Consider the following 275,767-nt stretch of genomic DNA (forward strand, 5'->3'; position numbering starts at 1 on the left):
CATGATATGTTACATGAATACAGCAGCCATGTTTTGGTTTCTACACAAAGTGCATACTGTGTAACTTATTTTGTAAACTCCACGTGTATTATTCATGAAAACAGCTGTGCATTCATATCAATAACATGCTATCCTATTAGCAACCCATTCATAGATTACCCCCCTGCAATACATCTTCAATTCAACCCAGTTACATGTCATGATGTCTGTGCTGCAGATGTCTTGCCACTGACTCATGTAGAACCAAGGCAAACCATAGTCTCCAATATTGTCCCAGATGTTGACGGATGTTTGATCACCGAGGACTTTGTTGCCGACGAGAACCTCAACTAAAGACACATTAGTGGATATCTCTTTTTACAAGGGTCCGAAGAATAGAATGTTCTATAAATCAGGCTATGAATGAAAGAAACCTTCAATATAATGAAACTAAAAGGTTTGGTGTATGTCTAAAGGGGCTGGGCTAAAAATACAACAATGGCACCAGCTGCAGAAAGTACCCATGAGGTAATTTCATCCCTTTTTATCCCCTGGAAGGGCACTTCACTTGTTCTCATAAGAGGACACTATTGCTGCGGTTTGTTTGAACATGGGGAAAACACTTCAGTCCACCCAACTCATGACTTCTTGGATTAGCTACGACACTTGCCTTGTGTATTACCTTCATAAATTGTCCATGGAATGTATGATTTAATATGAAAATTATTCACTATGACTCAGTCTTTTAGACTTTCTTCCTCAAGGTAATGTTGACGCTGCAGCGGAGAGAAAGCAGAGGCTCATTCCTCTCACTTGACAGTAGCTGTGCTCTTGACCTATGCTTTGTTGGCATGACGTTAATTATCTTCTGGTATAGCTTATCCTGCATACGTCAGCTTCCAGAGGGCTGAGAGTACACTACGCATTAGGATGTCTGCCGTTTCTGTTGCCATGGTGATGTTTACAACATGGTGTTCCTGTTCGTGTTGGGATTATTAAGATGTGAAAAAATATGTTCAGTAAATACCTGGTGTTTTTTTTTTTTTTTTTTTTGCTGTACACACTTAGTCTCTCGTGTTTATCACATCTTGGGTTTTTCTACATTTGTAAAGGTCTTCCTGTATGTGCCAAACCTCATAACGTCTTTTTAAACAAGTGTACATATGAAATAAAACCCTTCTGGCTGCGACACATTATCAAAAATAGTTGGAAGAGTTTTCTTTGGGTGTCCTGAAGAAACAATATTAAGTAATTTTTTAAAGTCTTGATTTAGTTTAAGATCATGTTGTTTTGTAAACAATTAAACAAGCAAATCCTTTGTGTCTAATCAATAGACTTCATATCATGAATTCCAAGTAATGAAGATTCGTAAAAACGGATATATTGAATATGATAAAGCAGAATCATTTATTTTGCAAGCCTTTCATTTGAAAGATTTAGTAATAGTGTTCTATAATGTCACGTTTTACATTTACAGTTGCTGCATGTGAAGATACAAGGACAACATCTTTTGCGGAAAACAAATGTATAACCGAGACAATTTAAACTTCAGCCTTTAAAACGACTGAATCAGAATCAGAAAGCTCTGAAGTAACTAAATGAGGCTTTCAGCAGATGGCCACAGAGGGAGGCAGCCCCTCAAAGACAGAAATGGATGCAGTCGTTTTGGCGGTCTGACTGGTGGGCAAGTGGTCTGATGGGGGTTCAGTGATGGTTCTTCTTCCTGTTGGCGGCACACAGAGTGAGCGTGCTGCAGGGATCTGCGTTTTACTCTCATGTCTGAACCGGTATTGTATGAAAGTGTGCAGCACAAGCCAGATTCAAGCGTCAGACGAAGGTTGCCGAAGGACAGTGGAAGAACATCACAAGAGCTTTTTACGCAGAAACTAAAATTGCGAGTGAGTCATAGTTCGCAGCTAAAGGAAGGAACAAAACATGACATTGAGTTCTGTACGTTGCTGATAGATTCTCCTGCTGTGCTGAGCTCCGAGTGGCTTCAGGCAAACTTCATGTAGTTATTTTGGTTCCACCTAGAGGTCTCCTTGAGTACAACCACAGCAGGATATTTCCCAGGCTTATTGCTCTGAAATGGAGGACTGTAAGTTTGTATGAGCTATGCGACATTCTCCTTAACTTGATTAGAACACATTTTACTGCCTCCCAAATCAAGCTCGCATCCCGTTAATGTAATTGAGTCAAATGACAAAGGGCTGACTCAACAAATGAGTAATTGCAACCAATTAAACAAATGCACTTCACTGACTGGACAGTGATGAAAATGTTGCGCCGTAACAAGACCGGCAGCAGGAGGCTTGTAATCGTCGCGAGGAGGATAAATAGCTCTGGAACCATTAATTATTCCTTAACGCAGAATCAATAACAAAAACAGACGTGTTAAAAGGTCACTGGTCTTTGGTTTAATTGGTATTACAAAGGTCAGACTGTAAAACAAGGCACATTTAAAAACAGTGAAATGTGGAGGCCATGGAAGAAGAGAAAGGAAGCCTTCAACAGAATAATAGCTCATTATGTGAAGTAAGGAGAGCTGGGAGTAGTTCTGATGTCTCTCACTCTCCTCCACACAGCTCCAGCAAGATTTTGCGGTAGTCACCAGATGTGTCTCCCTACACAGTGAGACAAAGAGTGAGACTTCAAAAAGGACGAGTACAGGGAATAACTGCGATCGGTCTCACAAATCCAACCTGACAAAGAATGATATTCTGATTCAGATTTCAAGACCTCTAAAAATACAGATGATACAAATGACACGACTGAATGTAATCATGTGAAATGACAGTACACTGAAGTCTTGTCACCGTTGAAAACTACATTAAGGCAAGTCATAAAGTTAGAGTCGCAATTATTACAATAATATCACAGCTGATTTATTGCAGAGTTTTTGCTGACCAGAGTATTTCCCCGCCCCCAGTGTTTAGTGCCTCACCTTGATGAAGGAGTAGAGTGTTTTGCCATACATCTTCAGAAACTGCGCCTTGATGTCCAGCATGTCAATCTCCGCCCTCGCGACCATTATTCTGATGAGGATAGTATCTGTCGTGCCCAGCCCCTGACACAAGACAACATGTTTGTATGGCGCTAGAGTTTATCGATAGAGATATGTGTATATAGATTTGATTTCATTTGTGCAGTGACTTCACATCTCAGTATGGTAGCTCCATTAGAAGCATGAAATATTTACCTTCATTGATTTGTATAATCGCTCTGCAAAGAACGCTGGCTTGTTCCTTAGGCACTTCACTATGAAGCAAAAACAAATCCCAGCACATGAGGTGCAACGCTCTCACAACATGAACACAATAAACTCAGTGGTGTGAGTGTTTAAACTGTTTTGAAAGTGCAATGTGTTTCTGCACAGAAAATACTGTCCCCTGTTGTAAAGTTATAGTTTCTGGCTTTTTCTTTGTCGGTCTCATTTGAACTTGAATGTTCACAGCTTTGACAACATTGTTAAATCTTTAAAAAATGAGAGATGTCTATTTGATGGCGCACGTCAGAGCAGAAACAAACCTATGGCCAGAAAGACGTCCTCCAGACATCCGGACATCTCCCTCTTAATGCTGTCCTCAATGTCTCTCCCAGAAATCTTCTGATACTCCTCGAACACTGAAGGAAGAGGGCGACGGTCACATACAGCTTTTTCATCAAACTCATGATGCTTTTTTTTAAATAAAAACAGGAAAATCCCATTATAATGGTTTCACAGGAAAATCCCATTATAATGGTTTCAATGGCCCTCTTTTATTTCCCCGTCTTCCCGCTGCGCTTAAATTAATGAAGTGTGTTTTACGACAACCAATCAGGTAAAATCTCTGTATGAGGTCTGGTGAATTAAAGGTGATTGTAGTCCTAGAGCAGCAGACCTTAAACGACACTACTGAAGTTCATACACGTCGCAATGGAAAGGGCCAAAAATGAGCGTGTCCACCCGTTTGTCATACGTTTCCATCACTGTCGCGTGGCACTGAAGCCATTTGTCATGGGAATAAATTATCAATCGTGACCGTCGTCACTGAAGGCGAAAATCCTGACGTTAGTGGGTTTGTGTCCATTGCGCAAGAAGCTAAATAGTGAGTGTTTTCTCCTAAAACTGTCACAGGTCAGTAAAATCCCCAGAGTCTACTACATCATGTCAAACGGAATATTTGCATTTATAAATGCAAGGATATGAAGCGTGAAGATTTCAGCACGGGGTTTGTGAATGTGCAGTAGAAATACCTCGGAGCAGATGGTTTCGGTTCCTCACACAAAGCACCGTGAGGAATTTCACCTCGTCCGTGCCCCATCGGGCCTCGCCAGCCTCAAAGATTTCCTATAAATCACAACCGTTAAAAAAAAACGAACTTTGTGTCGTAGTTGAAACACATTTCGAAGAGAACCTGAACTCTTGCCTTGGCATCAAGCACAGCCTGGGCCTCGTCCACTTTGTCGCTTTCGTCGCGGCCGGCCTGCAATGCAGAAAACACTGCAGCTCATCAGAAAGCCAGGGTAGGATTGCACAACATTGGTGAAGCAAAAAAAAAGAACACTTTTTTATTTTATGACGCAGAAGCGCCTGTCGCTTCCTGTTACGAAGACAAACATTGGTTGATAAGGTTTTCTTCCCAAATTCTTACCGACATTTTACACATTTCAAAGTGACTACTTATACTCTACTCCGAGAAGTTTTACTTTCCATCTAATTGATTTTGCAGTTTATAGAATGCACTTTTTTGTGATCTCTCAAAACATTTACATCGGCCAAAGCTAGGAGAGGTTATGGGCCGTTTGCTCACCGTCAGTAAAGACACCAAAACCCTCTGGAACATTCCAGATGTGTCTCCACACACAGCGTCTTCCAAGTTTTTTCCAAATTCTGCCGTGACAATAAATTAAGATGTAAAGCATGCAATTAAAATACGTGTTTGATTCTAACGACAACGGAGCAAAGAAATCAAGACAAACTGACAGATAACGAGCAACACAATATGGAATTCGATGAGATTAGCACAAAAAAACAACTGCATACAGTTTAATAATAATAATAATAATAATAATTGGGTGTGATCTAAATTCACCAACTCGGTTCGTATAAAACATTTAACCAAGCACCTGCATACTGCCGTCATTGCAACCACAAAAGAACTATTACGTAAACAATAAACTGCCACACAGACAGCAGCAATGGTTTCATGAATAATTTATGCCATCCACTGTTTTCTAATAACGGATGACAATGCATCTCCAAATAAAGAATACAGACACAGTCACTGATACACAATATCGAATATCATTCGCAGCCCGTAGGCACTGACAGACATCGAGACGTACCATGACCGAACGTCATGACTTCTGTTCACAGGAGTGAAACACGTACTTTTCATGTAGACTTCATTGATGGTTTTTATTTCAGCATTTGTCCTTGAAGCCAGAATATCGGTAAGAGCGGCCTCTTCGGTTCCAGCCCCCTGTGGATGAATGGAGGAGGACATTAGAAACAATTTATGTAGACATGAGGGTGATGCTTCACACTGGAAATATGAGAAGTTTATGAATCAAAAAGGCTCAGTTTGGTGGTATTCTATACGATTTTTTATTGCCAACAAATTCCAATCTGCATTGTCTGCATCTCTCAGACCCAATTACCTGTACTGAAGACATCCCCACTACACACTCATTTTCCTAATGATTAACTAAAACAGCTGGGCATTGTAGTTTTTAAGCAAGCGTTACTCAAACGGCAGGAAATTGTGTATTTACTGGGAAAATTGTAATAAAGGAACATTTGACTCTGATTGTGTGTCTGATTTGTGCTCGATGGCACAGAGAAATAAGATAAATCAGGCTTTGGACGATAATACACGTTTGAGGATAAATTCATGCTTGGCTTTGGTCTTTTCATGGGATTTGTTGCCAATATGAACAATACAGACCATCACATGATCCTAAACTCTGACCTTCATTGCATTTCTCAGCTCGTTGGCGTCGTACACAGGCGCCAGCATCAGCAGACCGAGAACGACACTACAGAAGTTCCCGCTCAGCTCCGAGGACAGATCATCAGCCAGGTCCTGCAGGAGGACAGGAACAGATGGAATAACAGGAAAACAGCCCACCAGTCGTTCCAAATACTTCAATAATTTAAATCAAGCGGGGCATCTGTAACAAAAGCCAATTACTTTCACATTCAAATAAGTAAATCTTGGCTTCATGTCTGGGTTTTGTGCTGCCAGCGTGGACACGAGACGTGACTTCACAAATTCCAGCAGCAGGTTGTGTGTCTCCACTAGAGGGTGTGGTTTCTGGACACTGCTTTGTGAAACTGTTCCACACAACTCGCCTTTGTGACCACATGTGGGTGTCACCAAGTGCAACATGACTCACTCTTTCTGCCTGCGAGGATTCCTCTCACAATCTTTTTGTTTTTTTCCAGCTGCACCCTCTGTGGAACTTTCAGATAACTTTATCGACCTCGAACCGGACACTGAACAGTGGGCTGCTTATTATCTCTTATGTCAATGCAATAAACATCCAACTTCCCTTTTAGTGCATGTGTTACTACAACTCATTAAGAAATAAAGAAACGGCCAGCGGGAAGCATACCTCTGTGGGTTCATTGTACTTATTTGTTTATGATAGGGGAAATGTGTTTTTACCTACAGAAGACAAGGTCCTCTCAGTCCTGGTCTTTCTTTACATCAGGTATTAATTTCTGCTTTATAGTTAATGGTTAACTTGCACATGGTCTGTATGGTTAGCACAGAAACTGCAAGCGAAAGACACATCCACTGTGCTGCCGTCTCCTTTAAGGCTGCTTTTAAAAAAAAAATATATATATATATATATATATATATATATATATATATATATATATATATATATATATATATATATATATATATATATATATATATATATATATATATATATATATATATATATTCTAGTGCTCTAACTGCCATTTCTGTGCTTCTCCTGCTTCATGCAAGTTGGCAGATTTTGAAAAGCACAATCACAGAAGAACGTCGAGTCCAGCTCAGTCAGAGCGCTCACCTTCCCCACTGTTTGTTTGTAGGCCTCCTTGATGCGCTGCCTCTGGGCAATAGTACGGTGTGCAAGGACCTTTATGATAGCGTCCTCATTAGTGCCTGCGGGAAATAATACAAAACAGAATCTTATAACCTTAACCAATATCCATCTTAAATCATCATATGTTCCTATTCTTTGAGCTTAACTTGAGAACAAGAGTTCAGCCCCAATGGGAAAGACATGGAATCCGACACCCAGTTGTTTGTTTGCATCAACATGGAAACCATCTGCTTTCAATAGCCCTCAAACTGGAGACAGCTGACGATGATTATGCGAGCTAACAGCATTAACATGCTATGCTATAAATGTGCCGATAGTGAAAGAAAGGACATTGCTATGTGCTCCTAAATGTTTGTTTGGTTGTTTCTCTTTGGGGAGGTGTGCAGACCTGCCAACATGGTTTCAGGAACGAGCAACCATAATGTACTGCTACGTCCTGCATGATCAGCAAGGCCAAGATTAATCTTCCCTCCGTATCAGGAGTGAAGAGAAAGCTTTATAACAAAGTGTGTAGAGATGAGACAAAGTATAGCCAAATGGGTTATGGAAATAGATGGCAAACAAAAATCACTATTTATTGTCATGGTAGCTTTAAGTTTTCTGAGAGAGACCAAATAAAAAGGGTAATTTTCCCCATAGAAGCTTAGTCTTAATGACAGTCAAAACACATCTTTAGCTCACAGTGGTTTCTAGATGACAGCGTCTGAACTCACCAGTTCCCTTCATGGCTTCTCTGAGACTCTGTGAATCTGCTTCGGCATTAAAACCAGCCGCCTCAGTCACTGCTCCACGGTTTCCAATCTGATCATATTCGACAAAAATGACAAACATAAATAGACACACTTGAGTTTGCTTATCGTTACTCTTAGCTCAAGGTGTAAGGACAGCCATTGCACATTAATGCACTTTTTAGTGAAGAGACATCTTGTGTAAAGCAGTTAAACAAATATATATTTTTTTGGGGGGGGGAGGGAGGGTGGCTTGTCATATCTTCATCATCAGTTACAGTAGAAATTGTGTACAGACAGTAACTTTATATATACACCCAATGTAATTATAATAAAAGATGAAACATTTTAATATTAAATTAGGGGCCTATTCAAAACCAACCAAACCATCGCATGCCCAGTGTACAGTCTCCGTTGGTGATGCAAATGTAGTAAATGTAAACTACATAACTATTGTTTGTTCAGATGAAGCATCAGCTGTGGGACGGACTTACCGCTGCCATTGTAGAAAGAATGAGAGTTTCCAAAAATGGAGGTGCAGAAAGCTACAAAAGAATTAACACACATGGTTAGATTTGTCACTCCTGCAGAGGATCCGGTCATAACACAAAATTACTGCAGTCAGGTGTCGGGGGCATTTGCATGTGACCCTCATTGTATGCAGTTCATCATCTTCGAGACGTCACACACGTTTGGTCTTGGGCTCTCTCGCATCCCTCGTTCATGCTGTTGACCCAGAGTTCATCTCATTTGGCTGCTGTTTGTTGTGGCACACCTATAATTGCTCCTATAAGAGATACACTGGAGGGGATTTTACTCCTATTCTGTTTGCTCTAGTAGGGATCAATTTAGCCTCCGGTGCAGTTATCATTTATTTGTCAAAATCCTTTTTTTAGTTATTGAGGATACTTCTTTAGATACAATAATTGTGCAGCAGAAAGTGCACGCACACAATCCTTATGTTCCACATTGACAAGACCTACCTCCATTTTCACGCAAGCAAAATTAAGTTTTCAGACAAATGACTGGATTTTGAGAGTGGGGACACTTAGAAAAATTTAACATGTTTACCCAACTCTGTGTGTAGAACAACAGCCTCACCTAAGTAGTTTGTGGTGTAAATACAAGACAGGTGACTCGTACAAAACACTTTTTCCAACATGTGCATGGACCACAGTTGTGAATAAACTCAAAGTGGATCTTGTTCATGAAGCACAAATCATACAAATGTTATGAAATCATGTTGAAACATGACGTGGGTTGTTCGTCAGGTAAGTACCTCCACGTGTGAACCACAGCAGGGTGTTCCAATTCATGTTAATTGTGTAAACGTGAAAATGTGTGTGTCAGGGCTTGAAGGTCATTTACATTCACCTGTCAAAGTTTTACCTGGGATCAGTAACCTGGATGAAACTGTGGGGATTCATCTCAAATGCATTATTTATTAGATTATTTGTGTATGTATTGGATATTGTTGCATTTTACGACATCAGCAAGTTCACAGGCTATTGGGCAATAGTAAAAGGTAGTATATCCTATAAAAAGCAAAGACTGAAAAGGCTTTAGCACAGAGTTGTTTCCAAAGTTATTTAAAAAGAAATGTGTTCCACAAAATAGTAAAAACTAAATTGTACACTATAATTCTCAGCATAGTTTAGTCCGATTATAACAATTTTAACCAAAGTGATTCAGGAAGCGAAGCTTTTGAACAGTTGCCGAGAAGTTGGTGCATGGGCACACCCTGCAGACGGAGGATTAAGTCTCTCAGTCTGAGCTCTCTGCCGAGCTCGACGACACAAAACGACAAGGAAGCGTGACTTCCTGACCACGCGCAGCAGCTTACCTGTCCTGGAGACAAAGTATCCGCGTGAAGCCCGTGAAAAAAGGTTGAAGCGTCAGCGTACCAGAAGACGAAGCTTATAACTTATAGCTGCTGTCACGACCCACCCACTTTGATGTTCTTTTTTCTTCTTCTTTTTTTTTTTTTTACAGGATCCTCCTTTCACGCTGCATTCACGGAATGTCGAAGCTTTAACAACTAAAGGGGAATATTGTGCTTTACTATAATTATTTGGCAGCTTTACTTTGTGAATGAAATAAGATTACTGGACGAATGTAAGAATGTGTTGCTTCTAATTATTATTGGGTTTTTTTTTCATTTTGAATTGTATACTGTTGTATGGACAGAACATGCATTGTCACGTTCAGCTCTGGGTTGCTTGTTTTGTGTCACGTTTCCCACTATTTTCCGAATTTTTACAATCCAGCCAAAACGATAGTCAGCTGATAAACCCATAATGAAAGAGATCGACTTTCGTTTTCCGTGTTCACAGATGTATTGATAAAGAATTTACTTTTTATTTGCAAACATTTTATTGCAGGTACAGCAACGTGTACTGTCAACTTATTCTTGTTACACACTGTCCCTTTAAAAACATCTATACTAGGTTAATTCATGTGTTTTAACATTGTGGTACTAGTACTTTTGCATTAGTCATTTACTTTACCACTGGTAGATATAGACAAACCATATAAAGTATCCCACATTTGCTTTATTGTGTTTTGTTACACATTTGTACAAGCGAAACCAGAATACCAATTGTGTGTATTTTATTTTAGACATCCACATTACAGGTGGTATTGGAAGTTATTTAGATATAACAAGCAATAATGTTTCCAATGGTTTGGCACTTTATGGTAAAAGCAGACACCGACACAAAATCCTATTAAATATCCGATATGAATTGAGGCTGACTGAATCTTTTTCCTAACTTCTGGTGTGTACGGGCTGAGCAATATGACAATGAACGCGGCGTATGACCTCATGCGCGAGGGGGAGGGGAGGCTGCAGCGGCGCTCTGAACTACATTACCCACAATTCCGTCCGCGCGTCAGCAGCAACGGCGAGGATGTTGCGATATCGCGGGCAGCCAAAGATTGCTGTGGTTGCAGAGATTAGGCTGCTGGGTTGAAACCTCTGCCGAATGTTTTGGTAGATGTCAAATTATATGGTTTCTCATTACCGCTGCAACAGACGGAGTCTTTAGTTTGCTGTCGCCTCTGCGCGTGAATGTGTTATTAAACGGCTGCCTCGCGCTAACGCGCTAGCTTACTAAAATCACAGCTTTAATGTAAATGGGAGCAATTAAATATCTGGACAGGCAGCTATGTGCCGTCTAACGGTCGCTTCACTTGACTGAGGATGGAAAGATCTTTTCGGGGAACGCTATCACACAAGTTAGACGTCGGATACATCGCCCTCGGAGACACTATCTTCAGAGGATAACCTGGATAACCTTACACGAAATGTCATAGCGCGTAAGCAGCTAGCACTTAGCTAGCTTGGTAACGGCTACGCGAGATGGAGAAGGACCTTGTGTTATCAGCAGCAGCAGCCGACCATGAACAGCTCCATGGATAGCTAAAGAAATACTTTCTCCGGAGATGCTTTAGCCTCCTGGGTGGTGTAATTCACTTACATAATAGCGAGTCGCGACCGCTCGAGCTATCACCAACTGGCCCGTTTTTTTGCAAGCAAATGGGACATTTGCCACCAGAAATCTGTGTTGTCTCAACATTATAAGTGACAAAGGCATCGCTGCACGTTTCAAGGCTGCAAATAAGACTTGCTCGAAGCGTCGAATTCTTCAGGTTTACAATCTGACCTGCGTTATATATCAGTGCAATAATTCAGTGCACGGGAATCAAGCACTTTATCAGTGTGTACGTCTGCGATTGAAGCCGCAAATACTCCTGTCAATTCGCCGACATGAGGAAGTTCTTCGACTCTCGTCGGGAGTTGGTGAGCTCTGGGCCTGGTTCTGGAGGCGGCAGCTCTGGGTCCAGTCATGCAGGCGGAAATTTCATTGGCAGAGCCTTCACCGTCGGGCGGCACCAAGTTACTGTCGAGGAGATCATTGCTGAAGGTGAGAAGGGTTTGTTTGTTTTCCCCACTTCTAGTTTCATGCATGTTGAAGCCAGAGTATGATGTGTGTCCTGCAAGACACATGAATGACTCACATGGCAGAGCAGGGATGCACCCTAATGGCATCCCCACAGGAGTTATGCAGCTTTGCATCTATGTATCTTAGAAACATGAATGCAAAAAAGAGGCCTACTGCTTTCTCTCAGCTGTACTCTGACTAACAGTTTCCAGTTCACTGTTTTCTGATTCAGAAGTGTGATTCATGCAGTTGGAGACCTACCTAGTGCCGGACAGCGGTTGTTATTTTTTTTTTGAATGAATAATTGAGGGTTTAGTTTACAATGAAAGCTGTTGTTAACACATGATTGTTGTATTTCTTTATACATATTATTGGTGGCAGAATACTGATGCTGAATTAGTGGCTTGAGTATTCATCATTTTAAACTTAGGGTCACAACATCATTTTGTTACTCCTGCATTTCTATTTGTAGTGTTTTGAGTGAATAGAATAGTGTCATGTATACAAATGAAAGAAGACAATTTTGCGGTGACGCACTTGCTTCTGTACATTTCTTAACTGTATTGACTATCGATTGAACATGAGCTTCTAATATTACTAACCACATGGTGTGGTTAATTACGTCTCCTTTACAGTATTATTAAGATTGATGCAAACCCTCTGCCGCAATCTGCACTCATGTTCATGGGTATCTCTTGCCAATGTATTCTGCTACTGTGTCATACATTAGCATTTCATTCGTGTCAAGTTGAGGATGCAGTATAAGCTGCGATGTCTGCCTGAAATTGATGACTCTGTCACAACTAGACTCTGCAAAGTGAATTTGTGATCTGAGCTATACCAGATGGTTTGGCCTCGATGTAGGCCTCTACGTAAAACCCTGCAGCAATGACATGACTAATACATAACACTATAAGGCTGCACCATTTGTTCCTGATTGTCCGTATTGACGTAAGACTACATGGACACAGATTACAACAGTTATGACAGTAATTGAGTGCAAAAATGAGCATATCTGCTACATTTCCAAAATTCTGATGCACTGAGAAATGTTGTGATGCGTTCATCTTGCATTTTGCGTTGTATTGATTGTAATGTAATCATCTTGCCATGTGATATGTCTGTCATCCCTTTTGAGGACTGACTGTTTAATTTGCTCTCTTTCTCAATCCTGCAGGTGGCTTTGCAATCGTGTTCCTTGTGCGAACAAATCAAGGGGTGCGTTGCGCTCTGAAGAGGATGTATGTCAACAATGAGCATGATCTGCAGGTGTGCAAGTGCGAGATTCAAATAATGGTGAGTGGTTGAATTTAAATATTTCTGCTCGTTCTCCCTCTGAGCTCATGTGATTATTCTATAAGACACCACTGTATGAATGCAACTACAAAACTACACTCAAATTGTACCTGACAAATGCAATAAATCCACACATGTAAATTTAATGTACATGAGGATCACATGCTGATAAAACGGAAGACTATCCCTGTATTACCTGACCCCTTGACATGGTAAAAATGGCAGAAATTATATTTATTTAGTGTATAATAGACATGTATATCATGGGGGGTCACCACAATATGTAGATATTCAATCAGAAGTCTTAGAGAGTTATTTTTGAAACATTCTTTTCTAGCTGGATTCCTGTATTAAGTTAGCTCACACAAAGGTTTTTTTTCTTCTCTGTCTGAAAAGCACTACTCAGGAAGGAAGGAAGGAAGCCAGCAATAGACGGTCATTTCCAAAAAATGGCTGATTATATAAACATTGGACAGAATCACATACAGTACATTCTAACAACTAAGGTCCTAGTTTTGCTTTTGAAACCAACGCTGACTGGCTCTAAAATTTGCTTTAAAGATAATCTCTGGTGTGTCATTCTTCTCCATCACATGACATGTTTTATTTACCTCGCTATCTAATTCATTCTCTCTCATTCCCTTGTGCTCTCTCTCTCACACACGCACGCACACAGACACAGACCCATTGACTGACTGACAGACAGACAGACAGACAGTGCATCACCTCAGGAGCAGTACATGACTTTTTTTCCAGATTACCTAATAGGCTTCAGATTTTCAACTTTCTATTCCAGCTCCATCTGCAGGTTATCCCCTCCAACTGCATCTCTAAACGATAATCAGATAGAATTAAATGATGTATGATATTAAAATCATGTCACTATGAAATTCTTCCACCGACTTTACAGGTCACGTTGTCTGTCTTTGCAACAGCTTTACAGTGCTTTTTTTTATTATTACAATGTGCTTTTTGGTTCACATTGTATGAACAGTGGTTTGTTAACACTCTTGAATCCGTGTCTGTGTTCTTGTAGAAAGACCTTGTCGGTCACAAGAATATTGTTGGTTACCTGGACTCCAGTATTACGGCTATGGGATCCAGAGATGTGTGGGAGGTCCTCATACTGATGGACTACTGCAAGGGTGAGTGCTGAAAGGGAAATGTGCTTCAAATACTCAAGGAATTTGAATTTGGGTAGAAGTTTTAGAAGGTTTTGATCAACATTTGTGTTTTAAAAGAAGATCACACCCAAGTTAATTTAGCTTCAGTCATATACCAGTGACGCGGTCTCCCTGTTTGTGGCGCTGTATAATTTAATATTCTTTTTGCAGGCGGACAGGTGGTGAATTTGATGAATCAGAGGCTGCAGACCGGCTTCACTGAGGCGGAGGTGCTGCAGATCTTCTGTGACACCTGCGATGCTGTTTCTCGCCTGCACCAGCGCAAGACACCCATCATCCACAGAGACCTTAAGGTGACACATTTTGCCATTGTTCTCCTGTAAAATGCTCTGCAGGGTAGAGGAGATTGTCAGTTGTCAAATGCCTTTCTATTTCTGCAGCGCAGTCAACTGCAGTGTGCTTGTCGCATCCTATTTAAGTTTCTGTCACTCTGTTAATTTAATTCACACAAAATTTATTGCAGTTCAGATTTTTTGATTTACAAAGAAAAAAATGTATAGTTTGCAGTGTGTGAAAAGTGTTTTGGAGCATCATAAAAGGAAAAGGCCAATTTTGACTTGAATCCTAAAGACTTGACCTCACTTTTTGTATTCATCATTATCTCAGTTTACTTGTTGCGGGAGGCAGGAAACCCCTGTGTTTAATTTGCCTAAATGGATCAGTTACTGCACCGCCTCCTAACCGGGTCCTTTCATGTTAAACCTCCATGTTGCTTTACGTGACTGTGTGTCAGTCTCATCTCTTGTATTTTTCCAGGTGGAGAATATCCTCCTGCATGACAAGGGTCATTATGTGCTGTGTGACTTTGGCAGCGCCACTAACAAGTTCCAGAGCCCGCAGACTGAAGGAGTGGCCGTTGTGGAGGAAGAGATCAAGAAGTTTGTGCCTCTTTTCGTCTGCTTTGGCGATATTTGCAGCTCTCATTCATTAACACTCCTTTTAGTCATGGCTGCACAGAAACTGTCTGCAGTTTTTCATTCAGAAGCAGATTCATCATTTTACAGACTAATTGAATCTCTCACATCATACTTCAAATAGACTGCAGGGTTCTGCACAGCACTCGGCTTTGTTTGGTCCAAAATTAAATTTGCAATGCATAAAATCGCTACTTAATTTACATTTGTGTGCATCTATGAGCCCCTAATAATGTGAAGGCCACAATAAATACTGTTAGTTTTCTGACTGATTTTGTCCTCCTTTATACTTGTTAATTTGTCCATGTCTCCTTTCAGGTACACCACTTTATCATATCGTGCTCCTGAGATGGTGAATCTCTACAATAACAAGATCATCACCACCAAAGCAGATGTCTGGGTGAGTGATGAGGAAAAACTTCTGTGTTAATCATAGAGCAGTAAACACATACACTGTATATCTATATGGTTACAGTATGTTTCACAGTTAAATCCAAATTGGACATGATGGGCCATAATAATATTAAACCTGTTGATTTGTTAAGTAGCAGATGTATTTTTTAGAAGTTGCTAATTGAATACATACTTTTTAACATCGTATCCGCTCGTATTTAGAGAGGGAAAGGTATTTGTTGTGTGACTTACTGTATGTTATTGATATTCTTTATTAACCCTCTCTGTTGTTTGTTTGGTGTGACGGGGCGTACATGTTATCTTCTCCAGGCGCTGGGCTGTTTGCTCTACAAAGTGTGCTTCTTCACTCTGCCCTTTGGTGAAAGCCAGGTGGCGATCTGCGATGGCAGTTTCACCATTCCAGACAACTCACGCTACTCTTATGATCTTCACTGCCTCATTCGTTAGTCCTTCTTAAACATTAATTCATGTTTTTCCAAAGGCATGCACTTGTGTATGAAAATTTCTGACTTTTAAAACTCTCCACTCTCCGAGTCACACTGTCTTGTTTCTTTATGGTGTTTTTTCAGGGTACATGCTGGAGCCAGACACAGACAAAAGGCCAGATATCTACCAGGTGTCCTTCTTTGCTTTTAAACTAGCTCAGCGGACCTGTCCTGTCCAGAATGTGAAGGTCAGTGTCTCTCAGCACCTACGTCAGCTGAAATATTTGTAAATGCTTGACTTTCTCTTGTCTGGAATTGATTTCCATGTCGTATCAGTGGAATCAGCTATGTGCTATCTGCCTGATCAACCGGTTGTGGGAGAAAAATCTGCACTAATCAATCAGTTTTAATTAGTGAAAAAAACGTGTTGATGATATTCTTCATTATTGAACAACTGCAAGAATTTTGGAAGTTTTCATTGATAATGCTGTCTTTTGGCAATTCAATTTCTTTAAAGATTTTGCCTTTTTCTTTCTATAATCCAGAATTCTCCAATTCCTTCTAAACTTCCCGAGCCAATCAAAGCGAGTGAGGCTGCAGCAGCAAAGAAGAACCAGGCTAAACCCAGGCAAGCATGACCTGCTTACATGGTGTCACCATTAAAGCTGTCGTAACATGACATTTTGTGGAAGTAATTGGACACAATCAGCTTTGATACTCATTAAATAATTATGTTAACACTATTTGCCATGATTACCAAAAAGGCCAACATGCTCCCTTTGTTGCCAGACTGACTGATCCAATTCCCACCACTGAAACCTCCATCACCCCTCGCCAGAGGCCCAAAGCAGCCCATACCCAGCCCGCGGCTGGCATCCTACCCATCCAGCCTGCTGCTCTCACCCCTCGTAAGCGGGCTAATCTCCCAGGTGGTGCAGCTCAGCCTGTGGGTATGTACAGCACTCCGTCCTTATTCTCATATTCGTTGTAGGGTAAAGAAACTGAGCTCTTGAATAAATATGTGCATAGATACAGAAATCTTTTGTGCACACACAGAATACCGCAGTTCTCAACAGGAAGTATGCAAGTTAACACTTGTGCAATCCAACCACATCTGTATATGTATTAAGATTGACATGTTTCTCTGCGTTTCCTGAGTAATTTGTCATCTCTGCTCTTTTTAACATCCCATAGGAGTCAGCTTAAACCTCTCTCAGCCAGCTGCAGCTCTGCAGTCACAGAAGGCACAGCCTTCAGTTCCGCCGCTCGTCCAGTCACAAAACAATTCAAGTCAGGCCGTGGCTCCACAGAAGCAGGTACATACTGACCAATTCCTCTGAACAGACATGGGAGCCTTTTACAGGTGCAAATGAATACAAATTCTATACGAAAATGACAGAAGCAAGCTTGAGTAAAGTACAATGCGTGTTTGGCTGTTTGTGTCAGGGTTGGCATGAATAGATCTTCACATGAGTGTTGTTTGTTTATTGAATTAGCACTTTGACAGAAAACTAAATGCAACAGTTTTTATAATTGTCCTTCATCAAGTTAAATGGGTGTAAATATCAGGATTTGATGCTTCACTCTGTTTTGAATCATTATAAATTGAAACTTGTGGGAGTTTTAGATCTTGCTCTTCTTGTTTGTTCTACTAAAACAAGCAATTTCAACATAACCATAGGCTCTTGGGAATTGTGATGGGCATATTACAGGAAAGAAATTAATAGTAAGAATAAACGGATAATGAAAATGTGCATATCTATCAGTCATGCACAAATATAAATTCATAGCTGCTCACAGGACCTGGAACAATAATCTAGTTAGGATGATTTGTAACTTAATGAGTGACAACTGGTTCTGTCTTTGTGTGACAGCAGGTGCAGCCAGCCGCATCTACAGGAGCAGAGACTACCACAGCAGCAGCAGTCGTGTCACCAGCGACCAAGGCTGACGTTCAACAGCAAGCACAGCCAATAGTCCAGCAACAGACCACACCTCCCTCTGTGGTGAGCGCCACCTCCCAGCAGTCGGCTCAGACTCCATCGAGCCCGGCTCCACCTCAACGCCCAGCTCGGCGCAAGCAGCCCGTGGCTCAGCAGCCCGCGGCTCAGCAGCCCGCAGCTCAGCAGCCCGCGGCTCAGCAACCCGCGGCTCAGCAGCCAGCGGCTCAACCTTCACCCAGCAAACCGGCCTCTGGTCAGACGCCTGTATCTCAGCAGCAGCAGCAGCAGCAGCAGCAGCAGCAGCAGATAACTCAGCCATCAGAGGCCCAGGCTCAGCCCGCTGCCACTGAGATCAGCCCAAAACCTGTTGAGACGGTAAGCAGCCTTCTGCTCACCGTCCACCTTCAAACAACGCTGAACGTCATCATCACTGTAGAGCTGTCGGAATAGATTTAGATATATATTTTTTGACAGTAATGGTTTAAATGGCATGGTCTGGAGCTTTCTTTATTCACATGTATTGTTTACATTGTTCCTTATACACAACAATAGTGTCGTAGTATGTATTACCTCTATTTGTGAACTTTCAAATAATTGTGCCCCCTTTTCTGTTTTTCTTTGGTCTGAGACTTTTCGCCTTCAATATTTGTGGCTGTGAAAAGTCAATAACATGGCTTGTGGACACTTATGTCTAACAATTAAACACTTGGCTGTGAGACTTTCTGTGACATGTGAGGACCTCTATGGGCTATGTCTTGATCGTGTTTTTCTTCCCCTCCATGCCCTTCTCGATCAGACCCCACCTGCTTCTCCAAAGACAACTGAAGAGCGAGGCCACCAACGCACCCCAAGTGACGCCACAGCGAGCGGCGTTGCTGGAGTTCCAGGGAGCAACTCCTCAGTGCAGCCTCAAGGAGCTGCTGAAGAAGCTGCCCTCGACCAGTACGTTGCACGTGTACTGGCATAAACCTAAAGAGTAGTTCAAATCCAAGTCGCCTAGGAAGTTTATTTATAATATTTTGTGTGTATTTCCATTCGTAGATCACTTGCATCTCAACCCAGCACCGCCCAGCTTGTTGAGCTCGATTTTGGTGGTGCAGATCAGAGCCAAAACAAAGATGGACCCCCTGTTGTTGCGGCCGGCGATGCCACCATCACCCCCACATGGAACCCTTTTGACGATGACAACTTTTCCAACCTCACTGCAGAGGAATTCAAAACTGAGGACAAAAAGCCCACTGGTACTATTATGAGTAAAACCATGTACAGTACTATGAATATAGGTAGTATATTTAATATGTTGTAAACTGTTAATAACTGTGATTTTCCTTTTTTCAGACCTACCTTCAGAAATTGAGCCATCGTCCTCAGAGGAGTTGATACCCGGCCTGCAGGCCTCCTCTGTGGATAATACACTCCAAGATACTGGTATGTCACATTGGTTGCCTTTTAGGTCAATTTCAAATGTATTGTTCTTCTTCAAGGGCTTGAACCCATGAACCCCCACAGTACCTTCACATACTCACACCGTTTCTACAAAAAAAATATTAAAAACTAACAAAATGTAAAAATATTTCATAAAAAGCGAAAACTTTATGTGCAACAGCTACATTTTCCTTCTTATGTAATGGTTCTATCTAAAAAACTGTACTATTTAATTTATTATACAATAAGTGTGATGAAGCTTGAAGCACTTAATGAATGCAAGTATTGGGTCTGGAACAAACAAATACACAATAGGACACCAACTAGGTGCTAGTTGTGGAGGCATTTTTAGGTCTTTTTAAACATTTGTCATTATTTCCGTATCTTGGGGGACAGATGGGACATGACCTCGCTGTCCTCCACAGCACAAAGCGCTTGTTGAGACAATTCTTTGGCAAGGTAGCTCAGACAGAGATTTACAGTAAAGATATCTTGCTAAGTTGTTCCCCACTTCCATACCCACTGTTGTACTAATGCATTTTACTACTTTAGTCTGGAGGAATATAATGTAATGTAAACCTGTTAATGCACCCGATCCATTAATCTGATGGTTTTAAGAAGCTTTCAAAAGCAAGCTGCCAATTGTGCATCACGTAAATAAAATAAATGGGTTTGGTCAGAATGACGGAAATGCAACAATTTAATGACATTACTCTCATGATATTAATGTAAAGAGTTCTGATAGCACTGCTGCTGTACTGAGCAAATGTAGCCACTGATTTATTCATTCTTTTAAATGTTTTTTATAACTACAAAGATACTGTCATACTACTGTTGCTTAGGGTCTCACATAGTCTGGAAATATTCGAGAGAGCTCATAAAGTTTAATTTGGTGTGGTGGAGTGATACAAATGCACTCAACTAATTGTTTTGTTTTTATGTAGACATGTAAGTTTAAAAACTAGATGTAAGGCACTCATAGTCTTTCTTTTTAATACCAGCTACAGATAACAGAGGCTCACTTGGCATTAATAGTTATAATTGCCTAAAATATGAAATACCTAAGCCAAGTTTGTAATGAAACATACAAAGAAAAAACAATATTCTTCCTCTCATAATACATTTTTAGACTCATTGTTGGGCTTCGTAATGGATTATAAGGCTTTGCTGTAAATCACTGCTTCTGTCTCCTAGTTGAAAAACCATCAACCATTCTAGATGTGGAGTCAGGAGCCTCACTGTTGGTTGTCCCGGATCCTTTTGGTATCCTCGATCTGTCAGATGCTCCAGGTAAAAATCTCTCTCCATGGATCCATATTACACACAAATACGCCTTTTAGTATGGTCAAATTATTTATATACAGTATATTATATAGATTGTCCTCATTTATAGTAAGTAAAATGAAAAAAAATATAAAAGATGTTTGAAACGGCTGATATTGTTATTGCATTTTGCTCAAATACATTTGCTTTATTGTGTCGTGATTCTTCATTGCCTTCAGAGAAGCTGATTGAAGGACTCAAATCTCCAGACACATCTTCACTCATGCTTCCCGACCTCTTGTCATTGTCCGATCCCTTCGGTGGCTCCGTGGAAGATTCTGCAAAAGGTGTGCATGCACCGTTTCAAGCAGGCATGTATTTTGTTATGAACATCTGAAAAGGTCTTCAAGTCTTACAACTTTGTAACTAGTAGCAGTGAAATCAGAGGGTTAGCACACTATTTAATTAAACTTTACCCTCTTTCCCGTCTACCATTGTCTTCGTAGACCCTCTCACCACAGACGACGCTCTCCTGGGCTGCTCTCTGATCTCCGGTCCGTCCGCCCCTCCAGCAGCGAGCAGTGCCACGTCCTCCGTCTCTTCTGCTCCCACCTCCGCTGCTTCTGCTTTGGATGATTTCAGTCTGTTGTCTGGAGACTGTGCACAGCCTGTAGCAGGTAAGCTGTAAGACCCTGAAGACTCTTCAATGTAGGATGTCTCCACTTGCTTCTTGAAAGTCCCTGTATAGTTTTAAAATAGTACCACAGCTCTGTGTACTATTACATAGAACTGACGTTACTGTTTCATGCAAAGATTTGATTGTTCTGCATAGAAACAAGTTCTCTGTCGATTATAGACGGATAGATGACGGTATTCCAATGAATCAATGCAAAGATAAGACGTTGTCATAAGATTACTTTATTATTTCATGCAGCAAGCTGAAATTTTCAAACACTTGAGTTTTCATCGTCTGAACAAATTCATCTAACAGTCTGTCTGTTATGAGATAACTTCATATATGTTCTACATTAAATGCGAGTACGTCATTCTAAACGTTATATAGAGTACAATAGAGTGATGGTTCTGCTTACGTCTGTTTCACATTAATACAAATATGTTTTCTTTAAATAGCAGAGTGCTTCTTTTAATGTGTGTCCCACATTGAGAGCTCCACAGCTGTGGTTCAGTTAAAGGTTCTTGGCTGATAAATGGAGGCATTTGACTGTTGTTGACAGCGCCAACTCTGAATCACCTGATTGTGTTCACCAGCTGCATGATCCTAATGACTGCTGCTCCCTCATAATATCTCATCAAACAGGCTTTGTACCACTGGAGAGCTTCCAAAATGATTTTGAAGTAACTGCTGATTTTATGAAAATGTTTATCATGGTGATGAAGGTATTGAGTCTTATTGTTTTGGGCCTGAACAATTTTTCGATAAAGCATCTACTCTGCATTCACCTTTTTATTAAACCACAACGCTCCTTTTCTCAAATGTTCCACTCGCGCACTGCCATGATTGTGCTTTCCTTTTACAACCCACCTTTCTTTTGTCCCCTGCAGACTCGTCTCTCCTCATCTTAGACTTTGAACCCCAGCAGGCCGCTGCAGAGGGAGGACCCGAGGACGAGTTTGATCCGATTCCCGTCGTAGGCCGAAAGAACTCCCAAGGTAAGTCTTTACATTCTCCACCTGGTGCGTCACATAGGTCTTTAGGATTAAAGACACAGTGATTGGCTCTTTCTGAGGTTTCCCTCAGTTGCATGCTCATTGGCTAAATAATAAATGAAGTCGTGAAACCTACTGATAACAGGATCAGGTGCCTGCACTATTTTTGCATCCTCAAAATGTTTTAAAACCAGTGGAGGTAAATGGGTAAATTCTGCCCTCTCCCTTTTTCTCTCTTTCTCTCTCTCTCCCCCTCCTTGACTGCTCTGTGTGCTTAACGTGACTCCCGCTCCTCTGCTTCTCCCCCCTCCTCCCTCTGTTTGCCTGTATTCGTCTCGCCTTCCCCTCCCTTGTCTCTCCGGCCAGTTTCAGGAGGCCACTCGCGCAGTAACAGTGGCGGCTCTGAATCCAGCCTGCCCAGCTTGGCCCGCCCCATGCTGCTGGTGGACCAGCTCATCGACTTGTAGGCGGCTCCCCCCCCCCCGTAGAAGCTATAACACTGGATTATAGACTGTCATAGCATAACAGCAATCAACACTGTTGTCATAGCTAGATCCCTGCACCCCTCCCGCCCCCTCCGGCTGTCATCTCCATTCTAGTTCCAGTAGAAACGTCCTCCGCCTTTCAGCGCGTCTTCATACCTGTCCTCTCCGCCGTATCAATTGCATTATCTGGCTTCTCCTCAGCTCTCATCTCTCACCCACATTTTCTCTTTGTTGTAGTCTCATGTATCGTCCATTGGGTTAAAAAGTGGCCAGTACACTAACATCATCCTTTCTAAACATTAACCATAACATCTCTCTGTCAATCAGGATGTATTATTACAATGCAGTTTGTTTGAGCAATATTGCATTATGTCTAATAGCAAACAATAGAAGATCATTGTTGTAATGTGCAATAGGCATAGTTATAAGTGGTTGTAGTTTATTATCGTGCACAAGTGAAATTGTTGTCGTTTGCCTTTTTAAATTCTCCTCCCCAGATTTTATTTGCACATTTTAAAGTAGGAATCATAGAAAAGCTGAATGACCATTTGTTCAGATGCGGTCAGTTTATTTCTTCTATAAAAGGGAAGCTTAGTCATGTAGCCCGATTTGCACAGTAGCATCAATGTTACCTCCGTCTTTGGATTGAATATCTTCAACAACTTAAAGCTCCATAGATGAGAATGAAAAATCCAAACCTGGAAACGAAACGTCCGTAACCACCTGAGTCATCGTGATAAACGGCGCCAGAAAATAATCCGTGTTGGAGAAAGTATATCAGCGTCACTCTAGACAAGTAAATGATGTCTTTACAGACACACTTTTTAAATGAGGACCCGTTCTCATTCGCTGCTGTTTTGATTTCATCCTTGGGGCAAGCAATATGTCGTTTGAGAATTAAATGACAAATCAGGTTCATTTAGCAGTGTTTATAGCGGTATGCCATATCAATAGAAAATGCATGAAATCATGAAAATTATTTGAAAAATAAGCAGTAATAGTAAACAGTAGAAATGCAGTAGTTTTTATCTAGAGCGAGACCATTCATGACTATTCAGGTAAATTTTTGGCACCAACAGAAACAGTCTAATATGGCATTAAAAATAATATTTTCACTCACTCGCACTTTTTTTATTTTTTATCAAGCATTCATTCCACATTGTGCAATCCTTCCTACATTCCTGCCATTTGTTCACTCCTAATTTATGTAAATAGATATCTGCGACCCCTGCAGGCTCTTTTCCCGACCATAGAGATGGTTATTCTTCCCATGTAAATATTAAGTCATTGTCATGAAGCTTTACTTGTGGAAAACATATTGCTTTACTTGTGAAATCTCTCATATATCCATATATATATATATATATATATATATATATATATATATATATATATATATATATATATATATATATATATATATATATATATATATATATATATGAGACATTGTTTTCCTGTTAATAAATGTTAATATGAATAGAGTGTTAGAGAATGAATGTAAAAAATGAATATTAGTCTTTAATAAAAAATATCTATGATTCTGACACCATAATCACTGAATAATAATGAAGAATACTATATAAATATTTCATTCCTCTTTGTGGAATTGTGTGTTGAGAAAGTTTTTTTTTCTTGGTTATATCTATTCAACTATTGTCAGTAAATTAAAATCCTAGTCTTTGTTCAACCTGGAGATTCACTACCTTTGTGAAAAGAAAGCCTGTGCTTTGTTTGTTTACACGGACAGATGAAGGATTATATTTTTATTCAAAACCGTTTTCTGGAAAGCGGGAGCTTAACCTTGAACCTTAGTCCTGTTTCATTTCATCTCTAAACTAGAACCTTTTCGGGAACTTGTACTTTGTAAAGCTTTGTTTTGCTTTACCTGCTTTAGTGATCACATGATTCATATCAAAAAGCATGGCAGTGTTGTTGAATGTTATGTTCATGTGTGTTGGTATACAGTGTTATGATAAGTATGTATGTGTGCGTGCGTGTGTGTGTGTGCGTGTGTGTGCGTGTGTGTGTGGAGTCAGATTTGTTGGATGTGTTTTCCAGTAGCCCACTTGTGTTGTTGTTTTCTGCAAATATGGCGACGATTGCGTCGTCATTCAAATCTTTTCTGAAAGCACAGACTCCCCCCCCCCCCTAAATTCTCTCAGGAAGTCCGAGCTACATCTGAGAGTTGGATACGTTTTGGCCTCCTGCTCCCCAGTGGAAGTCTGCGCTCCACTTTACAGTTGAGACAATTTGTCTGATGGGTAAATGTGAGAGGGGCTCTGTGAAGGTTGAATCTGGAGATACAACACTGAGCATTGAGTCAGCTGGGCAGGGTTTGAAATGAAGCTCCAATCAGCAATATATACATTTCTGAAGGATCAAACTTAATTATTTGGCATGCATGAGAAAGGGAAGACTGCCTTTTTTCATCTTGTCATATTAGGAAGTGATTGTTTTGAGATTTACTTACAGTCCCTTCTGGAGGTGAGACATTTTGTGATTTGGTTTTGAAGAACAAGAAATGTTACAAATCTTAATTGGTTTGCACTTGCTAGTTCGGGAAATTCCACTTGCACAAGTGTAATATCTAATAAATCACCTCAAAACTGAATGTCCGAATTCAGAATCTAAAATAGTGCCAAAATCATGGAGTACATGTGTTGTTCTTGGATGATAAAAAGTCACGATCATAAATTTAAACCTCTTTTTTTTGTCCCATTTCAATGTCATTCCTTAACCCCTCAGATTTTGAGTTTTTTTTGTGTAGAACTCTTGAGTTACATCTTTTTCTGGCATCCTCTGGTCTTTGAAAGAACGTTGATAAAAACTGAAAGTGGCTAGTTTCAAAGCATCAGTCTTTTAGCTGTATTTACTGTAGGTGCTGCATGTGCAACAAAAGGCTTACATACGTTTTTAATCATCCTCTTTATGATCCTCGCTCTGAACAACATGTGCAGTTACTGTTTGAACCTATGCAACTCCCGAGCTTTCTCCCTGTAGCCGCCAGTGTGCTGTTGTAACCGGTGAAGCCGAGCAGGTAGTGAGATTATGATTAGTCCTCGATGTGAAACAGAAGCCCCTCATTGTCTCTGTTGTTTTGCCGCAAATGAAAGCTGTCGATTTATCTGATACTATTGAGTGTTTTGAGACTCGTCTTGTCTTTATGGCCCAAACCTGCATCAGAGCTGTGGTATCGTGTGCTCCTTCTATTTTTGTGAGATAATTAAAGAATTATAAAAGGGATGGCAAATAAAATACAAATGTGAATGTCAATGTGTTGAGTATTGATTGTAAGATGGTCTTTGTGGTCCAGGATAGTGGTTGAAGTAACGCAACAAAAGTACACTCACGCAAATTACTGCATTTATAGTGTTTTGTCAGTAAGAGAAAAAATGTCAGCAGTATAAATATTTTGCCCATTTTGAGTAAGTTTGGTAAATTCTGATTCTGAAGATTCAGCATTATTTGCTGCGACGAGCGCTCCTAAATCTCAGATGACGTGTCAGCGGTTTAAGTTGCATTCTGGGTAATGTAGGCCCCATGCTTTAACAAGAAAAAAGACAATATCTCTGGTTTTGCTGCATACATTTTTAAAGTACTTTGGGTGAGATGCTCAGGGCTTAATTACCTTTTTGTGATTTCTTAATTTTATATTTAATTGTGTGATGCACTAATCAAATTCTTATTCTGCTCATATAGCAGGTTAATTCAACTCAGGTAAGACCTTCATGCCCCATTAAAATGTCCATTTATTTTTGTTTACCTTCTAAGAGGCTGTTATTTTTCACTTGGCTAAGTGTAAATAAGTGGGTTAGGATGATTTCTGACCAACAAATCAGACAATATCATCTTATTGCAGGTAGTTTGTCTCCAGCCAACACTTGTGAATATTTTTTTAAACTTTTATATGTTCCAATCAGTACATATCTTGTTTACAAATCTTGAATACCCAAATTCAAAAGGTATAAAAATTATCTTGTTTTTGTGAAGAAAAAAAATGATATTGACCAATATATCATGGAACTCTGAAATATCTATCGGCCTGAAAGATTGAGTACCTGGCGTGCAATTTACAATCATTTAGGCTTGCAGGTGAAGAATATGTGATTTAAATTATTTTTTTTTAAAGTTCACTAAAATTCAACTCTGTTTTCCGGTGCCAAGTTTAAGTTGTCCAGATAAACATATAACAGAACACAACTTTACTGTCCACCAGTGTTAAATTGCCTTGCCACACATGTAAAGAATTCAAATGTAACCCCTGTGCCTACGTTTCTGTGGTTAATATCATAGATGGCAAAATATGTCTTTGAGATTCAGAGTTCGGCAAAGCTTTCATGCGTCTTCATATCTGACCCCTCTCTCGTGTTTTCCACATACAGACCTGCAGAGGGAGCTAAACAGTAATGTGCTACCAGCTGCTCAGGCTGAGGCGTCTGTGCAGCCCACTGAGGAGAAGCAAAGGCTGAGGATCCAGCAGAGGACTGCTGCATGTCTCTATAATAAACACATGTTGCCATCAGATGAGAGGAGCATACAACATACAATACCAGCTTCTTCCACTAGCCTGCCGCTTACACCCGTCAACCAAGTATCCCAGTTCCAGGCCCCAAACAGTCCAGTCTGCTCTGATGTCTTCCAGTTGGCCCCTTTTAAACCAGGAAAAGAAAGCAAGATGGCGCTCATCAGCTCCTCCTCTTCTCCATCTCAACCCGCTGATGTTTTCCTCCATGCACCGTTTGGAAAGAGGCGGGAAACCACCAACGCTGATGCTGCGAACACGTGCGTATTAAAGTCTGGTACACAGCGTCGCCTGCTCCCAGGATCCTCTCCTCCCGGTCCTCTGTCTCTTGGTGTTCGGGCCCCTCCTCTGCGCACGGAGACGCCTCTGCTCCAGCAGCCGGTGGCGGTGCACCGGGTCGTCTCCAGGATCGGTCAGCAGGCCGCCGTGGGGTCGGTAGCGGTGGGTCCGCTGCATTCCTGGACCATCGGGGGAAGACCTCTGGAAGACCCCTTCACTGGTGCACCTTTCCAGCCAAGATGCTCCCAGGGGAAACCTTGATTATATAAACATCGCTGAATATAAGCAGTTCAGTCGCAGTATTACCAACATTTCTAATGTGCTTTAACTTTTGTCATTATTACTGCAGTATTAAAACAAATAAATTATACTTTTACCAATTATGTACTTGTTTAAGATAAATGTTCTACCTCAGTCATGTGACTTGCTTTCAGTCTGAGCACAACAGTGCATCATTCAGCACGAGCACATTGTGAACTCGGACTAAGATGTTTCTAAGATGACCATGAAGGAATTAAACTGAATTTAGGATATCAAAAAGGGTTTCGTCATTTTGGCCAGCTGAATAACAGTTTTATTCAAATACTGAGTAAAAGCATTAAGTGTGTTTTCTAATTGAAAATCTGGGTGTTGTACTGAGACCTTTACAGACGTTACCATTTGCTGTAATACTTCACAGCCTCTTTTCTCGTTGTTTTCCTTATGTTTACACTTAGATTCTGGATTGTGCCTTTTTAATCCCAGTTGTATTGTTTTCCCCAGATGGTTGCAGGTCGTTGGTCAATATTCAACACAAATGCTGCAAAACATACCAAACGTTCTGCTATAAGCCAAAGCAACCATTGGAAATGAAATGTAGTGGTGTGAAATGTTTTTCAGACACTTGAAGGACAAATATATTCATGCAGTTATTATTTGCATATTAACGAGTGAAAGCACGGTATACTCTTCATAGAGATACACAATACTCTTCATAGAGATACACAATACTCTTCATAGAGATACAGAAAATCCCAAATGGCTGGTCAGTATCAGCTGGACTGGAACCAGTATGTTAAGTTTCTGAAGGTTTAAATGAGGTTCTGCTCAATTCACCTGCTTAATAATTGTTCCCATGTTAGTGCTGCCATTTCCCAACAGACTGCACCAGTGTTATTGGACCTTTAGAGTCTTGAAATGATTTCTTGTCTGCTAATGTTGTTTGTCTTTGCTCGTTTGTTCTCTGTGTTCTAAATGAAACATATGTCTGTTGTTAAAAGATGACAGATCAGAAGGGATTCTCAAGAAAATACCAGCATCGCCTCCACCGAGCCAGCTTTGTCGTAGGATTCTCTCAAAGTAATGAGATTTGAAATAAGGCTTCTAGTTTTGCGTCATACTTTTTGTAAACCATGCTGCCTCGCCGTGCAAAGTATTTGTATGTTCCTATATTATCTGGCTATTAATACCAGACCAAAGAAAATGTCATCAGTGAATACTTAGCTGATTTAATAAAGGTCTGTAAACATCATGACATCCTGGTCTTTCTGCTTGTTCCTCATTGCTGAAGTTTAATGTTAAAGGATCCAGCCGTTCATGGGACATTATGTCCAATGCCTGTTAAAATGTTAATGTTAATGCCACTTTTTAAGAAGAGATCAGCAGTGCCTTGATGATGCTAAGATGTTGTTTAATGTCTTAAGCGTATTGCAAGAGTTGCTGATGTTGACTTTATGAGTCCCTATACGCAGCAGGATGTTTTTGTTTAAGTGTTGCTGTTTAATCTAACAGGGAGGCCAAAAGTAGTCGCTCAAGGAAGGTTTGTAGCTCATCTTCATTTAAATGTTTCCACATTATACAGATTTACCGAAATGTACTGTAAACCCATGCCTGCTTTGTCCGATTGAGCCCCCAATAAACCAGCACTAAAACATGCAAGCTACAGTTTAATCCTCTTTCTAGTTGAAGAGGAAAAAGGTAAGTTGACCCTGTGTAAAAGATGTGCTGCTTGTTTTGATTTAACAACAAGTAGCAATGAAGAGCACGGAAAAAGAGAGTGCACCAGGTCGTGAGCTGATTTCATCAGAGCAAACATGTCAGGATCTGTATGCGTGAATGGAAAAAGAGAAGTCTGAGGATTTCCTGTGAATTAGTTCAAGGCTGTGTGGAGTTGCTTCACTGTGGAGCTGGACAGCGGCGTGACCTCGGTGGTTGCTATTGTTTGTGCAGCCAAGGTAGCACTGCACAAATGTTGTCAAAGAAGGTTGAGGCACTCAGCATATGGATGTGGTTTTGCCTAGTTGTCCTCTCGCATATGAAATAAAGTAATATTGTGTTATTGTTTTAGTCAAAAAGGGAAACGTGGACCCAAAGGGCTAAACTTAATGCTCAAGTTACCTATGCTCTTCAGTAGGACGGTACAATCAAACATTGTGTTGACCGCAGCTGTTTGCAGTCAACACAATGTGTTAAGCTGTATAAATACCTCCTCCAGATCATGGCATCATATTTGGATTTTGATTTTATTGTCTCGCTAAAATCCGACTGCCTCCACTTCTGGCAGCTCTCTCAGACACGCCTTCATGAGCTCACTGCCCACAGGACTGCGAGTCCGTCGGCATGCATCTGTGGAAGCATTTACGAATGCAGAAAGAGCAAAGACATTAAGGGAAGCACATGGAAAATATATATTAGCATGTGTTTTAGTAGATCTGAGTGGAATATGATTCTGCTGACTGGCTTGTTGCATAATTCCAAACTCTGAAAATCAAGTTGCATTTGTATTATTTAGAGATACACAATTTACTCAAAATGGAAACTATTTAGTCCAAACTGTTTCGAGTTACAAGTAAAGTAAACTATTTCACATTATTCTTCCTGTTAATCCAGCCACTTTCTAGACTTATGCACATTTCCTGCAGTGCTAGCCAGGAAAGCAGAGCAGCCCAGATGTGCCTTTTTCCCCCCCAAGAGCAAATTCTTCCAGTTTTTCCATAAGCATCTAGCAGTGACCAAAATAGCTTTATATGGAGACATCTGGGGGCATCCGTACCAGGTGTAACAACCATCTCAACCACAGCTCGACTCCTCTTGTCAAAGCCTCGTTTTGATTGTTCTTCATTATTCTGATCACTAGACGCACATCTTCTGACAGACGATGCACTTTATTCTGTAATATGTTGAAATGTCCCCACGAATGTTTCTGAAACCAAACGGGCATGAAGTCAAACTTAATAAAATCCTTTTTGAGTGTATTTAATCGTCTGATCAAGTACGGGGGCCTTATTTAAAACGACTCTTGTACATACGGTATCATCTTTCGTAGTTGGAACACAGTCCATCAGTTGTTTTTACGGTTAAGGCCCGGCACACGCACACAAGTGTTTCCAATTCTGTCTGATTAGACTTCTGCTCAGGTTGCATTTACACTGAGAATAGTATGATGTCACCAACCTTTAAACAGCAATAAAAGCCCAACTGTGTCTGAAATCACTCACTATTTACTACATAGTGTAGAATATATAGTAAAAGAAAGAAAGTAGCACTTTGGCGGCACTTAATTGTCACTGACTTGTAGCACTTTGTAGTTTGGCTTTCTTGAAGGAATTGTACTTTCTGGATTTTTGTAGTTCTGAGTTTGTACTCGAGGTTGAATGCACTTATTGCGTCAGCTAAATGAAATGTAAGAATGTAATATATTTATCCCCCATTTTGTTTAAGGGTGTGAATTCTGAGCCTCAAAATATGAGTCCATATGCAACCGATAATCTGTCCCAAGGTAAGTGGTGACGGTGTGAAAGCAGCAGCTTGTATTCACTGGTGGAGCGTTGTCTGTTAGTGAGCTGCCTCCTGCGTGTGATGTGTTGCTTGTGATCAAAAGTACAATGTTTCAACATTCTGGGGATCCATTGGCAGAAATGTAATCTCCAATATGTATATAATATAAAATAGGAACCCTTGTGTTTTTGTTACTTCAGAATAAGTAGTAGGTCAAAAAACAAACCAAACACTGGCTCTCGATATAGTTTTCGCGTCGGCCATCGTACTGCTTGGCACAACTTTCAGTGGTGTCACAGTCTGTGGGTCGTACACGCCTGTGAGTCGGTTGCAACCTCTCTGCTGGATTCCAGGAGCAGTTTACTGCTCATCAAAGCAGCTGCTGTTAAATGACTGCAGCTGATGCATCGTTCTAACAGTTAAAACTGTATTTTATTGACTGATTAATTACTGTGGTGTGCTGGCGAACTTGATGTTGTAGAATTCACTTTTGTCAGTAACTTAAATTGCTTCAGTGAGCCAGATGTGTAACTCTTGTGTTCTTGCTGACATCTTTACAGATGAAAGTCTCTGTTTTCTAACTTGTTTTTTTTTAGGAGAACTATGTTAACAAACTCAATAAACATTATTAATGTGTTCCATACACAAAAATACATGTAAAAACTTTCGTAACTGCCTTTCCTACATTTACATAAATAGATGAAAACAATGTGTCATTCTCCATGGAAATCAGATGTTCAATGCAATATCATGTACTGTATATCTTTCTGTGATTTTAATGAATATTCATTGTCGTTCATACGTCGTTCAAGGCAACACTTGCCAAACAGACTTTCATGTATAAAACACATGATGGATTTTCTGCAGTTTGATCTCAATGATTATTGCTTTTCACTCCACAAAAGCAGTGAAAGGTTCATTTTAGGTCAAAAGATTTGCATCAGGCGAAGGCTTAACTGTGAGACTCCATAACTGCAACGCTTGTCCAATGTGTCTGTTTTGATATTAGGAAAAAGTGTTCATACAAAAATGAATACATTGCTTAGCTCCAATAGCGTTTAATAGCCAAAGCTGTGCTCACTGCGCTAAATAGTCACTTTCTAGACTTGGGAAGAAGATAAAAAGCCGAGAGTTCACGCGTGTCGAAGAAAACAGACTCTGCAGGAGTTAAATCACCAGCTGCAGCCTGAAAAGGCCACGATATACACAGTCACTCTGTTTGGACAGAGGCACGGTGAGAGGATTCCTTCAGGTTTCCATCCTGAGCTCGGATCCTTCTCCTCGACTCTTTTTGTTTTCGTAATCTTCACTGGTTCTCGTGATCGGGGCGTGGAGGAGGCCGGGACGGAGGAGGCGCTCTACACGGGGGTGGACCCTGAGGTGGCGGCGGTAAGGAGCCGGTTGGAGATGGAGGTGCAAAAACTGAGCTCTTGCTGTCAGGGGGCAGTGCTCTGTTTGGAGGCGGTGTGTACATGGGAGCGCTGGTGGAGGACGGGGGAGGTGTGGACGGTAGAGGAGGGAGCGTTGACGTTGGCGAGGCGGGCAAATAGAAGCCTTCCGAATGGCGGCGTTGGTAACTGTGGGGCAACGTGTAGACGGGCGTGGAGGGATGGTTGTAGATGGGATAGCGAGGAGCAGGGTAGGATTTGCTCCGGGTGAAGTTTATGCATTTGCCCTGTGATGAGGAAAAACAAAAAGCAATCACAGGTCACTGCAGAGGCTCGTTGTGTTTAGTAACTTAACTGTGCATTGTGTGATGTAATCAGGAGTTAATCTGTAAAGACAATAAACTGCGTTATTGAAACTATACTGTGGCAACGTGTTTGGCAGGCTTGGGAGGGTGCAGCTTTCAACAGATGGGAAAAGTAAATTCCTTTGTTAGCGGATGTCATGGAAGAAAACAGCGTTCCTGCCAGCCCAGGAGAGCTGACGCTGGAAGCTGGAGGAGGCTTGCTCCGTTTCCTCGAAATGACTTCTGCAGGCCAGAGCCTTCCTCCAGACAATACTGCAGTTGTTTTTACCTTTTGTCTACTCACTTTGCCTCTTGAGAGTTTGTTGCTCGGAGTCACTTTGATGCAGCTTTGAAATGAAAATGTAATCCAATACGTGTCTCTAATGTCATGCAACTTGGTTTCTACTCCGTTCTTTGATCCGGTGCTCCTTTTATTCCTCATTTCAGGTCATAAAATCGGCAAATGTGTACACGTTTTGCCTGGAAAAAGTAACTTTGTTCATAATGGTATTGTTTTACATTCCTGCATAAAGGGAATTGCAGCATTTCCTCTGGCTTGTCGGAGTCTCTCACCTTGTCTCCAGGAAGAGGACGCATCACAGACACTCTGTCGTAGCCTTTTCTCAGGAATACACACAAAGCGTCCAGTTTGCCCTGGAGAGAGTCGATCAGATGGCACAAATAGAAACCAGTATGTTAGACCAGTTGTCTCTTATGACCACCAGAGTATCAACACAATTCCAGTGCAGTGGCCAAACCACACTTTAAAAGCTGAGTTGACTAACAGAGTTTGTCTATTTATTTGTTGCTCTGCCAGACTCTCTCTGCTCCACTTTGTGCTCCAGATGTCTCTCTTTGATTCTCACATAAGAAGCTTTATAATCGAGCGACAGATAAACAAAGAATGTGTTTCGTTAGAAATAACACCAGCTCAACACATTCCATCCTCGGGGTTATCTTAGTTCATGCCTGGTTCTTATTACCGTCCATCCAGCTGACTAATATGTTAGGAAACAGATTTTATTAACTATTTCCTGGTCACATGTCATTCACAGAAACACTAACAATGATGGTGGATAGACGCCATCGTGAGGATGATGTCTGTTTTAAAACATCTGGTATTTATACCGTTCTGTATATTACACATGTTAACAATATGTAATCGCTGTCATGAAATACATTTGCTGGCAGTTAGACATCTCAATGAAAACTCAGTATGACCTTAAGATGTGGCTAAAAGCTCAAGAAAAAAACTAGCCAGTAGACAAGGCTAAGATTTTTTTTTTTAAAGAAGAATTTAGATGTCCAATAATGATAAATAAATCAAAATAACTACCTTTGGCACGATCATTATATGATCAGATATCTGATGACCGAGCACACGATGAGAATATTATGTACCAAACCTCAAATGACCTGAGGGAATAACACAAGTATAAGTATAGAGCACCTTGATGGGAGAGTACCACTTCTGGGAGCGAGTAGATTTGTGCATGTTGGAGTAAGGCCGATCAAACTCCTCAAACTCCTCTGCGGGCATCACAACACGAGCGTTTTTAGCTTTTTCCAGTTTGGCTCCTTCTTCAGTGGAGCCTTTGTCGCCCCATCGGACCTGAACAGAAACAAGAGCTGCCATCAGCGATAAATAGGACACATGTATTCATAGTTTAAAATAAATACAGAATAGGAACATGGCTGAACATGTAACTCAAAACACGGCAATGCCACACAGAGCTGTGTTTGTTATTTACAATGATACAAGACAATTAAGTCACATCAGCTGATCATGTTAGCAATGCATGTGCATTAAATGACTGCAACTGATGTAAATGATGTAAGTCTTTGCAACAACGTACTGTTTTTTTTGTACATGTAATAATTATGCTTTCCTTTATTATCCAGATGTTTGTAGCACGTCTACATGGAGTTTAATTTAACCCAGTTGTCTAAAATCCACAAAATTGTATTGTGTCAATTTATCTTCCCGACTTTCCGATTTAGGATTTTTCCTAAATTACTTTTAACCTGTTTTATAGTACGAGACACCTACAAATGCAGCACTCCTGCAGAAGCCTCCTCCCCGATGTAAGAATGTATCAGTAAAAGCACTTTTTCAAGTCATAATACTTGATACTCAGAGGACCACTAAAAGAGCTTCAGTAAATGTCAGGAGCGGTCCATCACATCCAGAGTGAAACCAGTTCTGTCAAAGCAACATTGGGACTTCATTACTCAGATTAACTCCCTTGCAGCTGCCACAGAGAAGTCATGAAGGCTTTAACTTGGCAGAGAAAGCACATAAATGAAGTTGTGCATATTTTCCATTGCTCTGTTTGGAGGCTTCAAGTTAACAGCAGAGATTCCTCTGCGCCAGTGAAGCGCTTCACACTGAGAAGGTGACTTCTGTCTCCTTGATCGTCTTCTTCGCGTAGTCGTGTATCAGACACGTGGCTCAGATGCCTCTTCTTCTTCCAGAACAATCTATTGACCTCATGACTCTGAAGTTTTCTTTCCTCTGCTTACCCTTTTCCTTCTTTTCCACGCATGAATTGAGAGGACTCTTTCCTTCTCAAGCTGCAAAATTCAAGCCTTTGCACAAGATTCAAGGCATCTTCTCTAACGGAGTACACATCCCAGCCTCCGGGAATTTGCTAAATCTGTCGTATTTACACTTTTCTGGCGAGACGGCCTCATCTTGACTCTCATTGGCTCCTCAAAATAGTCTCGACAACAAAGTGACTCAGTCCCTTCCAGTATGGACTTTCATTCTCATCTCTTTTAAGGAATGAGCCGCTTCCTGTTTCTCTTGGTACTCCCAATGTATTTGTGCGCGATCTCTCTCAAAGTCACCATACAGATACAGATATGCAGTAGATTACACTGATAAAGCATGAAACACGGGTTTGATGTTGAATCAATGTAAGAAAGACCTCTTGATTATAGCAGCTGTGCAACATACCCACTGTGAACACATTATATCATCTTAGATTAAAAGTATCTGGATAATATTGTTGAATCCTAAGTTTTCTTACATATTCATTTATTTGCTATCAGTCTCTCTCCCTACCTCCATTCTCTTGATGCCTCCGACTCCGCGTCCTCCATAGTACGAGGCGTCCACTGTCGGCCACCTTTTCTTAGGAAAACCGTCCTCGTCATCCTAAAGAAGAAGGAAACGATACAACTGTTCACGAGAGTAAAGCAAGATTACACAGTAGCTGATGAGCAGATGGGTTGTGCTGCACGAACAAGGTGCTGTAAAGGAAAGTGATAATAAATAAAAACGCTTACAGAAAGGTCCTCTATTACTGGAGGAGGGGGCTCGTGGATGACCTGCAAGCATGAAGAAGAAATAACTGTGTATTAATGTCTGTCAACAGAAACACATTTGTATGTTCGTCACTCTGGGAGGATCCAAGATGGCCGTCGTACCACAGTGCAGCAGAGAGGCCAGAACCACCACAGCAGAATGATGATGAGCAGGAGCATCAGGATGAGCAGAGCTATGGCCACAAAGGTCCCATCAGACTGGAGGAGGAAGTATAAGGGACAGAACCAGAGGAGTCTTTATCTTAACAAGCTGAGCCTCATGTTGCTTTCTGGAAACATTAGTTTGCTTTTGTGTGTTTTAATCTTCTAAAGAATGATGCGATTTTAACTTTATAACCAAAACTTTTTTAGATGACTAGTCATTACATAGATTGCCTCTTCCAAGAGATTTCAACACCATTTTTCAGAGGACATTATGGATTACTTTCACCTTTGATAACATTATAATAAAATGCAGCAGTCTGAGTCAAAGGGTCTAGCTGCTGCAGCTGCAGACATGTGTGTAGGAGAAGTTTCCTTTAAAGACAAACTGAAAGAAAGGCTTACCCACGCAAGAAGAAAATCGTTTTTTGTTATGCAATGATTCCATATGGCCAACAATACAATACTCATAGCAGGAGTTACATGGTAAGAAGAAAGAAGAAGAAGATTAGACGCATAAGTTCAGATTGAAGTTCATGAGATTGAGTACATTTATCCGTGAGTTGACTTGCTTTACATTGTACTTACACAAGTGACTGCAGTAATTGTGACGGAGCTCGATATGAAGCTCAGGCCATTATTCATGCTGACGTGGAGGGTGGCAGACCTGGAGAGTATGGTAGGAGAGTTTGCACATTCAGCACTCAGACAGTCCCGTCTGTGCACGGTGAAAGCGATCACTTACGTTCCCTCTTTTTCCAGAACAGGAGCCGGGCACAAAAGGTAGGTATCCCTCACAACCAGCGGTCTTTTCACTGTGGAAATATGGAAATAGAACCAACGTGAGGATTTGTATCACACTATTCTGTAATGATGTGACTTGAGAGCATAGGAAGATGAATTAAAAGATCAATCAGGATCATTTGTGAAAGAGAAAGTGCAGCGAAGGAAATATTTTCTCTCTAGTCCTGAAACTTCAGGAGATTCAAGCCTTAAAATATGTTTTTTTTGTTATTAAATCCCTGTACTTCCTCTCCTTATGGAAAATGAGGCAAATGAGGGAGGGTTGTGGTTTATTTGCTCTGGCTGCGTGGGTGTCTGCTGTGTGCAAAGACAGTGCTCGTCCCTGATGAGATCCACATTCCCCTTCAGACATCTGAGAAGCGTTGAGCGTTATACCAGCTGATTCAAAGACGGGGAAGATGGTGTTGATGTTTTTTTACGGGGGGAGGACTGGGGTTTAAATCATTGTGAGCCACAAAGAGCTGCTCTCCCTCCACCCATCTCCATCTGCACGGCCGAAACCAACTTGGAACAATGATGCTAATGGCTGCCGAGTGAAATCCCCGATCTATTCTGTCTATAAATAGTTTGGATTCACACACCTACACATCTCCTCTTGTCTTCTGTCGCTTCACAGTACACGTGTGCATAGTTTGTTTATGGTTATGTGACCTTTGGACCGAGCCAGACTCGCTGTTTACTCCTCTTTGTGGACATCGAGCTTCTGGGGCCAGAACTACACAACAAGCTCTTTGAAGATGTACGACCTTTTTGTACGACAAGTTGATGTAGTGAACTTGTTATTGTGCCTTTTTTACACATCTAGACACACAGCAATATCAGCATTAATCTGAAGTTCTGTTTCTGGAGGACTGATCAATTTAATCCAATATTTACTCTCCTTTTAGCTCCAATTTGGTCTCCACCAACGAGATATACAGCTTTAGGCTGCTAAATGTAAACTCTATGTTCACATGCTCGTCACTTATTTAATGTTTGATGTGGGTTTGTTACTACAAATGACTCTTTTCACAAAACTCATATTGATTTAAACCATTGTATATTTAAAAATATGTATTAAGTCAGTTTAAAAATCACCAAAAGTGCATCCTAAAAGGATTCTAGTCGAACCTTGGAGGATGTACTTACTCAAAGTAACTGTTTCATTGATGCGGAAGCTGCAGAGAACTTTCTGTACGTCTCGGGCGTGAAGGAAACCGTTTCCTTTAACAACCACCTGGAAAGATTCTGAAGTGGGATTAAATGCACCATATTTTATACTTTATTTTCTTTGCACTATGTGTATTTCTGAAGAATCTTAGATATACTGTATATAATCTGCTTGTATGCAACGTTCAATTGCAGTATTGTATCTCAACTTAATATGATGAGAATATAATATAAATAATACAGGTGTTAATGTGTTTTCTTCTGTGCCTCTTTACCTCCTTCACAGATGCTGGAGGGCTCTACAGCCAGGATCTCAATGCATGACCTCTTCAGGATCTGAAAGGAAGCATAATATTACCATGAAAACCTGAAGAAGTAGTAGAAATAATACAGTAGATCAAAGTATTCAATGAGGTATTTAATTATCTTTCTGTGATATGAAGGTGCCATGCTTGTGTCTTGCGCACCGAGTCAATGACCCCTTGGAGCGCATCGAATCCATCATTCACCGGGAAGACATGGTCCTTACCGTCAGCTATCGTCGAAAGCTGACGAGACACATGACTGAAGGATTAACTGGTGCATTGATTGATTCATCGGTTGGCTAACTGTTTTTTTGGTTGTCAGATTGATGTACCTGGGTTTCATTGAAGTCTTTTACTCCCACGCAGTACACCGTGGCGCCCAGCTGGCGTGCTCTGCTGGCCTGAGACGTTGAACAAACAAGCAACAAATAAGCGTCAGTAAAATGATGAAGGATTACTTGATAACAATGGAGACAAAAGTGCGGTTGCTCTGCCCTTCATGGGCCGAAGCTTTTAGAGCTAAAGTCAGTGATGTTGCTGCTGATGTTATGATGTCATTGACAGCTGCTGGAAGCATCTGCTGTGACATCACTGAGTTGTGCAGCCACAAGCACAGCAGGCCTTTTAAGTTTTTAACCCAAAGACGACAACGTCTCTGCCGTATGCATTTCAGTGTGGCTTTATACTTTTAAGACCTCCAGTGTTTTATAGTATTTTCAAGTAACCATGTGAGGGGGGAACATAAGCAATGTGATGCATTATTACATGACTATAACGTTACATCATACGTTGTTATTACTGGCATGTAAGAAGGTTTGAAGATAAGGAGACCAATGCATTAATAGAATGGTTCATTCATCTTCAAGTCACCTCTCTTTGTGCCAGGTCAAACTGGTTTTCCCTCAGTTCACCGTCCGTCAGGGCGATGATAACGCTTGCTGTCCGGTAACCTGAAAGTCCAAGCCAGAGTGCATAATAAAGCGGTTTGAATTATGATTTTAAAAAAATCTTTTCCTCCAGTGAAATCCATTTGTATTGTGTTTTTATAAATGTTTTTCACCTAATTGTCACTTGATGAAAAAAGGGCTGTGATTGTGTTATTTCTGTCTCAATGAGTGTACCACAGAAGTTCTGATGAAGGGATTAAAAAAAGAGTCCTCTGGTAGAAAGAATAATGAGGTGCTAAAAAGGAAAATGTACTACTCACCATATCCAGTGCCGTAGTATATTTGCTCGCTGGCCTGAGAGAGAAGTTTCGAGGCGTCAGTGACTATAAATTTAAATGGGCCTCATTTAGATGCCATACTGGTGGGTAACTGGGATCAGTTTCCCATTGACTTAACAGATGGCTTACTCTTTGAAACCCTCTGTGCATGAAGGTGTCTCCACCTGGCTGCACCATGCTTAGCTCCTCCAGTCCAGCCCGAATCTGCTCTCTGATCATTGACGTAGTACAGAGGATACAAACGTACATCAATACAAGTGGAAGAGGTGGCGCAGATGATTCAAGTGAATATGAGAAAACGCAACAGACGTGCCAATAAAATCATGAAGACGTTTGAGTGAGGCTGCGCGTGTATGCACCTGTCTTCTGTTAGTGCCATGAGAATCCGTCCTTCTGTTGAAAACACAATAAAAGACATCCGTAGCTGAGGACTGGAAAAAAAGAAGAAGAAGAAGAAGAGACTCATGTTTTACATTCTGACATTTTCTCTCTAAATGTGATGTTTCTGTGTGGACCTACCTGATGAATTTGTGAGCCAGGTGGTCAACAAAGTAATAAATCTCATTCCAGTAATGTTGCACACTGCCAGACCTGAAAGAGAGGAGTTTTTCTCAAATGTAATGAGATATCTGAAGCAGTCCTAAATGATCTTGAGGTTCTACGCTTCTATGTCATGCAGTTTGTTGTGCTTGCTATCATGACTCGTGTCGATAACGTTGGACACAATGAGTCAGCACCTGTACATCAGTTGTAATGTAAACATTGCAGCATGCACTGCAGTGAAAGGACTGGAAAGTTATTCTCCCACTTCGATTGATGAGTGTCATTATTAACTGACCTGATGAATGATTGGTCTATAAAACAACTGAAAAATGCCCGAAGTGACATCGTACACTTGCTGGTCTTGTTTGAAGTGGTACATTTTTACATTTCAAAGACTGGAACTGGCTATTAAATGATTTAAAACTACCAACATTGATGCTCATTAATGACTGCTGATAGATTACATGATTTGAGTCTGATTAAAAGTACCACACAACTGGCTTTAGGTTATACACAGTGTACAACTGCATTAAATATAGATTAAATAGCCAAACAGTGGCTTTGTGGTGCGTACTAAGATACAACAGCAGCTTTTGAAGCGGAAGTCCGATATTAAAAGGAATCGTGCTGCACATATAACCTCCTCTCTTGCTGCAGGGCTTCTCTTCTCCTCCCTCTCTTTATGTTTTCATTTATCCTGTGACGTGTGATGTGAGCGCCAGTGCAGAGACAGCCAATAACTCATTGGAACATCTGGCTCTAATGGAGAAAGGGTTCTGCAGGCTGAAGCGCAGCGAGCTGCAGTCGGGACTGTCTGTGGAACGAGGCCACACTTTGACAGCAGGAATCCCTGCTGTGCACTTTATTATTGAAGCGAACCATCAGCACTTTACAAATGATTTATCGTTGTGTAAACACGGGTTTCGTCAACTCTTACTACTCCTACATTATGGAGTGTGTCGTGTGAGCTTCTGTTTTTCAGAGAGCGTGGACCGACACACTGACACATGACATGACGCGTTCAGGAGCTTCACATCCTGACAGTTTAATGCACAGCTTAATTCAACCCTCATGTCTGCGCTCATAAGGCGTCAAGTCTGGAGAAATCTGCTCCTGTGTTTGGAAAATAAAATGACACAGCCAACTAATATAACAACGATAATAATATTTTTAAAGTAATTGTCACGCCAAAGTGAAAACCATCTCTGGTTCCAGCTTTTTTTTTTTTTTTTTGAGTATTTTTTTTAATACTTTTTAGATTTTATTCATGACTTCTGAAGACCTATCCGGTGACAATATTTTCTGACAATTTATAGACACAATCACAAATTGATAAAACAATGATGAAAATACTTTGTTGCAGGGCCAAATGGCAAATAATTACAATGTGATTGATTAGTTTACTCCTCAGTTGCACAATGAAAAATTGGAAAATGCTGGAGCAACATGTTGTGCTACAGAAACATCATATCCTGAGCCACAAGAAATCCTCACATCTGACGACTGAATGAGTGTTTTACCGTTAGCAAGTGGCCCATTAATGCCTCTGCAGAAGATTTTGAATGATGAGTGCATGCACCAAAACCTGAGTAAAAGGAGTCACACTCACTTGTCCAACACAAAGTACAGGTCAAATCCTCCATAGCAGGACGACCCGGCCTCCCTCCTGTCATGGGTCTGTCCTGCGCCGCCGGCCACCAGCACCGCCACCAGCATGCCCAGTTCCACACCGAGCAGGACCTGCCTGCACCAGCACTGGGACATCACCCCAAGTGAAGAGAAAGCACCGGCTCAACCAAAGAGAAGCTACACATCAATGCTCTCCAGAGTTGTTCAGCCCCTTTGCCTCTCACAACACAGTGGTGCAGTCAGCCATGCTGTGCAGACAACTCTCCAAGACATTGAGCGCTCCTCTCTGGGTCAGCGTCCCATCTCCTCAGCAGCCGCTGTGTGCTGAGGAGGAGTGAAGCTGATTGGAGTCTTTGACTCCCTCTCTCTCTCCTCACACTAAATCATTTCAGCACACGGTGCCGTGAGCTCACATCAACAGCTACAAAGGACGAGTCTTGGTGGGTGATTCAATGTGTTGTTCGTCTGAGTGACCTGACACCTTTCACCGGCTATTTCTATACATATACTGAGCAAATATGTAACTATTTTGTGTTCTTTCACTTTTCTTGCAGGTTTACTCAATTCAACATCTACCCATCAGTGCCACTCAGTGGTTAACACATGCAACATGTCCTGGTCCTTCAGTTCAGTTCATTTAAAAGTAAAAACTGGAATAATTACATGTTTTATCTCTTCATATGTAACACTTTGTAGGAACGGCTGATACAAGATTACCATATAATGTCAAGCGCAGGAAAGCTTTCAGGTGATAATTAAAGAAAATAAATGCTACACAGGGATGTGTACATATATGGAGGAGAAGAATACAAAACATCTGGTCTTTTAGAGTTTCTGTACAGTTTCCAGGTTGATTAATGATCATAAAAGAAAAAGATTAATTACTTTATAGGTTGACCAGAGAAGAGGAATGACATGGGTCAAACATTCAGGATTTATTGAAATATGTGTATGACTTTGAACTGCATCCACAGAATTTCTTCATAGTAAATAAAAAGATAAGATAAGAAAGTTCAGTTATCAACTGTGAGAGCCAAGAAGCACTCTGGTAATGATATAGCCTAACATGTTGAAGAAAAGTCAGCAGGTGCATTTTGTTACCTTTGGACCGAGCCGGCTAGCGGTTTGCCTCTGCGGGTTTATGCTAATCACACTAATCCCCTGCTGACTGCAACTTCATACTGTACCTACTGTACAAATCAGAGTGGTATTAATCCTCTCTCCTTCGTCTGCAATAAAGAGTGTATTCCTTCACCAAGTTCATCACTGCAGAGTCTGACTATCAGTTAAACTCTTGAATTACTGTCTCAGGCCCTCGCTTGAAAACGCCCAAATGTAACACATTAGCCTGTATTTTAGGTTGAGGGAAAATGAACTGTTCCTTATTAAAAAACAAAACGTTTTGCCTCTTTTTTTTTTATGTATGCCTGAAATATAACGGCCGTTTTGAGACCTAAATGTTGCATCAGACTTAAGAAGACTTAGTTACTAGCTGTTGGTGATCTTAAAGCAACATTAGCAGCTTCAATAGAGAGATCATTTGACACCAAACCAACTAAACTGAAGTGACAGTTGTTGGGCCTTTAACCCAAAACAAAAAAAAAACATGGCAGTAGTCCTTTCTGTCTGTGCCAACATTAAACAGTTTATAGAGGAGACTGAATTTCCGCTTGCCATCACTGCATGACACACTGCAGCGGTCGAGTACCTCGGATGGAGAGCAGAAAACAGGATTCATTTAAAAATATATATATGTATATGCTAAAAACAATGGGAAAATTGGAGTACATTGAACTCATCACACTTCGTAAGTGAATTAATTCCTCTCTTAAATTGCACTTTAGCTTGTTATTCAATCAGCTGCTGCACTAATGAGTCAGTGTCTACACACACCGTGTGTGTATGTGACCGTGTGGTTTGGACCCTGTAACCTGCAGGTGGTGTATCCGGTCAAGAATCAACACAAATTCAGAATGTCTTTGAAGCAGCTGTCAAGAAACATCCTGGTATTTAGTAAGAGTCAGCGTACAGCTGATCTTTTAAAATATAGGAATTCACAAAGTAATGCTGTCTTTAAATAAATTGTCCCAGCATGCACGCAAAGTAGACTTTTAAAAAAAAAAAAAATTATAACTGTTAATTTTGCTCAAATGATTCTCTCGGGTCCACCACAACTAAACTACACACACATTACGACGTAGTAAATGAACAAATGCACGTTAATACGCAGCGCTCGTGCTGCTCACACGTTACATAAACGGGCATAACCCATCTGCCTGCAGGTGAAGCTCCCTCTGGCTCCACATGCATGGCTGTGTGTTTTGCTGGGAGCTGTGTGCGCTCTGCTCTGCGTCCTGTATGGCAGCGAGTCACCGCAGCAGCATGGAGACGCTGAGCCTCTGAAATCACACCGCCGCATTCATTTTTTATGTATTTATTTTCGGGCGCTATTTTTCTTCTCTCGCTGTCAGCGACTTCTTCACCTCTCAAGTTAATCACAAGTAGCCTGATGGAAGTCGCTCCAACATTTCTGTTCTTGCTGTGCAGCCTGCGCGTTTCTCTGGCGGCTGACTGGGAGTTGGTGGACACTCATTTTATCCTCGGTGATGCAATCGACTACAAAGATCCCTGTAAAGCTGGTACAGTGCATTTTCACCTACTCCATGAATTTATTGATCTTTTTTGCATTTTCTTTCTGGTGTATTTTGAACCAACATCCAAAGCCCCCCAGGCCTCTTATCACTAACATAACACATCCATTCAGTTATATATGAGTTGAACAATTACCTGTAAGATGACACAAGTATTTACTTGCTAAAAAAATGCACCACAACAAAAAATGAACCTTCACATTTGTATCTCATTGTTAGTTAATTAACATACTGAAGTGAATAAATAAAAACAAGCTTGTCTACGTGTTACTTGCTATACTTTGTGGGGATGTGTTGGATGTTGGTTAAAAGTAAAACAAGGGCGTGGTTGAGACAAATCACCTTAATTCAACAGCTCTCAAGTAACGGTTAAGTTCAAGTGGTGGAAGAAGTAAAAACACATGAGGAAATACTCCGTAACAAGTAAAGTCATGTCATTTTACTGAAGCAGAAGTAAAACAAGTATTACCAGCTAAATGTACTGAGATGTCATTAAGAAACGTTTTCATTTGATGACAGAATGGTCCCTTTTTGTAAGGCTTTTTAAAAAATGTAATTAGATTATTACTATTACAAAGGCATGTAGGTGTACTCTACTGTTTATCTAATGTTTTAGTGGGAATTTTCCTCTCTAGCAAAGCATCATGTAATGACCAATATAGTGATGTGATGTGGTAATAACTACAAGCAAGTTGTTTTTCTCCATCACCGAACATGCCAAACAATTACTTTGGTTATTGGGGGGCCTCCAGCTGCTCGGAGTCCCTTTTCACTTGTGACTTCTGAAACTTCCAAAACACACCACTCTTCTTCTCAGAGGCAGTTGCCTGGAGACTAAAGGTCATTGAGGCCGTGCCAGCGCAGTCCTCGGCTGGACGCCGGTGAAATCCTTCTGGCTGCAGGGCATGGGGTGCACACTGCAGGGGTGACCGTCATTTACAGTCACTCTTTGCATGAGTGAATTCACTTCAAAGGCCGACACAGGGCCTGCTACGTCTTTTCATTTGGACTTTCAAAGGTTGTTACATCACACGGCTAAATGAGGTATTTAATGGGAACGAATCTGGCGAGTTGTTGTGCTCTACTAGTACAACGTGAGATCCTGATTCATACAGGAGGAAACGAAATGTTTAACCCATAGTGGGGACAGAAACGGTGCGTGATGTAACCGTTTACGTTTCAGAATGGACATTTTGAAGACTGGATTTTACTACTCAGTTCTCTCTTAGTCAATTATAAGAGCCAGATAATAATTAGCTATTGAGATTCTAATGTCTTGAGTCTTAAGGTTCAATTTTGTGTTTTAAAGTCGAAGTTGAAGGTTTTCTCATTCACCTCAACACATTTTGTTGGAGTCCACAACCCAAATGTACGATTACTTTATTGCTATTTTGTGTCCCAGACGATCATTCCTGCTCATGGGATGTTTTATTTCAGTTTTTCTCTTCTTTGTCTCCCAATTTTAGCTGCTAAAGTTAAATTATCTGAAAGAACCATATGTTTTAGCACATATTGAGACGCTACTCAAGCGGCTAACATTGTGATGTTGTGAAACGTTATCAAAATCAACCTTCTAGAGATCAGATTAACGTTTGGGAACTACATGCTGCTAAACACACACACAAACCAAACAGAGGGATCCTGGAGTGCTCAGTGTTTATATTACATAGTAATGCGGCAGGTAGAGAAATATGTTATACAATGTTCTTCCCTCATCGTTCGAGGACTAAACTGAGTTTATGAGTTATTGAGCTTATTATGAAAACATTTCCCAGATTCTTGACCAATGCACTTTACTACAAAAGAGTTGTGTACATTTGGGAAACATACAACTATGCAGATATTATCTGTGGGACATGAAGCTCCAACAATTATTCTTTATGCTTGTTTTCCATTTGAGTAGAAATGTCCAACGCAGTGTGATCACAATCCTGCAAAGTATTCAGTCCACATCTTCCTTCTTTAAAAAGACACGGTAGCTGGACGGCCCTCCAATGTGTTTCCGTTTGTGTGCTCAGGAGTTGTGTTTGCTGATCAAACAGACACATGGAGTCCCGTTCAGACCTCTTTTCAGGGCAGAGATATGCACTCACACACACAGTGAAGCATGCAGTTGGTTTTGGCTCCTGTTGGCAGGAGACACACAAAGTGAACTTGAGAGATGAAGTTTAAAAATGAATCAAACGTGTTTTATCTTTGTGGAGCACACTAGTCGGAGAGTGTGAAATGATGAGCTAATGTGTGTAAAGTTTGGTTCCAGGCTTACAGAATGAAACAGGATTATTTTCCTCGGATTAAGGTTTCAACTTCCAGAACACTTTCCTCGAAGACGTAGTTTGACGTATGGGGCTTTCGTTGACAGGATCAATGTCAATCTTCTATACCTTCATTAAATATGTACCTACAAACAGCCAATGGTTAGCTTAAGCTAGCATAAATACTGGAAACAGGGGGAAGCCGCTAGCCTGGCTCTGCTCAAAGGTGAAATAAGAAAAACAACAGCAAAAAAAACCCTCAAAGCTCGCTAATATCCTCAACTCTGCACGTAACTACGGACAAAACCACAGCATAGTTTTACAATCTGGGTTTAGTGTGAATTAAATAAGTTAGATCACGTGTTAACGAGAGAGCGTTAGAGATGCTGGCAGGCGGGGAACCAGGCTAACGGATTCCAGTCTTCACGCTAAACTAAAGATCTGCAGCTTCATATTAAAGCGTATTCATTGTACATCTTTAATATAATTCTATCTTTATGCATGTGTCTGTCTGTTCATCTGTTCACCCCAGCTGCCTTCATGGGAGACATCGCCCTTGACGAAGATGACCTGCGCATGTTCAAAGAAGCACTCAGCAGTGATCACATCCACACCAACCACACAGACTCAGGTGTCGAAGCAGGAATATGTTTACTAATCTGTGAATAATGAAAGAAAGGAACTTTTTATTTATTTCATTCTTTTTAAAGTCAACAGTTCCTCCTCTAACGAGAGCGTCAGGGCTAAGAGAGCTGCAGACAGACGGAGTCTCCGCCGGATGAAGAGAGCAGCCACCTCCAGACCTGAGCGAGTGTGGACGGACGGCATCATCCCGTATGTGATCAGCGGGAATTTCACTGGTGAGTTCTCACTGAAAACAGTAAATCATTCCTGCTTCCTTGCAGGGGAGTTGTCTGGTGTACACACAGCAACTATGTGTCTGTTACCTTGTGTGGTTTTCATGGTGAAACTGTCAAACTCTTATTCCTTTCAGGCAGCCAGAGAGCTATTTTCCGTCAGGCGATGCGTCACTGGGAGAAACACACTTGCGTAACATTCACTGAGAGGACGACTGAAGAAAGCTACATTGTGTTCACCTACCGACCTTGTGGGTGAGTTTAGAGTTTATTAAAGCAATCTTCATAATTTATTTAGTTTAGTTTCATTCATCAGCCTTAAGGCCGGTGTCTTCAGTCAGAGGAAACTAAACTGCGGTGTTTTAAACATCTAGATTGTTTTTGTTTGTATTTTTCAAAGCATCAATTCATTTTCACTCATTTTCACATCATGTGAAAGCATTTCATCTCATTTTTGCTCATTCTTTTGTTTTGTTTTTTCACTTTCACTGTTCTCATCACCGTTATTTTTTAAGCAACGGCAGGTAACTGTTTTTATCAAAAAAGCAACTGTTTTCTAACATATTCATACATACTTGATGTTCAAGGTTTGAAGAGTCGTTCCTTGACTATCGAAGTACACGTTTTTAAATGGACAGTGGCTCTCTTGGACTGTCGTAACATTATATCCAAGAACCTACAACTGTAAAAACCTACATTCTCCAGAGGTCCATATGTACACAACTTATCATTAATAGTTCAAACAACTAGATTGTACACTTCCCGACACAGTGTGACATTAAATATTCACAAGCAGCAAAGAATCATAGTTTGTTCTGAAGCGCTCGGAGCTGAACAGTGTCGCCTCCTGCAGGTGTTGCTCCTACGTGGGCAGGCGAGGCGGCGGCCCTCAGGCCATCTCCATAGGAAAGAACTGTGATAAGTTTGGCATCGTGGTGCATGAACTCGGCCACGTGATCGGCTTCTGGCACGAACACACGCGCCCGGACCGAGACGAGCATGTAAGCATCATCAGAGACAACATCCAACCAGGTACTGTTACTGCGATGACATGAAACAAGTGTGAAAAACGTGTGTGTGTGTGTGTGTGTGTGTGTGTGTGTGTGTGTGTGTGCTCACAGACGCTCCAGATGTGTGTCCTTAATCTTAGTCTGATTCTCTGTGTGTGAGTAGGACAGGAGTATAACTTCCTGAAGATGGAGCCGGGCGAGGTCGACTCACTCGGGGAGGCGTACGACTTTGGCAGCATCATGCATTACGCAAGGAACACATTTTCCAGGTTGTCATACTTATGCTTTTTTTTAATGCTTTTCTTTCCTGAAGTTTGTGTTAAAGCGACCGCAACGATTCCATCACTTTTATTTCACAGGTGTTCTGTGTTCAGCTTTTCCCTGCTACACATTAACAGGCCATTAAACGGCTCGAGAGCCAAACTGCCGAGCATTTGGTGATTCACTCTGTCCACCCTGCATGTACATTGTGAACTGGCAGCATACGGAGCACCAGCTGCTACTTCTCTTATGTCTTACAATCAGTGATCAAACTCCTCTTACTTACATTTTTCACATGGTTTCTGGTCATTTGACCTTCCTAACTGCCCCGTGTATCATGCTGCATTAACAGCTGAGCTACCATGACCTGCTGTTTGTCCCTTCATTCAGCTCTGCTCAACAAGCTCCACAGGAAACCTCAGGGGATTTGATACTTGTTTGTCACAGAAATGGTTTCACACTAGTCTCCTTTTCATTTTCTGTCTCGTGCATGTTGTTGCTTTTCTCTGTGATTAGTTTTTTTTTTTTTTTTTTACCTCCATCGCTGCTTTGCTGGTCTGGGTCATGGAGGCGAGCCAAGCTAAATAAAGGCCTGGCAGTTCAGGCTTTGTTGAACAATTTGGGCTAGAGTGGCCTTTTTCTCTGGCATTCAGGAGCGGGCTCCACTGAGCTTGGCACCGGCGAAAGGCCCCATTCAGAGTGCTCTGTTTGCACATGCCTGTCATTCATGGGCGCATCACCATGGGAACTATGCAAGAGTGAGCTCCAAACCCATGAGAGATTATCTTGATCAATAAAGCATCAATGTGACGGAGTCAGACCCCCCGAAAAAAAAAAAAGTTTCTGTATGAACTTTTGGAAAACACATTTTCCTGCACATCATTGTCGTTCTACGATGTTTCTCCTCAAGCTTTGTGTGACGTAATCGATGTTTTAAACTTATTTGTGATCTGTCTGAAACAGAGGCATCTTCTTGGACACAATCTTGCCTCGTTATGACGTCAATGGAGTCAGGCCACCTATTGGACAGAGGACCAGGCTTAGCAAAGGCGACATTGCGCAAGCCCGCAAACTCTACAAGTGTGCAAGTACGCTACATTAAATGTGTAGAAGATATATAGACCCAAATGACAACACCTTGAGTGTAGACTTTTATCACCTATAAAAGCCAGTTAGATATGACACGTCATGATTTTAAAATCTCCTCTGGTTTGTTCATTCTGGGACTGTAATGTCCTTCCTCTGGTCTATTGTCATATAACCATGTGAATGTCATGGCGTGTGGTTGTTAAAGGGTGTGGGGACAGCCTGCAGGAAAGTGCTGGAAACTTCTCTTCTCCCGGTTACCCGAACGGCTACTCAGCTTACGCTCACTGTGTCTGGAGGATCTCTGTCACTCCTGGAGAGAAGGTGAGTGATGTAAATAAGCGGCAGCTCTCCTTCAATACAAGACAATTAACCACATGCATCAAGTTAGTGACTTAGTGACTCACAATGTCTGTCCCAAACACAAATACGGTCCACTCCAGACTCTTTAACTGCAATGTATTACCAGCAGTGGTAGGATGCACGTATATGTATACTAATTAGTCCATTGTTGTAATAATTTTCAAACTCAATGTGCCAATTCAAGTCGTTACACTGAATCACTTCAATTATTCAGTTTTTAGTACAGTAGCTCACGTTGTTCAAATCAAGATGTAACAACATCTGGAAAACCTGTTTGAACTGCATGGATGGACGATCTGCCCTCCTCCTGTGTCTTCTATCTCTCAGATTGTTCTGAATTTCACCTCCATGGACCTCTTCAGGAGCCACTTGTGTTGGTACGACCACGTTGAGGTCCGAGACGGGTTCTGGAGAAAAGCTCCTCTGAAAGGTCTTTAACTGTCGTGTAGAGTATTTTGGTTCGGTTTGGTTGCTTTATTGGTACCCGAGGGTGGGAGTAGACCTCGTCTCCCTCTGCGCAGCATCCTCCATAAACCTGATGCCGTGTCAGTCCCTTGTCATGTCGTCAGCACTGTGAACTCTGACCTTTTCATGTACTTTTGGCAGGCCGCTTTTGTGGAGACACACTTCCAGATACAATCATCTCAACCGACAGCCGACTGTGGATCGAGTTCAGAAGCAGCAGCAGCTGGCTGGGAAAAGGCTTTTCAGTGGTCTACGAAGGTACAACTTTGATAATGTGTGGATTTGAACATGCACTTTTCATATCTTACCTTCTCACGGGTTTTATTTTTACATAACATTACGTTACATTTCGCTAACGCTCTTATCCAAAGCGACTTACAATAAGTACAAACTCAGAAAGTACAATTCCTATAAGAAAGTTTAACTCCTAAGTGCTTTCACTAAGTGCGACAAAAGTGCTACTGCGGTGCTACTTTCCTTATTCAAGGTGGAGTCGAAAAAGATGTGTTTTTAGTTTGCGGCGGCAGATGTAGAGACTGTCTGCTGTCCTGATGTCAATGGGGAGCTCGTTCCACCATCGAGGAGCAGGACAGCGAACAGTCGTGACTTTGTTGAGTGTTCAGTGTTTCAACTACATAATGTTACAACTGAATGTAAACATTTTGATATCTCCGGATGAAACAAATCCCTTCTCACCTCCTGTGCAGCCATCTGTGGGGGGGAGGTGAAGCGGGACAGCGGTCAGATCCAGTCCCCCAATTATCCCGATGACTACCAGTCCAACAAAATGTGTGTGTGGAAAATCACAGTAGCAGAAGGTTTCGATGTTGGCCTCGCCTTTCAGTCGTTTGAGGTAAATTTGCTTTCATTTTGATTTATTTTTTCACGTTAATTATAAGAAAACAAGGACAATATCTCCAGGAAAAAATGCCCAAACTGGGAGAATGTTTCACAAACCTCATATTCCCGCAGCGTGGAACTTTCTTTGTGTTTGCGCTTACAATTGCCCAGCACTTTCACCTGCATTGCAAACCCTTATTGACCTTCATTGACATAACTGCAGATCGAGCGGCATGACAGCTGCGCCTACGACTACGTGGAGGTGAGGGATGGCGGCTCAGAGAGCGGCCCGCTGCTCGGCCGTTTCTGCGGCTACAACAAACCTGACGACATCAAAAGCAGCTCCAACCAGCTCTGGCTGAAGTTCGTGTCTGACAGCTCGGTCAACAAAGCCGGGTTTGCGGCCCGATTCTTTAAAGGTGACAAAGTAACTTCAGCTGAAAAATATCCATCAATGACATGAACTTCTGGTGTAATTGTTTACGTATTTTTCCATCTTCCAGAGATGGATGAGTGCTCCGGACCGAACAACGGTCACTGCGAGCAGCGCTGTCTGAACACACTGGGCAGCTACAGATGTGCATGTGATCCCGGATACGAGCTGGCAGCAGACAGACGCAGCTGTGAGAGTGAGTATAGAGCACGACTTCACACACTAAATCCAGAGAGCGAGGTCGCCTCGAGTCTTCTCAGTGGAGCAGCATCCTGTCACTGTGACACACAGTAGATCAAATGCAGCCTTTGTATCATTCATTGTAGTGTACTTTAGTACTTCAAGTGAACGTTTGCCGGTTTGGGAAACACAATTATTTCCTTTTCTGGAGGAGAGTAAATGGAGACGATCAATACCTCGTGGTATCTTTCCGTAAAATTTAAGACGACAGCCTGCAACCGGTTATTAGCTGAACTTGACCCAATCAGCAGGCTCTGAATTTGTTGAACTGAGTTCCTGCAAAAATAAGTAAACCTGATATTTACAGCTTGGAAGTATTGACTTAGACAACAAAGTCAAAGGGAGATTGAAAGCATATATGACATTTCATGTTTCCCGTTGTCTCTGTTGAGACACAAATCCTTGGTTTTCTCTCTTCTACCACAAGAGTGCAGCGCTCCCTCACTGCATCTTCTTTATGAGCCCCGACAGCCTGTTGCAGCGCTGATTGGATGCATCTGAAGTAAACCGTACAAATAGGAATTACATTTCTCCTCATTACAATTTGGTACATTCCTTGACTTTATAGGAATAAATAATCATTCAATAGTCATTATGCAACCTTTAATCTCCACTGGTATATTCCAGTACTAACTCATATTATATCTGTCATACTTGGGTATAACTTTATTTATGAACAATTCATCATAATAAACTACCCATAACTCAACTGGTATTCTTTTTTTTTTGCGGTTCAAATAATTAAATTAAATTACATTCTTTCAAATTCAAGCAAATGGCTGATGTAATCGATGTCATCCAAATGTTGTACTCTCACACTTCCATCACTAAAACCTGTGTTTTCTCCCACCAGCAGCTGCCTGTGGCGGGTTCATCACCAAGCTGAACGGCTCCCTCACCACCCCCGGGTGGCCCAAAGAATACCCTCCCAACAAGAACTGCGTGTGGCAGCTGGTGGCGCCCATTCAGTATCGCATCACTCTGGTGTTCGACGTGTTCGAGACCGAGGGGAATGACGTAAGTTCATTAAAGTGATGTTTTTTAATAAAAAAAATAATCTTTCTGCAGACGTTTTATCCGATAACCTGTTAAATCACCGTAATTTCACAGGCTACGTCTTTTTCCTCTGTAGTAAGTAAAATTGTCCAGTGTTTACCATCAGGTGTGTAAATATGATTATGTGGAGGTGCGCAGTGGGTTGAGTTCAGACTCAGAGCTTCATGGGAAGTTCTGTGGAGCGGAGAAGCCGGAGGTCATCACCTCCCAACAAAACAACATGAGGATCGAGTTCAAGTCCGACAACACCGTCTCCAAGAAGGGCTTCAAGGCTCACTTCTTCTCTGGTAAGTCAGGAGGAGTGAAGTGTTGAGGAAGGAAATCAGTAAAGTAGTATGCAAAAATCAATAAGAAAGTACGTATACAGTAAATAGGACAAATCATTACCCCACTCCAATGAGCCGCCAGGCAGCTGTCTTCAGTTTCTCACACAAGAAGGGAGGCAATTTTTTATTTTAAGTAAATAATGTAGTATCATGCCTGGTGTTTGACTCAAATACATCTCTTAATTTCACATTCAGAAACACATTCACATGGATTTCTATTGAACGTGGCAGGTCTAGAGTTTTTGTTTTTCTAATATTGTAATGTTTTGTCCAATAACTTTCCTACTGTATATCTCTTTTTGTTATTACAGGAATATTGATAGTCCATTGGAACATCTCAATCACTTATTATTAAATATCCAGAATGACAAATTCTGTATTTGAACAAGCCTGCACTTTGTTCTGTGGACTAGAAGCTGATCTTTTAAAAAAAAAAAAAAACTTACAAAAGGCTCTTACCCAAGAGATGTTTTGCTGGGAGATGACTCAGTGTTGTGGGTCTTAAGTGTTTCATTCTGCAGATTCTTCCCCCTTGAGTAACACAGACAGCCTTTGTGTCGGCGCTCAGCAGATAATGGTCCAAATTGTAAATAGTATGTATTGGAACATCAAGCAAAAGAGTTGATAACATACATGCTTTCCACACCTCCACAGATATCGACGAGTGCTCCAAAGAAAACGGAGGCTGCCAGCATGAATGTGTGAACACCTTCGGGAGCTACAGCTGTCAGTGTCGCAGCGGCTTCATGCTGCACGACAACAAGCACGACTGCAAGGAAGGTACTCGTATGTTTGGCTCAAAGGGTCAGAAAGTCAGCAATAACATTTGGTATTTAGATTTGAGTGTTTACATGTGTGTTCTCATTGTGGGTGGTTTTCTTAAGCACTACTGATATATAGTATTTAGAAAGGACAGTGCAATAGGAGGAAATGATGTGAGCAGCTTCCGTTGTTTAGTTCTAATAAGTGATTTAGTTGTGTTTTTTCCAGCGGGCTGTGATCATGCTGTCAACACTGTGTCGGGCACAATGAGCAGCCCCAACTGGCCCGATAAGTATCCCAGCAAGAAGGCCTGCACCTGGACTCTGTCCACAACCCCGGGCCATCGCATCAAACTCGTATGTAAATATATATATATAACACTTGAAAGGCAACTTTTGGAGGTTATTCACAGCGTTTCAAAATGTCTCGAAGGTTCTCAACGAGATCGACATGGAGGCTCATCTGGAGTGCACTTACGACCACCTGGAGATCTACGACGGGCGAGACTCGCGTGCCCCAAGTCTCGGGCGCTTCTGCGGCACCAAAAAGCCTTCTCCAGTTGTTTCCAGTGGCAACAAAATGTTCCTGCGTTTCTTCTCTGACAACTCAGTGCAGAAGAGAGGCTTTGAGGCTTCATACAGAGCAGGTAAGCAAAGCTGCCATTACTTTCTACCCCCAAAAAAGCCCGGTAAACAAGTCAAATGGCACGTTAGAGACAAAATAGATGACTAAAATTGTGTCATTTCAACTATGGGATTGTTGTCTGCTGTGTTTAGAAAGCTGCTGTCTTTCATCACTTTTACGAGATCCTTGTTTTGACCCTCTAATTTTGTGGTGGTGATTTCCCAGAATGTGGAGGAAGCCTGAAAGCCGAGGTCAAGACAAAAGATCTCTACTCTCATGCCCAGTTTGGAGATAACAACTACCAGAGCGGCTCCGACTGTCTGTGGATGATCTCTGCTGAGAAGGGCTATGGAGTGGAGCTCATCTTCCAGGTGTTTGAGATCGAGGAGGAGGCCGACTGCGGGTACGACTATGTGGAGCTGTATGACGGCGCTGACATCAAGTCTCCGAGGCTGGGACGATATTGTGGATCTGGGGTAAGGCTAAAAATACCAGGCTTGTGCGGGAAACAATTAGAATTGTTTTTCAAAAACCTTCTCTTCTTGTCATTTCTTTCCCCCCCCCGAAGGCCCCAGAGGAAGTCTACTCAGCCGGAGACGCCATCGTTTTAAAGTTTCACTCAGATGACAGCATCAATAAAAAAGGTTTTCATGCACGCTACACAAGCACGAAGTTCCAGGACACGCTACACGCAAGCAAGTGACTCTACCCCAAACCTAAATGGAGACTTCCCCCCTAACATTTGGTCGGACACACCCATCTCCAGACGAGGAGCGAATGCGTGGATCGCCACAAACACCAAGCCGCATACTTTACATTCACATCTGTTAGAGGGAGTGAAGCCAAGCAGGAGAATGGCATCTTTACTCTTCTTTGTTGTATAGCGTAGCTTTAGGATGAGACGCGAGGACTAGTTTGCAGTGATGATTTTAAATGTAAATTTCGTGACACCGTCTGTAATGAGCTGATTACGTCATAGCGAAGTGTCGAGATATAAAAAGGTTATGTGATATTGTTTTCTTGTTGTGTTTTTATCACATGGTCACTTTTTACTGTCTGGGGTAAAAGTTAACTTCTAATTAATTTAATAATAATAATAATAATAATAGTATTAATAATAAAGGACAAAATCAATTAATCAAAACTATTTGTTTTGCTAAAATCAGACCTCGTTTATTATTCTTTTTTTTTAAAATCACATTAGCATTCCTCACATAATATTTTGGGGACTGTTACTCTTAAACAGTGATAAGTAATGCTTCACAATGCAGTGCATCTACAACATGAAATATAATGACACGCATGTTCTATTTATTTTTGGGTTTGGAATAAGAGCATTAGAGAAAAAAAGTTTCAAGAAATGTTTTTATTAAACTTCGGCTCTCGGTCAGACAAGGTAAAAAGTGTTGGTATAGAGTCAAGGCATCAAGTACAAAGTACATATTCAAAATTAAAAACATTTGTTAAAATGAAAAAGGCTATACAACCGAGTGAAATGTCTCAGTCTTGTTCTGCTATAGAAGCTTAACATCTCCCAAGTTCCCTGAATGCACAAAGTTCATCATTAGTATGACATGTCACCATATAAACAACTCAAGCATAATAAAGACATGAATGATAATCACCGTATAGAGCGATAAAGATATTTTATTGAATGTATTAATGTAAAAAGAATATTGAATCAATAAAAAAAGCACATCAGTCCGGTAACCAGGCAGTTTCACTTTCTTCACTGAAGCACAGCTCCTCTGAACTGAAATGTGTGGCAGTAGATCCAGTCTACAAACTGGACCATATGTGTTACTGTTACTTTTCCATGAGTGGGTTCCTGTTTTGTTCATGTGATGCACAGTCCGACCACTGATCAACAGGTGGCGGTGACACACACACACACACACACACACACACACACACACACACACACACACACATACGTGCTGCAAAGCGCCAGCAAAGTCAGGTTTGAAGAAGACTACGAGCACATCGTTCCCGTGCAAACATGATGGCCAAATGCTGGAATGAACATGTTTTGCCAATGTTTTATGAGGAAGGCCTGTTTGGTGAGTAACACTGAATTGAAATGTTGCCTTTAAAAACTCCACATGGCCTCTGTATGATACATCTGTTTCTATTGGACAGATTATAATTTTGTAATCACAAATCTGCTCTAATTCGGTTCAGTAGAAATACAATTTTTCATTATTGTTTGGTCGTTTCTTTTTGCCTCTGTCACCCTTTTTGTTTTGTCTTTTTAAATCTTTGGTAGGAAAACTTTGAGCGGCTCGTTTTCATGCACTTTATCCAGAAAACCCAGATTGAAGTAAGGGTACAGCGTCTCCTTGAAGGTCTCCCTGAAGGTGTAGAGGTGTGTCATGCACTGTGCGTTGTAAAAGGACACCAGGCCCCTCTTGTAGTCAAGGTACACTCCGATCCGGGCCAGCGGCTCCTCCAGCGACAGGACCGTGGGGGGCGAAGTGCCAGCCATGTACTGAATCCCGTAAGAGAGGGAGAGAGTCCAGAAGCCGTTGGCCGGCAGGGCTTTGATGACCCCCTTTCTGGGCACCGACTCTCGGGCCACCCCTACGGTCCAGACTGTGCTGCTGTAGACTTCAATCTCCCAGTAGTGTCGCCCGTGGGTGAAGCCCTGGCTTCCGAGCAGCGACAGGGCAGCGTTGAACCTGGAGGGGTTGTCCTGCACGGCGTGGTTAAAGGTCTGGTAGCGAACACAGGTGAGGGAGGAGGTCAGGCTGAGCCAAGCGTTGGCCGTGCTGGAGTTAAATGTGATGGCGGCTGGAACTACAAACGGGAAAAAGCAATGACCGCACATTTCAACGATTCTTTGATATCACATGATGGTCAGATGATCGCTGTTGGTTTCTGTGTAATGCAGCGCTTGGAGTCAAATGGGGCTCAGAGTGTCACTTAAAGTACCTGGATAAAGGCTTCCTTTCATGGATTTCCACACTCTGTACTGCAGGGGCCCCGCGAACCGGCCCTCGCACAGACTGGGCGGCGTAAACGTAGGTTTCTCAAACTTCAGCGAAGGCCTGCCAACAAAAGCGAAGTCAGAACAGTCTAGAGAGAGAGAGAGAGAGAGAGAGAGAGAGAGAAGAGAGACAAAGCCAATCCAGGATAGAAACCATTTCCCACACTCACCTCTGGAGCAGGACTTTGATGCTCTGAAACGAGACACGAGAATAAACACAGGACAAGAGAGACGGAGACTGGTCATTAGTTTTGTTGTATCTGAAGTAGGAGAAAGGTTTTTTCCACATTACATCAATGTCTGAGCTCACGCTATCCACCCTGTGGGATCTCCCTGTGGCCGGGGGAAAGTCCCACAATCGCTGCCTAAACTATGGCCCGCGTGCCTGAGCTGAACTCCTTAACCGCCAGATCAGCGAGTGAGATCACCGGCCTACATCCTGTCTCCACTCACTGCTCAAGTCTTTTGTTTTTGCACTTCAAATCAATGCAAACTGACAGGATCAATGTGTTTACGACTTTTTAAGAATAGTGTTCAACCTGAAACAGGAAACACAACCTGGTCACGCCCTGTGCAGTTCCTAAATGTCATTGTTGGAGCCTGTTTAACATTAGGGCACAGAAATACCTGACTGACTTGACTTTCGGCCCAAATATTACATCTCTACTGTGTCATTATGATGAGAAAAAAAAAATTGTTCTGGAAACACAGAAGTTTGAAATTAAGAGCTCAGCATTTCTCACAGTCATCATCCCCAGAGCTGACTCATCATGCCGAGAATGATTTCCAGATGGATTGTATTCACGTGCATGATGTTCATATGAGCTGGACCTACCCGGAGCAGAGTGAAGGCGTCCTGCTCCTTCAGCTTGTCCTCGATCTCGTGGACGGCGCTCTGCAGGCGAGAGATCTCCACGCACAGCAGGGCCTTGTGCTCGTCCAGCCGGATCAGCTCTCTGCGCTCCTCCGTCTTCAGCTTCACCTGCAGCAGCTTCTCCTCCTGGTACAGGAACTGGTGCAGGTCGCTGAACTGGGCCTCAATGCGCTGCTTCAGGTCAGCGGTGTGCTCCTGAGTAGGTGGAAGATGAGGAGCATTGCCACTTGTCGTCTTTCCAAAAAGATGCATCCTCTACGTTCGTTTTCTCTGTTGTACTGTAACAATATGTGCTGGAGGAAAAATGATCGCATCTATTTTGCAGACACACCTATTCTCTTCGAGTGAAATCAGATTTTAAGACATGAAATCTCAAACTGGACTTGCGTGTATCTGTGATGGCAGTGCATTAAATCTATGTATGTTTGGAAAGCGTTCCCTCTCACCTTCAGCTTTTTAACCTCGTCCTCGGCTTCCCTGTCACACTGCAGCGCCGTGTTGAGTTCAGCTTTAAGGGAATCCATGGAGCTGTTTAGAGACGCCTAACCAGAGACACAACATCACTATACTGACCTGCTTCTCACTTCAAATACAACGTCACATCTACTTGTACCAATTGTAATGGAGCCAAGACAATACATGAATACACACCTGCAGGGATGTCATTTACAATTTCGATTGAATGTCGTAAACGTTTCCACTGTTACAATAACCATGCACTGAGTGAAATATGCGTACTTATTGAGATGCAACCTAGTGCGTAGAGTTTCGGGAAGTAAACATTCAAACTTCATTGACAGATCAACTGTTTCGACACAAAGCCCAACTCACCCTGTACTTCTGTTCAGCCTCCTGGACACACACCATGGTGTGATTCCTGTGCTCCTGGGAGAGACCACAGACCAGACACACCAGCTCCTGGTCCTCCTCACAGTAGAGCTTCAGCTCCTCTCTGTGTCTGCCGCAGCGTGGGACCGGAGCGGGAACCCTCTCTGCCACTGCAACATCCGCCAGACGAGCTCCGGTCCCGCTCTCCTCCAGACCCTGACAGTAGCTCTCCACGATGTTGGCAACGATGCGGTTGGGCCTGTAGCTTTGCCCGGGGTACACCTTCCTGCACTGAGGGCAGGAGCCTGTGCTTCCCTGAACGGGACCCCGGGGACCCGTCCAGTAACCCTCAATGCACCCCTGGCAGAAGGTGTGGTCACAGGGCAAGGACACCGGCTGCTTGAAGAGATCCAGGCAGATGGAGCAGGTAAGATCTCTGCTGATTCTCTGTGCTGAGCTTTTGGTTACTTTTCCAGCTATGGGAGGCTGTCGCAGCTTTTCCATCGCTGCAGCAAAGTCTCCTTCCTTCGGTTTCCAATTTTTCTTGTCTGTCTTTGTCTTTATCCCCTGGTTTAGTTTTTCCAAGTTCTGCAGATATATTGTCTGGATTTTCTTCCCTTCTTTCTGATTCTTGCTCATTCCTTTGCCTTGATTGTTCCCCTTTGTTCTGACAGTCCAGCTGAACCTCCTCGTCCTTCCTCTCCTGCAGAGTGTGGCTGCTCTCCTCGGCCTCCAGTCTTCCTGTTGATTGTGGGGAAATGAAGTGGGTGGTGCAGAAGCAGCTACAGCCTCTCACGTCCTCAGCAGATAGTGAGTTGATCTTAATGGGCCCCCACTTTTCCCTCCAGACTGACGTCACATCTCAGTCAGGAAACCGAGGCGGACCATGGATATTCTAGCCTTGGCGTGTTTGTTTAGTGAAGTCTGGCCAATAAGTGCAAGAAAGTCCTGCTCCATTAAACTCATAATCTGCTGTAGAGTAACTGCAGAAAAATGTAAATCCATTTTAGTGTGTTTGGGTGTGTGAGACCAACCAGGAGTGGGTTTGAGACCGAGATAAACAAGAAATGTGTGAGCAGTAACAGATTTCCTGTTTCTTTTTATGGCAACGCTCTCTGGCCAGTAAGTAATTGTTGTTGCTGAAGGGAAACCATAAAGAGATTTACACAGAGAAAGAAAAATGTCCTGCAAGCACAAGGCCCCACCATGGGCAAATAAATGCTGCAGGCATCCTCTGAATATCTTTTCCTGATCCAGTTATTAGGACGGATAGTTAGAGCTTCATCCCTGAGGGCTGGAACATCCGTCTAGTAAATTAGAGTTTATTTACAACACGCTTGTTGAATGGTTTCATGTGACTTGGTTCAAGGAAAAAGAGCCTTGACTCAGCATGTAAACAGTTAAACATACTTATGATAATGATAATAATAATAATAATCATAATTCTTTTGTATCACCCTGAATAGCAGAAAAGTGAATGGACCTTGTGATTATACTCAAAGGTCAGGAGAATGAAATTATGATTATGTCAATTTAGAAATGCATGTGCAAGAAAGAGAAATAACAATAAATGTAGCACATGTAACATCCTATCTGGTGAGTAAAGTTCAAGCAGATGTTCTCTTGTTTGAGATGGCATCAGGGCCGCAGCCAGCTGGTCATGTTATGGCCAACGGGGACATCTGGTGTCCAAACTGAAAGTTCAACAAATGAATTACCAAAGTACCAAAAAAATAAAACAAGACCAGTTATTGAATGAAATCCATGCTTTTGTGAGTGAAAAATCTTAAAATATGGGATAATCAAGCTGTCTATTTTCAAAATGCAGTGAAGTAAAAGTAGAAAGAACGATTATTGACTGAAGTGCACATTCTGAAAATAAATATCCAGCATATAACAGGTCATTCAAAGGCCCTGGGACTCAGAACTCATGGAGAAGACAGAAGAGTGCACAAGTGTTAAATAATGGAAATCCAATGAGAAACAAATATGACAATCTCTGTGTGCATTGTGCATCATCCTCCAACCAAAGGTCCTCACCGATTTGTTTCCCGCAGGCCGTGTATAAGGCAAAGATGGGGACGAAAACCGATCAAGCTGTGTGTGTGAGAGCAGGTGTGGTTAAATGTGCTGGTGTGACATCAGTGACTCCAGTAGGTCACCTCTGTTGCCTCCCATTGTGGTTTAGTGGACCACAGTGGATTGCAGACGTGTTTTACTGTATGTGACCTCTGAACTCATCTTTACAACAATAACAACAAAAACATGAATATATGTCAGATACTATCCAATCACCCTTCAATAAATCCAATACATCAGGTCTGGTGTGATGGATGTTGTGTAATGACTGAAAAACATTTGCATGAAGAAAATGGCGCTATAATCTTAAACTTTTATAGACTGCATTCTGTAAGTTAATTGATGGCAGGCAGTGTAATTAATTTGTAACCTTCAGTGGTCCCTAATGAAGAAGACCCTCTTCCGAGCTGCTCAGACCTGCACAAACATAATTAACACAAGACAAGATTAGGGTTGTGAGTTAATTAAAACGTTGACATGCCTTGGCATCGCGATTCCCGTAAACCTCATGTGTCAGTGAAGTTTGAGTGCGGAGCAGCGGAGGGGAAGTGAGGTGGTCATGGTAGTGGGTCCAGTGGGGGAAAAGAAAGATCCAGTTAGTACTTGACCACGAAACTGCAAGTTAGTGAAGCCTCAAAACTCAGACTGCAAAAATTGAACAAGTTCAATTAGATGGTAAACATTGTTAAAGAAGTGCCTGCTCAGCATGTTAGCATTTCATTGTGAGCATGTGTTAGCATGTGTCAGTATACATCCTTTTTTTTTTAATTTAACCTTTTTATATTTGCGTAAAGCATTATATAACACTATATATAATAACAAAACCTTTAATGTCCTCTTTCCTATTGGGCTGTTTATCCTCATCTCCCCCATTACATTAACACCACTAAGTCAAAAACAGGTTGTAATGTCACGTTGCTATGATCATGTTTCATACAAAAGGAGGAGCAGTGGATATTTGAGGCAGAGCGAGAGACGAGTGTAAATATATGCACGAATGTGTGCAGCCATGCGTGTGAGTGTTAGCGACAAATTCTGAGAGAAAATGCAACATTCATGAGGACGGAGAGGAAATAGAAGACACTCCCTTTCACAGATACAAATACACTCACAGAGAAGGCACATCTGCACCAAACACACACCCTCAATTAAACTTTGACGTGTTAGGCAGCGGGGAAACTGGAGGCTAAAAATAACCTCAATTTCTGCAGGAGTGGAAGACCTGTGGGCCGATGAGAGGCCAGACTGTAATACTAATACTCTAAACCTTTCTCCAGTGGCAATGTTGGTGGTAAACAATGGTTAAAAAACTAATTAACATTTTACATTTCTTCCATGTTTAGTCTTGCTAGTTGCATGGCTAAAGTGACTTTGATGATCGCCGGATATTTACTTTACGATGGTCATAAAATGTATTATTATAATACCTCTAATGACACACCTGTCAACCTCTATTGTTTGCATGCATTGTTTATTAGCAAATGTTAATCTAAGATTATGAACACTTGATAGACATTTTCCCTGCTAGACATCAACATGTTAACACTGTTATTGCACAATGCAGTGCTGGTGTCTACTCCAGTGCTTATTTAGAAGTGAAATAGATATTTAATTCTTTCCATCTGCTCAATATCTTTCTCTTATCTCTCTCCATCCCTCCTTGTAGATCTTCTTGTCTGTTTTGTGGTCAGATTCCCTCTGGTAATAAAGCGCCCCCTCATCCTCATGACGTTCATGAGATTTGGGAAGAGGCACTTAAGCAGATGCAGAAACAATGTCTGAATATATTTTGGGCTCAGGAGGCCGCCACCCGCTCGTATTCATTTACCTTCCAAGTTAATGTGAAACCACAGAAGGAAGCAGGTGCACAGCACAGAGTGTGCTCTCATCGGCATAAAATGTCATATTTCAAAGTCAAATTAGAGTAATTGTGCAGCGTTGTGTCATTTAGACCTACATGCACCTGTTTATTCAATGTTGATGGAAGTAAATTGTTGTTTTCTATAGTTTCAGAACAATTGGCAAGAAACCAACAATCAACCTACATGTATTTCAGCCACAATAACTATTGTAATATTTACATATGAGCACAGAAATAACAAAAATGCAGCTACAAATTCAAATAAGTGAGTATGTATTAAAATTATTTTCTTCTTTTATTTATATTATTTTAACTGAGCATCACAGCCAAGTGCACTGAGCCATAAAATCATCAAATCTATTTGGACAGTATGTGAGCAGGAAACACAACAAATACTTGTTAATTTCCTCAGAGAGTCTGAGTTTGAACTCCTACACCATCGCTGCAGGTTTTAATATGTCTGGCATTTCCAATAACACGTGTCACGATGTGAACACCTCATCACCACCTCGCTCTCTTCTGTCGCTCTATAAATTGTTTGGCTTGTCTTCACTTGTTGAGAGCAGCTCAGGCTTCGATGCTCTTTCTGTGTCTGTTGAGCACCAGAACTCTCCTGCAGATCACGGACTGAATCGCGTTTTAAAGCTTGGACTCGTCAGGTTTAAATGTTTGTTAACCTCTACTTGTGGTGATTGTAGTGTTGTAGTGTTTATTCCCTGCTCAGTGTGAGAGCTCAGCCCTCTGAGCATCTCTGCTCCTCCTTCAAATAGCTTTTTTTCTCCTCTGCCTCTCTGCATGCTGCTGCAGATCACCTCAGAGTCGTTTGAAGATCGCGAGTGGAGGAGAAGGATTGCAGCGGTTTATTCTAACGGCAACACACATCCAGACGCAATGCAGGTACAAGAAACATTTACTGCCATATGCTTTCATTTATTAATTGCAGTGACAGACTAGCATGCAGAATGATTCATCATCTACCAATAGTACTTTTTTGCTGACATACTCTGATCTTTGTACTTTCTAATTTATCTGCGGTTGCAACACTTGAGTGAGCAACATAGAGAAAAAGCATTTGACAGTACATTTTAGTGAGGCATGTTTTGTGGTTTCCAGTGTTTGAAAGAAGTAGTCGTCTAATCTATGGGATATGCTGTAAGTAATATAAACATACTCGGTAACAAGTAAAAGTCCTGCATTTAAAGTTAATGTACAGCGCTATTGTCAGCAACATTTAAATATACTGTCGGTTTGGCATTACTATTATTGCATTAACAGAGAAGCAGCATTTAATGCTGCTGGTTGATAACTTTTACTAGTTTATATGCTGATTGATTGTCAGGTATTTGACTACACTTCCATGTCGGTGTGGATCACAATCTTTGAGGGATGTTTCCAGCACCTTGTTGAATATGTGAAACTAGCCATGACAATGTCTCTTTCGCAACTGCACTGGAAGAAACACACAATCTTAACAGATATTAGGTTGTGTGATATGTGGAATTTGTTCAAGGATTGTGTGTGTGTGTGTGTGTGTGTAGATAACATATGTGATGATCAGTGGAGGATGCTCGCCCACAGCGTGCATGATGACTTACATGATCACAGGTAGCGGCTCACGACTCCCCAGAATGGCTTCAGTCCTTTGAATAATGCAGCGCTCCGGATGTGAACACCCCAAAAAAACCTTCTCCTTCAGATCTGTTATTTAAATGAGTCACAGATGATTCAATTGGACTGATGTTTTATCGTTCTGTTTTCACGTTCTTCGAGTGTAAGTCTTAGTGTTTCATCAGTCATTTTTCGCCTCACAGTGGCAGCCAAGTGTGATCTTTTATTGATGCGGTTTTTGGGAAGGTGAATTATTGAGCGACATTCTCAATGTTCGGTATGCTTCGGCATCCTGTTATATTCAAATAGGGGACAGAGGAGCTACCCTGATAGCAGCCCTATCTATTTTCTTGACAAAGTCTTCACGTTGCACCCTCGTAAAGCCCTTTTATGACATGCAAGTGAAAGACAAAAAAAGCCACTAAAGGAGGGAAGAAGCATCTGAAAGGCTGACCATATGATAGTGCCAAGCAGGACAGCACATTGTACAATAACACTGATGGTGGCTATGAGTCAACACTCTATGGGAGCGAACAAACAAAGAAAACAAATAAGCAAAATGAAAAGAAACAGAATCACACAAAACACAAAAGCCTCACAGTTATCAACCTTAGATTATTACACTGTCAATAGCTTGTGCTATTTATATCAGAAATTCAGAAATGTAAAGTTTTATTATCACTGAAATATTAATCAGAGCACAGAAACACTGAGTGTGCGTTCGGGTGAGAAGAGAAGATGTTTTGTGGTGGTGAAAATAACACATGTCCCTATTCTCATAAGTGCTCATGTTCCAAGAATATTTGATTTTTCGATTCTAATTCTTTTTCTGGAAAGTATGCACATTTAAAACTTCTTTTATATTTCTTAATCTGTATAATGCAAAAGTAGGCAATGTTAGGCAATATTAAAATATGCTTGAAACAAATGTAGCATGTAGGTTCAAAGAGTCTGAGGGACTTACAATCACGTCTTTTTATCTCAGCATTTGAGTGTTGGAGTATTGATTACTGAGCTATCAAGCTCACAAGTTGGCTGGATGTCTGTGTGTTGATCCAGCTTCACAAGAGCTTTGCGAAAGTAAATTTCACCACAGAAAGCTATCAAAGCAGATCAATCTTGCCAAACCTACTGTTAAGTCGCACCACATGATTACAAATATGTAACTTCTCCTACCTAAAAGGCTATAATGGAAAGTTGGATTGCCACGACGAGAGATGGATGATGATGATGATGATTGACACTTATAATCAAATATTGAGTCATGAATATGAACTACACAATTGACTCAAAGAAATCAGAAAGAAGGAGAGGAAGCTTTAGGCTTTTGCTAAGTTTGGACAAACATACAAGGAGTTTGCTGAACACGTTGGCTGCTATGACAGCTGGGTTGTGCGTCCGGGTTTCAAGGCAGAGCGGCTTGCTCTCTTGTTCCCGCTGTGTTCATGTGGACCTTCTGGTCGGGACCTTTGAAAGTGTTGAAGCACCGTGAGGTCTGTCTTCTGTCTTTTCTCTCTCAGAGGACAGTCTCTTTTCTGTCTCCCTCAGGGCGATGGAAAGACAGTGGATGGCGGCCGGCTGCCCGATGCCAACGGGACCGACCCAAACCCGGGCGGACAGACGGACGGCTCCAAGTGGGAGAAACCACGGCTCACCCGTAAATCTCTGATGAAGTGTTGTCTCGTCAAGTGGATTATCGCGAGTACCACGCAACAAGGCCCAGGTACAGACACGCAAAGATACACAAACAACAATAATACAGGACATTGAAAATGTGCATAATGGTGTGTGACAGCAGGGCCAGTGGGACGATGACGCAGCAGGGGGGCTGGCCTTCAATCTGCTGCGCTACAGAATAAATGAATTTTAAAGCATCTCCACTCCACACTTTATATTTGTGTGTTCTCGCCCTTTTCCCCTCTACTCAGTGTTTACTGCACAGCTTTCATGTATACTCTTCATTTCAGCAGCTAATCAATCCATGATTGGATCTCTGCCGCTTTGCCTCTCAACACCATTCAGCTCCAAAGAATTAAGTTTGATCCACTTTCTCTTTCTCTCACAGAAACACAGAACTGCTGTTGTGCTTTTGTCTTGACTGCTTCACCTCCTAGAGATGATATCCAGTGCTACTGTAGGGTTAGCAGGCTAAATCCAGAATGTAAAAGATACCTGCGGACGACATGCTGGATTGCAGAGCCCTGGAGCTCCGCCCCCGCTGCTGCACAGAGCGCCTTTCGCTTGTTCCTTCAAAGTTTGTTAATAATGAACGTGTCACATGCCCACATTGCACCAAATATGACAAATCACTGCCTTGGTTAAGTCTTTTTTTTTCCTCTTAGATTAAAAGCAGTTCACGTGAAGAACAGATGGACAGGCAGACCCTCGCGTTAGAGTCAGATGACGGACACACTGCCTTCCACCGACCGCCCCTACATGCCCCCTTTTCTCATGGCTTATTTAGATTATTAACACTGTCCTGTGCAGGCAAACTGTGTGCATGCACTTGACCGACAGGAGCAGTATCTCAGAATTCACTTATTTCAACTAATACTGTATACGCTCCCACACCACCTTCCGATACTTTAATCAGCCCGAGGGACAAACACACTGATGAACAAACAAAATGTCTCCTCTGCAGTTTCCAGAAAGGACCAGCTGTTGTCATTCACTGCTTCTCTCTGCCAACAAACAGATGGCCATGTGCCTCGGACAGGACGTTGATGAAAACAGTACCAGGACAAATTATCTAATGGCTGACAAACCATCATGCCACACAGGCTAATTATACAATATACATTATATATTATACATACACGTATACATATATTAGACTGTTAATTTGAAGTTCAGCAAGGATTTGATCTTTTTCTTTTATTTATGTAGCCTTTAAGTATATTTGCAGTATGAAACTTTGAATTGTACTCTACTAGCTGAAATACATAATTGTTCTACATTTTCTACTTGATCATTAGTTAAAATGGTAATATTTGTTGAGACTTTAAGCAGAACTTCACCATATTCATAACAACTTGAACGCCCTCTTCTGGTGTGTGAACATTATAACAGAGTGTGTCCTGCAGCTGCTCCCTGTACAGTAAAGAAGGTCTGCACTCACACACACACACTCAGATTATCACATGCAGAACAACCCAACACTAATAGACTAACTGCTCAATGATGAAATCAATGTTGGCTTCTATGATGCAATGCGTTACATCTTTTATACATGACAGTTGTTGCAGTTAGGAAGGTGAGAATAACACAATCATCAGAGGATGTTACACTTTAATGCTGTAAGATCTTAAAGCAAAGGTTTTAAGATTACTATGTATTTGTTTGCGGTTTCTTTGTTTTTAGTTTTCAGCAATTTCTGAATTGTCGGAATATTTTGAAGAAAATGTGCAATATTTCTTTTTTATTGTGGCTGCTGCTGCTCATGTCATTGATAACTATATCAGAGAGGAAGCTAGCTGTCCTATGTTATTATTATTACTTTCTGCAGTCATATCAGCTGTTAAAAGATCATGGAAATACTGCTTTAAAAACAATATTTTGAATGGCTGTCATACAATTGTAGTGTCATCGATGCACATTTTGAAACTATGTTTGACAATTCAATTCAAAGGTTCAGTGCAACTTCAACCAAACTGATATGAAAGGGCAGGACGCACAATGCGAGGTGTGTATGAAGCCTTTCCAAATTCTTGTCCAAAAAAAATGCATAAAAATCAATAAAATAGCTAAAAGCACGCAGTGAGAAAAAGACTAAGAGAGCGCGGCGTTCAGGGTGTTTAATTGTGTCACGAGAACTCGTGTGATGGCTTTTGATAGATTGGCTCAGGCTCCAAGCCCTAATGCTGCATCGTCTGCATCTCTGCATGCTTAAGTTACCTCACTCTTGTCTGTATTTAAAAGAAGAGCTGGGACAGATCAGCACTTAAGATGCATTAAACAGTATAATGCTGCATTATTTTTATTGCAGGCAAGTTCCCACATGAGCTCATACATCTTGCATGTTGTGTAATGGCTGAGTGTGTTTCTGTCCGGTGAAGTAGGACCAGCCCACACATCAGAAACACGGCAAATGGGGTAACCACTTGCAGCATTGTATTGACCTGGGCGATCCATCACCTCTGATCTCACGTTTAACACCCTGGCTCACATAAGGCTAAGTTAAGCGTATTATTTTGGAAGGTCCCTTGTGTCCCGTGCAGGACAGGTGCACCTCCTCCGGGTGAACTGTGTGCTCTGTTACAGCTGCATCTTGAACTGGGATAGCAGCACTCCGAAACCACAAAGCCAATGTAATGCTGCGGCGTCAGTTTACCATTTTATGTCACATGCTGGCGTGTTTTGGCAAACGCGCCTTCATCACAGCGCCACAAGAGCAATAATAAACAATGTAATAAGCAGCTTTTATATAAATAATACAAACTGCATTCCACTATGACATTAAAATCTCCCTCTGAAATCTCAAATGGACACATAGGGCTGTAGTATAGCGCTTATCTTTGGAGTTTTGCATCTTTGGAGTGGCACCATCTCAGTTCATTAGATATCTCGTCAGTTATTTTATTTGTATTATTTATTTGATTCAAACATTACGAACAAGTCCATTTACATAAACCCTCCCCGTCCATCGAAATGCATTTCTGGCCTGCTTTCTCTCCCTCTTCTGAGACCAGTATTTTACCTCTCAACAATTGATTTGTCCTCCACCCCCGCTTTGTACTTTAACCGAGTCCATTATGTTGTGCAGAGTCATCAGCTGTCAACTATACTCCTATTCTTCTTCACTCTCATTGTCCTCATTATCATCACAAAAACACTTAACAACAACAAAACGTGAAAAAGGACTTTTAGACCACCAACACTCTGCATGTGTGTTATGCAGGGCTTTTAACAGAGGCTACAAATTGACCTCTGAGGTGTGCAGCTGGCTTCTGTAGCACAGATGTTAGTGGCATGATCCTAACTACAATGTCATAAACGGAGCACACTTTTTACACTTGCTGCGGTCACAGTGTGTTTTTTTTTCCGCGCTGAGTGAGTTATTGAGCTTGTGTACGGCTGAACGACATCGTAGACACAAACAGCGCCACACAGGGCAGGGCCGGCTCCTTCACTCTAAGTGCTGTTCATATCCCAGCCATCAGCGGATGTGGATCAATGCTTGTTTTTTACAGCTTTGCATCCTTTGAAATGACTGAGCAAATAAAGACAGCTCAGACTTTCAATCAGAGAGTATTGGTAAAGAAATTCCTTTAGTGACCAACCTGAGACGCGCTCGCGTACACTCAGCTCAGGACGGGGTGAGAGGAGATGGAGAGAGTGGAGGGTGGAGCCCCTGAGTTGATGGGAGTTGTGGAAGGGATCCTAAAATGAACTGGCCATGAGGTGAAATGCCAGCGAGTAGTAAGAGAGATGGATCGTTTGCGAGTGGAGAAAGCTTTGGATCGTTTTGGGGGATTGACACTCCATGAATTTGTCATTTCTTTACATATACGTTGAACTTGTTTTCTTAAAAGAGGATGCTATGCGGGCAGCCTTCGTGGTCTAAATGGTCGGTGGTTTAAGTTAGGGCTTTCATTTAAGTGAAGATAACTGCTGATGCCAGTTAAAGCACTTATTAAAACGGACGTGGCTGGAGGAAGTTAACGTTAAGATTTTTAACAGAGGCTTTCGCACTGGAGGTATCTAATGCAAGGCAACGATGGAAGTGGATGGCATGGAAGTAATTGCCGTCGTTGTTATTCTTGGAATGTTTTATGTCGTGCTCAAACAGTTTGGGGTTTGGGAGCCCTTGTCGCTCGAAGGTAAGACGTCATGAATTGTTTGTGTGTTCACATTGTGTCTTTGCTGTTTTGTGCAGCATTAGAACAACAGTGTTATTTTGTTGACCGTGAAAGTGGTACTTAAATGATGAATAAGTGCAGTCCCACGAGCTTACTGTAAAATATTAAAAGACAGGTTCACATTTATTTCTGCACTTACATATAAACATGAAAAGAGTTGTAATTGTTCCTTTTTTTCATAATGGGAATAAATATTCGCAGCAACCCAAAACTCTTCCGGTGCACAAAATGTCACGTTAATGTAGTTTTAAAAGAATCCTTTAATAACGTGATCACCATGTTGGTAACCTGCAGACTTCAAAGCAATCCTTTTAACAGTTCTCTCTTCTTCCCTCCTCATTTCTTCATCACCATCTCCTCCTGGTCTCAACTTCCTATTTGTGTTTTTGCTCTTATAAAGATGGTGAGTACCTCCAGTGGTATTCCTCTGCGCTTTAGCTTTAAGTTTAATTCAGTTGTCTGAATCCAGTCGTCTCTGTGACCTTCTTCCGCTCCATTGCTTATTGTATGATGATGCTAATGAGATGAATTATGGCTGCATTGAATTCAGGTGTGGCATTGTGCAAACTGCTGTGCAACGTCATCATTGTTATGAGTGACACCTGTGATAATAGGGCAAGTGTCTCAAGTCACTCTTTACTTTCCATCATTTTACTCAAGTGTCAGAGTCCTCAGTGTGTGAACTAAATACTCTTTATATAATATTGACCTAAACATGTCCACAATGGAGCAAACATAAGCGGTAGAAGTAGTTGTATTTCCTCCAACTATCTTAATTTCTTCCTTCCACTATTTCTTCTGATAATTGTTCCCGCTTCTGAAGCAAATAATTAGCTTGAGACACATTTTGCTAAAAATGTGGCTTTACACTTGCTGATAATTTTAAAATGTGTCAAAAATGTGAATTTGTTCTTTAGAGTAAACAGTTGTTTGTTCATTCTGTAAGGAATAGATGAGTGAGAGATTGGGAGTTATTTCAGACAAAGCCAAAGTGTCCACAATGAGAAAAACCTTTTTTCCCTTCACATACTGCTCTTACCTAAACTGTACATCTGCCTGTTTCCTCTAACCACTCTGAGCTGCAATCCTCTTTTACTCTTAATTGTTATAACTTCTGTATGAAAAAGTCCCAACATCATCTTCGTTTCTTCATGTTTAATTAATGCTGTTTATTCTTCTTGTCTCCTTTTGTCTCTCACCCTCCTTGTCTCACCTTTCCTTCTTAAAACTCTGTTTTTGTTTGTGTAAAGATGGTGAGCATTGTTAGTTGTGTGCTGTTTATTTCTTTGTCTCCCATCTATTTATGATTTTCCAGTATACATAACACTCCCTTCCATTTCTTTCTTTCATGTCTTACTTTTCTTTCTGTCCTCTTTTCTTCATCCTCGTCTTTCCCACTCCGTCCTTGTCTTCTCTTGTTTCTCGCTGACAGAAAACTGCGACAGCGACTTTGAACTCTCGATGGTGCGTCACCAACCGGAGGGTCTCGATCAGCTGCAAGCCCAGACGCAGTTCACAAGGAAGGAGCTTCAGTCGCTTTACAGAGGCTTCAAAAATGTATGAACACAATCGGCACAGTTTAACCAAACAAAAAGGAGTAAAGGCAACTTTCTGGCACAATTAACAATTTCTTTCCACCATTCTTAACCACACGGTGTCATGCATATGGGTGTGTATGGGAGTATGTAGGTGTAGACATCACATGCATGATGTGTTCACGGGTTGTCTTCGTCATGACGTTTTATTCCAGAAATTCAAGAAAGTCCAATTGTAGCAGAAATATTGTCATTGATATTGATGATTTTTCTCTATTTTCAAAGGTTTCTGGTCAAGTAGTGACTCATTATGAGCACAACTCTGGTGCTTTTTTGTGATTCTTTGTGGAGAAACTCAGTTTTACAGATCTGTCGATTTAAGAAATCAATCAATTCATTGGTTGACAAAATTGGACAAGTGTTGCTATTTTTCTTTCTTGTGATCGCTCAGATTTTTGTTGTGGAGGTCTTCTTGGAGCGGTCTTCAAACAGAGGTTAGGAATAACTGGTCTCTGCCAACAATTGAAAAAAAAGGATATCTGTAGATGTATATGTCCTTGACAAATTTTTTGACCATAAGCAATATTTTAATTGAGCGTGTAGAAGAGTGCAAGCTGATTTTAACAAAGCCGGCTCCAAAGTTAAACATATTCAGGGATGTCTGATATCTTAACAATACACATAATGATCTGTGGTAAGAAATGTTCAGTGTGAAGATTTTAAGAGATTTTAGTTTTCAGCACCGGATGTTCTCTGGCTTTGTTCTCTGTTCTTGTTGTGCTGTTGTAGAACTTCTTGCATTTAATGTTAACTAGTGTGTACCTGTGTGCCAGAAGGCTTTTCAAAACTACTCTGGCGTAATTGGATTGTAATGATTTATAAAAGTGCACTAAAGGCTGCAGTACATTTTGCCCCTTTGCCATTTATGAATCTTTTGGATATCTTGCTCTTGTTTTCCCTCTAGTGGCCATAAACCTACACTGCAGTCAGCAACTGTGTGCACAGCACGATACACTAATGGAATACCAGTCTTACTAACTTTAATACTCTGTTATTCTTATAATATAACTGCTATTTTATTCATATTTAACATATACTAAAATGCACCGAGCTGAATGCTGTAAATGTGTTTTCCTCTTAACAGGAATGTCCCAGTGGGCTAGTGGACGAGGAAACCTTCAAGACCATTTACTCACAGTTCTTCCCTCAAGGAGGTACAGTATGTAACGCATGTTAACTGGTATCATAAAAGTATATGAAAGATGTCATCATTTACTTGTAAATATTGCTACTGTTTGACATACCAAACTGAATGAGATGAGCAAAATTAGTCATGGATAAAATGGATGTTTTTCAAGTATATTACACGTTCATTATCCGTTCTCAGATGCGACCACGTATGCACATTTCTTATTCAACGCGTTTGACATGGACAGAAGTGGCTCCATCCGGTTTGAGGCGAGTTCACCGCCAACTTTACGTTTGTACTATAAACCAAAAAAATAAGAACGCTAATAATGAAACTTTCTGAAACCTTTCTCAGGACTTTGTGATAGGATTGTCTGTGTTGCTTCGAGGCTCCGTTACAGAGAAACTTCGATGGGCGTTCAACCTGTACGACATCAATAAAGACGGCCACATTACTAAAGAGGTACATTCAATATACAATTCTCTTTTTTCTTTTCGAGAAACCGTACCAAAACCTGTGACAGTTTTTCTGTATGTCTCTCTGGTCTCCTGCAGGAGATGATGGCAATAATGACGTCCATTTACGACATGATGGGCAGGTATACCCTACCCAGCGTACGAGACGACTCTCCCTATGAGCATGTGGAGAAATTCTTCCAGGTATTTTATCTTTGCAACTGAACCACACAGCCTAATACCTCTGGCATCTAAATGTACTGTTTTATTACAAGCACAACCTTAGTTGCATGTAATAAATGTTTTAGACCCTTCTCTCTCTCTCTCTCTCTCTCTCTCTCTCTCTCTCTCTCTCTCTCTCTCTCTCTCTCTCTCTCTCTCTCTCACTCTCTCTCTCTCTCTCTCTCTCTGTCTCTCTCTCGTGACGCACGTTTGTCATATTAGTAAAATTGCATATTGGCTTAAATATGAAACGTCTCCTTTTCATGTCTAACTTTTTTTTTTAGAAAATGGATCGAAACAGAGATGGAGTGGTGACTATTGATGAATTCATAGAAACCTGCCAAAAGGTAATCCAATGATCAAACTGAAGTGACACACGATGCATCGTCACGCACAAACAACACAATGTGTCTTGCGTCTGCTTTCTGCTCTCAACAGGATTCAAACATAATGGCTTCCATGCAGCTCTTTGAGAACGTCATCTAGTTTCTGTGCATCAGTAATGCTGCATAGCGCTTCCAGCTGCGAGCATCTGGGCCCGAACTCACTTCATCCACCTTGAAAAAGACAAGAAAAACGGTGTCGTGCAACACATTTTGACATTTTAATACACTGTTGCTTTTCCTGTCAAAGGGAAATGTGAAGAATTCACCAAAATCACTGAGGGAAGAAATGTTTCTTTGCATGATAATTTAGTTTTTGCACATGATCAAACCAGCTGAGCATGAGTGCTTGCCCATCATCTAAAAGCATGTGATGCAAACCACATTGACCACTTTGAAACTTGGGCAAAACAGAACACTTGGTTACTGTGTTGTACTGTTAAGAAAGTCATCATGTTTCTCAGTTCTCTTGTGTCGACATGGTGCCCCGTCATTGTCACGTTGACTCAAAACCTGCTGAAATAAATATATACCTTCACACATGCTGATAACTCGACTGACTAGCTTCTCTTTTTTACGCAACACACAATGAATAGTGAAAGCAGTGAGACGTCCACTTTGTGTCTACTTTGAAAATAAAATAGAAATAAACTCTTAATTCAACGCAGACGTTAAACATCTTGCAAATGAATACATCAAGCGTGATGTATTTTTAGTTCTGTAACTTTACAGCTGCTCACCAGCAATAAAACACATTTATATGGGACTATTCAATGTGTCAAGACGGTGTGCGAGGGATCTTGAACAAACCGCCTCTTGTCCAAAGTGTGCCCTCAAGCAGATGCTCCACACCCGAGACACAAAGCAAAAATAGCTCTTTGATTTCTCCTGAAAGCATTTCCCCCAATTTGTAGAGTTTTGACCAGTCTCTTTTCTCTAAACAGTCGAGCCTCTTGTTCTCTGTCCGCCGGGCTCTCTGACTTGTTTGTAGCATCACTAAACGATTAACATTCTTAGAGCCAGCTGTCACTTTGCTGGTTCCACTGAGCAGAAGATTGTTTATCAGACTGGTATTTTTTTGTCTATATCCAATATCTTTAACATCTTGATGCACACAGGGGAACAGATCAACGTTTGTTCTCATGTTTTTTCCATCAAAGATACAATGCCACATAAGGATCAATACGTTGACTCGACCGTCTCTTAAATTGTAAATATAAAAGAAAATACTTTTTTTTTTTAAATCATTTTTTTTAGATTTTTGTTCTATGTTTCTTTCACTAGTTGAGATGTTCAGAAACACAACATGCTTTGAGGTAAAGAACTAGTGAGGTTTTGAGGATTTGTAATTGCATTTTAAGGAGAAAACCAAAGTGTCAATCAGAGCCAAATCACAAAATGTAGATTCTGGTTGAAATTTGAAATAATATGGTGAAAATAGCCGAGAAAGAAAAAGCACTGCTGCGAAAATAATCTCCTGTTAAATGTGCATTAATGATTCCCTGTCTCATAATAACACCAGTTGTAATTTCTTGTGCCACGGCCGTCCTTCTATTGCCTAAAGGCCACTTAAGGTTAATGAGACAAAACTCAAGCCCTGCTGAGCATTAGCCTTGTGTCGGCAGAAACATGTAAGCTTTCAGGAATTTAAAAGGAAGTCCAATATACAAACCTGTGATAGACAATGACTAGCCAACGCAACAGGAATATTTGTTTTTACTCCATCCTTTGCATGATGTGAATAATGAGAGAAAACTATCGCAACTGTATGTGAAATGCTGCTGTCAGCCAAAATCATTCAACCTGTACTGTATTATTGATCTGGAACCAATAGCAAAGCAGAGTTTGTTTTGGGGAGGAGCTGTTGAGTGGATGCCGGTGTGGAAATGATGCTGATGACAAAATGCTGCTCTCCTGTGATATACGTTTTGTGGTTTGACAAAGGACTGCCGCTCCAGCACATCACGACCTCTTGGTGTGACCGACCAGAAAGGTAAAAAAAACTCTCACTAATATTCATCGTTATTATTATCTTTTCAATTCCAAAGTAGATTGTACCGGTTCATTTCACCTTTTGTTATTCCACATTCATAAATCATCTCCTTCCACATGCACTGCAACAACACAGCTCACAATCACGTATCCTTAATATGTTTTATAACAACAGAAAAAAGTGCATTGCGTATCTGAGCTGTGGAAAACAAATGCATCATGAAAGAAAGAAATATGCATCACGCACATAATGCCCTCGCTAATCCCAGTGTTGACAGAGCATGTGGATAGTTCTGGATCTCTGTTGTGTTGCTGCTGGTCGGCATGTGACTTTGGATGTGCAGTGAGCGAAATCAAAAGCTTTGATGCCAGTTTGAACTCCAGCCAGCAGACTTTACAACCCTCCGTGTCTTTGTCTCCCAAATAAAAGAATAAACATGCGCTGCAAAAAATATAAAAAGCTCATTATGGTTCTATACATGTGTGTGTTTTTGCATAGACATCATCTCCAGTAATGACTGGCCAGCAGAGGCTAATCTCACTGTGCGTCTGGCTGTTGCTCATGGCAGCGCTGTGCCCAGGTGCAGAAGGTAAGCGCGGAGGCTTCTTCAAGGGTCGAGGAAAAGGTGACGAAAAGGACAAAGACAAAGACAAAGACAAAGACAAAGCGCCTCCCGCTCAGGGTCGAGGCCTCTCCAAGCACGGCCTGAAGCTGGCTGGAGCAGCTGCAGCCGGGATACTGGGTGGCTCAGGGACCGGCTATGGGCTGAAGCTCCTCGGTAAGAAGACAAAGCACGGATCTGGAAGTCATCACAGCCATAAGACGTCCTCCTCTGAGCAACATCACCAGCTTCACCACAATGAAAGCCAAAGATCTCCCAACCAGTCTCTCTGGAGAGCCTTTGTGAAGGCGGCTGCTCCCGCGCCCACGGCCAACGTCTTCCTCACACTAGGACATGTGGTGTCTTTCCTAATAGCCGTCTGGATCAGAGACATCTAGCACATGTGAGCGCTGGGAAAACGATCGATCATCAAATAAAATGAAATAAAATCTGCTTTGAACAAATTGTACTTCCTGTCCTTTATTGTTTCAGGAAATAGCAAAGATGGTAAGATTTCATTGAGTGCAATATTTTTTGGGGGAACTTTAATAACCCCATCCTATAAACAAAATACACATCGAGGTATTTGAATATGAAATAATAAGGAACTTGAGCTAGATATCAACATACACTGTTGATATTAATATAAACATGTCTAGACTAGAAAAGTATACAACTAACTACTATTTTCTGAATCAATCAATCTGCCTTTTAATCACTTAATCGCCAAACCATTAGAAAAATGTATGTAAATAAAAGTGAATTCATTTTAAAAAATAAATGACATTAATTGTGGCTGTTTTGACCTTTTTTATCAAACAAAATGTATGAAATGCATCATTGTTACAAAGAAAAAGAAACTCTGCTTAAATATCTTCTAAAGTCTAAATGAAGAAAGGTTTTCTAATTCAGAAATGTCATATCAGAAACTGCGTATATGCTTATTGTCAAAACAAATGGCGGCTGAGAGCAAACTGAAAGCAACTAAACTGGTTTGGAAACATTGGTACATCTTTGTTTCATTGTCTTAATTCTATGTTTTCATGTTATTTTACTATTAATTTAAAAGGAGTGTGAACAATAATGTAAAATTACATAAGCTGAGAAACTCTTATTGTGTTATGTATTTTATTGAACACATCAGGACAAACCATGTTAGTAATCCAAAGCGTTAACAACTACAAGATTTACACAGATGCCTACACACTCCCAAAATGAGCTCAATGACACAGTTACAGAATATCTACACCCAAAGGGAGATAAGTGCACTTCACAGATATTCTACAGCCTAGATAGTATGAAAACGTCAAATTGTTGTCATTTCAAATTGAGAGGGAGCATTTGGCGAAGATCAACAACAATGGACAGGAAAGAGCCGGAGTGCAGTATGAAAACAAATTACCACGAAGATTCATAGAATAAAAGTGGAATGTGAAGAAAAACAAATAAATCTCTATGTAAATCAGTGCAAATTATCAACAATTTGACAGTATTGTTGTGATCTTCTTTGTTATAACATGCTAATAACTATCAATTTATTAACAATAGATTTAATGCACCAGTGTCAAAATAGCGGACTGAAAAGTAAATCTTTTTGTTTGGGTTTAAATCCTTTGAAAAATCTCCAAACTTTGTTTCTGTAGCAGTTTTCCAAACAGTTGCAAAGTGCTTTTACATTACATAATCCAGATGGAAGGAAGTAATTACATCAGTCAGATAAAAGAAAACCCAGCTGGAACAGTAAAATAATCACAAACAGGAAGGAACAGATAATATACAAACGTCCAGATAACTTTACAATAAACAAACCCCTTTGGATGAAAAGGAGGGCAACAATTTCGTTCCTGGGGAGACGCACACCAAGACAGCTATGGGAGGCTAAAGTACGGCTATTTACAGACTCACCAACATCTGACCTGTGACCATCTGACTGTGTCAAGAGCAGAATCAGGTGATGAGAGAAAGATGCTGAAATGGCCCAGAAGAGCCTGGAGTATTATGAAAAATAATTTTAAAAAACCCTCCAAACAGCTACAGCAGTAGACATGCACAAACATTGCTCCCTGGCAGATTTAAACTGCCGCTTCCAGTTCCAGTGATAATCTCGATGGTGGATACAACATGAAGGTACTGGGTGTTGTGTGATGAGTAAAAGTTATTTACAATTAATTCTGGGACGCCACAATTCAGGGTTGAAGTCTTGAGTTGTCGTGAACCTCATCTGTTCAAAACCTAAATCGAACCCCAGCTTTCATCAAGCTACACGTCAGACTGCACATTTAAAGCGCTATTTTCAACAAATGCACTTTTTGTTCTCGACAGCTGCAGGCAGGTCAGTGACGCCTCTTTACTATCAAGCAACTTTTCATGCAATCCAGGCTTTCACAGACAACAAATAGTGAGTATAATGTACGATACTATAATGTACCTGAAGTCTTATTTAGATGTTGGTCATGTTTTTGAACTGTTTATTGTGGGATAGTAAATCATTTGTCCAAAGGGGAAATGCATCTAACAATTTCCATAATGGTTAACTCTGTGTGATGACTCTACATATTTGTTCCAACCTATATTTTGTTCCAATCTTTTTTAAGCATATTTAACCAAATGAAAAACCTCTCTGTTTCCGCACAGATTAAAAGTGACTAATGTTGATTTCGATTTTTTTCTAGATTAATACAAACCTAAATGTCACATTCCTAATTTACACAGTAGCAGTCATACTGTCAAAATAAATTGTCAGAAAAACAAAGAACCCTGAATATGTCCTCCATGCATTCAGTGCTTCATTGTGTGGCGCACAAAAAAACGTGAAACAAAGTACCAAAGATGCCAAATAGAGTTAACAGAAAAAGATTAGTGCAGCTTGTACAACACACAACTGATTATCTAACTGTCACATTGTTACATAACTGCTGCCTCTTCAAACTGACTCCTTTAGTTATTATATACACCAACATGTGTTACTGTGTCGATAATAGAGGCTTGACTACAAGAAACCCAAAGAGCTTGCTATGAAGATAATACATTAGCAGTATGTTGACGTGCAGATATAATGGAGGAAGTGGAAATCCATTTGGGGAATGGTAAAATGAGGACTAATTGCTCTCACTGGAGAAGGAGCATGCTGGACATGAGCATGAGCAGTGAGGAGAAAAGTTGAACCACGCCGTAGCTCAAAGGGCTGCTGCGACTCGGCTGAAATTGTGGCTCCGCTTTTCGTTCCTGCAGAAAGCGCTCAGAGTACTCCATGTACTTCTCAACACAACGACGGCCCTTCACTTGCTCAATGAGGGCCGGGTATCCAATCTCCTCAATGCTGACAGTGTCATCGTCGGCTCGGTCACCTCCATCCTGGCCTTTCGGCGCGGTCGAGCTGCTCCCCTGCTCTTTGAGAAGGTCGGTCCTGTTCATGCAGCGCTCCATGAACTTGTCGTAATGCTCCGCCCGCGGTGGAGGGTTGTAGGCGTAATCGCGGCCGTAGTCTTTCTCGTCTGTGGATTTGGTGCCGTAACGGTTGTACATGTAGCTGTTGTAGTGCTGCTCTTCTTGAGGGTTGCGGAAATTGAAGTGTGGTCGGGGAAAACGCCCTAGTCCGTATCCAACTGCCATCCCGGCCACAGCACCAACGCCTGCTGCCAGCATGGCTTTTTTGGCAAAACCTGAAGACTTGGGCTGGTAACCCATATTCTGCACAGAACGGGAGAAAGGAGAGCCTCCCATCGAATGACCACCACCATATCCATAGCCTCCTCCTCCACCATAGCGGGGACTGAGGATCTTATTATTTGGGTTCCAGTTGGGGTAACCGCCAGCCCCTCCACCGGGATAACCACCAGCCCCTCCACCGGGGTAACCACCAGGCTGACCCCACCCCTGTCCGGTGTTTCCCCCTCTGACTGGGTAACCACCTGCGGCGGGGTAACCTCCAGCACCTGGATACTGGTTGGGATATCCTCCTGGGTTGCCAGCTCTGCCGGGATATTGATTGGGGTAGCCTCCGGCAGCTGGATAGCCTCCGGCACCTGGGTTCTGGTTGGGATATCCTCCTGGGTTACCAGCTCTGCCGGGATATTGATTGGGATAGCCTCCGGCAGCTGGATAGCCTCCGGCACCTGGGTTCTGGTTGGGATACCCTCCTGGGTTGCCAGCTCTGCCTGGATATTGATTGGGATAGCCTCCGGCAGCTGGATAGCCTCCGGCACCTGGGTTCTGGTTGGGATATCCTGCTGGGTTACCAGCTCTGCCTGGATAGCTCCCACCGCCCGGATATCCACCTGCAGCTGGATAGCCACCTGCGGGGTTCTGGTTTGGATAACCTCCAGGATTGGCTCTACCAGGATACTGGTTTGGGTTACTTCCAGCTGCTGGATAACTTGGTGGATTTTGTCTGGGAACCCCTCCAGGATTTGTGTTGCCTGCTCCTGGATAACTCCCACCAGGAGGATACGGGTTACGATTGGGACTCTGTGGCTGCCGAGGGTAGTTTCCTGGCTGAGAGGATGGCTTTGATTGCGTCCCCCTGTTGGAGGATGAGGTCTTCTTGCTGCTGCTACTGCTTCCTCTTTTAGCCCATGTAGAGTCAGTGTTCAGGAGGAACACAATGAGAAGGGACACTTGGACCACCCCACCCATCTTTCCCATCTTGGCCCTAGAGAGAAAAGTGCCGTAAGTAAGGATCATAACAATAATGAAGCATTACAAAAACAAAAATTCCTTTCCTTGTTATGTTAGGACGAGACGAACAATAACTCAGTGCTGCATAGAGAGACTATTTATTCTTATATAACCATTTATATTCTTAAATAGGACAGACGGGAAGCCTTATTTATTCCAAAAACAACGCTATTCAAACGGAGCACTCGCACCATTATTCCCTTAACACTTGATGTATCTTACAATAAATAGGCCAGGATTATTTAAATCTATATACCAGCCAAACCGAGTCAACGACGGCCTGTTTTTATTTTTAAAACGGCGAGTAGCCTCTGAAGCATTACAGTAGTATCAGTCGCTGACATAAACCTTATCGCTTCATCACATATTGAGCCGCTTTGCTCTCTCGCCTTCCCACAAAGTCAAACATAACAGCAATATGGCGTATAATTATTTCTTACCGTGAACTGGCGGTCTGTTTATGCGCTTCGATGGTTATTCGCTGGTAATGCGTTGTCGTCCTCGCTCCCTCCCTCTCGGCTCCGTCATGCGCTCTGGCTCGACTGGTTCATGGAGCTGGGGTGCGCTCGATATGGGTGCAGCGAGTGCCCTGTGGAGGGACCCAAGCGGGCACAGTTTGCTGCGACGCCCATGCGACGATCGTCATGAAGTAAAAAAAATCAGTCATATTTCCAGATGTGTTTTACTTTAAGAAGACCATGCATTTCATACATTGACTACAACTGGCTTATCTCCATTTTGAGCTCACCTCGACAATTTAACATTCTAGCAACTTTAAGCCTTTATAACATATAATCATGAAAAATACTTGCCAGATTTAAACAAATCATATTTCTGCTAAAAAAAAAGGAAAATAATTTAGCATAAAGGACATTTTCTGACACATTTATTGATTACAAAAAGAGGAAAAGGACAAGGGCGTACTGTCATAATAATTACAGATGTAAAAGGGTTAACATACGATGACTATGATTGGAAATGTATTCAATACTGTAAAAAAAAAAAAAAACATTATTGCGCAACAACAAAAATCATTAAAGTAACAGTTAATTTGCATAATGCCCGAGTTAAATAGGCAGAGCAGTACAGTTGAGTGTCGATGTAATGGCTGTACATCAAAATGAGTCCACCCCTCACAGTGTGCGGTACTTTAAATTACGTCAAACAGGTTTCCAAAGTGTGAGGTGTGGGCACTCCCTGTTCAGCTCCACGCCGAGGGGAGGTTCACTGAATGGAGGGGAAACAATATGACATCATCATTTCATTAGTCATCAAAGGAGGAGCATGTAGAATTGCCTCAACGAGTGCGTTTTGGTTCTGTAGTTTAGTGGTTGGGAATATTATTGCATGTTTTTTTTTTCTCCAGAAATATATAAATTAATCAGCAAAGAGTTGTCAATTGTTGAGGATGAAATAACTTCAGGATCCCAAGGGGCATCCAGGAATTGCACGAACCCGATGAGGTATAAAGGTAATGGATGAGGTTATAAGTATTTTTCATGTGTGAGTTTGGGGTTTATATTTTCTGGAGCCCATGTTTAGTTATAACTTCATTATTCACACAAATGTGCCGTTTTCTCGCGCCCAAAGTCTTTCCGGTCCATCCAGACACAGAGAACAAGTGCATCTCTCATCTCTTCCCAGTGGCGTATCTGAGCGCTGGACGGGGACCAGGAACTGCAGGTATGAGGAGCTGCTCTGTGATTGGAGGATGTCCGCTGAGCCTTGACGTCAATGTTGTGAACGACCAAAATACCCGTATGTACTCTGAACGTTCTATCCCGGTACTCGGTGGAAACATGTCGGGGAGGAGAGAGCCTTGCGGAGGAACTGCGTCTCTGAAACGTACACCGCAGACATAAACTGAACGTTAATCTGACGGTGGCGTTTTAATCGAGTTAGCAGCTGCTTGAGGTTACGTTAGTGTTTCACGGGAGCGAATGGACGGATAAAAAGAGACAGACAGCCGGGGATCGACCAGAAGGAAACAGCCTTCGAGCAGGCGGCCGGGGCCGGGTAGAGAGAGAGAGAGAGAGGGGGGAGAGACAGCGGGCTCAAAACCAGACGGGTTTGCTGCTCAGAAGGGGATGTTATCCGTACTGTCGTATGGCAGACTGGTAGCCAGGGCTGTCCTGGGCGGACTCTCTCAGACGGACAGTCGGGACTACAGCCTGATCACCGCCAGCTATGGCTTCGGCAAAGACTTCCGAAAGGGGATCCTGAAGAAAGGGATGTGCTACGGAGACGACGCCTGCTTCATTGCGCAGAACAAAAACGCCGATGTGTTGGGTAAGCTCGTCGGCGTAAAGAAACTCTTGAGTGGCTTGCACGTGCATGTCGGGACACCCTCTGTACTCGCGTGACCTTCAGGTAGCTGCCCTGCACGTGTGCCGACCCCTCTGGTGAAAACACAACAGCCCCCACACTCCCTCCAGAAACAGCCACAACTCTCATCCACCCTTGACCCCGTTGTGAATGATCTGTTCTGCTGACTTGAAACCGGATATGTGCTCGCATAATATCTATATAGGTATATATGTGTTGTTGTATGCACAAACTGCGAGTGTGCCGTGTCGTGCGCGGGTTGATTTGAGGTAAAACACCGGGACGACCTTTCACCTAGTTGAGCTCCAGCTGATGAATGCACGGCGGTAATGCAATATATTAAACTCGTAAAATTTGTAGACATAGATACGCACAAGAAAAAGTGGACAGGGCGGGAAAATACGTTATTACAACGTCTCAGACTTTGCACGACAATGTCTTGCAAAGGTCAGAATGGTTGAGCATGGAGGCAGCCATGTTGCTACTAGCGTCAGTAGCCTGCTAGCTGAGCTGAGTGCGATGGCTTTGTCCTCTCCCCCACACAGGTGACTGGAGTAAACACATACAGATACTCCACGAGCCGCGTGTCTTGGTGCACGTGTACACGGCGCGTGTCATAGGTTTCATGCAATGTACAGTCTTAAATGTTTAGGATGGAGATATGACGTTAAAGACAAATTAGCCAGCTCCGAGGAGCAAACCCCCACCACAGATTCACGTCAGCAGAGATACTCAGAGGTTGTCAAATCTGTAGTAAACTCTAGCCATCGTGGCGGTATCAAATGCATTCAATTAGATTTCTGCAGTTCCCTGCAGTTGATTTTTTTTTTTTTAACTTAAGTCAAAGTATGTTAAATGGTGCTTTCTTAGTGGAGATACTCTGATGCTTGCTAACAAGTGATGCACATGAACACGAAATAAGGCACTATACGTGTGCTTTAAAAATATGTCATAGCCTTTTATTATTTTTATAAGAATCGCCTATTTTTTTATACAACGACTTTTTAAAACTCTCTCTAAAAAAAAGAAAAAGTAAACCAGAGGATGTTGGATGATGCCAAGCAGCATTTAAATTGAGGATTGTTTGCTCCTGAACTTTTAATGACTCATCCAATCCAATTAATATCCAAGATTACCAAAACAGTTGCAGACTAAATTTTCTGTCCATGATTAGTCAACCAATCATTTCAGTTCTACGATGCCTTGAGACTGCTAGACATGCTGGTATTTGTTTGCAGATGAGTGAGCACCAACACGACCACTAGATTGAACATGTATTATTTCCCTTTTGCTCATCAGGTGTTGCAGACGGCGTAGGTGGTTGGCGTGACTACGGTGTCGACCCGTCTCAGTTCTCCGCCACGTTAATGAGAACCTGTGAGCGACTGGTGAAGGAGGGACGCTTCACGCCCAGCAGCCCAGTGGGTATCCTGACCTCTGGCTACTTCGAGCTTCTACAGAACAAAGTACCCCTCTTGGGTGAGTACACACAGATGATGCACGCACAGTCAGCGGTTCCCATGAGTCAAACTATGAGAGGGAGGGAGGGGGGGGGTCTTGTTTGGCACATATTACTCACGACAGAGCTTAGCTCCGTTTGAATTTAATGTTGACTTTATTTTTCCACTCTGGCAGAAAAGTACACGAAAAGAATATAGATTTATAATATACTTGTGCGCTGAATTTCAGTCACAGTGTATTATTTTGTATGAGGGATGTTAGTTATCAATGATTTAGGCTTATACCAGCATCTTGAGTAATGTTCTGTGAGATAACTAATTCACTAAATCCAGAATGTAATTTGTATTGCTGCCATTAAAATTAAATAGGATAATCCTTCATTTGTCCCAAAGTGAGGAAATTACAGATTACAGCAGCAGGAGGCAAATAGTAAAATTTAAAAAAAAACAAGTAATATAAATAAAACAGGAAAGAATCCTTTAGGAACTTGAGACTCCATGACCTTGTGGGGATAAACAGTTTTCCTTTTACGCGGGCTGCACATTTTGTCCTCTGAAAGGTCAAGAATGAATCTGTAACTGACACTGCAGGAGGGTTGAACAGTTTTTTAAACCGTCCACATGACAAACATGTGACCACCGTCACATTTCTTCTGAGACTCTGTACCTCTGCGTTACAGCAAGCACATGCCCTCTTGTCACGATGTTTATAAAACGGCCTACTTTTATTTTGGGACGCCGTTTAAAGGTCTGTTCCTGACCTTGACTGCTCAAGGTCACTTGGACGGTTGGCATCTAAAACTGCAGTGACTGCGGATGTAGGACACACATGTTCTCTGATCCCTGTGTTGTTGTTTTTTCTCCCGTTTCTCACTTGTGAATAGCATTATAATCTCGACCAACCACTATGGAAGCATTGATTACATGAGGACGCTGCAAACAGATTGGGTGATGGACTAATCAAGCAGCGTCCTCCCCAACGAGAAACGCACAAATTCAGCCTGTGTTTTTTTTCCACCTGTCTGTTCTCACTGGAAAATAAATGTTTGCATTTTCTCAACTGCTATCAGTTTCTTTTTCACTGATTTTAATTTTTTTCTTTCGTCCAAAATAATATCCTTAACCTTATTCTTGCTTTGCTCTCCTCTGTAGGGAGCAGCACAGCCTGCATCGTGGTTCTGGATCGACGGAGTCACCGGCTACACACCTGCAACCTCGGTGACTCGGGTTTCCTAGTGGTTCGGGAAGGAGAGGTGGTCCATCGCTCAGATGAGCAGCAGCACTATTTCAACACGCCCTTCCAGCTGTCCATCGCTCCTCCTGGATCTGAAGGGGTGGTGCTCAGTGACAGGTCAGCGGCTCGGTGATGGATTGATACGTGTGAATGAAATTTGAAATGAATGATTAATTGTAGAACTGAGACTGGTAGCTTTATAAGACGCTACACAGAAATCTGGGTCAGTGAAAGGTGAAGGGTAAATCCTTATTTGAACTTCAGTTGAGCTGCTTCAGATTTGAACCTCGGCACGTGCTGTAGTTGGATGTGCGTACCATTTTGCAAGGAGAATGTTTTAAAGACAAGTATGTTCACTTTTATTTTCGTTTCCAAACATTTGTTGAATAACTTAAAACATGCCTTATCCTCATGTGGGCAACAAACATAGATGCAGTTGGAACTTTCAGACTGTGTTTGCTGGATAACAAATACTTGCTTTGGAGTGACACCACTGGCCAAACTAAGCACCGCGACCCTTAACTACTTTATATTATGTTCTTAAATGGCCAGCATGGAAAATCCTATAGGTTTTTTTTTTTCTATCGGTAAACCAATATCATCCTTTATCATCACAGGTTGATAAAATACTGCACTTGTAAGCTTGTAAGCATAAGTCATGCAAAGGTGAACATTTGTTCTGCCTCTATCACATCATGAGTCTCTACTTGGTTTGCTATGAAGTGTATTCCAGGCAAAGAATTGGCAATCACACAAATCATTCTTTATAGATGATACCTTTTCTAAATGATGTATCTTTTACTGCCTCTAGACAACTGCAGCAACTAAGTCATTCCAGAATACACCCCCAATAAGTAATATTTTAAGACCAAAATATCATCAGCTTTTCAAGTCACCCAGATACTGAAGGAGTCACGACTTGATGCTGACAGTAGCAGCATTGTTAACGAGAAATAAACCTTGTGTAATCCCTTCAGACCTGTCTCAAGGTCCTTTTTAAATTATTAACCCACCCACTGGTTTAATCCTGTTCTTCTGGTGTGAAACATTGAGCTCTTCAACACGGAGACATTCTTTTTGAGATATATTTATTTTTTGTATGCGGTGCCACCTTAAAATAAAAAAAATTCTCAAGACGAAGCATGAACATAAGGTGAAAGGCTCTCAGTTTATAGTCTTGGGTGAGGAGCCAGAAAGCAACAGGACCCCCTGCAAGGACACACTGTTTCAGTCTGCTTTCTAAATCTAAACTGTCAGATTAAATGTGTTGGTTGAGTGACCTATGACCTGCTTAACGCCATGTTTGGACACTCTTGGCTGCAGCTCCAGTGCCGCATGCTTCCGTTACACTCGTGACTGATCTTTCCGCGCCTGTCTTTCCTCCAGTCCCGAAGCAGCTGACAGCTCCTCGTTCGACGTGCAGCTCGGTGACATCATCCTGACGGCGTCAGACGGCCTGTTTGACAACATGCCAGACTACATGATTCTTCAGGAGCTCAAAAAACTTAAGGTGTCGCTTCTGTAATATCTGTTTATTCAGGCTTTCCTATACTGCCTCTAGTTGTAACTGCTGAACATAATTGTCTTTCAAATGTAACGATGTTCTATTTTTAATCTTTTCAGACTTCCAACTATGACAGCATCCTGCAGACTGCACAGAGTATTGCAAAGCAAGCTCACGACCTTGCCTACGACCCCAATTATATGTCTCCGTTTGCCCAGTTTGCCTGTGACAATGGTCTGAATGTACGAGGTAAATATACCGCGCTTCAGATGCTGTGTTTTTGGCAGTACACATATTTGAAGTGGGGCTATTATAAAATATATGATGGGCAATGTAATTATTGTATATGACTGTAAATTAACAATAGGTTACAAATATTGTTTTGCTGTATGTACAGCACTGATCCTCACACTCTTTTGTCTTGCTGTGCAGGAGGGAAGCCAGACGATATCACGGTGCTGCTGTCCATTGTGGCCGAATATACGGACTGAAAGTGTTTGTCTGAGAGTGTGTGTGTGTGTGTGCTTCTCTGGGGCCGATCTTCTCTTCCCATCTGCCTGAGTCTTCCACCTGCAGCGCTCCCCAAAAAATGCACTGCATCCTGCGGGCTGACGGGGGATGCCCAACAACACGACACACACTCCTCCCTGCCAGGCAGACGTCCACCTGTGTACATTTTTCTTTTCTTTTCTTCCTCTGTTTTTGTTTTGGTGCTTGAACGGTTGAGGGGAAGCAGGCAGCTAGGACGATTCATGTTGACCATGATGCAGTATGACGGGCATGCCTTTCAGTCTCCTTGTGTGGCATTAACACTTTTTGGGTCATGTGACTGAGAGACAGTCAAGGACAAGGTTTTAAAACCGGGCCGCCCTCATGTAAAAAGTGATGATATAAGATGAGCAGGTGAAAGTTTGTGGGAGAATAGTGATAGAGTTGACTTTTGATCCTAGCTGTCTCTGTTCCAGTTGTTAATCTGTTCCGTGTTGTAAATGTGTTTTTGAGGAAGCTGAAGCTGGGATTGGAGTTATTAGATAATGGGATTTAATAGTTGGGTGTCAGTGTCGTGAGTTTGGGAATGTGAACAATGGAAGAGCCAACTGGTAATTGCTCAGATGAAAGAAACCTGCAAAGGGAAACCATAATACTTGTTAGAGCTTTCATGTGAACGTTAGTACGTTTTTGTCACTTTGCTAGGGATTTGTTGTAAATATTTTTGTGTTTTTCAGGCTTGGTTCTGGCCTTTTCTGTTGTCTTTGCCTTGGTTGTTAAAGCAAAGAGCCATTTCGTTACTATCGTGGATGACGTACACAGGAATTCATGAATATTTTTTCTTGTATAAATGTTAATCTTGAAGTGAGTTTCATCAATCCTACACTTCCACTCACTGATTTGAACAAGAAGAGAGATCGAGTGCTGCAACAGTTATGTGGTAGGAAGCATGGTGACGTGTGTGAGAGTGAGGTATACATGTGAGAAGTCGTTATTGGAATGTGCGGTGTATTTTAATGTCAATATGCGTTATCACACAAAGCTAAAGCTGGCATATGGGAATGCTTACAATTGCAATGATAGGTCAGGCACGAGTTTAAAGGAAAAGATGTATTTTTTTATTGTTATTTTAGTTTTAAAAGTAAAAGTTTAAAGTGTTTGCGGACATAAAATATGTGTGATCGATGACAGATCCAGCTATCTTAATGAGAATCAGGTGTGTGTGCTTGTGTAAATCCTCTTTTTTATTTTTCAGTTCCTTATTTCTTTTTAAATGTGTTTGCTGCTTCTCTTGTAATTCAGATGTCTGTATTTGAATTGACATGTTTCCTTTGAACATGGTCAACATGATTGTATTGAGAGAGAGAGAGTGTGTATGTATTTGTGTAATGCATCAAATGGTATTAATCAATAACACCGATAATACTGTTCTGCTCCTGATAGTCTGATAGTCCCTTTGTCTCACGGCTAACCCGAGTGGTTTGGACAATGTCTTTACAGTTTACAAGCAGGTGCACCAAAGACACATTTTCTTTGTGTATGTCATACACACCGCTTTGTTGTTACAAACATCAGACAGCATTACTGTAAATTCCTTGTGCTCTGAGACATGTGTGACAGAGGTGTTGGTGGAAATGTTCAGAGGGGGATTAAAATGTCTTTTCTATGCCTAAAGTTGTTTTTATCAGAGCAAAAGCTGCATTATATTGTGGGGTTTATGTTATATGTGACTGGTTGCAACAACGTATAAGACAGGTTCATGAAACCAAAGAAGGAAAGCCATATATACACATAATGAACATTATTATTATTATTATTATTATTATTAGACTAGTATCTGTCTGCACTGTTCATTTTTGCATGGTTTCTGTTTAAGCTATTGCCACCATTTACAAAGTTTTTTTTTTTTTTTTTTCCCCACAGTTGTCGTCTGTTCTTTTCTGGTGTGTAAAGGTTCTGAACTTGTATTTACTTAAAAGATAGCCCTATACTTGACAGAGATGTAACCCATATGCAGAAGGAGGGGTGGTGAGATGGGTAATGGTGCTGTGAACTAACAGTATGGTGGTGAGAACAGTTTCAGCCTTAACGAATAGCTAGACCTATAATCAAGAGGCCTTTCCTGTCATTGCAAGCTTATGATGTCTCATCTCCGTCATGTGTTCGATGTAAATGAGGGTCTTCCCCCGTCTTTCTCGCCCGTGAAGTTGTACTCAAAGGTGCTTCTGCAGTCTGTATGGTATGAGTGTCCTCTTTTCAGCAAGCGATGTTTGTGTGCGTGTGAAAGATACACCTATGTCTACAGTGTAACAATGCAGGTCTAATTGATGTAAATATGTTTTGAAATATGTACAATATTTAAATAAAGAATCTAGTATTTATACTAAATATGCTTGAATATTTTCATGACGCTGTTGCATGTGTCATCTTCAAGGACAAATGTGCAAATCACAAAAAAATGCATCCAATCTTGAAAAGTGATGCATTGTCATGTAGATTGCACTGTGCTTTGGGTTTTTTTATATGCATCTTTTAACCAAGTAAAATTCCTTGTATGTGTAACGTACAATAAACAGGGATTCGTATTAAAGCTAAACTCCTCTGACATCCACCATTGAAAACACATCAAAGTACATTGCACTGCGTGGTTGTCACCAGCAGGTGGCAGTGTAGAGTTAACACACCGTGCATGTTGTGTTTACACATCAGTTCCTCTTCCTGTCGCCAGCAGCTAACACCACTTTCTTGCTGACAGCAGATCAGATCTGTTTGAAGTCAGCTGATCGTTGTGTGATGCTAGCAGCTTAGCTTCCGAGCTAGCGAGCCGACACTGCGCTGATTTAGTGTTTTATCGAAACGGCTACATTTGTCTCGACCGGTCGTGTTCCTGTTTGGACCTGGACATCGATTATGTGACGGAAGCGAACGGCTCAATTAGAAACTAGCGGACGCTGTTTAACTTTAAACTTTAAAGGGTTTGTAGCCGAAGCGCGAGCGCCCACAGGCGGCTAGCTCACCAACGGGCGTCTTCATGGAGAGTTTTGACGCGTCGGCTAAGCTTTCCCGAGGGAGACTCGTTCATGTGAACACACTGTAGGCCGGCGGCTCGGGCTGAGCTCAGTGCTGATTCAATGGAAAACACTGAGCAGGGCAATGGACGGAGCAAGAAGAAGCTGACAGGAGACGGGAAAGGATCCGACCCGGAGATGAACGGCGGTGTCCCCGGGGAGAAACCGGTGGACAAGTACGGCTTCACAGGAGGGGCCCAGCAGCACTGCGGACAGGCGTAAGTGGAGCTTAATGCTTCCTAGGTTGTCTTGTGTTCGTTGAGGAGTCCTGCATCCTTTCCTCCTCGCACCTAACGCGAAGTGAAGACAGGTAAAGGTGAAGTCAAGCCTTCAGATATCTGTTGGTGACACGTGTCTGTGTAGAGATGCATGCTGTCTATTCACTTAGAGAGAACGACACATAGATTATTTAAAGTAGGTAATTGGTTTGGTACCCACATGTTTGGCTGAATTTCTTTAAAGCAAATGTTTGTCTACCTGTGACCTCTGGGCCTTTTCACAGTTTAGAGATAACAAAATGAACGTGATGTCTTTATTGTCCAATTGCTAATGTTGTCAATAAACGTCTGAGCATCTCGGACTGGGAACCAGTAACATAGACCAATATAATGACATACCAGTTAGTCAGTAGTCCTCGTTCCTAAGTTCTTCTTTCTCAATGGGTCTGCAGATATCTACTTTGCTGACCTTTTTAAACCAATATATTTCCTCTGACCCAAAGCTTCTGAGCTCTGGCCCCTGGATTTTATTCTTACTCATTTGGACCGACACAATGTCGTACTTTGTTCTCGTCATCTGTCCAAATGGTGACACTGGGAAGAACCAGGCAGCTCAGACTCATTACCTGTCATAAGACATTTGGTGGTTGTGTTCTGAGTTAAAGGCGAAAAGAAAACTATCCAGATTATAGTACTTTAGACTTATTAGATCAGCTAAGTCACTGTTGTGTCTTATAGAGAATAGTGATAGAAAACGTTGGAACTCTCTGTAGTGTTTTTATGCAAAAGCATACATTTGATTGCCAAATTCACCGGGCATGTGTTTTCTAGATCAGGACGGGAAAGTGTGTGCGTAACAAAATGACAGATCCCATGTTCGATAAGACTGTAGTGAAGGGAGCTATTGATGTTGATGTGGTTTTGCGTAGGAGGTTGTTGGGAACTGAACTAGGAGAAATTTCTCCCACGACTTCCTGTTTTCCTTGTACTTCGCTGCCGATGATAAGTGTTCGACCGTTTGGTCTGAGGTGAGGTTTCCTGTGTGGTCAAGGAAGAGATGAGCCGCTGTCCCGCCGCCTCCAAAGACAGGATTCCCTTGTCATAAGTACAGGGAGATGATATAGCCGTTGTCTATTTGCGGAAACATATTTAGTCTGCTTATATCTGTGACATTGTCTCCCATCTCAATAGTGTTGAAGAAATCCCCACTGAGGTGCTGAGGCAACGTGAGGCAAAATGGCTGGAGATGCTCAACAGCTGGGACAAGTGGATGGCCAAAAAACACAAGAAGGTGTGCTTCATGAGCTGTACATTGAATCTGACTGAATGTTCACTTCTTTCTTTGTTTGTAAAATAAATGTGTACTCTGCAGAAGTTCATCCTTGGGCATGGTTCTTGTGACGGCAGATGTCAAAAGTCAAACATTTTGCTGGAAAACCTTTGATCACTCGATTATCATGTCTTTTTTTCAGTTGCATGTCTTCCAATGTCTATAGTCCTTTCTTCTGGGCTTTCTTTCTATTGCTTCCTGCAGGCTCTTGGGTAACTATGCATGTTTTGGATTACAGATAAAAGAGCGCTGTCAGAAGGGAATCCCTCCATCCCTGCGTGGCCGGGCCTGGCTCTACCTCACTGGGGGCAAAGTGAGAAAGGAGCAAAACCAGGGTAAATTCCAGGTCAGTCGTATGTTTGGGAACCCTGCTGACATCATGTTATTCGGCTTCAAACAAAAATCATTTTGTCATCACTGGACAAATTGTGTTTTTTACAGTATAATTTTGCTGAAGCTGACAAAATTATGTGTTTTTAGGAACTGGACAATCAGCCAGGAGATCCTAAATGGGTAGATATTATCGAGAGGGACCTCCATCGACAGTTCCCCTTCCATGAAATGTTTGCAGCGAGAGGAGGTCATGGGTAAGTACTGCCATCTAAAGGCATGTCGTGATGCCCATTGTTGTGGTAATGTGGGTGAACACAGTTTCTTAATATAATTTACACATGTTTATATATTCAGTCAGCAAGACCTGCTCCGCGTGTTGAAGGCTTATACTCTGCATCGCCCTGAGGAGGGTTACTGTCAGGCTCAGGCTCCCATCGCTGCTGTACTCCTCATGCATATGCCAGCAGAGGTAAACACACATTCAACCTTTCCAAAAGTGTTAATACATAATAACAGTTACAACTGGGTGCCCTATGATGGGGTGAAGAGGAAGGAACCTCAAACAATGCACCACTGTATAATAGTTACACATACAAAACAGTTGTGATGTTTTATGTTTCACATTTTACTATAATAAAAGCCTCCTCTTGTTTCCTTTCTCTGACATAGGATGCATTCTGGGTTCTTGTCCAGATTTGTGAGAAATACCTTCCTGGATACTACAGTGCAGGGCTGGTAAGTGTCCAGAGAGACACACTGTCACATCATTTTGAAAAGAGGACTTTGCTATCATCAGACAAGCTCGTTAACACTAACATGTAACAGGATTACATATTAACAGTGCTCAGCATGTCAATTATTATCTATCTTAACCCTATAAGTACCCTCTAATTACTTTTCCTTTAAATATTGCTAAAAGAAAGGAACCTATTGTCTGTTGTAAGCAAAGAAAAACACTCAATACATTAGCAATGGCCAAGATTTATTGCCCACATAGATTCCGCCTGCGTTTAATATTCTTCTGAGCAAACGGAAGTTTTAAAGGCAACATGGTTAGTTAACTTCTGTTTTTAGTGTCAGTACATTTAATATGTGGCTGGTGGGGGTGTTAACTCTCTCAGGCCAGCGTGTCTCCAACTTGACACTAATATGCTAGCGACTTACGGTGATAACGTGAGGTGGTGACAAGGCTACAAGAGATAATCAGAAAATAAGATAATCTCTCTCTTCTCTTCCCCCCCCACACAGGAGGCGATCCAGCTGGACGGGGAAATCCTGTACGCTCTGCTGCGGCGGGTGTCTCCTGTGGCCCACCGTCACCTGAAGAAGCACAAGCTGGAGCCCATCCTGTACATGACCGAGTGGTTCATGTGCGCTTTCTCTCGAACTCTGCCATGGGCCTCTGTGCTTCGTGTCTGGGACATGTTCCTTTGTGAGGGTGAGATGCAACACTGATGTAACAATTACTGGTATATTATTTACGGCGCATGAAAAAAACAAACATGAAATCAAGGTTTTTTTCAACTGATCTCACAAGTCACCTTCACAGAGATTAATCTCAGACAGCAGCTCTTATTTATGTTAGGGAGATTTCCAGTGGCAACAGCACAGTTATCCATCTAAATGAATTGGTCTGCAGCAGATAAGGCAGCTCTCACATGGTCCCTGTATTAAGGTGTGAGTGTCGTCTGCTGCTCTAGCGTTGTCTGATGTGATGCTCTTCTCAGGAGTAAAAATCATTTTTCGAGTGGGCCTGGTTCTCCTAAAGTCCGTGTTGGGATCCCAAGAGAAACTGAAAGCCTCTCAAGGTCTCTATGAAACAATGGAGCTGCTCCGAGCTATACAGCCACAGTATATGCAAGAAGCCTTCCTGGTGCAAGAGGTACAGTAATACTCTGCGTTATCCACTTTATTGTTTTGCCCCAGTCCCTACTGTGAAGGCCGTCTTTCTCTCTGACTTTGCCCGCCTGTGGCTGTGCTAACAGCCTTGTTAACAGATTAACCACGATGTGCTGGAACACTTTTACCTCTAAACCCAGGCATCACTCACATGTGAGTCACGCTCATTCTCCCTTGTGCGTTTCAGATTATTGAGTTGACGGTGTCTGAGAAAGACATTGAAAAGGAGCACCACGCTCAGCTTCGGCGCTGGAAGGAGACTCATGGAGATCTACACTGCAAGTCCCCTCCCAGGATCCACGGCGCGAAGGCCATCATGGCTGTCGAGCCGCCCGGTCGACAGGACCTGAAACAGAGGCCCACCATCATTGTGAACTCTCCCGTGGCACCCCAGACAGATGGGGAGAGAGCAGAGGGCGCCAAGAAGAATGGGAAGGTGAAAGAGGAACAGCAGAAAACCATCACACTGCCAGAGGACATTGTTAATCCTTACTCTCCTCCCAGTGACCCCTCACCTCTCCTCAATCACATGACTGTAAAAGCATCCAAAGAGAGTCTGAGCAGTGCAGAGCATGACACGTACCTGTAGCGGGGTAAGAGTCATCCGTTTACCAACATAAACCATTCTCCACTGCCTTTACTAACTTACTCGTCAGTTATCAATCAATTGAATGAAAGACAAACCTTTCCATGACTGAATGTCTGTGGTAGTCGCGACTGACAGATTTTTTTCTTTTTTAGGAAAAATGGCTATTTTTCCAATGAAGAAAAAAATAAATCACACTATCAAAATTGGCAAAAATGTCATTGCTCCGATTGCTAAGCAGTCTCTGCAATCCTCAACACATGTTTCATGTATACAGGTATTCTATTTGCTGTGCTTGTCACTACAGTCGTAGACAATAAGCATGAAAGAATAAGGAACTCATAAATGACTGAGCATGTGGGGATATACACTTACTAACTCACTGTTAACAGCTACTGCTGCTAATTACCTCCTTTCAAATTGACCTCCTAGATTCTTTCCTTTGTTATAAATGAAGTCTGATTTTGTCTCAGTGGATGAAGTCTTTTCTAGAGCACTTTACCTTTTACAGTCTTCCTCTTTGCCTCTATGGCAGTCACTATGTTGCCAAGGCCAATGCAGAGATTTGTATTCATTCTGCTTTGGTGGACTCGCACTAAGACACACAGTTTATCAGTGTGTGTGTGCTTAGCGCGGTCTCTTTTGACTGTTGTGCTGCACTCAGTGGCTTGTCTTTGCTGGGTTGAACACTTGAGGGCGCCCTGAGATTACCTCACAGCCTCCGCGGTGACCAGCAGTCGTCTTTGCGAGCAAACACCGACACGATGAAGGAAGGAAGTGTGAAGGGACATTGATGTGCCACTAAACCAAAGATTTGTAATGCTATTTTTACAATATATTTTGTTGAAGATGATCAATCATACTGTGATGCAGTACAGGATTTGGAGAGGATCAGGTTTATATTTATGTTGTGAGTGAGAAATGATAAAATGCCATTTTGAAGAACGCAAAGAAAAAAAAGCTGTTTTTTATTCATGCCTCAAGGTTTGACGTCGAGATATCTAATGTTACTGTAAAAAAAAAAAAAAGCATTAGGACCGGTCCATACACACTTACATCAAAAATCCCATATATGTGCTGCAAAGCCTGCTTCAAATAAGTTACAAAAACTTCAAACTAATATGAAGTACAATTGTAATCCTTATCAGTTCTTTTCTACTGACATTATTTAGCAAAGAATAGATTGAAACACTGGTTCTCTCTGCTATTTGAACTCTATGGCATTATTTTCACTACATTATTGTGTAGATAATAAAGTAAAACTATCAAAAACAAAAAAATGTGATCCGACAAAAGGTAAAGGTCAAGGGAAGCTTAAATCTTTGACAATTACCAAATCGCATGTGTTGATACTAATTGTATCTGAGATGGTTCAATGAAGAAATAGTTTGAGAAACTCTTAGTGAATTCAGAAGTAATGAACATGTTGCTCCTCGTCCATAAAATGATTTGCTGTTAAGGTTCATAATGTAAAATCGTTGTTTTCTTAATGTAAAATGGTTGTGGGTAAATGTTGAGTCTAAACGCTGTGGAGATTTATTTTCAAGTATATGCTACGGGTTTTTTTTCTGTACTTTAGGAACTATAGTTTCCTGCTTTCATTATTCAGATACAAGACGTTCTAATAGGTAGAATGAACTTTCTAAACTGTCATGTAGATGGTGCCACTGAGCTTCATCTGGGGATTCAGATCATTCTGTGGGATATAAACTGTAAAATACTGTATGTTGATTTTTTTTTACAAACACTTAATTTCAGTTTCCATCAAAAAATATAAATCAGGGATGTTGAGCAGCTCCTCATTGCAACTATAAAGAATTAAGAGAACATTCACATAAGTGTGCAACGTTATCCTGCTGTTTTCATCAGTATATACATCATGGATCCAGTTGCTTATTTGATTTTAAATATTCTTTTCAAATCAAGCTGTTTTATGCCAAATTACATTTAAATCAATAAAACTTTAAACTCTTAGCTCATGCAAATATGTTGTGTGTGTTTTGTTTTTTTTTCATTTCATTGAGGCGTCAAATTCCACTTCTTTTCCCTTCATTTAATATGAAACAAAGAAAACGAGACACAGATTGGTCTGAACAAGCAGGATTTCAATACACCCTGTGTTATCATTCAGCGCCCTCGCACCCGCCCGCCCTCACCCACGCAGCAGCACACTTCCTTGGACACCTGTTTCTCCGGCTCTTTCAGCTCTTTGAGGAATTTGCATCTCAAATAGGGCTGATTCCCATAGTGCCATCCACAGCGCCTCGCCCAGCCATTTGCCTTTGGTCTCTGAATGGGGTCTTCTGCATGTATATAGGCCTTTTTCTTCTTCTTCGTCTTCCTCGAAAAGGTTCGGCCACAGTCCAAGAACATGACAGCTTAGCGCTCTCTCCTTTACATGTCAATTTACCAAACCAGTAAAACCACTGTTTGAATTTGTTTAAGTACGAGACCTGTCCCTTTTGGATGTGAATCCATTACTACTGTCAGTGGACTTTTTATGTCCCCATACACATTTTAAATAGAGCAAATAAACTTGATGGCAAAGATGAAATATTTGAATGTATCACACCCAATAATCAGATGAGATTTTTTGATATTTTTCATCGTCACGTTCGCGCCTTCACAGTGGCCGTTTCTATTTCAGTGAAGGACTTTGTGTGTCACTTGTGTGAGGATGCATGTCATCATCTCTTTTGTGCCTTTCGCTGTCCGTCAACAATGTCGGCTTCTCACCCCAACTCCACCCGTCACCTCAATCCAACCCCACCCCACCGGACCCCACCTGTCTCTCTCCCACTGGCATTCAGGAGAGCGGGAGCCGGGACCAGATCGGGTGTAATGGGAGACTGGCTGGTCTGCAGAGGAGGTGGAGACGTGACCCAGACGTTCCCCTATAACCGCTCTCTCAGAAAAGAGCAAAGGAGAGTTTATGTGGTAGAATAGCGTGTTACCCGGGCAGATTTGTTTACAGGAACATCATGATGCACACTCTTACGAGCTTGATGGGATGGTTTAGTGCATATCTCCCAGTTTAGAGCGGCCATTTCTCCCCGTCGGTGTGTCGGCTGAGGCCACGCTCAGACTGAAAATAGGTCTGTGTGAAAAAAAACACACACACAAGGGGCCATGTTGGTGTGGAAGCGTTGCTACTAGTACTGGTGAAAAGATGAAATATGATCCCGGCCGTCCAGTTTGAGTGATACACTCCGGCTGTGAGCTTTAAGACTCATCAGACGCAGAAACCCGACACAGCAGTTTATTCTACTCTGAGACATGGCTTTAAAAACTCTAGAAAGAAACAATCATTTAAGCTTCCACCTTGATGATTGCGAGGTTTGCGTTACCAAATAATCTACCAGAAAAGTTTGTTGTGGACATTGCTTTATATTGCAGGAAAAATTGACTTCTGGGTGACGCAGTGGGGGGTTTTCTCACCTCATTGCATCTCTCTCCCTCTCTTCTCCTGGCTAAGGACAAAAGAAGTCGTCTAGACTTGACTTGTGAGGGTCTTCATGGCGCATATTTTGAAAGTTTACGTGCACTATTACTCTGTGATAAAATATTCCAGAGTCAAGAATTAATCTCCGCACTCTTGTTTTTGTTCCTCATATTTCGTTTGTACAACCGTATCCAAAGCGCATGCACTGAATGTGTGTAAGCAGATACCCCATTCATGTGATGTCTGTTCATATACTGTAGCTGATTATGGAGGGCGGGGGAGTATAGTGAGGTGGAAGATCTCATGAGAGCATATGTGTGAAGCGTCTGGGAGATTAAAGTCTGGCTTCATGAGCTGCAAAGCTCCTATAAAGCTTTTGGGTAACAACGACTGAGGGTCTGCACCTTTATCCCCGGGCTGCCATCCCCCAGCATGCCCTCTGCCCAAAGACGGATTAAAAGGGGTAGAGGTCAGGGCCACAAAACAAAAAACACGACTGTGACCCGTTGACAATGGTCTGAATGGTTAAATTGGATTGCAGCTGCCATTCCTTTTCTGCAGTTTGTGATTGTATGCATGATGGGATTTTTGTCTAATACAACTTAATGCAAGAAATGTGTGTGTATATAGGTACAATCATGTTGTCTGTACTCTCAATGTGTGAGTGAACAGAAGACTGAGACCTAACTGTTGCTCCTATTTGGCACTTTTCTATGTTTTGAGGGAAAGTCTTTGATGTAAAGTTTCAAGTAGCGGGCCTGCACGTGTGTGACAGGAAGCAGAGTCCGAGTGGAAGGTGTCAGAGGTCAGACAGATGCTCGTTCAAAGGACAGTGGACAGGACGTGTGTGTCCTTTTTAAGGCTCCCCTCAGGATAACAGTAGCTGGATCTCTGATGATCTCAGATCCATCAGGGGTTTTTAAACTGGGTTATGATTCGTGAAGGGAAATGAGACGCCTGGGATCCCCCTCGTCCGTTACATTACAGTCCAAGCTGAATAATTAATCACCATAATGACTTTATTATAGCTACCGCTCTGCAACTTCAGACCCACGTCCAAGTTGTGTTCCTGTGAGAGTGTAATTTTCTGTTTAAAAAGTAACTAAATTGAATGCGAGCCTGAAGGCCATTGATTCTGGTCGCACTGAAATGTAGGTTATTTCTTAAAATATGTGTCAATGCTCTACAGCTGTAGCTATACAATGCAATAAATAGTTATGTCTGATGCTCGGTGGCTTAAACATTGTGTGAACTTTTGTCTTGTAGTTGTAAGTCGGTGCAAAAGTAAACTGTTTCTTTATTTTCACAATGAGGCCTTCCTTTACTTTTAATAATGTGGATTACTCCAAGTCTGGGCAGCGAGTTCGTCCTGTTTGCATCTGATCCAGAATACTACAGATAATCTTCTGGCTTTTTTCCACTTGATTTCAGTGTGTTTGAAGTTGGGCAGGCTCCTGGTTACACATTATACAACCACCAGACCTATCATGTTTTCTGTTTTCGGGACCTTGTTGTGACCTCTGAACTGCTGAACCGCCTTTTTATCGCCTGTCCAACTGCAGCCACTATTTCAACTTTCTGCAAATGACTTGCTTTTATTTTGAAGAATTCTTGATCTGACTTTGTGTTTCAATGCACATCTTTTTATATGTTTATTTGCAGAATTTCAAATGTTTGGCTTGTGCTTAAATATGTTTTAAAGTGGACGGTAACATTGCGCACAACCCCAAAGCTTAAAGATGAATATTAGGTGCATGATAGTAGCAAGGATTAATGGAGACAAAAACCTGGCTCTCACAAATTAAGGTTTATTGATTTATTCATTATGTGCTAAAAATGTATGTGTTTCAGCGAGAGGCAATCATCAGTATATATATATATATATATATATATATATATATATATATATATATATATATATAATGTTTGTAAAACCTCATTTGTTGGTCCTGTGACTTATTATGAATGGCGCTGCTGTCTTCAAGAGTTTTTGTGCCCTTGCAACATTTACGTGTCATTGTTTGTGCTGCATGTTTATCTCTAGCCGGGGATGTTTGTTAGCTTAGTGATTCTGTGTTGGTGTGTTTGCCCCAATCTGTATTGATTTGAAGTCACTTCCTGCCATTGTTGTGTCACATCCCCGCTGTCTCCTCTCTTCCTGTCCATCAGGTCTCCTCTTTCCCCGTCAAGGAAGCCGGTGGCTGAGAGGCGGGGGCAGTAGTGTGTGTGTGCGTGTGCGTGTGCGTGTGCGTGCGTGTCTGTGTGCGTGTGCGTGCGTGCGTGCGTGTGAGAGACTAAGAGAGTTCTGCCCTGATAATCCTGGGCCAGACCTGTCTGGGTCCAACTGATATTGATGGTGAGGAGACGCACAAGCAGCCTGGCATAACAGTGAGAGAAACAGACGGATAATAAGACCCAAAAAAGTGAAAAAAATGGGGGGGTTTCTGCCCAATGTGAAATATAATAAGCTTGCAATCAAACCGTGAAGTGGTGCATGCCTGCAGGAGAGCTCCACAGACACTGAGCATCAAGGTTTACAGCAAAAATATATAGTTAAGATCATGTGGGTTATTTCAACTTCACAGGCTGAAACTAAATAGCCAGAACCTTATTTTTGCATTCACTGTGTGTTTGTGTGTGTGTGTTCTTGAGCTTGAGAGAGAGAGATTTAAGGGATGTGTGACTTCACGCACATCAGCAGGTGACCTCATAACCTGTTATAATTGAAACTAATGACAAAAGCATATGGGCGTTGAGACCTTTGGTTTGAGGTTACAATAGCTTATTGTATTGCGTCCAGCGGAGTCATGGGTGTTATATAGTGTGTGTGTATGTGTGTATGTGTGTATGTGTGTGTGTGTGTGTGAACTTGTTGGATTGTGGAGTGTGTTTCATGCATGTGCGTGTGTATGTGTGTGTACATCTCTCAGTCTCGAAACTAAACTGGAGGCTTGTATTTCAAAACTTCTGAGATGTTCGGACAGCCATAAAAATCTATAAAACAGTTCATGTTACATGTGAAGGATAAAAGACTTTATAAACCCTGCAGTGCATTTTAGAATAGTTCACACCGTTTCTAGACTACCTCCTGTTCTCCAACCATCACAGGATTTTGTGAATGTATTATCTGCAGTCTTACATCCAGGAGGAGGAGAGCAGGGAAGTTTCTTGCATGCTGGACGTTCTTCACAGGAAGTGGGAAATGCAGGTTTTCCTGCCGTGCTCTAGTGTTTAAACAGCAGGGAGGCTCGAGATAAGTGGTTTGGCTCATCGTATTTATTTATTTTAATTGTTGGTACTCTGAATTCAGTATCTGGTGTGCAATAAAGTCAAAGAGTATGTGACATGTATATGTGTTTGTGGGAAAACTATAACAAGCTCTGGATATTGGATTTGTAATTTGCAAACTACTCTCTGGGGGAGAGGGATTAACAAAATAAGATGTAAACCTTTATGATGTAATATAATGCAAACAACCACTAACTATGGCCTTAAAATAACCATGACATAAATTACCATAAGTTTGTAAGCAAACTTTAGCAAAATGCATATATATATATATATATTTTTAAAACTCTACAACCATGCGAGCGGCGTTGTGAAGCTGTACTTTAAGCTGCTCACGTCAGCATGCTTACAGTGACAATGCTAGCAGGTTGATGCTTAGCAGGCATATTGTTTTAAGCAGGCTCACACTGAGAGGACCTGGAAATACGAACATGCTTATAACTCCAAAGTCTAGTGCATGAAAACAACAAGAACCTACGAAACATGACCAGTTGGTGATTACAGTGAGTGAAACTTTCCATCGACCTCCTCTCATCTGTAGTTTATGTCGAGCATGTTGTATGTAATCTCCATTTACCTCAGTAGACGAACCCCATCACCCAACTAAAAAAACATTTTGTTGGTTCTTATCCTGTGTCAGACAGGAAGTGGAAACACTGATACAAGTCTTTGTCCATGTTAACAACCACAGTTGTCTCTGTGTCTCCAGTCAGCAGTGTTACGTCACTGCTCCTCTAAATGATGAATGAACCTCTCGCTCACGTTCGCTCTGATTGAAACTCCTCAGCCGTCCTGCGTGAGAGACGGGGACGCGCCCCGCCTTTCTTTACTGTATTTGTTATGTTTTCACTGGATGACCCAGGAGTTTGAGCTATTTATACTTTTTCATGGGAACGGTTCGGGATTTCCCTCTCCTGTCCGAACGTTTATATTAGATACAACAACAACTCCGTACTGGCACAAGACGACAACAACATCTTGAACGCAGGAAGATTTATATCAACTGAGTCCTCCGGCTGCCTGACCTACAAACCAAACAGAAACTGGACGTCCGTGTGTGTGTGTGTGTGTTAGCTGCTGATTCAGAATAGCTGCTGCTGCTCTGGATGAGGGACTGCGGTGCAGTGGGGTCAGCAGGGCCGTGAGGTCATGAAAACATCTCGTGTGCGTGCTGCCTGAGGTCAAGGAAGTGCACGTTATCTTATCGATACTAACTCAGTCAGAGACTGCGCGGCTTCTTCCTGGCATATCAAACAACTAAGACCTGGACCATTTTTCCATAAGTGCCTGGTTGTCATGACCCTGAAGAGCACAAGCCAAGTGGACAATGATAGAATATAATTTATGATTGAGGAAAAGAAGAAGCAGTAGCTATCGTAATCTATTTGCGGAGCTTATTACCTTATCATGCATACACTTAGATTTGAGACGATTTAGTTGGTTGTGTTTCTGGAGTGAGGATTTGGACCGGTTTAGACTGAGAATCTATTCTTAGCCAGATCCAATACCCAGAAATCAAATATGAGACAATTATGCTGCATCGTTCATTGATTCTCGCACCCGTGAGCACAGACAACCACACAGGCCGGTCCGTCGTCGCATCTCCACCAAGTCATCCTGGAAGACCGTTGCTCCAGGCTCAACTTTTGCCAGAACATAACATGACATCATCTGCACATTCCTTGAACTGTCTCAGTAGTACACCTGAAGAAGCAACACGCCCTATACGCAATAAAACATGCATCGTAGCGTGTTGTATTCTGTTCTGTCATGCCCAATCATACCCATCCTGTTCCATGCACCAACTTCTGGAGACCCACAAACATGTTATCTCCGACAGTCTGACATGCCACGAGCAAGTTGCTGGTATATCAGTTGCAGATGCTTCAAAGACCACTTAATAAGGTCTGTTTAGTACATGCAAAATGCTGTAAAACTCCAGCTAAAGCCACATTAGTCTTTACTGGAATAAGAAGAAAAGGCATGAACCTTTTGAGTTCTGTTATAGCCTTTGTGTCTTCACAAGCTTGGGTCAATAATCACCGTCTTTGCCGGGAAAAGAAAGTAAAGGGAGAAGTTGAACAGACGCCCAAATGTTAAAGCTTTCTCACCATGAAGTGTTGCCTTTGACAGCGTGGAGATAATTAAAAGAGCAGATCAGACTGTTGATGTGATTGGTCATGTAAATTGTGCTTGCTCAGCAGTTTGCCCATGGTTCTGTCTGGCGTCAGGGCTGTGGAGCTGCTATCAAGTCAGACGTGTGATATCATGAATTTTCAGACGAGCTCTAGTCTGAGTCAGAGTCGGTCAGATAGCAAACAAAGTCTGAAGGAACCAGCTGTCTCGTAAGGGGTAGGGGAGACGGGGGGGTGGGGGGCTATGCATGTGTTCTGTGACAGCTTAACACACACATCAAACAACTGTCAGACCCCCAACGACCCTCACACACACACCTAGACAACAAGAACACACACCTCGCGCTCTTTTGGCACAGTGGCGATCACCAAAAACAGACCCATAAACCCGCAAACACAAAAGGTCGAGACTAAAGATCAAAGAGATGCTCTGCAGCTCACGGAGACTGTCACTGTCGTGAACGGGGTTGTGTCTGTGTGTATACTGAGAAGAAGCAAGTACTCCTCCTTTTTCGATAACCCAGGATATGCAGAATCGTCGCTGATGGATGACAGCCAAATGGAGGACTGATGAAACGCCCTGGTGTGGTTAAAGAAGATTGCATAAACACACAAGGAATGTGTTGGTGCCTTCATGGTGTGTGGTTTACGGCACATGGCCACACATGAGAGGAGAGCACAAACAATGACAACAATCAATTAGAGACACAGGTGGGCTGCTAAGAGGACAAACATGAGCTGGACGCAGTGGAAACCGGGTCTCTGGTATGCTGAGTGAAACGATGGAGGCTCTTCAAGGAGGTTCAAGCTCCGTCCTATTGGAACTCGTCACTCCAAAAAGCCCAAAGGAGGAAGATCTTTTTTATCGTCTCCATCTGCCGCGAGATTTTATTTCATTCCGTGTTTCTTATCCTGCCTTTGTGATACTGCTCTAAGATGGCTAATGAGGGGATTTTGGAGAGAAAAATAAGCGAGTGGGTGGATGTTTCATCAAGGCCTTGTGTTTTATTTAACTATATATTCACATCCCTGTCAGCGAACACAGCTAAAAACAGACCTCAGCCCCACCAGAGCACAGATAGGAAGCTTGCTTTATGCCTTTTTTCCGGTTCTGCCGGACGGCCAAAGAGCTGGACGCACAATCAACCCAACGAGAGCGCGCAGAGGTCAGGATGAGGCCCACGAACACGATCCCATCAGTGTAATTTAACACATCGCAGCAAGATCGCATCACAACAACTGGCAACAACAGTTTATCTGGGAGTGAATGACGTTGGTGAAAGCGGAGGAAGACGGGAATCCATCCTCATCTTCATTATCAGAGGAAGGCGGAGATGAGCGGGGGAGGGCAGATGAGGAGGGTGGAGGGGTGGAGGAAGGGATCAGCAGAGGAAAACACTGTTGAGTGATACAGTAGTTGTGTCTAAAGGTTGTTGCCCCGGCGCCACTGCTGCCTTTCTGCTGAGAGACGGAGCAGCCTGGAGACTGAGCCGACCCACCTGCGCCCACAAATACACCCGGGAGGCCGCAGGAGAAAGAGAGAAGAAGAGTGTTACTTGCACGACTTCTAATCATGCTTTTCCCCTCGGCTTCAAAGTTAACAAAATCTCTTTATTCCAGTCTGATAGTATCACACTGATATTCTCTTACAGCTATGATACAGTTCAATATATTTAATATATCTTATGGTGGCACCATGCAGTCATAGAGGAAGATCTTATTTTGAAAACATTTCTCCCAAATTCTGTCTGAGATATTTTAAACGTTCCCCAATAGAACTTATATGAAGTTTTGCAACTTAAAACAATGTTTGGCTGCAAGTTTAAATATTCACAACTGCAAATACAGGGAAATAAATATATCACATTGGCCCCGGTGTTAATTGTCTTTATGCATTTGAGTTTTAGAATACAGTTTTCACAATAAAGCCAAGGCCAGGACTTTATCAGATATTTTATTGTTTTGTTTTTATTCCTTTATGTCTTCGTGTATATCCTATTCTATCCCCGCCCTTAATTAATAATTATAGCGCTTACTCATTTTTAATTTTATTTTATCATTTTAGTTGTTTCGTCACTTAATTTTTTATATTGATCAATCTTGCCAATTTGCCTGATATAATTACAGTGTTTTAACTGAAGATTATTAAACATGTTTCTAACCATTTTGTCTTTGCCTTAACGTGTAGTATTATTATGTTCAATTAAAGGTCTCAGATTAAAGTGTAACCTGCAGTTCATTAGCTCTCAAAACATCTGTATTTTGGCTTTACTTTGTGGTTTTACCTGTATGAGCATGTACAGACATGAAAAAAACAGACAAAGAAATGTAAATGCTGCAGCTCATTTGGATGTCAGTGCTCTGGTGCCAGAGGGACTCTTGATTGATATTGAAATTGACGACTTCTTGAAAGTCATGCCCAGACTTGACTCATGGTCTACTGTCCAAACATGTCCAAGTAACTACTGCAAAAAGTGTCAAATTAACTCCTAAAGTGTTAAAATGAACACTATGCTGGTTTATATGATCCACTCGGATTCAGAGTTAAATTTACACTTTGGATACTGTTATATATTTAAACTCTTTCATAGTGTTGCATATATGACACTCAGAGTGTTGTCTTATGACACATGAAAGTGTATTTTTAACAATAAATTGTGTTGTTTCCTTTTAATAAAGGTATTGATATCTAACACTATGATACTTGAGAGTATATTTTGAACACTGAATTGTGTATTTGTGTTTACGTAACATTAAAGTTCACCCTAAAGATGCAACAGTGAACATCTACAACAAATCATTGAAACAAACGTTTCCATTTATTCCAAAAATATACTCAAAGCATCATGGAGCAGTTTAACTACTGTATCCACTTACCAAGAAAATAATGGGACAATATAATGTTTTTTTATCTTTACCATAAGCACTTTGTAGGTAAAAGTGCTTGTATATTACAAGATAGTCTGCTTTGATTACATCTTTCTCATCACTTTCACTTGGTAGGCATGGAAATGCTCACTAAATGGTCGACCACAAGCTTGTTCACTTCAAAGTAAAAAACACTGTCAACTCCAAATATCTTCTTTAATCTGTAAAAATCTGTTTCAAATTTCCTTCAAATCTCATGCTGGCCGGAAATAAATAACTTGTTGCAGTTACATCTATGGAAAGTTGGAAAAGATTTCTACTTTTATTTCACCCATGAATTCATGTTGTCCAAATATTTAAAGCTTTATGCTTAAAATGTGAAGAACATATAATCCCCACTTTTTTTCTCTCCATATTTTAGATTCGATTCGATATTCCTGTATTAGTCCTGCAAATTCCCCCACTGCAGCACTAATAAGAGAATATATAATCTAACCTAGAAAAATTAGGAGATATTGTAACAACTACGACTATCATCATCAAAAAAGTACAAACATTTTTAACTTATATTACAGTGACTCCCCTGTGAAGTATATTGTGTACGAACAGAAATGAATGGAAAGAGGGGTGGGCCTGTGCGCAGTGAGAGAGTTCTTCAGAGCCGAGAGGAGGAGGAGCGTCATGGGAGGGGACAAGTCTGGGTAGGGGGTATATAAGTGTGGGCAGATTTCACATGTTGCAACAGATATCAGAGCGCTGATAACTATTGTGGATCTATCTGCGCCAAACAGATTCTTTTTGAGCTTTAAAAAAAAGAGGACAATAACAACAAAAAAATGGAGATGGAGCCAACCGACGGTCCTTATGAGTACTACGACTACGAGGAGACAGAAAACTCCACCATGTGTGACTACTCCGAGTGGTCGCCGTCGTACTCCGTCATCCCCGTGCTCTACATGCTTATTTTCATCCTCGGCCTCTCGGGAAACGGGGTGGTGATCTTCACCGTGTGGAGGGCGCAGGGCAAGCGCCGAGCTGCCGACGTCTACATCGGCAACCTGGCCCTGGCTGACCTCACCTTCGTGGTCACTCTGCCCCTGTGGGCCGTTTACACCGCCATGGGCTACCACTGGCCCTTTGGCGTGGCCCTTTGCAAGATCACCAGCTACGTGGTCCTGCTCAACATGTACGCCAGCGTCTTCTGCCTCACCTGCATGAGCTTCGACCGCTACCTGGCCATCGTCCACTCCTTGTCCAGCACCCAGCTGCGCACCCGAGGCCACATGCAAGCCTGCCTGACAGCCATCTGGCTGCTGTCTGGTCTCCTGGCTGCCCCGACTCTGATGTTTCGCACCACCATCCATGATCCGACCAGCAACCGCACGTCCTGCGCCATGGACTTCAGCCTGGTGATGACCAGGCAAGCTCAAGAGAGCCTGTGGATCGCTGGTCTCAGCATCTCCTCCTCGGCCCTGGGCTTTCTTCTACCTTTCCTGGCGATGATGGTGTGCTACGGCTTCATCGGCTGCACCGTCACCCGCCACTTCAACACCCTGCGCAAAGAGGACCAGCGCAAGAGGAGGCTGCTGAAGATCATCACCACGCTGGTCGTGGTGTTCGCCGCCTGCTGGATGCCCTTCCACATTGTGAAGAGCGCGGACGCCCTCTCCTACCTGGAGTGGTTTCCCGCCACCTGCTCTTTCCTGCGCTTCCTGCTGCTGGCTCACCCCTACGCCACCTGCCTGGCCTACGTCAACAGCTGCCTCAACCCCTTTCTGTACGCCTTCTTCGACCTGCGCTTCAGATCCCAGTGTCTGTGCTTGCTCAACCTGAAGAAGTCCTTGCATGCGAGTCCCGCCAGCTCCCTGTCCTCTCAGAAGACAGAGGCCCATTCTCTGGCCACCAAGGTGTGACGACAGCTGTGGGCCCAGATGCATTCTGGGGAAGAACGGAACAATGCAGAATAAAGCAGGTAAATTCAAAACTGTACAGCGCTCATCAGGTCCTCGGTCTGCTTTCGGAGTGTCACCTTTGCTCCTCTCGGACTTCTGTGGCCAATCGCCTGAAGACGACCGTCGGGCTCGTGGTTTTGGGGTCTGACCACTCAAACTCCAGCCTCATTTTCAGGAGCAGGGGTGCAAAAACTGGACTATATTACGAGGGACCAAGCAGACGCCAGAGCTTTTGAAAAAGTGGAATGTATTTTAAATGGAACACATGCTTGTGTGGTTCTCCTGTGGACTTTCATGCAAAATACTGAGCTTTTGTACTTCGTCAAGTCACACATTTGCCCCTGTTGTTCTTTTTTCTTATCATTTGTAAGCGATTGAGGTGCGATATCAACCAGACTACCCCCTGTCTCCGGCTCAATCTGAAGTATCTTCATCAAAGCCAGCAGTGTTACGTATGTTTGTGTTTGTGTGTACAAAGGGTGTGCCAGTCGGTAAGAGGTGTTGGAGTCTGATAAGAGTGCTAGTGGGAGAGACGAGGCTAGTGGGAGAGACGAGGCTAGTGGGAGAGGTGGGGTGGGGTGTCCCAGACAGACAGACAGACAGATGGTAGCTGACAAATGTTTTCAGGCTGTAGGGCCCAATTAAAAGGTGACTGCTTTGACAGTCTGCGGGTGTGTGTGTGTGTGTGTGTGATGTGAAGGAATGAGTTTGTTTATTGAGCGTCAGGATGGCAATGAATTTGTCCCTGAAACATACTGAGAGTATTTTGTGAATACATGTCATATTGAATTGATTGTCTGTGATTTGTAATAAAAAAAAAAGTGCTTTGAAAAAACACAAACAGTCTGTCTCCCTCTGTCACTTGTTGAGTCTCGCTGGAATGTATGTTCTCCTCTCCAGTGAATGTGCTTCTTCCTGTTAGTGTACTGCTCAGGACAGGCAGCCTCCCTCCTATTGTGTTTCACAGGGCCAAAATCAAAGCATGTGTCTGCAGGAAATGCAAGTTTGACTTCTGTTTCTCTCTTCCAGCATGTTTGCTTTTTATCCTCCTTACAGTTTGTTCAAACAAACAGTGAGAACAAACGTTTCTAAATTGGATCAACTGCAGGACTTTTGGCTTTGTTCCAGAGATATTTAAGCCTCGAGGGTTAATTACCTCAACATTATTTTTCCGTTCCAAAATCCCAGTATACACCAAAATGTGTCTCTGTTGTTAGTTCATCATAATGAGGCATGAATGTCTTGTTTTTAGCGAACACACAACACAACAGTTTGCTGAGCTTTATATCACAATGCAACAATTTTGACTGCAAGGAGCTTTTTACAGGATGTAATCAGCAACAGCAGGGAGACAGAAGGATTTAACTAATCCTTGGTAACTAATTTGTAGTGGGAGTCGACTATCTGACCCGGTGTATTGCCTGTGACAGAGACGCTTAGTTTTAATCACCTACAATTACAGTTTGCTACAGTGGGCCATTTAGTTCGGGAGGCTAAAGGTTTAAACGGGACAAAAGCCGACGGACAAAAGTCCTGCGCGTCTTAAATTTCACAGGTGAAATCTGAAAACCTCCTTGTCCTTGTAGGAGAAAAGAAATCCAGCAGCTGCAGCGACATTCACTCCATCTCCTTCATCATGGTTTCAGATCTATAATCTCATCTGAGCCAGGATACAAACACCGACTTCATTAGATATATCCTAATTTAGTAGTGCGTCTACACTAGTTGCATGCAAGGACAGTAAATGAAATAGTGACACAATCCATGCACTTGAGAGTCTGTGAAACTTGTTTTATTGGTGAAACAGCGTACGGTAGAATTTTAATTTCCATGCAGCAGCAATTTTTTTTACAGGACGACTTGTCACATTATCCTCCACCTGTCGGCATCAAAGTCAACGCCCTGCGTGAAAGATAATCTGGATGGATTATTGACATGGGTATTCAAGTTTTATGAAGCTAATGTGATCCTGTTCCCATATTTCATGGCATGAACCAAAGCTAGACAACAAATTGCTACGAGAGAAAAGGGGATTTGTGCCCTTTGATGCTCGAGGCTGTTTGTCTGAGATGTCTGCTCAGAAATGATTACACAAATGTTTTCATTCCTCTGTAATAACAGAGTGTAAAAATTGAGTGTGTCTCTTCTGGAAGTTGGCTTGCAGCGGGGAATCCCGAGAGTATAAACAATCTTCATTCTCCTCCTCTAAGAAGTGGCAAACAACTAGTTCAGCTTTCTTGAAAAATGCATTCACCGTTAAATTGTAATTTAATCTTTGCAGCCAAAAGCTTTACAGCATGGTTCTCTGTATTGTCAATGTGACTGAAACATTGTTGTGTTGGTATTTTCTGCAAGGAGGCCACATTAGTCCTGTCTGTGCAAAGATGAGCCCCACTGTTGTGTGAAAACACTGCTGAGAAGAAACATCAAAGCGTCATTAAATGTCAAAAGATAATAATCTTAAACCATTAATTATATCCATAATTATATCCATAATAGTGTCTTGCAGACGCTACAGTTAACACCTGACACATGAGTCTTTTTAAAGTATTTTATAGTTTAGTATGTTTACATCACACTAAACTATATAGTTTATCATTATTTGCTCGGCCTCCAGGGGAAATATAGAAAGCAGTTAAAGGGTCAGTTCACGCTATTCAAAATAAAACCAGATCAGAATTAGATTTATTCTCAAATAGGTTTTCATATACAAGAAGTTTGCCAATATATATAAAAAAACAATAAATCTAGTTTTAGAAAATAAAAAGCAACTACTGCACAAGTCAATAATCATAATATAAAATAGAAACATTTACAATAAATACGTATTTCAAAGGATATATGCAAGTTTTTCCAGTACAAAGAGGTGCACTGGAGGGGCGTTTTTATTTCCTAAACTGACCCTTTAAATCTGGAAGGAAAGGTATGAAAAAATGCCTCTCTGTTTTGGGAGGTGATCTAAAACACAGCCCAATGCAGGCTGTGAAAAGGCCCAAATCTTCACCAGACTGGACGATGTTTGTTTGCAGGTAATGCATATCAATTGAAACTAGAGGGCAAGGTAAGTAGGCCGGGTTTCTATAGGGGGGCCCACACATTCATTGTCGTATCAATGGGGGACAATAGCCTTTGTGTTGTTTCAAATCAGACTCAGGCGAGACCTCCTGAATGCCAGCAGCATGTGTTCTGCCGTCATAAATCAGAACCGAATAAACCAGGTCATGCAGAAAATAGACAGAGGAAGTGTGCACACTTTTCTCCTTCTTCCTCCTTCCACAATGGGGGCTGAGCAGCAGCCAGCAGACCGGACCTGAAGCCTGGTCAGACCACACTGTGGTAGGATGAGCCGCTGACCTCTGGAGCGTCTTGGAGGACCCTCGGCTTCCTGCGAAGCAGCACTCCTCCCTGCACCGTCCCAGGAGGACGACAGACTTTACGGACAGGATAAGAGTCAGCAGGCCAAGCAGGAAAGGAGAGGTTTAGGGTTCCTGACCGCCGGGGATATCCTGTCTTTCAGCAGCATCGCTTTGCTTTTAGGGCCCTCTGCGAGACAGCTAGAGATGCATGCTCCTTATTGGGTCTTAGGGGAGAAGGGTGCTTGCTTTAGACAAAAAGTAGCTTTAAAAAAAAGGACAATAAAGCTTAAAGCACACACATTGTGGCAAACTCAAACACCTAAAGTGAGAAATCAGAAGTCTCTTTCTCCCTCACGCTCTGCTCTCACTCCGACTCTCCTGAGACAGCAGTCATTTCAAAGGGGTTCACACAAGACGGCCATCGTTAGTGGAGACACGTCGTTTCCGACGACAGAAAAGAGCGGAAGTGCCCAAGCTTTTGGTGACTCCGGATCTTGGGTTACGTGAGCCCCAGAGAAGATCATCCTCTTCGCGGGGCACAAAGTGTCCCTTCATTCTCTCCTCTATCCTCTCCATTGTGCATCCTTCCCTCCCTCAGGCCTAAATGGATGCCCTGTCATCTGCAGCAGGACCGAGCCAGTTCAGAGGCTCAGCTGCACTGATTGAGGCATCACAGGTAAAGATAGCTGCAAATGTAAGCAATAAATTACACAAGGACAACACCTGTCTTCATTGATAGGATGTAACTGCAGTGCAGATGACAATGTCACACTGTGGCTTTAATCGTATAACATATTAGACTGCAGGGATTTCTTTGCCGTCAGTTATTGCAGCGACACCTTGAAGGTCTCAGTAGAACAATCCACACTACATGCACACATGAATACATCACACATATGTAGTCTGGATTGTTGATGAGTTTGCACTGTGGATTGTGGCTCAAAAGACTCTAAATTAAATGTGAAAACTCAATTGTCCATCCATATTTGTTGTAAGGCATATTAAAAAAACTGTTTTAAAGGAACAAATACAAAACTTTTAGTATAGAAATGAATTCCCTGAAAACCTTTACATCCCAAAAATTAAAGTCGAGCTAGAAGATCTAGTAACTCTAATCTACAATATAAATACATGTTCAATTATCACAGTTATAACCCTTATGAAATAGAAGTAAGGGGACCTGTGTCAAACACTGGAACTCTAATCCACAGTGACAATTTCTGTCAGATACCAGGCAGCTGTTAAAGTGTACTACTTTACTACACACTCAGTCATAACACATCATGTAGCAGTTCATATGGACATGTTAGAATTTTATAAATAATTGTACAAGATTGCATTACAATAAGTTACCAGAGTACATGTTTAAGAAAAAGCAATTGAAATATGTCTGAACCCATGGTGTATATACCCACATACAGAAGCACACAGAGGACCAGTGCCTGACATCTTCCTGACAGGTGGCATGTTGAAAGGAGGCAGAGGCACAGAAACCCACAAAGCAGGCAGGGCTTATGAATGCTGAGTAATGTAGAAGATCACAACAGAGCCCTGAAAGTATGAAGAACATCACTGTTGTGCCAGTTTTCTGCGTACCACATTACATAGGATAAATAGTGTCTTTGTTTTCTCATCATAAAGAGAAGGAAGGAATACAAGTTGTATTTTGGGGCATCCTCTCTAGCTGGTGTGTGCTGGTGAGTCAATAAAGCTGGGATGTAACGTAGGTTTACTTTATGAAGTGATGGTTGTTTTATAAAGACAGTCAAATGCTGACCCCTAGTGGCGACACCGGGAACAGTCTGTCCCCGGAACCTTTTGGAGCCGATTCTTTCTTCGGAGTTATTTAGGAGCCGGACCGGGTTAGCCGACGGCCTGCAGGGGTTAGCTTAAAGCTAACACACCCACAAATCAAATTAACCTCCTTTGTTTCGCAGTCGGTTCTGCTTTTAGTCCGCATGTTGTCTCGCAAACAGAAGCGGGTGTGGAAATACGTGGAGGAGGGCGGCCTGCTGAAGCTTAAGTCGTATCTGAAGAAGCACCGGGACCTGGACGTGAACTTCTCCCAGGGCAAGAGGGAGAGGAGCCCGCTGCACTTGGCCTGCAGCCTGGGAGACGACGCTGCGGTCCGGCTGCTGCTCAAGCACGGAGCCGATGTCCTCCAGAAGGACCGCAAAGGAGACACGGCGTTACACATCGCGGGCAACAGGGCTCTGAAACACGGGAAAGCAGGTGAGGGGGACACATAAAGACACAGGGGGCTGAGTGTGTACACGTCGGCCGCTGTTTGTCATATCGTGGTTTTTGTTTTTGTTTGTTTTCCGACAGCGTATGAGGACCTGGTTGTGCCTCTCCAAAAGAGCTGCCCGGAAGCTCTGAACGAGCCCAACAGCGCTGGAGTCACTCCTCAAGATTTACTGAACTGGAGGAAACCGAAAACGGTACATTTAGATATATGTTATTGTCAAAAGCTGTTATTAAGAAATGTATATCTGCAACTAATAATATTTTGCATTGTAGATCATTTCTAGGAGTAATTGTGTTAGATATCAGGACATGCTTATTTAAAAAAAGGAGGTATAAATCAATTGTCCTTCCTAAACCAAACACAAAGCTATTGTTAAATGTTATTTAATAGTAAACGAGCTGAAACAGTTAATTATTCAGTTAGTCAGTCGTAAAAGCTATATTAGCATTTAATAAATATATTGATTTATTGTTTTAATTTGATTTCCAAAATAAGAATCCACACTTTATGTTAAAGTGAAGTGTTATATAGAAAGTTACACTAAAAATAAATAGATATCTGTTTAAAAATGAAAAGAGCTGTGAAAATGATTGACATGAAGACACCCCATCCAAGGAGCCATTGTTTTCATTATAGTGTAATGATCAACTCTCAGTGAACATGTTCAGAGATATTGTGGTTGACAGACTGATGAATCATTAAATCTCTCTGTACATTGTTTTTCATCACATGCACAAATGTTTGAAAAACACTGTCTGCCTGGTGGGAGAAACATCTTTGTTATGTTTATTTGTAAATCTTTTTTTTTTTAAAGTGTGGGTCCTTGGCATCAAACGTCAGCAGAGTAACATTTAATCTGTTTGTTAGTGTCGGACCATATTCACATATAATTCCCTTTTTATATTTTTCAGACTGCTGAAAAAATGAGCCGCCCATCTGAAAGAGACCCTGAGAAGGAGTGGATGGAAAAACTGTTTGGTGAATGCGAGGACGAATTCTGTGAATCCTTTGGAGTATACGATGGTACATTTAAACTCCTTAATAAATGCAGAACTCTATTTTAAATTCCACTTCATAATAACACTGCTGTACTTGTTTCACAGCTGATGATTTTCTTGCTGTAGACGATGACGAGCAAGACTTCGGGGACTGGGCCGACCGTATTCGAAAAGAATATTTTGATAAAAAGCACGCCGAAGCGCAAAGACTGGCAGCGTCGTCTTCTGGATGGAAAAAAAAGAAGAAGAGTCAACAAGAGAGCGAGCAAGAAGCGCAAAGCCAGAAGGAGCTGCACGAGAGGCTGCAGAGGGAACACGAAGAGTATCTGGCGCGAGCAGTGCGAAAAGAGGAAGAGACTCGGCTGGGTAAGAAGCGTAGTTACGACGAGAGGTGCGCTGCAACGTTTAGTGGCGGCTCTTCGTCTGTCGGCACAAAGCTGAGCTACAGCGATATCCCCTGGCCCGCTCCGAAAGGAACAGTCAAGGAGATGCTGGACGTGATGCTGCACGGCGTGAACAGGAAGGACGTGCCGGTGTTCCGTAAAATGCTCCTGAAGCAGCAAACGCTGTGGCATCCGGATAAATTTGCTCAGCGATGTGAAGCTCGATTAGAGGAGGAGGACAAGAAACGGATCCTGGACACGGTTACGGAACTGTCGCAGGAGCTAAACAGGCTGGCCCAAAGTCTGAGGACTTAAAATCTATCACAGAGTATAATTTACTATGTAAACTTAAGTGTTTTTCTGGAAAACTCTGTAAACAAACTGAATTATACACACAATTTGTTCCATGAATGCCAAAATCCTTCCAGGAAACCGTTTGGCAACATTTTGGTCTTCATATGTTCTTCAGGTGTAATGAATTCAGACACACAACACCAGGATGTAAATGTAAACGTAGCCCACGGAGTAAAAAACACAAAGCAGCGGGTGCTGCTTAGCATTTATACAAATTATGGAAAAGATATCAGATGGTTTCAGGTTTCATAAACGCAACTGGAAGCTGCCCAGAGAGCAGCTGAGCATTAAGGGCCTTGCTCAAGGGTACACAAGGATGGTATTAACACTCGGAGCTATCCTGCTAGTCTGTATCCTTGAGGGCCACCACGGCCATTGAAGTCTACTGTGTTCCTCATATATGGGGGAAAATGGGAGTCACTTGATATAAAAACCTCTGCCATTAATGTGAACGTTTGTTTTTTTTCCTGAAATATGAGTGTGTACTTGCAGAATTTAAATGATAAAGATTGAACCCACAGAGGATGAATCCATCTATTGGCTTACTTCTGTTTAATGCCTTAGTTAAAGATAAGATCATTCAGATTTTTCAAACAGTGAGTAACATTTGTGTTGAGTCATACAAGCAGTGTTTTAACTACTAAATCACAGAACAGTATGGAGTTAACAGTGGTTAACAGAACAGTGGTTTAGCAGAAAGATGCTCATGCCTGTGATCAGCAGGTCTATTACAACTTGCAGTAATAATGCATCACGAGGGAAGATTTGCTATTAAAACGCAAAACATAAAAGATCATCCTGGAACTCTCTAAATAAAGACTTTCACACAAAGAAGAGCAGATGGTCGGTCCGCTTTCAGTGATGGAACAGAATTAAGAGATGCGCTGGTTGCCAGGTCTGTGAGCAGTCCACCTTTTTAAAAATGAAACTTGATTTACATGCACAATTTCCATCGAGACAAAGGAATTAACTTATATAGAGGCCAATACACCAAAACGTGAATACGTCATATTTCCTCACATTTACGAAATAATATAAAACAAAATGAGAGGTGTGAAGATATTATTTAAAAAAACAATGTCACGAAAGTTTAAATGATTATCATCCTATGTCTTACACATTTGTTTATATATGTTCACATTTAGTCCACACAGTGTCCTTGTTTCAAAACGCATTTCGTGTGAGCCTCAGACTCATTGGTGTGCTTTATTGTGTACATTTGGCAGTTTTGTTAAACTAATTTTGACTCATTAGGGCGAGGCAGCTGCAGGTTAAGTGTCAAACAAACGTCAGACAATCTACATACATCGACAGATATAATGTAAATTATATTTATCCTCTTAGCTGTCAGACAAAACCTTTAACGTGTGGTATTTTGTAATTCAAGAATACACGATTATTGCGGGGGATGCGACCCTGTCTGGCAACCCGGAGACGCAATCTGTCAATTGCCGGGCGACGTAGCGAGAATAAAGACCGTAGCCTATTTCTGACTGGCCTTTTTATAACGTGTGATGCTACCTTCAGCCCCATTTGTCTCCATGGAGGGCTGAGCGTTTGTCTTTCAGTTCGCCTGTTGCTCGTTTCTGTTGCGGCCCGCGTTGCGTCGTCGCCGTGTTTTTGCGCCGTAATGTCAGGTGTTCAAGGTAAAGAGCCCACAGGATGACTCCCTTCTCTGGGATCGCTCGATGTGAAATGTGCATGAGGAACGTTGCTGTCTTTGTTTTCATATAGTCTCATGTTTTGCATAGAAATCCGCCTGCTTTGGACGGAGACAAAGCGGAGCGACACCCAGACTCAGAATGGGGAAAATGTCTCTTCTGAGAATCGTTATTATTGATAGACAATAACTAATCCTCGAGGGGATGTTGATTGGTTAACGGGTTTAAAGCGATGTCCTATATTCGCTGGTAGTCAGCGGCTCGTTGTCCAGCGTCAGGAGGCTCCAGACAGTATCACGCGGCGGAGGAGCTCTGTCTGGCGGATAAAGATGGTGTTTCGGAGTGAGGAGATATGCTTGGCCCAATTGTTTCTGCAGTCCGGCTCTGAATATGACTGCATCAGTGAGCTCGGGCAGCTGGGGCTGGTCGAGTTTCGAGATGTAAGTAGAAATGATGCACACAGTTTATTTGTTTTAAACATAAAAAATACGTTTATATATTCATCCACTAGTTTAAAAGTGTGTGTGCTTATGTATATGCATTCTTTTAGTGGTCCGATCTGTATTGTTTTAATACAGATTGCGTATCCTTACCTGTGCCTTTCTATGGGTGCCATGGGGGAACGGCCTCTATAAATAGACCCAAATGTTCTTAGACTTCTGTTTAGCCACCTGAATGTCTGCATTAGGACTGATTTTTAATGTTCAATTTATTTATTTTTTTTAATATTAAAATTCAAATATCTTTACATTGCATTGGTCTTGGGGGAGAGTATTATTACAGCATTTAAAGTATGATAAACAAGAATCAACAATATTACAGCCGATTTAAAACTTTGTAAAGATGCCATGATGAATCTTGTTATTGCACTTGCACCTGACTGGTGCAGAACCTTGCAGCAGCTCACCTGACCTGTGATGCTTCCTCTGGTTTCAGCTCAACCCAAGTGTCAGCTCATTCCAGCGGCGCTTCGTCAGCGAAATCAAGAGATGTGAGGAGATGGAGAGGATTCTGGGTAAGCGAGCACCTGGGGTGGTTCATGTGGGTGTATATAGCCTTGAGCGCATGGATCAGCAGGGGAAGTAAGCTCATGGCTCGGTGTGTTTTGTAGAAATTGACAGCTTGTCTGACACTCTCGTTAAAATTACCATGAAATAAACTGTCAGCGTGTTTCGTGGACAGGCTACCTGCTGAGGGAGATTCAAAAGACTAACATAGCAGTCCCAGAGGAGGATGAGAGCCCGCTGGCTCCTCCCCCCAGACAAGTCCTTGAGATCATGGTGAGTGTCACTTCAACCACATTTGACTGTGAAAGAACCCTATTTGTGTACTTGTCGTGTTTAATAGAGTGCATTTAGATGCACACAGATATATCAGAGTTGTTTGGAACATAGAGAAATCTGGATAGCATATCTCTGTATCCTAATGATGATGGACAGGTTTTTGATGGCTACAGCAGTGCATGCGTTGCATTGCTTCCTCCAGATCTGTTAACATCCAGCTTCCTTTAACTCTAAGGTTGGAAAAATCATACATTATTCTGTGTGTATCATACAGATGTGTGTATCCTCTTACTTCAGCTCTGATTCTTACATGATCTTAGAACCGCACCAATCCATCCAATTAAAATATTATAGATTTCCCCCCCAAGTTAAACCTGAATCATTTGGTATCTTTAGAAAGGTTTGGACTTCTACTAGATAATACCTCTTGTCTAGATTTAGCGGCTCCATGTAGTCATCAGTAATGGAAGATAAGTCAAATGTATCTTCTGTATTCCTAGTATTGGATGAGTTGTTTATTTGCAACAATATCCTGGCTTTTAAAGCTCATTTTAACATAAGGAAGTTTCTCAAAACTTGTGTCTGAAAGTAGGATATGATGTTTAAATGCACAACACAATATATTGTATATTTTAATATCTCAAGTTAATTATTTATCAATCCTGAAAGAAAATAAATAACATAAAAAACTAAGTTATATTTTAGGGAAATCAATTGAAGATTGCAACTTTTACTAATAAAACGGATTATAAAGTTAAAATGCCATTTGGCAACATTTGTCATCTCTGTGTATATTGTAGAAAAAATATATATAATACATTGGGATGAAACTAATATGAGCCAACTTGGCAGTGATATTTATTGAAATTAGGTGAATAGTTCCTCCCCCATCAATCAATATTTATCTACAGTGATAATATTTAATTTCTGTCTTCTGATGCCGGTCATATTTACTGTTGCCTCTCATGAGTCAGCCGGCTGCTGAACGCAGGCTCATAAGCTGGAGTTCAATGTGTGACGTGCAGGAGCAGCTTCAGAGGCTGGAGATGGAGCTCAGCGAGGTGGCCCGAAACAAAGAGAAGCTGCAGAGGAACCTCCTGGAGCTCACCGAGTACACGCACATGCTGAAGATCACACGCACCTTCATACACAGCCGCTCCAGAGTAAGTGTGTTTCCAACCGTGTCTCACCTGCCGCTTTTGTTCCAATCCCACTCTGTTTGCGTCTCAAGGCGATATGCTCCCACTCACCTCACCAGCAATGCCTTGTTTTCTTGTGCCGAATGTGTTTTGTTTCCCGGCACGACAGAAGTGAAACTAAAGCCGACTTTAATTAAAAATACAACCTCAAAGCAGCCGTTACAAGCAGCCCCCTGACTCACCCGGGCGGCTGTGTTTAAAAAGGGATACAGCAACAATGGTGTCTACGTAAGGCAGGCCTTTGTGAGAATACGCAGCACGTGCCAGTGTGTGAACACCACGTAGGCTTTGTCTGTAGGATTATGAGCAGTTAATGTAAGCTGAATGAAACATGTTCCCTTTCATAATTAGCATGAGGCTCTTGGTCCCCAGTATGAAGAATTCCCCACGATGGAGACAGACACGGTGACGGGATGCACTGGTATGCAAAGACTCGGAGCCAAGCTGGGGTGAGCCGCAATACGTGTCGTTTACGTCCACGCGACAGGACGTCATGATGTGGTCTACCGTTAAGAAATTAGCTTTACACCCAATGTGATGTCTTTTGGCTGTAGGTTTGTTTCTGGTCTCATCCAGCGGGTGAAGGTGGAGGCCTTTGAGCGCATGTTGTGGAGAGTGTGTAAGGGTTACACCATCCTCAGCTACGCAGAAGTGGATGAGAACCTCGCTGATCTCGACACTGTGAGTAAAGTTGCTTTCATCAGGATGTCAAGAGAGATGCTGGAACATTTTTTTCTGCCTGTCGTAATCAATCAAGACGGGCTGTTTATTGTTTTATCAGCTTCTTACTCTGAGTAACATGGTCTTACGTGAACACAAATATCTGCTGAAGTTGGAACTCTTTTGGTTATTTCACATCGGAGATTTTTGCATTTGAGTGTTCGTTCTCGCTTTTCGCGCTGGCTTGTTGTTGGAAAGACTCAGTTGGAAAAATGAAGAGCCGGTGAAGCTCAGATGCTTACAAATCTCTTCCAAAAAGCATACAAATATAAATAGATATTGTTATCCAACTGTTGCTAAATAAAATGACAGATTAATGCAGCTACGGCTCATTAAAGTCGAGGCTAAAATTAAAAAGAAAAAAAACTAGCTGTTCCCTGATTAATGTGCTCTTCGCAGCTTGAGTCTGAATTCAGCAAAAGATTTTTTTGTGAGTTACTGTAAGAGAAACATAGCTCATGTGTTATATAATTTAAAAAATTGAATGTAACAAAGGAATAGAGGAATAATTGAGCGATAGTTTGAATGTTTTCAAGGGCTTTAACCTGAAACTCCAGGGTTAGCTCGCATGTCAATACAACTATGCTGCAGTAATGATAACATAAGTGTCATTGTGTCATCCTACTTTAGTACCAGCAAAAAGATTCACATAAAAGTAATAGTTCTTTATGACGTTTTGTGAACTGACAACTTGTCTGATCTGATCTGTGTTGTTTCAGGGTGAGATCAGCAAAAATGTTGTGTTTCTAATCTCTTTCTGGGGAGACCAGATCGGACAGAAAGTACAAAAAATCTGCGATTGGTAAGAATACCAGCGTCACATGACTTATATGAGTTCAACAAATCCTGCTGTATTCTGCATCAGCGCACACGTCTGTCTGTGTTGTCCTCAGCTACCACTGCCATCTTTACCCGCACCCTGAGAACGATGAGGAGCGGGCAGATGTGTTGGACAGCTTAAGGACTCGCATCCAAGACCTCAACAATGTAAGACTGATAAAAAAAATAAAAAAAGAAGAGGCGTTCAAGACGATCACGCGTTCTCACCGAGTTTGTCGTAATTGCTGCGTTCCTCCAGGTGCTGCACCGCACTGAGGACTACCTGAGGCAGGTTCTGCAGAAGGCCGCCGAGTCGGCCTACACCTGGGTTGTGAAGGTGAAAAAGATGAAGGCAATCTACCACATCCTGAACCTCTGCAGCTTCGACGTCACCAACAAGTGTCTGATTGCTGAGGTGTGGTGTCCCGTCAGTGACCTGGCAAACCTGCGGGGGGCGCTAGAAGAGGGCTCGGTGAGGAAAATGTTTCAATCAAAACATTTCTTACACGGAATCAATGTGTGCCGTCTTCAACCCACGTCAAAAGAATGATTAGAGTATATTATAACTGTAATTATAAACAGACAATGTACATACATTTTTACACCTTCTCTTTGACATTTTAAACTTATTTGTTTACATGTGATTTGACGCTCTAAAGCTCAACACAGCATCAACACAGCATTAGAATTTGACTAATTGCATAGCTTTAGTAGTTAATTAAATGTAGGGCTTGTTATAAGAATCAGCGTTGCTCCTCTCAATGGATTTAACACAGCTTATTTTACTGCTTATTGAGTTAAACACTCAAACTGTATCACTAAGAAGCATTTTTAATTATTCCCCAATAATTCTGGTATTAGGCTTTCTGGATGACTCCCTCTCCTGAACCACTCCATCTGTCATGTTTAATATTCCATTATTGGCTGTATGATTTGTGTTTTCTCAGTTTTTGCTGTAGATTATGTGTTTGTAATTCCTACATGCTCCAGGCTGCCTATTTTATTTTTTTTTTCAGATCAAATGTCACCCAGAATGTACTAGAGAAAAACCTCCTGGTCAAAGAATCACTAAAACCTGTGAATATTTGACGAGAGACACAAACAAAGGGAGATCCAAACATCATCAATGTGTCTTTTTCTGGGAATATTTAACGCTGGCTACTCATTTGCGAATGGTCCTTTGCATTCTTTCACTTTATGCTTTGAACAGAGAAAAGGAGACGCCACCGTGCCGTCATTTGTGAACCGCATCCCGAGCACCGACACTCCGCCCACCTTGTTAAGAACCAACAAGTTCACGTCTGGCTTCCAGAGCATCGTGGAGGCGTATGGGGTGGGGGACTATCGCGAGGTAAGCCCAGGTAAGAACAACCTCCGTGTCATGTAAAAATAAACTATATAAAGTGTCTTTTTTGGTCAGAGGAAGTACATTAAAGCTGTTTTCTCACATCGGCAGCCCCCTACACCATCATCACGTTCCCCTTTCTCTTTGCTGTGATGTTCGGTGACCTCGGGCACGGGATGGTGATGAGTCTCTTCGCCTTGTGGATGGTGCTGACCGAAAAAAAGCAGACAAAGAAACAGTCCGCGAATGAGGTAGGAACGAGTGGCTCCCGATGGGTGCTCCCCTCATCCACAATGCTGAGACTCATGATTGGAAGTCAGTTTTGGCTGATTGCCGTGTCTCTGTTGACCAGATATGGACGACGTTCTTCAACGGTCGTTACATCATCCTGATGATGGGGATTTTTTCCATCTACACCGGGCTGATTTACAATGACTGTTTCTCCAAGTCTCTGAATATATTTGGCTCCAGCTGGAGCGTCAAGGCCATGTTCACAAATCAGCAGTGGACGTGAGTTAGCAGTAAAATACACACACCAGAAACATTTTTATTTTTGTCTGTTTTTTCGAACTAATGCATATCTTTTTTTACATTGCAGAAATAAAACCCTCCAAACAAATGCTTTGCTCACGCTCGACCCCAACATCAGCGGTGTTTTCAGTGGACCGTACCCATTTGGCATCGATCCTGTGAGTAAATGCTCTTTGACATTACTATCAGAGTGTAATTGACTCATTTTCTTGTCATTTTCACTGAGATGCTTTTTAATTTCAGATATGGAATCTGGCGGTGAACCGGCTGTCCTTCCTCAACTCCTACAAGATGAAGATGTCAGTTATTATCGGAGTAATGCACATGAGCTTTGGAGTAGTGCTAAGTGTCTTCAATCACTTGTGAGTGGCTCGAGATATACGTCCCAAGAGCACCTACATCACTTTGACCCATTTAGCCCACTTAGAGCATAAGCATCCATCATTCATCAGCATGTGCAGTTCAAATGTCAGTTCAAAAGTGCCAGTATTTTCTAGAATAGATTTACAACTGTCAATGCTCTTGTTTTCATATTTGAATAACTAACTAACCAACATCGACTGAGTCACGCAAAGAATACAATAATATTTAATAATATACTTGTTTTGCAAGGAGCTCTGGTGCAGCAACCACAGCAGGGAGTAATATCTCAAAATGTCTCTATCTTCATTTGTTCAATTGGTACACAGTCGATTACTTCCAAGCATTACCTCTTTTTACAAAATGAACCATCTTTTAGTGAGTGGTTGTCTTGAAATGTAAAAATTTAAACAAATTAAATAAGTGTAGCTGCAAATAACAGGAAGCATCCCATCACATTGGAAAGCACAGTTTCCAATACATACATTCACATTTAGTCAGTTATTCATAATTTAGTATTTATTTTAAGGAAACTCTGGAAGTAAATGAGTGGGTACCTGACTGTGTGTACTTTTTCATATTTACGTAGTTCTTTCGAATAAACTATGAAAAGTCACGGTTAGTCAGCTAATCATGAATGTCTTTCATCTATCTGTAAAAACAATAATGCCCTCTGTAATCCATACAAATCATAATAATTAATACATAGATATTAGTAAATTCAATTAAGTATAAAAAGGCATATTTTTAAGTGAAAAAAAAACTAGTAATATTAATTAGAAATATTTTAATATTAATATTCCTGTTAACGAATGTAAACTAAAAAAGGCATATAGAGTAGGCCTCAGGTAAAGAGGACCATTGGGAAGCAACAACATTTATGTGTTATGTCTTGAAAACAATGTATTGTTTTGATAAGTGTTCAGGAGGCCAATCATTAAAGCCACTCATCACGTTCTTTATTCCTATACTTTGTTCTCTCCCTTCAGGCACTTCCGGCAGAAGTTTAATGTCTATCTGCTATTTCTCCCTGAGCTGCTCTTCCTCCTCTGTCTCTTTGGCTACCTGGTCTTCATGATTCTCTACAAGTGGTTGGCATTCGGTGCACGAGACTCCAGTGTGGCTCCCAGCATCCTCATCCACTTTATCAACATGTTTGTCATGCAGGGGAAAGATATCAGTCCTCTCTACCCAGGACAGGTACGTGTTGACCACGTTATCTGAAACATGATCAGCTCTGGACGCATTTAGCTCCTCGTAGATGCATTTCCTGCGTTCTCGATTCCACAGACTGGGCTGCAAATCTTCTTAGTTGTGATAGCGATGCTGTCGGTACCGGTGATGCTGTTAGGAAAACCTCTGTACTTGTACTGGCTGTACCGGGGAGGCAAAGGCCTGCGCAGACGCAGAGTACGTGAGACATATTTTAAATATATCTTATATGATTTTGGATAATTCGTCAATTAAATCAACGCTGTTGTCCCACCTCAGGGTTATGAGAGAGTGAGGCGCGTAAGTGAGGACGACAACTCCACGGCACCGTCCTATGAAGATGATGATGATGAAGAGGAGGGACTTGATGAAATGCCAAACAGAGAACCTCTTCCCAAAGAGGTCAGAGATCCACCCAATGTTGCATTTCAAGCTAAACGACCTGACATTAAACCCCGGCTGTCTGCGATTCTTGTCTAGATTTTGCCATTCTGGTCTGAAATTGTCTTTTGAATGTTTTTTTAGGACATGTTGCTTGTGAGATGCGCTGTATTCGCACAATAGAATATACTAATATGTACTGCTTTGCAAGCCTGCATTTACTAAGTGGTGGTTGTGGTCATTGTATTGTTGTTGTGTGTCCTGTCACTGGTTTTACAACAACTTGCTCATAGCACTGCGGAGGGAAACCTAATATGTGTTGTGCTTATAAATAAGTAACCAAATTGTAAGAGAACAGGAGCGATACCTTATCTCGTCTTCCTTTTCATCAGAATGAATAAAGTATAATACCTAATATATGTTTTGACTTGTTTTGCAGTTTGACTTTGGGGACGTGCTCCTGTACCAGGCCATTCACACCATCGAGTACTGCCTGGGCTGCATCTCCAACACTGCGTCCTACCTGCGTCTCTGGGCTCTCAGCTTGGCTCACGCCCGTGAGTGCAGTCACAATGACTACTTTGGCTTTCTTCACCTGAGATCTGAATTCATTTCGTCGTGTGTCTTTGTGTATTGTGCATCCTTTTGGGGGCGACTGTGGCTCGGTGGTGAGCAGGGTCGTCCTTCAATCAGACGATCGGCAGTTTGATCCCCGGCTCCGCTAGCCCATGTCGATGTGTCCTTGAGCAAGACACTTAGCCCTAAATTGCTCCCCTAGCTGCGCCTACAGTGTATGAATGGTTGATAATACTCATGTGGCACCTTGCGTTGTAGCTCCTCTCATCAGTGGGTGAATGGGTGAATGATGTCATGTTGTGTTGAAGTGCTTTGAGTGGTCGGAAGACTGGAAAAGCGCTATACAAGTACGGCTCCATTTAGCATTTATGTTTGTATTGCTTTCAGAGCTGTCAGAGGTATTGTGGGGCATGGTGATGCGCCTGGGCCTGAGGATGACCACGAGAGTGGGGGTGGTGTTTTTAGTCCCCGTGTTCGGCCTCTTCGCCGTGCTCACCGTGTCCATCCTGCTCGTCATGGAAGGCTTATCAGCGTTCCTCCACGCTCTGCGACTTCACTGGTGAGTCTCATTGTACCAGCTGATCTGAATAACACATCATTCTTTAGTTCAGGAGTAGGATATTAACACCGTGAGATGAGACTTGACATTGGATTGCACCAATTGTAACCAGATGTATATTTTCTCGATAAATTGATACATTATTTGGTCCATAAAATGTCCTAAAACAGTGGAATCAGCCATCACATTTGACAGTCTTTGAATGGAGGATTTGAAGCATTGCTGCTTTTAAGAATTACTCAAACAGTTGATTGATCATCCAAAAAACACAACATCCTTTCAGCTGTAATTGTACTATTATTTATGTCTCTCCTAGTCTGTGAGTCTGTAATTAAGTTAAGTGACGCCATTTTTATCTATCTATCTATCTATCTATCTATCTATCTATCTATCTATCTATCTATCTATCTATCTCTTGTTGCTCTTTTTTATTTAATTTCCTGTTTGCATTCACCTTTCTTTATTGGTTAGTAAGGGGGGCTTTAAAAGAGGCTTTAATCGCTCACTTGAAGACTTTATTTTGCAGGGTGGAGTTTCAGAACAAATTCTACCACGGGACCGGTGTCAAGTTTGTGCCCTTCGACTTCTCCCTCCTGCCCTCCGTTTTTGAACAAGATGGCTTACTTTAGAAAATGTGGACTCTGAGGTATTGCACGTGAGTGGGAGCAGACTTTAGGATTGGGAAGGGTGCTGGAAGCTGGAACAATTCACACTGTGATGACGACAACAAACCTTCAAGACAATGGACTGAAACTCACTCTTGTAGCAACGTTTTTCACCATGACGATTTATAAAATGTTAGCGGCTGTGCTGACTGCCTTACTACTGTACCCAGCAAACCTCTGAATAAATCAGAAGTTCGAAATTCCTCTTCTGTTAATACTTTAATTGTGTAGGTGGAATATCACTCAAACCTACTTGCCACACAAGTCGAATGATTTTAAACATTTTATTTGCATTGCGCTGTGTCAACTGGTTTTGTATTATTTACAACATGGGATTTAAAATGAACCGTTATACAGTGCAATGTAAAGGTCAAACATTATTAAAGACCATATCAAGCATCCTGATGTAGTGCCATAGAGATTTATTTCTTAGGATGACGTGGGGATGTCTTTGGGTTTTTAAAAAAATCCTCCACATGATGGGAGAAAACCTGAAGGCATCAAAAACCCGAGAAAAAAACATTTCAACCCTTTTTGTGAAGCATATAGTCACAAAGCACTTTGCAAAATGATTGTACAATGAAACGTTTTCACTCATAACTGTGATGATGCCAAATGAAAATGAAAATTCAGCTATTTGCTTATTTAACTATTATTGCATTTATTTAAGCATAACCTTCCTCTGTAATCGGTAGAAAAATGTCAAATACCCCAGAAAAAGTCAAGAAGCTCTCGGCCTTTCTTTGATGATACTGCTTGTTGCGTTTGTTAATGCTAATTAATAATGGTATTTATTTAAATTATTGTCTGTATAAGATTCTGATATTTTACCATTTTGATGTGTTGAATAAAGATTTCAAGAAGTGCAAGCAATTAAAGCAGTTATGTTCCGTGTGTGTGTGTTTTTTTTTAAACTCCTTAATTAAAATACTCTTAACTCACAGTGAAATGTAAGCTATGTTTGGAGGTGCCCTCTGATGGCTTTAACCTTACAGTGCATGCGTGTCCTTGAAATCTGACTTTTAGAAATGTTTCAATTGGAAGATTTGATGGAAAGGTCTATTTTTTAAAACAAATTTAATAAAAGATGATTTTGTGATGGTCTATTGTAAACGTGAATATCAAACCCCTTCTCCCGAGGTAGTGTGCATCCTCGAACTCTCTCCTCTCCTGCAATGATGTAGGAAACTGCAGTGAATGGCGCGCGTGTGTGTGCGTGTATACGTGTGTGTGTGTGTGTCCTGTGATAAGAGAGGAGCAAATTCAGTGCGTGTCCCAACAACTTCCAAGCACTCCTTAACCCCAAGTTATCCCCATACACACACAATCATGTATATGTAAACCATATGTAACCCAGTGGGAAAGGTGCTACATGCTAATCATTCAGCGACATGCACACACACGCACACGCACGCTCAGACCTGCACCCATATGCTACAATCCTGTGATGAGGACGTCATCATGATCTCTCCTCCCTCCCTCCCTGCCTGCTCTCTCATCTCCAGGCTTTACTATCACACGCAGTCAAAGTGCAGGCTCAGGCGCTACATAGACAGTTGCATGTAATTACGAGGTTGTTCTCTGGTTCTCGCCGACACCACACCGGTGTTTGTGTTTGACCATCTCAGCGGAGAGGGGGGCACTGGCTCCGCGTCACCAAACAGCTGCAAGCTAACAGCAGCTCCAGGAGCGCTCGCGCTCGGTGCAGCTGGCCCCCTCGCGCAGCTAGCTAACGGTACAGCTGTTGACAGGCGGCAACGGCACAGGAACGGGGCTGGCCCTCCGTCCATCATCCCGCAGGGGCACCGGAACCGGCCGAGAGGAGCAAATGAACGAGCTGGTGAAGAGTTTGCCCTCCCCGACCCTCCCGGGGCTCCAGCTGCCGGGGTTGAACACCGGTAACTACAAAGGCTGGCTGTATAAATGGACCAACTATCTGAAGGGTTACCAGCGCCGGTGGTTCGTCCTCAGCAACGGCCTGCTGTCCTACTACAGGTAACTACCGCTGGTCTGGGATCAGCCCGCGCTGTGGCTCGAGCTGAAGAATATATGTCAATATATATTGAATATATCAATCTGACACTTGGTAGTACACCTGTATTAATTTGTTCGATATACATACAAACGTTTAGAATCATAATTAAATGAGTTTATGCGTTGCAAATCGGATTTTAAAAAAAAGAAATATAACTTTTTTACGTTACGTCAATATAGCTAGCTGTTAGTTTATGTACGTTAGGTAATACAGCTTACTAAACTAAATATACGTTATCCAGTTTAGGTAAACATCAGTTTAATTTGAATCATATGTGTTACCATGAGTTGAAATCAAATGACAAAAATGCAAACTACATACTGTCATCTATATAGCATATAGTAATACATACTAGAGGGAGAAGAGATAACAAAATAAAGGAGTCTAATAGTGGCTGGTCTGTCTGTATATCATCATAGATTTTGGATAAGGCCGCTATCCCATGTACAAATTGTATAATTTAGAGCTATAATGTGTGTTTTGTATGTTTTCATATGATTTCATATAAACCACAACAGAATGCTAAACTACATTGTAAAAATGTTCACTATAATAATATATGAGTTGTTTAAGAAAAGGGACCATTATCATGGCAGACTAAAGATCAGCATGTTAAGCTACAGTGCATATTAGCCTCTGGAGAAATGTTGGCTACACTTTTTCCAAAGCATGACAGTAGAGAAAAGTCTTTGTGTTTGACAGACTTATTGGGATGCTCTGCTATTTTAACAGTAAACTACTTTGAAGTCTATCAAAAGCTGAGCTGCCCCATTTTGCTCATCTATTCTCCAATTTGTTTGTTTCCCTCAGGACTCAGGCAGAAATGGCGCACACCTGCCGGGGCACCATACCCTTGGCAACAGCACACATCGAGGTGGGTGACACCTGTCACCTGGTGTTAACTAGTGAAGGCCGAAGCTACCACCTGAAGGCCACCTCTGAGGGAGAGTGTCAGCGATGGGTCTCAGCCCTGCAGCAAGCTAGGGCCAATTCCACTCTCCTGATGCACCACTCAGGTGAGATGGATACCTTATATTCTGTGTAGTATGACCTATATGAGGGTCAGTGTATGTAATGATGGGTAACGATGACGATGTAATTGTTAACGGGTGTCCAGCTCTACTAACCAATGCTAGCTGATTAGTTTAACAGCCGATCGTGGTGAACAGCGCGGTTGTATTGCAGGGTCTATTGCTGTCGCTGTGAGGAATAACACTACAGCGCCAGATTGCTGGCCGTCACGGTTTAACCGGCAGAGAGAGACAAGAGAGAGAGAAGTGAGAGAGACATACAGAGAGACAGAGGTGAGATGTGATTGGATAAAGAGCAATAAAGCAGCTATGTGGAGCGTCAAGGTAGACCAGCTTGCTGGCCTGAACAGAAACAGACAGCAAGGTAGGAGTAACAGATAGGAGACAGGGGCTGGTGAATAAAAAAATAACCTAATAAGGAATAATAATAATAAAATTAAATTATAAAATAGCTATAACTTTGTGATTCTGTTTAGGCCAGCAGAGACGGCCTAGCGGGCCCTGACGGCCCATCACTGCTAGATGCAGAGAAATAATGTGACTTCTAAAAACGGTCAGCCCTTTGATGCAGGCAAACTCGCCTGTCTTATTTTATTAATAGATGTGTTGTTCTTTTTAAGAAGTATCTTGCAGAATGTCTCGAATATGTGCTTGTACTAAACAACATGGTTCACCTGTGAAAGTCTAACGTAGACCAGCCGATGTAGCTGTAACCTAAATGCAGACTCACGCAAAGACCCAGTTACCTAAATGCACATTTTATTTATTTGCTATGTAGACAACAGGCCACAAGAGGGCAATGTTGTTCCGTGTGTTAACCTTCTTATATAAAGTCTTTGGTGTTAATGCAAAAAAATCTGCATTTAATCATGTCATTTTGAATTATTTTGCCTTACAATATATTTACTCTTTACCTTAGGACACTATCACACATTATGATAGTACCGGTATATATTTCTATCACATTGTCCTGCTGCTGTCTAGCTGGTCTTGGTTAAAAAGAAAAAAAAGGAGCATCAGGATGTACAGTGGATTTTTTTTCCTTTCTCTTTTGTCTCCTTCTCTTCTGCACAAATGTGCACAGACGCACATGCACTGACCACCTCCCTCCCAGCCCATCTCCTTTCACCCTCCTTGTCTCCTTCGGTATGACGACAGTGAGAGTTGAATGAAATGACCTTCCTTTAGACTCCGCCTCCCGTTCTGGTAGCAGGAGGGGTAAAAAAGAGAGAGGGTGTGAGGATTTTCATTGAAAATATTTTTCACCATGCACTGTGGACAATAGGGAGACACAAGTGTCGCCTTTTCAATGAGAGTCACCTTGTAAGTAACCTTTTTATTATTTTACTCAGACCAGAATACAAATTAGCATAAAAGCTACGAGCTTGCTTGTGCGCTTGCTTGTGTGGGATTGTAATTGATGCAATGAGTGTCTGTTTATGGAGTTCATTAAGTTTAGCGCTATTTTGTTTAAATGTCCATGTAAATAAGCCAATTGGATTTTTCATAGGACAGAATTTGCCTCAAAGTTGACAATGGCATCGTAATCTTTAAAGTCAATGCAGAACAACAGAGCAGTATTTAACAATCGCTCTCTGTCAAATGTGTGATTTTTCTCCGGATTATTACTGTAAAGACAGCTGCTATAGCTGATACGTCCCCAAGACGAGTGTGCCTTTAAGCACCTTTTTCTGCTGAGCTTTGCACCTGCAAGATAGAAATCAATGTTTTCTGTTTGTCTGCCCACATTAGCATTAAGAAACCATGTGTGAGGTGTTTATGCTGTGTCTACCATTATTTAACGGTGGTGGTGAGCAGAGCTCTATTAGAAGATTTTACACAGCCTAACTTTCTTCCTGAGGGTTTCCACGGTTCCAAAATTGTATTTTACAGTGTTGCTGCTGTTTTGTCTTGATTGTTTTCAACTATTTATATTCCTCATAGATTTATGTTACCACGGCCATTTGTGTTAATATCCTCTAAAGTACTATTCTTGAACAAACATTGCTTCTGCTGTATGTCTGCTTCACACAGTTTAAGGCAGAATCACATGCATGTTTTTATGCATCTGACAAAGATCCTTTTGTGTGTTGGTGTGTGATGATGTGATTACAGATTGTATAGTGCCTTCGGTTATGGGCTGAGTGGCAATAGCAGCAGGGCAAATTAATTGGCTAGAAGTGGATGAGAACAGCAGTAACTAGGTGGATATTGTGAAAGTTGTCTGGCACCTGATTTGTAAAAGCTATTACATAACCACTACATGAGTACCATTTTTATAATGAATTTATTTATTTATTTTTATTATGTATGTATGTTGTGATATTCAATTCAAACCTCTCAGACAACTCCAGGGCAAAAGTTTAACAAATATTCATGTGAATCCAAATAACTGCTTCAACGGGAAGTAGTGTAGCTCAGGTTCAGCATATTACAGCCAGACTTTGATCGCTTCATCTATATTTCAGAAGCATTCCCTTGATTCTTAACACCAATTCTCTCTTCCTACTCTGTGTCCATATTGGCGCTCTCGCTATCACCTGTGGGTGTGTTTTCATGATTCAACGATGAGTCACCAATCTGTCTCAGTGTACCGTGTGAAAAATAACCCATTAGTAAACAGAGCAGACTAGTAAGCCTATCCTCCATGTTATTATTCCATGGATGGGTTTGATGGCTGTGAGAAGAGGTGCACTTACATATTTTTTGCTCACTTCTATATATGGGTCATGAAACCATAAGAGATGCCTCCAGGTTTTTTCTTCCCTCTGTAATTTTTTTTCTCCTCCTTCTGAGACTTTCAAATTCCAGTTAGCCCTGATTGTTTTTATTTATTTTCCTCTTTAATAGAGTAGTAGTAGTTTGTCTCCTGGCTTTGATAATCACTAGCAAAGCAGACTGGCCTAGATTCAGTCAATGTGCTCTGAAGTTTCCAGATTACACACACAATCTGTTTCTTTTAGCAGAGAAGAAATGTTTTGACCTAGAAAAGTACCATTTACATCTGGCTGAGACAGGCATTTGCATATTAAGGATAGATATATTTGCATTAACATTTATAACTAGCTATAGCATAAAACCAACCATTATCTGAATTTGTACTAATGATAGTAGATCCTTTGAAGTAAATATTTTAAACAATGTCTTTAATAAAGCACAGCTTGCTCTTTTACCCTCTCCAACCCATATACTCTTTCCAAGGTCCATTACAAGCACTATTTAAAGCCTCAGCATGTCTTTAAAGGTTTTGTCAAAATCCCAAAGTCTCGTCCCGAATGTGTCACAGCATCTACAGTTTTCATTTGATGTCACTGCAGCCATAAAAAGGTACATCCTAGAGATTTAGCTTCAATAAGCAAGTGGACCCAGTAAGATATAAAACTAATCGGAATTTTAAGCAAAGGAAAAGGGTCAATATGAGGGGAATACTGAGGTGAAAGATTTTAAAAGTAAATGTCATGAACATAATGTCAGTAATCAGTGCAGTTTCCCTGCTCCGCTTCTAAAATCCCTGAGACTGATAGCTCAGTTCATGCCAAAGAGGGAGAGAGAGAGGGTGAGAGGGGGAGAGAGAGAGAGAGCGAGAGAGAGAGAGAGAGAGAGAGAGAGAGAGAGAGAGGGGTAGAGAGAGAGAGAGAGGAGGGAAAGGGTAGTGCGTCATCGTTTGTTCTCCCTTTTCTTCTAAAAATAGCCTCGCCTCCTGATTGCATAGGCCTATGTTTCCAGGGCAACGGTGTTCATTCACAGCTTTCCCATCTTGTAGAGGAAGAGGTGTGGGGGATTAGGGCGAGAAGTGTTATTATCTTCCTCCATCCGTTCCCCACAAACACTAAGTATTGAGATAGATTGTCCAATGTCACATGAGGGATGTACTGTTCACCCTATACAAATACACCACCATAATCACCCATTCTTTTCAGAAGTAATAACCCCTAATGATACCTGGCATCATTAGAAAAGTATGACTTTTTTGTGTGTGTGTGTGTGTGTGTGAAGATGACTCGGGAGATGAAGGCCCCGTACCTCAGGAGGACCGAGCCCTAACCCAAGGGGTGCTCAAGACTCTGGCCAGCAAGCTAGATGACCTGAGCACCTGTAACGAGCTGATAGGAAAGCACGGCGCCGCCCTCCAGCGCTCACTCAGCGAACTTGAGGAACTGCGCGGATCCGCTGAAGGCACAGACAAAGTGAAAGCAGTTAATGAGCGAGCCACCCTTTTCCGCATCACCTCCAATGCTATGATCAATGTGAGTTTGCTTGACGCTAGCCAGTAAACTGGGCACTGATCAGTTGTCCCTTTTTAATGAGGAGATGCAGCTTGAGGGCTCTGCCTGCTTCTTTTCAAGTGTGTTGTGTTCACACCTCAGGCTTGTCGTGACTTTCTGGACGTAGCAGAATCTCACAGCCGAAGGTGGCAAAAGACCCTGCAGTATGAGAGAGAGCAGCGTCACCATCTGGAGGAGACCATCGAGCAGTTAGCCAAACAGCACAACAACTTAGAGAGAGCTTGGCGGGAGAACCCCACATCCTACACAGGTGAGACGCATCACTCTCTTTTGTGCGAAAGGCAAGTATACGTAGTCTCCCAGAATAAGAATATGGCCCTCCTCTGGCCAGTAGTAGTGATGCATAAATACATCATATCTTCATTTTTGTGTTTTAATTCATATGGGGAGTAAAAATTTATGCAAAACAACCAAATATTTTGATCAGATTTTGATATATGCTTATTTAAATAAAAATGATTGAGGTCATTCTTGTCATGCAAAGCAAATATCTTGTTAAATGTCCAATTAGTGTGGTGGAATGTCTTCTTGTGATAACTGGTTATCTTTGTTGGCACACATTAGCATAGTTTGTTACATTTTTAAGCTACATTAGATAACTTAAATGGTTATAACTTAGTTGTAATAAATTCAGCATTCACTATAAATCACAATTATAAAGGCCAATACACAAGAGACTTAGTTGTCACTGATATTTTCTATTTATTTTGTTTTTATGGCATTGTAAAGCAACTTATATAACTATAAATAGGTCAAATAACTGCAAACAATTAAGGAATGATAATTAAGTTCCATCAAGGTTGTTTTCACTGCTATGCACTATAGTATTGCACTTCTGTTATTTGGCCACCCCTTGTAAAGCAGCACTGTAATATACTGCTGATGTGTACATGTATGTCCTGTGTTTGTTGCCGTAGGTGTGGAGCGGTCTCAGCAGGGGGACGCGAGCGATGAGAATGACGAGGCAGAGTTCTTCGATGCGATGGAGGACTCCCCTGCGTTCATAACTGTGACTGCTAGTGGCACCATACAGCACAAGTGAGACATCCTCTCTTTATAAACTAATCTCAGCTACGAGCACTGTTACTTTGAACCGTGTTTTAAATGCTGTTGCTTTCTCTCAGGCGCTCAGGAAGTAATCAGAGTATGATGAGCGGAGGAATGTCCAATGACTGGACTCACAATGAGAATGTAGGTCCCAAACATGATCAGTTGTCTCAATAGATGTTTCTATATGCACTCACATAAAAAGTGTATTAAAAATGTTGTATTTTTTTCAGGACACCTCAGGCACAAACCACATGCAGCTACGAAGAACACGACGCAGTCGTATTCCCGACAAGCCGAATTACTCCCTTAACCTGTGGAGCATCATGAAGAACTGTATTGGCAAAGACCTGTCCAAGATACCCATGCCTGTAAATGGAAAAACACACAGTACAAATTGACTGTAATATAGTTTTTGAATTGAAATGACTTACAAGAAACCTTTTCTGTCTGTGTGATTGCAGGTAAACTTCAACGAGCCGCTGTCGATGCTGCAGCGTCTGTCGGAGGATCTGGAGTACAGCGATCTTCTGGACCGCGCATCTCGCTGTCACTCCTCTCTGGAGCAGATGTGCCTGGTGGCTGCCTTTTCTGTCTCATCTTACTCCACCACAGTCCATCGCACAGCCAAGCCCTTCAACCCTCTGCTGGGGGAGACGTACGAGCTGGACCGACTGGAGGAGTATGGTTATCGCTCCATCTCTGAGCAGGTGAGACAAACATTGTATGTATATTTTACACACAGATCAAATTATCCCGTAGTGAAGGAAGTCTATATTGCCTCCGCTCACACCAGCTGATACCATTCACCATCAGGTCAGTCATCACCCACCAGCTGCTGCCCACCATGTGACGTCACAGCGAGGATGGACCCTGTGGCAGCACATCACTATTGATAGCAAGTTTCGTGGAAAATATATTTCTGTCTTGCCATTAGGTAAGAAACAAGTAAATAAATATGTTCATGCTGACAATAAGTGTAATAAATATCTCTACACATATGACCTGGAAATACACACAACATATTAGAACGTTAGAAAACAGACAATTAACCGTATTTAAGTTATGTAAAACTGAGATTTCATTCACCATTTTGATGTTTGTGTGTCTTCCTTCTCGTCCCTGTAGGAAACATTCACCTGCAGTTCCACTCCAGCGGAAACCACTATGTGTGGAGCAAAGTGACTTCAACGGTGCACAACATTATTGTGGGGAAACTTTGGATTGATCAGGTGTGCTGCTCTTTAACTGTCAAAACCACAGCCTGTCTGAAAATAATAACTTATCATATAGTATTAAGATAATAATATGAATAGTAATAATCTCCAACAGAAGCAATTACTGTTTGGCATCAATGCGTTTTCTTTCTGTTTTCCCGTCTGTTTCTGTTGGCAGTCCGGGGACATTGACATTGTTAACAGCACTACCAAGGACACCTGCCATCTCAAATTCTCCCCTTACAGCTACTTCTCCAGAGACGCCCCACGTAAAGTACGTCTGTTGTACTGTCCGTTCTGTAGAGTTGTTTCAGATGGGAAGCCGACAGCTAGCATATTTGATTGTCTTTATTCCGATTGCATTGTATTTCCACAGTTTTACACTGCGGATACTCAAGTCAGTGTCAAGAAGCACTGTTAGTTTATTATTGGTTCTTAATATGTTTAACTAATCTTGTATCCTCCATGCTAGGTGCTTAGAAGTGTGTAATATTTTTTATTTTAGTCTTATTCCTGAAAAATGGTTGTGTCATAATATCAGTCATACACTCACCAGCAAGTGAGGAGCAGGAACCATAGTTTATATAACCTTTTTTGTTTCTGTGAATATGTCAGTCTAGCAGTCCGAGTCCGCATGTAACTGATCTCTTCCTGTGTGTCATCTTCTCTGGTGCTTCTAGGTGACAGGAGTGATAGAGGATAGAGAGGGCACAGCCCATTACATTCTGTCAGGAACCTGGGATGACAAGATGGAGAGTGCCAAAATAGTGGACAGCAGCCAAGGATGCGGAGGCTCTGAAGGCAAACAAAAGACAGTGTATCAGACTCTTCAGCCCAAACTGTTGTGGAAAAAATACCCTCTCCCGTATGTTTATCTTTTCTAGCACATTTGTACTTTGAAGATTAAATATTTCTAAAATTTCATATTGAAAAACCTACTGCCCTTTGAGAGCTTCCCTCTTTCTCATCTATCTTTCACTCTATAGAGATAATGCAGAGAACATGCACTATTTTTCCTCCCTGGCTCTGACTCTCAACGAGCCAGAGGATGGTATAGCGCCCACTGACAGTCGTCTGCGGCCAGACCAGCGGCTAATGGAGGCAGGTGTGTGGGACGAGGCAAACACCCATAAGCAGCGTCTGGAGGAGTGTCAGAGGCTGGAGAGGAAAAAACGAGAAGCGCAAGCCAATCAGGCCCTGGAGGAAGGTGAGAACAAGGAAACCCAGGAGGATTAAAGTCCCCATTCACTCAAAAATATGTTTTAACAAATAAATGTAGTGCAATGTGGAAACTTGAAACCTCCAGAGCACCGACACTGAGAGTGAGTGTTCTAGTAAAGTAGGAGACATCTTATATCCAATATATTTTTTTTAAATGAACAACCCTTGCAAATTTTTACTTCCGCCTTGAACTGTAAACCTTTTGTCTTCCCAAAGTGTAACAGTCAAGAGCTGAACTGCACCTATACAGATGAAGCAGTAATTCACAAGTAAGATTACAGTTGCAGTAAGTAAAAATATTAAGTCCAGTAATTTAGATTCAGCGTTCCCCTGACAAGAGTCCTGGCTGTTTTCAAAGAAGAGTACAACAGTTAGAGAGAAAAGAGGAATTAAGACTGTGATATTTTAGAAAATAGTATACATACGAGCCATGCTTTATGACAACATGCCTCTGGATCATCAGGGCAAGACATCGAGGCTTACCAGCCACTGTGGTTTGAAAAGAGGGCAGATGATACAACAGGAGAACGTACCTTTGTCTACCGAGGAGGCTACTGGGAGGCCAAAGAAAGACAAGACTGGAGCCAATGCCCGGAGATCTTCTAGTAAACAAGTTCCCCTGACACCGTGCATCAGACAGGCGGAGCAGTTCCTCCTAATGTAAGGATACTCTGTGACATATGGAGTGTGTGCGTGTGTTTGTGTGTGTGTGTGTGTGTGTGTGTGTGTGTGTGTGTGTGTGTGTGTGTGTGTGTGTGTGTGTGTGTGTGTGTGAACCAGGTATTGAGGTTAGCCATCGCTCCCAGAATTTCAAACATAAAACAAGCTCCTGTTTCTACTTAATAACATACTCTCTTCTGCTCGACTCTGGCTCCTGTTTTCATAATGCATGGCCTCATTTTGTGTTTGTTGTTTGTGTGCTGATTAAGCACCATAAAGAACTGATTCATGACAGTACATAAAGTTCTTGTGTGCGTGCGTGCGTGCGTGCGTGTGTGCGTGTGCGTGTGTGCGTGTGTGCGTGCGTGGCTGAATGATTGTCATATGCTTTACAGGTACATTATTTCTGTACCAAAACACATATTCTATTGGGTGTGAATGGGGATAACTTGGGGGCAATAAGTACCAAGGAAGTTTTGGGACAAGTACTGAATGTTCTCCTCAGAGTGGGAACAGCATGTTCCTTATGCTGGGCTCTGACAGACACACCAGACTTTTAAAGGACTGGCCCAGGACTACGCATTCTTCGGCGCTTAAAGGATTTTTCACAGCAGAACTTAATTGATTGATCCCTCTGATTTCTGGGAATTTTTACTATTGCCCAAACTGTATCTTGAAGGATTGTCCAGTCCGACTGGACTCTGACGAGCAGCTAGTACTGGGCCATCAAAACCAAAGCAGATGTAATTCTCTTTTGGATGGACAACTGACTGAATACGCCTTTTATAGACAAATGCCGCTTCTACATGATCTTTAAATTGTTTGCATTAAAGATACACCCCACTATTTACTAGTATGAAGATTACTACACAGCGTGTGAAAACGATTGTGAAGGGGTTTGACACGCTCCGGAGGAGAAAAGTACTACTCTCGGCTGGAGTTAAAAAAAAAAAGTGAACAGAGCTGGGGGGGGTCCAACTAAAAACGCCATTGATTTGTGTTTTGGGAAATGGAGGATCCAGCTTTTTTGGAGCTTCGGCCATACTAAGGACTAAAAGTGAGGATGTCTTGACTCTTTGCTGTTTCTATTTTGACCACTCTTTTTTAAATTTGTCTCTTACCCCAAACTTAATGGAAGAGTAAATCTCTAGACTATCATTTCAAAAAGCAACCAATCTCTGAGATACTGTACAGACTATAGCAATCCAGCAGGCTATGTATATTTCAGGATAATTTGTATTTTGTTCCAATTTTATTCAAATGATCAGGGCTCAGGATCAGGGCAATGATCAAGTAGCTAGACTTGTTTCCTCTTGTAAAAACACCTTTATTTGGATATATCAGCAATAACACAATTGCACACAATGTCACTAAAGAAGAAAATACTTTTTGCAGCACAAAAAGTATGTTTTAGTAACAGTATTCCATGAGCTGGATGATAGTTATGTAAAGAAATCTGATTTATACACATCAGAAAAATGGACATTACTGGTACATATGCCAATGTTTTGTGTGTAATATACTTACAATAACTTATATTATCCTGCTTATTTCTAGTTTTCAGCTTATTGTGTATTATAATAGGGCATGAGGCACATGTATAACTGCCTGCTTGCTTTTGGCTTGTATATAGCAAGAATATAATAGAAAATAGAATTGCCTAATGTATTAAGACTGTATGAAAAATATTGTTTCACATTACTTGAACATTCACATTGTGAGCACTATTTCAACTTTATCTGTGTATACATAAGCTTAAATGGAGTCGAGATTGTATACCTGTTATTAAGCTGTTAGGGAAAATAATTTATGAATACATTATATAATATTGATGATGCAAATAAGGTGTTGTTTAAATAAAGCACAATGTTATGTTTCCCTGCAGGTAATGATACATGCTACATCATCTCAAAAGTTTCCATGGCATCATATAGCTATGCATGGTTTTAGAGTGCTTAAGCACGTCTGTAGTGGAAAGCCTCTTCACCTAGCCAGTAGTTTGTGGATACTTACTGAAACATGATGTGAACTCACCTTTTGTGCCCAATGAGCTAAAAAATATAACATTTTTGAGCTCAAATAAAAACATAAAACTGAAGCGTGCGGTTGTTTCCTGTCAAACCAATGTTGTTCATGTCTTTTAACTCACAAGAGACAGAGGATACAGAAGATGCTGTCATGATGCCTCGAGGCCAACAATATAACTATCTTGGGACCGATTGCTGTCATGAGTGCAGAAAAACAACAACCACACAATAGAAATGTCTCATCTGACAATAATAAATAACATAAAATGGTAATTTAGTTTTAAGATATGCTAAAGGAAGTGTAGACGTTACATCTTATTTCCCAGAACTATATGTTAACAACATAAAATGTATTTGTGGCACATTTAAAACTCCACAAAGTCAAAACATGTACAAACAAAAATGTAAGCAAATACATTTTGATTGCATTTCCTTGCGGTGAATGTGATGATTTATACTTTTCACCTGCAATAAATAGTCATCTATCCAGACATAAACCACATCAAAATGTATATGGTGGATGTTTCAGGTACGTTTTCAGGTCCTCATTTAGAGAAAAAGGTATGTCTTATAAATATTGACATTGTTTAAAGCCTGTGCAGGACCACTGAGTTGTGATATTGCACCAATGTCTCCAATTTGGTCAATTTGGTTTATTGTTATGACTTTAGGTCAAACGAAGAACGAATCGTTGAGCTTATTTCAATTATTTGCATTACAAACATTAAACCCTATGAACCGATATGATGACAGTAAAGCAATTCATTCTGTTTACTGGATAGTTGGTGACCATGTGATGCTCCAGGCTCAAAAGAGAGAGGCAGGCAGAGGTTACTTTCAGCTTGCACCATGTATAGAATGCCGCCCACAAATGAGTGGCATTGCCCTTTAAATAAACCGACCAATGATATTGAGGCGCGCGCGCCGCGTCCCTTGTCTGACAGGCAACCGTCAGACTGATGAGATTTTTTTGTTTAGCTAGGGATGCTGTCAAGGTACACGTCGAAGACCAAGGTAAAAAACGACGAAGCTCAAAAACAGCTGCCGACCGCAGCCGTGGTGTGACTGTCGTTCACTTAACAAACGTAAGCTAACGACGCGTTACGCCAGAGTGACTGCTTCTTTTTTTAATGTTAGATAACAACGTAACGCTAGCTAACCAGCGCAGTTAAGGAGAGCGTCGCGAGCTAACGTGAACATGACAGCGGTGTCAAGTGGCAGTCCGTAGCAGAAGCAGCCTTAACCCACCAGACGTGTTTTATTTGTCAAAGGAAGTGTTGTGTTTGTGTGTTACCGAGCCGCCCATGACCCGCTGTCTAACTAACAGCAGTGATAACCGTGTTGTTTCGTGCTCGTGAACAGGTTTTCCCTGGGCTCCACTTCTCGATAGTCCGCTCACTTATCTGCCCGATATTCGGAAGACTTAACGTAACTTAACGCTAGTCACAGACATGTTCAGCAAGTCGACCCATCGTGTTTCGCCACTACAATGACGATGTTTTTGGCGCATCACAGTGAAGTCGTCACCGTATCAGGTAACAGGTTAATAACCAATCGCCTCAATCCCTGTTGGGAGGAAGGCGCGAGCTCCAGCTCTCCTCATTCCTCCCCCTGTCTGTCCTCCATGGGCCAGCATATGTCATTTTGCCTGCGCGGGGTAAGTTACACAACCAAAATAGAAACACGTGTCTTGTAGGTGGTGCTGGGGGAAAAAATGCAGTTTTACTGATCAACAAAGACTGGCTAGCGACGCAGAGAAGAACTGCTGTGTCGCAGGGTTTTTTTTTCTTCTCGCGATATATATACCCAAGTGTGTCGGTTTGATCATGCATTTCAGATGAAGGTGGGCAGTCTGGACTCAACATGTGTTTTCTTTCTAGAGAGGACAATGATACGAACATGATAAACGCCGATGGCTTCTCAAAATGCGAGGCGACTCTGCAAGACAGAGGAGGCAGGAGGAGGCCACCCGCAGAGATGCTCCATCTGCTGTCAGCTGTTATTGTTTGGCTGGTGACGGGAACCACCATCTCCAGCCTCAACAAATGGATATTTGCCGTTTACAACTTCAGGTACCCTCTGCTGCTGTCAGCGCTGCACATGCTGACCGCTATCGTGGTGGACTATGGGCTGATCAAGCTGCAGGTGGTCCGCCACAGAGGGGTCACAGTACAGGACCTGACCCGCAGCGCCAAATGTAAGGTGTTCCTGTTGAGTCTGACATTTTGTGCCAGCATCGCTTTTGGAAACATGGGTCTGAATTATGTCCAGCTGTCGTTTGCACAAATGATCTACACCACCACCCCACTCTTTACTTTGGCCATCTCCACTCTGATCCTGGGCAAACAACATCACATCCTCAAATACACAGCCATGATGCCCATCTGCCTGGGAGCGTCCTTTAGCATCATGGGAGAAGTCCAGTTTGATCAGACTGGTTGCTTCTTTGTGTTCGCAGCGACCATGTTGAGGGGTGTCAAGTCAATTCAGCAGAGTAAGTGACATTTTATTTTCACTGTCTCGCTTCAGGGCTTTCTTGTCGCCTCTGACTGTTAACGTTTACATTTAGTTTTGTCTTCACTATCAAAAGTAGCCTTTGTTAAATGGCATTTTTATTTTTGGAAATTTCCTCTCATAGCTCAGACATCAGAGGTTATTTTAGGTTTTCCCCACGTGCACCGCAGCAGTCTGTGTTCCTGGAACTTTTTAGTGATTCACTCCTCAGTCCACTAACACTCCCACACACTAAGGTGGAAAGTCACATTGGCATATGTTCTGGTTTCTTAGGGAACACGATACAAACATTGACAGTTTATGAGTATGAATGGGCAAGGTTTCACATCTTTGAAACGTGCGCCTGGGTTGTGTTGCTATTGAAAGACTGATAGAACCTTTTCAAAAGGATCATCTGGTCACCTGATATTATTTTACTTGTTTATTTAAAATGTGACATAACATAATAGATTCAAGAAATTTTGCAACTTTTTCTTATTTGCCACCAATATTCTTAAAAAAAAAGAAAAGAAAGACTGTTTATACAAACTGCATTCAAAAGAGGCTAAAATTGAGTAAAGGATCGAAATTGGTCTATTGCGAAGTACAGTGCACATACAAGAAATTTGGCTTTGTTATTAGTGCATAACAATAAACAATAATGCAATAGTAGAATAAACTAAATCGGTAAACAGCTTAACTTTTGTTTGACTCATTTGTATTAAATGAATAAGTGTGGTTTGATTTTTACTGAGAGGATCGTCCTGGTGAAACAAATTAAACCATTAGTACAAACAACCACTTTGAGATTGTATGTATTGGCTAAAGTGTACGTGAATATTAGGTTTTGGGAGACAGATTCCTTTCTTGAATTGATTCCCTCCTATACATATCCAATGTACTCATTAGCTAATGTTCTGTGCTCATTGGGTGGAAGGAATTTCTTTTAAGTTAGTTTCCGTGTCCAGAAGATTAAGTCCTATAATGTCATTTGTTTCCTCAACATTGTAGTTGTCAGAGAAGGGGAAACAAGAAGGTTATGCAACTCTAAAAAAACCTGGAGGAGCAAAGGGGCACCTCATGGTTAAAGCGGCGGGCTGGTGACGAACGGGTCATCAGTTCAAATACACCAGCAGCTGCTTAGTGTCAACAGTAGACTGCAGAGACTGCAGACATGTTTAGAAAGTTGGCAGTTTTCTCTGTTAAATAAGAGTAAATATACAAAAAGGGAAATACATTTCTGCTTTTGCATTTGAAGCAGAACTTGTGATCGAGGTCCAGCAAGTCGAAGCTGCTGCTTAATTACTTTTATTTTTAATTCTGAGTAATCATTTGAATCCATCCTAATGTGCCAAACTAGCTGGGCAATGTTGTCTCAAGTTTCAATGTGCTATTCCCGTCCACTTTCATTTGTTGTTGTTGTAACGGTTTCCCTTACAAGTTAGTGTTTCTATGACACGTTGGTAGTGCACATGCTTGTGTTATAGGCTCATTTTTACAGGTTTGGCACTCTTTGGAGTGTTTACAGTGAGTCAAGTTTGTAGTGTTTAAGCTGCTTTTGCTCTTTCAAAAACATCAAAAGATTGTATAGCTCCCTACATGTCAGGCATCAAGGCATATTTTGTTCAGTGTTTAAGTGTCCAAATGGGAGTTTTACTTCATACAACTCATGATATAACTTCAGAGCTTGTTGTAAACTTTGAATGAGCAGATAAGTGAACAGGATAGAGTCTGTTCTTAATATTTTTGACTAAAAAAACACAGGAACTTTGTTATCTTAATTGTACAGTCTTATACTGCATATTTGAGTAGAAACAGGTTTGGTAGTTGCTGTATGTTTATTCTAAGGAAGTGCAGTAAAAGAAAAACAAGTTTTGTTTTTGACATCTCTCTGTACTTTTGCTTTATAGTCTTGTTTGTAACCACTGCGTAGATGTATGTGTTTTACACATGACACTGTGTATATCAATAAACCCAAGCCCATGTTTGTAACTGTCGCATACCTTTCTCTGTTTACTCAGGTATCTTACTTCAGGAGGAGAAAATCAACTCTGTGTTCCTGCTCTACCTGATGTCCATTCCCAGCTTCTGCATCTTGGCCGTGGCAGCTCTGGCCTTAGAGAACTGGGCTGCGCTGGAGTCGCCGCTTCATTACGACCGCCACCTGTGGGTGTTTATCCTGCTCAGCTGCCTGGGCTCAGTCATGTACAACCTGGCCAGCTGCTGCGTCATCACGCTCACCTCTGCCGTCACTCTGCATATCCTCGGCAACCTGAGTGTGGTGGGAAATCTGCTGTTGTCTCAGCTGCTTTTCGGCACAGAGTTGTCCGCCCTCAGCTGCGCCGGCGCGGTGCTGACGTTGTCTGGTATGCTCATCTATCAGAATTCGGAGTTCATTGTCAGCTTCATGGACGCACGCAGGGCCAAGGCTGCAAAGTCCGGACAGGTGGATTTTCACACTGTGAGTGGAGAGGATTCGGACAAAGCTAGAGCATCTGAACCAACATATCCTCAACAGAGATCGTGTGAGAAACCGGAAGACAAAATGGACTAAACTGAAAAGATGGAGAGAACACAACTTATAAGGATAACATGATTACAATTCTGGCTATGTTTTAAGGTCAGCATTAGTGATGATGCGACAGATCTTTTATTTTACTGTTTTTTAACTTCCTCACTGTGCCATATCATTTCTTATCATTATCATTTCCTCTGGTCACACAGAAGTAGAGTCTGCAGAGAGGAAAAGGTAGCCTTTATCACGGTTATGGTTAAATTCTCTCCTTCATCTGTAAATCACTCATACATAGCCTTTAGCGGTATATGCATGCATGAGAGCACTAAGCTGTTTGATACCTCACAAGGTATTCACACTGTCACTCATACTACACTGTGAAAATGTTCTCATTGACAGAGGGCTCTCATCCATGTTTTGGGTGGCTATTGTGAATATTGTGGGCTGCAGGGAGCCTTGTGGGATGATGAGACCACCGCCTCAAATCTGAACGGGCACAATTTGTATAAGACGTGTATTAATGATACTGTTACCTGAGTTTCACCTGGCCCTGTCAGGGTAAGGAACTTGGTTTTTGGCAGCTTTTCTTTGGTTGGCATTTGAACCACAAAGCTTGTTTGAATAAGGACGCTAAAACATTTATTTAGAGGCAGACGTTAACAAGGAGATGCCTTTTTTCCTCCGCTCAAGCACATTTTTTAATAAGAGACAAGAGCTCTTTGTATTTTGTCCTCTGCAATGAACCTTACTTTGACTTCCCACTTAAGCTTAGATTGTGTTCTCAAGCCACTCTCTAAAGAATTAGTCCAATTATTTCAGTCTTATACAACGGTGCGCTCTGCAGCGTTCCTCCATAATTAGGTTCACGAGTTCTCTAAGGAGTGTCACTCAGCTATAGCTGTCTTTTCCCTGTGGAAAAGATGAGGAAAAAGAAGATGGAAAGTCCTTTAAGGTTGCTTCTTAAATCCCAACCATCTGTTAGGTTTAATGTTTCCCTTTCTGTGGATTTTTCAAAATTTATTTTTAATTACCAGCCGACATCTCGAAAGACTGACCTCTGCTGGTCAATATTTTATTTTTTCTCTCAATATTTGAAAATGTTTTAATAATATGAATTTTTTTTGTGACAAAACAAACAAGAAAATATTTATTTTTGAATGACTCTAGCAGTCCCTGGCTTTGTTATGCTGTAGGTTTGTGTCCTAAATGTCTCGTACATGCGTACATGTAATATTAGTCGGCACACTCGTCCCTCCTGTCCTCTCTTTAGAGAACAGTCATATATACTATGCAGAAGGCTGCATGTCGCTGTTCCTGAAAGGATCTGTTACTGTGCACTTCCTCCTACATTTAGGGTTTGCTAAATGTTTTTAAAAGTGGTCACACTGTGTCAAAAATACTGGTTCTGTCATTGACCAGACTTCTTTTCTCACATACAGTTGAACTTACGTCAGTTTTTTATTTTTTTTTATGACACTCGCCACAATTTCCATACAAATTGTATGCGTAAAGATTTTACCTAACGTATCACTGATGTAATATTTCATGGGTGCCATTCCTAAAATATAATTCATCATAAATGACCCCAAATTACTTTTTGTGAATCCTCAATCATTAAAAATAATGCGAGAAACAGTTTTAGGTTGCAATTTGATAAATGGCTTTGCTGGTTTAATGTAAACCAACTGATGTCAGCGATTCTGAATTACAAGTTTAAAAATGATGTACAGCAGCTCATTTCACTCGTTTTACATTATTGAATACCTCAGCTGTTAAATATGACTTGTTATGTCCTTTTGTTCATTGATTATTAACTATTGGATGGAGATCAAGCAGCTTTTTCATAACCACAATTAAACTGCAGCATGTGAATGATGGATTTTCATCTGTGTTCAGTAGGTAACAGATGTCAACATGTTAAAACACAATATTGATCATTATGATCAGAGCACAGTTTTTAGTTGTATTACATTCAAACGATTGCAAGCTTGTGGACGTTTGGCTGCTTGTTCTCGTGGAGAAGTTGATTGCGAGTATGGGGCGAAGAAACTGTTGCACTTAAAAGGTACGAAGACGCTTTCATCAAAGCCTCCGGTTCCTGTGTACATACTGGTTTTAGTTGTTTGCAAAGCTAGTTTGGTGTAAATAGTTTTATGATAATAATGTATTTTACAGTCATATATGGCTGGTTTAAACTATACTGTTTTAAGAATGAAACATTTGCCTCATGCCTTATTTGGACATACTGTAGATAAGAAAGGAGTGGGTTTATGTCATTGTATCTAATGTTTTTGATTCATACTTTGAATGCCAACAGCAGGTGCTTCTGTTTCGGGGTAACGATGGGTGACTCATGTACACATGATCTGCAATTGCTTGAATAAAAATAAAAACATTGGACAATAAACAATTATGATACCAACCAACGCATTACTGAGCCGAGTTATTGCCTTCATGAAATAACTCTCTGACTGCCATATCTACTGCATATTTTAGTTGGATTCAAGTTTGTCGATCTTCTGTTAAAATGTGTAAGTATATGTTTTTGCTATTTTTGTGAGGCTATAAAACTATTTTTAACTTTTTTTTAATCGGTCAATTAATTTTTATGTGAATAAGTAAATCCTTTCGCTTGAACTATGCTCTTCCAGAAACAGGGACAGGCCTTATTTTGGATTTTTAAAGAACGTGATGTCATACATTGAGACTATTTAGAAGTAGTTGTGTGTGTTCACCACTTGGTGGAGCAGTTTATCTGCCTTCTGATGTTCACTGAATCTGCATCAACTATTAAACACAAAAGAATAACTGTTGCAGCTGAAGGGTGTATATTACTAATTGTGTTTCCTTCCAGACTCCTTTGTCGGTCTGTGTGTGTGTTTGTGTGTGTGCGCTTGGTTCTCTCTTATAAAGATTCCTCCATTTCTGTAAACACAGTGCTACCGCTCAGCCTTTTGCCTGAATAAGGCAGTGCTCCTCACTCTCACCCCCCACCCCCTCCCCACCCCTGTTAACTCTGTGTTCTCCAGCCAAAAGAGTTGCCTGCTGCACCCTCCAAATGATGTGAGAATCTGGATTTTCATGGCGTTTCACATGACATCATGCAGGATGAAGTGACAAGAGGAGGAGAAACTCGCCTTTGGGTGACAGACTTTGCCTCCTCTTTCCCATCTTAGGTGGTTCGTGTAAGCAACCTCCACTTTCTCTCCAAACATGCATCCTTAGGAAGCGCTGCGGCGTTAGCTGTGACGTTAATGCTGAGCTCTCTCAGCTCCCCAGAGCAGGCTGAAAACTCCTGAGAAGCTCAAAGACTCCCACCAGAAAAACAAGTTTGCATCCTGACAACAGGTGAGTGATTAACAGCCACAATTCAATAGTATAAATGTGTGTTTTTCACATTTTTATCACTTTATTCTTCCTGTCTTGTGCAATTGGGCCTGACTGTGACTCCTTTTGTATTGCCGTGTCCAAACACATATTTTTACGCTGTTATCATATTATTTCAGGAATGGTCCCGTTCCACTACATTACTATATTTGTACGTGTATACCCTCTTGTTCTGCTCTCTGCTAGTTGCTGCATACACTACTTGAGTAAGACAAACATCTCTATTTGCACCGCTGCTCAGTTTGTGTTTGTTAAGACTCACACAAATGTGATTTTATTTTATGTGCTCATTGTTTAGTGTAATAACTATCTGGACTGTTTGTTCTGTTTAAAGGATTCAGATGATTTTCAAATATGTGAATAATAAAAGTCAGATTATTCACGCTAAGTCTGCTTCTCTTTAATTTTCTCTTAACACTGAGTGTGTTTTCTGCGTATGTGTCACTGGTGCTGTGTTTTTGCACCATCCAGTAGATTTGATCCTCAAACATGGAGTCAAAAACTGATGTTGGATCAGCATCGGTGACCAGCGAAGAACTGGCTGCTATTGAGGATGAAGAGGTTCTCAACAAGATGGTGAGCCGATGATTTGTGACGTTAAATTAGTTTGTGGCTCACTTGTGTTTATCGTATAGAAACAGTGTTGTAAGAAAATGTATCGTTTAAATCTTGTATATTTGCTGCGCTGATGACTTTCTTTCATCACTCTGACACTGAGACACTGAGCCCTTTAACTTAGTCCTTCACTTCAACCAGTGTTTTGTCTTTTTTAGCTGGATACTGCAACAGATTTTGAAGAGAGGCGAATTCTACGTGCCGCATTGAGGGAGCTGCTCAAGAAAAAGAGAGGTCCAATCTGATACTTGCTCCCATGCAAGTTTACCATCGTACAGTCTCCATATTCATCTGATGCTTTGCTTGCGTTCTAAATTCTCCATCGTCTCTCATCAGATAAGCGGGAGCAGGATCGAGGGGCGAGGCAGCAGGACATGAGGCAGCAGGGCCTGAGCAAAGGAGGAAAAACAGGCGGGGCCGTTAGCACAGGCAGAGCATCCATGACCCAGCAGCCACCAGCAAACAGTATGTTCATGAAGAATAGTTTACATTTTATTCAAATGATTTTGAGCTTTGACTCTCTGTATCTTTTTTTAGGGCCTTCAGGTCAGCCCTCTCCATCAGCGGGCAGGTGAGTCTCGGATTTGCTCAGCTTGAGCACGTTTGGGTTCATGAACAATACAAAGCAGATTCTAATCAATCCCAGAAATGGCCTCATAATTTGCTTTTTTATTAACCTTTTTATTAAAACAATGTTGGCTTTGCATGCCAAACCACTTTGTGAAACTTAAGCCATACCCACGAAATGTTTCATGGTGTGAATTGTGTTTCCACTATGAAGCCAGCCCGCATCACTGTCTATAATTATAAAGTATTCTTGTGTGTTAAGTAATCCACCCAATAAGGCAATAAAATCTCAAGTTAAAAGATGAGATGAGCCATACTTTCTGTACATGCGGTGTGTATCTCCTTGTCTTCATTTCTTCTCCTCAGCGAGGCCAGTCCTGCTGTAACCCCAGCTCAGAAATGTCCTCCTGCTGCAGCACCCAACGTAAAAAATGTCAAACAGATGCTTCTGGACTGGTGCAAAGCCAAAACCGAGCCATATGAGGTAAACATGCCTTGACTCTCTTTGTGTTTGAATTATTGCCCAATGGAGCTTTACATAGCTCCTTATGGCTCTTTTTTTTTTTGCCACGCTTTCTTCTAAATGTAATTCCCTGTGGCATGAAACAGGGGGTGGACATCCATAACTTCTCCTCAAGTTGGAAAGACGGTATAGCCTTCTGCGCCTTGGTGCACCGCTTCTTTCCCGACGCGTTTGAGTACTCAATCCTCAACCCCAACAAGCCAAAGGAAAACTTCCAGCTGGCTTTCGACACTGCAGAGTGAGCTGTCATTCCTTATATGAAGAGGCTGATGCATCTTGTCTGGAACAAGCTCCAGCAGTGCAGTGCAGAAAGAAAAAAAAGACTTCACAGTCCTGTGTCATAGCTTGTCCCAATTGTTTGTCAGTGTCTCTCTCTCTCCCTCTCTCTCTTTCTCTGCAGGAGGCTCGCTGGCTGCTCCCCTCTGCTGGACGCTGATGACTTAGTCCGGATGCAAGAGCCCGACTGGAAGTGTGTGTTCACGTACATCCAGGAGTTCTACCGCTGTCTGGTGGAGAAAGGCCTGGTCAAAACCAAAAAGCGAACGTAGAGTCTGATAGCGTTCATGATTGGCAGTGATTATCAATATTTACAATGAATGCACATATGCATGTGCTGAGGTCCAATATATATTATTATGCATCTTTTTTCCAAGTAAATATTAACATTTTGTATGATTATTTAGTACTTGATGTATCGGGCTGACGCATTATGTTACTGTCAGAGCACCACATGTGCAGTATTTGTAGGTTTGTATATGCAGGGACTTGTGAGTGTCTGTGCTCTCAGTGGACAGCTGGCTCTTGGGATCAGTACATTCCACTGAGATTACACATCTGCAGTAATCCCCGTCAGAGTCATCGAGACTCTGGGAACAAATGTTATCATTTGTTCATTTGCAATAGGCGTTAGCCTATTGCAGACAAATGTAATAAATGTCCATCCCATTATACATGCTGTTGTTGTCTTACTATAACTGATGATTAGACTAAATCATACTATAGATACTAAAGTGATTTATTTGCCTGATACTTTATTCAGCAACTTCTTTGTGTGTGTTGTTTTTTTTTCTCCAAAACTATTCAGCCAAGACATTGTAAATGGTTCAGATTTGTGTTTGGCTTCAGCTTGATTCAGGAATTAGGACTAGCAGCCAGCTATACAAGTATGGAGCCAAATCCAGTCCAAATGTTTTGTCAGGGGCCGGAAGCAGCTGACATTGGGCAAAGGCGGGTCGCCAGACTATCTCAGGGCTGTACAGGTCACGTGCTGAATAATGTATGAACTAAACTAGAGCTAAAGGTACTACAATAATAATTATAGTAATAATAATAACGCTTACAGTTGAAAAAATGAGGATAATATATTAATATTGACATTACTACTTTAATACATTGTTACGTCGGCACTACAATTAAATGTATAATCTCTCCACACAAAGGGTTTATTTGCAGCCTACTTCATTGATTGCATATCACAGATAGCTTTGCCGGACCGACACTTTAATATTGGCATGCTGATCAATCCCCCACCAGTGACGCACTCATGCCATATTAATGCGTCACCGAGAGGACTGATGCTCAATTATTTCTGACCGGATGCACTTTGGCAGCTGATTTTTGTTTCTCTTTTCCTGCCCCTGCCCGCCCCCTCGGGTGGAGAGAGAGAGAGAGAGAGAGAGAGAGAGAGAGAGAGAGAGAGAGAGAGAGAGAGAGAGAGAGAGAGAGAGAGAGAGAGAGAGAGCGCGCGAGCGTGATGGGTCGCTGAACGGCCGGTGTGCAGGAGGAGGGTGCAGGCGGGGGATGCTGACGGAAAAGTGCACAGCTGTCCCGCTATGGACAGTGACGAGTAGGATGAGGTGTGATCAGCTGTTGTGTCTCTGCGGAAACCCCAACATGAAAGAGACCGCTCGCATCACCCGTGACCGCCTCCTGTCTTGACAGCCCCGCGGCGCGCGGGCTGCACCGTGACGGAGGCGTCCGCCCAGGCTCCCGTCGGGTCGCATCCGTCCTCACAGGCTGCTGGGGCGGACTGTCTGCGGACCGTACATCGCGGCGAGCCTTTGTGTCACATCTCCGTCGCGTTGATTGGCGTGCGAGACGAAAGCGGACCGATGCTGTTCCCCTCTGTGAGATCACCTTTGCGGTTCACCTTGGAAATGGAATTATAAAAATGAGAAATCGCAAACACGCCTGAATGGTAAGACACATATATTTCACCAGGATGGTTTTCCCCGCAGCTGCGTTTTTGTGTTGCATTTGCATGTTTAATTGTGCTGTGTGGTGTTCTTCGCGAGCCCATGCTCGCCACCTTTGAAGATAATGGAGCTGTTGTTCAGACTTGCAGGCTCATGGACTATGAAATGTGGAAAAAAAAAAAAAGGGCCACTTGTGCTGCTCTGAAAGTTGCCTTTTCACTTTTAAAGTGAATTCATTACCAACCTGCTTATCGCCATTAGCCAACGCTCTGCTCGGGTTACAACTGTGGTCACATGAGATGCTATGGTATACTGAGATGTCCTCATTTGCATTTCATGAATGATTAACAGAGGTGTATAATTTCTGAGTGGGAGAGCACATAAACAAGATGGTGGGAGAGGCCCTTCTATCTTCCTCGTGACCTACACTGTGTGTTGACATTGTGCTTCTTTATCTGCAGCTGTGTGTGAACTGTGGCCCGAGACAGAGACTAAATGTGTGACGGCATCCCGCTTCACCCTGTGATGCCATGATCACCCACAATTATGTCTTGTGCTTCCTAAAAAGGGTCAGAAGGCTAATTAATGTTGCTAGGCAACACGGATATATTCTAGGATGGAGGTACAAAGTTAGTTCCTCGGCCCACTGGTGGGAAATAATTGGGTACATTTACTCCGCTACATCTATCTGATCATTCTAACAGCAGATTCAAACTACTAATGTCAAATCTAATCCATGAATCCACTATGCTCAGTCTGCAGTATTATGTCACCTTACACAACTGCAACAGAAGCAATTAAGCTTGCACATAAATGCATCTATTGTTATCATCCAATGATATTCAAGTTCTGAAAAAGCTTAATGAGGACTTTTACTTTTGGTACTTTAAATATCTTTTGATGCAAAACTATTTGTATGCTTTACTTCAAATGCAAGACTTTCACTTGTAACAGAGATGTGAACACTTCTTCCATCACTGCCTTTGCCTACTCATGCCAACATCAACAGTGATGCCTGGCAGGCAGCGTGATATTGTGATGCATTCTCTCAGCTTCCACTCGTTGCTGTTGCACTGGTGTGTCAAGGACTCACTGACTGGTTGTTGGGTCCAAGACATGATGGAGGGAAAATAACGCTCTCTGCAAGCATTGCTTTGTCAAATTGCCTTTTCTTTCTAACACTTGGAGGATAAATGTAATAAGTATCCACACACTGTGTGTTGCAGGTTGATGGATATCATGCAGCAGAAACAAGTCAGCCCTGACCCTTGTGGACCCAAAGTGCAACCTGGACCCTGCATGTTGATCCGAGTCGGTCCGGCTTCACTTCCACAGTTCACCATCCAGGAAGCACCTCACATCAGCCCATCGGAGGAGCTCAAAAAACAACCTGGATTGAGCACCATGCAGGCCGCAGCTGCACCTGTAAAGGTGACGGACCAAACGCAGTCAATGCTGCCAAAGTCTGGGACCGCCCCAGCAACACCGGTAAGCATAAGCCGGCCGAGACCGACCGTCCTCGGAACTAAACCGGCTCCAAAATCGACCAGAATCTCAGTGGACCCCTCCAAGGAAATAGATTTAATCCCAGTTTGTATCCCAGGACCTCAGAGTGCCAACGTCCTGTCACATTCCCCGACAGAGTCCTCCATCTGCCGCCACAGTCCTCAGAGTCCCCGCAGCCCTCAGTCTTACACCAGCCAGCCTTACCTGACCCCTAATCCTGGCCTGCCCCATTCCAATCCCAGCCTGACCTCCAGCCTAAACCGAAAACCCAGTCTCAGTCCTCAGCCTCAGAGGGGCCCCTCAACTGGGAGCTCCACACAGAACCAAGTGCAGTCTGAGAAGCCAGGTGGAGAAAACCATGACTTCAGGTGAGAACATTATTAAACACCTTTTATTATAAAAGATGTGGGTTTAAAAGGATTCTGTACTGTGAATGTTGTTCAGGAGCTGTTCTGCAGCCAGCTGTGTCCATGTCTTGTCACATTAATCAAAGATGTCACTCAGAGGAGGAGATGAAGGAGAAAACGTGTCTCGAGGTGTTCTGGAGAGGCCAGCTTTTAGGACTCTGGCATCACGATGAGCTATTTTGTGCGGAAATGAGATTTAGAAACTAAGAAAACAAGAAAATATGTGAATTAGTTCATTTATGATATTAAAATAAACAGCCACCTCTCATCGTATTCATGAAAGTATTTTTAACGTTTTTGAAAGACAAATAAAGGTAAGTTTTTCCTGCAAATATAAAATTAATGTGCATTGATTTTCACGTTAGACGCATTTGCAATGGATGGAAAGAATCACACATCCTATGTGCTTTAAAAAAAAGCCAGTGCTCTAAAATAAATGGTTTATATTCTGAGCGCTGATGACAGTTATTTCTCTGAGGATTACAGCACAGATTATGTCCTCTTTCACTGACAGTATTCAACATCGTGCTTAATAAATCGCTTGCAGCATTTTCACTGTTTCTATCCTCTGACAGGGTGTACATTGTCACATGGAACGTGGGATCAGCTGTCCCCCCAGATGACATCACCTCTCTGTTTGGACCAAATGTTTCAGATGGGAGTGTTGACATGTTTATCATCGGGTAAGCAAGTATTTACACCCGGCTCAGCAGTGCCAGGGAGACAGCCGCGAGTGCCCACTCAGTCATCTGTGTTCATGTTGATGCGTCTCCGCCTGTTACCCATCACTGTCCTTTTTATTTATGCTTCCTTTTTCACTTGTTGATGACATTTCTCTACTTCTCTGGCATCACACAGACTCCAAGAAGTCAACTCCATGATAAACAAGCGACTGAAGGACGCTATTTTCTCAGATCAGTGGAGTGAGCTTTGCATGGACAAGCTGAGTCCTTTTGGATATGTTTTGGTCAGTAAGGAGTTACATTTCTTCGCATCTTTTTAAAAAATTTTTTTTTACTCCTATCCTTTTTTTTTGCTATTATAAAATCTAGTCTTCATCTGTCCCATCCCTGTAGGTGGCGTCCCAGCGAATGCAGGGAGTGCTGCTGCTGGTTTTCTCTAAATTCTACCATCTTCCATTCCTCAGAGGGGTACAGACTGAGAGTACACGCACAGGGCTTGGGGGCTATTGGGTACGTGTGATGCATTGAAGAGCGCTGCACTTAACTGAGATGTGTTACTAAATGTGCAGTGGGTTTGTGTCAGTGGAATTCAGGGGGATGGGGTATAGAAATGTGGAGTGTGTGCGCCCTCCTGCCAGCAGGCGCGTGCATGCGTGGGTGCATATGTCAGTGTGACCTTCCTGTGCGTGTTGATGTCAGCATCACCCCTGGCTGCTGCTGGTGCAGTCTCCTTCCCTTTGAGGTCAGTGCAGCAGCAGGCTGTCTGGCTTTCTGGTTCTGTGACTCGGTTCAGAAAAAAAAAGCATCCTGACTTTGTCCCTGAATACAGATACGGTTGATGCTGGCTCAACGTATTTATGAAAATATGGAATTATTTACGCTAATGGGGTTGCATTTATATAGTGCCTTTCTAGATTTTGGACCGCTTAAAGTGCTTCACACTAGAGAAGAGCCGGGGAACGGAACCGGTATCTGTACGATGAGCCATGACCCGCTCTATCTCCTGAACCACAGCCTCCCCCAAAGGGATCCCTTTTCCAATGTGCCCTATCTTTACCCTTTTTTCCTCATCCTAAGGGGAATAAAGGGGGCGTCAGCGTGAGAATGACAGTGTTCGGCCACCCAGTGTGCTTTCTCAACTGTCACCTGCCAGCTCACATGAGGAACCTGGAACAGCGGATGGAGGACTTTGAAAGCATCCTGCAGCAGCAGCAGTTTGAAGGAGGCACTGCCACTGGTGTGCTGGACCACGAGTGGGTGACATCATTTTTTTTATGTATGACTTTGATTCATTTAGCTGGAGATTGACCACAATGCAGTCACATAATACTCTGTTTTAGTTTTAGTTTGCATCTGAATGTCATATTACATACTCAGTTATCTTAAAAGTCCCAGTATATGATCTTTTATGTGTCTTGAATTTCAAGTAACACATTTTATTTGACCAAGAATGTTACAGCTTCCTTGGGAACATGAAGTAAAATAGATTATATAAAAGCACCTTTACAATTGTCTCTTAGAAGTTAGGAGTAATAGCATCCTTCTTTTTTATATAGATATAAATGTGTCCTTCTGCGGGGGGTTGTTTTCTGTCCCCAGTGTCGTTTTTTGGTTTGGGGATTTAAATTTCCGTATTGAAGACTATGACATCCATGTGGTGAAATGTGCCATCGACAGCAATAAACTGCCACTTCTGTGGGAGCGAGATCAGGTAAGGCTTTTTAAATAATTCGCCCCATGACTTTTCTTGAAGGCTTTACACGCCACCTGTTTGTCTTTTGATTATCAACTAAGACCAGCAGAGGGCGCTGTAGCACAAAGTGAACAAACACCCACTTCTGCCAGGGTGACTGAAATTCATCCTGATGTGTGAACTGCTTTTTCCTTTCCCATCATTTCCACAGCTCAACATAGCAAAAAACACAGAGTCCATCCTTGAAGGCTTCATTGAGGGACCACTCAAATTCCCACCCACCTATAAGTTTGATGTGGGCACTCATACCTACGACACCAGGTTGGCTCAGTTGTAAACTTCCCCATCATCATTTATTTCGCCTGTTAAACTGTTGCTGTCCATTATTCATTTTTGACTCATCTTCTGTCAGTACAAAAAAGAGGAAACCTGCCTGGACAGATCGCATCCTCTGGCGCCCTCGTCGTACCGGCTCCCCAGTTCCTACCCACAATGCAGCGCTGCAGCGAGGTCTGACTTCGTGGTTGGGTGGGGCGACTAAAGTGACTCAGCATGTGTACCGAAGTCACATGGGCTACACCATTAGCGACCACAAGCCTGTTTCTGCCTTATTCTCACTGCAAGTGAGGCAATATTTACTTAAATTACACAATAGTGTAAAACCATTACGATAACATCTTTCTTTGTTTGCTTTCTTCTGTTTTATGTAACTTCTGTTTGGTCTTTGTTCTAGTTCCCATTCAAAGTGGATATGCCCCTGGTGGAGCTGCAGGTAAACAAGGAATGGTGTAAAATTTCAGACGCTACAGTCAGATTCACTGTTGCATTGACTTATCAGCGCAGCTCATGGGACTGGGTAGCAATATACAAGGTAATACATTCACTAATTGTTTTTGCTCAAAAGCTCAGGACACATTTTTACAATTTGATGGCCAGCGTCAGTGTTGAAAATTCTGTCCATTTGTTGCATCTGCACAGGTTGGATTCAGACATTACAAAGATTACCAGGCATACATATGGGCCAAGGGAGAGCATGTGACCCAGGTCAGACACTCAAATTCACACATTTAATTAGTGCAGCAGCTGAATTCAGGGTTCACACTCATTTTCCGTGAATTTCTTCATTAGGTAACATTTTTAGAGGAGGATTTGCCGAGAGAGGACTGTGAATACATCCTGGGTTTCTACAGTAATAATATGAACAGCATTGTTGGACTGTCAACACCAATACAGGTAATACAAGTCAGATCTCACTGCTTCTTATAATTTATTCATCAATTGCTATGCACAAATATATGGTATGTGTATGTATGTGGACACCCAAGCATTACAGACATATGTGACTGTTGCGAGAAACCTCCACTCTTCTGGGAAAGATTTTTTGGACCTGGCTACAGGGACAAGAGGGTCACGTCTAGTTAGTAACCCCTAATATTTAAAGCTCACGTGAGCTGGTTGGAGGAGGCTTTGACCTGGGATGGTTGTGGGCATCTCACGTGACAGTTTTCGGAAGTTTCAGCAAATCTAGGGTTATCTAAGACACCCGACTCAAGTTATTTGGTCCCATTCTCAAGCAAGTCGGGTCAGGTCACTCCACTAATACTTTTATGGGGTCCGAGTCAGGGCTCCATACGCAGATTCGCCAAGTTCTGGCACACCAAAATGAGTACACCAGTGTGACAGGAAAGAGCTGCCACGAAGCTAACTACACTGTGTGCTGAAGCATTAAGATGTCCCGAATTCAGTGGTAGAAAGTACATTCACTCAAAGACTGTACAATTTAAAAAAAAGAGTAAATTAATCCAAATCAATCTGTAGAAAATATATCAGCAATGATGAGTGTGTATGGAATATGATGCATTGGCTTAGTTTAACCTGTCTTTCTACTTTGTATAGTTTCTCCCTTTGCTAAAGTAAAGGATATGACGAGGTGTACTCAAATACTTTTGCTCATATAGTTACCTTTATCGCAAACTCGCTCATATCTTCTCTTGATTTCTGTCACCTCAACAGATCAACATTCCAGTCCACAGCCCCACCCCGCATCGCTCCGACTGCTCTGACGCCAGCTCAGAAGACGACAGCACTCTGGTTCTGCTGGTTCCAAACTCCCGCAGCCCAAGCCCTAAAACCGGAAAACACAACCATCGGCATCGACGCAGCCGCAGCCCGGCTGTCTCTGCCCTTTCCACCAACCCGCTACCCTCCCTGCAGGGCCTCGGCCTCAGTCCTCGCTCCAAAGAATGCCAGACATGCAGCCGCTCTCCTGGCTCTGCTGCGAAGAAGGAGCGGCTGGTCTCCCCCGACACCACGGTGTCCCCCGCCATCAGCCCTCTCAGTCCCCGCAGCCCCGTGTCTCCGGGCGGCGGGGTGACCGCACCGGAGGCCCTGATCGCTGCCATCTTAGGGGAACACAGACCAGCTCAGATTAGCCCCACGGGGGCCAAACAGATAGGGAGGACAGGGGAAACAGACACTGCATAGAACATAACCAACAATAGCTAGACGGAGGTGCTGTACGATGGGAGCAAAGGCAATACCCATGCATTAAGTGTCTGATCCCACAACGTGGCTGTGCTCGTAGAAGCAGCACATTCAGTGACTCCTTGTGTAGTTTGTAAACATTCCACATCGTAGCCATGCCGTTCTGTTTCTGAATCTACCATTAAGGCATACACTATGTGTATCTCGGAGTCAAAGATGTGTCCAGACTCCCGACGCCAAGTGCTTTTATAGACTCATAAGTTATATCATACGTAAAGAAACCTATTGAATGTGAAACCAAAGTCACAGTAAACCTGTGATGGATGTGACCAGTGATTACTGACAGCAATATGGATCCACATAGACAGTCTCATATCAAAATAAGGACCCTGGACCAGACATATTGATGGTGTCATAGTTCACGTGAAAGAGTGTGTGTGTGTGTGTGTGTGTGTAGGAAAATGTGTTAAAACAAATATCTGATGATGGTTTAAACGTTTAACTCTACAGTTCTTGGTCTGTATTCATAAAATGAATCTAATGTATCAAAGAAGAGAGATGGAGCATTTCACCACCTCAGTCAATCTGAAATGTACATGTTTCCGTGTGACTTGAACAGTAAATCTTAGAACAATGCTCTTTTTCTTAGCAGCTGTTCTATAGAGATCAGTGAGTGGGTGTTAAGGCTAATGTGTTTATTTTTGCTTCAAGGAAGATATGTGGCATGTATTTATTTGTGTGAGTGTGCAAATAAAACAAGTAAAACAAACAATATTGTGTGTAATTCAAGTCATAAAATGACAGAATACTTACTTCAGGACAGGAGAGGGAAAACAGCTTGTCCAAAATGAAACCATTGATGCGTTGTTGATGACGCTTCATGCAGCAGACAAATGCCATGAAATAATCTGACCATTTTTAAGACAACAAACTGTCAATCTTTTGAATTGTTCATGCAATTAGTCGAGACAGAGCAGATCTTTAGCACAGTTGAGGGTTTGCATTGATATTTGTTATCCAGCAAATCACATCAATAAAAAACAATATAAAAAACAAAGATGAACACAAAAGACAAGACAACAAAAATATTGCACACACACATATTGGGATCATCCACTGATTAATGCACGCCACCTGATGAGCAATATAAGGCGTTTAATCCCAACTGTATAGTTCACAAGTAGCTGGCTGCAGGAAGTCAAGGAGGCAAACCTGAATCATTATTACAGATCCCCTCAAACAACTGCCACTGAGTGTCTTTTTTCCTCTCCACATAATGAGCAGAAATGTGTGATTCCTATGAGGTTTGTAAGTTAAGGAGATGAATACTGATGTGAAATAGTACTCTCACCCCGAAAGGCTTCTAAAAACCATTAAAATAGGCAAAATGGCTGATATTTTTACCTTTTAATACTTTTAAAATAAATGTACTCTATATGCACATGCAAATGTACTCTATATGCCTCATGTTTAAAATAAGTCCATGTTTGCAGGCCTGTGAACATCCTGGAATTACGTAAAATCCTGCCTCAGGTCTTAAGCCTTCAAGCCTCTAAAAATCCGTAAGAATCTTAAAAAAACAGCAAAATACTACTGTTTATAACATGATATCTGATGTTTTCAATTATATTTGTGGACTAAGTAGTAAAAAAAAAACAACATTTGTTCTATCTACATATGTATGCTTCATGTCTTCATTTGCTTATTAGTTTTGAATACCATCCTAATGCTTGTCCTGACATTTGTCAATTGTATTGACACTGTGCCTTCCCTTCAGGCAGCACTATTCAAACAAGGGGAAATGCGAAACTTGCAACTGCCTTTTGTTCAAATAAGTCAAATAACAAACACGAGATACTTTCTCCTTTCCATCCTGTCTTTTGGCTAACAACTAATTACTGCAGAGTAACTTTATTTCATTTTTTTTAAACCATATATTTTATTTATTGTATTTATTTTATTGCGTTTTTTTTTTGTCATTCTGCTTTTCTTCGCAAAGCACTTTCAATTGTGCGTGTTGAAATGCGTTATAGCTTTGAATTAAACTGGCTTGCCATCAGAATCCGCTTCATTGGCCAAGAATGTGTACGCATACAAGTCATTCAACTGGATTTATGTTGCTGTGTACATAATCATAAGTACACATTCAGCATAAAACATTACTATTTAATTGACATGTGGTATTTGTTAAACGTATGGTGCAGAGAGCAAAGGGTGCTGAAGTAAGGAGCGACGCCCATCTGCACCACATGGCGAGTGCTCAGCAACAACATTGGCTGCAGAGAAACGACTTGAAGGGGCTGAAGAAGTTGTCCCGTCTTATAAACACAGCTGTCTAGTCCTCATCTTCACTTTGATCGCTGAGCCACGACGTGACGTGACGTCGTCATACAGTGCGCGTAAGCAGGAGACCCAGGTGAAGGCTGTACAACCCGGTCCGGTTGCCTCTCCCCGTGTATCTGGACGGTTAGCTTGTCGGCTAACTGTGTGCTTGTTGGCTAAAATGAACGGACGTCCGAACGGTTTCCATAACAACTCGCTCATCGATGAAGACTGCTTCCTCTTCACGTCCGAGTCCGTCGGAGAGGGACACCCAGGTGAGTCTGTGCTGTGTACCTGCGCGTAACAAAGAGCCCGGCAGCCGCATGTTAGCCTCTGAAACAAGGTCACGTTAAGTTACTGTTCGCCCAGCGTGTTGTTGTGTGTCAGCTACTCCCCCTTCCCGCTGTCAGTCGGAGTAACGTGGACCACCTGGTGGAAAAGTTTCACAGTTACGCGTGTCTCCGACCAGACACAGTCACGAGAAGAACTGCGAAGTGTTCACAGGCTAGGGAGTCGTTCATGTTCAAACTGTGGACGTTAAGTGCGGCTTAAAGCGGCTGCGTGCTAACAACAGTGCTGCTAACAGGTCAAGCTAACATGTGTTACGGTCTAACGGGCGCCCCTGTTAACTGGCGACTTTCAGTCGTTTTCGTAGTTACGACAGCTGTTGAGAATAGGAAGACAACGTTTAGCGTTCCTCGTGAAAGCCGCATTGTTTAATTTGTATATGAGAAGGTTTGACACTGTATTTAAAATGTAACGATACATTATTCACGAGGACAGCTTACTACATATTATCTTGAATGTCCCCAGTTAGCACGATCGCCTGTTAAACCGTAACACCGGTCGTCCAGGTACCGTCGGGTCTGCTGGCGCCTGTCACTCACATGTAGCTCCACGCTACATTGTCCTCCATTAACTCGCTACACGAGGTTTTTGTCTCCAAAAGCAAACTGCACGAAACCGTAAACGCAACCGACGTGTAATTTGTTTAGTTTTTTATTATTAAGTCAAGACCGTGTGGCAATTTGACGCTAATCTACGATGTTGCGCCACTTAAATATCACCTGACTCATCAAGTGTTGTTTCTTCAGACGGAAAACAGAGTACAAATAAATGAGATGCTTTAATGTCCTCTGCATTATGCTCTATATTGTATCACAATCCAAACCATATGCCTTTTTAAAGTATGTTTATAAGTGAATAATACGCCGAGTAATATGCACTTTGACATTAAAGATCTATCTCTCTGTCTCTGTGTATTATGTGTATACACAAATAACCGTCATGAAGTTAGGAGTTATTGCAGGGCTTGGGCAAAATTCGACTGTTATAAGGTACATTTTTAGTGCATAACTTTTTAGCAGCTCGTAGTACAATGGGCCGCAGTTATAAAATAAAAGTGCTTGAGGACATTTCCACTAATTATACGCTTCCATTTGTCCCGTTCCAGTAGCACAACTTTTACTGGTTGAACACGATTTTTTTTTCTCCAAATTTATTCAAGACAAATCAACATATCCGTGTTTGATTAACAAATGCCTCTCCTTGCACCAACAAAAACCATATTAGTGCAAAGTTAACTAATTCTAGATATATTTTGTAGTGGTGTGAAACTCAGCATGATGGATAATCTGTTTGCCAAATTTAAATGCATATTAAACAACTTTTTTAAGAAAATGTGCATATTTATAACTGAGCAAAACTGACACATTGCCATAGTTGCTTTGGTGTTCACAAGAGTTTTAAAAATGATCATGTGTTAACCCGCAGATAAGATTTGTGACCAAATCAGTGATGCTGTGTTGGATGCACATCTCAGACAAGACCCTGATGCCAAAGTAGCATGTGGTAAGTCTTAAGAAAGCTCAGCAGGATGACCATAAAGTGTTCAATGTTGAAATGTCCACACAATCATGTAACATATTGTATCTTTTGTTTTTGAGAAATAATTTGTGATCTATCTTGTGGTTTCTGTGAGGTATAATCCCATTTAAACCAAATTGTATTAGGAATTTGGGGCCTGAATCAGGAACTAAAAAACCCTGCAGGTTTTATAATGCAATTTGATTTCATAGCAGAACATTTTGAAATGACTATAATGTGCAGACCTAAATACTGAAAGACTTTAGTTGGGGCAACTTTTTTTCTGTTTGCCACGACTGTTTAACCAGCGATAAGCAATGCCACCATATTAATGAGAGCTCAAAGCCTTCAAATGTAAAAGTAGATGTCTTTGCCCCGTATACCGCAAGGTGAATTGTTTCATGTTGTGTTGGACCTCATGCAACAAAAGCTTAATATTTTAGTGATAGAGCTGCAACAATTTGTCTGTTAATCAATTTAAAGACAATGAATAACAAGCAACTTTGATAATTGATATGTTCTTAATTCCATTTCACCTCTGTGTTCTTAATAATCTATTAGTTTTAGTCTTACCCTTATCCCTCACACTGTAACATTGTGTCCTCAGAGACTGTTGCTAAGACGGGGATGATCCTGCTGGCGGGGGAGATCACCTCCAGGGCCAACGTGGACTACCAGAAGATTGTCAGGGACACAATCAAACACATTGGCTATGATGACTCCTCCAAAGGTACAGTGATAAAACTTCAAAGCGGTTATTGTAGTTAATTTTTAAATTCATGCAGTTAAAGCATCCCGCTACGAAATTCAGCATCGCTCTGTGCAATGATTTAGGTTTGTCAAGGAATAATAAGTTTTACACGTAGCGCTGCATTAAATCTTCCTTTTGGAAGATTTAATGCAGGGAAAAAAGTGGTCACGGAGTCAATTACCAAGAGCTTACTGTGATTATGTGAAGACTGTAATTTTTATTATTTTTTTCATATCCTAAAGATAGATGTATACTTTATTCCTCTCCAAGGGGAAATTGGTTTGTCACAGTAGCGCGCAAGTTGCATAGAAGACACAAAAAAAGCCAATAAAAAAAATCTGAAATGCAAAATACTCAATATATACAACAAAACGGCAGAGCATATTCATTGAGGAAATTAAACGATATAAATGCAAAGTATGCACAGTGACTAACTAAACAACAAAAGCGGTGCAAGGGCTACTGATGATGTTGAGTCAATTGAAGTCTAATAGCAGTGGGCAGGAATGTTCTCCTGTATCGGTCCTTGTGACAGCGGACCTGGATGAGTCTGTTGGAGAAAGTGCTCCGGTGTCCTTGCTGTAGGTGGTTGAGATGTCTGGGTTATCCAATATTGACAAAGTGTCGAAGTGAGTGTCTTGGTGAGGATTGACAAATAAAACTGTTTACTGAGGTTCCCTTGTCTTGTTCTACAGGCTTCGACTATAAGACCTGCAATGTGCTGGTGGCTTTGGAGCAGCAGTCCCCCGACATTGCTCAGGGTGTTCACCTGGATCGCAAAGAGGAGGATGTGGGAGCTGGTGACCAGGTGTGTTGAGTGTTCATATAAATGTGTGTCTCTGTTAGCTCCACAGATGGGCAACAAGAAATGTGGCAATAACGAAGTTCTTGATGATGTGTTACTTTTACGTCTTTATGATGGGATTTGTGACTTTACTTGTCACAGGGTCTGATGTTTGGATATGCCACTGATGAGACTGAGGAGTGTATGCCCCTCACTATTGTCCTGGCTCACAAGCTCAATGCCAAGATGGCGGAATTGCGCCGAAATGGAACACTGCCGTGGCTCCGACCCGATTCCAAAACTCAGGTAAGACAAAGAAACGGTGTCTCCACTTCCACACTCATCTGCTTTACCTCCAAAACACTGAATCAGAATGATCTTTATTGGTAAAGTTTGTGCTCTGTCAAGTAATTGGACTCCTTCTGGAGTATTTTATTTTAATGTGTTTTCTTTCCAAATATACATTTTTAAGGACAGATTGCTAATACTGTAGATAAGCTGCGTCAATAATTACTTTCATTATCGGTTGATACTTTTTTTGTTTATATTTAAATTCCTCTTGTTTCCCCCCTCAGGTGACCATTCAGTACAGACAGGAACAAGGAGTCATGGTGCCATTGCGCGTCCACACCGTTGTGGTCTCAGTGCAGCACAATGAGGCTATATGTTTGGATGAGATGCGCAAATGTCTGAAGGTGCAGGTGGTTGAAGCGGTGGTTCCCAGTGGCTACCTTGATGATGAAACTGTATACCACATGCAGCCCAGTGGACGCTTTGTCATAGGAGGACCGCAGGTGAGACAAGAACATTTGAAAACTGTAACTCTTTAATTCTTCTATACAGTCACACCAAGATACGTGAAATAGGCAGATGTTATGGTTCATTTACAAGACCAAGATGAAAAATACTGTTTCTGTCAAAATGAACATACTCATGTCAATCAAAAACAATTTGTCTTAATTGTACATAAACTTCAAAGTCTTGTGTTTCATCTCGCAGGGTGACGCTGGTCTGACTGGGCGTAAGATCATTGTTGATACTTACGGTGGCTGGGGTGCCCATGGCGGCGGAGCCTTTTCTGGGAAGGACTACACAAAAGTAGATCGCTCTGCAGCCTATGCTGCCCGCTGGGTGGCCAAATCTCTGGTGAAGGCTGGGCTCTGCAGGCGTGTGTTGGTCCAGGTGAGTGTAAAATAAATCGCAATGTTGCCCCAAGTCTTTGATCTTTGACTGTACTGAAGATTTGTATTAAGCACTTCCTGTTAGTAGCTCTTTATTTGAAGACCCCACCATCCATGTGTATATTTGTCAGGGTGCCTCTAAAGCCCAATTGATACTGAATTTTAAGGCAGATATGAATAGGAGTATAAAAAATGCATTTAGGATATTCAGCCATAAACACAACATTAAATAACATTAAGTAACACAATAACAATGACTTACTGTGGTTTGGATTGTGTACATAATCTGCTTCAGGTATCTTATGCTATTGGAATTGCCCATCCACTCTCCATCTCCATCTTCCACTTTGGGACCTCCCAGAGGAGCGAGAAGGAGCTGCTGGAAATCGTGAAGAAAAACTTTGACCTTCGTCCGGGAGTCATCGTGAGGTATCCTGTGGTGTCAAAGTCATAGCTTTGAGCTAACAAACATGCAGTTAGGATAATGTATGCTTCGGGTTTCTATAAATTATATTTCATTTTTGTCTCAGGGATCTTGACCTGAAGAAGCCAATCTACCAGCCCACAGCAGCTTATGGTCACTTTGGCCGTGACCTCTTTTCATGGGAGGTCCCCAAGATGCTGAAATTCTGATCCCCGCCTCCTATCTTTGAGCGGGCCTTAGGTGCACTATAGATACACCTGTCTGTCTCCTTCCCTTCTTTCTCCTCCTCCCTCCTCTTCTTGCTCACACACACAGCCACATAACCACAGCCTCTACTTTTACTTCATAAAAAAAATGCCCTTCCTCCTTTACCTATTGGTTCTGTAGACCTCTTGATAAGAAAACAAAAGTATTTCAGTTGCATATATGAAGTGAACACGTAAGTTGGATGAATTGTGCGTACAGATTTGAGCAGTGCTGCCCGCTTTTCTTCAGCTTTGTGACACTTCGAGTTTTGAGTGGATTGACTTGATCGCTGCAGTATATATTTCAACCATATTTATATAGAATTTACAAAATAAGCACATGGGTATTAACCAGTATTGACGGTATTTTGTGAGACATTTCTGGTATTCCTCTTTTTAAATTCAGAATCTCACTGAAGTTTAGTTGTTTAACTGATCAGTGGTTGGAATCCTATGTTGCTTTTTCTTTAATGGCAACATGTTATTTCCCGTTTTGCCTAACTTTGTTGGGTGACTGGCAGTCTCGCATTCTCAATTAATACAAAACCTGCTCATCTTCCTCATTTGTGCTGTCCCTTCAGGCCATTTTTTTCTGACGTTTTACAGAGAAGTCAGAAGCTGCTAATGACCTTGTGCTTATGTTGGACTGCGCCATGAAATCACTAAATTTTTGTAACTTATTTTGTTAGTTTAAATGTCATGTGAATGTTCCATGTAATGTTAAAGGTGTCATTGTTCCACTGACCAAGATAGAGACACGGCGCGGTACTCACTTCCCCCTACCTGAGACTGACTCCGGGTGTAGCTACAGAGAAACCCGGCTCCGTCAGCTCTGGGTAGGGGCGGCCTTCATTCCATAGCTAAGTCATACTTTCATTTGGAGAATGGTGTTTGACTGTTAGAGACTTAACAGTTTGACCAACAAGGATGGACAACTGAGTGACGTGTGCCACAAGGTTTTGTATCCAAAAGCTGCTTTTCTTCTCAGTCGCACGTTTTGTCCCACGGCTCTTAGTGGCAAGAGCTGCTGTGGGAAGCTGGTTTAGGCAGAGAGGATTAGTTAAGGTTGGGCATTGACCCCGAGTAGTAGGGGTCAGGATAACTAATCAGGGCATAGGACCCAAACAAATCAGGGAACCTGTACCCCCGCCGAGCGTGGACGCCTGGCCAATCCTAGTGCTTAAATGCTGAGCAGGTTTTGTCAAGAAGAGCAGTGGGATTCATAAAGAGGCTGTCATGACACCTTCAGTCTCACCTGCAATGTGAAAGGTGGATCGGCATGGAAGAACAGGAAGAGTAGAGCCAAAAAACTACCAAGCCAGTACACAGTCAGCGTAGTGAATGTAAGACATCGTATTACTGCTCTCGTCTTCTCAGCAGAGAGGAGAACGTGGGACCATGAGAAATGATTCACAAACATAATCGAGTATGTTTGTGGATTTTGAATCTTCACCTGAAATTGCACGACATCATTTGCTCTTAGTTACCAAAAGTGGGAAGGCCTCTATTTTGATGTTTACTGTATAGGAGTTCCGAAATGAATGTTGAGCTTTTATTTGTATTTATTAATTTACTTTTTGAGTAAAGTCGTTTTTAAAAACATCCTTTAAATTATACCCAAAGGACGGTACAAGTCTCATATTGCCTGATTAGTCCACTTGAAGCATCCTGATTTGTCAAGATCTTTCCCTGCTGTAAACGCTTTTTTTTGTTGAGAGCTAAGTGAGGAGATTCTGATGAAGAGAGAAAAGTTATGTGTCAGGAACTCGGGTCAGATATGATGTTTTGAATACACATTATATGCCTCCAATGCTTCCCCGGTTGCCCTTCTCCTTGACCTGTATCCTCACAATATAGTTGAGTTAACACTAAGCCAGCTTTATCTGTGCTGTGTGTGCAGTTGGTGAGTCTAAACATGTCTCCATTGTGTAGCTAGCTGGCACTATATACCTGCATATAATACAGAGATTAAGATTTTCTTCTTTCTACTCTGATAAAACCGATATCTCATCTTTAATTTTGGCTGCTGTGCACTCACCTTGAGCTGTGCTGCAGAGAAAGCTCAGATAGGATCCGTTAGTGCTGCTGAGAGCCTTTTTAAGTAGTCTCTGTGTGAGTGGTCGTCTGGTGAGATTACTCAACCTCCCAAAGATCTTTTTTACAATATGTTTGCATCCTCCAGCTCCTCCACAGAACAGACCAATGATTGGTTGGTGTTGTACAGAGAAACCAGCCTGTTTACATGGTCTCCTGTGGGTGGTTTTGCAGGATTTCTTTTTGGGGTTTTTTGTTAGAAGATTAGAAGTAAGTCTGTTAGTGTGGCTGCTAAATGTGAAAAAAGTGCCTTTTGTCATTTTCTGCAATGCCCTTGTCCTCTGCCCCAAATATATCTAACTCCTTACCTGTTGAATTCCCCCCCCCCCCCCTCCATGTGTCTACCTGGACATTGCTAATTCTCCCTCTTCAATAATTCATACTGAGGAGTCTGGTTTCTGGTGTTTCTCTCTCAAACCCTTTAAAAATAAACTGCAGTCTTCTCTGTGGTCATTGGCTTCGTGTTTGGCTATTTATTTTGTACCTTAGAGCAGATTATTAAAGTGATTTCTTTTATACGTTGAATTCAACCAGACTTTATAAATAGATGGAAACAAGTTAAAGTATCGAAAGATGACCACATCTTCAGGCTGAATATAAATTGACAGCTTTTATATTTGTATTGATTAACAGCAGTGATTACAGGTTTAGGATTGAGACCAACAACAAGTTGACTACAAAATACAGGGTGCTGATGTGAAGCTGCATTGGCAAATGATCAATTCATATAAAGAAGATACATAATCAATGTTTTAAATGCTGCTTTTGTTGATAGAAAAGAAGACAGATCAAGTAATGTTTATTTAACTACATTGAGTCAGATCATTCTTCTGAGATAATCTGATTGGAAGAAATTTAAAAGTGGATGAAGCCTTGCAGCTTTTTATATGGCGGTTAGTACAACTTCAAAAAGGAAAGGTCTAATCAAGAATACAGAATATTTATGAAAACATCTTTCATACAGAAAATATAATGTTCATATCTGATCCACATGCCATTTAATATAGTTTAAATGATCCTTTTGTCATTTAGTTCAAACTAAGTCCTGGTTTTCTTCTCTCCAGGCAGACTATACACTAAGCAAAATTTAAAAAAAAAATGCAGTAAGATAATAAATCAGAAAGAAATGCCACAGGTGTCAAGCAGTATGGTTAATATTTGCAGTTTGTTGAAAGACCTGGGTCGTCCATGGAGACACTGAGTTTGACTCAGATGTTTTGGTCCACCCTGAAATAAAGCCATATGGAGACATTTGATGTGACGTTGTCTGTTCTAGTTATAACGAGGTTGCAAGTTCTCACAAAAAAAGTCTACCTACCGTAATGTTTTAAACTGTGTTGAGAGGCTTCCAGGCAAATTTCTGACAGTAAAACAGAGTCTGCATGAAGTGGACAAAATGAAAACATGGTCACTACTTAGCATTCAGAAGCTGACCGAGTTTACTCTTTGGTAGTCTTTCACTTACTCCACATTTGAGGGCAGTAGTCACGTCTCTGCACCTGTAGGCTGCCAACGTGCACGCGTCTGAGAGGGGGAAAAAAACAACAGGATTTGTTGAAAGACAGCAGATCAGTTCACTTTGATAACAGATGAAACAACCTTTTATCAGGTCATCATTTGCTGCTTCCAGCTTCTAAAGGAGTTCATGGAAACACATTTTCGTCAGTTAAAAACTGCTGGATGGATAAAGTAAGTAACTTGAAGATGAAGCCCTGCATGCATCACTGAAGAAGAGGCATACTGACCTACAAGAGGAGCCTCCTGCCCCTGACACAGGTGGATGAGAGCGCAGACGGCCTGGGGGGTGGCGTAGCTCCGGACCGCATCCAGCACCACCTTGCTGAACTTGCCAATCACGGCCTCGCACTGATTTCGGTAGGAGGAGGGCAAAAGATAACAAATCTCCCCCAGCAGCTTGGTCACGGCCTCCTGCAGAAAGGTGCATTGTGTCACCCAAGAGTCGTCAGCGCTGTCTGGAGGCGTTTAGGTGTCTACGTACATGCGTGTCTGTGGTTGTGCAGGACAAAGAGATGCTGTGTTTGTCCGTGTGCATGTGTGTTCCTACATTGCATGAGCGTAACTCACCTCAGTCATTTCCTCTGGGAGTATGTCCTCCAAAGTCTTGATCAGAAAAACACAGAAGGAGCATTGTGTTGTGGGCTGCACCTGATTGATTCAAACAGCAGAGGGGGTAAAACACACACACACACACACACACGTTATTGTTTTCAAATGTGTTTCTCAAACTTGTACTTTACTGACATTTTTCCTTTTCACTGCAACCTGAAGGGCCTCCTTGACAAAATAACGGAGCAACTTCTCCTGCTTGTCACAGAGTCCAATGACTTTGCAGACCTCAGCGGGTTTCTGCAGAGAAAGAGATGTGTTGAGGATGGACGTCTCATCAGGAACACGTCAACAGCAAACACTACAGGATGCACATTGTTATTTCTGTTTTTGGAAACTTAAGTAAGAATATACATTCAGGATGAAACTTACTATGACACCAGCAAAGAAGTTGATGACCAGTGGAAGCATCTTCTCCACTTCTTCTTTGCAGAGTTTCGCAGTAGCCGGTGGTCCGGGCAGGTGGTCACACACACTTTCAATGCCCTCCGTCATCTTTTTCTGAAGAGAAGCGCTAAATGAGGTGGTGTGTGTTCTTTATACCTCTGGACGATACTATATTAATAATGATATTAAGATCAATCTAAACATGGTTTTTGATTTAAGGAGACATTCAATAGTATTCAAGAGGAGTGCGTGAACAGTTTAAGTGCTATTATTAATAACATACTACATTTGTTTTGTAATTGAATATACAATTTCCTGTTAAGAATACATGAATTGTGGCAATGTCTTATGTTCTTCAATGCAGTGGTTCTCAATTTTTTATGTATATATATTTTAAAGATGAGCATTAATTGAAAAATCCTTTAAAAAATGTTATTTAATAAATACTCACTAAAATATAAGTGTAAGTTCATAAACTGAATTGTTTATATTCCATATTAAATCAGACACCGATGGCAAAGCTCTGTGTATAATTTTTAAACCAAAAATGCTTTGCATGGGCTGGAGGTACTACAAATATTATTGAAAAAAGGTTGAAATAATTAATTTCTTTTCTTTTCTTTAATCGCATAGTTTGGAATGGAGAATTACAGCCCCTTTAGAAGTGTCATTAAACAGACAACGAGATGGATATAGTGCAATGTCAATTGCATTTAATCTTAAATTAACTTAATTTACAGCTATGCAATCCCCACTGACGTTTTCAGCAAAATAGAGATTACTGTGAGTGAAACGTCTTGATATGTGGTTCAAAATGATTAATGAAATGTATAAAAAATGATTTAAGTTGTCTCTCTTTGGGATTCCACAGACCTGATGAAGCTCAGAGGAAAGAGGATCTTTGAAGTCATGTGAGAAACAGAAACTGCCTGTAAAATTTCACTTCAGGTTTTTATTTTGACATATAAAATATAATTTGGCTTTGCACCAAAAATAAAAGGGGACCTTTACTTTATTATGCATGCTTGGTTTTCACTGAATGCTCCACTGATTTAAATAATTTGCATCTCTGAATGTGAAGACTTGGTTCAACTGATAAGAGAACAGGTGTTTTTGTGACTCACCTGGAGGTCAGTGTTGGAAAACAGATCAGCAAGGAGTGCAAATATTTGGGTGCAGTCCTGACAGACGTCCCCAGTCTGATTATAAAAGTAAAAATCACATCATGAAAATGAAGTAACACATACACACACGGAGCGCCTCATTTTTGGTGGTTGCATGAGATTTAAAACCTTCTCAGGTTTGTTGAGGAAGATACGCATGTGTGGCTGCAGCAGTTCATCTAGGTTCACAAGTGAAACTAAAAACAACGTGTGAAAGTTTTTACTTTAAATATTCTTGGAGAGGATCTGGGCTAAATTGAAGAAACTTCCTGATTTTGAAGAAATGAGAATCTCAGTTTCACTGTGATGGTTCAACTCCCACACTGTATCTATCTTTGAGCCAACCTATGACATATATTTACATGTATGTATTTATAACACAGACTTGCATTTACTTTTACTTTGATACATACATTTTGATGATAATACTTTTTACTCAAGTAGGACTTTGAATTAAGTACTATCACTGTAATGCAGTATTGTAATGTCTGAATAATACTTCTACCACTGTAAAAAGAGGATGTTAAAAGCATTACAACACACACTTTTAGCACACAATATACAAAAGTATTTCACGAACCATTTCTTTGGAATGAGGTAATCCCTGAATTTCTTGTAATTACATGCATTTGTTCCTTAAAGTTATATTTGTTGTTTGGTAAGTTGTGTCCAGTACATTGTTAATCCACCGGTGGGATGAAGTATATTACACATGATACTTTGAAGCTGTGCGTCATAAAATACGTCTTTTGTTTTTCATGTTTTGCATGCAAAATATAACAATGAATATAAATGTTAAACTTACTGCTCTCAATGCATCTGGAAATGTTTGCAAACCATCGATGTTGACAGCCGAAGTCAGCGCTGCTGAGGGAAATATTCATCAATAATAATCTTCATTGTAATGTCTCATCACTTGACTCTTTGCTATTCACTTCATAATTCATCGTCCTAGTAAAATTAAATATATTCTCACCACAGCCTTGAAGACAAGCGAAGAGAAGCAACACAATCTTGAGCGAGGCCATAGTTGTTCAGGCTTTTGGTTGAATGTCCTCTCTCCTGAGATCTGCAAGGAAGTGAGAGTGCACTGAAGCTTATATCTGACAGGGCCCACCAGATTCTGATTGGGGGGTCACTAATGTGATGCGTTTTATTTTCAGCACAGCGGAACTGGTTTTTATATTTTTCGATACCTCATGTTTCATATTCTGTTCCTCAAACCAAAGGAGCAAAAACCTGACATCCTGTATCTGAAAGACGTTGTACTGTCTTTAAATTCATAGTATGCATTGTGTCACCTACATTTTGGTTCATTTAAATTGTGCATGTTGTGAATTATGAATCTTTATTGTAGTTTTTTCTGTCTAATATTTGCCACTCTAATAAACCATCAATGAGATGAATGTCAGCACAATCAGACAAATCCAAGTGATAACTTAACCTCCTTGGCAGCGGCAACTAGAATTACTTGTATGTCCACCTGCTGCACACTGAAACTACAAAGGGTTTCAGAAGACAATAGATGGATTTCTTATCTCAGTTTTGGTCGTAAAAGTGTACGATCTTACAGTCCGCTTGCTTTAAAACAGCCTCATCAAAAATAAAAAGGCAGTCGACGTCCCGTCAAACCTGTCACCCTGAATCTCATGTCTGTGTTGATGGCGGCTTATACTTCTGCTTGTAGGTTATGAAGCCTCAACAATGTGCACCACATTTCACTGCAATAGATTCATTTTTCAAACACTTAGAATAAAATACGAGATGCTTTATAAACGTTCCCTCCGGGTTCTCCGGCTTCCTCCTGCAGTCCGAAGACATGCAGCTGAGGTTAATGAAGGACTCTTAATTGCCAGCGGGTGTGAGGGTTGTCTGTCTCTGAGTGTCAGCCCTTCAGCAGTCTGGCGACCCGTTCTGCCTTCGCCCAATGTCAGCTGGTCCGCTCCAGCTCCCCCACGACCCTGAACACTGATACTTCTATTACGTTTATTGAATGAATGTCAGCATGTTAACACGTGAACATATTTATTCTGCGTAATGTAGTCATGTTAAGATGATAACTTTTGAATATGAGCGTTCAGCCTCAGAGTGCAGGTTGGTACGGTTGAGTGCTCATACTAAAGTATACATTTCCGCTGGCATTTTCACAATCTGTACAAAGTGTGGCAACATAGAGCAACGGAAGTTAAATGGTTGTCCTTAAATGGCCATTGAACATATGAGGGCCGATCCAAAGCTCCACACTCATGGACTCACAGAGTTGGAGGTGCGAAACCCACAAAGTCCATTTAGGGCTGTCCCACTGCCTAATCGCAAAGTGCCTGAGGTATCTCGCACACATTTGAGCACTGTTTGCACAGTTCCCATAAGTCTGCATTTCTGCTGACTTTGCCCAAGGGAATTACCCACAATTCACAGCAATGTGACGTTAAACACAGGCTAATAAGAAAAAGAGGAAAGCCCATGAGTGTTCAGCCTGGCATATGACATTTACACCGAAACATTAAGTAAAGATGGCACATGAAAACACATGAAAGCAGAGGAATGCAAAAATTATATTACACCGATTTTTACATCGAACATCATGTTGTTACTGAAACTGATTTTACAAAAGCAAGTAATTTGATTATTTGACAAATACATCTCATCTCGTGAGGCAAAAGCCTTGACGTTTCAAATCAGGAAGTACAAAGTATATTAAATACCTATTGTACATAGCATGATGTCAAGGTAACATGAGATGTTGCAGCAAAGTTCAGTCCTATTCTTATTACACTTCCTCACACGCAACCATTTACCAGATAACATTTTTAAGTCCTTTAGGGTTTAATTCTTCAAAGGGGCCATTGGGATCAGGCCTATACATGTATTTTGCCGCGTTAACAACATGACTGCTTGTCTTACGCCAGGATTAGTGGCAGCTCAAGTGCGCTTGATTGACTGCACTTATTGGTGCCTAATAACCATCTTGATTAAGAAGGTTCCCGGAATATGTCTCTTGGCTTATCTTTACGGCCAGTAGTTTATGGGAGAACAGTGTTATTCCAGTAGTTCCTATCTCTGCAGCAGAATTGTAAAATTGTATACTAGTATACAGAGGCATGAACCAGCTTGAAGTCACTATCTTGGCTATTTGTGCATTTTAAAAATGTAGAATTATAGTTCCTGGAGTTAGATAAGCGGCCTATAACACACTGTAAGGGGAAGTGAAGACAAGAGGTGCTGACAGAGAATGAGTGTTTCCACATTGTTTACGGGCTGTTACACATTGTTCAAAGTATTTGGCGTCACAATTGTTGTCTTTCGGCGGGCTACCATGACAGCGTCGCAACATTTTGTTCCTCTCGTAGTTTCTTCCTTCTGACTAGTTGGGGCTTTTTGTTTGTGTCAGTTCAGCTTATGAAATGTCTTTGACATTCTGCATAATTCTGCTTCCTGCTTGATCCGAATTAATCACAGAATCAACAAGTTTAAGAAGCGCTCCAGGTGAATTATAGGCTTTTCTTTGCTCAGTGTGTTTCACCTGCAACATGGAGTTGCTGGAGCCTTTATGGGAAGCAATACAAATAGTGTCACTGTGCTGTAAAATGCATTGACTGCTGTTATTAACGGCATATAAGGCCCAAATATAAGTTAATCAACTTGTCAGATGTCATGCGGGATGATAAAATAAAGAGTTGTAGAACAAATACACAAAGAACCTAAACACTTCTCAGCTGTTTGTGCAAGCCCATATTTGCTCACCTTGATAATTGTGTCTTTCACCGTGCATGGTGAGTGCAACTCAGACAGATTATTAAACGAGAAAGACACATTTTCTTTGCTCTTTTATTGCCAAGTTTCTCTTTTGTCTATGGATGTTTGCGGAACATTTTACTGTTATTTCATATTAATTTGTGTCTATGTTCATAAGGCCTCAGGTTTGCACATGGCTGGACACACAAGCTTATCGAATGCATCGGGGTTAAGGAAAGTAATTGGAATCTAATCAGATATAAGATTTTATGCATGTTGGGAACTCCTTTTCACGTAATCAGTCTGGTGGAAGACACCTTAAATGGTAAATTCCTTCCTTATTAATGTTTAAACCAATGAATCGTTAGACCGGCATGAATGACTCATGCATTGTCAAAACAGCTCTATTTCCTGGACCGCGGGGAATTACAATGAAACATAACTACGAGGCATCATCAAAGCTTCAGCTCACTAAACGTTCATCTATAAAAAAAAACTTTTTCATTTAACTGTAGTATAGCTTTTAAAATACTTGGGTTTTTTTGGACTGTACTGAGTTGTTGTGTGAAGAATTTTCCAGCATTCTCCAGTAAAATACACACAAACGGCTCTCTCACCAGTTCACAAGAGAAATTGGAATTTATTGTTGAACCTTGAGGTTGACTAACAGTGTTTCAGCCATTGCTGTGGGTTTCTGTTATTTATGACATCCTTTAAAGAGGGAACTGGAGACGATTAGTGCAACTGTAACTGTGGATGTCGCAAACACATTGATGTGCTGACAGAAAAGTGACCCTGTACTTTGTTAATTAACAAGCGAAAAACTGGACTCTCGTTTGAATTGATGAAAACAAAAAGTGATTTGAATATTCTTTCTTGTGCATCAGAAGTTTAGTTCATCCTACATTTCCTTTACGTGTTACAGTAAAGTACTGTCAGTCAGCCACTGATGCTCAAGCATGATGTGCAAGAAAAAAAATGTTTCTTTATATACAACCTCTTCCTCAACTTTTCAATAATGTCTACTGTTGCAAATTAATAACAAGAGTTCAAATTTGTTTTTAAACTTTCTTTTAAAAAAAAGGACGTTGTGCACATCCAGCCTTGCAGTTGGGTGAAGCGGGAGATGTTGTCCTCATGTGAGATCTGTAACGTATGTCTGACAAAGACCTTGGAGGTCAAAGCTTTGCATCTTTTTATATTTTTGGAAATGAACAAATTTTCCTTTTTTCTTTTGACTTTAAGAATTTCAACACCTGACTTGGTTGACATGAAGTCCAAGCATCAGTGCAATGACTCAATTTGCAGGTTTAGGATTCAAATCGTTCGACTCCTGATTCAAAACACACAGTCGGAATAAATAATTCCAAAATCCTAAAATATCCTGTAGTCTACAGCTGTTTTAGACTCAAGTAGTACATTATATAACACCCTCAAAAGGATGTTTGTTCATGTTATCAATAACTCAGTTAGTAATCAATCAGTAAGTTTTTGTCAGTCAGGCTCTTTGCAGGAAATGGACTCTGTCCTTTGTTTTGTTATTAATTACAATTGTGCGTGACAACTATGAAAAAGCCTTTGTGTCTACAGGACCCACAAAGCTCGCCAAACACACACCCACACACACCTACACACACACACACACATGCACACACACACACACACACACAACCACACACACGTACACTTTCAAGGTAAGCTTATATTTGACTCTGTATCTGTTTTTCCTTTTCCTCATTGCTCAATCATGGCTCACACATACAACCTATTATTTATTTACCTGTGATGTTCAGTTGCTAACAGCTTAATTTAACAACACTGCACGTAAATTCTAAACATCCGCCTGATAAAAAAGGAGAAAATTGCGGGCCTTAAGATGGAAACATTTTTACTTGTAATGTGCATTTGTTAATAGGAACAAGTGTACATTCCTTCCGCTTTTCAAATAGTTTCTCAAGTTTTTTAGTTTCTGTGTGGCAACACAGAAGGCCAACAGCCACAACATGGCAACATCAGTTAACAAGTGACAAAAAGAAAACTGTCCAAATTCTGCAAATCTATTAACTTGTTGACTACCAATAAAAGAGGGAAATGGTGTAAAAACATGTCAAAGAAAACTGGGCTGAAAACTATTGTTTTTAATTGTGTGAAAAGACTGGGTCCAGTTATATCAAATAATATCAAGAACAGGTAAAGTGTGTGTGATTTCTTCCAAGAAGAAGAATGTCAAAGAATAAACATGTACTCTAAAACTGCTTTAAAAGGCACATCAACACATTTAAATCATATTCCTGAACAAGAAACCTGTTTATTCAAATAGTGACAGGTGACAATACTAAAATTACACAACGACACATATGATAACGCCATTATACTGCAATGGTTTACTGTTACCACTATCACTACCACCATATGGGGAATGATAGTTTCCCAAATGAGACGTAAACAATAACTGATAAAGGTGAAGACATTTCCTTGAGCGGCGAGAGAAGGAAGAAGGAACTTCTCTTTACTGACAGGAGCCTCACCTACAACTCTGTGCAGGCCTTGCCCCTCCAGCCGAATATAAAGACGATGGCAGCGCCGCAAACTCCACATCTCCCAGAGCGTCTGACATCTGCACAGACACAGGTGACGAGATTTGCTTTTTGTTCAGGATGCTTGGATATTTTTGATGTTACATGATGGAGAAGAAATCATTTCTGTGCATGCTTGTTGACAAATACCTTGAATTAAGTTTTTTCATGCTGACTCTTTTATTTGTTTGTTTTAGACATGCTTTTCTCTGCACTTCTTGTGCTGGGCATCGTCCTGATTCCCGCCCATTCCACACCTGCAGGTACGCGACATCCCGTACTCTGTAAACACGCGTCATAAAATCTAAATGGTCAGGTTTTGAATATTTTTTTTGTTGCAATTGATGAACAATTTGATGAGTTTGTTGTTTCTTTGCAGGAGAATACCTCGGCAGTCCTCTCCTTCAACAATGTTTTGAGGAGGCAAAGAAAGTCGTCGATGATGCGTACAAGTACTCCAGAGAAGAGTAAGTTCATTTTATGGATTATTTCATCTCACACAGTAAAATAGATTATCTTTCAAATTAATTCAGGAGAAATATACACTGAAAAGCTATTTCTTTGTCGTGCAAACCATTCATTATTGTAATTATGCAGCTCAGTAATTGCTAATAAAAGGTACAGGAGCTCCAAAAAGTACCACAATTTGGAGCATACCACATTTTTTGACTGTGACTTTTTTCCATCCAGGAGCCTGAGACGAGTCCGCAGGGACGTGGTGCGTCCTCACGATACTCTTCGTCTCCTGAAGCAGCCTCGTGGTGTGACGCGCTCTGCTGTGAGATCCGCAGACTACATGGCACAAACCATCCGTCTGGTGCAAGAGAAGGTGCACCGTGTGCACAAACGCTCACTCAACGCAACGGGTAAGACAGGTCAAGTAAAAAAACAGCACACATACACACACTTGGTTGAATAATCTGATATGAACTGCTTTGTAATGTGGCATACACACATTGGCACATCCTTGAAATGCCTTTCTTTTTTTTTTTTTTTTAGATTTGCTTACCCCAGAGGATCTGAGAACACTTTCTAAGATATCTGGTTGTTCGGCTCGAGTCCGCCGTCCATCATGCCGCAGCACACCAAACATCAACAAGTATCGCACAGCCGACAGCGTCTGCAACAACCTGTAAGAGGAAACATCCCAGTGACATATCTTACTAGGGACCTTTTAACATTACCAAATGTCTTCATTATCAACTTTGATTGGCTATTTTGACTCTAGAATAAGAAAGGCACCTTGTTCCAAGTAGCGAAATGTTCTAAATTAATAGCATTGACTTTGTTGTCTGTGAGATTGAGTATTGCTAACATTCAGAAGAAATGCTTGTGAAATACATCTGACCATCTTAGACAGTACACCGCAGAAGATGTGCTCACTTCCCTGGGATTTCTCAAGCAGCGTTTTCAAACATGTCTCCTTTTTTGCTTTCAGGAATAACCCTCGCCTCGGGGCCTCAAACACCCCGTTCGGCCGCTGGCTCGCAGCCGAATATGAAGACGGCGTCTCTGTACCACAAGGAAGGAACAGTAGCCGAAGAATTAACAACTTCCTGCTCCCATTGGTACAACCTGGAAATCTCAGGCACATGCTTTGACTAATATACAAAATCGCTGATTAAATCAAAACTATTCTACTCCACTCTCAGGTGCGACAGGTGTCCAACAACATCCTAAGCACGACGGACGCTGGCGTCGTCAACGACACAGAATACACTCACATGGTGACCATGTTTGGTCAGTGGAACGACCACGACCTCACCTTCACGCCCTTCTCCCCCAGCATCCGCTCCTTCAGCAACGGGATCAACTGTGATGATAGCTGTGAAAAAACTGAGCCATGCGTCCCCATCCTGGTTCGTGTGAAACCTCAAACCCAAACACCGAGATGTTGTATTCACTGAAAGACTCTTCATAAACTTTGGTCTTTTTCCTACTCACAGATTCCCCGCGGCGACCCCCGCTTGCCCTCGGGCCCAGACAGCTGCATCCCTGCATTCAGATCCGCGCCTGTTTGCGGGACGGGAAACTCGGCCTACAATTTTGGCGGAGAGCCCAACAAGAGGGAGCAGATCAACGCCCTGACGGCCTTCCTGGATCTCGGTCAAGTGTACGGCTCTGATGAGAAGCTTGCCCTGTTTCTTCGCGACCTGGATAATGACGGCGGCCTGCTGCGCGTGAACACAGAGTTCAGAGACAACATGCGCGAGCTGCTGCCCTTTAACCCCCTCCAGGCGAACATGTGTGCCACTCGCAAAAGAGTCACCAACGACACCAACGCCCGAGAGGTGCCCTGTTTCATTGCAGGTTAGTCATCTCACAAGTTCACTGTAACTATTAGCTTCATGAATATTATATATAATTATCATGTATTCAATCTTAAAAGATCAGTAATAGGCTCTAAAAGTTGAAATAATAATGTGTGGTTTCTATGTCGTAAAAGACTGATGCAGGTATTGTAACGAAATATCTTTAGAAAACAACGACCCTTTACTAACATTTATGACTGCAGACTGCATGCCGCTCATACAGAATCATGCGTTTGTCACTTAATGACTTCAGACGCACAGTCATACATGTGACATGTTAGTAAATCATTCAAAAGAGGTTTCACTACAATTATCATCAAATGTGCATTCTTATAATTCAGCAACTCAAATGTTTTTACTAACGTCCGATTGCTGATGTATAAAGTATTCATACTCATTATTTAATCATGATTTAATCCAGTAATTGCAACTCATAAACTCACAGAAAGAGGTGCCAAAGATATGAATCAGAAGCGGAGAGAACCCTATAGTTGATGTGTACATTTGTGATTGAAAGGTGACGTCCGTGTGGACGAGAACATCGCTCTGACGTCCATTCACACGCTGTTTATGCGCGAGCATAACCGTCTGGCTCGTCAACTGAAGAGACTGAACCCTCAATGGGACAGTGAGACGCTCTACCAAGAGGCCCGCAAGATCATGGGTGCTTACACGCAGGTGGGTAAAGCTGAGAGTCAGCAATGATGATTCTGTTTCTACATTTCAGATGCATGTGTCATGCGCTCCATTGTCTTTTACTCAAAATGGATGTCTGTCTCTCTCAGGTGTTTGTGTTCAGGGACTATCTGCCTCACATTGTGGGCGTGGACGCGATGCGCAGACAGCTCGGCCGTTACCCGGGCTACAACCCTAACGTGGACCCCAGCATCGCCAACGTCTTCGCGACCGCAGCTTACCGCTTCGCCCACTTGGCCATCCAGCCGTTCTTGTCCCGCCTGGATGCAAATTACAGGGAGGACCCTCGTTTCCCCAGTGTGCCCTTGTTCAAGGCCTTCTTCACGCCCTGGAGGATCGTCTTTGAGGGTGAGCTGTACAAGGAGGCGGGCGGCAACTTCACAACCGCTCTTCCTCAAACTGTCACCCTAACTTGTGTGTTTGTGCTGTGCAGGCGGCATCGACTCTCTGCTCCGGGGTTTGGTCGGCCGTCCTGCTAAACTGAACACTCAGGACCACATGATGGTGGACGCTCTGAGGGAGAAGCTGTTCCAGTTCGTGATGCATCTGGCTTTGGACTTGGGCTCTCTCAACATGGAGAGGGGCCGCGACCACGGCTTGCCTGGTACAACCTTCACACAACCTTTCTTCTCATTCCTGATTGTCCTCGTCCTCTCCATGCTGACTCGCTCGTTATTCTTCAAGGCTACAACGCCTGGCGCAGGTTCTGTGGCCTGTCTCAGCCCAGGAATCGGGCGGAGCTCGCTCAGGTCTTGAACAACAACGACCTGGCTGGCAGGCTGCTGCAGCTCTACGGCACGGCCGACAACATCGACGTCTGGATGGGAGGTGTGGCGGAGCCGTTCGTCCGTGGCGGCCGCGTGGGGCCTCTGTTCGCCTGCCTCATCGCGTCACAGTTCCAGAGGATCCGCCAGGGTGACAGGTCAGCATGTGTGTGGATGCATGAAGCGATGCTAACGAAAGAAACATGCAGGTCAAACACAGTCTCCGTTGACACTGATCTGTTTTTTGAAAAATCAGGCTGTGGCACGAGAACCCGGGCGTCTTCACCGCGGCTCAGAGATCTGCTCTGTCCAGAGTCACCATGTCCAGTGTCATCTGTGAAAACACCGGCATCACGTCTGTCCCCACTGACGCCTTCAGCATCCTCTCTAGAAGGAACCGGCTCGTCCGCTGCTCCAGCATCCGCAGCCTGAACCTCTCGGCCTGGAGGGAAAGAACATGCACAGGTGAAAGAGCACGGCGCCAGACCTTCTGACCACGGGGGAGGACTTTCTGCTCCGAATTCACAATCATTTGTCACCTGCTGTGTTTTTCATTCTATTTTTAACCTGGTGTGTTTATTTCTTCTCTATCACTTGACTCAGGTTCTAACTGTAATGAAGTCAGTGGAAAAAAGGTTGGTTTAAAGTACTAACACGCATGAAAAATGTTTACATTCAGTTTGTGACACTTCACTTTTAGTCATTTTGGTGATGGTGCTCCTTACTCCAGTCAGAGTTTACTGTTACAAGCACATTTTTTGACAAATCTTAGAATTATGAGGCTTTAAGTTTAATAACATCTGTATCTTGATATCCAGACTTTGGACCAGAAAAACCAGCAGGACCGCCAGGCCCGCCAGGCCCTCCTGGACAACGAGGTAATCTATTCAATTATCGTCTGTTCAGCCTTTCATAGCTTGCAGATCGTGTGGAAAAGTCATAATGTTGCGCCAGATCAAACATGTATTTTATTAGTTGATTCAAAGCAAATAAGTAATCTATACTTTTGTTCCTCTGCAGGTCGAATAGGACCTCGAGGCCGTCCCGGAAAGCTGGTACCTAAGTCCTATGCTACACAGCCTCAAGCTGCCTTTTCCGTCCTTCTGGGCGAGTACAGTCCAACCTCAAAGAAAATCATTCGTTTCCGCCAAGTCAACTACAACAAACAGAACCTTTACAGCACCAAGACAGGCCTGTTTACATGCGTCATCCCCGGTGTCTATCAGTTCAGCTTTCTCAGCAGATCCATGGTCCGTGTGGGAGATGTGAACCTGAAGGTCAATTCCAAGCTGGTGCTGCGCGGTTTTCAGGTTTATCAGGGAGGGAACCACTTGTCATCAGGTGACACGTTGCTCCAGCTGAAGGCTGGAGACAAAGTGTGGCTGGAGGCCAGCAAGGGGACCGCAGGCCTGAGCACCAAAAGCTACTTCACGGGACATTTGGTCTTCAAAGCTTGAGACAAACCATCTCCAGACCGAACCGCTGCCATTTAATGCACCAGTGTTCTGCCTGCTTCAGACTCTGTTTTGTTTTCTTAGCCTCTTTGCATTCATCATATATCAAAAATCTATTATTCGCAATGTCCTTTGTTTTCTGGACAATCGAGCGCGCGTTATACAACTGTACATGTTTTATAATTTTCTGACAAATTAACAAATATTTGCCGAATGAACATAAAATTTGTTGCAGCAAATCTGCTTAACTCTGTTACAGCATTCAGTCTATTGGTTCACAATTGAGGCAATTGTGAAAAGTTTGGCACTGATGAAATTCAAGCATACCTCGAAATGTGTGTTATGCTTTTCTGTGTGGCTTCTTTCTTCTTTTTTTTACTAAAAATATATCTGTTGTTTTTTCCGTTCTATGAATAAACTATAGAAACTAAGCCGCATTAAATTGGTGTTCATGTGTTCATTCATATGTATTAGACATCAGGAATTATTTCATGGAAATATTTCAAAATCAAAATCCAGGAAAGTTAAAAGATTCTGCAGAGGTGATACTAAAACAAATATCAAGATACTTTGCATCACAAAACATATTTAAACTTAACAAAACATCTCAGTGAGTTTCATTTTAACCTTGACTTCAGTTATTGAAATGGAGGCCAAAGTGCAACCATCATTTTAATGTACAGTGTCTCCTGTAGATGGAGCCATTGTTCTTTTCAAAACAGAATAAATGTGTGACGCATATAGCGGCAACAAGGCTTTAAAGGCATTGCATCTGAAAATATATTTCCATCAAAGTTGCAGTTGTTCCATTTTCATCTCTTTATTTAATTGTTGGGCCACCGTCCTCCATTTGAACACAAACCAAGATGATTTGTCAAAAATATACAAATGTTCCCTCAGTCTATTCCTGTTGCTGCGTGAAAAACTGACACGCTGACCTTCATCTTCAAAATGTCACATCAGGATTCATCAGATGTGGTGGAAAGACAAGAGGTTAATTCCTTCGGTTTATTGTCTTTACCATATTAATGTGGGTCACTGGAGGCCAGAACTAACTCACTCACATTTACACCTGCGGTTAGCTCATTGTAAATTCTCTCGCCCACCTGGCCTGCATGTGCTCCGAAAACTGGAGGTGACCGCGCAAACTTTATACGATAAGTTTCTGTGCCAAGATTTGAACTCATGACCTCACTGAGAGGCGACAGTGTTAGTCACTGAGATGGATAATGCTCTCTGTTCAATATCAAGCTACAGATAGCAAGACTGGAAACAGCTAGCGAGACGTTTTTACTGGGACGTATGCACCGGGCTATTTCTTGGCTGAGACTTCAGGAAGTTACTGCTTCTGTTCAACAACTGTCTTTGTAAAGAGATGGAACATGTCAATCTTTTTAAAACCTTTTTACCATCTGGCAGAGCCAGGCTAGCTTTTTGCTCTTCATGCTAAGCTAAGCTACTGCTAGCCATAGATTCATTTTTATCAGACGGATATGAGAGTGAGAAGTTTTAACTCTTCTCATGTAACTCAAAAGGTCAATGAGCATATCACTTTAAAAAAACTATTCCTTTAAATTGTGATAGTTTTCCATGTGTTCACAGCTTGTTTCCACTGCCGCCAAGTGGCCAAAGAAATCAGAATTTGAAAAAAAAATCATCATTATGTCACATCAATCAGAAAGTTATCCCAGTTATTTTCTTGGGAAATAGAGAGCTACTTAAATTCCTGCAGAGAATGAATCATGCAACACCACAAGTCAAACAAGAGCAAGTAAGTGTCTTTATCACTGTATTAACTGGAATGTATCCTTGCTTCTCTGTTTGCGGGAATGGGAGGACATACATCTGCATGAATCATTGCACAATGTAAAGTTGTCTTGGATGTGTTTTGATCAAGCGCTCCTCCTTCTGGCTGCAGAGTCTACAGTGCATGTGCAGAGTGCCACGTAGTCCACCAGACTGTGTGCGTGTGTGGTGGCTGAGTGTGTGTGTGTGTGTGTGTGTGTGTGTGTGTGTGTGTGTGTGTGTGTGTGTGTGTGTGGCGCAAACCCTAGTTTGGTGCTCCAAATGTAATGGAAACCCAGTATTTATGAAGGAGGAACAAATATTTAAATTGTCTTTTTCTGTCTTAGAGATTTGCGCTGAGATGAACTTGAGTTTGTTTGTGTGTGCTGAACTTTTCAGATGACAGTGAGATTCACTACTGGACGGAGATGTAAGAGTGTAAAAATATGTCAATTATCAGACATGTGTGGTCATGTTTAATTGTGGTGAGGTCAAAAGGATGTCATGAAAATTAATATTTAAATGCAGGAAATAATCAGAACTGGAGAAAATAATCCTTTTTCTGGATTGATACTTTCAAAACTGCAGCAATGTGGGTTTTGTATCATATGCAAGTGCACAATTCAATCAAATATGCCTTAAATCAAGAAGGTGGATGCTGTAAATGTTTAAAGGTTCACGTCTCAAGCGAAGTTGCAAATGTCTGCCAGATGTTGACTCAGCGACGGCATTAAATAATTGGTGTTGGTTTCATGTTAAATTTATCATCATGAAAGAAAGGAGATCTTTGTTTTCTTTGAGGTCTTGACCCTATTTTCCTTACGTATTCTGTAACCCAGACCTGAATATATTCAAATTTGTTTGACACAGCCGAGTGCCAAAAAAGTAAAACAGGAATGGGGGTGAATTCCAGCTACGTGGACAAAAGAATTCGGCTAATTCCTTGCAGATGTGCCTCTTGAGCTTTGTTGGGGGAACACTGTGCTGCCCTCGCTGGAGAGAAGAAGAACCTTTCATGGAGAAAGTTCAATGAATTACGAGAGAAAAACAACAGCGAATCTGATACAGTTGACATGACCGCCTGTGTTTCAAGAAAGAGACAGGACGAAACCCACAAACACATAGTTTTCACTCTCTGTATGTAGATGGAAAGAAGAGTATCTTTTAGTCATCCTCCAAGCCCAAACACAGTCAATGTTGGCTAAAAATAAAGAGCATCTGTGGATGAGTTTCTCTGACGGGAAACAAATCCTCTGTGAATTAAAATAAAACACAAGACAAAACAGGAAACATCTACAAAAGAGCAGCCAGATTCATACCTCATTACTATTTTCACTTTTCAATCCTAAGTAACTGATTATTGTTAAAGCAAGTCTCACAAAGTTTGACAAAAGCATCTTTATTTGGAATAGTGAGCCGTCGGACTTCTGTTTCTCAAGCGTTTCACACACGTCCAACTTATCTATAACTCTTGAACAGCTCACATAAGTCTGCAGGGAGGATACATTTTCAGGAGATCAGATAACTCCGCTCTCATTGGCCCTCAGAGCTTACACAAGCTGAAACCTATAACGTCACATGAAAAAGAGATGAAATGCGCCCTCGTTATCCAAGAACAATACAACTGGTTGAACTGTAAATTACAGAATGATATAATCAGTTTACCGTTCAATAGCGCTCATTCTCAGACCGTAAAGTATTTTTAGTCCGACTTTGGTCCTGAGTCTCTTTCTCAGCTACTGTTTGGGCACAACGGGTTTCCACTGGGATGGCTCGTGTCGACATCACCACCACACTGTGTTTTTACTGTTTCATTTGGATGTTTAGTATTCACAACTAAATATGCAACAACTGAAGTTCAAAGGCGCCCTGTGGAGTTTTGAAGTGTTACTGAGCAACGTTTTTATGAGAGGGCCCCTTTTTTGTTTGTTCTGGTTCAGCAAGTGGGTGATATGATTGATACCTCTTGGTTTCACACTACTCCACTGACGTACAGGTGTTGGTAACACGCCGAGAAATATAGCAATGTGCCCAATAAAGACTGTTAACTCTCAAACACTAATACAGGTTTCAACATCTGTCTGAATCACCAGTTGGCAGCCGGTTAGCTGAGTTTAACACCAAGACTGGATAAAAACCTTTTTTTATGAAACATTTTGTTTGATTATGCTTTAGCCAACACAATTGGAAGTATAGAAATAACAATGTGTGGCAGTTGGTCAGAGCTGAATTTGCAATTTCAGCATTTCCAGTCTTTCCGCTAAATACTGTCAAAATTAATCTATATTAGTCACACTTTTTTTTACCACCTTTAGTTTTACCATTATTTGCGCTTTTCCAGTGTGTTTCATTATTCATTCAGTGTGTAAAGACATTATTCATTCTGTGTCGAAGGAAAGACCACAACCCCCCATTTCCCAAACAACTCCATCAAAGAGCACTTCAGTATGCTGCTGTCGGGATTTAGGACATTGTGACTGATCTGTTATCACAAGCGGATCTTTATGGTGTTTGATCATTGTTTATTGATTGCTTTTTGAAGGTACATAGTAGCTCTAAATCTCAAATTGTACAATAATCTTCCTCTCATACAATCCAAACGCTTTGCTTTCAAGTCTGTAGCTCTAAAAAACTTTGTGATTTGAGAAACTTGTAAAATCCTTTTGAGCACTTGCTGTGGTTTAGCAGCAGCCATCCTGTGGCCAGTTGTGTAGATGCTAGACATATCTTTTGGGTTTGATAAACAGAGGAAAATGGAAACCAAGGATTAAGGTTCCCAAACTATGCATTATACCTCTGGTGTTAGCAACAGGACAGTGATTTGACCGGGATGCAGCAAATTACTTAGACTTATCAGTAGAGGAGCGTGGGGTCACCAGACGCAGTAATGCAGATATCAAGTATCACCTCAGCCTCATTTTGTTTACTGCTAATTATGACCTTATAAAAGATTATATGGGATGCACGTGATGCATCTTTCACGTTGTCAGTAAGCTAGACACAGACAGGACTGGGTGGAGGGGGGTTTGCAGCAAATGGTTTCCCAGAAGAAAAAGTAAATGTTGCAGGCTCATCAACGAGTGATGTTTCAGGTTAGTGGAATCCTCCAGTGAGGAAATGCTGTGCAGAGACGTCTGGTAGAGTGTAAAGCAAAATAAAGTTAGTTCATCCAACAGTCAAGGAAAAAGCTATTTATCATAATATTCTGTTGATATTGGCAAAGCAAATAAGGACAATATACAGTAGTTCCGGGAAATGGGTGGTCTTAACCCTATTTAACCCACTTCAAATGAAGTAGGAAGAAAGTTTGCATCTGGTTTTGGTCTGTTATAATTAAAAAATAAGCAAAGGAAGAAAATAATGCTCACTGCCTGTTACTAATCACATTAACCATCTTTTAAAAGAGCCAGACAGAACAGTTATCAAACACACTTGGCTGGGAATGATCACACAACGTGTACACTCAGTGTTAAATAAGCAGCAGCACCAGACTTGTATAACAGATTCAGAAACGCCAAATGCTGAACTCCTCCTCCTCCCCCTCCCCCTCATCATCATCATCATCTCACTGCAGGCTACAGGAGCAGAGCGATATGAGTTTACACGGATACATTTAAACTTAGCTTTTCCGCTCTTCCCAATGCATATCCTTCAAATAGTGATGCAGGATACTTAAGTCAAAGACAGGTGGCAACCCCTGCTCATTCGCTTTGTCCCATTAAATCTCCTTTGATTGAGTTCAGAATGGGATTACGCATATTTGGCACGCCACTTTACGCATATGCGTGCGTCTATGTTTTAGTTTTCCTCCTGCAGGCTGTCCAGTCTCAGACAAATTCTGGGACCCAGCAAGGAAATAACCAAAGAGCAGATCTCCGCCAGACGCTACAGTGGTCACACAACGGCAAGGTTTTCAGCATTTTAAGCCAGGGCTCGGAGTATCAGCCACCGAGGCGCAGGGGCGCATCTCAGGAGCAAGTGCAGGCGCGACCAGTCACCATCATTCGTGATGCGGACGTGAAACATCCGGACACCACGAAGCAGCGTGTGGCCCAGCAGCAGCAGCAGCAGCAGCAGCAGCAGCAGCAGGAGCAGCACAGTGCCCGCGGGCTCCCTTCTGCGCTCCAAAGGCTCGTGAGAGGGCGCGAGCACCGCCAGCATCACAATGGCCGTGTCGATGAGCGCACGGAGACGCAGAAGAGCAGCAATGAGACCAAGGAAAAGGTCACCGTCAGTCCGCCTCTGCCCCGCAGAGAAGACATGATGGTCGGTGATGATCCATATGACCCCTACAAGTCCACTGATAGAGATAACCCTTATTACAATCATTATGACGTCTACGAGAGACCGAGCCGGAGATCGAGACCCGGGTATGGCACAAGGTATCATCAGTATGGTAAGAGTTGGGGTCTCAAAACAACATTAAGGAGAATATATAACCAATGAAGTCTCAATTGTCTGTCTTGGTTCCACATTTATGCATTTGTTGATCTTCATCTGTTTGTGTTTGTCTGTATATGGCACATAATAATTTACTGATTGATTTGTCTTTTATGAACCACTTTTATTTACCGTCATATTATGCATATTGCCAGTAACATAATGTTGTTTTTTTGTTTTAGGTCTGCCTGATTTAGTACCTGATGCATACTACATTCAAGCCTCTGTTTATGTGCAGAGAGTCCCAATGTACAACCTGAGATGTGCAGCTGAAGAGAACTGTTTGTCAAGGTAGGTAGACTGCTGTCAGGACTTATCCACAGGGAGGGAAAAACAGGGTTTGCATCCAAGTCTGAGTGATTCACAAAGCTTTGAGCCATAACAACCACCTAAGTTGTTAGTGAATGAGGGCTGGACAGTGGAACCATGAGATGAGGGAAAGTTAACCGAATCCTATACCACTGATGTTACAGACGGGGTGGAGCGGTGGATTTCTGTAAAGTATAATTGCCCCGAGGAGAGAAAGCCTGAATGGTAAACACATTATCGAAAACTAACCCAAACAACCTCATCCCTCCAAATAATTTTTCCGACTGCCTTCACTGTGACACTGAGATTCTGCTCCACTCAGAGGAGGGGGGCCAAGCAGGAAAAACAATCCTGATGTAATCGTGTCCACATATGACCTTTTTTTCCTGCAAACTGACGCTCTGCCTTTGATTTGTGCCTGCAGCTCAGCCTATTCGGGCAGCGTCAGAGACTATGACACCCGCATGCTGCTGAGGTTTCCTCAGAGAGTCAAGAACCAAGGGACGGCAGACTTCCTCCCCAGCAGGCCACGTTACGCCTGGGAGTGGCACAGCTGTCACCAGTGAGTATATGGTCATTTCAGTGTGTCCACCTCACCATCACACACAGAAAGTCTGTAATTTGTTCTGACTGGCCAAGAAGCTGACATAGATGCATTCATGAAGATTCAATGCATGAAAGCATTAAATCAGATCTGGATCTGAATCATGTCATTTTAAATATCTTAGCTGAAAGGCAGTAAAACCTGCTTTGGGCATTCAAAAGATGTTGTGAATGAACTTCATATGACCTCATAATTCAGTTAACATACAGCTGCAAAGCCACACATTGTAAAATAATGTTGTGTAATGAGCCTAAGTAGAAAACCGCTGGTGTGTTTGTTCCTTTATTGAGCTTTTGGAAAAGTGCCAGTTTTCCTTGGTCCATCAGAAACTACCTCAGTCCATAGTTATGTTGTGAAACAACCAGTCCACTGTACTTATCCCCAAAATGGAGCACATTTGGCACAGCTCCAATACACTGTTATTGTAGACTGTATAGATTTCCGTCAGTGTTTTGAAAGTCAACTTGTGTTAAAATCCAGACTCTTTTGTCTCATTAAACAAACTGACTTTGAGATAATAGAGTGAAAGCAGATTCAGATACACTGCTACAGACATGATACATATCTGTGATAGCAGTCACAGGGACTTGCAGTCCTTTGAGAGAGCACTGGGAAATATCCAACAGAATATATTTCATGTTAATAACTAACTAAGTAAAGAGCTCAGGAACAAGACGGTCTACACATGTCAAACAGTGTCTGGTTGTTTTAATAAGTCCCAGATTGTTTTGAGTTGTTGAACACTGCTGCTGTTGATCCACAGGCACTTCCACAGCATGGATGAGTTCAGCCACTACGACCTGCTGGACGCCTCCTCCCACCACTCGGTGGCCGAAGGCCACAAAGCCAGCTTTTGCCTGGAGGACACTTCCTGTGACTACGGCTATTACAGGCGATTTGCCTGCACCTCACATACCCAGGTCTCAGTAATGCCTGTTAAATACATACAGAAATGTTGACATTACTGACTTTAAAGCTGCTCTTATTTTATTTTGTGCCTGGCTCTATTTTACACAAGGACATTCATTTTTGTCATTTTCTACTTTTTCCTATTGTGTGTCACAATATATTCTGTGAACAATAGCAATTGAATTATAGTGGTTTCAAAATAAGAGCAAGTTTACATCTAAAAAATATATCTAAAGAGATAACCAATAACGCTATAATTATTTAGTTAAATCTGGGATTAGAGGATGATGAATTTATTGACTTGCCTTTCATTGAATTCATTTGGTTCGTGCATTTCTTTAAAGGAGAGAGAAACTGAGAAAAACAAGTGCTCTTATACTAAGGCAGATGTCCTTTAGTATTTCCTTTTTGGATGAGGCAGTTTGAATTATTGATTTCCTGTTTCTCCTGTCAGACGTTCCCACCGGCCTGAACGTCTGATCAGTTGTTTGGCAAATTATTCATTTTTCCATCTTCTTTATTTTACTGGCTGATTTTGATTCTTTTTCTTCAAATTACTTTTCTTTTTATCATACCGTGTCTTAAGCCGTGTCTCACCATGAGGATTGTCTATCAATCCTCATGGTGTTTTTTTTATACTTCCCTTAAGAATTAGATATCATATTGTAATAAAACATGAAGTGTTACAGTTCTTTATGTAAAAATATAATAGCCTTGTTTATATAATGTTTTATGTGGATTGTGTCCAATGTGCAGGGCCTGAGTCCAGGATGTTATGATACCTACAACGCAGACATCGACTGCCAGTGGATTGACATCACAGATGTGAAACCTGGAAACTATATCCTCAAGGTTTGTTAGGAATACCAGATGACATATGTCTTCCTGGTCGGACACTAAACCCCCTTTTTGAAGAGCTTCTTGTGTGGAACCCCGTTGCCTCCATGATTACAGTCCATGCTGTTCATTCAACTTTGTTGCTTTGTTATTAATCGTATATTTTGTTTATATGCTGTTCCCCACAGATCAGTGTAAATCCCCAATATCATGTCCCAGAATCAGACTACAGCAACAACGTTGTGCGCTGTGACGTTCGCTACACTGGCAACTACGCCTACGTGTCCGGTTGTCAAATGTCATCGTGAGTATCATGTTTTAAGGGACTTGTGTTTCTTTGACTTTTCGTGCATTGTCTATCTATCCTCATGGTGTTTTTTTTATACTTCCCTCAGGTATTAGATAACATAACATCACAGGAACTCAGCAAAGACGTTCTATAAATAACAATGCAGAGGACTGCATTTGAAAGCATCATGAAATACATTTTAAATTGTGATACATCCATTTTAAATTGTTAAACACCCCTAAGTTTGAAAAGAAAAGGAATCATCTGATGCCAAGGAAACGGATAATGTTCAATGTGTTTGTGCTTGTTTTTCTTCATACTGATAAGTATGTTGTTATCTCATTTTTTCATGAGAATATTTTGACGTTCTCAATTACTTTGCCTCGTACTGTATGCTTTTGTTTTATACCACTTGGAGGATAGTTAAAGATTTAAATCCGTTCAATTTTGAATCTGAAGAAGTGTGAACAGCTTTCCCTCATTGTTATATCAATGTCAATGTTATCACAATTTTAAAATGAACCAGCTGTTGTATCTAATGTTATATTTATACGCAATGAAAGGGACTTTTCACTACAAAAGATTTGGTTGAAACTAATAAAACTTTGTAATATTGTATCACTTTTTTTGGCCGACCAGATTGAGGTGACTTCCCTGTCTTGCCTTTGTTTCTTATCTTTTTCTATGTCTTATTGCCTTTGCCACACACACACACACACACACACACACACACACACACGCACACACACACACGCACACACACACACACACACACACACACACACACACACACACACACACACACACCAATAAAATATCTTCATTCAAGTATAAAACAGAGAAAAGGCAGCAAGGGCTCACATTTGAAGAACTCAAACAGAAAATGTAGATTTTATGCATATATTATTTGTTCATGTATATATATTTTTTAAATATCCATCCATTTTCCGCCGCTTATCCGGTGTCGGGTCGCGGTGGATATTTTTAAAAAATATATATATTTTATATTTTAAATATATTTTACACAATCTATCAATGCAAGATAAAATAGGAAAAGATATTCCCTTATTAATCCCGCAGTGGGGAAATTGCACACACACAAGTGACACATAGTAAAATAAAACAAGTACAAGCATAAATACATCGTAAAGCAGTAATACAACCAGTAAATAATCCAAAAATATGTAATAATAATTATATGTTTCATGATTACGAGATAATGTCGCTGTTAAATGACTAACACTCAACCATAATATGGATCTGTAACGCACAATGTTAAAATAGTAAGTCCACTCCGGCCCAGCAGGGGGCGATACTGAGCCGGCGTTCATGTTTGAATCCAGTGATTTTGATCAAGCTGCCAAAGAAATTGAAGTCAACCACCAGCAGTGTGTGTGTGTGTGTGAGAGAGAGAGAGCGAGAGAGAGAGAGAGAGAGTGTGTGAGTGTGTGTGTGTGTGTGTGTGTGTGTTCCATAGGATAATATATTGCATACAAACTCTTGGTTTTTCCAGTAAAAATGCACCCAGTCAGAGTATCGATCCCGTCGTTTCGTTCAGAAAACAACTCGATCGAGAAAGGATACACGGTAAGCTGCTCGGTACTAACCTCCGACTGTCGGTGTCGTCCGCTGCTGTCATCAGTTCATGTACACTCAGATGCATTAAACAGCGAGCAGCGGGCATGAAGGTGTGTTTGCTCACCGGGTTGTTCAGACGCTACAAAGTCGCGAGTTGACCTTGTTTGTGTTGTAAACACGTCGATGTTCAAATTAAAATCCTCTAAAGAGCGAACCCCGTTTATTATCTGTTTCAGTGTAACGTGTGGCGAGACTTCTGCATGTGTGTTTCTGCTGTTTTAAACCACACAGGATTCCCAGCTGTCTGACAGATTAAGACTGGTTTAAATAAAGCTGTATGACATCATTCATTGCACAGGGAACCTCAAATTAAGTGTAAATGAACCCTTTAAACTCCCTTTGCCCCATCAATGTAATCCTACATGGCTAAAGCAAAAATGTAGTGTTGCAACAACACATTTTTTTTTAAACAATCACAGTTAAGCGTAAGCAAATACTGACTTTAATCCTCAGTGTGTTGGTCAACCTCCAAAAATGTTGGCGCCTCTCATAAAGCATTCAATATTTATTTTTTTTAAATTCACACCTCCAGATTTAAATGCTCAAACTTCCTTGTCCCAAATTATTTCCAGTTGCATTACCCTCCACTGACCCGTGCCCTCGTTTCCCAAATTTAAAAGTAGTTTGTCACAAAAATCCACTAATTTGCTTTCTTGTAGCTGTTTTCTGTATTTCCATTTTTTTACAGTGAGACAGGAAAGGTTAAATGTTTACCAAACAGACATAAACGTGGTATTAATTTTCTCATCTATATTCAGGCAAGCAAATACACATGTTTACAAAACTGTTCCTGTAACTTCTGCATTGTAGTATCGTCTCAACCCAATCAGTCTCTTTGAGGTGTTTTCCACCAGTTTTAGACCTTTTCTCTTCCTTCACAGTATGATATCATGTTATTGTGCGGTTGTCTCTCTGAGTTGTTCCAGTATTTGTTCGTATGTTGTCCTTGTTGGCTCTGTGTCTTGGGATACACAGTGTGTGTTTATGATGCCATTACTGAATTGCTGGAATAAAACTGCCGTCGTTTATAGGTGGATTTCCTCATTTACATAATGCTGGCAACAACAAGCACATTTTACCAAAGAATCCAGCAGAGTGACGGAAGTACCAGTCTGTTTAGGGATGTTAACAATAATTCTGACAGATCACATAACAGCCGACAGATGTTTCCTCTTGGTAAGAAGCTGAAACAGACTGTAACTGACGGCTCAGCAGTCAGCTGCTCGCTGTGGTCAGTCGGGACTGGGTGGGGCCCTTTTTGAGTGATGTACTCTGGTGATAAGTCATGATTCCCTTAACTGACTCAACCACAGAGTTCACCCTTTTTGGCAAAGAGTATTACGACCCTTTCTTCTTTCTTTCAGGTCTTTAGAATTGACGTGCTGATAAATGGCAGACAACACGCGGTTGAGAAACGCTACAGCGAATTCCACACTTTGCATAAAATGGTGAGCTTCAGTGCATCCCCCAAGGTCGAGATTGATTTTTTTTAAAAAGGAAGAAAAAATGATGAATAAATATGAACATCAAAACAAAACATTGCCTATTTAGCTATTCACAAGTACTAAATACAGAAGTGTGGCAGCATGCTTAGGAAATCATAGCAGCAAATAAATAGATGAATGATTAATGGACTGCTGTTGGTTAACCACGCTCACCAGACTGATGGTTTGAGGTTGTAGCTTCACAGAAGAGTTCCTCTTCCTGTTTTGTTTGATTGGACCTCTACGTTCAGTAAAGGCCTTTTTTCCCCCAAAACATTTTGACACCTCACAGTATTAAAAGCACAAGTGTAAGTCATAAAATCAGTGATAGTTTAATTCCTTATAGCTGCTTCGGTTCCAGTGTCCTATATTGTTGCTATTGTGCTGCTAGCATGGCTATATACTCTAGTTTGTCCTGTTTATTTTTTAATGATGTTTTTAAATCCCTCCAGCTAAAGAAAAGCATAAAGCCGCCCGAGATCCCTTCTAAACATGTTAGAAACTGGGTTCCCAAAGTGCTGGAGCAGAGGAGGCTCGGCCTGGAGCTCTACCTGCAGGTAGTCTGACACACCTTCACTCCACCTAAAGAGTAAAGAAATGTAACCTTTCTTTATGCATAAATATCAAAGTATCTCTACGAGTCAATACTAAATATTTGAACCGGTTTCAATCCTCGTTGCCGTCAGTATCGATAGACGGGTACCAGCTGTGATGTCTGCTCTCCCTTATCTCCACACACACTTTAATACACACACATTTCAGTCTCATGACAACGCTAATATGGAGTACGTTGCCTTTCTTTCTTCTACCGAATACATATTTTGCCTCTTGCTCAAAGTAAACACACAAAACTACAACGCAGATGTTGGGAGATTACACAAACCGTTCACGGAAAAGGTCATTCAGGACACTTCAGCTGCTTCATGTGCACATTGCAATTTGCTTTTGTTTTCTCTGTTTTGTCAGACTATAATTATGGAAAATGGAGTCCTTCCAAAGATATTCTTGGATTTCCTCAATATCCGACATTTTCCTTCTGTGCCAAAAACAGAAAGCTGTGGGTGAGTTGACTCTACGATACAAAAGACATATTTTGCGACATTTGAATAAGAAAGATTGGTTGGTTGCCAGGCTACTGGAAGACTATGTGGCGTAACTTATATTTTTCTTCTCCAAGGTCGTTTGATACAGAATCAGAAGAATCAAGGTGAGTCGTTTATCCGTGAACTATTGTACGAAACAGCTGGTCAGATTCAGCACTTCACATGACTGTTATCTGTTTGTCTGAGCACTTTATTTTATTATTAATTCAATATCTATTGCACTGTTTGTCTCGTCTAATGTTATGCACCTTCCGCCGAGAAGAAGTCCTTGTTTGTGTAAACATAGCTGGCAAATAAATGGTTCTGATGTGGAACCGGTTAAGGCATGAATCCCTATTTGCTCTTCACTAGAACTTCACTCAGCATGTCGATGACACATTTCTGCATCCTGTTCATTTTTAGCTGCCCACAAACCTTCTGACTTCTCTTTTTTGGACTCTTCTCAGTAAACTTTCACATCAGCCAGTCTTGCTGTTTCTGAGAGACCCCTACCTGCTGCCGACCGCCCACGGTGAGTTCGGCCTACTTTCACCTATACCCTAATATCCCTGTGATTTATGGTACATTAACTGCACAACTATTGCACCCATCTTCATCAGGAAAGAGTGACTTTGCTCTCTTCTCTTCCTTCAGATGCATTTTCAAATGTTGTGATTGAAGGTGTGATACATGGAGTTTTCTACCCAGATCTTCAACCGAGGTAGAGCTGCAGAGCCGAATCTGAGGGCCCGTCACTACAAACAGACGCTTCATGTTTTCACACCATTTGAGGTGTGAATCACAGAGGATGTGACTTGTTAAGATACACTGAGCCTCATCTACATTTTACAAAGCATAAAACAAAAACCCATACATTTTTGTTCTTTTCTTTCGATAAGTAACTGTCACCAGCAACATCAGTTGTTCTCAAAATAAGCGATATTGGCCCATATTTCAATAGATTATAATCCTGAGAAACTTAGTCACGTATAACATGTGACTATATATGAAACAGTGACACATTAACAGTCGCAGGTTAACTTGATTGAGGCATTAGAATCTAACTAGTGAAGTAAAGACTGAAAGTTTTTTTTTCTGACCATATCGAATGAAAAAGAAAAATCTGGAAACTGAGTAAAGAGGAAGCTGAAAGTAGGGAGAACTTTGAGAAAGGACCAGAAAGGAAATGCTGATGCCAGCTGGACTAAAGGTTAGTCTGCCCGACACAGAGGAGGCCTGTATAGACAAAACACAGGGCTGGAGTGTGGACGGCGGCCTGCACACAGGGATGTGCCCCTCCCTTTGTAGCACTACAGTACTGTGGTTTTCGAATTCATCCTGAGCGGCCACATTGTGCCATGTGAGGGGGAGCGTGGAAACATTTAGAGTGTGTTTGTGCATTCTGCTGCAGTTGACGGCTATGTGTCACATGTTAGGGTGGGAATGATTTAAGCTGTGATGGTGACCTCATTCATTGAGCATAGGATGTCTGTGAAGGAGTCCCAGTATAGTTTGGGGCATAAAGCCTATGTGGCACAACCTGTGAGCGAGGAATGACACATTGAGATGGAAACGGGGGAAAAACTGACAAGACAGAGGAATTCTAAGAGTACTCCGCTGATTTAGCTTTTGCACTCCTTCCGCATTGTCGGACTCACGATCGTCTAACAAAAGTTGATGCAGCAGAACCAGAGACATGATCTTTTCTTTGGTTTGTGTATTACCCACAATGCAGTCGTAGAGTCAGGTGTGCTATGCTAGTAGCGACTAATATAGCCTCAAGCAGAGATGAGGAGCCAGCTACAGCGGTCTGGTAAACTCACGTCTTATGTCACATTTCCAGATGTTTTTCATTTTCAGACACGTAGTCGTCGGCCCCAACTGACACAGACTCAAGTGACTGGAGGAAATGTATTTGATTTGGCGCAGCTCCCTCTGGAGCAACAAATGGCTTAATACAACTTTTTCCCCCATACGCAGTAGTACTCTGCAAGACCTGTATACAGACTTTGGTGTGTAAAATAAGTGGAGTTGCTGAAGAGAGGATGAGGGCAAGCTCGAGGGTGTTTACCCATTTACTATTCATGTCCAGCTGACGGTAAAGGAGCTGGGTTGTTGATGTCCCACAGCACATGTAAAATGTAAGTACCAGTTTAATAGGAATATACTTGTTCCGATAACACTTGCCAGTATCTAACACTAATACCAGTTTTCCAGTTTAATGTTGAAGTTATACATAATATAGAAGGCCAGTTTTTCCAATTGTGTTGATTAGAAGGTTATTCACCTATCATGAAAAGGGATGCAAAATGTGTTTTGTTTTACAAAGGATTTTAAAATGAGAGACGGTGATTTAAAATACTAACAACCAGTAAAAAACACGGTGCAATATGATGTAAAAATGCAGATTGTCTTTATTTTGTTCTTTGTGAAGTACAACCATCTCTTGATGTATAGACTTGAAATGTGTTTGTGAAACAAAATGTCGCATGTCACCATTTGGGCAGTATTGATGACACATGAGTTTTCTTATGTGACTGGACCTCCAGTAGTGACGACTACATATTTATACTGACTCAAATGAATCCTGAGAAAATAACCTGAACTAAACCGATCATGATTTTATGTTTTAACAGAGTCAATCTTTTCTTAGAGATCCATCTCATAGATTTATATGTATTTATATTTTGCAGCACTGTACCATTTGTGCTCTGACCATGTGAAGTGTCAATTATGTGCCATATTGTCAACCTACAGTGAACACTGGAATTCAGCTGTAGCACTTTAAGATGGGCGACATGTTGAATACTGACACCAATAAAATGATTATTGCCACTAACCTCTTGTCAAGTTTTGTCAGTTTTAATTCAAATAACAACTGAATTGACACAAGTTTTTATTAGAAAAGTCACTAAAAAAGGCCTTTCAATCGACATGCGAACAATTGTTCTGTATTTCTGTCAGTTTTGTATCACATTATAGGGTTAGCATAAAAGATCAGAGAATTATATTCCCCCCAAACAGTAAACAGTAAACCTTTGTATTTTGAAATGTTATTAGTCGGACAGAATTATTGATATACGTGCTGGGAAATAAACCAGCAGGAAGATGAGTTATCGACCAACCTGATCCCGCCAAGATCTGTCCCCTTAAAACTCAACTGTTCAGTAACATGTTGGTTTTGTTTTAAATCAAAACACAGAATAATTAATAGTTTAGAGTGTTTAAATTACAATCCTCCAGCATATAATGCATCCATCATGGAGCATTTTAATATGTTGTCAATTTCTTGAAATTGTATTTTTGGTCAAGTCAACCACAATTGTAATTATAGAAAAGTAATGCAGAAATTAAACAAAAGTTAAATGTAATCCTGCAAAGCAAAGCAATGCATATCTCTTAACAGTTTTCTGCATCTATAACATGGCCTCTGCATGAATGCAGGTTCATAAAGAAATTCTATAACAAAATACAGGCTTTGTGTTTGGAAATTATCTGCAAGGGCATAAAAAATCCTTTGATTTCTGGGCAGCGATGTCCCGGTAACAGTCGAGTAGTAACAACACACACACACACACACACACACACATCTGTTTGGAACGTGTGATTCAGGAAGTCAACACATTATCTGCAGCTTTAAAGTTCTCCGTGACCAACTTCGTCTTTCAGCCGCTCGTCTTGGTTGGCTTCGGCCTGAGGTTCCTTCATGTTGGCGAAGGCGACTTCTCTTGTCAGCTGTTCCAGCGAAGGGAGACCCACCGCCAGGTTTCTCATAGCGATGGCTGTCATCAAGACTCTAAAAGCGATGCGGAGGGCGTTAACGAGATACAGACACGGATTAACTTAAGCTTTTTGTGTTGTCAGAAGACGGCGCTCACCCCCTCCGTAACGTATAGTACTTCTTCACTGCAAAGCGCTCCAGTCGCTCCAGTGCACCGGCCTCCCTGCGCTTCTTCACCTGCTTCATACGCCGCTGCCTCTTCAGGAACAGCTGCACAATCGGGTCCGTCGCGTTGACCTCCGACCCTTCATCACCGTCTGCAGCGATAAGAGGCTGCAGCTCAGGGGGAAGAGGCTCGGTTTCTATGGGAGGAGACAGAACAGTCCGGTCAGCATCTGTTGTTTTGTTTTTAGCTCTTGACAATAGACTTTGTTGGCATCGGAGCAATGCACTGTATTTTTGCATCCACTTTGAATTGCTCCCCTCACAGTGTTAGCGGCATAACATTTACCTGTCCCGTTGCGAACACGTTCCTGAAGCTCATACAGCTTGGTGAAGTTCTCCTGTAGCGCCGCCTCTGTGGTGTTCACGTAGATATACATATAGCAAGACGGTACTTCAGACACCGTGTACACTTTATGGTAAGCCCCAGCAGATACCTACACACATACACATCATGGGAAATCTTTGAGTGTGTCCGGGTTAAACAGTGTAATGGTAACGGTGATGATGGTGTGCTGCTATACCTTCATCTGCTCGCCGGGCTGGAGAGTGTAGTTCTTCTTCTCCTCCACTATCTCAACATTCACTTTGCCCTGCAAAACATTGATGCTGGTGTTGCCCAGATCTTCACTGACAAAGTTTTCCAAGTGCAGACCTGAAAGTTAGCACAAGTTAGCTGTCAGTTAGCACAAAGGCAGCCCTTGTAGCGATCCACAAACGTAGCAATACTTTTCCGTATGACTAAAAAGGACAAGAAGAGATTTGTAACCTGGGAAATCAGCGATGAAGACAATCTCAGTCTGATTGTCCAGACTGCCCTCAATCTCCTGAAACTTGGTCCTCCACGGCGAGAGGTCCACCAAGAGAGGCATCAGCCATGTGCTTGGTCGGAAAGGTGACCAACGAGCCTTCACAATGTCCACACGGGGATCAAAGATCCTGAGAGAACAGTCCAGAGCAACTTTAAAAACACACCTTTACTATTATTAGTTCATAATGATCTTTTACGACATTGTTAATTTGATGAATCTGATATCATTGTATTGATAGCATCTTTTCCTCAAGCAAAAGGCTCTCATACCTTTGCTGGAAGCGTTCGTTGATGGACACCCAGATGTCAAAGTAGATTTCAGGATCAGACACATTATAGCGAGGCAGGAACTGATTGAGGCACGAGGCATACTGCTTCAGCATGTCTCCGTGGTCTTTCCAGCGACGGCTTTGTGTGAACACCTTCAGTACAGAGACGGTGTAATTATTTCTTCATTAGCAGTCAGCTGAATGACAATTAAGAGAAAATCTGACTCTTAAAAGGTCAAATATTTTCTTCAATATGCAAAGCCTTTGCTAGCAAACCTATAAAGTGTTTTATCATGACAATTAACGCATACGTACACAACATCACGACTGGCTGCGTTGCATGGTACACTATTAGGATAGTGTACTGCTCACATACTCCGTATATATCCTGCATCAGACAAAGATTTTCCTCGTAACTCACCCCGGGGTTTAGATATCCAATTTCTCCAGTTTTTCCATCTTTGTAGGTGATCTTAACATGCTGATGGCTGCGAGAGTGAACCATCATGTCCCATGAGTAGCCGTACAAGCCATTGGTCCAGTTGTTGTAACCCTGCAGAAAAAAATAATAGGAAAACTCACCTTTTTTCTCACCTTTTCACCAGTTTTTATTTAAGCTATATATAAACAAAGACTTTAAATTCATAAAGAACCCAGAAAATATGACAATAATTATCTACTTCTTTGGGGCTTTCACCCTTCTGGGCTGTTGTTTGCTGTGGATCAATGACTGTTGACTCTGGTTGAGCAACAATCAGCCGGGTGACTCAGAGGGTTTAAAGGGCCATTGCTGACAGCAAAGTACAATCTTTTTAAACAGAAAGCCTCTGTGGGCCGAAAGAACATGATGCAACCATCTACTAATTGGCTTCTGAATCAAGTCAGCTCTAAAAGTCTTTCAGGATCTTCAACGTTGAAAAAGTAGATGAATTAATGTACCTTTGTGATGAAGTGGGAGTACGGCAGGAAGAGCTGTTCAGTGATGTAGAGAACCGTAAAGATGGCTGCCAGCTTGTGCTTTAATCTCAGTTTGGGAGCTTTGGCGACAGGCGGGGTCTCCTGGGGGTTGGTGCTGGTGCTTTGGATATTATTGTAAACACAGGAAGCACTGGGCTGAGGGTCCGGTGAGGAGAGTGGCAGGATTGCCCTGAGGAATGCTGGGAAACGTGCGAAGAATCTTCTTGGCCAGTCGGTGTAGCAGAAGAGGGGACTGGTGGCCAGCATTGTGTAGGAAAACATCCCTGCCGAGGAAACGATGCTCCGCGAATTAATAGCCGAATTTAAAGTATTCATGGTAACAAGGGGGATGTTTTTAACGCAGACTCACCAATGCTGAAGAGCTGAGAGTTCATACAGTGGAAGTAGGAGACCAGGAAAAAAGCATAAGGTCGTGTGGCATCAAAAAACAGCAGGTAGCCGGCTGTCAGATCCAGAAAAAGACCACCTCCATGCACCACGAGCAGATTTACTAACTCCACAGGCAGAATCACTCTGAAAAATAATGTGTGAGCAGCAAGATCAGAGTGGGAGTAATGGGATACAGGCAGTGATAAAAAGGCTTCGAGCAATAAAACCTACTTAAAGGGATCAAACAGCCAATGGTGAGCCAGGTATGACATCGAGTATCCCTCCACCCAATCTGCATCCAACTTTTTGAGTCCAGCGAGGAAGTATACAATAAATATCTTCGAGGAACAAAAAAAACATTGACTTCATTAGCTCAGCTGTACCAAAGCCACGGTCATGATTAATTAAAAAATAAACAGTATTTGCTGTTAAAAGTAACTGGTGCACAAACCTGTGTCCTCAACAAGGTGTAATTCCATAGAGGCACGTGAGCATTTCTTATAGAAGGCCTCCGCAGTCCATCAATTGACCTATAAACACAGGCATTAAGGTCTTCCTCTGCTCTCACATACACACAGGGCCACAAATACACAAGCAAACACACAGACAGACATACAAAAACATCATCTCACCAGTATCTATTGGCGTCCATAAATGTGAGCTGAAACCCGATGAGGCCGTACAAGTATGAGTGATTGTTCCAGGTTGTTTTGTCCAGGAGGAAAATGTACCAGTACGTCGAGACAAACATGAAGCAGGAGAGACGGTAGAAACAGCCCAGCATGATGCCCAAAGCACCTGCAGTGAGAAACATAAATAGCAACTTCAGTTCACAAGAAAAAATAGTTGTCACTATTAAAAATAGCTGAATGATGGCTTCTGTGGACAACCATACAACTTTAAATATAAAAGCAGTATTATGAAATGAAGGTGTGGCGTTTGACAGATGGGAATCTGCCTAAAATATGTCATATAGTATTGCATTATGGGAAATATAATAATTATGGTATTGCGAAATATCTGTTTCTTGCAACTTTATGGAAGTGTAATACAAAATCAGCTGACGAAAGTTTGGACGTAAACATACATGTATATTTGTGTTAAGTTTAATGTTTATTTTGTCTTAGATATTCTTGCTTTTTTTAAATGACAAATATCATATACAAAACTGGTGCGTGTCTGGTGCGTGTGCTTTGATCTTCACCGTAGACAGCCCCCCCACAGAGGCTGTCTCCTATAAAACACTTTCATCTGCTCTCAAAAAGATGGCGTAGCCTTTCCTCACCAAGCCTCGGTAAGCACTGGGGTGTGAGCATTTCAACCCGTCATCTTTTTGATGTAAGTTTCGAAAATTAAATAAGGAGTGTGACCCACCGAAGAACATCACCACAAACACCAGATACATCCAATCCAGCGGCAGTGGCTGTAACACATTGAAGAGGGGAAAGCGGCACACAGGGGCTCCATCCAGGTATTTATAGTCCAAGTGACTGAGGCCACGTTCCTGCGTGATGTCGATAACCATGAGCAAACCTGCATGAAAGACACACAATGAAGTTGGAAGGCCACAATTGTTTTCAAAAGCGCCCAGGAGCATTATTAACCATGTTACAAAAATGCCTTAAACCCAGCAGGTTGAGTAAATTATAAGTTAACTTACCAAACATGCAGCGGAAGATGCCGAGGGATGCAGGGTCAGTGGGACGGTTCACGAGGGTCACCAGGCTGTGCCAGGAGGTCAGGTCCTCCTTCCTGAACCCAAAGAGCCTCTCCATCTTGCTTTTGGTCTGTGGTGCATCTGTTTTTGGAGCTGTGTCCTTCTTTGCAGTGTGTTCCTCTCCATCACTGCTCACAAGAGCACCTAGTGGTGTCACAGGCCCCAAAACGTACAATGTTACAATGCCATGTTTCATTTATAACTGAGCACAAGAAATTGTTAAAAAAAAAAAGACACTTTGCCGACGAAATTATTGTGCATTTATTTACACATCATGACGCCTTGCATGATTTGCAAGGCTCTTATATATAAACACCAAACACGACTGGGTTTTAGATTACAGCTGCTCCTTGGGTAAATATTGGTCTAACTTGTTATTGCAATGGCTAAACAACAACCACAGCGCCACACCGACTGCCACTGCGAACAAAACCTCACCTGCAGTTGCGTCTCTCGCCTCCATGTTGCAAAACGTTCAGAACCAAACGGATTTTGATCGGGGACAGAGTTCAAACTGGCCCTGTCTCCCTGCCCCGGGTGGACGTGTACTGCCTGGTCACGTCTATGGAAGGGACAAAGTTACGTGTCAACGTCCCACACACACAGGCGAGTCGGGGCAGGGAGAGGAGGGAGCGAGCGAGAGGAGGTGGATGTTTCGGGAGCGACTGGAATGTTGTGAAAGAGCTGCTCGTTGTTAATTGGCGGATACTTCCATTAACCACGCCCACTAAGGTACACCGGGTACGTCATATCCGGCGCCGCTCGGTTCTCGCAGACCACTCACCTTGTGCCTCCCTACTAACATGAAATGAAAACTAAGAAGTGAATATAGTTCATAAAAATATGAGGGGGAAAAACCCAGAAATATGAAAAACTTGAAACAATTGAAATTATCAGTATGATCACCATGTATAGGTTGTATATTATATGTAATTCATGCAGGAATCAGGTTACATTTATTGTACATTAGTTAAATGTTAATGTTGATGCTTAGTTTCTGTGGGATTTAATCTCCGGATTTTAGTTTGAGGCCAGTCACATTATTGAAGTCAGGTGGCAATGTCAGAGTTGTTTATGTGAAATGCTGTTTACTGAGCAGCTAAAACGGAGGGGGCCGTAAAGGGCAACCCTCTTTCTTGCATCGTTTTGACTTAAACATAAGATATACCCTTTTGTAAAACCACTAAGGTGTGTCCATCTTCACAGAAGAAAATAACTATTTATTGAATTTACAAACAAATAAACAAACACGTAATGATAGATTTGACTGACGTTGTTGTAATCCGTCTGTTTCACGGCAGAGGGCGCCGTCGAGCAGAGCGGCCGCTTGTGACGTAGAATGCTGCAGTTAACTCGCTGGAGAAGAAGAATATCAAAAACAGCCACAGCCTTTCAGGTCAGCAACATCTCCTGCCTCTGGGTCTATATCTGCGCTATTCTCGCAACATGTAACTGGAACCAAAGAAGGTTTTGTGGTCCGAAGACTTGTGTTGAACAGCAGCTTGTCAGAAGCAACGCTTTGTTGTTTTCAGACCTGTTTTCGTGTGTAATTTCGGTAGCTAAGCTAGCTTTTAGGTTAGCTCCTCTTCAACTGACTCGTCAACGTCTGGCAGACTATCTGACCTGTCTGAGATAATTGGCCGGTGTTACCTTTCCAAGTTTACCCTGCACCTCTCCCTCGGCCTGTGAATCATCAGGTAGGTTAGCTCATTTGTCCTTTTGCTTAAATAGACTGAGCATCTGGTTTCAGTGTGCTTCAGGAGGAGCCCTTGCAGCAGACTTTGTGACTGACAAGATGTTTGTTTCAATGTCATTTGCTTTATTCTTGAACATTTAACTAGACGATGCCATCTTGGTGAAGGTGTATACTTATGGTTAATCTGGATGTTTATTTTTTTTGATGAACAACCTACATATAAATGTAGTGGTACTTTCAAAATATCAACACACATTTTTGAGAAATTGTCAATGTGGATTGTATTTCATTCATTTTATAACATACAAGTTAATGTAAATGCTTTGCTGTATTGTCATGCAGTCTGTAAAAGTGAATTTGCTAAAAAAAAATGCATTGTCAATCCTTCTATCAGCAGATAATTAGCAACCATTTTGATAATTAATCAATTGCATCAAGTCATTTATCAATTGAAAATGACAATCATTTGTTTTTTTTAAATTAATTGTTAGTTGAAACCCTCAAGACAAGTAACATGTAACTCCAACACACAAGCTTCATCATGATACTGCAAAGGCAAAGTTTCTAAAAGTATCTGCACTAATGATTTCATTTTTAATTGATCTATGCAGATCTGTTGCAATGTCAAGATACTGCACAGCAGACTTTGTTTTGTTTGTGTTTCGTTTTTTTGAAAGTGTAGGGATGGGAAGTCTGAGCAGTAGGTTCCAGTCCCCCTCTCAGGGACCAGAGGAGGCTGCGGAGGGCACAAGTACCAGCCACAAGCATGGATGTGAGTGTAAGAAGAGGAAACGAAATGCCCAGTGTGACTGCGACACTGACCAAGAGGAGGACGATACCATACTAGATACACCTCGCAGGCAAGTCTGGTGGAGAAAAAAAAATCAATTTTGGTGTCAATTATCTTAAGACATCAATATTTTTGTCTTAAACTGTTTTTTGTCTTTCATCTGTTGTTTGTTTGTGTTTTCCAAACCCAAGCAGGAAGAAATTGAAAAGCACATCACGATACATTTATCAGACTTTGTTCCTGAATGGAGAAAACAGTGACATCCGCATCTGTGCTCTGGGACAGGAGTGGAACCTCCACAAAGTGTACCTCTGCCAGGTAAAACAGCACAAATCCAATCAGTGATATCTCCTTTCATGTTAGTTATTGTTGCCTGTCCTTAATAAGTCTCTCCCTCCTAATTGTATTCTGTAGTCTGGGTATTTCTCCAGCATGTTCAGCGGCTCTTGGAAAGAGTCCAACATGATGGAGATCAATGTGGAGATCCCAGACCAGAACATCGACACTGAAGGTGAGAAGACAACAGTCAAAGAAAGATTTTGTTTGGTTGTTTATGCATTTTCAGATATAATTGTTTTGCGTGTGTGTGTGTGTGTGTGTGTGTGTGTAGCTCTGCAAGTCGTATTTGGATCCCTGTACCGGGATGATGTCCTGATCAAGCCCAGCAGAGTTATCAGTATTCTTGCAGCTGCTTGTATGCTACAGCTGGTCAGTACATTACAATTTCCATCTTTTTTTGTACGCAGTCATGTTGTACAAAAACTAATCAAGTCTGTTCTGGTTGTCGTCTCTAGGATGGCTTGATCCAGCAGTGTGGAGAGACAATGAAGGAAAACATTAGTGCAAAGACCGTGTGTGGCTACTATGCTTGTGCCAGCATTTATGGCTTGGATTTAGTCATGAAAAAGTCAGATTTTAATTGTTTGAATTCCCAGTAATTAAAGGGTAAAATCATATATTGCTGTTTACTCATTATCACATTATTTGTTTGTTTGTGCATCTCTTTCTGCAGGTGTCTTGAGTGGCTTCTGAACAACCTCATGACCCATCAAAATGTCGACCTGATGAAAGAACTTGGGTGTGTGTGCGCGCTCGGCTCACAGTTCTGTAGTTTTTACATAATCTTCCAGCATATGTTCTTTCTTCAGGTACCATTGTATCTGTTCTGATAATGAAAGTGACACATTCATTTCAGATAGAAGTCACGATTACCTCATGATTACACTGTGTTGCTTAATTGAAATGGTCTGGGTTTTGTTTTAGTGCTGTGACATTGTTAATAAGGATCAAATGGGTGTGTTTAGTAATTAATTTCAATAAAATATTGTATCTAGGATCAAACTCACCATTTGTCTTTGCCCTGCATTTCCAGGGGAGAGGTGATGGAGCAGCTCATCCAGTCCTCGGACCTGTTTGTCATGCAGGTGGAGATGGATGTATACACAGCTTTGAAAAAGGTACATGAATATATAGATTGTATAACTCTCAGTTACACTGTCTGTAGCATCAGGCTTGTTTCTAAAACCTCTCTTTGTAATTTCTCTCTCTGAAGTGGATGTTTCTGCAGCTCAATCCATCATGGGACGGCCCAATCAAACAGCTTCTGGCTGACGCTGATGCCTGGCTCTGCAAACGCAGGACAGGTACAGTAAGGCGACATCTTATGAAAGAGGACTCTTCATACGTTATCTTTTTCATTTGTAGCCACATGCAGATGTTTGATGTTGTTTCCAATTGACTTTGTTCTCCAGACCTGTGTGAAAAAGAGCCCTTCATGAACACAGAGGACGGCGAACCTTTTCGCTCAGTGTTCAAATACGTTCGTCTCCAGTATATCATCAACGATCTGGCATCTGCGCGCATCCTGGAGAGGGACAATATTTTGCCCCCCGGTAAGATGTCGCTCTGTCTGATTAGATTTCATCATGAATGTGTTTCTTCTTTGCTCTGGAAAAATATACCTTTTCATTTCGTTATCAATAAACAGTGACACATTTTATTTAAATTCAGTTTCCATTGGCTTTTTCGTAACTATACTAGGAAAATAAGCCCCTTTGTTGACCAATACACTATTTTCAATGTTGTTCTTATTCATTTGCGTAATTTGCTTTCAGGGGTTTAAAGCATCCGGCTTAAATCGTACAAAAATACAAACATGGAGAAAAACTGTAAAGCAGCCTAACATTTACATCTCTAGGAATCATCTTTTTAATGTGTTTATGCATCATTAACAATTTCTATTCTAACTTATCTCAGATTGGTTAACGTCAGTGTACAAAAACCAGTGGTTCGCTATGCTCCGGACAGAATTTGACAATGATAATGGGTAAGAACCTGAGACTGAACAATTGTAATGTCAGTGGACTCTTAGTTTCACTTGTATTTTTTTAGCAGCGTCTTTTTATATGAGCACAAAAACTGCCTACATGAAATCAGATTTTAATGCTGTTCGAATGACAAAACACTGATGTCCGTCACTAGTCCTCAGGAAGCTAACAAAGATGAGTTCGAGCTGAGCAGTATGAGGTGTGGCAGAAAACTGACTAAAGATGGAGATGTAAGTCAGACGGTCTCACTTTTACAGTAACTTCTGCTCCTGTATAATGTATTTTGTTTGATTTTTAATCTTTAATTTTCTTCTTTCCCCTCTCCTCAGTACTGCTGGCGGTGGACGGGCTTTAACTTTGGCTTTGACCTGCTGGTGACCTACACAAACCGTTTCATAGTCTTCAAAAGAAATACTCTGAGTCAGCCATGTGGGGGCGCTGTGAGTCTGCAAACTCGGAGGCATCTGGCATTCAGGTGTGTAGTGCAGCCAATATTTATCGAAATGACAGTACAGCTGCAAAACTAAAATAACAGTTGCATGTATAATATGGAAAAATGTAGTCTCAAATAATTTTTTTTGTTGTGATTTAGCATTTGTTAAAGTTGTTCTACAGTTCGCAGTGCTGCAGTCCAAAAACTTAAAAGGGACTTTGTAAATTGCAATTTTCTTGGCCTTTTTAATTCCTTCCTTTTTGAAACAGTGTGTGAATTTGCAGCTTTAATCCTGACAAGTCTCCAACCTACTTACCTTTGACCATTTTTATGTGATCAGGTTACGCCTGGCCTCCTTTGATAGCCGAGGAAAGTTGGTCTGCAGTCGTTCAACAGGTTACCAGCTTCTCACACTGGAGAAAGACCAGGTCAGTGAGGCCCGTCAACTTGTAGATGGCTCAAACGCTATGTCATGCATTTTATATGAGATGCTGTTTCTGACTTGCCTGATATTCTTCCCTTCAACAACTCAGGAGTATGTGGTGATGAACCTGGACAGCCGGTTGTTAACATTCCCCCTCTACGTGTGCTGTAACTTCCTGTATACATCACCTCACTCGGACCAGCGTCCTGATTCCTCAGAACCAGAAAGCACTGCTCGCTGCGTGTCTTGATGCCGGTTCAGCAGCCATTCACTGCTACTATTACTCCGGTAATGCAAAGCCACTGACATCATTCTGACATTGGAAATACCATCTGCATGCTATGTAACACAGTGAGATGTTTTGAAGAAATCTTTTGTATCAGTGTTTTGGACATTGAGAGCATACATGGGGTTTAAATTTCACAGACAGTGGCCACCAGAGATCAGGCCACTTTTGTCATCAGAGCGGCTTCAAATTTTGAGCCTCTGCCATGAACTCTCTGCACTGGGATGTTGGAACATTTCTCAAGATGGAAAAAAACTCACTTAATATGAATGGGAACATCATCAGGGAGCTGCTCTGTCGGATCAAGTCTGTTGCTCATTCTGTGTAAATTGAGTGGGAGATGTAGTCAGAGGACTGGCCCTTCACTCCCCTGATGGAGTCAACGGCTGTCTGTACGGCAGCAGACACACAACATATCCTCTCCGTGTACAGTGTTGTAAACTATCTAGACACATGTACTCCACATGATCTCTGCCAACACTTAAAAGGTGTAAAATTAGTAAATTAAAGTCTTGACAGAGCTATCGGCTGATAGATTCAATGTCATGTCTGCTGCCACATACCACCTTCACGCCCCTTAAGCAGCTTTCACCGCCCTTGTCGCAACGTGAAAACTCGCACACGGCAGCTGATGATGACGTTCAACTGACATCCTGTTTGGTATTATTTCATATGTTTTAGGATTGAGAGAACGGCACTTCCCACTTCCCTATTCTCCCCAGCATTGATACAACATTGCTACACGTAATGTCACAACATTCATGAGACATAACCCTTAAGGAGTTTTTGTGTGCTAGTCTCATTTACAGTTTACACTTGGATGTCTCATCATGGACACCAACTTTTTGATATTCACAGCATCATTTTGAAACTGACAAATGTTGACACCTTGAGAATGTCTGTATTGTTTACCAGCTGGACTGTCAAATATCCATTTTCTCTCGTTATTGTAGTTCACTGCCTCTCTTATGCGGTTCAGACTCCTACCGTCGCATATGAAATACCTTTGCAGTTATGTTGTTTTACACTTTTGTATTATTTGTTTGGCAATTTTTGAAATCTTGTAACCTCATACTGTTTTGAAAACCTGTAAAACAGACATACTGATGACTGACTCTAGAAGTAAGACTTGCCTGTATATCTAACTGTTTAAAATTTGTTTGATTTTTATTTATTAATTTTTACTTAAATTGTATGAATTTATTTTTTGCAAAAGAAAACACAATTCTAAACGGACAATAAAACGGCCCATCAGGAGGGCTGTGGTGCTAGGCAATGACTTTCTTTTTCCAACACATGTACTTTCTACAGCTGCAGTTATTTATGTATTTATGCTTCTGAAGATATTACAAAAGTTCTTGCCTGATTTATTACTTTGATTTTCACTGGGACGAAGGTTTTATACTATTAGTGTAAATGATTTATCGCTTGAAGTAATGACAAATCTGTTAATTTCATTACATACATGTATCATTTTAAATGAATATTTAATATTCATAGCATAGTAAGGTTAAAGTCATACAATGGTCATACTATAGTGTGACCATTTTCTTATGTTAAAGACGTACAAAGAATTCTTAAATTATACTGTAGTCGATAAGTCATAAAAGTCATTGTACAGCATGTTTAAAGTAAAGAAAAATCAGTGTCATTGATCATTATGGATATCATTACAACCAATATTTGTTGAATGACAATAGACTTAGACCAGTTGAATGGGTCGTGATGTAATCAGATGTAGTGACTTTACTGTTGGTGTAAAATGTTCTCCTTTGGTTACTCGGACATAGAGTTGCCTTACTTGTGCCATTATTCGCTAACATGAGATTTTTCTAGTCATTAAAATGCAATCCAAAAACAGGTACATCCACAATATTTTTAATACAGATATATAAATGTGTAATATCTTGAGGTCAGACAATTACAGGACAACTCAACAATGAAATGACAAAAAATAAAGAACAAGGGACGAGAAGGCTCATACCGGAGAGAAACCTTAAATCAATTAGTTGAACATTGAGTACATTCAAAATGGAAGAATAGATATACAAGTGGACTCTATTCTGTTATTTTAAAATGTGATAATCAGATATGTACTGAGTGAGTTTTTTCTATATATTTTCGTTGCGTGTTTGAGTTGTTCATAAACAAGAATGCGTCACCAGATGCATCACTTGGTTTGCCAAACCTAAACCCAACAAAACGTTCAGTTTCCAGTATCCAGGGAGGTTCTAGTTTGTACATTAAACGTAGTAAGACAACAAATCTCACAATGGGAAGTTTTGAATCTCCACAACACCAGCATTCAGAGTCATAGCCTCTGGACCTCAAAACTTTTGTATCACACAATCCATGTTAAACTTCACTCTCCATCCTTACATGGTATTCCAGCCCTCTATTCTTCAGTTATTACTGGTCAAACTGGCCGAGTTGGGTGACCCTGTGCTTCTGCATGTGTTATGACCTCAGACTGAGTCTCCAGGATGGACTATAGTCATCCATCCCTCCCCTTATTGCGATATAGAGTTCAAATTATCTTTGATTCTTCGGGTCATGCTGGGGATCAGGTTTATGTGGTCGTCCACACAACTGCCCACACAGCCGTCCATCATTGATCGAACAACTGGCTCTTTAGCGCCAGAGTCAAAAAGATCCTTCGCCTTATCATTGCAGTGCATCGTGCATCTGCTCAGACGGTCCTGATGGGGCGGAGAGGAGAGATTGTTTAGACCTAATAAAAACAGACAGCATAGAAGTCCCAGTAGTCATGCTTAGGCGTTACAGGCGACAAGGCAGCTAAGCATTCAGTCTCCAACTGAACCAGAACACTTCAAATGCTGAAATATTGTCCCGTTGCCCTCAGAGTCTTCCGGTAAATGCATTATGTCAAAGAAAAACAATACAAAAGTATAAAGATGTCATTAAAAAATAATCTGTGTAGTTTGACATGAAAATATGTATGTCAGTGTTCTTTAAAAAGGTCATCATATACAATAGCATTGTTTGTAATTAAAACCATGAAAAAAACTTGACAAATATATGTACTAAACTCCTAGTATAATATGTCTTGAAAAAATATTAGCATGGTATTTTATAGTAAACAATAGTATAGTATGCTTTTTTAAAAGACATACTACAGTCGATGGACTGCAGAGCTTTTCTAGTCTACCGACCACTATAAGCACTTTACAAGCATTCACCCATTCACACGCTGATGGTGACATGTGGCCACCCTGCTCATCAGCAGCGGTTCTGTGGCCCAGTGCTCTCCCCTAAAGCCTTTAACCCTGAACCCTCAGGGACTTATCTGACGTCACCTGGTAAATGGTTGAGTGTTAATATGACAATGTCATATCATGTTATGTACAATTGTGGGTATTACTTTTATATTTTTTTTACACGTGATTTGAATGTATTCCAGGCTTGCCTCACAAGATTAGTTATTCGTCAAGTATGTTTTTGTCCAAACAGCTTTAATAACTAAATGAAAAATAAACTGTTTATGAATAAACCAGCTGTGTAATATACTCTTTGCTTGCATTCCTCTACTTTCCTGTTCCATCTGTAATCCTTAATGTTACTGAGTGAATGCAATTTGTGCTGTCCTCTTCGTTTACATTTTTTTCCTTCCGCTCCGGTGAGGTCAGACTGGGAAAGTTCTGTTTTATTTAAATACAGTACTAATGTCATATTTAAAACAAATCTAAATTGCAAGTAATAAAAAAGGAATACCTGAGTGTAAGGAGTAAAAGTAAAAGACAGGGATGTTGGAAAATGATTAAGTGTACTGAACAAACAAAAGATTATTACTCTTCTTTTGGTCAGTGACTGTTCACTGACAATGGCTTGGTTCAATGTGCGTATAATACATTAATGTGTTTACATTGACACATTTGTATCCCGTGAGGGTCAAACCGACCATGGTATGGAGCAAATTAGTTTGAGGGTCGAATATCAACTCTATTCTAAATGTCAGACTGATTTATAACCTTGTCATCGAGAGCATGGGACAGCGGTTATATGTGGCCTGACTGAGGATTTCAACAAACGTTCACCATTGATTGTCCTCACCTGAAACTTCTCCAGCTCTGAAGTGACAAGTCCCTGAGCCTGGGCCAGAGGCATGTGACACCTCTCGATGCACCGGTGCACCACCGACATGGAGTCCGTTGTACTATCACAGCAGTCTGCACTGCACTTGAACATGCGAGCCTGCAGAAAGAACACGCACACACACACACACACACACACACACACACACACACACACACACACACACACACACACACACAAGATTGGTATAGGTGCTGCACAGATCAGTGTGGTAGAAAAACACTACGTGGACAGATCATGTTTCCACATATAAAAACACCTACCTGCATTACACGGATGTTGTCCCTCTCCAGGCTTTGGACCATTTCTTCCACCACATTGTGCACGCGTGCCTGGTGTGCCTCTGCCATCTCAGCTCGTTTGCTCACCCCGCAAAGTCTTCACTAATATTCACGTTTATAATCTAAACCAGACTGAAGTGACCAGAAGTATCCGGAATGTCCTGCGCAAGTTCCTTTACCTCACAATTTGACGATAACTAAGGTCACCTCCATTCAAGCATGGTTCAAGTCGATGTTTGCGTCACTTCCGCTTTACTTCCGCAACAGAATCCTCTTCCGGTGTTTTTACAAAATGAGTTTCCAGTAACTTGCCGACTTTGAAATGGAAGAGTTGCAGATGAACAGTTATCTATATTTCTCGTGATTAAATTACGCAAGAAATATGACAACTCCCGCTCAGTTCCTTTAAACCTCCACAAGACATTTTTCAGAAGTACGTTATCCTAGCTCCTAACTCGATCGTAATTATGCTTCTACTGTTTATAGTCGATTTACATATACTTTGAATAAGTGTTTAAAATAAATGTAAATAGAAAGGTTAATTATATATCGTCGATGAGACTCAAATCAATCGTCATCGTTTAAACCTTCGACAGTTGTTCAGTTTTTCTTTCTCAAATTCAGAATTTACAGCTTTTATTGTGAAACTCCAACGTAAGCGTGCCCGGAAGTGTGTCTCAGTATTAAGAGACGCACGGCGCTCCGACATGATGCAAACGTTAAACAAGTTTGGTTAGTTGTTGTTACTTCTAGTCTTTGTTAGCTTAAGTTGCCAGTTCAGTTTCCTGTTAAAGTGGTAAGAGTTCAACCAGACGTTGAATTTATTTTACAGTTTAACGAAGATAACGCTGTGAAGTCTACTCCTCGATCAACAACTGTATTTTTGACATAGTGAGTCCTGCACGTGCGACTATCTCTCTTTATAAAGTTGTTTAAGTGTTTGACTGACATGCATGACTTAAACTCTATAATAAGTTACTATTTCCTTTGTTTTTCTTTGTGTGAGTCGGAACTCCTGTGGGAGTAACCTTTGACCAAGACTGATAAAGTTATTACCGGAACTCGGACTGTATCTAAAGAGTCTACACGGAACTGACCATGTTTGTGCCTCCTGTACAGATGCTGCATCGTGCAGTAGAGAACTAGACGCACACCATGAATCCACGATCTCTGCCCCTGAGAGCCCTGCTGTTTCTGGGGCTTTGGCACACTGGGAGAAGAAGTCTAGCCTCGGCCCCAGGGCTGCAAGAGCAGCCTAAAAGGATAGGTGAGTCTCACCCAGGGAGCACATAAATACAAAACAATCCTCCTGTATATAAATACCTCCTCATAATATATTTATGTGGGAGAAACATCACTATGATCTCATCCAGAATACAGTTGCAAAGTAACAATAACTTAATAATACAATGAAACTGGAGAACGTTCATTCTATAAATGTGCATATGGAGCTACAGCATTTTTTATTTCAGAATCGGCTTTATTGGCCATGTGTGTTCACACATACATTGAATTTGACCCCGGTTTCATGTAGCTCTTCGTACTTATATACATACACAATATACAAAAAACAAGGTAAATATAAAAAAGACAAGAGTAGTCAGACTAGTTTTATTTGTATTAATCATTACAAAATATTACAAATTTGTTTCAACTGTTTTTATTTCTGCTGTGAAGCTGTGGTCGGAGCAGGCATTGGAGGCGCATCCACAGCATTTTACCTGAGGGAGGAATTTGGAGCCGCAGTGAAGATCGATGTGTTTGAACCAGGAGCCGTTGGTGGACGACTTGCAACAGTGAAGATTGGAGAATATGAGTATGAGACTGGAGGCTCAGTGATCCATCCTCTGAACCTACACATGAAGCACTTCATTGAAAAATTAGGTAACGTATTGTCAACAAAACAGAATAACCAAAGTATTTAAAGTAGCTAAAACCTTGCTTGAAACTCTCCAAAATTAAAGTCAGAAAACCCACTGCCCAAGGCAGTTTAATCTGTACTACCAAAAGGGTCTTAACCTCAAAATAGGACCAACATATTGGTCATCCAGCCTCCTTTGTCCTAGTAAGGCTAGATTTAACTATACCAAACAGGTTGTCATCCCGAACAAGCCTCCATTTTTCACAAACTGACTCAGGGAATGTGACAACGAGGGAGACCATGCAAGGTTCACAATACCTAAACTAAATAGTAATTAAACACTGTAACCATTATTGGTCTAGTAAATATGGAACTTTGGGAGTAACTTACTATATGATTATTTTTTTTTTTAGGTATTCCTCAGAGGAAAGATGTCCCCTCTAAAATGGCAATCTTTGATGGAAAGGAGCTCACGTTTGAAGAGAGTGACTGGTTTATTGTCAATTTCTTGCGCATACTCTGGCAATTTGGGTTCAGCTTTCTCAGAATGCATATGTGGGTGGAGAGTGTTATGGACAAATTCATGAGGTGAGGAGGAAAAGTGGTTATCATGGCTCTTAAATACCGTTCTTTGAGCATACCCTCCAGGATTATCAACGTAGATGAATCACATGAAACCTTTTCTTTCACAGGATCTACCAGTATCAGCAGTATGGTTACTCATTCTCCAGTGTGGATCGGCTCCTTCATGCCATGGGCGGCGATAGTTTTCTCAATCTGCTGAATCAGACTCTGGAGGAAACCATGATGGGCCAAGGATTTTCACAAGTCTTTCTCAACAATATGGTCGCACCCATCACTCGTGTCAACTACGGCCAAAGTGTCCGCATCAATGGTTTTGTGGGTATGTTTGTAAGAGTTTAAATTGGTCCATAACATGAAGGTTTTTGTTGAAAAAGCTGTAAAATTAGAGGTAACATTTACTGTGTCTTGTCTTCAAGGGGCAGTGTCGTTAGCAGGAGCGGCTCCAGGCTTGTGGGCAGTAGACGGAGGCAATAAAAGAGTGTGCACAGGGCTTCTGTACCACAGCAAAAGTGAGCTCATCTCTGCCAGAGTGACCTCCATTTCAGTCAAAGTCCGACCATCCAAAGCAGGTACATTTTTCATTCCTTTATTTGGTACAGAACTAGCCATTTTCTCCCACTGATGGATTTCTCATGTGAATGTTTACACTTTTTTTATTGCCATATATTTCATCTGAACGGCCCTCCATCTCCCATTTTTAGGTACCACAACCAGTTTCTATGAGGTTAATTATGTTGGAGAATCAGGTTCAGCACACTCTCTGTATGACATAGTGGTAATAGCAACACCGCTTCACCAGGGAAAGTCTGACATCACCTTCTCAGGCTTCTCTCCCCCAATCCCATCTCACTATCCCGGACGTTACCACCAGACTGTCTCCACTCTGGTCCACGGCATGCTGAACACGTCCTACTTGGGGACCACAGAGCCAGCCTCGGAGTTTACCGTGTCTGACATCATCACCACAGACTCAAACTACTCCATCATCCACAGCCTGAGCTCTGTTGACCCTGTGCACATCCCTCAGGGTTACAAGCGACCCCCTGCCAGCCAGACCAAAGTCTGGAAGATCTTCTCCACACAGCCGCTGTCCCAAGAGCAGTTAAAGGATGTGTTCCTCTCCTGGGATTCAGTATCTGAGACTCGATGGCTGGCTTATCCTTCTTACCGCCCGCCGCAACGCAAGACACCTCCCTTCATCCTGCACAACCGCCTGTACTACCTCAACGCTATTGAGTGGGCGGCTAGTGCCATGGAGATGAGCGCTCTCTCTGCCAGGAACGTGGCCCTGCTGGCACACCACCGGTGGCACCGACAGGTCGACAACATCGACCAGGAAGACCTGCATACCCGACTAAGAGGGGAACTTTGATGATAGAAAACTAAAGGCAATACAATCACTAAAGCACAACATTAAGCCACACAGATACTCCTGGACAAACCTGGTGCACTATAACAACTCTCCAGCCAGGCCAACTCCAAACTCCTATTCAGGTATCTGAGGTGCTCTTACTACCTTAAACTCAACACAATGTAGTACAACGTTGATCTTATTGTTGTTGTGGCGGCCATCATCTCCATTGTTTACTCAGAAGGTAAAACAGGAACGTTGCTACAATGAAGTCCGACGGGGCAAAAAAAACACACGTCAGCAGGAAAGCATCAACATGTTGTACACAAGTCAACAATTTAATTAGATTCTCTAAACTGCTGTATTTGGAGGTGAAGCCATAAATATTCCCTTCATGCACAGTAAAACTGCCTATGCTAACAAAACCACTTCAAATATGGCGTTTTAAAGTTGAACCAGTAATTCTTTGTCAACAGATGTCACTGTCTTCACTTCCAAGTAGGTCTTGCTGACATAAGTGTTTGTTTACGGCCTCACTTCTATTTTAGCATTGACTCTGCTTTTCCAGATCTCAGCTATTTAGTAAAATTGTATTATGCAAATAGGACCAAAACTAAGACATAAATTGCAACGATCCATTAATTATAACAGTCGCCACAATAGAAAATCCCACTTAAAGACTGTTCAACACTACTGTACTGACTCTTGTAAACACTGTGAACCACGCTGCACTCCAGGGTAGACACATACTTTTAAGTGTTCCTCTGTCTACGTGGGTTGTTTTATGTGCTCAGATGCTGTTATGAACAAGCTACAGGTTACATCTAACTAATCAGCTTGTTGGTGTCACGTTAACCAAGAAATCCTTTTGTTGATGACGTGTCTTCCGATGACTTCTCAGTCTCTCTACCTACCTACAAGTTCATCTTTATACCTAATTTAATTGAACTGATGTTTAAGTGTTTCATAGGACAGTCTAAATACACTGAAGAATTGTGTGAATTCAAATTGTTAAAACTATCATGGTGCCTTAAAGATCAGAGTAATTGACTTACGTCTTTAGTAAGTGAGAAGTATCCCTATAATTTTTTTAATAATTTGGCCTTCGGGTTTTCATGTGTCATTTTTATTGGAGTGAAAATCCAGGAGTCAGGCCACGAGGACCAGACTGAAAAGAGTTTGGTGCATTTATGTGTTTTGTTGTAACATGTAAAGTGACTTGTCTAATGTCGTGCGGCTTAAAAAAACTACTTTATTTAAATCACTTTAATGTTTTTCAGCCACTTTGGGAAATAAATTATAGTTTGCTAATTGTTTCATAAGCCCTTTGAAAGGTGTATTTTTATAGATTTTTGAAAGAAGTTTTCTATTTGTGAGTATATATGAAGACACACTGTTGCAAAAATATTGACAGCGCCGTTTAATTGACAAAACATTTTCACTTTTACACTTAATTCTTTTGGCAAATGACAGAAAAACTGTCTTCTGCACAAATACAACAAGGCTTTAAATAAAAAATCTAAAGGTTTTATTTCAGATTCAATCAGATTCTAAACAACACTGAAACCTTCCAGTCCAAACAAAATGGTTTGCAAGTGTGTACGATCACAATAAAAGGATGAAACCTTACCTGCGTTGCACTCTTGTTTGACATTTTACTACGAAGCCTCATCTACTTATTCAAATTGTGTTTGAATCACTTCTCAAGGCACTCAACTAGAGCTCACTTTATGAACTTGCTTTATAGATAGAGTTGAGATTAGTGATATTGCTGACCATTTTATTCTTCAAAACTCTTATATATATTTCAGGAGTAAAATGTTTCTGTTCATGACAGATCAACAACTGAGGTGAATAGTGAAAACATTGCATAATTGCTTGTGACCCATCATTCATCATAAGCCAAGGATGTGTGGTGAATTCACCATTTACAATCCCAAAAGGAAATAACACATTGTCTTCAGCTCGGATGCAAATCAAACAGACACAGTGACTCCCCAAATAAAGGCCCGTGTGACTGAAAAGCCAACAATGGGTGGCTTTGACGGCCCGAATAAGGATACGTCTGTGTGCTGATGTGCCACCCAGCTGTCCTCTCAGGTAGGGGGGGGGACAATGGTACCAGAGCCGCCTGTCCATGCAAAACATGTGATGTGACTGAAGATATAAGAGGCTGTAAACTGACAACAACCCAAAATTTTCCCGTACCCAGACCAACAGCCAAGATGAGATTCCTAGTGCCAGTATGCGTTTTCCTCGCTGTTGCAGCGTTTCACTCTGGTAAGAAGAATACATTGTCGTGATTGGACTTTTAAGATGTAGAATATGACCACACTTTAAAAATGGGGAGCTATCCATTCATAGAGACTGGGAGGTCGAGATCTGTGGAAAACATTTAGTCTTTTTTCATGTTTTTATTAATGTTTGTTATGATAATGTGTGTAACTGTGTCTGATTCATGCTTATTTACTCCAGAAGTTGTTCAGTTATGTATTTATTTCAAGCCTGACTGATGTACTTCTGATGATTTAAAGCTCTTTCAGCATCTCTGGAATCTGCAGAGAAAGAGGAAGTCGTTGCTCAGCACGGTGAGGAATTCTTGTCACTAATAATTGGTTATTAATAAGTATGTGAGGTGATTAGACTTGCATGTCTCAAAATGTATCTAAATGTTTTTTTCACACAGATGGGCTAGTTGAACTGCTGAAAATAGGTACAGTGCATTGGTCTAGTTGAGAATCTGCCGAGTGAAAAATACGTGTTTTGTGTACTTTATGTTCAAGACTGTGTGTTTATTCACATGTCAGCAGGCAGTCTTTTTCATTTCTTTTGTATTGACACAAAGAAATTCTCCAGTTTGCTAAAGCCATGTTAGATACTTTTATTTTTCGATTCAATCTATGTTGAATCTGTAACAGTGCATCTTTTAATTAGTAGCATCGCCCAAACTGCCTGTGATTCTGTTTCGGTCATGTATTTGCATCGTGTATTTGCATTGTGTATTTGTATGTGTTTTTGCATTGTGTTTTTGCATCGTGTTTTTGCATTGTGTTTTTGCATCCTGTTTTTGCATCGTGTTTTTGCATCCTGTTTTTGCATCATCTCATATCCGCAGATCAGATGGAGTTTGAGGCCGCTCAGAAGAACGAGGCCACTCAGATGAATGGTATGTTTGTTCAAAGTCCAGGGCAATGACCCTCACACAAAATGAGGTGACATCATAAGCAAATATATCTTTCATCCACTGTGTTAAGTACATTGTGTATAACATTGTTTTTTACCTTCTAACGTGAAGTTACAGAGGAACGGAATGAGGAAACCCGCTACCTCGGTAAGAGGAACTACATGAGCTTTGATCGCATTCAAAATAAATCCAGCTGCAGTCTATAATGCAATCTTTCAATTTTTTTTTTTTTTTTTACATACAGAGGCTGTTCAAGATGGATCTGGTAAGTCATGATCACATATATAATGCAACACCTAAACACACATATGTGTGTGTTCATGACACGTGTTGAAATGTTTCCAACAGTAGAGGAGCACATTGAAGCGGAGGACGACAACACAGGTGTGTAAAACACATCCTGCTGGTTTAAACAGATGCTGGTTTTCTGAGATTCAACATTATATAACTGTGAAATCCTCCTTCAGCAGAGGGCGGCGGTAACTCTGACGCAACAGCTCGTGAAGGTGAGAGGTTTTACTGTTCAAGTATCAGCCTGTAGATGGTGTTAAAGGACAGATTGGGAAATGTCTGCAGGATCTCAAAAGACACTCACTTGTAAAATATCACAACCTCGTGATGATATCTCTCCCCGACAGAGTCCCAGTCTGAGTCCTCTGAGGAAGCAGATGGTGAGTTTGTGACATTAAGACTTTCTATGCAGTTTATTTAAGCACATTAAAGATGTGATTTCAGCTTCTGTCATTCTATCGCTGACAATTTGTGTCTTTATTATTTTTGTAAGGGAGACAAAGGCGGGGTAAGTGATGCAAATCAACACTTCAACTAACATAATTATTAGTTGTTCAAAAAATGTTGAAAGAACATTTGGAGATAAACAACATTATAAAGCACACATCAGATTTATAAGTGTTTTACTGTCCTCAGTTATTATTTTTCTTTGAATGTCTCCCTAGAGCACGATGATGCAGTGCCAGAGACTGTGAGCACTTTGGGTAAGATCAAGTAAAGCTGCTGACTCACAGAGCTGATGAATCCCTCTCGATAACTTCTTGGTTGTAACTCTCCATTTTCTCATCCCTCCTCTGCAGATGAAGTCATTCATAATTCAACAAAGTGGGAACAAGGTGGCGACTCCTAAATGCTTCATAGTCATGATTTTCCCTAAATGCTCAATGCAATGTTATCTGTTTACTAGGATTATTCAGTTTTTAAGCGGGATGCATAGTACCTCCTAAGGCGAGAGGTGGTGAACTGTTTTGAGTAACACAGTGAAAGTTAAATTGTAGGTTGTGCAATGAACAGACTCAACAACAGAGGCAGTCTAAGCCGGTCTCAGCTGGCTTCAAAATCCAGAACTGTAAAATGCCTCAAGAGCAATTACACATTTACAACTCAGCAGCTTGTTAAAACGGTTTGTTTAAAAACAGTCAGAGCAAATGTTCCAGAACGATATTTAAGTCACCGCAGAGATCGTTTGGCTGCTTGACCTCCAAAAATAAGATGCTGGGGTTGTTTATGTGCACTCAGTCTTCCTCATATGTGAGTAAATGTAGGACAAGAATCCAGGACACTCTGAAGCACCGGTCCCCAGGTAGTTACTGCGCTTGATTTATAGCATCGTCTGCTTCTGGCTATTTTTGGACCAAGGATGCACTGTCCCTGTCCTAAAAGATGCCAAAAGGATTGATACAATGCTTATGATCCAAGGTAATGGAGGCAGTAATAAAAGTTATCTTTTGGATTTCTCTTATAGAAAAGTAAAATCCTAGAGAAGTCAGACCTACATGTACTGGTTTATTAAAAAGAGAAACATCCTGCCATAGCAGTAAATCCTCATCCTCTGGGGATAGAACAGGCCTCCCTTTGTGCTTTACAGCAGTAACACCACGCACACTCACACACACACACACACACACACACACACACTCGTGCTGTCACCATTCAACAGTACCGGCGCAGGAGTGAGTGAGTCATATCTGAAAGACCTCGCTGTGATTCATACATTTGTTCAGAGCCCTGGAAATCTACTGAATTGTGGCGTGTTCGGGGTGTAAAGCTAGCGTAAAGGAATCCTCTCTTGTCTGTCCCTGCGTCACAGATGTACTGGAGTGAGAAAACACGGCAGCACGAGGATCCCAGCGCTCACTCATCCCCCGCTGCCTGAGCTTACTGCTAATAAAAAGGGAACTATTCACACGTCGTCTTTTTGTTTCATGTTACACTGTTACATGTACACTGTGACAAAACTTCTGAAGAGTGTTCGAGAACTGCTTTTTGGAAATTATTTACTGAGATGACGTACCGTTATTTTACAAGAACCTGTGTTTGAATATGGCATTTGTGATTGTATGAATATGCTTTTTATTATACATTAACAAAAACAAGTTAAACGCCAGTATTTTACCATTTTTATTGTATTTTTTTCCAATCCACAAATGTGAACTAGAGTATGTGGATGTGCATAAAAAAAACAAAAAAAACAATTTCTTTGGTTCCTAAGGGAAAATTAAAACAATTAAGGCAACTACAGCAGCTATAGTTCTGATATGCATTTAGTACTGCAGCCAAATGACTCACACACTGGTGGTGTGCAACATATGGCCACCAGTATTCAAACAAGAGACCAGATCAGCTCACCACCAAACCACCCAGATAGAGAACTTCCAGTTTTGGGTTCCTGTTCTCTTTTACAACCTTATTCACCTCCAGGCCGCGAAAAAAGAAAAAGAGCAGTTAGAACTACCCAAAAAGTCTAGGCGGGTGCAAATTTCACAGAAAAAGGAAACCTACTGGGAAGTAGCCAATACAGGGTGAACTGGGAAAAACAACACTGAAGGAGGTGTTAAGCACTTAACCATCAAAGATGATGCAATCAAGTTTAACAGGAGACTTGTTTGAGAGCATGCGTTTCCATTGGTTAACATTCTGGCGTTACATTTCTCAAATTCAAGTAACTAATAATATCAGGCAAGTTTTTGAGCATCGATCGAGAATGTAAAGACTCGTGACATTCTGATAAAAGAACTGGATTGCAGGTAATCCATCGACTTCAAGGACTTGGGTGCCAGAGTGTGCTGCCCTTTATGCTATTAATACAGCATTTTACATATCATTCTGCAGGAGATCATCCAGTGTGTACAATTGGTACTTCTACCAGGGTAAACTAGTTTGACAATTTTGTCATAAAGAAAACTTTGCAGACCTGTTTTTAAGTGTTAGAAAACACTCATCAACCTCTCTGATTAACAGTCAGTTTGTAGTCACTTTTCTTTAACAAGAGACGGGGGAACAGCTTATACAAGCCAGATGAAAAACAATATTTACTTAATTACTTAGAATTAAGGAAGAAAAGAAAAAACACGCACATACACACACTTTTTCAGCTAAAAATACTGCTTTTGCATCTATGTCACTTTCAGCACGTGTTATGACTTGAGAGTTACATGTGCAAAAGGCATATACTGCATCTTCAATTGTTCACTTCTCTCTAATGTGTAAAACTAAATTAAAAACTTAACATGGTTGTATTTACATAATTGCAAAGTAAAAAAGAAAACTGAAGAAAAGAAACAAAATAATCAGTTGATTTTTTTCAGAATAACTCGTTACAGAATGATGAGATATGAAAAAGCAAGTCAGAACAAGGAAATGCAAGCTTCCTGCTGGAAATAATGTGGCCTGATTGGAACAAACAGCAAATTCTATGTTGAAAATGATGCAGCCAAGAACCACAGGCCCATAATCACAAGTCCTTTTCAAATATTTCTATTTTTTTCCCCTCCTTTTTCTTCCAAAGTTGTTGGCTTGAGGTAAGCGATATATTTTGGCCTTCCAACTTCACTCCTTTTCTTTTGGTGCGCACTGAAGCGGTTTCTTTCTCCTCCCCTGGCTGGGGTGCAGCCGAATGCTCAAAGGATGCCATAGATGAAGATGGCCATGATGGCAGCACTGATCAGGCCAGAGATGGGCACAGTCACAAACCATGCCATGAAGATGTTTCTGAAGAGACGCCAGTCTACCGCTTTCTTTGAGCGCAACCATCCCACTGCAACCACAGAGCCCACCTAGAAACATGGCAGATGTCAGATCAATCCCATCCTCTTATTTCAACGTGTGACTTCTAATTACCCGTTTGCACACCTAGAATTTAAAATTGTACCGAGGAGAAAGTTGCTTCACATTTGGATCGTTTTCCAGACTGGGATCCTGTTTACAGGAGGCTACCTCATTCTAACTAACCTCTTCCCCCGTGTCTCAGTCTAGCTCCCAGACCACAGGGTTTGGCCAGCTTACCTTGCAGTGGGTGGTGGAGACAGGCAGGCCAATGTTAGAGGCTACCACGACAGTCACGGCTGAAGCCAGTTCGATGCTGAAACCACTGCGGGGGATCAAAAACAACACTTATGTCTTTCCCGTAGTTGTTTCTGCGCATGCTTGGCTAAAGTCTGAAGAGGATGTGGGTTTATAAATGAGGAGAGAACTGCTCAGCACTGTCTGTGGAGTCTATACCTTGAGGGGGTGATGGGAGTAAGGTCCTTGCCCATAGTCTGGATCACTCTGCGACCCCACACCCAGAGTCCAGCGCAGATGCCCACACCTCCGTACAGCAGCAGCCAAAGAGGTGTGGGCTCATTGGAGTTCACACTGCTGGTTGTGTAAACCAGCCACAGAGCTACCAACGGCCCGATGGCATTACTGCAGGGGAAAGAATTTGATTATTTTAACAAATGTCAAAGATCCTGACTTAAACCGTGACAAGTAAAAATTTCATCCATTAGCCTTATGACAAGTCCTGACACTGGCTTCAGGAATGATAATAACACGACATTGGGCTGATGACAGCGTAATAAAAAATAAGTCCTTCAGGAAAGAAGTTGCATACCTCACATCATTTCCTCCATGAGCAAAGGATCCAAAGCAGGCAGTGAGAATTTGGAGATATTTGAAGAGAGTTGACACTTCCGGCTTGTCAGCGTCATGTCCATCATCCAGAGAGCTTTGGCTGCTTCCTGCGTCCTCCTTCACCATTTCTAGTGTCACGTCAGCCTCTCCCAGAGCTTCAGGAGTTGTGTGCTCTGCCACAGCGTTGCAGTAGCTAGTGTAACTGTCCATACGCACACGCTTCCTTTCCTGACCCCCTGACCCTGTGCCCTTGTCACTTTCCTCGTAGGCACGGTATTCCCCTTCTTTATGCTTGAACTCTGCGTGCATGCCGATGATGGCCATGGTGTAGGAGGTATAGCTGTTGTTGCGCCGGATAGGTCGGTCACCCCCCTCGCCCATGCAGTCACCCACCTTGGCCAGGTGGAGCTTGTGCAATAGGTCTTTGTAGAGGCCGGAGTCCTTGTGGACTGTGTGGTACTGGCTGTACCCGTTACTTGGAACTTGTGCCGGCCTGTTGAACTGAACCCGATTGTTGATCTGGATCTGACTTTCTGAATTTGTGGAGCCATTGTTTTGCTGGTTGTTGACCTCACTGTTTGACTGATTCTGCTTTGGGGCTGCAGAAAGTGTTAAAAAAATAAAATAAAATAAAAAAAATTGTAAGTATTATGTTGTATCAACGTCTCGTGTCATTTTATGATTTTTTCACAGTACACCAAAGGAATTGTGTTACCATCTCATACTATTAGGCTACAGCCTTTTAATTGCATATACATGTTGTTTATCGCCTACTTACCACCATTTGCAGTGCTGTAGTCCGTGTCATCAGAATCTCCAATGTCAAACGCCACCCTACGTTCCTTATTATTGTCAACATCGTCAGAATCTCCAATGTCAAACGCCACCCTGCGCTCCTCAGGCGCAGCCTGGGACTGTGCAGGGGGGCTTTGATCAACAGCTGGGGTGGGTGGTGTCGATGTCTCCACGCCAGTCTGTTTCAGGATTGGACAGTGAACCTCTCTCAGCTCCCTCTTCTCCATCAGGGGGCTCTCTGATGGGCTGGAAGACTTGAGATCTCCTAGTAGGGGAGGAGTTGGAGTGATATATTGATTGGGTCATTGCCAAATATACACAGTGTACAGCAAAGAAACACTATGGCACATGTTTCCTCTAAACCCAAGCTGTAGGGAGTCACAAGAATTACACAACGAGAGTCAAAAAACAACCTTTGTCCTATAAATGCAACGTTACCTGCATTCACAAGATCCAATAAATGGATTATGACCTTACAAGGAACATATTTATACTACCGCCAGCAGCTTGACTTATGAAAGACGATGAGACTCAGCACAGCTTGAGGCTCAGGTAACGTTTGTTTGTGGGTTTAAAATGAATCAGATACTCAATGGCAATATTTTCTATGCAGTAATCCTCGGAGTATCCTGACCAGTTGGCCACATTGCATCATCCAAACTGGTCAAGGTTGTACATGAATCCTTCAGTCGCCCTCATGCTGCGTTTTGTAAAGCTTCAAACACCATCGTGTCTGGGGTCATAGTAGTGTCCGTAGGCACACACAGCTCCAACCTGCGTCTGAATGACTGCCGTTTCCAGCGCAGTGATGCTGTCCTGCTGTGAACGCTGATTGACTTTCGCAACTCTGCGTCACGCAAATTTTTCACAACGTGCCGTTCACTTGAAAATTTTCTTTTTCAAAACCATTTGCGTCTGTGCATCAACTTAGCATGTATTCTACTCACGCAAAAAATTCACAACACTTTTGGTGTGAACGCAACATTAGCCTTCTACCCACACATGCAGTGCAAACGCCACGGCAAGTCAACCCAGGCTTATTTTAGTCAAGGAGATAAAGACCAATTAGTGGATCACAACGACCCAATTAGGCTGCTAGCCTACAGGATGGAGGCAAATAGTGCTTAGTCAGTAAAGGCGGCCATTTATCTGTTACTGGTCTGTGTGACTATTAATTGTAGTAATATTTTTAAAACGCTTATAAAAAAAAAAATTTGGAATTTATGCACGCTTTGTAAGTGGTATTAATGGGAACAACATTTTTAGGGCCTACACCCTAGAGATAATACAAAAAACATATTCTGCCCCAATAGATGGTTAATGCAGTAACAAAGAAGGCAAGACTTGACCGGCTATAAAAGCATTGTATTGTTAACAATAAATACAAAACATCCATGAAAGTGAAAATGAATGGTGTCCCCCATGAACACTAAAACCACACAATTGGTGTGTTAATGCAGATGGGTTTTACTTTAATCTAGGATTATAGAACAAAAAACAGTGACAATTTCAGAAGATTTTCATTAAAGGCAACTCCATTATGACAAAGTACAAGGCTAAATCCTGAGTCCAAAGGCAGTGAGGAAAACCATAATTTCAGTTGTCAGCCGAAACTAGTGACAGGGATTTGAAAACTGAATCAGCAGGTAACCAGAAATGAAAAACATGAATGTGACTTACGTTCAATCTTCTTCTTGAGCTGAGGGCAGACAATGAACCAGACCACAATGGCTGTCACCACAGATAAGCCCAATGAGATGAGCAGGGTGCCCCACCAGGGGATCTTGTCAAATCCAAGCACTGAAGAACCGCCAGGTGCCACAGACAAAATCAGACGCACACAAAAGAGAAGAGAGAAAAGGCATATTTAACATACAAGGCAGCAAGTGCAACCTTTCTTGGTGGACAATACAAAAAGTTGACAGAAATAGCAAACATAAGGCAGGATACTATTTGAGTAAGTCAACAGTCAGTTTAGGAGGAACATGTGTTATTATATAAAATGTAGACGGCACCAACGAATAAAAATTCACTACAGGGGAATAGCAATGACTTCAATAACATCTGGGCGCTGGTTAGTAAGAGCATGACTGCATTGCTACATCCTAGTTAAATATGGAAAGCATATGCACCCCTAGATGTGAACAGTTCTGTAACACCTAAAAAGGTGAAAGAGCAAAAAATGTCACCACGACCCCAAAATGCCCTGCGGGCACACTGCACATGACAATTGGTTCCTTAAAAGGAGACTAAATTAAGGAGAAAAAGGGGGAAAGAAAGGGGGCGGGGGTCCTCCCTGAAGTCATTTGCTGTAGCAATAAAGACTCCCTCTTGCCAAGACTGCAGCAAAGCTGGTGCAGCAGAGGTACATATAATACAGCACATGCCAGCAAAAAGCAACTATTTACATTTCCCTAGGGAAGCAGCGGTCTTTGTCATACAAAGAGGATGCAAGTCAGCAGTGTGGTTCGGAGAAAAACAAAAACAAGAGCTGCTGAGAATTCCTCTTGAAAAATTTTAATTCAGATGAGGCGACCTTGGCCGGGCATAAAAAAAAAAATAGAAGAAAAAAAAACACCTCCACGAGCTTGGGATTGCATTTAAGATTAACAATAGAAAAACAGAGCCAATACGAAGTGATTAGTCTCAGTCGGTGTGTTAATTTGAGTCGACGGTGCACTCTTTCAACTGAGTCACGCTGCAGCATGAGACTGCAGAGCACCCAACTGATGTTTACTTAGTTACGCAATGGAAGCTAACTCCCGGCAGGACTGGAGCGGCAAAAGAGGAAGAGAAGGGTGGCAGCTATGCAACAGCTGTGACTTCTGTCTTTGACTGGGGTGCATTGGCTCACATGTGGTGGGACATCCAGTAACAGGTGGGATACAGTGCGACAGGACTGTGCTGCGAGTGTGACACAAACAGGAATTCTACAAAATAAGGGTAAAAAAACAACTCTGCAACTGACAAAGGGGCCTGATGCAATTCACATGAATAGTCTTTGTCACAGTATCTGTTGGTAGGAAACTTCTTACAAAATATAAAAGAAAGGATTTCAAAGCAAGCCTAGGTCTAGCGGTCTGATAAACACTCCCACACAAAAGGGTGAGCTTATACCACAGCCATGCAGTGGGATGAATGGGACTGAACGGGAAATTTACTTCAACCACGGCTGCGTTCCAAACCCCTCCCTTGAACCTCTGTATCCCATGGTCTACTTCACACAACAACATGGTTTGTTTTCCATTACTGCATGTGCATCTCACCACCAAGCTAAATAACAATTGCTTAAAGTGGCAGTTTATGACTCATTTGGCAAGGAAGCTTTGGTCATTTGTCCTCACTTTTATCTCAAACTAAGGGTAGCACTTAGCAAGAATATTATGACTAAGTGACAGCTGCATTAAGTATAAGGAATGAAGGAATCTGTTAGCACAACGTTCACTCCTGACAATAAGTATCTATCCATGACAATAGCAGCCTCTGAAGGCAGCCAGACGGTTAAAATAAGTTATGTGTACTAAAACATGTGCATCGGTTTTATGTTGCCAATTGCTTGGTGTCCCCAGAGCAACCAACGCTACTGGGTGTTTGTTTTTCAGATGGTAACCCAGGCAGAAAATCTGTATCCAGCTAAACACATTGAAGTTCATCAATTGAGGGGGGAGAGCGAGACCAAATGTACTGTCACTATGACACCCAGCATGTTGAAACCTACACTGGTTTGCAAAGGGAACGATTTAGATATAGTCTATGAAATGTGACATGGACAGTATTCAGGGCAAAATCAGCTGATGTAGGAAACGGTTACTCATATGTCTGAGATGCCTAATGGAACTTAAAGGGATTTCATACAGACACAGAAAGCACCATCATATATCCATGTGACAATTATTTAATGGAACAGTTTAAGGGAGTACGAATTAAACTCCATTTAAATTAACCCCCAAAATATGTTAGATTTTAATTTTTCAATGACTGGGGTTGCAGTGGAGTGACAGCTCCTGAGATATATAAGGTGTGAAGAACCCAAGTCGCATGAGGCCTCATTTGTAAAGCCTTGGCAGCTGACCATCAGATTCTTTGGCCCAAATTGCATGCACGTGCTGACTTGAGGTCTCTGGCACTGGTGTATTAAGTGATGGAATGTGCTGTGGGGTGCCCGGTGTCCAATCACATCGCTGTGATAAGATCCAGATAGGGAACGAAACGTACTGTAAACAGTTAGGTGCAGATATCACTGCTCAATTAGAGTTCCTGTATCAGTAATTATGACTCTTTGTTGTGTAGTGTGCCAATGTGGTACACATCTAGAACTTGCCCTGAAATAAAAATGGGAAGTCCAGCTTTGGATAATAATAATACAAAGAAATCTAATAATGATGGATTAATGCCTCGTCTTATTTTAAATTGCCAATCCGGGTATGATTATTAACCCAATGTTAAACTGGCTCCATTGTGGTCTCCCGGGGCTTTGACAATAAGCTGTGTGTGTTTGTGGAGAATTTGCAGAGGACACATTGGGTTTGTTATGATGTCTGAAATTTAATGCAATTTCGCACCTTTTTTATGTGAGGTACCAAAGTACAGGGTCTCGTCGTGTACAGTGTGTTGAGGTGTGAGGGACTTCACACAACTATACAGAATGCGCCTGACTAAGCAGGGTTAAGGACTATGCTGGAACTGCAAGTGCTCTCCTTCCTGTGAGTGTGCTGCTGATGTGTATGCACACACCAGCCAATATCTGGTCAAACTCTGGCCTGTAGTGCCATTTAATGGCCTAGTCCAGCTAACATCTTGAACTGTTAGGCCCTAGAGAGAGAAGAAAACAAAAAGGAGCAAAAGTTGCTCATTTAATGGAGATTCTGGAAGATGAAGATTTTACAAGTATTTAGATCATTAATTACTATACTAATTTAGAGCAGCAATACAACTACTGGCAGTGGACAACTATGACCATTTCAACATCCTTTTTACTTCTCTTTCCTCCATGTCTGAACAGCAGACAGTGACGTCAAGTTAAGTGAAATCTTATTTCCAACTCCCTGTTGTGCACGGCTCTAAAACTTCATTCCAGCTATGACCCACATAGAACCACAAATGAGAGTCCCAAAAAAACATGTTAAAATAAACACAGCTCCTGTAAAAATGGTAAACAGTCTGGTTCAGTCTGGAATATGTGTGGGCATCCAGCTCTCTGAGGGAGCAGTTTATTTTAGGCTGTGGGCAGGCATGCAAAGCAAAATGACTGAAACAATGATACTCACTCGGAGCGCCACTGTACATGATGGAGAACACGTTGATTCCCATAGTCACAGCATAGAAGACAGGCAGCGCCCTCAGTCCATTAGGGACAGGGTCTTTCTACAGGGACAAAACACATCACAGAGTCAAAAAACAAAGTCCACTGTATGAAGGGAAGTGTCCCATTCAGCTGTCAGGTTACAGTAATTGGATTCCAGGTCTATGATGTGGATAAGGAACAGATTCAGAGGACAGTAGCTTGATTTTCACCATGTGACAAACATTTCCTCTAATTCATCTGGCAGTGGACGAGTGCAGTGTTGAAACAGACCTAAAACGTATCACCCCGGAAGGTTCTCGTCTCGCTTACAAAAACGCATACCATCACGATTTGATGAAAGCTTACCTTGTGTAAGATGAACATGCGCACAAAGTAGAAAACAAAGGCAGACATTATTCCTGACAGAAGGGGACTCAGGAACCAGGAAGCAACTGCAAATTAAAGAAAATATGAGCCTTTCAATTTAGTGGGAATGTCATTTTTGACAGAACATTATTCTGTTTTAAACTACATATCCTTTTACTCCCTATAATTCCTGGAAATGTCATCTCAGCTTTTATGTCAGATGATTATTATTTTGGCAGCAAAGCTACCTGTCCCATGGACTGGCATGGTGGATTGTTTTATACTTTGTCTGACAAACAATAAATGTTCTCGTTGTGCCCTCAGTACAATCATTTCAAAGCCTTTCCATAACTGAATGACATTGAAAATGTATTATTTCTGTTTGTTGTTTAATTGGGAAGTCAGGTTTCCACAGCGGCACAAGACATGAAATCTACAATCTAATGTAACAACTTGCAAATTCAGTATAGTCACCGTATCCTTTCTACCTCACGTGGATAGTCCATTAGAGACTACTGGAATCCCTCTTGGTTTATATATCAAATGCTTATGATTAAAGTTTAGTTTTTTAAATAAAGTTGCATTTTAGGTGTTGTGAATTTAGCTCCAAATATTTGACTCAGTATTGAAGGTCCTCAACATAGACACAATACTGGTAGAGGAATTATCACACCCTGTCATTACGTTAATATAGTCTATGATGTACTTAAGCAAATCACTGAGGACATTTCTAGGCCAGTTGATTAGGAGTGCCTGACTTACCGATACGGAGGAGTTCAAACCACTTGACTCCCTGCTGGCCTTTGGCAACCAGCGAGAAGCCTATAGTTGCACCAACAATGCAGTGAGTTCCAGAGATGGGGAGCTTAAGGAAGGAGGCGGCCAGCTGCCACACAGCAGAACCTAATGAGAAGAAATAAAATTATCACATTAGGCGGACATGTTGACCTCATTTCAGCTTTTCCACATGGAAAAGCATTTTGACAATTGACAGAATTGTCGAAGCAAAGTTATTCTAGTTACAGCCCCATTCCCCACATCTTGTTTACAGGGTTCAATGACCGTATTTTTAAACAACATGTTGTAGATACTCACCAAACATGGCACTGATTGATCCAGCCATCAACACATGCTCGGAGCCATTGTACATGCCCACGTCGATGATACCCTTGCGGATAGTTTCACTCACTTTGGCCCCGAGGAGCACGGAGCCCAGAGTCTCAAACACGGTGGCCAGAATGCATGCCTGTCGCAAAGTAACCACTCCAGAACCAACAGCTGTGCCAAATGAGTTGGCAACATCATTGGCACCCACAGAAAAGGCTAAGACAAAGGCGATGACAAAGCCAACAACCAGCAACCATGTGTACTCCGTCAGAGCAGTGTGGGTCACCAGCCCCACGGTGCTGGCCATTATTATTGCAGTGGCAGTAGTTGAAACCATGATTAGAGGCTATAGAGAAATTGCTTCACTAATCTTAAAAGGTAATGAATGCCTGTCAAAATAGCTATTTATATAATGCTATTTATTTATACAATTTCTAAACAGCAGCTTATAAAATTAAGAGGTAAATGGTCAAATAAATAATTAACTTCTTCAGTACTGCCTGTTTTAAACAGTGTTCTTTTATTAACAGTGCAAACTTTTTAATGCGTTTAACTGGTACTGACCAGAAAACAAGAAGTAAAGTGTGGGCTTATTGCTATCCAGTAATTATCCTAGATTTGTTGCTGTGCCTTTGGTGCTGAGACATCAAACTAATTGAATAGACTGTCATTGTGCAACTGTAACTGCAGATGAACAGGGGTGCATCCTGAAAAGAAAAGAGACAGAAAAGACCTGCTTTAACAAACAGCATCTTCACATTCAACCTTCACAGAAGGGTCACGAAAAAGCACGCAGAAAAGACAACGACGCTAAGGACATTCGAGGAGATCAGGGGCATCGCCATCTTTAAAAACGGAATAAAATAACGCCAGTAACGTTAGAACACACTTGGACTGGGACAAGGGTCTCTAGTAAATGTCTTTCGTAAAAACTAAATGGGAAGCCATTTTTGGTTAACGTCGCAGGAAGAAACAGAGGGTTATATTACACGAACGTTATTTTAGCCAGACTTTTATATGGTGTGCTGCTGTTTTTGTTCAACTGTTAGTACTCCCGGCCACGAATACGGTAACGAGATAAGGGGTGCCTTATCTACAGTAGACTTTACAATCGTTAATCGTCTCTACGAGTGCACGTGTCGTCATCCATTCATAGAACACAGCCCCTGAACACGAGCGCCATCTGTTCACGCCGCTTTACGGGATAAAACAGAAACCGGTCGACCGGTCAGGACTAACGGCAGAGTCTTTCATTTAATGCGAGGCCATGTACGCTTACATAGCTATTGTGCCTTTTATTCGCAGTTTCAATCCTGTTTGATGGGGTTTTTGTAGAGAGGAACAGAGGAGGAGGGGGGACGTTACCGGAAGTGACTCAATGTCAGGGAACACAAGCCTGTATTTAGTAGGCAACGTTGTGTGTTGTGCCCTTTGTAATGAAGTGTGTGCTGGACAAATGGACAGCACAGTTAACCTCATTAATGGCCGTAAAAGACTATTTAGATTGGGGTTCTCCCCTTTGAGCCTTGGTTCGAGACTAACGTTGACGTTACATAGTTGTGACGAGTGTTAACGGTAACCCAAAATGAACAGCCTTAGTATATCCTAGATCAAAGTAACGTTGGATGTTTAACTTAACAGCTGTGATAACATTAGCCAGTTCTCAACGTACGCTTATAACTACGTTACCTAGCAACTAATGATAAACTGTTTGTGATAAAAACGAAGAACAATGATCTCTTTTTCCGGGCTAGCGTTAGCATTAGCTTTACGGTCATCATCGAGAGGAGGGACGCGTTACAACGTCCAGCGAATTAAACACAAAGAGACATTTATTCTCACGGAAGGACTAAGTTATCAAACTTACCACACGTTTCAGTTGTCGATCCTGTGAAGAATAGTGCTTTTCTATCCGGAAAGGTGAATAGCGCGCGCACAGACCGTATAGTTACGATACCGCGCGCGGGATAATTAACAAATTAAACTGCTATGGAAACGAAGCCCCTTCAAAAACGATACCTTGCGTGTAGAAAAAAAAGCTACCACGACAAAGGCTATTAATGACTATCCGATTGGATGTGAAATAACTACAACTCCAGAACCGTCTCCGTTTGAATTAGAGCTTCGCAGCCGCATGTGTAGAACTTGTTCATACCGGTAAACGGAACAGGGGGTTTCTTTTTTATTGGATACACCCTTCAAGAGCCCCGCCCCACCGGCCAGCTGGAGGGGTTAGTCGTCACGCGCTCAGAGGATGTCAGACTCATGGGTCCATAGAGCAACACAAAGACAACAACAATATATAAAGTATAATACAATACAACACGAGGACACAGGTATAATTATTGCAGTTTAAAAAAAGTCACTCGTGGTGAAAAACATACAGACACTGCAATAATTCCAGAAAAAGAAGAATACCTCATAACACTCAATGTTGGCTTAGTTAAGACTTTTATAATTACATTTTCTGAGAAATTTAATCAACATTTAAATTTGTAAAATGTGTTTACAATACAATTCATTCAACATTAGGGCTGCAGTTGAATAGTCTAATAATAACCTCCTAACGTTTAACCCAAACCACTTTTCCCTGACCTCTGTGGAAAATGTCACAGGGTCAAGGAAAGATGAGAAGGAGAATTCATGAGGAGTTTTAGGAAAAGACAACCGTGGTGTTTAGTAAATCCGATTCCGCTTTCACCAACGACGTAGTTATGACGCGACGGCATGCAGATGTTAGTGACGTTATTCTGCTGCGGTAAAACTAAAATGTTGGAGTCCATCTCGGACCACAAGATAGCACATCTCAAATACTCTGCCCGTGTGTTCTTACAGTGTTGAGTCATGCAGACAATTTAAACAACCTGTTTCATATTACTTTATTAACGAGGTTGGAATAGAAATTAAAGAAGGAATATGAAAGTGAAACCAATGTATTTTTCACAGAGTACAACTACTAAACTGTCTTTGTTCAGTTTCAAACATGCTAAATTAAATACGTTCTCACACTAACAATGTCTCCTATGGTATATGTGCAGATTATTATCTGTTCATAAAAATATGCAGACAACAGCTTATGAAACACCACACCACACAGTTAGAAGCATTGACTTGATATGTTTTATTGTAATGTGACAAAATAGTTCATTCAAAAGATGATAATTTTTTGATTACTATAAATTATGTAGATTACATGTGCAGGCAGGCTGTTTATGCTAAACATTTTTGAGGTAGCGCTAATTTAAATAATAGGCTCGTTCAAAAGAGCTGCTCCTTGCCTGGTATCCAGACAAGTGCAGGCGGCAGCAGCAGCAGGGGGTGTTGACAAATCCTGTTTCCATCGTGCACTAGGCCACGCAGTCGGGGGAGAGCTACTGTGGCACCTAACTCTAAAATCGAAGGCCGCCTCGCTCTTGTGAGATTATTGTTGAGCACGTGTGCATGACACCAAAGTAAGTATGGGGATCAAGTCAGACACAAATTTAACCAGCATTAATTGCACGACGATTGCCAGTGATCTACTCTGCGCAGAACTGGCTCATCTCGAACAAATCTATTCATTCAAGTGCATCTGACCCGAAATGATAATAGCAATCACCCTCTATCAATAGTCGTTTTCTTTGGTGACCTTTCTTTTATTGTGTTCAGGAGAGATGTGATATGCTAAAAACAAGAAGTGCTCGATAAGCAAAGCAAATATATTGGACTCACTTATAGTAGAGCCTGAAAGTGTATTTGCAACATGATATGAACAAGGAAACAGTTAGAATTCACAAAACACAATACAGAAAGTTATTTATTTACATCGGCTGATACTGTTCAGCTCATATCAGTGTTATTTTTTTACGACCTCACTCCCCAGTGTCTTTCCTTACTTGATGTTACATCTTTTAAAGATCATGGAAAATTTCCCTGTTCCCAACCCATTGGGCAATAGGTTCAACCTCGATCACTACAATCCTTTTTACAAGTAAATTACAATGAAGTGGATGTAAATGTCGTATGTTTCATAACTACTCGAACGAGAGGAGGGGGTTGCAGTCGCTGTGAAATACAATCTCAAAACTTAAAGATAATGTAATGTTGATATAACTTCAACTTCAAAACATATATATTTTGTGTCTTCTTTAACTCCCTTCTCAGAAAAATACTGTTACTCACGATAATACACCTCCTTGTTTACTCCCTTGCCAGTAACCAGAAAAGGGACCTTGAGTTAATGAAAGATAAGATAGTGAGATGTCATAGAATACCTCAAGATTCATGTTTTCTGGTGTGTTTATCTAGCTTTTACTCAATAGTCCTAAACATGACGCAATCGAATTAGGTCACATATGTGAAATTACAGATAGCCTTTTTCAATTTTAACGACCAAATGCCAAACTCAGAGAAAGGACACGCTGTGTTTGCGCAAAGATCTTTCATAATATTGTCTCATGGTCTTATGAGGTGCATTCAGTGGCCTATAAATATAACACGATGAAGTGCCATAGTGTGTCTTGCCACTATAGGAAGAAAGATTAAGTGCCATATACTGTGTCCTTTAGAAAACATAATAAAGTACCCTCGATGGTGGCACTAAAACTCTGGAAACATGATGCAGTGGCACTACAGGCTGCCCATATGCTAGAAAACTTTCTGCATGCAAACTTTCTGCCCACTGCTGATCTGATGCCTTGTTTTTTTTCCATCACTGCCCTCTTAGACACGTAGAGTCCGGCAATGATCTTATGATACTGAAATCCTTCACTTGTGGTTATTGATAAAATGAGATAAATCAAGCCAAAACAGGGTGTGAAGTATGTATCATATTACACAAACTTAATCATTGTAATATTTAGATCAGAAATAATGTTGTAGATTATGTTGACATGTTAAACTGCATGAGATCATTTTAGTATTATGTGCAATCTATGTGCAGGATTATGCAGATCTATGGCAACACTCCCAGTTCTCTGCACGGTGAAACAGAGCCATCTGGCGTTATATTACTGCAATAACATTTTGATAACAAAGATTTCTCTATCTGTTTGTATGTTTTTTAATCCCTTTTCGGATGATTCAAATGTAGAAAATGCTCTCGTATTACAGTTTTCAAAACCACCTTCCAGGCAAACTAAAACTAAAGGATAACAACATGTTTTTAACAAAAGTTCATATTTAGGAAGTAACATTTAGTCGATGCTCCTTTCACAAAGATGTCATAAAAACATATTTGTCAGAGTTTTATTATAACAGTAAGTAATCTTGGTACGGTTTCAAAGTGTTTTTTTTTAATGTAATGTCATGCAAAAACAAACTAGAAAGTTGTGTTTACAGTCGATATTACAAATTGTTATATTTTCAGACAATAAAGTAAGTTTGTTTTATCACAAAAGTATGCAATATTTAATTTTTCCTACTCAAATAAACGTAGTGAAATTCCTTGTGCCTTGTGAGTATGAACAGCACCGCTGAAGGATTGCACTCTATGGTCACACTATACTTCTTTTAAGTAGGGCCTCAGCTTTCTGTCTGACCTTTCTGACAGTGATACTGGACTATGTTTGAAAATAACCTTCTCCTCCTAAACTATATGGCTACCATGAGCGGCTGGGACGCACAATGGGATCTCAGTTCATGGACGGAACTGGAAAGTGAGGAGCTTTGGTAGAGACGTAAAGCTGTACATTGCGTACTTGCTGGTGCCCGAGCCGCTACTTTTAAGATGGGCTTCCACTGGGACCAATCAGAATAGCCCGAGAGCAACAAACGTCCAATGGACGCCCGCTCTCTAGTTTGGAAGGCGGGACTTCCGAATGGGTGTGTGTGACAAGAAAGAGGAGGTTAAATGCGCTGCTGGAGTTTTTAAAAACGTGTGCTAGTCTCCAGTAGAGATAAATAAGTAGACTATTGTGTTGGCGTTACATACGATAGACGATATAGTTGACCCAATCACCAGCTGCACTTGCACAACAATCGTGCTTGCCCTGCTTGTGTGCAGCCAAAAGCCACACTCACTCTGTCTGTACAAGTTGTTCACTAGGCTACACACTTAGTCGTGAGTTTCTGTCGACTCCTATTGTCTGGTAAGAGTGGCGATGGATACTGAAGCCCAGTATTAAACTGAGACCAGTGCAAAATTATTTAAGACTGGAGTATTTTTAAGCTCCAATGTTTAAAAAAAAAAAAATTATCCGCACTATTTAATGTTTGGGTGTCATGTAATTATCATGCTGCAGCACACTCCGTTGCCCTGTGTCAGGGCTTGGCTCCTCCAAACACACAAACAAACCAAAGTAATCCAACAGCAGAGCAGAGAGGCCACGGTGGAGACTAAAGTTAACGTGGTGACGTGAGGATAACAATAACAATTAGGCATGTTACTTTTAGTGCAATAAACCTTTGCAAATAACGTATCAATACACCTGTTCAGAAGGCATAAACGTGAATCTGTAGAAAAAGAAATATTTCATCCACCACCACTATGCTTCACACAACCACAGAGTGCTAGCTCAGTAAGATTAGAAAGCTTTATTGATCCCGAGTGGCGAAACTAACTTTCCCCCAAAAACACAACAGATAAAGAACACATTACGAAGACTAACCAGAAAATCATTACTGCTGGAAATAGTTTGGCCTAATTTGAACAAACAGCAAAAATGATGCACCAAGAACCACAAGAATCCACGAGTTTTTGTCAACTGCTATTGTGTGTTAATGGTAGAGATGGATACTAAAACCAGTGCAAAATGATGTAACACTGAGCAAGGGAGATGTGCAGCACACATGTCCCTTGTCCAGTGTTACATAATTTTGCATAATCCTCTAAACATACACACAAACACACCAAAGTCAGCCAACAGCAGCCAACCAACAACCAAGACAAACTCAAAACCAAAGATGCTCTTCAATGAACAGCTGGACAGACATTTACGATGTTTATTTGATCTGATTAGACGCTCTTTCGTTTCAGTCAGTCTTAAAAACAGAGGGATAATGTCCACACACTATATTGTTCCTGTTCTTAAAGTCATTTTCTTGTTGCAGCTAATTACTAATGTGTTACTGCCTGCGGAAAGAAAAAACAAAGAGTATGTGACAACTCTTTCAGACTACTGCGGTAGTATTTACATCTACAATACATTCACAAGCTGAACATGAGCAAACGTTGCATTATGTTTAATTGGGTTACTATGATCCATTTTGTTTAACCATACAAGAGGTAAATAAAAAAACACAAACATGTAATTTTCTTCCTCACACTTCCAAAATAAATGTATTGAAAAATGTACTCGGACAATGTTATTTTTTAATTAAAAAGCTGGGAATACTCTATTACAGAATAGAATCATACACATTTTTGACACATTGGGGATATAATATTCAATACTCATGTTGGACCTTCAAAAAGGTGGATCCCACAGGACTGCGGTTGATTTACTCTGATGTAGCACAATCATAAAACATTACCATTTCGTACAAGATGAGATGTTTTTAAAATGCAAATGAATTTGAAGATATTTGTGCCAGATTGTTAGGCTGTAAACAGAGTACTTCAATAGGCAATATTTAATTCCACAGAATGGAAAGATCTTTGTACATTCAAAACACCTCCTGCAAAATGAATTACAAAAACAACAAGCATTATTTGGATTGGTGAAGTGTAAGAGTTTCAGTAGGACCCACAATAGTAACAAAAATAATCACAATGCAGGACAAATGTGACTGAGCTTGTCGTGAACAGGGATTTCCAATATCCAGGCCAGAGTTTTATGGAAGACCTAAAGTACCAAAGAAAACACAAACACATGACTCACACAGTACACACTTCTGTGATGTCTGCAGTCGACACCAGGATAACAAAAAAGTAAATTCTGAACTGAAATGGGACAAATTCATATTTTTAGCTCATGTGAAATGTAAATGTTTTGTGATGTGGCAGTTTCTCTAAAAAGGGATATTGGTTTCTTAAAATGCATATCTGTATGGTTGCCTTGTTAGACCTAAACTGAAGTGCATCAGTAACACAGTGAGGATATATGTGGTTGTTATAAGACACTTAGCCCCAAATCTTAAAAGGACTGGTTTATCTTCAGAAGGCTGTTGTGTCAACGCTGGCAGTCTTGAAGAGTGAGCTGAATAGCATGAAACCTCCACTGTGCCGATCGCAAAACAATGCCGTCCCCAAAACACAAAGAAGCCCCCAAATATATTTTAAATTCTAGGGACGAATTTTCCAATAAGTGAGTCATTAGTTTAGTTTTTTTCAAAAGAAAACCAGTTGCTTTAAATTCATGAAACGAACCAGAATGCATTTCACACAACTCAACTCTTCATCAGTCAGTGTAACGATACAGCCGTAGTATAAATACAGTGATCGTGTCCATCAGAAGCCAGTCAGTTACCATTCTATGTCCAACACTGCTCAACATCTTGCTGTAATCTCACCGCAGTCCCCCTTTAATGTGGCTGCATGCAGTCTGAACAGCTTGTGAAGTCGAGCCTTGTCGAACAATGGAAGACAAGACATAGAAAGATAAAACGAGAGAAACAGTGTTTGGCAAAAGCATCTCTAAAACTCTGAATTTTGGCTCGATCTTACCAAGAGGTACATAACCAAAACAAGGCAAAAAAAATCAAGTCTCATTGCCTAGCTGAGCAAAAACAGTACTATTAATGCCAGAAGTCTGGATGAAAAATTCTATGGCAACATTTTCCCAGGCAGTCAATTGTTCTTGTGACATCTCATCTACAACCAATAAAACCATGTCTACGGATGGACATACTGTATATTTGTCTTAAATGTAGGTTGCAACTTCCATTTGCAGCTCATGCAATCGAACCCAAAATAATTGGGGCTGGAGGGTTTGGTTCAGGTTTGTGTTCATGTGAAAATACAGAAACATAACCCCTGGTTTATTAAATGTCTCTCTCAAGCGTAGATCTGTCCTGGACCTCCTGTGTGTGGCTTTTCTCCACTGAGGCGCTCCTGGCTTGGCTGGCGGTTGTTGTCGTTGGATTTGATGACACCGACGTAGTCGTAGATCCCTACTTCCAGGTTCTTAGCCCTCAAGGCAGCAGTATGGAGCTTCTCCAGGAAGTCAGGCATACCTGCAAGGTGCAAAGAGAGAGCTTCCCAATTATCAGGGTAGAATACTCAAACAGGAAATGTATGCGGAGGAAAGTAGAAATGCACATCAATCTGAATGCAACAGCAAACAATATAGCAAAACAGGATCTCAAGTGTGAGGATTTGCAACGTAATGTCATTGTAAATGCAATAGGGACAAATTAGTGACATGAAGGTGAAAATAGCCCTACAAAGTCTTCACACAGTGGAAAGCGCTTACCACTTGACACCATCCAGTTCACACAGTAACGAGGAAAGACAGTCTGAGGATCGTCACTGTAGGTCAGCAGGTAATCGAATCCATTCTGTTAAGAAAAAAAACACAAACTCAAACTCAGTGGCTCCAAAACACAGGATCCTGGATGCAGGTTAAAGTATTTTATGGAGCAACACATTCACAACAAACCTCATCGAAGGTCTTGTGAGGGCGGATGACCATCTTTGACTGGTATGAATGGACTCTCACAAATTCCTGGGACTCTGGGACTCTGTGATGCTGCACAGCTCTACAATTACAAATGTTTTGTTTGTTAGGTAATGTATCAAACCTTAAACTATATTTTACGCAAGAGACATTATTATTAAAGTCCCACCTGGATACAAGGACCATCAGGTTGTTGTCTACGTCAACGTCATAGCGCCGCACATAGACATAGTCCCTTGAGTACATGGGATACTGCGAGGAGAGATTAAATATGATTAAATAAAAGCTGATGAATATGCTACAACATAGCTAGAAGTTGTTCCTAACCACATGATAGATCAAGGTCAACAGTTTACTTGTACAACAAAACAGAAAGGAAAAAGGTTATCTGTAAATACACATTAAGTTGGACAAATAACATGCCCCCATTAACCAGGGAGAGGTGGCGGGGAAATCACTTGTTTGATGTTAATCCAGTCTCATACGACATTTTTTGGTATTCTTTGTAATGTTTTCCTTCAAAATTATTGTTGTCTGAGTTTTTGGTGGCAAGTTAGTTTCCCCACTGGAGATAAATAAAGCTTTCTAATCTAACCGAGCTAGCATGCTGTGGAGCATAGTGGGGGTGGATGAAAGGTTTGTTTTTCTACAGATTCTACAGGTTTATTGCACTAAAAGTAACATGCCTAATTGTTATTCACCACGCTATCTAAATGTTGGAGCTTAAAAATGCTCCAGTCTTAAATCATTTTTCACCGGTTTCGGTATCCATCTCTACCATTAATACACAATAGGAGTTGACAGAAACTCACAGGAAAGTGTGTAGCCCAGTGCACAACTTCAGAGCCTGTAGCGACATCTCTGTCCACCACTTCAAGCTTGATAACCAGCGCATCCCACTTCTTTCTGTACTCTGTATCCAACTGGGGGAAAGGGAGAAAGGGGAAAGCATAAGTCAAGGGTAAAGTGCTTATTATAGCACACAGTGAGTGACAAAATGGCATTTGTTCTGCACACAAGCAGGGCAAGCACGTTGGTTGTGCAAGTGCAGCTGGTTATTTGTAATGATAAACAAGCTGTCATATATAACATATATGTTCTGATAAGGAACTATGAGTGCTGCTCTCTCCTAACGGTGTTTTTTTTTTTATTGTAAGCCAGTATCGTACGAGAATAAGTTATGATTTTCATCTACTTTCTTCATTAAATTGAGACCTACATATTCCTAGAAGCTCATTAGAAAAGTATTTACCTGTACGTTGAAGAACTGCCTTGGGGTGACATCGTTGTAGGAGCCCAACACTGCAAGTAAAATATAGCGAAAGGATGCTGACTTTTTAGACAAAGTCATACCAATAAGTCCACAACCAAAGTATCAGATAAAACTCAAAGCACAAAAGTAACTGGTAAGATTGTGAGTTGGCTGACCTCTGTATTCATAAAGGTGACTGTTGGGTATCGGTCGCTTCCACACTTTGAAGACTTTTTTCTCCACCACAACTTCCCAGCCAGGTTCAAGCTGTCCTGAATTTGTCCCTGTAGTTGTGTTTAGACATTTCACAGCCTCTATTGCCTGAAGCTCAAGTCCACACCTTCAAATGAATGCAAACAGAACAAGTTATTTAGCAGAAATAAAATGGCATTACAGATGATAGTCACATACTGTTGCATTGCAAATACAAACGGAACAAATAACTGAATGTTTTAAGAATATGCTGAGCAGCTGCAACAGCATCAAATATTATACGTTTCTTTAGCTCTGCGAGAGGAAGGAACCACATTATAAAAAAAGTTATTCCCTCATGTTGGGTTCTGATGATGATGGCTGTCTAGCAGGATATTCTGTAGGTGTTCAACTCATTTGAGATTTATTTCCTATAATTTGACATGCAGGAGGAGTGTGTCGGAGTACAAAGGTAGTGTGCATTTAAAGGAAGATATCAAACCTTTGAATTTCCTCATCTTGAATCTTGTCATTCTCCCACATGAAGATACCAGCCAGGGCCGCGACAAGTTTCCCAGTCGGCGCGTGCTTACCCTGAAACCTCCGCCATATGTTCCCGACAAGGGTCCACCTGGTCCGCTCGGAGTACAGGTTGGAGTAAAGCTCGCCGATTTGGCAAGCACGACGCAGCCTCTGTCCGGTTACGAAGCTGCAGTGGTCCACAAATATGGAGAGCAAATCCTTCCTCTTTTGGCCAGACCCTGCGGCCTCACTGGCACCGACACCTGCCCTCTGGATCCAGGACAAGAACAGGCCCATGTTCCTGCTCAGCCATGGGACCCTCTCGATATGTTCTCTGCCCTCCTCGACGGTCCGCTTCAACGATCTGCTTCTTTGAAGCCTCATTGCGTTGACACCGATCTCGCAGATCGGACGACGGGGCACAGCGTGAAACATGACAGCGGTGACCGTGACACAAGTCTCCAAAGGCAAAATAAATGTCAGCAAAGTGGAGTCGCTTACGTTTAGCTAACGAACCTCGCAGCAAAAGCTATTTATCCGTGGACGTGCACCATGCATTAATTCGTATACAGTTGATGCGTCAGATGTGTGGCTAGACAGACATATAACTATAGTATTGTTCTAAGGTCAACTACTGAGTCGTCTAGTGCATACGAGCACGCGACATGGTACGTTAGCATTAGCTAACGCTATCTGTCAATCAGTGCGATACAGGCTAACCGCACCCCACACGGCCGCCCTTACTTCTTAATCAAAGCTATAATAACGGCACGGTAAACTATATTGTCTACTGTAACGCCAACACAATAGTCTACCTGTGTATCTCTCCTGGAGACTGCTTCACGTTTTTAAAACTCTTGCAGCGCATTTGACCTCCTCTTCCTAGTCACCCACACACCCACTCGGAAGTCCCGCCTTCCAAACTGGAGAGCGGGCGTCCATTGGACGTTTGTTGCTCTCGGGCTATTCTGATTGGTCCCAGTGGAAGCCCATCTTAAAATTAGTTACTCGGGCACCAGCATGTACGCAATGTACAGCTTTACGTCTCTACCAAAGCTCCTCACTTTCCAGTTCCTTCTATGAACTGAGATCACATTGTGCGCCCCAGCGCCTTATGGTAGCCATATAGTTTAGGAGGAGAAGGTTATTTTCAAACATAGTCCAGGATCACTGTCAGAAAGGTCAAACGGAAAGCTGAGGCCCTACTTAAGAGAAGTATAGTGTGACCATAGAGTGCAATCCTTCAGCGGTGCTGTTCATACTCACAAGGCACAAGGAATTTCACTACGTTTATTTGAGTTGGAAAAATGAAATATTGCATACTTTTGTGATCAATCAAAGGTATTGTCTGTAATTCTGTCGTATTGATTAAAAAGACCCCTTCCTAGTTTGTTCTTGCAGTGACCTTGCATTACATTACATTAAAAAAAAACTTTTTAAACGTACTCAGATTACTTACTGTTATAATAAAACTCTGACAAATATATTTTTTAGGACATGTATTTCTTATCATTGTGAAAGGTGCATCGAATCGACTTTTGTTGAAAACGTTTTGTTATCCTTTAGTTTTAGTTTGTCTGGAAGGTGGTTTTGAAAATAATAAGAAGAGAGCATTTTTTATATTTGAATCGTCCGAAAGGACATACAAAAACGTACAAGCAGATAAAGAAATCTTTGTTATCAAAATGTTATTTTGAGTAATATAACGCCAGATGGCTTTGTTTCACCGTGCAGAGATTGGAAGTGTTGCAATAAATCTGCATAATCCTGCACATAGATTGCACATAATACTAAAATTATCTCATGCAGTCTAACATGTCAACAATTTTAAACAAACAGAGCATATTATATATTTATATTAACACAACACGCTCGAGCCCAGTAGGTGGCGGTAATGCACATATAAGATGGTTTGTCACATACTGCCATACTATTAAGTGAAAATTGCATTAAAAAATACTCAGAAGTCAACCTTATGATATAGTATATTCAACTTGTTATTATAATATATTTAAATGATGTCTCACTTCCTCAAATTCATTGTCATAATTTTGACCAACTATATTGACTTATTAAGTCCACATTCTGAGATGGTCAGCCTGAAGGAGTACTAACAATGGGCCTCCATAATAAACCTAAAAACAAACAAACAACAGATCAGAGTGTTTACTCACTTTAAGGCATACAGTGTTTGTCCTCTGCCACTAGAGGTCAGCGTTGTGCCATCTGCGAACAAATATCCTCTTACAGGTCAGTATTTGGATTGCTGTGCATTTGGGTACAAGCTGGAGCTTTAGGTCCAAAAATAGTTGTTTTTTTTACGGGTGTTTTTTTTTTTTTGGTACTCTTTATTCATATTTGTATATAAATTGCCAGTTTTTGTTGGACCAACAACGTCATAAATGTATTAAATAACCATATCGGAAAAATAAAATAGGAGATATGATCACATGTTTTCTTCCTCAGTGTGTCTATACTCTCATAATACTCTTAATCAAAAAGGCAAATAGTCCCAGGTAAAAAAACTTGGTGTGTGGAACTGCAGTAATTAATTTTTGTGACTTTGGTGCACAATAATTAGAAAATCTGAACATAAACATAATGTTGATATGACTATGGCAGCAGATAGTAACCTATTTACTTTAATAGCAAGGTTTCAATAACCACACAGCCTCCAGATCTAGTTTTGATTTTGCACATTGTCCCTAGATTAATATGAATATGTTTAGCGAGAACAAACTGTACATCAATATCCACGCTATCAAATAATGTTATTAATGAGTTCAGAATGGGAAAGTGTCTTTTTTAACTACAAAAGCTATAAAATATCATTACACCAATGCCTTAACAAAGTGCTCTTTCTCTTCTTTTGTTCTTTTTGTGAAAAACAGGATGCAGATTTCCAGCGCATGCTTAAAAACACCTCCATGGCAGTTGAGCGTCTGAGTCCCATCAAGGGAGTGTTTCTGTCCAAAAATTAATTGTTGCTTCAACGAAATGCGCAAAGAGGTGGATCTTCGGAGGAGCTGAGGCGGGCCCGGGGGGAGGAGCAACAGGCCGGTCACTCCAAGCAGCCACGCCCTCAATTAGGCCTCATGTTAAGCCTAAATTTTAAAAGGTAAGTTAAATATGTACAAAAAAAAGTCCCCCTCGTACAGTTGTCAAGAACGGAGCTATTAACGAAAGAGACCGAAACTTTTTTTGTACCCGGCTGTATATATTTTTATTTTCGCTCTAAATTTGAGCGTTTTAACATATGGAGCCAGTGTCAAGTAGCCGTTTGAGGAAATGCAGTTTGGCTTTATTTCATCAGGGTTAATAAAAAAGACAAATTTAGAAAAAAAAACACTTAAAATATTGCTCTGCTGTCGAGACATGAAACAAACAGAAATGTACATGAATAGTTATCTGCACTGTTTTTCACGTTTTTCACACGTAAGTTGTGGCGCTCTTTTATTTGCGTCACGTCTGATATGAAAAGGGCCATTGCTATATATTTTTTATTAAATACATTTGATACACGTTGTTTAATACGACAAGGTTCTTGGTGTACTGCATTGCTAATGATCATTCTGACAGTGATTATAACTCATGCTTTACATTGTAGGTTACGTTAGTGCACTTGAAGTGAAAGAAAACTGAGTTCATTCAAACAAGAGTCATAAACATAGACACGTCTGGTTTAATCAATTCAAATGTATTGGTTGAATACAATATTGTGATTTGACTTATGGTACAACATAGAAAATAAGACGCTTAGCACATTGTAGAAACAAAACTGTGTGTGCGTGTGTGTGTGTGTGTGTGTTTAAAGCTCATGGACTTGCATATCTCAGGGTTTGATTTACAGATCAGTGATGTCTTAACAGAGTGCATATTGTTTTAATGTATGACCAGCACTGTCTGAAATTATTAAACGCCACGGATCACTTACAGTGATTGATCGCTTCTACAAATCTTATTTTATGACACCAGATAGCTTTTTAGAAAATGTTTTATCTATAAATGCTGTGAACCATGTGCCCCCCCCCCCCTCCTTTTTTAAAATCCATTTTGCCCTTCATTCAACATTGTAATGAATGTCATTTAAACACACAGTATATTTAGACAATATTTATTGGTCATGGACCTACATCTTGAAATACATCATGAGGTATATCAACCGGAATAAAAATAAAAAACAAGAGTAGAGCCAGGTATGAAACACGATGTTCCTATTGTACACCCTATAGCCTTAATGTCAGTTGTAATGCCCTCTTTGACAGTTAATATCATGCAAACTGTATATTACTGATTTTTTTAATTTCTCAGGAATTCACAACAGAAGGCTGATGGCGCTCACAAGCCTCCAAGGTGCTTGGCACAACCATGGACAGAAGACACACTGCATGGTTAGATCAAGCACAATGGGGTCCTGGGCAAATACAGAAACGCTCAAAATACTGCCGTCAAGAAGCTTTTTCATTTGGTTTGAATGTGAATGGAAGAAGAGGGAGAAGACCAGTGAAACAGAACAGATAGTTTTGCTTTTGTCAAACAACTCATCAAGTAGTAAAACTCTTAAAAGAAATACATCATCATTAAAGTATCTTCTTGCAGTTGAAGGACAATCCCATGGGTTGGTTTGTATCTGCAGTCAAAGAGTCAAAAAAGCCCAAAGGTGTGAGGGAGGAGAACCAAACTCATGGAAGGAAACAAAATTTTAAAAAAAATAGACAAATCTCCCGATTGGTTTACATAACGATTGGAAAATAAGTGTACACGTTTGCCGTTAAGACCATCCGCTGAATAACAATAATTTCTAAAAGCGATTAGTCATAGGTTACACTCACTGCGGAAAAAAGGGCTACACCCTTCCTGCGCACAAACTGCGTCAAACCCCGCCCTCTCGCCCTTCACGCCCAACTCTACTAGTCACGACTCGAAAAAAAAAAAGTCTAAAAACTCTCACTATTTCATGAAACAAACATTAAAATATTCAACATTCTCAAGAAAGATGTACAGCAGACCTGAGAGACTTAATCTAATAAGTTTTCCATCAGTCTGTTGGCTGTTCTTCAACTGATCAATGGAAACAGAGTTTAGGTAATTTGTCAGCGATCTTAGGAACTGTCTCTGAAATTTGACATGCAATTGACTGAAAAATAAGTCTGGAGATACCAATGGATGCAAGAATGATGGTTATTGCTATATTGCCCTTGTTCGGACATTTACTGTCTCCTTAGAGTAAACACACAACCCCTTTTGGCAATGTAGTCCTAACGATGTTAACGGTCACTAAGTGCAATGTCAAGAGTCATGATACCATCAAGCTAAGACAGCTGTTTCGCCAAAAGGTTTGACAATCTTGTTACCTTCTCTTGTGTCTCTTTCAGCTCCCCTGGGACATCTTACTAAAATGAGATGGCATGGTGCGATAATCAACTTAGAGCTCTGGTAACTGAACCACTTTGTGTGATGAAATTACACCACAATGCATATGGATGCGCCAAAGGAAAACTCTGCATTTGTAGTTGATCAAAATGCATGAAAACGGGAGTACTTTGGGTGAAAATGGTGGGCGGCGGTGGTGAAACGGACCTCTGTTTTTCAGAACAATGAGGATGTTTCAAAGGATGCAGTGTGGCTGATGGGATGGCGTGATGGTTTTTTTATGCACGGATGATTGTGATACATAATTACACGTTCTTACCTTGTTTTTGAGGTTTTTTCTTTCTTCAAAAACTTAGAATGAACATCAAAATTACTATCTTTCAGGATTTGGATTTCAAAACTCATGCATCCAAATTTGACTGAAAACTGTGCTTCATAATTTCTAAATAAAATATCTTGCTCTAAGCAAATGCATTACCTCGATTATTCTTCAGACTAAGGTTCAAAACCCAACAAACTATCAATACAATTCTACAAATATGAAACTTAGTCCTAACCTATTTTACTAACAACCTCCAGATGCTGTCTGAAAGTGAAAACTCACTTCTGGACATCTGGTCTTTCCATGAAACCCACCTTTCCATCTTCTGGTCCCAAAGTCGGTATGAGTTGCAGCCGGCTGAGGGGAGTTGAGGAGCTGTGTCTTGGGGTCTTCCAGCTTGCTCAACTGGAGAGAGACTGTCCTGACTGCGTCCTCAGCACCCTTCAAGTCTCCATCTCCTGCCCCTCCTTCCAGCTAGGAGGGGTTGGTGATGTTCTCTTGGGATAGGTGCACTGGCAAGGAGGACTTGGTCAGGCTGGGATTGGACGTTGGTTGGGGTGTTTTGGGGGGGCCGCCGGTTCCGCATTTCATAAATATTAATACAGAGTCCTCCCTCTGCAAATGGGTAGATTCTTTAATTTTGTTAGAGGGGAAGTGCTTTATTCACTTAATGGCTTTTATTAGTGCCCGGTCTTCAACTCTTTCATTAGCTAAAGTGCTGCTATAATTTACAGGGTAAAAGGGGGTGGGGAAGAGGTGGTGTCTGAGGCGGGTTGATCCTGCTGCTGCAGGACGGGCATGCAATAACCTCAACCACTGCAGCTTTTCCTACAAAAGTGTACATTTTCTCAGTAAGAACTATAGTCTGTAAGAAGAAGAAAAACACTTGATAGCGTCATTATCGTGTTGAGAGTTGTCCGTCTGGCTTCTTGCATCCTTAAATCCAACCGTATTCTGTTGTGTATCTACATCTTTGTAAACCACCCAAGATTAACTTTGGTCAGCATCAGACGGTGTAAACGAGTGTAACCAGTAATTAATAGACAATATTAATAGCCCTTCTGACAATGGCTTCCTGTATGGGAGCGTAGAAATATTATTTTTGTGGTCGTGCGAAGCAGTTTTTCTCCTCGACCGCAGAGTGGATTCAATTCATTGGGGATCCGCTATTGAGAGATTTTATTTGCTATTGCAGAAAATACGCAGAGCTATAATATATAATATTTTAGTGAATACGTAGACAAGATTTTTGTTAATTATGCATTTAGGATTTTTTTTTAATGTCAAGTTATTTTGTAAGTCTTTACACACCAACCTGTTCATGTTCCATACATTTTATGGAATATAAGATGAAATGTATACTGTAGGTCAGTTCATTGAAACAAAGCTGCAATAAAAGCCAAAACCACATTTTTGCAGCATAATGAAACAAGCTCATCATACCGCATTGAAAAAAGCTCAGCTGAATTGAATGCATCTTTATTGTTGAGCTCAATAAAGCAAAGTCTTGATTCTTCAAATTTTAATCTGTCCATATCATGCGACAATCTTACAGATTCACCAACAACCCATTGAGTCACTGTACGAGTTGCTCGGATACAAAATGGCCACTACACTTTATGCAGTTCGCCCATATCGAAATCAGATAATGCAAGCTACCAGAAGTGTTCCCGGCTCTGATGAAATGCTCTTTATTTGGTTCTGTGGAGTCTTGTTAGTTGTGAACAGCTGCCGTGTGATGTCCCCAGACTGCGTCTGAGTGAATGAACTGATTAACCTGAGTGGCGGTCCCTTCCAGAGAGAGGGGGTGGCGCACCAGCCTGAATAACTACCTTCATCATCAATGTCACATAAATCGTTTAGCTGGACAGGGCTTTCAAATGACTTCTTTTCTCCGAGCCAGACTGAAATGGTCGCAGTAACGTTGTTGCTTGGCGCTGGTTGGCCTCTGAAGGAGACTGTGGCGTGTTACTGTGCTGGATCATAGGATTTAAAGAGGCGATGTTTCGGTGGCGCTCTTAAGACAGACCAGATGGAGCACACATCTTATTTAAATAAAGAAAAACTGTGCCGGGCTACACTTGACACATGCATGTTAACATTGAACCCACCCCGATGAAAGCAAGATGGAAGGAAAAGTTAAATAAACAACATCGTACTGGAGAAGAGTTGCACGACGTATTGAAATTTTGAAAGCAAGATCAAAAGAAAAAAAAGGTAACAGTTGCACAATAACAAAAAACAACTCATTGATTGCTTGTTTTTAATGTTTTATTTGAATGCATGCTTTAACCAATATTCAATATGAACTATTCATGGTGTCAAGTACTGTGGGATTTTTTTAAAAGCAACAGTTACACTCATGTCGTCTGGTTTTTAAATTACAGCAAAGAACTGTGAATGGCGTGACCGAGAGTCTTATTGATACGTTTGGTGAATTACTGAGCAACTGTCGTGAACACGGCCATGCAGTCGACTACGACTCTTTACTTCTTCACCAGCTGGATGACGTCTTCATCTTCCATCACATGGTCCTTGCCCACCTTTTGAGGGTTGTGTTTCACAGATGATCCCCACACAAGTGCACTGAAAGACAAAAATATTTAAATTATTGTCATTATACATAAATTATGTATTTAGACTGAAAACAGGATGCATGTTCAACTTTAAACCCCATTAAAGAACACCAACGGATGATAGAGCGTATGATGTGGTAATCTGCACCTGAACTACACCAGAAAATTCATATAGATAGTATTTCATTTTTAAAATTCATCCTATATATTTGGTCAGGAAGTCATTGAGATAAAGGATCTCCCTATATTATTTTTTTTGCTACAGCAAAAATGGTTCTGCACAATAAAGTAACCTCCAGAGAACAATGACATCCTTGAGTTTACAAAGGCTTTCTAATTGCGTGTGTCACTGTTTGACCCATTAATTCCCTTGAGGACAGGGTAATGTTCAGCAGCACCAACATAGATGAGATTGATGATCTTAGCTCTCCCATTTAGAGAGGTTTGTGCAACACATCATCTCAGATCCTAATCCGGACTCAAATGAATGCTGTTCTGGTGCGTCTCACTGTAAAGAGGGCAATGGCGGTGATTAAAGTGACTGTTTTATCCCTTAGTAAGGAACGCCCGTCATCCTTGATGTGTGGACTAAAGCAGATTATTATCGTCAGATCAAAAAACGATGCGTGCCATATAATGTTGTTTATATTAAATTATACAATTCTTTGTTCTGAACCTGTAGATTAAAACGGAGGAGAAACAACTGTCTGAAGGTAATATTGTACGAGAGAGCACACATGGTGAAATCGGCGTGCAAAAAAAGGAGAAAGATTTAAACCAATACTCACTACTTGAGCTCTTTGACGAGGCTTTTGTGAATCTTCAAGCAGAAATCCTCGACAGCAGTATGGTCCTCAGGGAGTACCACGGGAGAAGTGTAATCGGGAAGCTGGCCTTTGGGTTTAGTATAGCTGCAAATGAACACAGGATCTCTGTCAAATTTTACAGTCCGAACCAACTAAATATAATTTTCACGTACATCAGATGCCTTGCTTTGTAGCATTTCAATCCTCAAGTCCCACCGCCTAGTGGGGACTGTGAAAACAACACTTACATGCGCACTAGCTGCAAGTAGTCCCACATCCTCTCCAGTAGGTCATCAAAGTTCCAGCGGTGGTGGGCTGAGATGGGTACACAGTGGGGCACCTTGTAGATGATGTCCAGCTCCTCGATGGAGATCTGATCAATTTTGTTGAGCACATAAATGCACGGGACGTAGACCCTGTTGACGGGAGACTGTAAGTGGATGCTGTACATAAAAATGTTGCATTGTGAGCAAATATTAACTGAAGCCACAAGTGAATTCACACCTTTAGGATATCTGCGTTAACTGAAAAAGCTCACTAATAAATTAGCAATAATGTTAAGATTTGTTAGTTTCATAGTCTTAACACGTCTACTTTGAGTTTGTGCTATATTTGTGTTCCTACGTAAAACTGATAAATCAAAGAGAACGTGCATGGCAGAGTGCAGTGGAGCTTGCATGGCGAGAGTGCACTGCAGAGACCCGCTTGAGCATTTCATGATGTATGGTCTTACATAGGCAGAGAAAGTATTAATGCAAAAGAGACCCTGTGAATGATTTGTTACTATAGAACTGCAGATCTTATGGTTGTTGCGTGTGCTATGTCGTTGGAATATTTTAGAGAAATTATATTTGGCCATTTAATTCTTTGAGAAGAGTAGCGGGAATATACTCTCCCTTTTTGCTTCTGTTTGAGGAGGTTATGCTGTTGTTGTGCCTTGCAATACAATACAAAAAAAGAGCAAGGAAGGAAAGTCCTTGTCCAGTATGTAACACGGCATAGACTTCGACCCACTACACATGCCCCACCCCACATTGTCCATATATTTGATTTGATCACATTTGCTGAGGTTTTTATACCCAATTACCATTGAGGAATGGCTATGCCATAGTTTTTTTTTTGAATAAAAAGGCATTGCTTGATTAGTATGAATACATTAAACACACGCTTCTGAAAAAATTGCAAGTGGTCTGAAATTATAAAGCGAGGTTTGAACCCATAAATAGCATTGTCGTGTCGTAGAAAATGATATGAGATTTCAGATTCCAACTGACCACACCCACTGAGGGCGAGTAAGGAGGGCCCATTCTGGCACTTCAGCAGCTTACCGATTTCCCTCCACCACATCAATGAGGTCATCAGCTGTGGAGTCGCTGCGCAGAGTGATGTCGGCGTTGTGGATCTTGTACTCTGCCAGGATACTCTTAACAGTCTCACCATCTAGTTCGGTTTGTGCACACTGAAGAGAGGATGAAAGGCATGATGACAATCAACAAAAGACATTGAGGCAGTTTACTAATGCTCCAAGTGCAGTGTGATGAAAATCTATCAGTATAGTGATATAAAGCCGCCAAATGGTAATTATAGTGTTCACTAAATGCAAACAGATACATCGCATAATGACAGGAGAGTAAATATGTAGAAGCCACTTAGTGACATGTAATCTCAAACATGTCCATTGGAGGGCGGCATTGTAAAGTGTTTCAGTGTTTTTTACTGCGGCGATACACACCCTGTGTAAAAACTGTCTGCTTTTCATCCTGCAGATCAGTGCAAACATTTTAATAACTTCATACACATACAGATTATTGAAGGCTTCACATGTCATCATCAAAACAAACTGACAATCGACTTTCAGATATCCCCGACAACGAAAGTCCTGCATGCCATGCTATCAAATTGATAATCTCACTTTCCCAGCTAATTATTTGGTTGAATGAATAAATAGACCACCAGCATTTATAAACACTGTCACTCACGTCCCGCAAAACCCAATCAAACGGTATATATTGCAGTGACTCCCTAGGGGTGGAAATTAAGTGTTGCATTTCTGTATTCATATTTCTGTAATTCTGTGCGTGACATACAGTAGCTGTGAAGTTGATGCCTCCTTTGTCCTTCCTCTTGAAGCCAATGTTGGGTGGGTGCTTGTTAAGTCGGATGCCAAAGCCCTCCAACTCATGCTCTATTAGCCTTTTATCACCAAGAGGCTTCAAAACATCGAGCACTATCAGGATTAGGTTGCAAGTTCGAGCCACTAAAACAGAAGGGAGGAGGGGGAAACAGACAATTAGAGTGGATTTGAAAGCATTTACAGAAATATATTTACGGATAAAAGGAAAATAAATGTGTCAGTAAACAGGGTTCATACACATTCTGACCAATGGATTTCCATGAAAATGAGAATTCCAAAGCATACGGTATACCTTTAATGACACAAATGAATGAGATACAATAGCTTGATTAAAAGAATAAACATTTATATAGATGGCTGTATGTATGCCTGGTTATACTTTAAGAGTCTTTCTTTTAAAAGCATATTAATTTTCAACTCAGCGTAAATGAACGACATGAACATATGAATATCACACATTTACATGGCCTTTACATGTTTTCCATGACCATAACAACCCAGAGTGTATATTGTTTGCTTAAGCATATATGTAAGCCAATAACATTTAAAACTTTGTTCAGGCAAGTGTGTGGCCCTTTTGTGTGAAAAAAACAACAGCAGCAACAACCTTTGGGTGGAAATACATGTTTAAATTCGCCTCTAAACATCACATTCCACTCTTTATGAAATATTTTACCTCTTTGACGCTATTGGAGTCAAATAACACAATAATGAAAAAAAAGTGTCCCATCAAGTGGAACATGAATGCACAACATGGATAGGGAAAGACCTAAATGAACCTGGCATCATCCTCTGTTTCTTTTGTATTTAGTCAAAGAAAACCTGTCTAAGCAGAGAACACATCTTTACCTGCAATGACCTGTCTGCCTCTGCCCTTTCCATCTTTGGCACCCTCAATGATTCCAGGGAGATCCAGAAGCTTTAAGGGAAGACGTAAGAAATTAAAATAAGCAACTCACTGAAAACGTATCTCGCTGAAAAACACTTCTGCAGGTACTGGACAAGCAAGACATTTTTTTACCTGAATTTTGGCCCCTTTGTAGCGAATGACTCCAGGTACCGTTGTAAGAGTGGTGAACTCGTAGGCGGCAACCTCAGAGTATACACCGGCAAGGTTACTTAGCAGAGTTGACTTCCCCACTGAAGGAAACCCGACGAAGCCGATACGAGCATCACCAGTTTTTGCGACATCAAAACCTAAAAGACAAAAACAAAATATTTCAAAACTTTAATCAAAAGATGATAGAAAAAGAAATGTCTGTGATTATAGCTAGACAAGAGCAGAAACTGGACTAAGTTTTTAGACATTAGGATCATACCTTCTCCTGCTGCAGCGCCAGTGCCTCCTTTTGGTGTGATGAGTTCCCTCCGAAGTTTGGCAAGACGAGCTTTGAGCAGACCCAAGTGGTGAGCTGTGGCCTTGTTCCTCTGAGTCCTGGCCATCTACAATTAACAGTAACACAGTGTTATTCTTGACATGCTCGTCTTGTTATAACCAGGGAGCAGAAGACAGTTTTTAAATTGTATAGTTAGGTAGAACTAAAAATTACATAGGATAAAATCATCAGCTTGTGATAAACTATGAGACACTTTGAAAAATATGTTTTTTTTTCTTCCAGAAATGAGGCTGTATATTTGGTCCTCTATCACTTTTCTACATTGGAAGTGACCTTTTAATGGCCACAAACAAGATGACTCATTACAACATGGAAAAAAAAACAGTTCCAGTGTTCATGTGGAAACCTGAATTTAGTTTCAAAACAGACAACCTTATCTAAACCTATAATTTAAATTTTAAATATCTTAAACTCTATAATCCTACTAACGCTAGTTAGCTAACCTAGTTAGCTATTTATAAGTTTAAAAGTAACTTGCTCGGAGGATATAAGATAATGATATTTACAAAGAAGCTGTTTTACTGTAACGTGTTCTTTTACCAGGCCTCTGTGTTGAAGCCTGCTCAGTCGAGTTATTTCAAGACAGCACCAGTCTAATGTTCATGTCCAGGCCCGAAAATAACCCACACGAGGGAAAATTTCTTTAACCACTTTCATCGGAAGAAACACACGGACACGTCTCGAACACTGGCTGCTTAAAACAATGTTTTCTTTCTTGTTAAGATCATTTTTTAAAGATTTTGTTTGGTGGCTCAAATACACCAAACTTCCACCGCGACCGTATCTATGCTAACTAGCTTAGCTGCCCTAACTTGATGAGATAGGAACTCCTCGAATGGTTAATAACACATTTCCTACTCGAATATGCCCGAAAGGCAACTGTTAAAACACATTGCAACCGGTCAATAAACCGTGGGCCACAAATATTAGGTGGAATACGTTACCTCGCTGTAGCAACTAGGCTCATGACGTCAGTTGCTAGCTAGCGGTTAGCAGCAAAATCGTGACTGACTTGTTGGGTGAGCCGGTCGGCCGGCTAACTTACCTCACTCTCGATCTCCGCTATTTTGGCGGGTATACTCATTCTGGCGGAGATTCCTCTGTACAGTCGATGTTACAGAAAGTAATTGGAAAAAATATTACATGGAAGTCACCAGAGTTAGACGTTGGTTAGCATAAGTTTAGCATGCAGCACACGGGTCCACACCACGCGAGCGGTGCGCTGATTCGCGTGAAATCTCGCGAGGATATGATGTGTTCCGTGGAGCACTATGCCCCATGCGTTGACTAACAGAAATACAGTCTGCCGCTAATAGAGTCCCACTTAATCAGAGTTGTCATCGATGACGGACAGTGTCCGAAAGCAATAAAGTGCATTTGCTTTAGTACTGCTCTTTGGAAGATTTTGGCGGTTGTCTACTTATACTGTACTTTTTTTATACCACTACATGTATTCTACAAATGCAATAACTTGTTCAGATTTAAAATAAGAACACATGGTAATCCTCCAAAATGCTGGTGTTTACTTGAAGCTGCGAGTCACAGGTTTGTAAGACATTCCACAAAAGAGAAGTATCCCATCTTAACTATTTAACGTTTACTCATTGATACATTGGCAACAATATAAAATTGGCACAGGGGAAGTACTTGTACTTAAGTTTTTTGTTGTTGTTGCTGGAACCTGAGTATGTTTTACTGAGGGAGAAATTTAAATATAGTATTTCACTTGTAATGAAGTATTTTTTTACATTGTGTATTGGTACCTTCACTGAAGCAAACAACTTCTTCTCCAACTGATGGTGAGCATCTAGTCGACATTTCAAATCCTGCAAGTTACTATCAGAGGCACATGTTTCCCTCAATGTACATGCACATCTACATTTGTCTCAACTTACTAATCAGTGAGAAATACAAAATGATTATGGCACCAAATTAAATGAAATAAAAAATTTAAGTGATTTCCACCACAACCTATACAATCATTTGTCAACACAAACACACTTAACTTTATCTATTTAATACACAATGTAAGACAATAAAAAAGGATGCAGTCCAGTCAAATTGTATATATTTTTTTGTTTAATTGTTTATTGTTTAAGTCGCATACAGTATAATCTCTCGTTGGTTTCTATGTTGCTGAAGATTGTGGACTGAATTTCTATCATTCTGTTGACCATCTGATTGACTTATTGGTTCGTGGCTGGGCTGGTTGAACAAGATTGGTGCTGCTGATTTGGTGATCTATGACCCATGCTATACTCCATGAACCTTGAAAAGGTTACATTAACAACTAAGTTCATACTCTGAATATTAATGTGTAGAGGGTGTATTGGCCACATCAGGGCTTTTCACACAATTGATACGCTGATAGACTGTATGAAAGGCCATGGAGGATATTTCAATTAAATCTAAATATCTTAATTTCATTAACGTTGAGACCTACAAACCTAATAAATGCCTGTCACTGTAGGTAAATTCACCAGCTCTTCAATATTGCTCTTCCGGCTCAGCCAACAGTGTCATCTAAAGCCTTTGCTGTAAAAAATAAATGCAATCTGAAGAATAATGCAATTTCTAAATAGTCTATGATCAAGTCCAGGAAAGACCCTAATAGACAACTTTATGTATCTTAACTCCAGTCCAAGACATTTTAAACCATGTGCTACATATGCTGAATCTGTCACTTCATACATCACCATTATTCTTTGTTTAGTTGTAGGAGGTGTGCTTGTCCTCATTAAAATATATAAAAATAGGCATTTTCTTTTTAAAAGGTAGATACGGTTTCAGCGAGTTGTTGTTCAGCATCTGTTGTTGCCCGGCTTGGGTGACAGTGAGCATAAATAGCACAGGAAGGAAGAAAGGACAGGAGGTGAGACACAGCAAGACAAGGGGTAATTGGATAATTACTGAGTTTGTGATCTCCCAATACATTTCTGTAGACTTCTACAGATCTAAGTTAATGCTTCTCTGTGGAAAAAAAGGGCTATGACTTTATTCAACACTAGCCACAACTTGAGAACTGACAATAATAAACCCATGCCCAAACATCTCAAATGTTCTTCTTTTAATGAGCAACGCATCTTTATATCATACGTCAGTCAGCATTGAAGTGCATTGATTAAAAAGTAAGTGCAAGTACAGATTTTGATGCATTCATTTTGACTAGAGGATTAAATTATTTGCAATGTTGCCCCGAAAATAGTCATTCTACAGGGGCATTCTGCAAAAGAAAACCGCTATAGTTGATGCTGTTTCTAACCTAAAAGATATATGCTTTTCCCCCCTCATTTCAAGTGTTCTCAAGTTATCTCTGAGTGACAGTGTGCAGGAGTGATTTTCATCTGCTGTCTGCTCTGAGTTCACTCCAGTCCATCAAACACAGCACTTTTCCCCCCCAAATCACTGTCATGCTTCCTGACTGATTTCTCAGTGGTTTCTCAGTTTGCTTTGAGGAAAACGGCAACTGAATCAAGCCAGCGGAAGCACAAAGTCTGTGAGAAGCACTATTTTAGTGCAATAGTTTCACACATGTAACCTCGCCACCTAAAACTGGCTATCTCTGCATAGAGATGGAGTAGAGTTCATATTGTATCCCCATCGATGGGCCCTTTACTGAGGGAAGCGCCATTATTTGTGGTCATGTCACCAGAGCAAGGATAACATCATCTTTTGAGGTAATAAAAAACAAACAACAGCATGAAGTTATCCATTAAAATGCATTGTCCCCAGTATCTTGGATTCTGTCATCAGAATTTGGATAATACTTATTGAAACCATAAGGCTTTACGATAAATGCAACTTGGCCATATGATGGCAAAAGTCTTCAGTGGAGGCATTCCCCTTGGACTCTAGCTGCTCTCGGAGGATGTGGGCGGTGCTGTGGAAGACGACCTTCGTCGGGACACTGACTGTGAGCGCTCAGGGCTGTGTTTGTCATAAGGCTGGAGCTGCACCTCCAGGAAGTCCCTGTGCTGCTGGCTGATGACCTGACTGATGAGTCCCGGCAAAGCCTGCAAGTTACTCAGTAGAGTCTCCAGCTTTGTCTCAAGCAGGGCAATCCTCTTCTCCATGTCCTCTCCTCTCTCATTTAAGTCCGATATCATGTCATACATGATGTTCTGAGTCTGGAAGAGGGGAGAGAGAACACTGTTAACAAGAAACTTTTCCTAATTGGTGTTTTTTTGTGACGGACAACCGAAAAATTCTGTATTGTATCCATTACTAACAAACAGGATAATACATAGAAAAAACACAGACTTCTTCAATACTTCAATAACCATACAGTTGAAAGAGCTCATTCTGAAAAACAGACTTAGTGGGAAACTGTGAGCTTCACATTAAGAGATTCACTTTCAACACATTCAGTTCAGACGTTAAAGAAAAAAAGAACATGAAAAGAACAGCCATAACCAACTGTCAATTGTTTTACATTCAAAACATCAAATTATAGATTCACATTTTTCAAGTCTGTCTGGAAACAATATGCACTTGCTCATATGTACATTGAAAACATTCATAGACTGCATTGATTAAACAGTACTTCTGAAGCCAATAGGCGGCTTCAGCAGTTTGAGGGAGACAAGTCAAGTGTGTATCTTCCAAAGTTACAGTCTCTTTAGCTTCCCTTTTGTGCTTCAATGGACACTATCTTACTGAGCTACAGTGGAAAGAGAGAAACAAAGAGGGAATTTGGTCCTCAGAACAGAGTAACTCTGAAAGACACCTGCTTGATGTGATTGACTGATTGCTTTAGATTTTTTCATTGAGATTTTTTCTTTTACAGAAAAGTTGAAAAAATGTGAACCCATCCAATAATCTTAGCAGCTAACGTAACATGCCAAATGTAATAGTTATGTAAATATGAGCTATCAGCATGAAAATCTAGCCAAAGTAACAAATCAAATTCTACAAGTTAATGCTTTTATTATGGCGCTACATCTCAGAGTCTATGTTATCCATTTTATTGGCTGCAATTTCCCAGCGAGAGAGTAATCCACATTAAATAAGGTCAGTCGGACATCATGTTATGTTCCAACTTTCCCTTAAAAGCTGCCCCAGAAGGGAAGATTTTATATGATCAGTTTACAAGACTATTTCCATGCAGACCAGATTACATTATCCTATGACCTTGAGGAGACAGAAAAGGTGCATGTGGAGTTTGCATGATGCTTTCTGCTTATTTGATCCATCAACCATCTGTTCACATAACTTTAAACATCCATATACTTTAGCTGCTGCATTTTAACTCAGTCTCAGGTTCAGTCTTTAAGAATAGTCAACAGCACCCTAAAGAAACATGTCACATTTCAGATGAGGTGCGGCGGGGATGCTGCTGGAGGGCGGTTCCTGAGGTATTATTCAGCAGAGGACTAATAATCCCTGGCAGACTGGAGGTGATGCCATCTATCACTTACCTTGTCCTCTTCTGATTTGAGGCGGGGATAATGGGATAGCTTGTTTATTTGAATTAGTGAGAACTAAAGTAGCACTGACACCGCTCAACCTGACAACTAGTGGAGACAAGGGTTTCACTGTATTACTTACATAAACACTAATTTAATCCTTGACTTATCATGCATCCATTTGTCAGTGGCTCATGAATGCAATTTAACATTTAAACAGTTTGTGTAATGTTAAACAAATACTAAAATATTTTATATGTATTATCTTTTGCAAATGCAATAATTCTGTTGACGAAGCCATCGATTGCATTTGGAGCAGAACTGACCCAAGTCTGGGCCTCATCTGTAAATCATGAAATGTAACAAGAACACATTAAAAAGTGATGGTGTGAAATGATATAGACCAAGGAAAGAAGACCTCGTAAACCGTGGGGGAATATCGACAAGAATGTATGCCAGTATTATGGATCCACTTCAACTGCATAGTAAAAGCAGAAATTGACACCACAAACCCATTTCTGAACAAGAGAATGCGAGAAAGAGAGAGGAGAGTGGCAGAGATTGTCTCAAACTGCAGCTTGAGTAAACAATTTAACAATTTGAGGACACAATTCAGCCTGAATGGCAAAGTGAGGAAAATGCTGTGGAACGAAAAACACATTCACCCAAACAGTCCATCACTTGATTCACATAAAAGGAAAAGCCACATCCTATATGAGACTGAAGAAGAGATAATGAGTTAAGGGGATACATTGTGATCTGAAGGATTTCACATTGCACTGCAGTGGCGATGCAGCTGCCAATGATATGTTCAGCTCTATTTAGCTCCATCTTTCCACTAAGAGCACGAGGAGACTGAGGCTACTCTGCCCTCTCATGGCAACAGACTCCTATAGCAACGATTACAGATCCATCTGAGTGGCACTGGCTTTTAGCCACCTTATATATCCAATGTCACATTCTGACGCACGCTGTCGTTTTACAGCACCAGGTGAACTAGGCTAATACCTTTCATTCACGTTGGCCTGAATCCAGTTTGACCGTGCTGTACGTTTGAATGTCATAGCTCTCTGCCTTTCTATCCTCTCTGAATTTACTTCTCGCTGAATCATCAGATCACAGTGTGTCTCCCTTCCCAGGTTACTGTTTCTGCTGTGTCAGGCTGGCGAGCTGCCTGGTCTTTCCCTAAGGTTTGTCAGCTTCTGTTTAGTGCATCTGGAGACAAACATCGGAGAATACAAAACACTACAGACATAAAGAGGCTTCTTGTCACTCTCATGCAGTAATTTTTGCAGAGAAAGTGTCCTGGGGATAGCAATTAACGCTGTGAAATAAAATGAAGTTGTTATTTCAAACCCAAATCAGAATCTCAGGTCAGTGCGGACGACCAGAAGCATCACACAGATGTATTTTTAATCACCCTGTGAACAGCCTGTCTGTTTATTTGACACCTGTAGACTTTGATTATCAGAAAACACTAATTCAGCGAGTGAACTAGCATGCATTGAATTCAGTCACACAAAGGAAAGAAATGTATCAGGGTAGCTGTGTGTCCTAATGTACAATGCAGCAGTAGACTGTACGTCTAGCTTACCTTAGCAAGGTCCACTAGTGAGTTTGCTTGGTCATTCAGCTTGCGTTGCTCCATTTTAACACTTCTCAATCTGAACACAAGACCATTCAGAACCCAATAAATTAACGCTATCAGAATTTTGTCATTAAATTTGTGCACACACAAGGCAGACACACGGAGAACACTCCTAGGACATGCACAGGGTGTGTGTAGAGAATGCAGGGGTCAGTCTGGTTGGTTGAAGTGCATGCACGTGGAGAGGAGACCACAGCGGGCGAGAGCTGCCACTAAGGAGAATGACACCAGCTCGATGTCCAACTCAACCAATACATCCATGATAAAGGACTAAGGCTCATACCACTTAAGTCCTTTAGCTTTGTGATGTGTACGATTGTAAAACAAGATAAAAGGCTTTAAATCATTCTTCTGGCTAAACCAAAGTTTCTCTGTTTGAGTTTATTAATTATTTTGTCACTCAAATAGCCACAGATATCAAACATTGTTTTATGTGAACATAGGGACTAAAGTTTGATCTTTTTAAAGAAGCAATCTGTGCACATGTGGATCTTTTTTCCTTTTGAGACTTCCACTACGTCACAACTGAGGGAAACAAAAAGGTCTTCACAATTTGCCACTTAAAGGAATCTTGTTAATCTTGCATCATGAATAGAAAATTAAATACGACTTGTTTTTAAAAAGTCATAAAAAGGCATCATTTTATTCATGGCCCACTTTTTGTTTTTAGGAATCCTAATTGTAAAGTCTGGAAAAGATAACTTGCCTACTTCATACAACATGCTTAAATAATTCACATCTCCTGTTTAATTAGGCTTGTGAAGCCTGTTTTACTCATCGTCTCAGGGGGCTCAAAAACAGCAACTATGCAGTATTGTAGAGCGTCGACCACACGTGGTTCCAAGATATTAAATATGTTTTTTTTCCAGAATCACCCACGCACGCTAAATTAAACTTGGCACACCGAATAGCATCTCGTCGGCAAGTTTGGAAACGTTTCAGATAAGAAAAATCAAATAAAAACAACTTATAGCAGTTTGAGATGATTACGAGGTTGTGTGTGAATCAAAGGCAAAAAGTAATGAAGGTCGAGAAGGGATTTAAGGGGCCCTTGTGGGGGGGGGTGTAGTCGGCTAATTAGCTGAGATGCACCCATTCTTAATCTCATGCAATGCCGGATCATTTCTCTGTTTCCTGAAGACAGGCAGATGTGAAAGTGTGGAGTGAAGATGACGGGTTAGACCAACAGAGGGTGCCACGGGAGTCACGAAAGGAAACTACAGGCAGGGGACGATGTCCTGACAACTGAGGACCGAAATGCTTCATACAGAGCAGACTCTACAGAGAAGTACAGAATAGACAACTATTGCACTTTTATTATTCACGTATTCAAATGAAAGGAAAACAAAGACATTTAATATGATGGGAGATAATAGGTATTTCATGTTAAATGACTTTGCAGTTGATGTAAGACCTAAAAAATTACACATTTCACAGTTGGATGACCAATAGCTTTGAGGTCAAAGCACAGGGCAGCTTGCGGTCAGGACAAGGCAGCCCATGTGCCCTGTCTTTTATATTCCATGTGTCTCTTTCCCTCAGTCAATCACTCCTCATGGGCATTTCTCCTTTTCAATGGCCACTCTAAATCGGCTTGCTATTCATCAAGGGAAAACGGCTACGCTAAGCTTTTTAATACCCCACTAAATCAGTTAAAGCAATCTCAGTTAGTGCTGCACCATATTCTTTACCCTCTCAACTTGCTTTCTTTGTCATGACCTCCCTTTACCTCATTGTGGAACAAAATGCTAATTTCTTCACTGTAATAGAGAGGGGGAGACCATTCTGCAGCCCGTCATTTTTTTTCTTCTCCCCCCGTTGACAGCTTCATGCCGTCGGTCACAGTCACAGGGCTCAAACGGGATTGCTCGGAGGCTTTACCCCGACCTTGCACTCGGGTCACTTTCCTGCGTCTCCAATCCTCTCATCTCTGAGCTAACCAGCACTCACTGCCCTGCCTCTTGCTACAATTCCCTCTTCAACCTTGTTGATGTAAAGAGACAGTTCCCAAAGGGGATGGTCGGACTGCAGAGCTGTAATGGCCTTCCAACATAACGTCAGACATTTGGTTGCATGCGTGCAACATCATCCCTGTGGTTTGATGGAGCGCACCATCCAAATAACGTCAGGGGTGACAAAACTGTGTCTCCAACTAACTCTGCTGATTCCTCTAGTGCAGAAAAGCATGACAGGTGTATGTCCGTGTTATTAGGCTGTTTCCCAGCCATGATAACACCATTTCAGCGTCTTTGCTACTGTGTCATCCAACAGAGAAATGGGGGAAATGTGGCTGCAAATAGAGCAACAGGCGTAACAATGGTTCCACACGCCGAAAGATGACCCTGAGCCCTGATCTGTATGAGCATGACTGCTAAGTTGTATAACATGACTTGAGGGGTACGGTAAATCATATACTTGTGTTACTGCAGGTCTGTCTCCTGTAGAGCTCTAGTCGTCATCCTTCGGTACGTGAAAGCACAGTTGATTGGAGTTTAATCAGTGGCTTTCTGATTAAAGATCAAATTCTCATCACATCCATGCAGAAATGGAAAGAAAAACACCCTCCATCACCGATAATTGAAATTCACTTATTATTCATCTGTAGGTGTGTTTAGAAAGTGCAGCATGGGTCCACTACTTAATGCTAAGACCTAAAAATGTGTTTTTGCCGGTTATTTGAAGCTGTTTGTTTTCAAAATGCTGAAGATTGAATGGAAAATGTGAGACTAATGTGTACTTTATCAAATTGACATGCTATTCAGTTGAACAGACATCTAATAAAAACCTTTGTAGCAGTTTAAAGGAAATAATCCTGCATCACTATGATTGTGTCATGTGAAACCATTCAATTGTTGCAAACTACCATGGCATGAATTTCACTTATCAAATGAGGGAGTGTAATTTTTTAGTCACATTATTGGGTTCAAGGACAAGCTCTCTTTAGCATGCACACAACAGGTCTGTATCTACATGTGAGGCGAAGACTTACTTTCGAGCTCTATTGCATTGTGTCGACACAAACAGGAAAAAAAGGAAACATGAAGTAGACAAATGAATTATTACAACATCAGATAAACATATTCAGACGGCAAAATCTGTTTGCTCAAATCTTGCTGCTGGAACCCTCCTCTACGCTGTCACCTCACCTCTGAACAGCAGCGACACTTTTTCTTAACTTATTTCTTCTTGCAACCAGCGTGTGATCTCTCTGTGTTTGGACTGTTTACACTAGCTGCAGCTTTGCTTGCTCTCTTACTGTGATCCCTTTTTTCGACACAGGTCCTGGTTATCAGAAATAAAATAAATCAAAACAAACTTCCTGTGAACATTCACTGACGCAGACAGTGACTCAAAGCGTCTATGGCCACATTTAACAGCTGTTTACACCTCACATCATTCACAGTGATTAAAGACTTCCAAGAAAGTCTTTCTCACTGTCTCACAGCTTTGACCAGAGGAAACAAGAACAATTATGTCAGATTTGATGTTTGCTATTGCTTCATGAGGGTCAACGATGGCTGAAGGACTTTTCCAACTCTCCACTGGACCGATGTGCGAGGTCAGGCGGCCTCCTGTCCTATTCATCTCCCCGACAAGCAACACTTAAAAATCTTACAGATAAGACCTGTGACATCACTACCTCAAGAAGTAGACAGCTAGAGGATAAAGGTGTGACAGTAGGATGTTGACACCATACTGAGTAGTTGTCCTTGCACACAGAGCTGGACGTGACTTTTTTCCCCACTGAATCTGATTCTCTATAGATTTAGCTTTAGTTCAGAGGGGTTTCCTTTATTAGGCTGTCCTAGAGAACAGGAGGTGGACATGAATCGCTGTCATCGCTGCTGCAAATCGGATGAATAAGACAGCAAGGACAGAATGACTCGACAAAGCAACCATGACACAGAAATCTGGATGTGGGTTGCAGCGGCGGCAGCAGCTTCAGACAGTTTGTGTATTTATCTGCCTCTACACCCTCGTAATTAAACACCTTGATGTCTTTGAAACAAAAATAAAAGATTAATGAGCAAATCAAAGTTGCACACCAAAAAGACTCATATATGTACAAAACACCACAGAAAGCGAACAAAAATACAAAACAGGAGGCGTTCTACTGGAGCATAAGGCTACATAAGAACAGAATCGCTGCTCATCTAGTGACATATTTTCAGAAAGCAGTGAGTCGATTGCCAGTAATTTGCAAGAAGCCACAACCTGGACGTGCTTGTAAGCACTGTAGGTTGAAGAAAAACCAAGAGCAAGGTGAGGCTGAAATCAATACTGTTATATAGCACTTTGGGGGTCTTCAGGGACCCATTAAAAGACTAGCTGACAAGTAAGTGTCTGACCAGCCGCTAGAAAACCAGAAACCCACGTGTCCGCCCGACATCTAATTTACAGCCAAACAAACACACAAGAGTCAATCTGACAGCAAAAGGTGAGAGAGAGAATGAGAGAAAGAGATCAATATCACAGTGCTGTGACTTCTGTAACTTGAGAATATTTCAAGGTGAAATTAGTTTCAGAAATACTTCTGTAAAACTGAGGACCACCTATTAACATAACATACCCACAAGCCTCTGGGAAGTTTCCTCTAATCTCATTCAGAGAAAAATGCTAGTTGACAAATCCTTTGATATAAACGGCTCAAAAGAGCTTCCAGTGTATCATTGGATACTATTTACATGAATGTAGTTTTCTCGCATATTTTACCATTCTGTATGATGCAGAATCAACAGGACAACTCAATGTCACATCTGCAAATTTAAAGTGAGTCAAGTGAGGGGAAATACGCACAAGATTCTTCAACAATACAAGCACATATTTTTGCTACAGGTGTCAAACAAGTCAGATTTCAGGTTGGTGTTGCATCGGTTAACCAAGTGAATACACTGCGGGATAAAAGGCATTAAACATGAGTGGCGAGGTCAGGGGGTTAAGAGCGGGGTACCTACTGGTGAATGGCTTGGAGAAATTTCCTCTGGTGCTTCCTGACTCTGGCGTGGTCCATCTTCCTCACCAGTTTGGTGTTTTTATAGATGAGCCACGTCTCCCTGAGAACATTCGCAGCTGTGTTTTTCACCTAAATTTGCAAAAAGAGGGATAACGTTTGAGTCAAGAACGCAGAATGGTAAAATATCTGTGGCATCAAAATAGCCTAATTTGGTTGCTTTCCCTTACCCTTTTTGTTAGCTGGGTGTCCATCATAAAATTGTGGACATGTTTTTCAGCTTTGGTTAACTCCAGTTTCTTTGCCACCACAGCCACCACCAAGGCAGTGCACCCAGCGCCCTGTGAAATAACAAGAAACAACTTGTTTCCAGTTGTGAAACTATAGAAGCATGTAAGTATACTTTCGGGAAAAAAATGAAGGCTTCCTGTCAATATCAGAAAATATTGACAGGCAAAAAAACTGGAGCCCTCATTCTGCCTTCCTCACCATAATGCCAGTCAGGAGGCAGACTCCTTTCCCACAGTATGTGTTTGGGACCATATCTCCATATCCAATGGTAAGAAACGTGATTGAGATCAACCACATGGCACCTAGAAAGTTGCTGGTTATGTCCTGGTTGTCGTGGTACCTGTAATAAATAATAAAAGCAATGCGTTAAACGACCTTCATGCACCCGCTGCACTCCAGCTTCACCTCATGATGTCTCCTCAATTTCAAAAAAGAAAACAAATCCAATGTAGTGCTGTACATATGAATAAATGTGTCTGAATACTGCAGGGCTTTAATCTTTTCTTGTAAATCGTCTTATCTTGAAGTTCAGACCCCGAATGAGCTATGAAGTGTGTACATTATCTATTTTTATGCCTTATCTATGTTTCATGCCGAGCAGTGCTGCATAGCGTGAGAAACGAATCCGGGCACCTCTCACAAGCTCTCACTGTCCACGCAGCGATGATCCACAGCGAAATTGTGAAGACCAGCAGCACGGTGCCGGGGCAGATGGTCATGAGGGTCTTCATCACAAAACGTGTGTTAAAGTTAATCTTGTTGAGCGCTCCGATGCTGCGTGACGAGGCGTCCGTAAAGAGCTTGCTGTGCAGCAGCATGACACGAGCGATGAGGTACAGCCGCAGGAACATGGGGATGGACAGGATGATGTCCACATCTGCATCCGTCTTGGACGGCACGTAGGAGTAGGCCAGGCGTGCTGTCCAGGTAAACGTGTAGTTCCCTGGGATGGGGTGGATGGCGCACACCAGGATCTCCAGGCAGATGAAGAAGATGCGCTCATATGTCATGGCTATCCTCCAGTCATCAGCTGCGTTGTCCACCATAAATAACTGCGAGGAAAGGGCACAGTGAGACCGATAGAGGGTAACATGTCCATCATAGTGACACATCAAGCTACAGAAAATCTTTAAACCCCATTAAACAAAAGTCATAAATAGCTTTGAGTCCTTAAATCATATTTTATTGTCACATTTTCTAAAGACCTTAGCATTTTTTGCCCCCATGTTGTTGCCTATTTAAGATAAATGATATATAAAACATGTTGACCATTTTTAAGAGTGTAAAATTTACCCTGCTTTCAACA

At 41.5% G+C, this 275,767-nt stretch overlaps 30 protein-coding genes across 50 annotated transcripts in view; 19 read left to right on the forward strand and 11 right to left on the reverse strand.

Moving 5' to 3' along the window:
• Positions 1–2,373: 2,373 nt before the first annotated feature.
• Positions 2,374–9,775, reverse strand: anxa4 (annexin A4). Its single transcript, XM_068573441.1, has 13 exons — positions 9,637–9,775; positions 8,288–8,338; positions 7,779–7,866; positions 7,030–7,124; positions 5,934–6,047; positions 5,354–5,444; positions 4,773–4,852; positions 4,389–4,445; positions 4,216–4,309; positions 3,508–3,603; positions 3,179–3,237; positions 2,924–3,046; positions 2,374–2,603 (listed from the first exon to the last, which is right to left on the reverse strand). The coding sequence occupies exons 2-13, from the start codon at positions 8,294–8,296 to the stop codon at positions 2,547–2,549; spliced, it is 963 nt and encodes a 320-aa protein (XP_068429542.1). The 5' UTR covers positions 8,297–8,338; positions 9,637–9,775; the 3' UTR covers positions 2,374–2,546.
• A 925-nt stretch (positions 9,776–10,700) lies between these two features.
• Positions 10,701–27,941, forward strand: LOC137783477 (AP2-associated protein kinase 1-like). Of its 4 annotated transcripts, none has more exons than XM_068573434.1 (20): positions 10,701–11,719; positions 12,915–13,033; positions 14,070–14,178; positions 14,368–14,510; positions 14,974–15,095; positions 15,450–15,531; positions 15,855–15,987; positions 16,115–16,218; positions 16,516–16,598; positions 16,760–16,920; positions 17,165–17,286; positions 17,845–18,288; positions 18,710–18,855; positions 18,955–19,154; positions 19,252–19,341; positions 20,533–20,628; positions 20,841–20,972; positions 21,108–21,278; positions 22,165–22,272; positions 27,140–27,941. In XM_068573434.1, the coding sequence occupies exons 1-20, from the start codon at positions 11,563–11,565 to the stop codon at positions 27,817–27,819; spliced, it is 3,402 nt and encodes a 1,133-aa protein (XP_068429535.1). In that variant the 5' UTR covers positions 10,701–11,562; the 3' UTR covers positions 27,820–27,941. The 4 variants fall into 4 exon arrangements, with proteins under 4 accessions (XP_068429535.1, XP_068429537.1, XP_068429536.1 ...); XM_068573436.1 differs by having other exon boundaries at positions 20,841–20,948; XM_068573435.1 differs by having other exon boundaries at positions 17,848–18,288.
• A 4,151-nt stretch (positions 27,942–32,092) lies between these two features.
• On the reverse strand, positions 32,093–42,327 carry antxr1b (ANTXR cell adhesion molecule 1b). The gene is made up of 18 exons (XM_068573447.1): positions 42,153–42,327; positions 40,520–40,591; positions 40,360–40,431; positions 40,130–40,211; positions 39,983–40,016; positions 39,646–39,725; positions 39,108–39,176; positions 38,938–39,018; positions 38,746–38,806; positions 38,450–38,548; positions 37,263–37,332; positions 37,106–37,184; positions 36,479–36,574; positions 36,338–36,379; positions 36,114–36,206; positions 34,497–34,658; positions 33,620–33,700; positions 32,093–32,989 (listed from the first exon to the last, which is right to left on the reverse strand). Exons 1-18 carry the CDS (start codon positions 42,305–42,307, stop codon positions 32,621–32,623), a joined length of 1,797 nt encoding a protein of 598 aa, XP_068429548.1. The 5' UTR covers positions 42,308–42,327; the 3' UTR covers positions 32,093–32,620.
• Positions 42,328–44,613: 2,286 nt separating this feature from the next.
• LOC137783483 (bone morphogenetic protein 1-like) lies at positions 44,614–56,510 on the forward strand. Its single transcript, XM_068573446.1, has 20 exons — positions 44,614–44,811; positions 47,611–47,709; positions 47,789–47,938; positions 48,073–48,190; positions 48,789–48,967; positions 49,109–49,214; positions 50,170–50,294; positions 50,501–50,616; positions 50,983–51,085; positions 51,262–51,378; positions 51,828–51,973; positions 52,184–52,379; positions 52,464–52,589; positions 53,490–53,650; positions 53,796–53,976; positions 54,670–54,795; positions 55,006–55,133; positions 55,210–55,423; positions 55,627–55,877; positions 55,970–56,510. Exons 1-20 carry the CDS (start codon positions 44,682–44,684, stop codon positions 56,102–56,104), a joined length of 2,907 nt encoding a protein of 968 aa, XP_068429547.1. The 5' UTR covers positions 44,614–44,681; the 3' UTR covers positions 56,105–56,510.
• Positions 56,511–56,725: 215 nt separating this feature from the next.
• trim69 (tripartite motif containing 69) lies at positions 56,726–60,877 on the reverse strand. The gene is made up of 6 exons (XM_068573439.1): positions 60,093–60,877; positions 59,708–59,803; positions 59,223–59,456; positions 58,558–58,580; positions 58,333–58,448; positions 56,726–58,197 (listed from the first exon to the last, which is right to left on the reverse strand). The coding sequence occupies exons 1-6, from the start codon at positions 60,726–60,728 to the stop codon at positions 57,653–57,655; spliced, it is 1,650 nt and encodes a 549-aa protein (XP_068429540.1). The 5' UTR covers positions 60,729–60,877; the 3' UTR covers positions 56,726–57,652.
• On the forward strand, positions 60,796–75,828 carry LOC137783481 (calsenilin-like). Of its 4 annotated transcripts, none has more exons than XM_068573444.1 (10): positions 60,796–60,899; positions 64,837–64,926; positions 67,186–67,360; positions 72,928–73,052; positions 74,175–74,244; positions 74,418–74,488; positions 74,574–74,681; positions 74,774–74,878; positions 75,181–75,243; positions 75,335–75,828. In XM_068573444.1, the coding sequence occupies exons 2-10, from the start codon at positions 64,921–64,923 to the stop codon at positions 75,380–75,382; spliced, it is 771 nt and encodes a 256-aa protein (XP_068429545.1). In that variant the 5' UTR covers positions 60,796–60,899; positions 64,837–64,920; the 3' UTR covers positions 75,383–75,828. The 4 variants fall into 4 exon arrangements, with proteins under 4 accessions (XP_068429545.1, XP_068429543.1, XP_068429544.1 ...); XM_068573442.1 differs by lacking the exon at positions 60,796–60,899 and adding an exon at positions 64,633–64,688; XM_068573443.1 differs by lacking the exon at positions 60,796–60,899 and adding an exon at positions 64,647–64,696.
• Positions 75,829–78,982: 3,154 nt separating this feature from the next.
• Positions 78,983–83,105, reverse strand: LOC137783479 (calcium-binding protein P-like). The gene is made up of 2 exons (XM_068573440.1): positions 82,991–83,105; positions 78,983–82,524 (listed from the first exon to the last, which is right to left on the reverse strand). The coding sequence occupies exon 2, from the start codon at positions 82,515–82,517 to the stop codon at positions 80,982–80,984; it is 1,536 nt and encodes a 511-aa protein (XP_068429541.1). The 5' UTR covers positions 82,518–82,524; positions 82,991–83,105; the 3' UTR covers positions 78,983–80,981.
• Positions 83,106–83,896: 791 nt separating this feature from the next.
• On the forward strand, positions 83,897–91,950 carry LOC137783578 (protein phosphatase PTC7 homolog). Its single transcript, XM_068573646.1, has 7 exons — positions 83,897–84,021; positions 84,195–84,839; positions 86,175–86,354; positions 87,488–87,686; positions 88,956–89,079; positions 89,193–89,322; positions 89,506–91,950. Exons 2-7 carry the CDS (start codon positions 84,638–84,640, stop codon positions 89,562–89,564), a joined length of 894 nt encoding a protein of 297 aa, XP_068429747.1. The 5' UTR covers positions 83,897–84,021; positions 84,195–84,637; the 3' UTR covers positions 89,565–91,950.
• A 343-nt stretch (positions 91,951–92,293) lies between these two features.
• LOC137783577 (TBC1 domain family member 10A-like) lies at positions 92,294–98,932 on the forward strand. The gene is made up of 9 exons (XM_068573645.1): positions 92,294–92,848; positions 94,040–94,139; positions 94,417–94,524; positions 94,659–94,765; positions 94,866–94,980; positions 95,181–95,246; positions 95,760–95,949; positions 96,239–96,393; positions 96,598–98,932. The coding sequence occupies exons 1-9, from the start codon at positions 92,694–92,696 to the stop codon at positions 96,997–96,999; spliced, it is 1,398 nt and encodes a 465-aa protein (XP_068429746.1). The 5' UTR covers positions 92,294–92,693; the 3' UTR covers positions 97,000–98,932.
• A 10,553-nt stretch (positions 98,933–109,485) lies between these two features.
• Positions 109,486–111,500, forward strand: LOC137783953 (apelin receptor B-like). Its single transcript, XM_068574316.1, has one exon. It carries the CDS (start codon positions 109,566–109,568, stop codon positions 110,640–110,642), a length of 1,077 nt encoding a protein of 358 aa, XP_068430417.1. The 5' UTR covers positions 109,486–109,565; the 3' UTR covers positions 110,643–111,500.
• A 4,426-nt stretch (positions 111,501–115,926) lies between these two features.
• On the forward strand, positions 115,927–118,815 carry nfkbil1 (nuclear factor of kappa light polypeptide gene enhancer in B-cells inhibitor-like 1). Its single transcript, XM_068574426.1, has 4 exons — positions 115,927–116,269; positions 116,366–116,478; positions 117,197–117,308; positions 117,389–118,815. Exons 1-4 carry the CDS (start codon positions 115,996–115,998, stop codon positions 117,979–117,981), a joined length of 1,092 nt encoding a protein of 363 aa, XP_068430527.1. The 5' UTR covers positions 115,927–115,995; the 3' UTR covers positions 117,982–118,815.
• Positions 118,816–119,485: 670 nt separating this feature from the next.
• On the forward strand, positions 119,486–130,191 carry atp6v0a2a (ATPase H+ transporting V0 subunit a2a). 2 transcript variants are annotated; one of them, XM_068573832.1, is made up of 20 exons: positions 119,486–120,121; positions 120,618–120,696; positions 120,864–120,961; positions 121,990–122,127; positions 122,515–122,612; positions 122,718–122,844; positions 123,603–123,685; positions 123,777–123,870; positions 123,962–124,174; positions 124,913–125,063; positions 125,159–125,298; positions 125,400–125,557; positions 125,646–125,736; positions 125,822–125,940; positions 126,928–127,138; positions 127,229–127,348; positions 127,430–127,552; positions 127,971–128,088; positions 128,495–128,666; positions 129,193–130,191. In XM_068573832.1, exons 1-20 carry the CDS (start codon positions 120,011–120,013, stop codon positions 129,293–129,295), a joined length of 2,547 nt encoding a protein of 848 aa, XP_068429933.1. In that variant the 5' UTR covers positions 119,486–120,010; the 3' UTR covers positions 129,296–130,191. The 2 variants fall into 2 exon arrangements, with proteins under 2 accessions (XP_068429933.1, XP_068429934.1); XM_068573833.1 differs by having other exon boundaries at positions 122,536–122,612.
• A 658-nt stretch (positions 130,192–130,849) lies between these two features.
• On the forward strand, positions 130,850–142,926 carry osbp2a (oxysterol binding protein 2a). 4 transcript variants are annotated; one of them, XR_011077367.1, is made up of 15 exons: positions 130,850–131,326; positions 132,177–132,382; positions 136,394–136,644; positions 136,765–136,933; positions 137,601–137,721; positions 137,808–137,874; positions 137,964–138,101; positions 138,195–138,440; positions 138,547–138,667; positions 138,859–138,962; positions 139,126–139,221; positions 139,628–139,812; positions 139,934–140,154; positions 140,632–140,828; positions 142,714–142,926. XR_011077367.1 is itself a non-coding variant. In XM_068574290.1 (15 exons), the coding sequence occupies exons 1-14, from the start codon at positions 131,160–131,162 to the stop codon at positions 140,387–140,389; spliced, it is 2,097 nt and encodes a 698-aa protein (XP_068430391.1). In that variant the 5' UTR covers positions 130,850–131,159; the 3' UTR covers positions 140,390–140,437; positions 140,632–140,772. The 4 variants fall into 4 exon arrangements, 2 of the variants coding, with proteins under 2 accessions (XP_068430391.1, XP_068430390.1); XR_011077368.1 differs by lacking the exon at positions 142,714–142,926 and adding an exon at positions 140,385–140,454 and having other exon boundaries at positions 140,632–140,763; XM_068574290.1 differs by lacking the exon at positions 142,714–142,926 and adding an exon at positions 140,385–140,437 and having other exon boundaries at positions 140,632–140,772.
• Positions 142,927–143,766: 840 nt separating this feature from the next.
• On the forward strand, positions 143,767–150,285 carry slc35e4 (solute carrier family 35 member E4). 3 transcript variants are annotated; one of them, XM_068574587.1, is made up of 3 exons: positions 143,767–143,940; positions 144,736–145,349; positions 147,370–150,285. In XM_068574587.1, exons 2-3 carry the CDS (start codon positions 144,755–144,757, stop codon positions 147,900–147,902), a joined length of 1,128 nt encoding a protein of 375 aa, XP_068430688.1. In that variant the 5' UTR covers positions 143,767–143,940; positions 144,736–144,754; the 3' UTR covers positions 147,903–150,285. The 3 variants fall into 3 exon arrangements, with proteins under 3 accessions (XP_068430688.1, XP_068430687.1, XP_068430690.1); XM_068574586.1 differs by having other exon boundaries at positions 143,774–143,869; XM_068574589.1 differs by lacking the exon at positions 143,767–143,940 and adding an exon at positions 144,442–144,512.
• A 606-nt stretch (positions 150,286–150,891) lies between these two features.
• smtna (smoothelin a) lies at positions 150,892–153,892 on the forward strand. 2 transcript variants are annotated; one of them, XM_068574661.1, is made up of 9 exons: positions 150,892–150,926; positions 151,089–151,211; positions 151,725–151,826; positions 152,024–152,099; positions 152,202–152,330; positions 152,403–152,436; positions 152,799–152,916; positions 153,042–153,193; positions 153,356–153,892. In XM_068574661.1, the coding sequence occupies exons 3-9, from the start codon at positions 151,740–151,742 to the stop codon at positions 153,501–153,503; spliced, it is 744 nt and encodes a 247-aa protein (XP_068430762.1). In that variant the 5' UTR covers positions 150,892–150,926; positions 151,089–151,211; positions 151,725–151,739; the 3' UTR covers positions 153,504–153,892. The 2 variants fall into 2 exon arrangements, with proteins under 2 accessions (XP_068430762.1, XP_068430761.1); XM_068574660.1 differs by having other exon boundaries at positions 150,921–151,211; positions 151,722–151,826.
• Positions 153,893–154,697: 805 nt separating this feature from the next.
• On the forward strand, positions 154,698–162,673 carry LOC137783534 (inositol polyphosphate 5-phosphatase K). The gene is made up of 13 exons (XM_068573558.1): positions 154,698–155,152; positions 156,377–157,024; positions 157,639–157,746; positions 157,922–158,030; positions 158,140–158,256; positions 158,824–158,999; positions 159,346–159,457; positions 159,651–159,760; positions 159,852–160,062; positions 160,173–160,310; positions 160,418–160,483; positions 160,568–160,672; positions 161,453–162,673. Exons 2-13 carry the CDS (start codon positions 156,381–156,383, stop codon positions 161,921–161,923), a joined length of 2,367 nt encoding a protein of 788 aa, XP_068429659.1. The 5' UTR covers positions 154,698–155,152; positions 156,377–156,380; the 3' UTR covers positions 161,924–162,673.
• A 1,521-nt stretch (positions 162,674–164,194) lies between these two features.
• Positions 164,195–172,043, forward strand: mat2aa (methionine adenosyltransferase 2Aa). The gene is made up of 9 exons (XM_068573559.1): positions 164,195–164,520; positions 166,019–166,096; positions 166,719–166,841; positions 167,558–167,670; positions 167,809–167,952; positions 168,222–168,440; positions 168,646–168,828; positions 169,123–169,256; positions 169,358–172,043. The coding sequence occupies exons 1-9, from the start codon at positions 164,427–164,429 to the stop codon at positions 169,458–169,460; spliced, it is 1,191 nt and encodes a 396-aa protein (XP_068429660.1). The 5' UTR covers positions 164,195–164,426; the 3' UTR covers positions 169,461–172,043.
• A 144-nt stretch (positions 172,044–172,187) lies between these two features.
• Positions 172,188–176,332, reverse strand: LOC137784120 (prosaposin). 2 transcript variants are annotated; one of them, XM_068574562.1, is made up of 10 exons: positions 176,244–176,332; positions 176,073–176,131; positions 175,229–175,303; positions 174,090–174,218; positions 173,874–173,957; positions 173,676–173,756; positions 173,336–173,519; positions 173,056–173,114; positions 172,909–172,968; positions 172,188–172,817 (listed from the first exon to the last, which is right to left on the reverse strand). In XM_068574562.1, exons 1-9 carry the CDS (start codon positions 176,293–176,295, stop codon positions 172,918–172,920), a joined length of 774 nt encoding a protein of 257 aa, XP_068430663.1. In that variant the 5' UTR covers positions 176,296–176,332; the 3' UTR covers positions 172,188–172,817; positions 172,909–172,917. The 2 variants fall into 2 exon arrangements, with proteins under 2 accessions (XP_068430663.1, XP_068430662.1); XM_068574561.1 differs by having other exon boundaries at positions 173,853–173,957.
• Positions 176,333–181,616: 5,284 nt separating this feature from the next.
• mpx (myeloid-specific peroxidase) lies at positions 181,617–186,508 on the forward strand. Its single transcript, XM_068573801.1, has 16 exons — positions 181,617–181,633; positions 181,776–181,841; positions 181,958–182,045; positions 182,269–182,444; positions 182,578–182,710; positions 183,017–183,146; positions 183,231–183,437; positions 183,525–183,888; positions 184,408–184,568; positions 184,676–184,934; positions 185,020–185,190; positions 185,271–185,508; positions 185,607–185,815; positions 185,954–185,985; positions 186,169–186,228; positions 186,371–186,508. The coding sequence occupies exons 2-16, from the start codon at positions 181,778–181,780 to the stop codon at positions 186,377–186,379; spliced, it is 2,301 nt and encodes a 766-aa protein (XP_068429902.1). The 5' UTR covers positions 181,617–181,633; positions 181,776–181,777; the 3' UTR covers positions 186,380–186,508.
• A 5,669-nt stretch (positions 186,509–192,177) lies between these two features.
• loxa (lysyl oxidase a) lies at positions 192,178–196,570 on the forward strand. Its single transcript, XM_068574251.1, has 7 exons — positions 192,178–192,985; positions 193,212–193,320; positions 193,763–193,900; positions 194,706–194,862; positions 195,608–195,703; positions 195,877–195,992; positions 196,084–196,570. Exons 1-7 carry the CDS (start codon positions 192,334–192,336, stop codon positions 196,088–196,090), a joined length of 1,275 nt encoding a protein of 424 aa, XP_068430352.1. The 5' UTR covers positions 192,178–192,333; the 3' UTR covers positions 196,091–196,570.
• Positions 196,571–197,352: 782 nt separating this feature from the next.
• snx24 (sorting nexin 24) lies at positions 197,353–203,011 on the forward strand. The gene is made up of 7 exons (XM_068574160.1): positions 197,353–197,564; positions 198,980–199,063; positions 199,552–199,656; positions 200,066–200,160; positions 200,277–200,306; positions 200,649–200,713; positions 200,836–203,011. Exons 1-7 carry the CDS (start codon positions 197,496–197,498, stop codon positions 200,904–200,906), a joined length of 519 nt encoding a protein of 172 aa, XP_068430261.1. The 5' UTR covers positions 197,353–197,495; the 3' UTR covers positions 200,907–203,011.
• A 13-nt stretch (positions 203,012–203,024) lies between these two features.
• Positions 203,025–208,922, reverse strand: ggcx (gamma-glutamyl carboxylase). Its single transcript, XM_068574159.1, has 15 exons — positions 208,707–208,922; positions 208,212–208,412; positions 207,926–208,084; positions 207,184–207,349; positions 207,003–207,081; positions 206,783–206,889; positions 206,532–206,695; positions 206,144–206,445; positions 205,626–205,757; positions 205,206–205,357; positions 204,894–205,063; positions 204,649–204,779; positions 204,414–204,561; positions 204,060–204,264; positions 203,025–203,977 (listed from the first exon to the last, which is right to left on the reverse strand). The coding sequence occupies exons 1-15, from the start codon at positions 208,729–208,731 to the stop codon at positions 203,818–203,820; spliced, it is 2,301 nt and encodes a 766-aa protein (XP_068430260.1). The 5' UTR covers positions 208,732–208,922; the 3' UTR covers positions 203,025–203,817.
• Positions 208,923–209,659: 737 nt separating this feature from the next.
• gmcl1 (germ cell-less, spermatogenesis associated) lies at positions 209,660–217,004 on the forward strand. 2 transcript variants are annotated; one of them, XM_068573760.1, is made up of 15 exons: positions 209,660–209,965; positions 210,642–210,824; positions 210,946–211,072; positions 211,169–211,265; positions 211,365–211,462; positions 211,549–211,661; positions 211,767–211,832; positions 212,127–212,211; positions 212,307–212,397; positions 212,506–212,646; positions 213,011–213,080; positions 213,236–213,311; positions 213,411–213,556; positions 213,855–213,942; positions 214,048–217,004. In XM_068573760.1, the coding sequence occupies exons 2-15, from the start codon at positions 210,649–210,651 to the stop codon at positions 214,186–214,188; spliced, it is 1,515 nt and encodes a 504-aa protein (XP_068429861.1). In that variant the 5' UTR covers positions 209,660–209,965; positions 210,642–210,648; the 3' UTR covers positions 214,189–217,004. The 2 variants fall into 2 exon arrangements, with proteins under 2 accessions (XP_068429861.1, XP_068429862.1); XM_068573761.1 differs by having other exon boundaries at positions 210,647–210,824.
• Positions 216,087–218,855, reverse strand: fam136a (family with sequence similarity 136 member A). Its single transcript, XM_068573762.1, has 3 exons — positions 218,601–218,855; positions 218,296–218,436; positions 216,087–216,923 (listed from the first exon to the last, which is right to left on the reverse strand). The coding sequence occupies exons 1-3, from the start codon at positions 218,685–218,687 to the stop codon at positions 216,735–216,737; spliced, it is 417 nt and encodes a 138-aa protein (XP_068429863.1). The 5' UTR covers positions 218,688–218,855; the 3' UTR covers positions 216,087–216,734.
• A 482-nt stretch (positions 218,856–219,337) lies between these two features.
• Positions 219,338–224,026, forward strand: pcyox1 (prenylcysteine oxidase 1). Its single transcript, XM_068573759.1, has 7 exons — positions 219,338–219,509; positions 219,738–219,885; positions 220,296–220,502; positions 220,893–221,067; positions 221,172–221,383; positions 221,481–221,633; positions 221,766–224,026. The coding sequence occupies exons 2-7, from the start codon at positions 219,774–219,776 to the stop codon at positions 222,434–222,436; spliced, it is 1,530 nt and encodes a 509-aa protein (XP_068429860.1). The 5' UTR covers positions 219,338–219,509; positions 219,738–219,773; the 3' UTR covers positions 222,437–224,026.
• Positions 224,027–224,588: 562 nt separating this feature from the next.
• On the forward strand, positions 224,589–227,798 carry si:dkey-200l5.4 (uncharacterized protein LOC795026 homolog). 4 transcript variants are annotated; one of them, XM_068573472.1, is made up of 13 exons: positions 224,589–224,695; positions 224,950–225,003; positions 225,102–225,128; positions 225,531–225,581; positions 225,711–225,746; positions 225,844–225,864; positions 225,948–225,983; positions 226,067–226,105; positions 226,238–226,270; positions 226,384–226,398; positions 226,556–226,594; positions 226,691–226,726; positions 227,701–227,798. In XM_068573472.1, the coding sequence occupies exons 1-13, from the start codon at positions 224,641–224,643 to the stop codon at positions 227,712–227,714; spliced, it is 456 nt and encodes a 151-aa protein (XP_068429573.1). In that variant the 5' UTR covers positions 224,589–224,640; the 3' UTR covers positions 227,715–227,798. The 4 variants fall into 4 exon arrangements, with proteins under 4 accessions (XP_068429573.1, XP_068429574.1, XP_068429575.1 ...); XM_068573473.1 differs by having other exon boundaries at positions 226,070–226,105; positions 226,691–227,798; XM_068573474.1 differs by having other exon boundaries at positions 225,951–225,983; positions 226,691–227,798.
• A 200-nt stretch (positions 227,799–227,998) lies between these two features.
• slc20a1b (solute carrier family 20 member 1b) lies at positions 227,999–240,192 on the reverse strand. Its single transcript, XM_068573471.1, has 11 exons — positions 239,924–240,192; positions 238,045–238,763; positions 237,712–237,852; positions 236,950–237,035; positions 236,567–236,663; positions 232,980–233,099; positions 231,283–231,564; positions 230,485–231,103; positions 230,112–230,297; positions 229,896–229,980; positions 227,999–229,666 (listed from the first exon to the last, which is right to left on the reverse strand). The coding sequence occupies exons 2-11, from the start codon at positions 238,391–238,393 to the stop codon at positions 229,511–229,513; spliced, it is 2,121 nt and encodes a 706-aa protein (XP_068429572.1). The 5' UTR covers positions 238,394–238,763; positions 239,924–240,192; the 3' UTR covers positions 227,999–229,510.
• Positions 240,193–246,275: 6,083 nt separating this feature from the next.
• On the reverse strand, positions 246,276–250,451 carry stard7 (StAR related lipid transfer domain containing 7). Its single transcript, XM_068574759.1, has 8 exons — positions 249,539–250,451; positions 249,021–249,184; positions 248,845–248,894; positions 248,405–248,515; positions 247,762–247,844; positions 247,575–247,674; positions 247,389–247,473; positions 246,276–247,149 (listed from the first exon to the last, which is right to left on the reverse strand). Exons 1-8 carry the CDS (start codon positions 249,991–249,993, stop codon positions 246,971–246,973), a joined length of 1,227 nt encoding a protein of 408 aa, XP_068430860.1. The 5' UTR covers positions 249,994–250,451; the 3' UTR covers positions 246,276–246,970.
• A 7,055-nt stretch (positions 250,452–257,506) lies between these two features.
• Positions 257,507–263,405, reverse strand: drg1 (developmentally regulated GTP binding protein 1). Its single transcript, XM_068574816.1, has 9 exons — positions 263,212–263,405; positions 262,089–262,212; positions 261,791–261,966; positions 261,619–261,688; positions 260,723–260,892; positions 259,964–260,094; positions 258,884–259,051; positions 258,618–258,740; positions 257,507–257,839 (listed from the first exon to the last, which is right to left on the reverse strand). The coding sequence occupies exons 1-9, from the start codon at positions 263,248–263,250 to the stop codon at positions 257,740–257,742; spliced, it is 1,101 nt and encodes a 366-aa protein (XP_068430917.1). The 5' UTR covers positions 263,251–263,405; the 3' UTR covers positions 257,507–257,739.
• An 859-nt stretch (positions 263,406–264,264) lies between these two features.
• Positions 264,265–275,767, reverse strand: part of kcnn2 (potassium calcium-activated channel subfamily N member 2) — a 22,077-nt gene continuing 10,574 nt past the window's right edge. For 2 of the 3 annotated variants that reach the window (XM_068574643.1, XM_068574642.1), the window contains exons 3-7: positions 275,095–275,513; positions 274,660–274,801; positions 274,401–274,511; positions 274,175–274,302; positions 266,198–266,293 (exon numbers count right to left, since the gene is read on the reverse strand). In XM_068574643.1, the coding sequence (XP_068430744.1) occupies positions 266,269–266,293; positions 274,175–274,302; positions 274,401–274,511; positions 274,660–274,801; positions 275,095–275,513 (825 nt within the window). In that variant the 3' untranslated portion in view covers positions 266,198–266,268. Of the gene's footprint in view, positions 266,294–269,165; positions 269,236–272,208; positions 272,218–274,174; positions 274,303–274,400; positions 274,512–274,659; positions 274,802–275,094; positions 275,514–275,767 lie in introns of all 3 variants that reach the window. The other variant, XM_068574644.1, reaches the window with a different exon arrangement.

Source organism: Clinocottus analis, unplaced genomic scaffold (genome assembly GCF_023055335.1).
Source record: "Clinocottus analis isolate CAN_PGR_092001 unplaced genomic scaffold, fCliAna1.0.p SCAF_13, whole genome shotgun sequence".
Lineage (NCBI taxonomy): Eukaryota > Metazoa > Chordata > Actinopteri > Perciformes > Cottidae > Clinocottus > Clinocottus analis.

What these genes read in the sequence shown, in the direction of transcription:
- anxa4 (XM_068573441.1), bottom strand. An exon ending in CAATGAAGTCTACATGAAAA is followed by an intron (nt 4,853 to 5,353) that starts GTACGTGTTTCA and finishes TTGTCACGGCAG; the next exon opens with AATTTGGAAAAAACTTGGAA. An exon ending in AGGCTGTGCTTGATGCCAAG is followed by an intron (nt 4,310 to 4,388) that starts GCAAGAGTTCAG and finishes TGTGATTTATAG; the next exon opens with GAAATCTTTGAGGCTGGCGA.
- LOC137783477 (XM_068573434.1), top strand. Translation starts at nt 11,563, where the DNA reads ATGAGGAAGTTCTTCGACTCTCGTCGGGAGTTGGTGAGCTCTGGGCCT. An exon ending in CCACCAAAGCAGATGTCTGG is followed by an intron (nt 15,532 to 15,854) that starts GTGAGTGATGAG and finishes TATCTTCTCCAG; the next exon opens with GCGCTGGGCTGTTTGCTCTA. An exon ending in GAAGAAGCTGCCCTCGACCA is followed by an intron (nt 18,856 to 18,954) that starts GTACGTTGCACG and finishes TTCCATTCGTAG; the next exon opens with ATCACTTGCATCTCAACCCA.
- antxr1b (XM_068573447.1), bottom strand. Translation starts at nt 42,307, where the DNA reads ATGTCCCAGTGCTGGTGCAGGCAGGTCCTGCTCGGTGTGGAACTGGGC. An exon ending in CTCCAGCATCTGTGAAGGAG is followed by an intron (nt 38,549 to 38,745) that starts GTAAAGAGGCAC and finishes ATCCCACTTCAG; the next exon opens with AATCTTTCCAGGTGGTTGTT. An exon ending in GTCCTCTTCCTGGAGACAAG is followed by an intron (nt 32,990 to 33,619) that starts GTGAGAGACTCC and finishes TCCTCATCACAG; the next exon opens with GGCAAATGCATAAACTTCAC.
- LOC137783483 (XM_068573446.1), top strand. Translation starts at nt 44,682, where the DNA reads ATGGAAGTCGCTCCAACATTTCTGTTCTTGCTGTGCAGCCTGCGCGTT. An exon ending in CAAAGATCCCTGTAAAGCTG is followed by an intron (nt 44,812 to 47,610) that starts GTACAGTGCATT and finishes TGTTCACCCCAG; the next exon opens with CTGCCTTCATGGGAGACATC. An exon ending in CAAACTCTACAAGTGTGCAA is followed by an intron (nt 50,295 to 50,500) that starts GTACGCTACATT and finishes TGGTTGTTAAAG; the next exon opens with GGTGTGGGGACAGCCTGCAG.
- trim69 (XM_068573439.1), bottom strand. Translation starts at nt 60,728, where the DNA reads ATGAGCAAGAATCAGAAAGAAGGGAAGAAAATCCAGACAATATATCTG. An exon ending in ACGAGGTTAAAAAGCTGAAG is followed by an intron (nt 59,457 to 59,707) that starts GTGAGAGGGAAC and finishes CCACCTACTCAG; the next exon opens with GAGCACACCGCTGACCTGAA. An exon ending in ACGCCTTCACTCTGCTCCGG is followed by an intron (nt 58,581 to 59,222) that starts GTAGGTCCAGCT and finishes GTCTCGTTTCAG; the next exon opens with AGCATCAAAGTCCTGCTCCA.
- LOC137783481 (XM_068573444.1), top strand. An exon ending in ACGGCCACATTACTAAAGAG is followed by an intron (nt 74,682 to 74,773) that starts GTACATTCAATA and finishes GGTCTCCTGCAG; the next exon opens with GAGATGATGGCAATAATGAC. An exon ending in ATGTGGAGAAATTCTTCCAG is followed by an intron (nt 74,879 to 75,180) that starts GTATTTTATCTT and finishes TTTTTTTTTTAG; the next exon opens with AAAATGGATCGAAACAGAGA.
- LOC137783479 (XM_068573440.1), bottom strand. Translation starts at nt 82,517, where the DNA reads ATGGGAAAGATGGGTGGGGTGGTCCAAGTGTCCCTTCTCATTGTGTTC.
- LOC137783578 (XM_068573646.1), top strand. Translation starts at nt 84,638, where the DNA reads ATGTTATCCGTACTGTCGTATGGCAGACTGGTAGCCAGGGCTGTCCTG. An exon ending in GAACAAAGTACCCCTCTTGG is followed by an intron (nt 86,355 to 87,487) that starts GTGAGTACACAC and finishes TCTCCTCTGTAG; the next exon opens with GGAGCAGCACAGCCTGCATC. An exon ending in GGGGTGGTGCTCAGTGACAG is followed by an intron (nt 87,687 to 88,955) that starts GTCAGCGGCTCG and finishes TCTTTCCTCCAG; the next exon opens with TCCCGAAGCAGCTGACAGCT.
- LOC137783577 (XM_068573645.1), top strand. Translation starts at nt 92,694, where the DNA reads ATGGAAAACACTGAGCAGGGCAATGGACGGAGCAAGAAGAAGCTGACA. An exon ending in GATACTACAGTGCAGGGCTG is followed by an intron (nt 95,247 to 95,759) that starts GTAAGTGTCCAG and finishes CCCCCCACACAG; the next exon opens with GAGGCGATCCAGCTGGACGG. An exon ending in GGACATGTTCCTTTGTGAGG is followed by an intron (nt 95,950 to 96,238) that starts GTGAGATGCAAC and finishes TGCTCTTCTCAG; the next exon opens with GAGTAAAAATCATTTTTCGA.
- LOC137783953 (XM_068574316.1), top strand. Translation starts at nt 109,566, where the DNA reads ATGGAGATGGAGCCAACCGACGGTCCTTATGAGTACTACGACTACGAG.
- nfkbil1 (XM_068574426.1), top strand. Translation starts at nt 115,996, where the DNA reads ATGTTGTCTCGCAAACAGAAGCGGGTGTGGAAATACGTGGAGGAGGGC. An exon ending in TCTGAAACACGGGAAAGCAG is followed by an intron (nt 116,270 to 116,365) that starts GTGAGGGGGACA and finishes GTTTTCCGACAG; the next exon opens with CGTATGAGGACCTGGTTGTG. An exon ending in ACTGGAGGAAACCGAAAACG is followed by an intron (nt 116,479 to 117,196) that starts GTACATTTAGAT and finishes TATATTTTTCAG; the next exon opens with ACTGCTGAAAAAATGAGCCG.
- atp6v0a2a (XM_068573832.1), top strand. Translation starts at nt 120,011, where the DNA reads ATGGTGTTTCGGAGTGAGGAGATATGCTTGGCCCAATTGTTTCTGCAG. An exon ending in AGAAACAGTCCGCGAATGAG is followed by an intron (nt 125,299 to 125,399) that starts GTAGGAACGAGT and finishes TCTGTTGACCAG; the next exon opens with ATATGGACGACGTTCTTCAA. An exon ending in TCTCAGCTTGGCTCACGCCC is followed by an intron (nt 128,089 to 128,494) that starts GTGAGTGCAGTC and finishes TATTGCTTTCAG; the next exon opens with AGCTGTCAGAGGTATTGTGG.
- osbp2a (XM_068574289.1), top strand. Translation starts at nt 131,160, where the DNA reads ATGAACGAGCTGGTGAAGAGTTTGCCCTCCCCGACCCTCCCGGGGCTC. An exon ending in ACTGGACTCACAATGAGAAT is followed by an intron (nt 137,875 to 137,963) that starts GTAGGTCCCAAA and finishes TATTTTTTTCAG; the next exon opens with GACACCTCAGGCACAAACCA. An exon ending in ATCGCTCCATCTCTGAGCAG is followed by an intron (nt 138,441 to 138,546) that starts GTGAGACAAACA and finishes ATTCACCATCAG; the next exon opens with GTCAGTCATCACCCACCAGC.
- slc35e4 (XM_068574587.1), top strand. Translation starts at nt 144,755, where the DNA reads ATGATAAACGCCGATGGCTTCTCAAAATGCGAGGCGACTCTGCAAGAC. An exon ending in TGTCAAGTCAATTCAGCAGA is followed by an intron (nt 145,350 to 147,369) that starts GTAAGTGACATT and finishes CTGTTTACTCAG; the next exon opens with GTATCTTACTTCAGGAGGAG.
- smtna (XM_068574661.1), top strand. Translation starts at nt 151,740, where the DNA reads ATGGAGTCAAAAACTGATGTTGGATCAGCATCGGTGACCAGCGAAGAA. An exon ending in AAGAGGTTCTCAACAAGATG is followed by an intron (nt 151,827 to 152,023) that starts GTGAGCCGATGA and finishes TGTCTTTTTTAG; the next exon opens with CTGGATACTGCAACAGATTT. An exon ending in CTGGCTTTCGACACTGCAGA is followed by an intron (nt 153,194 to 153,355) that starts GTGAGCTGTCAT and finishes CTTTCTCTGCAG; the next exon opens with GAGGCTCGCTGGCTGCTCCC.
- LOC137783534 (XM_068573558.1), top strand. Translation starts at nt 156,381, where the DNA reads ATGGATATCATGCAGCAGAAACAAGTCAGCCCTGACCCTTGTGGACCC. An exon ending in CAGGGCTTGGGGGCTATTGG is followed by an intron (nt 158,257 to 158,823) that starts GTACGTGTGATG and finishes CCTCATCCTAAG; the next exon opens with GGGAATAAAGGGGGCGTCAG. An exon ending in ACTGGGTAGCAATATACAAG is followed by an intron (nt 160,311 to 160,417) that starts GTAATACATTCA and finishes GCATCTGCACAG; the next exon opens with GTTGGATTCAGACATTACAA.
- mat2aa (XM_068573559.1), top strand. Translation starts at nt 164,427, where the DNA reads ATGAACGGACGTCCGAACGGTTTCCATAACAACTCGCTCATCGATGAA. An exon ending in TGATGCCAAAGTAGCATGTG is followed by an intron (nt 166,097 to 166,718) that starts GTAAGTCTTAAG and finishes TTGTGTCCTCAG; the next exon opens with AGACTGTTGCTAAGACGGGG. An exon ending in ATGTGGGAGCTGGTGACCAG is followed by an intron (nt 167,671 to 167,808) that starts GTGTGTTGAGTG and finishes TACTTGTCACAG; the next exon opens with GGTCTGATGTTTGGATATGC.
- LOC137784120 (XM_068574561.1), bottom strand. Translation starts at nt 176,295, where the DNA reads ATGGCCTCGCTCAAGATTGTGTTGCTTCTCTTCGCTTGTCTTCAAGGC. An exon ending in TCCCAGAGGAAATGACTGAG is followed by an intron (nt 173,520 to 173,675) that starts GTGAGTTACGCT and finishes ACCTTTCTGCAG; the next exon opens with GAGGCCGTGACCAAGCTGCT. An exon ending in GCAGGAGGCTCCTCTTGTAG is followed by an intron (nt 173,115 to 173,335) that starts GTCAGTATGCCT and finishes TCCCCCTCTCAG; the next exon opens with ACGCGTGCACGTTGGCAGCC.
- mpx (XM_068573801.1), top strand. Translation starts at nt 181,778, where the DNA reads ATGCTTTTCTCTGCACTTCTTGTGCTGGGCATCGTCCTGATTCCCGCC. An exon ending in ACGCTCACTCAACGCAACGG is followed by an intron (nt 182,445 to 182,577) that starts GTAAGACAGGTC and finishes TTTTTTTTTTAG; the next exon opens with ATTTGCTTACCCCAGAGGAT. An exon ending in TCATGGGTGCTTACACGCAG is followed by an intron (nt 184,569 to 184,675) that starts GTGGGTAAAGCT and finishes TGTCTCTCTCAG; the next exon opens with GTGTTTGTGTTCAGGGACTA.
- loxa (XM_068574251.1), top strand. Translation starts at nt 192,334, where the DNA reads ATGGGATTACGCATATTTGGCACGCCACTTTACGCATATGCGTGCGTC. An exon ending in GAAGAGAACTGTTTGTCAAG is followed by an intron (nt 193,321 to 193,762) that starts GTAGGTAGACTG and finishes TTGTGCCTGCAG; the next exon opens with CTCAGCCTATTCGGGCAGCG. An exon ending in GAGTGGCACAGCTGTCACCA is followed by an intron (nt 193,901 to 194,705) that starts GTGAGTATATGG and finishes GTTGATCCACAG; the next exon opens with GCACTTCCACAGCATGGATG.
- snx24 (XM_068574160.1), top strand. Translation starts at nt 197,496, where the DNA reads ATGCACCCAGTCAGAGTATCGATCCCGTCGTTTCGTTCAGAAAACAAC. An exon ending in TCCACACTTTGCATAAAATG is followed by an intron (nt 199,064 to 199,551) that starts GTGAGCTTCAGT and finishes AAATCCCTCCAG; the next exon opens with CTAAAGAAAAGCATAAAGCC. An exon ending in ACAGAATCAGAAGAATCAAG is followed by an intron (nt 200,307 to 200,648) that starts GTGAGTCGTTTA and finishes GACTCTTCTCAG; the next exon opens with TAAACTTTCACATCAGCCAG.
- ggcx (XM_068574159.1), bottom strand. Translation starts at nt 208,731, where the DNA reads ATGGAGGCGAGAGACGCAACTGCAG. An exon ending in CTTCATCGCTGATTTCCCAG is followed by an intron (nt 204,780 to 204,893) that starts GTTACAAATCTC and finishes GCTAACTTTCAG; the next exon opens with GTCTGCACTTGGAAAACTTT. An exon ending in AGCCCGGCGAGCAGATGAAG is followed by an intron (nt 204,562 to 204,648) that starts GTATAGCAGCAC and finishes GTATGTGTGTAG; the next exon opens with GTATCTGCTGGGGCTTACCA.
- gmcl1 (XM_068573760.1), top strand. Translation starts at nt 210,649, where the DNA reads ATGGGAAGTCTGAGCAGTAGGTTCCAGTCCCCCTCTCAGGGACCAGAG. An exon ending in TTGGATTTAGTCATGAAAAA is followed by an intron (nt 211,662 to 211,766) that starts GTCAGATTTTAA and finishes CTCTTTCTGCAG; the next exon opens with GTGTCTTGAGTGGCTTCTGA. An exon ending in GAATTTGACAATGATAATGG is followed by an intron (nt 213,081 to 213,235) that starts GTAAGAACCTGA and finishes GTCCGTCACTAG; the next exon opens with TCCTCAGGAAGCTAACAAAG.
- fam136a (XM_068573762.1), bottom strand. Translation starts at nt 218,687, where the DNA reads ATGGCAGAGGCACACCAGGCACGCGTGCACAATGTGGTGGAAGAAATG. An exon ending in ACAACATCCGTGTAATGCAG is followed by an intron (nt 218,437 to 218,600) that starts GTAGGTGTTTTT and finishes TTCTTTCTGCAG; the next exon opens with GCTCGCATGTTCAAGTGCAG. An exon ending in CAGAGCTGGAGAAGTTTCAG is followed by an intron (nt 216,924 to 218,295) that starts GTGAGGACAATC and finishes CCGCCCCATCAG; the next exon opens with GACCGTCTGAGCAGATGCAC.
- pcyox1 (XM_068573759.1), top strand. Translation starts at nt 219,774, where the DNA reads ATGAATCCACGATCTCTGCCCCTGAGAGCCCTGCTGTTTCTGGGGCTT. An exon ending in AGAGCAGCCTAAAAGGATAG is followed by an intron (nt 219,886 to 220,295) that starts GTGAGTCTCACC and finishes TCTGCTGTGAAG; the next exon opens with CTGTGGTCGGAGCAGGCATT. An exon ending in CCGCATCAATGGTTTTGTGG is followed by an intron (nt 221,384 to 221,480) that starts GTATGTTTGTAA and finishes CTTGTCTTCAAG; the next exon opens with GGGCAGTGTCGTTAGCAGGA.
- si:dkey-200l5.4 (XM_068573472.1), top strand. Translation starts at nt 224,641, where the DNA reads ATGAGATTCCTAGTGCCAGTATGCGTTTTCCTCGCTGTTGCAGCGTTT. An exon ending in TGTTGCAGCGTTTCACTCTG is followed by an intron (nt 224,696 to 224,949) that starts GTAAGAAGAATA and finishes GATGATTTAAAG; the next exon opens with CTCTTTCAGCATCTCTGGAA. An exon ending in TGACGCAACAGCTCGTGAAG is followed by an intron (nt 226,106 to 226,237) that starts GTGAGAGGTTTT and finishes TCTCCCCGACAG; the next exon opens with AGTCCCAGTCTGAGTCCTCT.
- slc20a1b (XM_068573471.1), bottom strand. Translation starts at nt 238,393, where the DNA reads ATGGTTTCAACTACTGCCACTGCAATAATAATGGCCAGCACCGTGGGG. An exon ending in GCATGTTCATCTTACACAAG is followed by an intron (nt 236,664 to 236,949) that starts GTAAGCTTTCAT and finishes TTGTCCCTGTAG; the next exon opens with AAAGACCCTGTCCCTAATGG. An exon ending in CTACAGCACTGCAAATGGTG is followed by an intron (nt 231,104 to 231,282) that starts GTAAGTAGGCGA and finishes CACTTTCTGCAG; the next exon opens with CCCCAAAGCAGAATCAGTCA.
- stard7 (XM_068574759.1), bottom strand. Translation starts at nt 249,993, where the DNA reads ATGTTTCACGCTGTGCCCCGTCGTCCGATCTGCGAGATCGGTGTCAAC. An exon ending in CAAGATGAGGAAATTCAAAG is followed by an intron (nt 249,185 to 249,538) that starts GTTTGATATCTT and finishes ATTCATTTGAAG; the next exon opens with GTGTGGACTTGAGCTTCAGG. An exon ending in TCACCTTTATGAATACAGAG is followed by an intron (nt 248,895 to 249,020) that starts GTCAGCCAACTC and finishes TTTTACTTGCAG; the next exon opens with TGTTGGGCTCCTACAACGAT.
- drg1 (XM_068574816.1), bottom strand. Translation starts at nt 263,250, where the DNA reads ATGAGTATACCCGCCAAAATAGCGGAGATCGAGAGTGAG. An exon ending in AGGCAGACAGGTCATTGCAG is followed by an intron (nt 260,893 to 261,618) that starts GTAAAGATGTGT and finishes CTTCTGTTTTAG; the next exon opens with TGGCTCGAACTTGCAACCTA. An exon ending in TACTTGCAGCTAGTGCGCAT is followed by an intron (nt 258,741 to 258,883) that starts GTAAGTGTTGTT and finishes GTTCATTTGCAG; the next exon opens with CTATACTAAACCCAAAGGCC.